At 40.6% G+C, this 288,358-nt stretch overlaps 3 protein-coding genes across 3 annotated transcripts; all 3 read left to right on the plus strand.

Annotated features, from left to right (window-relative positions):
- The first annotated feature begins 39,887 nt into the window (after positions 1–39,887).
- Positions 39,888–213,295, plus strand: EXOC6 (exocyst complex component 6). Its single transcript, XM_052661217.1, has 23 exons — positions 39,888–39,988; positions 75,974–76,145; positions 77,411–77,458; positions 77,547–77,637; positions 80,305–80,350; positions 85,141–85,345; positions 87,700–87,852; positions 90,171–90,239; positions 91,789–91,872; positions 99,749–99,795; positions 99,916–100,036; positions 101,498–101,569; positions 107,600–107,697; positions 110,205–110,310; positions 115,565–115,674; positions 124,524–124,635; positions 125,163–125,297; positions 136,338–136,517; positions 147,919–147,948; positions 159,023–159,164; positions 180,342–180,415; positions 212,045–212,157; positions 213,163–213,295. Exons 1-23 carry the CDS (start codon positions 39,888–39,890, stop codon positions 213,293–213,295), a joined length of 2,442 nt encoding a protein of 813 aa, XP_052517177.1.
- A 2,799-nt stretch (positions 213,296–216,094) lies between these two features.
- LOC128068068 (cytochrome P450 26C1) lies at positions 216,095–223,958 on the plus strand. Its single transcript, XM_052661214.1, has 6 exons — positions 216,095–216,298; positions 216,810–217,034; positions 217,522–217,797; positions 219,172–219,330; positions 221,096–221,425; positions 223,581–223,958. Exons 1-6 carry the CDS (start codon positions 216,095–216,097, stop codon positions 223,956–223,958), a joined length of 1,572 nt encoding a protein of 523 aa, XP_052517174.1.
- Positions 223,959–228,660: 4,702 nt separating this feature from the next.
- Positions 228,661–232,054, plus strand: LOC128068073 (cytochrome P450 26A1). The gene is made up of 7 exons (XM_052661218.1): positions 228,661–228,849; positions 229,026–229,250; positions 229,500–229,790; positions 229,879–230,037; positions 230,517–230,651; positions 231,299–231,451; positions 231,713–232,054. The coding sequence occupies exons 1-7, from the start codon at positions 228,661–228,663 to the stop codon at positions 232,052–232,054; spliced, it is 1,494 nt and encodes a 497-aa protein (XP_052517178.1).
- Positions 232,055–288,358: the final 56,304 nt, after the last annotated feature.

Below are 288,358 nucleotides of genomic sequence, written 5' to 3' on the forward strand. Positions count from 1 at the left end.
ATCTAGTACTATGGGGCAAGAATCCCTTAGAAGAAATGGAGCAGCCCTTATAGTCAACAAGAGTCCGAAATGCAGTACTTGGATGCAATCTCAAAAACAGAATAATCTCAGTTTGTTTCCAAAGCAAACCACTCAACATCACAGTAATCCAAGTTTATGCCCCAACCATGAGGGCTGAAGAAGCTGAAGTTGAATGATTCTATGAAGACCTACAAGACCTTCTAGAACTAACACCAGAAAAAGATGTCCTTTTCATCATATGAGGATTGGAATGTAAAAGAAGGAAGTCAAGATACCTGGAGTAACAGGCAAGTTTGGCCATGGAGTACAAAATGAATCAGGGCAAAGGCTAACAGACTTTTGCCAAAAGAAAAAACGGGTCATAGCAAACACTCTCCTCCAACAACACAAGAGATGACTGTACACATGGACATCCCCAGATGGTCAATATTGAAATCAGGTTGATTATATTCTTTGCAGCCAATGATGGAGAAGCTCTATAGAGTCAGCAAAAACAAGACCGGATGCTGACTGTGGCTCAGATCATTGACTCTTTATTACAAAATTAAGGCTTAAAAGATGACACCACCCTTATGGCAGAAAGTGAAGAGGAACTAAAGAGCCTCTTGATGAAAGTGAAAGAGGAGAGTGAAAAAGTTGGCTTAAAGCTCAACATTCAAAAAACTAAGGTCATGGCATCCGGTCCCATCACTTTATGGCAGATAGACGGGGAAACAGTGGAAACAGTGGCTCACTTTATTTTTCTGGTCTCCAAAATCACTGCAGCTGGTGATTGCAGCCATGAAATTAAAAGATGCTTGCTCCTTGGAAGGAATGTTATGACCAATCTAGACAGCATATTAAAAAGCAGAGACATTACTTTGCCAACAAAGGTCTGTCTAGTCAAGACTATGGTTTTTCCAGTAGTCATGTATGAATGTGAGAGTTGGACTATAAAGAAATCTGAGTGCAGAAGAATTGATGTATTTGAACATCAGTTGGAGAAGACTCTTGAGAGTCCTTGGTCTGCAAGGAGATCCAACCAGTCCATCCTAAAGGAGATCAGTCCTGGGTGTTCATTGGAGAGCCTGATGTTGAAGCTGAAACTCCAGTACTTTAGCCACCTGATGCAGACAGCTGACTCATTTGAAAAGACCCTGATGCTGGGAAAGATTGAGGGCAGGAGGAGAAGGGGATGACAGAGGATGAGATGGTTGGATGGCATCACTGACACAATGGACATGGGTTTGGGTGGACCCCTGGAGTTGGTGATGGACAGGGAGGCCTGGCGTGCTGCAGTCCATGGGGTCGCAAAGAGTCGGACATGACTGAGCGACTGAACTGAACTGAACTGAAGGCTTAAAAAAAAATTCAGGCTTAAATTGAAGAAAGTAGGGAAAACCGCTAGACCATTCAGATATCACCTAAATCAAGTCCCTTATGATTTGATTTGATCCACAGTGGAGGTGACAAATAGATTTAGGTATTAGATCTGGTAGATAGAGTGCCTGAAAAACTATGGATGGAGGTTCCTAACATTGTACAGGAGGTGGTGACCAAAACCATCACAAAGAAAAAGAAATGCAAGAAGGCAAAGTGGTTATTGAAGGAGGCCTTACAAATAACTGAGAGAAGCAAAAGGCAAAGGAGAAAGGGAAAGATATACCCAACTGAATGCAGAGTTCCAGACAATAGCAAGGAGAGGTAACAAAACCTTCTTAAATGAACAATGCAAAGAAATAGAGGAAAACAATACAATGGCAAAGACTAGAAATCTCTTCAAGAAAATTGAAGATACTAAGGGAACATTTCATGGAAAGATGGGCACAATAAAGGACAGAAACAGCAGGGACCTAAAAAATCGGAAGAGATTAAGAAGAGGTGGCAAGAATACACAGAAGAACTATACAAAAAAGGTCTTAATGACCTGGATAACCATGATCATGTGGTTACTCACCTAGAGCCAGACATCCTGGAGTGTGAAGACAAAGTGGGCCTTAGAAAGCTTTACTATGAACAAAGCTAGTGGAGGTGATAGAATTCCACCTGAGCTATTTCAAATCCTAAAAGATGATGCTGTTAAAGTGCTGCCCTCAATATGTTAAGAAATTTGGAAAACTCACCAGTGGCCACAGGACTGGAAAAGGTCTGTTTTCATTCTAATCCCAAAGATAGACAGTGCCAAAGAATGTTCAAACTGCTGTACAATTGTGCTCATTTCACGTGCTAGCAAGGTTATGCTCAAAATCCTTCAAGCTAGGCTTCAGCAGTATGTGAACTGAGAACTTCCAGGTGTACAAGCTGGATTTCGAAAAGACAAAGGAACCAGAGATCAAATTGCCAGCATCCGCTGGATCATAGAAAAAGCAAGGGAATTCCAGAGAAACATCTACTTCTAATTCATTGACTATGCTAAAGCCCCTGACTGTGTGAATCACAGCAAACTGGAAACTTCTTAAAGAGAAAGGAATACCCGATCACCTTACCTAAAACCTGTATGCAGGTCAAGAAACAATAATTAGAACTGGACATGGTACAGTGGATTGGTTCAAAATTGGGAAAGGAGTATATCAAGGCTGTATATTGTCACCCTGCTTATTTAACTTATGTGCAGAGTACATTATGCAAAATGCTGGGCTGGATGAATCACAAGCTGGAATCAAGATTGTTGGGAGAATATCAACAACCTCAGATATGCACATGATACCACTTTAATAGCAGAAAGTGAAGAGAGACTAAATAGCCTCTTGATGAGGGTGACAAGAGGAGAGTGAAAAAGCTGGCTTAGCAGTCAAAAATCTAAGATCTTAGCATCCAGTCCCATCACTTCATGGCAAATAGATGAGGAAAAAGTGGAAACAGTGACAGATTTTATTTTCTTGGGCTCCAAAATCACTTCAGATGGTGACAGAAACCATGAAATTAAAAGATGCTTGCTCCTTGGAAGAAAAGTTATGACAAACCTAGACAGCATATTAAAAGTCAAGAGACATCATTTTGCCAACAAAGGTCTGTATAGTCAAAGCTATTGTTTTTCCAGTAGTCATGTATGGATGCACGAGTTGGACCATAAGGAAGGCTGAGCACCGAAGATTTGATGCTTTTGAACTGTGGTGCTGGAGAAGATTCTTGAGAGTCCCTTGGACAGCAAGGAGATCAAAGCAGTCAGTCCTAAAGGGAATCAAGCCTGAATATTCATTGGAAGGACTGATCTGAAGCTGAAGCTCTAATACTTTGACCACCTGATTGGAAGATCTGACTCACTGGAAAAGACCCTGATGCTGGGAAAGATTGAGAGCAGGAGGAAAGGAAGATGAGATGGTTGGATGGCGTCACTCATTTAATAGACATAAGTTTGAGCAAACTCCAAGAGATAGTGAAGGACGGGGAGCCTTGCGTGCTGCGGTCCATGGGGTTGCAAAGAGACAGACATGATCTAGTGAACAACAGAGAGTCCATGGGGACCTAACCACTTACAGCTGAGTTGGAACCAAGAACATGGCGTTTGTGTTACCATCAGTGGAGGACAGAGACCCCGTTGTGCTTTTACTCTGTTGATTCTGCCTTCACCCTTCAGCAGGAACCAGCGTGAAGGTCCTTTAACCCAGAGGATTACATTAGAATTGAACACTATTGTCAATTTTTTCCTTTAAAAGAGTGTTTCATTCTTATTAAACATTTATTTTTAACATCTTAGCCTTAAAAATATTTGTATCTTTGAGTTACAGTGTATTTTTTCATTCTGATTTATAGTTCTCTTTACTTTACACTAATTTTACCTACTTTACCTTTGATATATGATTTTATGTCTGAGATTTTGGTTCTTAATTTTTTCTCTTCTTTGCTATTTTAACTTACACTCATTTTCTATGTTTATTCTTATAATTTTATTTCCTTTCTTTGCTTATATTTTAAAAAATCTATTGTCTTTCTTTTTGTTTTAATGTTACTAATGTTTTCTTATCCAGTTTTAAGTTTTATTGTTACTTTAGCTTGTCAATAAGTAAGCTTCTTGACTCTTGTGGTATCAGTTTGTTCCATTTTTTTAAATTTAAGTTCACCCTTAAACTTTTTTATTTAACTTTTCCCATATTAACTTGTTTTACTGTAATAATAAATATGTCATGATATTCTCCTTTTGATTTTTGGGTTTCTGGTACTATTTCTTAAGTTGAGTATTTCTGTTTTTATTATGCTTGCTTTTTGTTTCCTATTTATAACTTTTGAAATGATTTTGATACACTGTTCTTTGTCTATTTGTTTTAATGGTAAATAACAAGTGTGGCCACAGATGAGGGTACTTGGACTGGATGCTGGGGGGTGTGGAGGGGGAGGAGTCTACAGTTTCTGTAACAGATAAAAGGTACTGGAACTGAATGATAAACATGGAACATTTTTTTGAAGGATTCATTTTATTCAAAATTCAGGGATGAAAAAAATTCTAGATCCTTGAAGATCTTTGGAGGAAAATTGTTAATACATGCACCGGAAATGTGCTGTCAATTAAAAAAAATTCACTCTGAGTTTCCAAAATTGATAGATTCAATATAGCAATATCTCAACTATAAGCCAATGAGAGAAGGAGAAGCCTCCAGATAACACTTTTGTCAATTATGTAAACCCAAAGGTTGCTTCTTTAGCCTTCTTAAATTCCTTCTTTAAAATTAAAAAGCCCCCTCCTTCATTCAGCCTGCCTTTAACATGCCCTTAAGTTTCCTCCTGATTTGCTGATTCTCTATCCAGCCATCACCTTCGTCCCCTGTCCACCTAGCTTCCCCTGCTGGGCCCAACTCATGGACAAAAGGGGTCCCAGAACATTGCACTTTCCTTCCGGTTTGTGGCATGCTCAGTGCAGCAAGGGATTGTGGTGTAGCCATGTGTTTCTTAAAGGTGTAGCACAGTGCCTGGTGCACTATGAGTGTTCAATGAATGCTCACCAAAGGAATGGATAAATGGACAGATGCTCAGCATTGAAGGTCACTACTGATCTCCTGACTGCCTAATCTCATTACTGCAAATCTTTCTACAATGTAACCTTCTCAACTTTCTACCTTCTACCTCTTATCCCTTCCTTGAATGTATTTTCTCCTTTGGCTCTCAAAATTAAATACAGTTCTGGTATAACCACAGCCCCTCCAAACACTTATTTCTATACCCTGTACTACTTTTTATTCCTTTTCCTGGAGATAACTGTGGACATCTCAAGGCTCAGACACGAGACTCATTTCTTTATTTTCTGCCTAGTTCTACCTGAATAACTGTCACAGCTTCAACCCTCACCGTCATGCTGATAACCCCCAAATCTGTAGCCCTGACCTCTCACCTGAGCTCTTGCCCCTTATCTTTGTGTGCCTACCACTGGAGACTCCTGCCTAGATTTCTCACTACTAAATATCCCAATCTCCTCAGATTCCTCTCTATGAAGGAAGTGTGTGTGCGTGTAAGTATGGTGTGGTGTGTATTTTACTTGCTCTTGGTACCACTGCAAACAGTAATGATAATAATAGCTACCCTATACATGTCAGGCACTTTTTATTTGTCAGCTCATCTAATCTTCACAACTACCCTACAAAGTAGAAATTAACTGCATTTTTAGAGGTGAGGAAACTGAGACTCAGAGAATTTAAACAATCTGTCCCAAATCACAAAGATAGTATGTGGGATTCAAAAATTAAGGTTTTCTAGCTCTAGAACTCATATTCTTTCTGCTGTTTCACCCAATTAACACATTGAAAATTTATAGCTAGATACATATATACATACCTACATATATATATATATATATATATATATAGCTTGAAAGGTGGGGAACATCAATGATCTCTATGAGTCTTTGGAATTTGGCATGGTTTACTTGCCTCTATTGACAATGTTTGCCCTAGGTGAAGGAGATCAGCCCTGGGATTTCTTTGGAAGGAATGATGCTAAAGCTGAAACTCCAGTACTTTGGCCACCTCATGCGAAGAGCTGACTCATTGGAAAAGACTCTGATGCTGGGAGGGATTGGGGGCAGGAGGAGACGGGGACGACCGAGGATGAGACAGCTGGATGGCATCACTGACTCGATGGACGTGAGTCTGAGTGAACTCCGGGAGTTGGTGATGGACAGGGAGGCCTGGCGTGCTGCGATTCATGGGGTCGCAAAGAGTTGGACACGACTGAGCGACTGAACTGAACTGAACTGAATTGAACTGAGGTGGTGATTAAGCATAGACGCTTTGGACTCAGGCAGATTCAGGTCAATCTCAGTGCTATTATTACATGAAGGGGCAGAGTATTTGACCTTTCTGAGCCTCAGTTTATTCCTCTGAGAAATGAGGACATTAATACCTACCTACCTCCCACGAGCACTGGGAAGAATAAATGAAAGAATGTATGTCATGAACCAACTGAACTACCCATCAACTAATGAATGGGTAAAGAAAATGTCATAAATCCACCCAATGGAATACTATTTGGCAATAAAAACAATGAAGTTCTCATATTCTCTGCAACCTGGATGAACCTGGAAAACATCAGGCTAAGTGAAAGAAGTCAGTCATAAAACACCACATGTAGTATGATCCATATACATGAAATGTCCAGAACAGACAAATCTATAGAAAGAGAATGTAGATTAGCGGTTGCCAAGGGCTGGATTTGGGATGGGAGTGAGGGCTGACAGTATAAGAGGAATGGGGAGTGACCACTAATAGGGACAGTGTTTCTTCTGGGGGTGACGTGTAGTTTCTAAAATTGGTTTTGCTGTTGGTTGCACAACTCTGTGTATACACTAAAAACCATTAAATCACACACTTTAAATTGGTGGGTTATATGGTATGTGAACTTTACCTCAATGAAGATGTTTTAGGGAATTCCCTGACCATCCAGTTTTTAGGACTTGGCGATTTCACTGTGGTGGCGTGGCCTGAGTTCCATTTCTGGTCAGGGAGCTAAGTTCCCACAAACCTAGAGGGATGGCCAAAAAAAAAAAAAAAAGATGTTTTAAAAATATGTATGTTACACACTTAGCACGTAATCGGTGCTCAATGAGTTCTCATTGTTCTAACATTCTCCTTGCCTGGTTTGTCTCCAGCAATCAGCAGTGAACATTTGTCCCTATTCGCAGTGCCATGGCTTAAGTGCATACCTACCCTCCCCCACTCCTCCTTAAACACTTGGTAGACTTTCTTTGCCTCTTTTTTGAGGTCCTCGAGGATTGGGGGGCAGTCTGTCTGCTGCTCCTTATGCTTGACCTCTGTCTTGGCCTGGGCTGTCCTGTGTATGCTTCTCCTTCACTGTGCCTCTCAAAATCACCTTCCTGGGCTACTTTTCAGACCTTTCCCCTCTCCTCCTTATTCAACAAACACGAAGTAGGAAGCGACCCTAAGCAGAGTACCGCTAGGCGCTGTGGATAATGCAAGGCGGTTAAAGACTTGCAAAGAGCTCTTTGATTATGCTTGGGGAAATGGCATATATATATAAAAACACAACTAAGCTGAGGACACAAGTTTGTTAAGTGTCAATTGTGTAATTCTCACGTAGGTGCTATGGGAGTTTAAAGAAGTGAGAGATCATTGGTTAGGGGACTCTTCAAAAAGCAGTTGGTTTTTGACTGATGGGTGAGCTTCCTACTGGAAGAGAGAATGGGGCGGGTGTGTAAGCAAAGGCATAGACAGAGGACTTCCTTCTTCCTTCCTTACACATGTATTAAGCATATACTATATACGCTGGACTCTGGGGTTGAAAAGAAAGAGTGAGTCCTGCCCACGCAGCTTATAGATGTGGGGAAGCTGGACACACAAAGGAATAAAGAAAAATCCATGAATATAGTGGAGCAAGTGAGAGAGGTGTCTGCAGGAGCCTGCAAAGGTAGGGCAGGAGGGCTGACATTTGGGTGTTCAGGGTGAAGAGGTGAGGAAGCAGGGTGCGGTGAAAGCAAAGGCTGGGGCTGTGGCTGTGAAGGTGCGTTGGGGTTTCATCGTAAGGGTTTTGTGTCCTGCGTTAAGTAATTTATGTTTCATTCCAAGGTAATCAAAGGTGGTGATCTTCACTGGGGCACTCAGGCTTCTGTCTAGTTGCAGCAGACTGATTTAGTTGCCTCCTTGCATGTGAGATCTTAAATCAAGATCTAATGATTAATTAATTAGGGGATCCATGTCCCCTAATTGCAAGGCAGATTCTTAACCACTGAAACACCAGAGAAGTCTCTGATTAAAGCATTTTAAAATCCAGGTCCAAACTTTCCAACACATAAGCCCTTATGATGTTCCCAAACTAAATTAATACACTATCCATGGAATTCTTCTACATACTGGAAGATTTGGGTCATCTTTCTAAAAACATAAATCTACTTGTAGATCACTGAAGGATTAGTAGAAATACATATAACATATTCAAATATACCTAAGTAGTTTTAAACATAGCACTATACAGAAAACTATTTCTACGATATACAAGTAAGAGGAGATTGTAGTTTCCAAACAAAATAAACGGGCAAACCTGTTGACTGAATTCATACTCATTTATCATAGTCTCCTGTACTGTATTAATATCTTTAACTGGCCAGTCAATCATAAAAAAATTAAATCCTCAGTAAATCTAATCAGGACCACAAAAATAATGGGATTTCTGTTTACAAGGTGTCGATTGTGTTCAGAGTCTTTGATAATGACTGCAGACAGTCAATAAACACTGAGACATTTACATGGTCTGTAGGAGCCTAACTAAACTATCTAATCTTTCAAAAGACAGTCAACACAATGAACTCTAAACCTAATCCCCTCAAATACTGGAGAGACAGTTTAGTGCTTTAAATACTCCTCAACCCCAAACTCCACACTAAAAAGAGCCATTAAAGGCTTTTTCTTAAACTCACAGAAGTGGGACATTCTGATTTTAGTTCCATTCTCTGATGGCAAATCTTTACCTTATAATCTAAGTTCAAGCTTTTATAGGATCTGGGATTTGTGAAGGGTGGCAAGTATTGTAAGTATTGTAGGACTTGACTTAAAAGAAAAGGAGTAGCACTTGGCGATTAAACTTTTTTGTTCACTTAAAAAAAGTTTCAAGAAAGAAAAACACAATACTTGCTGGTTTTGTTATAATCAAGTAAACTCACATTTACCCAGAACTCCTGTTCCTGGTCCCATATTTGGTCCTGGGAGGTTTTTTTTTTTAAAGAAATTGAAAAAAAAAAAAAAAAGGCTATTGATTAATGATTTCTTCTTTTCCAGGCCTGTATTGCTCAGTGAGCATAAGGTCTAAAAATTCTAAACTCCTGACAAGAGACTTGTACAAGGGAAGTTGAAGATGCCTAACTATGGAGTCATCAATTTAGATACTAAGAGAAACCTTGGATTTTCAGTGGCTGGCAGGGAAAGAGAAAGGAGAATCTCAGCAGCACTTGGGTAAATGCTCTTTTGATTCTACAATGTTTTTGTGAAGTTAGCCAATGATATGAAGATGCTTGGGAATACATTTGTCATATACTGGCTGGAAAAAGTGGGTCCTGGCATCCCACTCGGAAAGAATGAATCTCTTGAGAAGTTTGATTTGGGTTTTTTTTTTTTTCTTTCATTTCTTGCACAGTCCATGGTTCTTCGTTGCTCTTGTTTAAAGAGCCTGGCTGGAGAAGTACTGATGGATCGTGCCATTCCATACCTGAGGCAAGAGTGGGACTCAAGAAAGAGCAGCCTTGCTGCTTGTGTAACAGTCTTAATGAGATTCCAAACACATGTGGCTTTTAGCCTTAAAAACTGATGAATGCAAGGGACTGCCTACTCTTACAGGCAAGCACAGCAAATGCAGTGGTTGCTTTTCAGTACTCATCTTAAGTGACCTAGAGCAACATCTTAATCAATCATTCCCTTCTCATATAAATATCACCATCACAGGGTTTCACACTACACTCCTGGTTTCCCATTTTCTTCATCGTTTCTCATTCTCTTTGCCTGATTCTTTCCATTCCCTAGATTGCTGAATGTTGGAGATCTCTTGATCTCCAGTGTTGACCATTCTGTGTTGAAGTGCCTGGGCATTCTGTCCTAGGATCTCTTCTGTTTTCCATCTACACTTATTGCTTTGATGATCTCATCTAATCTCAGGGCTTTAAATACTCCCTATATCTAGGTGGCGCTAGCAGTAAAGAACCGGCCTGCTAATGCAGGAGATGCAGGTTTGATCCCCCGATCTGGAAGATCCCCTGGAAGATGGCATGGCAACCCACTCCAGTATTCTTGCCTGGGAAATCCCAAGGACAGAGGAGCCTGGCGGGCTACAGTCCACAGGGTTGCAAAGAGTCAGACACAACTGAAGCAATTTAGCACTCACATATATTGATTATTTCTAAATTTGTATCTCCAGTCTATACTATCCTTCCCTGTGCTCCAGGTCATATGCCCAACTTCCAGCTTAACATCTCCACTAGGATGTCTAATAAATATCTGAGCATCTGATCTGCTGCTGCCATCAGGAAACTGCTCCTCCCAGAGTGTTCCCCTTCTCTGCTACTACTGCTGCTAAGTCACTTCAGTCGTGTCCAACTCTGTGTGACCCCATAGACGGCAGCCCACCAGGCTCCCCCATCCCTGGGATTCTCCAGGCAAGAACACTGCAGTGGGTTGCCATTTCCTTCTCCAATGCATGAAAGTGAAAAGTGAAAGGGAAGTCGTTCAGCCGTGTCCGACTCTTTGTGACCCCATGGACTGCAGCCCACCAGGCTCCTCCGTCCATGGGATTTTCCAGGCAAGAATACTGGAGTGGGGTGCCATTGCCTTCTCCTGTTCCCCTTCTCAGTAAGTGCCAATTCTATTCTCCAAGATGCTTAAATAAAAATAATCTTGGCATCACCCTTGACTCCCTTTTAATCTAATATGTCACATTCTAATCCATTAGCAAATCCCATGTGTTCTACCTTCAGATGTATTCAAAATCTGATCACTTCTCCCATCTCCCTGCTACTTTGCTGGTTCAAACCAGCTTTTAGTTGATGCTGCTGCTTCTATTGTATCTAGTAAGTAGCAAAGTGGAGATTCAAACCCAACTGTTCTTTCATTTTGAAGACCTTGATCTTTTTGCCTGGGCTCTACTGTCCCTCTGCCTGGTTGCCTTTGGTGGCTGCTAATGTAGACACTTCCTCTCTCTCCATTCTCCTTCTTTCCATTCTAATGGAATCATAACTACCTTCAAAATGGCACTGTGAGCAAATATCTTTTGTTCGGTCTTTCCCAACCTCATGCAGATAAGTGCACACACCAGCCCTGGACTGTCCTAGTCCTTATCTGGACTCATTTGCACAAGAGAACAAAGGCCACTTGTAGGCTCTTTTTCTGTGACTTGAAACAACATAATTTCTACCAATTCACCTTGTTGTAAGTGGCAGCCACATATTTCTTCTGTATCTTTTACAGAACCTAGCACAGTGCTAAGCACAAAACTGGCCCTCAGTAAATGACAGTGATTGACTGCTTATGATAAAGCAAAATTTCTCCGCATTTTAATAACACATTCCTACCACTATCAGTAATGACATGACTAAAGCTTTGGAATCGAGTTTGTACCTCTAGCACTTCTGAGGGAATTTTTTCTGTGTTGAGCTATATATGAAAAGTGAAAGTCACACAGTCGTGTCCGATTCTTTGCGATCTCATGGACTATATAGCCCGCCAGGCTCCTCTGTCCATAGACATCTCCAGGTAAGAGTACTGGAGTGGGTTGCCATTTCCTTCTCCAGGGAACTATATAGGTTGATCTTAAAATGAGTGCGAATTTTCTAGGTAAGAATACTGGAGTGGGTTGCCATTTCCTTCTCCAGGGAATCTTCCTGACCCAGGGATTGAACCCAAGTCTTCTGCGTCTCCTGCATTAGCAAGTGGATTCTTTACCACTGAGCCACCTAGCAAGTCTAAGTAATATGACAGACTTATTCTATACAGTATAGGGCTTAAATTAATAATATAATTTGCATAAATTACAAGGTATGGCTTATGAGACTGAGTCCATAAGTTTTCCCTAAGTTCCATTACTTTAAGACTCTAAATAAAGATTAAAATACTGTTCGCAATAAATAAATAAAATACTGTTAGCAGTCTCAATGCCTTCCTCTGAAACATCATTTCAAGACAAATTTCTGTATAACACAAACTTTGGATCTTTAAAAAGATTAATCATCCATTGTGTTGAAATGTTACTGCTGAGGTGCTGCTTGTTGTTGCTCAGTCGCTAAGTCATGTCTGACTTTGTGACCCCACGGACTGCAGCATGCCAGGCTTCTCTGTCCTTCACTATCTCCTGGAGGTTGCTCAAATTCATATCCTTTGAGTCAGGGATGCTATCTAACCGTCTCACCCTCTGCCGCCCTCTGAATGTTGGTCAGCTTATAAATGCCTTAAAAGAAAACAATGTATGGTCTGCTCTTTCCCGTTATTGAAAGGTTTTAAACCTTCAAATCACAATCCACCTCCGAGGCCTCTGAGGCCTGAATTCCAGGCCTCGTTAAGCCGAGAAAGAAACAGTTGAATATTACTCACAAGTGTGCAAAATCAGTTGGGAAGCGGTTTGTTCCGTGCTGAATCCATCTGAGGATTCAGGCCATGGGCTGTGAACAGTATTCATTCTAAGGTGAAATCTGATTGGTCATCTCTAAGATAAATTCTGATTGGTGGAAAGAGCATGCTTCCTCAAGTGCGGTCGTTCACTTACAAGTCTCTGGGCAGGTCGTTTAACCTCTCAGAGTCTACATTTTATTATTTAATCTGCAGATGGAAATAATATCCAGAATAGCTATTCCACAGAGCTGTTGAGATGGTAAAATGAAGGAATATTGTGAAAGGGCCTAGTTCATAGTAGTCACTCAATTAATATTTGTTCATTCATCTTGATAATACATTACTTTTTATAAATGCTTTAGAATTTTTGAAATGCTTTCACACACTGTACAGGTTATTGTCAAAATACCAAGCACCGATTAACACTTCCTCTAAGAGCATTTGGATGGCTGTACTTTAATTATTTTAGGATGTGACCAGCTTTTGTGGAGTTGAGTTAGTTGGCTTCATTATTCCCCTGCAACATTTCCTCTGCACTCGTTGATTTCCATGGCTACACGATGATTACTTCCTGAGAAACAAAGGAACACATGTGTTTGGAAGTAAAAAGGAAGCATACAGATCACCTACTGAACCACAACCCTGCAAAACCTGGTATAAATGGAAACTTTTCTTTTTATCATAGTGTGTTTGAAGTGAAGGAATTCACATTAGTCATTCCCTCGGTTTTTACTCTACAATAGATATCCTTGTAAGGGGCCAGATAGCGTCAGGCCGTATAAACCAAATATACTCCAAAATGTTTTTCAAGGTAGACTGTTTACAACATTAAAATTTCTGAGTGGTGACCAATTCAGAAAAGTGATAGTAGGTAATGGGAAATTTGAAGACAAAGAATTGAGTGTAGGAGGAAATAACTCACCACTTTAAAACACAATGATTCCTTTTTACTGCATTCATTGATCGATTATTTTAGCAAACATATGTTGAGGATTCTGGGTATGAGGTCCTGTAACTAAGTGCTCTGAGAACTACAAACATGAGTAGGACCAAGGGGAATAAGGCCCAGAGATGGTCTTCAAAGAATTTATAGTTTATATTGGACATAAAATCTGTATGTCTCCTGGGTCCAAATTATGTCCCATATGAAGTACAGTCCAAGACCTGGGATGGCTTTGAGAAGGGGGCTATTTATGTTGAGTCTTAGAGAATACTTATAGTCACGTAGACAGATGGAAAGGCATTCTAGACAGAAGAAACAGTATATACAAAGGAACTGAGGTTACCAGGCTCAGAGCTAATGGATCAGAGATAGGCAAAGATTGGAGAGCAAGAGTAGGTTAAAATATCTGCTTTGAGAATATCATCGTTATTAGTAGATGGGTGTGTGATGTATGGAGATTGGCTTACAGTGGGAGGAGAGTGCTGTAGACTAAATGTTTGTGTCCCATCAGAATTCATATGTTGAAACCTAATCCTCAGTGTGATGGGTTTTGGGGAGAGAGTAGATCATGAAAGTGGAGCCTGCAAGAATTTGATTAGCATCCTTACAAAAGAGACTCCAGAGGGCTCTCTCTCCCCCTCCACCATATGAGGACTTGGTGAGAAGACAGCCACAGTGCACCAGGAAGTAAGCTCTTACTAGACCCCAAAGATAGGCTGGCTTTGATTTTGGACTTCTCAGACCTTAAACCTGGGAGAAATGTTTGTTGTATAAGCCACATGATCTATGGTATTCTGTTATAGCAACTCAAACAGGCTAAGACAGAGAGGAAGTTTGGTATGCTCAACTGGGGACATGCTGAATGTCAAATGCCAGTGAGACATGATATTCTGGTGGAGACGTTACGTAGGTTTTTACAGGTGAAGTTTGGAACTTAGAGATGTGCAATTGAAGACTTGAGATTTAGGACTTGTCAACATACAAGTAGAAGATGAACTCTTGGAGTCTAGTGTATGAAGAACATGTAGTTGACGACAGATTCCTGGGAAACAGCTACATTTAAGGGGCAGATTGACAAAAAGAAACCTAAGAAGGAGGCTGAGAAGGAGAAGCCAGGGATATGTGAAGGAAAACTACAAGAAAATGGCAGCTTTCCCCTTTCTTTGCAGTGAAATCCTTCATTAGTGATCATTAGGGAATGTCAAAGTGGAAAAGGAAACAGTAAAATTGCATTTAATCTAGTCCTTTTTCTTTTGAGATTCTTTCCTGGGATTTGGGGTTCTTTTTCTAATTTTTTTTTTTTTTTTTTGACTGTGCCATGTGGCTCACAGAATCTTAGTTCCCTGACCAGGGATTGAACCTGGATCTTCAGCAGCAGAAGCTCGGAGTCCTAACCACTGGACTGCCCTGATGCTGGGAATTCTCTTTTTTTTCTTATCTTGATTCATTTCTTTATCTCTATAAATAAACTCCAGGAGCCTAGGGTAGATCAAATAGGTGATCAACTCTGGGGTTGCCCATAGAATGGAAGGTTCTAAGATTCAGGTAAACGGGATGGTCCTGGGTTGTGAAGCTTCAGTGAGCCAGGGAGACAGTATCATATAGTGGTTATGAGCTCTGGAGGTAGACAGTTGTTGTTCAGTCACTAAGTCATGTCAGACTCTTTGTGACCCCATGGACTGCAGCACACCAGGCTTCCCTGTGCTTCACCATCTCCAGGAGTTTGCCCAAACTCATTGAGATTGTTGATATTTCTCCCAGCAATCTTGAGCCCAGCTTGTGATTCATCCAGCTTGGCATTTCATATGATATACTCTGCCTATAAGTTAAACAAGCAGGGTGACAATATACAGCCTTGACGAAGTCCTTTCCCAATTTTGAACCAGTTCATTGTTCCATGTCCAGCTCCAACTGTTGCTTCTTGACCTGCATAGAGATTTCTTAGGAGGATAAGGTGGTCTGATAGTCCCATCTCTTTAAGAGTTTTTTACAGTTTGTTGTGATCCACACAATGAAGCACAAGTAGATGTTTTTCTTGAATTCCCTTGCTTTTTCTATGATCCAGCAGATGTTGGTAATTTGATTTCTGGTTTCTCTGCCTATTCTAAATCCAAACTTGTCCATCTGGAAGTTCTTGGTTGACGTACTGCTCAAGCCTAGCTTGAAGGATTTTGAGCATTACTTTGCTACCTTGTGAAAGGAGCACAGTTGTATGGTAGTTTGAACATTCTTTGGCATTGCCCTTCTTTGGGATTGGAATGAAAACTGACCTTTTCCAATCCTGTGGCCACTGCTGAGTTTTCCAAATTTGCTGACATATTTTAGGATTTGAAATAACTCAGCTGGAATTCGATCACCTCCACTAGCTTTGTTCATAGTGGACCTTTGTTCACAGCCCACTTGACTTCATAATTCAGGATGTCTGGCTCTAGGTGAGTGTCTAGGACTGCCTAGGATCTGCAATCAAAGCCTGACACTGAGACCCCAAGGGGAATTCTCCCAGCAGATGTGCATGCCATCCTGGGTGTGGACTGAGGTGTCTCACTCCCAGATCCCTACTCTCAGTCTGGTTGGAATAAAGGAGAAATTTCTCTACTCCTTGTGGAGTTCTCAAGGGGTTAGTATAGAGTAGGTTCTTAAATATATAGTTTTCTTTTGAACAATCAGTAAATTAACAGAGAGCTTTTCCAGTGGCTCAGCAGTAAAAAATTCACCTTCAGTGCAGGAGACACAGGAGATGCAGCTTTGGCCTCTGGGTCAGGAAGATCCCCTGGAGGAGGAAATGGCAACCCACTCCAGTATTCTTGATAGGGAAAATCCCATGGACAGAGGAGCCTGGTAGGCTACAGTTCGTATGTGAGTGTTAAGTTGCTTCAGTCATGTCCAACTCTTTGCAGTCTTATAGACCACAGCGCACCAGGCTCCTCTGTCCATGGGATTCTCCAGGCAAGAATCCTGGAATGGGTTGCTGTGCCCTCCTCCAGGGGATCTTCCTGACCCGAGGATCCAACCTGTGTCTCTTATGTCTCCTGCATTGTCAGGCAGGTTCTTTACCACTAGCACCACTTGGGAAGCCTGGACTATAGTCCATAGGGTCATAAAGAGTTGGGCATGACTGAGCAACTGAGCAAACTAACAGAACATAAAGATCAATACACAAGAAATAACTTTATTTAGGTATATGAGTATTGCGGGCTTCCCAAGTGGCGCTATTGGTAAAGAGATCGTCTGCCAACGCAGGAGATGTAAGATGCAGGTTTTGATCCTTGGGTCGGGAAGATCCCCTGGAGTGGGGCATGGCAACCCACTCCAGTATTCTTGCCTGGAGAATCCCACAGACAGAGGAGCCTGGCAGCCTACAGTCCATAGGGTTGTTAAAAGTCGGACACAACTCTAAGTCACACGAAATGACTTAGCAGGTGTAAGTATTGTAGTCTGCTAATTTCTTTATGGATCACTGATATTTTCAAAACTCTGACCATTGAGCATCAGAGAAAATCTACCCCTGTCCATTATAAAGGAAACAGAACAATACTACTTACTGCAGCAAAATTATAAAACAGTTGACTTAAAAAAACGATGATCTTCAATGGTTTATAATATGGTTTGTTATTAAGCAATGGCATAATACTAATGCTTCCACAATGCTTTTTAAGTTTTTTTTACTTTCCTAATGCTGTCTTGAAGAACTTATTTGCATTATTTAATTTAATTTTTCCAGCAAATCTATGAAATAAGGGCTTGTCTATTATGTATATAAGGAAACTCCAGATGCAGAAGGTTCCCAAGGTCACATCGTTAATAATTAGCAGAGGTAAGATTTGAACCCAGGAAATCCAGATCTGGAGTCTGGGCATGCAACTGTTATACTACACAGAAACCTTCTTTGGTTCTGCTACTGGACTGCTTTGTGTATCACCTGGTATGGAAGGAAACCTACACTGCACATGTGAAGGGAGGCTTTCTCAGCAGAGCTTCTGGGGGGCAGGTAGAGTGGGAGCAGATTGTGGGAGATATATTTGTGTTAAGTCAGGGCCACAAGCATGATAATGTTTTATACTAACAGAAATCGTAATCATACAATGATCTTAGTTTTCAATTTACTGTCCCCTTGGTGGGCAGATGACCTCAGCCCTTTGTCACAGACTAAGAGAGAGAGTCTCAGTGCTGGTGCACAGGACCAGCAATTATGTCTACTTGGGAGTCTCCTGGGAACTCACTGACCCTGTCTGTCTTCTCGGGTCTTACTGGAGTTTTCTGAGGGGACTTTGTATGAATGGCCCAGTCTTTTAGTTGGCGTCCAGGAGCCCACACTGATTGTCCCTTATCTGAGGAGGGTAACCGAGAGAACTCTCAGAGTCTTCAAACCTTTCATGGGCACTGCCTTGAAAGGAATTTGAATCCAAAATGATTATTTGGAATAAGGAATGAGCCCAGTATATACTATAGCACGTATGCTTTAAAAAAAAAGATTCAGAATAAAATATTTCCTGATATTATATGAATAAGGATGTTTAATAAGTCTTATTTAAATATATTTAATATCACAGAAGAAAAAAATTCCAAATATATAAAAACAAATCAGATTAAGCTTTGTCTTTTGATTCTTTTTTTTTTTTTTGGGCTGAACAGGAAAATACTTATTAACAAAAGTTTTGAGAACAATTAAGTCACTGCAGGTATTAATATGAAAATATTGTTAATTGTTCCTCTTGTAGAAATCTTTCTGGACAGCCCACTTCCTGAAAAATGACTCAGCAAAAGCTCCCAAGAAGTGTTGTTCATATTTAATACAATTGTTCAGGCCGGCACCTATTTCTTATCTATGAAGTCTCCTTGTGATTGATGATTCATGTTTCTTTTCAATTATGGGCTTTGAATGCAAACTATTTCTTAATGTAAACACATGGCTTCAGTATTTAAAGCAAAACATTTCCGCTTGCTTAGTACTATTTCCTATTTTATGCCTCAAACCGTATTTTTGAGGGAATTGTTTGGTTTCAAAAGAGGGAAAAGAGATGATTGTTTAGAAGAATGTGTGCAAGAAGGGTGTACTTGCCACGGGCGGCCTGCCAGACATGCGTAGACTCAGATGGGGCACACGGTGACCTAACCTCTCACATCACAGCCCAAAAAAGCTGTGTCCTGAATTCTGACGGTAACGATCCAGGTTTTTCTGAGGGAGATAAGGGGTAACTTTGGCAGCTTGATAACCGACCTTGCCGGACGTCTTCTTAGTTCTGCTGAAGAGGTCTGAACTATAACAGAGGATAAACGACACATAGAACAGATAGAACAGTTTTCAGAAATACCAGGAAAAACAGAGCAAGATATTTAGTGATTTCTGATGACATTTAACAATTGCCAATGTAAAAACTAAAATTAAAACCTAGAAGAGCCTGAGCCAGTTTCAGCGAAATCTGTGCCACAATTTGGCCACGAGGTAGCGCCATAATTCAGCTCTGTGACAATGGGACTGCTGATGATTCTCTATTGGCCAGGATGAAAATGTGTAGGATTTGCTCCGGAAGAGATGAACAAGGGTGCCTTAAAATTTTGCAATCAGAACACCCTCACATAACAATAATAAGAGGTACAAGGTTCAAGTATTTACTTGGGGAAGCTATTTCTACCATTGCAAGTATGTTTACTGAGAACTCAGAAAAATAGTGGGTGGTAGGAGAGATTTTAGCTTTCCCTTTTCTTAATGAAATCCCAGATTTGCATAAAGAAAAGGAAAAAGAATAATCACAGTTAGTTACAACAATTAATCCAGAATTTCCTTGTCAAATTGAAAAACCTCAATTTAATTAAGCAGTAAACACCACTCATGTTTATATTCATCATTCCCACTGAAGTCTTCCATTCATACCGGACCATCATATACCTTGCATTGTGCTAAATGCTCGGAATATAAAGAACCATAAGGCACATTCCCTGCTTTTGTGTAGCTTATAGTCCAATAAGGTTGATAAGTGTTTAACAGAAAAATATGTTCAAAAGGCTTAAGGGGGATAGTAGCCAATCATTCTACACAACCAGGTGGCATTTGAACAAGGCCTTGAAAGAGTACTAACAGTAACAACTGATACTGATATTCATGTGCCAAACACCCTCCAGAGTGCTCTCCCTAATAAATGCTCAAAAGTCTATGCTCAAAAGGCCAAAATGCTCAAAAGGTCATTGTAATTTTTACAACGACCATATGAGGTCGGTGATACTGTTATTTCCATGTTCCATACAAAAAGGGAGGGTATTCTAGATAAAGGAAGCAGCATGTATAAAGGTTCTGAAATGTACAGAACCAGGGCATGTTCCAGGGATTAGAAGTTTAGATAACAGTAATGATACAATATTCATGGAAATACCATCTCTTCTATGAGTTTATAAACAGAAAAATGTGATGAGTTATATCAGAAATTTAGAAAATATTTTAAAAAGATTTTTAATTGCTCAGAAATTTTATTCTTGGGAATTCCCTGGAGGGCCTGTGGTTAGGACTCCATGTTCTCATTGCTGAGGGTTGCGGTTCAATCCCTGCTTGGGGAACTAAGATCCTGTAAGCTGTGCAGCACACCCAGGATAAAAACTATCCTTTAAAGAACAGTAGCAATACAGTTTATTGAGAAAACACAGCTTCATTAAAGGACCAAAATCCCTTTGTAATGAAATTTTACATCCTGAATTTCGAAGATGATAGGAAAAATATATATAGAATGGCTCCCTGGAAACACTATTTTGGATGCCATAGATTTTTCTTAAAAAACTAACTTTCAAATAACAAAACATGTTGCTCAGAGTCTCCTGAAAATAATAGTGCTGAAGTTTAAAAATTAACCCAATGTTTTGCTGGGCAGAGAAGATACCACGTAGGGGAAGGGAGGAACAGATAAACACAAGTCACTGTTGTGGAGTTTAGACGCTCACATGTTGAGTTTTATGGGGGAGGAAGTGGATATTCTTGTGCACAGGTCATATGCCTAGGCAGTGTTCCTGTATTTCAAGTTACACTGTCAGACGTGTATGGTAAGGCAGCAAGTCAGATGTGAAGGGTCAGTCATGTAGGTATTATGACATATGAAGAGTTGCTGCAGCTTGTGGCATCACCCCAACCCTAAAAGCTAGCCTATCCACTCACCACACCAAATGAGTTTATAGAGTCACCTGCAAAAGCTAAAGGTCATCCTAGGTAACCATTCAGGCGTTCCTACCCATCCAGGGTGCTCTAGATTTTCTTGTGCTTTTGGTCATCTTATAGATCCCTAACTCGATCCTGACCTCTGGCTCCGCTGGGATCGGAAATCCTCATTCTGCCTTTCTGAAATCTTGAGCCGTGTCATTCCCTAATATTTTAAAACTCTGTCAGCACTTTCAGTTACGGCCCAATAGACTCTCACGTCCTAGTTAGCACATCAACTTCCTAGATATTTATTGTATTTATATAATACAACTGTGGATTCTGCAAATGTCAGTTTTTCTTCTTTCTTACCCATCTTTATATCTTTTATTTCTTTATCTTGCCTTTCCACTAGGACTTCCAGGTCAGTTTCAAATAGAGCTAATGATTGTTGTTTCCCAGAACTGAGGAGTCCATTGTTTAACATTTTGTCACCAAGTTAAGAGTTAACAGGGTTTGCTTCTATTGTTGTTGTTTCCAGTCACTCAGTCGTGTACCCCATGGACTGCAGCATGCCAGGCTTTCCTGTCCTTCAGCATCTCCTGGAGCTTGCTCAAACTCATGTCCATTGAGTCAGTGATGCCATCCAACCGTCTCATCTCCAGTCATCCCCTTCTCTTCCTGCCTTCCATCTTTCCCAGCATCAGGAACTTTTCCAATTAGTTGGTTCTTCCCATCATGTGGTCAAAGTATTGGAGCTTTAGCCTCAAGCGTCAGTCCCTCCAATGATACTCAGGGTTGATTTCCTCTAGGATTGACTGGTCTGATCTCCTTGCAATCCAAGAGACCTGTTTGTTTTCAGGCATTTAATTTTCGGCTGCGCTGGGTCTTCACTGCTGCTCCGGCTTTTCTCTAGCTGCTGCACACTGGGGCTACTCCCTGGGTTCAGTGCTTGGACTTCTCTCGCTGCATAGCACAGGCTCCAGGTGCCTGGGCCTCACTAGCTGTGGCTCCTAGGCTCTAGAGCAGAGGCTCAGAAGTTGTGGCAAATGGGCTGAGTTGCTCCACCCCATGTGGGATCTTCTCGGACCAGGGATGGAATCTGTGTCCCTTGCATTGGTAGGCAGATTCTTATCCACTGCACCACCAAGGAAGTCTGGTCAGGGTTTTTTTTTTTTTTTTTTTTAAGACAGACTCCTTTTCTTATATTATGAAATTCTCTTCTATTCTTAGGTAGCCAAGTCTTTTTTTTTTTTTTCCTGGACCCATCAAAACATACAGAGGTGTAAGAATTACCTATAAAGGTGAGGAAACTACCTCTTCAGGAAAGAATGGAGTAGGGGTGAAAGGGTGGAACTCAGATTTCAGCTCCGAAGAGAACTGAGAACCATTTCTCTTAGTGAGAATTGTCAGGCTACTCCACCTCTTTTGGGTACCTTCTGCCTTTTGGCCACCCCTGCCTTGCCCCCAGGCTACCAGGTATTTCCAAGGGACTGCAAATTGCAAAAGGGGCACCTGTGCCAATGACACCCAGGAGCATAATGTTTCCCATTAGTGGTTCCAGTGCAGAGTTAGGAGGTGGGGTTCCAGTTTTGGTGAGGGAGGGATGCAAAAAAGTGACCGAGATTTTTTTTTTTATTAATAAAGTTACTTTTTAAAGAAGAGTCAGTTTCTAATTCTAGAGGGTTCTTAGCAGATTAATAAATCAAAGACTCAGTCACAGAGAAGGAAAAAAAAAAAAAAAACTTACAAAGGGGCCCAGGATCAGGGCATAGCCTGGTGGTATGTCCCCAAGATCTAGCTGGAGCTGGATTTCCCAGCCTCGGCACTACTGGCATTTGGGGCTAGATAATTCTTTGCTGTGGGGGACTGTACTGTGCATTTAGCAGAAACTCTGGCCTCTGCTCACTGGATTCCAACCCACCTTCAGCTTGAGATAGTCAAAAATGTCTCCAGGCATTACGCTATGGTTGGGAGAAGACAGGATCACCCAGTGAGAGTCACTGGCCTAGAGCTATGAACTTGTCTCCCGTCAGTGATCAGACTTGACTCCAGAGAGTAGTGGAAGAGTCTGAGCTGCAGCTGGGAGGTGGGGCTAAACGTTGAGACTGGGAACATTCCTGTCATACTCCCCGTTCTCTTTTATGGGTATCTTGGAATATGGCTGTTTAAAATTTTTCCGTTACCTCCTTTTCTTTTCCTTATTTGGTGAATTTGTTGTCAGCGCTATGGGGTAGGGGAGGTTGTTTTCCTGACTGTTTCTCTGGGGAGGAGATTCTCTTCTGTTCATTCAATCTGTGCTGACTTCCGGCAGGAAATGGCACTCAAGGAAAGTTTTGAATAAAAGGAAGATGCTGGTTTAGTCAGTGGAAACAGGAAGTTGTAGCCTGCGTCTTACAAGGCTTAGAAGAAAGTAAGAGGCAGAGAAAAAATTCACTTAACCGAAGTGGGAGGAGCAGAAGAGAGCCGGGTGGGAGTCGAGGAGGTATGGGGAGAGCTGAGGGGCGGATAGAGGCAACCAAGCCAACAGGATGGAAGACTTTGAGTTTCCTGGTGGGGTTGGCTATACAGGAAGAGAATAACAGCGCTATGCTGTAGGAACAGGGTCGGGCAGTGACTATGAGTCAAAGCTATTGTGGTTTGTTAATTATACTACTTTACAGTGTAACATTGTTCTAAAAATACTCTTTTTAAATTAACACAATTTTATCACTATTTTTATTAAAAGCATATGCCCACATTACTGAATCCCCTTGAGTAAACAAAGAGAAAAGGAGAAAGCAAATGTAGCAAAATGTTAACAATGGATGAATCAGAGGAAGGTTATCTGACTGTTCGTGGTATTTTTCTTGTAATTCTTCTGTAAGTTTGAAAATTTTAAAAATAAAAATTTGCATTATGTGGGGATAAAAGTCAAGGTATATGTTCATGAGTATGTGGCCTTACCTATGTGTCTGTTCTCTACAATATAATAAAGTGATGACCGACACTCTCTTACCACCAGAATGAGTGCCCATCATGAATTTATGTATTCTCAGAGTCTGATCAATTCTATCGGGGAGTCTCATCTTTTTGCATCATTTGGACCAAACACATCCTCATAAGGCAGAAATACCTCTTAGCCTGTAGTTTTGCTTTCAAAACTTTCATTCATTCAGTGAGCGTTTCTTGAGCACCTACAGGGCAATGCATTAAGTGTTGTAAGAAATACAAATACAAATCAAATAGACATTCTGCTTTTAGATAATCTGATAATTTGGTATAAATTTAAAGTGAGAAGTGAAAGTGAAGTCGCTCAGTCGTGTCTGACTCTTTGCGACCCCATGGACTGTAGCCTACCAGGCTCCTCCATCCATGGGATTCTCCAGGCAAGAGTACTGGAGTGGGGTGCCATTTCTTTCTCCAGGGTATCTTCCCAACCCAGGGATCGAACCCGGGTCTCCCGCATTGTAGGCAGACGCTTTACCGTCTGAGCCACCAGGGAAGTCCATAAATTTAAAACCTTGCACGTAAATGATTTTAACACAGACAGAAAGTTACTGTTTTGTGTCAGGTCTTGAAGGAGGCCATGATTACTTCCTCTTGGAGGGAATGGTGTATGACATATTCCTGGTGCATTTCTTCCCTTCTGCCAAGGAGGCAAACTAGGGTTTAAGAGTTGAGCCTGTTGGTGGGATTGATGGGAAGAATGCTGCATTGGTTTGCTATTGCTTCATATAATCCATCACTTAGTGGCTGCAAAGAACCATCATTCGCTATTCTTCCTGTGTCTGTGGGTATGTGGGTACGTCGGGCACGGCTGATCTGGCCCAGGCTGGGGTGAGCAGCTCTGCATCAGATGCTGCAGCTGGATGGGAAAACGCGCTTCTCCCTGCAGTTGTGTGGATTCATGGGGATGGCGCTGCTTCATGTCCCTCTCCACCTCCTTGGACCAGCAGGCCAGCCAGGACATGTATTTCTCAGGCGATGGCAGAGGTGTAAGAGGGCAAAGAGAAACATGTTTGCAAAGCCTAGGCTTAGAGCTCAAGTACTGTCACTTCGGCTCATCTATCATCGGCCAGCAGGAGTTGCAGGGCTAAGCCCAAAGTCTTGGAGCATTAAGGGACACTTGGTGAGGCACTGGCAAGGGTATGGATGTAGGGAGAAGTGAAGAACTGATGCAATTGATATGCTTTCTGATTACATGAACAGTACATTTTGAGGAGAAAGAATTTCAATTTCTTTTCACAGTATTATTAACACGTCTGATAAAAACTTTAAAAAGATAGACTCATATGGAAGCATGTCACTACTCATCCCTTTATTAATTTTGGCTGCACGGCATGTGGAATGCGGGATCTTGGTTTCCTGACCAGGGAGTGAACCCCCCGCTACCCGCAGTGGAAGTGTGGACTCTTCACCACTGAACCACTAGGGAAGTACCTGTTCTTTCCTTTAAATATGCACTTTGTGGTACTGGGTGAGAAATCATGAGGTTAAACTCAGAACTGAAGATGATCTGGCACAAATTGTAATGGGAATTTGTACCTACTTAATTTTTTAGGCCTACCTGGGGCTATCTGTTGTCCACATTTTTCCTTGATATTTTAGGCCTCTACTTCTTGCATACATTCTTCCTCTCAGCAGCAACCAGCCCTCTTCAACCTCCTGGCATCTTCATGCTTTTGCCCTTCCCATCAAAAGGGTCTAGCAAACTCACTCACAGTCAGGCATAAAGAACTGATAAGGATTAAAATACAACTACTTCCAGGAGCATTTGTATTAGAACAGAAGACAAAAAAAAAAAAAAAGGGAATGGCTCCGTCATGGTCGAACTTCACCCAGCAGTGAAGAGTGCGGAGAAATGAAAGAGATAGGGGACCAAAGTGCTTGCCCAGTGACCTCAAAATCATATCCGAGAGGACTGTTTTTTCTTGCTGTTGTTGTTATTTTTTTGAGTTCGTGGGGACAAGGGTAGAGTTGCAGGAGTAACTGAGAGTATAACTTTAATCACATACTTAGCATAAACAACATTAAAATATGTGCCCCAACAAGTCAATTGTCTTTCATAGCTTTTTATAATGTAATTGTTCTAATTCCTATCAAAGTTTGCGGTTACTGTATTTGAGAAACAAGTAAATAAGTACAGCAGGCATCAGGCAGGAACTTTCTGAACTGTGTCAAGGTTAATAATAAGTAAAATGTTATAAGTGGAGACAAGACAGCAACAGCTGTGCAACATTCTTGGAAGCAAGGATTTTGATAGCATGAAGTCAGACAGCGAGCTCAGTTTTTGCTGCTACTCTGGCTGGACAGAGAGACCCTGTCATAATTATAATACAACTACATTTCTCTTATAAAGTACTGTCTTACATTAAGAAAATATGATGTCTGCAGTTGGAAAATCAGGAGCAATGTTGGAAGAAGACCCAGATCAAACCTATGAGAATGTCCTGGCTGAGATTCAGTCTTTTGAGCTGCCCATTGAAGCTACTTTAAGGTAGGGCTCCTTTATGTGTTGCTGTTTCTTCTTTGGTGGTGATAAAGTAGTCTTATTCATGTCTTTTTATACTTTTCTCTATAACAATAAAAAATAATTTTGAGAAATGATTGCAATTCTATATATACCTAATATCAAAGTTTTATCCTTAGAGAAATGACGGTGAATAAATTATCCACATTGTTTGTATTATATTTGTTTCATGATTCATCACCACAAGGTTAAAAAATAGAAATGACTTTCAAGTGATCAAAAAGGGCTGCATGCCAATTCCAAATAGATATTCCATCTTATTTACATCAGGTTTCACTTGTTTTCTCTAAAATACTGCTTAGTGAAAAATACAGAGAACAATTAGTCATATCACTGAAACTCATTTATATTTGAGTGGATGTGGGTGTGAATTGTAGGAAAAAACACAGAATGCTTATTTGTGTTGTTGCTGCTCTTGGGTATATGGGGCGCTCTCGGATATGTATATTTTATTTCTACATGAGATTAAAAAATAGTTTCTTTCATAAGATGGGGATTAATTTGCATAGTTCAAGGACAGAATTAAAATGAAAGGCCATGTATCTCTGTGTTAAATGCGGGGTTTAAAAAATTTAATTCTTTTTGACTGTCTGGTTGTATCTGACACTTATCAGTATGGGAACAGGATGGCAATCTCTGACTGTGATAGTGACAGTCAATAAATATTTGTTGACTAATATTTGTAGATTAAGTGAAAGGATTTTTTTTTTTTTTTTGGTGTTGTCTTTTTAGTCTCAGAAAGATCCAGGAGCAGATATGTTTAAATCTGAATTTAAATTTGATTTTGCATTAAATGTATCCTGAATCTTTCCAAAGGGCCTAGGGTAGGGTTGGGGGTATTGGAAGCTATTGGTATTTGTTGGTTGGTTCTTGAATTATCAATATGTAGGTACAGTAGAAAAATAATTACAACTCCATTTATAACTTATACCTTCATGACTTATACCTTTATTTTATCTGAGCATCATGAACATCCATGAATAAGGGCAGGTGCTTTTTATCCTATTCAGCAGATAGAAAAAACCAAAGCTTTTCATTAATGGGAGACTTGGTAACTTTTTCCAAGTGGAACATACTTTATACTGTACCAGCACCTTCTAAAACTTGTGCATCTGTGCTAGGTCAGAAGTCTAGAGGGAAACACAAGAGGGGAACAAAGCCTGAAAAAGTGAAAGTGTTAGCTGTGATTGACTCTATGTGACCCCATGGACTGTAGCCCTCCAGGCTGCTCTGTCCATGGAATTCTCCAGGCAAGAATACTGGAGTAAGTAGCCTTTCCCTTCTCCAGGGGATCTTCCAGATCCAGGGTTTGAACCCGGGTCTCTTGCATTGCAGGTGGACTCTTTACCATCTGAGCCACCAGGGAAGCCTGGACATGTGTTAATTACTGCTGCCTCTGCTGCCATTACTGCTTCAGAGCCCTTAGTCTTCAACCCCTGATCCTCTCTACATCTTTCCCCTGGTCTCTCAACCCTGGCCAATATCTACAGGCTTCATCCATCCTTGAAGCTATCAGGTAGTCTTGCTCTGGTACTGGGCCTGACTTCCTGTTTTGGTTCTTGGATGTGTCCTGCCTTCTGTTCTGAGGGTAAATGTCCTGGGTCTTGTACTAGGTCTCCTAAAGGAAAGAGTCGGTTTAGATCTGGCAGTCACAGCACTCTCCCATCATCACAAGAGCAGACACTGCACACATATTTTCTCCAGGTGCTGCCTGTCAGCACCAGTGGACCTGGAATGCCCACTGTTAGCTTCACAAAGAGCTCTGACTCTGTATAACTACATGGACTGCAGCCCATCAGTCTTCTCTGTCCATGGAATTCTCCAGGTGAGAATGCTGGAGTGGCTTGCCACTTCTTCTGTAGGAGAGCTTTCCGACCCAGGGATCAAACCCATGTCTCTTGCACTGCAGGCGGGTTTTTACCATCTGAGCCGCCTTGTGTACTGGGTCTTAGTTGTGGCATGCGGGATCTTCAATCTCTGTTGTGGCGTGCAGGATCTTTAGTTGCAGTGTGTGGGATCTAGTCCCTGACCAGAGGTCGAACCCGGGGCCCTGCATTGGGAGCATGGAGGCTTAGCCACTGGACTGCCAGGGAAGTCCCCTAACAAACCTTTAATTGAGACAATATTCACCAAAATTGCTTTTCCTAAACAATTGCTGTAATCATTGATGCGATGAAGACTTCTTGGGCTGGCATTTGCCTTTCAGCACTTCCCTATGGGTGTTATTGATATTCCAACGTCACCTATTCTGGTTCACTCCTCTTACGGAACATATCAGCTCATGTGGCCAAATATGAGGGTTGGAAAATAAAGACAGGACTTCCATTTTGGCCAAACTGGAGTGTTTACTGTTTGATAATATGCCCTGAGATTTTCTTCCTTCTGGTTCTTATGGTTCCTTTTCTTTATTAAATTGCACTCTTACTTCTGTCTGCCAAAATCCAGCCCATCTTGCAAGGCACAGCTCAAATATTCTTTCTTCTGTGAAGCCTCTCTGATCCATCAACCACAGGTGAGTGCTTCATCCTTTGAAGCCCCGAAGAATTCAGGGCATTTATTCTGACTCATTTGGGTGTATGTAGGCTCACATGTATTTTGTGCTATAACCATTTTCAGGCTAAAGATTCCTGAGGGCACTATATCTATTTATATCTCAGTATCCTCTGCAGAAGCTTCTACCATACTTGACACACAGTAGCTAGATAAATATTTGTTGAACTAATTTGTATGAGCTTCTGAGATAATGATGGTCTTACAAGACAAAGGAAAAAAGGTAGTCCAGAGAGAAAGTCATCATTTCAGGGAATAAGAAAAGGCAGAAGTATTTGAATAGATTTGAATAGTTACAAGTTCTAAAGGCAGAGAGGGTGGAAAAGGAGTTTGGCTGGAGGGAGACTGACCAGGAGGGCTGCACAGGACCTACCGTGAGGCCTTGTGGAGCGACAGTGAAGGGAAGGTTAGGACATTAAGAAGATGAGGCTGGGAATGCAGGGGAGAAACCCCGTACGTGGAAACTGAGGGGGAGAAAACACCCAAGAGCTGTCCTAGTTGTCTTCCATGTCACAAAAGAAAGGCATTTTCCCACAGACATTTTCTGTTGTAAAATCCCAAACTGTTAGTTAGCTTCATCTCCCTGCCCACCTTGTTTCTGAGGTCCGTGTTCAGATCAGGGTTAGATCAGGGGTTTCTGTACAGGGTGAGCTCAGAGAGCTCAGGGACTCAAAACCCATAGCAGAGTCCTATTTAAAAATGGCTCCACAGCCCTTCCTGTCATCTCAGCCTCACCGTCATCTGAGAGAATGAGTCTCCTCCGCTGAGGAGTCGTGAGCGAGTTGCTGAGGTTGGGACTCAAGTCAGCCAGCACTGTCAGTGGCCATCGTCTCTTTCACCTGCCCAGACTTCCTTCCCCCACCTCCTGATTTCATACAAGGCTGCTCCAAGAGCAGGCTTCTCCCAGGTGGCCCATCCTGCCTCCTGCCTGACTTCCCCACTGGGCTTTTGGGGCAGCTCCTTTGGTCTTCTTTCTGTTTTGGTGGAAAAGTGGAAAAGGCTCAGATGATCCTGAGATCCTGTGTTTGTTTCCATCTATGTGTGAAATGAGACCACTGCCTGAAGTATTAAGTTTAAAGGAGAGAGAGTTTTAGGGGGAGCTGAGACATTATATTTCTCCATGGTTTATTTATATTGCCAATGAAATACCCAATAAAGACATATCAGGCAGCTCTAATAATTGAATTGGTGGAGAAGCGGTATTTGATGTTAGACATGCGGACAGTGACTGAATTTCAAAGAAAAGAGAGAAATGTAAAGAAAGATCTACTGCTAGTGCCCCGGTTGTCCTAGCTTGGCTTTGCTTTGGGCATTCAAAATCTGGCTGACAGATTCTTGGTAGGCTGAAACTCATGAGCAGGTGGGGTCTGAAATTAGTTTTGCTGTCCTAATCCTTTTTGCCCTGGGCATCACTGTTTTTCTATCATGTTACCACCATATGGTAATTTCCACTAGATTTTCTCATTTGGTTTTATGATTTTTACTCCAATTCCTCCATTTGGCCTAAACATGCCCAGCTTCTTGCCAGCTGCTCCCTCTAGGGGCCGTGCCTGTCCCTGGTAGGCTTAATGGCTGTCTGGAGCCATGCTTTAAGAATTTACAAGACTAGTACTTTGTTGGGCCTTATCCAGTATTACCAGCTGCCTTGAACAAGAACAGTTAATAGTTTTCAACTAGTATATCAATTCCAGTGCATTGGTAGTGGTTATATGAATCCTCATGTTGAGGGTGATTCTGGTGAAACAGTGCTGGTGGCTACGGTCTTAGGACAGCACAGTAGCAGGATGCTAACATATGTATGCTAGAGCTTCAAGCTGCCTAGCCTCCCTCATGAGAACTGCGCCCCATGGATATCCTCTCATACCTGGATATAGCCTGGGCTCGTGATGCCTCATGGGGTCCTTCAGGTCTGCTCTTAGCCTCCTAGAACAGGTCCTGAAATTGTAACATGTCTGAACCGATTTGAGTTCAGAAATGTTTTGCAAGAGCTGAGACTGAGATAAAGAGATTGAAGAGAGAAGTGCAGTGTTAGTGGGAGGTAGAAAAAGAGGAGGTATCCAAAGAAAGCCCTGCTGAGGGCTGGCAAAAATAGGAGGAAAAGGGAATTGTACCTGATGACGTACCAGAAGAAATTTTTGCAATTGTTTTATGATAACATAATTGTTTTACACTTGTACTCACAGACTCTCTTGGGCTCCTTTCCAAAAGCTGAGCGTGGAGTTTTACCAGTTTAAGAGCAAACAGGATATTGTAGTTTCTTTGACTTTAATGTTTTTAAGAATGAAGATACCATGCTTTTAGGAAAGGAAACATTAAAGCAACAACAACCACAAAACACCAACAACCTAAACTGTAAACACAATAAAATCTCAGGATGACATTCTAAAAAATATAACTGGTTATATTCAGCTGCAGAATTCTAGGATGCTCTTGCTGTTTTTATCTTCATAAATGTAAGATTTCCACAAAATCTTATTTCATTAAATACATTGATTAATATCAAAGGTATAACATGTATTAGTTGTTTGATTTTGGCCTTAGTTTCTAAAACTACAAAATGGGGATTATAATAAAACCTATATCAAATGATTAATGTATATGAAGTGTTTAGCACAATACCAGCCTAGCACATTGTAAATGCTTGATAAATGTTAGCAATTATTATTATTATATTTAATTTACACTGGGATATACATTTCAGCATAATGTAATATATACTTTAGAGTGTTAAAGTAAATGAGCATTCATGACATTTTGAACTTCTGAGCAGGTGGAAAATACTGAATAATGTAAATTTTATTTTGGTTGCAAATATTCAAGGGAGAGAGGTATCCCTTTTTCAAAATCCTATTTACTAAGGCTTATATTTGATGCTAATATAATATCATGACCTCATCTAATATCTTACGGGAGTGGGGTAGTGTACTGAATGTTGTGTTTATAAAATGGAATACAAAGAAACGGTTTAGGAATAACTGAGGGCCTAATTATGAATGAGGCCTACTATGTCTGCAGCACCCCAGGAAAGCCTGGGGTTCCTAATGACAGTGGGCTCTGTAGTTGCCAAATTTTCACTGAATACTTAAATGATTCTGTTAGCTGTTTGATCTTCAGGGAAACACTAGAGAGAAGTTAAATTTTTTTTTTTTTGAGAACAAAGTATTCCAAGCAGGGAGACAGTTTCATTTATTTACAGTTAAATGAATGGGCTCTGGAGCCAGTTCAAATTTTGCCTCTACACTTATAGAAAGAACTATTAGAAGGCTTACACAAATTAGTCATTCAGTGTATTTAATGTAGCGGCTCATACATGAGCCATACAATGCTCAGTCCTTCATTCAGTAAATAAATATTTATGGAGCATCTCCAATGTGGCAGACAGTGGTCAAGGATGGTCAGTAGTCTTGTTGATACAGCAAATTCCCTGCTCTATCAGGGAATTCCCTGCTCCCAGGGAGCTGACATTTTAGTGAAGAGAGCTAAAAATAGATTAAAAACCAGTAATAAATTCTATGAAGAATAACAAATCAGGGTGAAGGATAGGGAGGTCCAGGGATGCTATTTTACAAAAGTGACCAGGGAGTAAATATCAGCTGTTATTATCATTTAATTACATTAGTTACATTTCTAAATCCTTTTTGCTGAGAGGAGAAACAAAAATAGGACAAGTGAGAGGAGAAGCAGAAAGGGCAACAGGCAATGAAGGAAAGCTAAATGAGGAAAGAGTGAGGAATGGAGATGTTGCACTGAACAGGATAAGGAATAATAATTTTAAAAAAACACAGCAATGAGGAGGAAAGAGAAGAGAAAATAGTTCGTTTTATAAGCCAGTGCTGGGGGTTGTTGGGGAGAGATGAAAGAGAGAGAGAGTAGAATTCAGAGGAAATGCTATTGCTCTTTAATCCCTCAGTGGACTTTAAAATGTTTTGCTTTGGGATGAGCAAGTTAATGGCGCTTTCTGGACATCATTCTGAGGGCAGGACTAGTAATATAATTTACAGGACCAATGCGAAATGAAGATGGAGTCCCCCTTGTCCAAACGATGGTGATGGCAGAGTATTAACCCAAGAGCAACTTCTTCAGCCCCACATGGATGAGCCAGCTCTGTCTGAAAGCTTAGCACAGAACCTGGCACACAGCAAGCTTTGCATAAAAGCAGCTGTTGAATGAAGAGAACCTGGGGCTAATTACTTTTGAACTTCTTTGAGGACCAGCCCATATTTCATAAAAACTGATTTTATTTGGCTTCAATTTCAGGTTTCCTTCTATTGTTCTCCCCTATGGGATATGGAACAGATTCCTGGACACAGTTTTGCAGCAGGAAGGAATCCTCCCAGACCTGGCAGGGCTTTGTTCACATTCTCTTGCACTTACAGACTGTGGCCACTTGGGGTCACTGTACCAAGGTAGAAGCTAGAGGAACACAGTTGTCAAGGCATTCTCCAAACAGTGGCTAAAAGGGAAGGCCTAATTGATTAGAGCCGATAAAGACTACCCTGTGTTCTGCATTTTTATAAAGTTCGGCAGTTATGTAGCAAAGGCTCTTAAAGTCTTTAAGAAACATCTCAATGATAATAGCAAATTCTCAAGAGGTTAAAGATCAGGAAGTCTGATATAGGGTTCCTAGGAATGAGGAAGGGACTCTGTGGAGATATACCCTACCTACCTCATGAAACATGCTTTTACAACAATATAACATGAGAAGTATTATTTGCATGTGGATTATTCATTTAACAAATAGTAACTGGGCTGGTGGTGCACAATACAGACATTGTCCCTGTGCCTGGAAATGAAGACAGTCTCAACGATTTGTTTGCCACCATGATGTGTGTCTCAGGAGATGAGCATCGTTTCCAAGGACAACAAAGAGGCACTTGACTTAGAAGCAAGATCCAGAGGGCTCGCTAAAGTAGATCCAGAACCAAGAGTCTAACCTAAAGACAAGGTCCTGGCTCCCTCTCCACAATAAGAACAACTTTCAGACAGTTTCTACCAATCAAGCATTCAGAGAAAAAATGCAGTTCAGGTTCAGAGAGCTCTGATACAAAATTAGGCTATTTTGTTAATGATTAGAGGAAAAGGAACGTTATTGTGTCTGTTTTTTATTTTTATTTTACCAAAGAGGAAGCTAAATTCTGGGCTTTTTTTGTTGAATAACAAATGTCAGATAATCCTCACCTCCAATGCTTCATGTTGAATGAGCTCTGGACTAAACATTATACATATATTATCTTCTTTAATATAATAGATGGTGAAAGAAAGAAAGTGAAGTCGCTCAGTCGTGTCCGACTCTTTGCGACCCCATGGGCTGTAGCCTACCAGGCTCCTCTGTCCATGGGATTTTCCAGGCAATAGTACTGGAGTGGATTGCCTAATAGATGGTAAAGGATATATTATATTATGCAATGGTAAAGAATCTGCCTGCCAGTGCAGGAGATGCGGGAAATGTGGGTTTGATCTCTAGGTTGCAAAGCTTCCCTGGAGGAGGAAATGGCAACCTACTCCAATATTCCTGCCTGGAGAATCCCATGGACAGGGAAGCCTGGTGGGCTATAGTCCATGGGGTCACAAGGAATTGGATGCAACTGAGCAACTAAGCACACAGGAGCACATCTTCTTTAATCCCCACACCACTTGGTAAGCTAGGGACTTTTTGCTTCCAATTCACATTTGAAGAAACTGAAGCAAAGACAAGTTAAGTCCTTTTACAGAGGGTCCCACATTTAGTAAGATATGAATTGGAATTTGAACCCATTTAAATGCCAGACCAGGGCAGCAACATTCTATAGCCTCCTTCTGAGGGAAGGGCTTTCCCGAGGTTGGTTATTAGTCTGTAGACAAGTGGCTCAGAGTATAAGTTCTTAGTGACTAAGATTTTGTTTACAGGTGAAACCCTTACTTTGCTGATTAGTTTCCTGCTGGACACAGAGTACATCTCCTGCTCTGTCAGTCCTCCTGGTATTTTTTCCCTCCCAGGAGTCCTGAAGAGAAATTTTGGGTGGATTTCTGGAAATCAATATCCACTGCTCCCCAAATAACTCACCAAACATGTGCAATCTTCCAGTGTGCCCTACTATCCCCAGCCTCCTCAGACCAGACTGACAGTCATTTATTCCTTGGGTGAAACAATATCAGAACAGTTTTCTTATCTGACTTTTTTTATTAACAGGAAAAGCAAGAACAGCTTATTAACTCCATCTTTTCTAACTCACTAGCTGTGTGGCCTTGGCCAAGCGACTTAATCTCTTTAAGTCTCAGTTTCTCCAAATTAAATTGGAAATAGCAAGAGTACCCCAAAGGCTGAAATTAGATTTTAGTAAAATTAGTACTAACTTAATTACCAATAAAATTATGAATTCAATTAGTAAGGGTCAAATTAGATAATATAAAAAGTTTAGAAAATAGTGCTCAGTAAATAGCTATTAAGATTATTTTGGTTTATAGCTGAAATTCTTTATTTTGGAGACTTTTAGAAATGTAGCACTTTATTTTTAAAAATATTTATTTGGCTGCATCAGGTCTTAGCTGTGGTGTGTGGGCTCTTTGTGGTATCATGCAGGGTCTTTCGTTGCGTGGACTCTCCAGTTGTGACATCAGGGCTTAGTAGTTGCCATGTGCAGACTTAGTTGCTCTGTAGCATATGGAATCTTAGTGCCCTGATCAAACTCACACCCCCTGCGCTGGAAGGCAGATTCTTATCCACTGACTGGACTACCAGGGAAGTCCCTAAGATATGTAGCACTTTAGGCCTTTTTTCACATTAAAATGCATGTTATATCTACATCCATAATTCAAATTTACACAGTGAGCTATTTAGGACATTAAACTTTAAATTCTTACCAAAAAACTTCAAGTACTAATGAATCTACCAGAAGTCACAGAGGGAACCAGCTGGAGCTGTTTTAGAAGACGTGGTAAATGAACTTCCTTCCATCTTAACTTGAATAAAGGGGAAGAGACTGCTACTTAATGCTGAGGTAATCGCTATGGGCAGGTGTTGAAACAGGTCAGGAGTGAGGAGTATGTAGGGTTGGCTTCCCAGGGCAAGGGTATTTACAGCTGGGTTTGGATAGATTGCATCAGAGTTGGAGAAGAGAAGAGGGAAAGGTCTGGATAATGAACACTGGAAAGAAATGCCCCATTAGAAGCTGATGGCCAAGTAAGAAGCTGGCTTCTGTCATATGTCCTTCTCTCCTCACCTTGCTTTACTCTTTAGAGCAATGAATTCTGGTCCTGCTCATCATCTAAGATAGCCTGCCTTTTCCTGCAGAGAGAACTGGCTCTCTGTTCTCTTTGTAGGACACTGTAAAATTTGTCTTCAGATCTTATGTTTGGTTTCAGGTTCAGTTTTCAAAAGGTTTATTTTTCCCTCTCAAGAGCTGAACCTGCATCTCAGATGTGCTAACACCGGGTGGTGGTGCCTCAGCAATTGAAGACTCAGTCTACCAAGAAAAAAATTTGTTTTTCTTACTACTCAATAAAAAGCAACTGGGGGAAGGGCCAAAATGCTGGGGTCTGGGTACAGGGATTTGACTTGACCCAAGAGTAAAATTTTAAATAACTAGATGAATGGGTGAAGTTTATATGTATATGTAAACTATATACCCTCTAACAAAAGCCTGTAAGTATTGTTTCTTGCGGTGAAACTCTGATGGTGAACCTCAGGGAATTTGAGGTAATCTTTTCTGTTTATGTTGCAGATTTCTATAAAGGCAACTGAATATACCACATTATAAGATGTGATATTTATTGTCAACTATATAAAGATCAAGTTTGAAGAAACTAACTTTTTACAATTTGATATTGTTCTAATTTCTAATTGTTACCAATAATGGATCAATTCAACTCTGGCCATATGCTCAGATCTGTTTGGAACCCCTTTCTAAGTCATCCTGAGCTCTTTTCAGTGGCTTCAGAACTTCAGCATTGTCTGGTTTTAAGACCCCTCCAGCTTTCTCTCAGCCACGTGCAGAACTCTAGGAGGAACTATAAGAAACTGGAAAGCTAAAACGAAAGGGGGGCAACTCTGAACTTAAGGACCTTAACATGATATGAAAGTGCTGGTGGACTTGGGAAGAGATTTTTTTTTTCTGTATGTTTTCACAGCTTGAGGAAGTGAGATTTCCCAGGGAAGATCTGGGTTCTCTTGTACTATGAAGACAGTGGAGACAGAGACTTCCCTGGTAGCCCAGTGGTTAAGAGACTCTGCGGGGGTGTCGGTTAGATCTCTGATTAGGGAACTAAGATCCTACAGGCCGCCCAGTACGGTAAAAAAAAAAAAAAAAGACAGTGGAAACAGGCTTGTGATAGGGTTTCTTGGTAGAACAGACATGTGGATGTAGCAGAGCTTTCTTGGTCTTTCTTTTTAGCCTGCACTGAAGTCAGCCATGGGTTTCTGTCCTGTGAGTGTCAACTGTACAAAAACAAACAAAATTCAAATTATAAGAAAGAACTAATCAAAAAAAGTGCTCACTATTAAAACAGTTGTTGGTAGAGTGGGTAAATGGGCTAACTTAAACCTAGAGTCAGTGAGAAGGTTTTGTGATTCCTTCTTGTTGCTGTTGCTTAGTAGCTAAGTTGTGCGGGGTCCAGCCCCGGTGGATCCAGGGAATTCGAAGTGGGGATGGAGTCGGTGAGGAAAAACTTATTTATTTGGAAATATAAAGAGAGATTAGGGAAGAATAGTGTAGTAGGAAAATTCGTGGAGAAAAGAGGCCGAATAACTTGATTTACGTGGAAAACCAATAAAGTTCCAAGACAAGGAACTTGCACCGTCTACGTAGGCCACTGGCGCCCAGTTGAATAGTGGAGGGTGCCCCGCCTTGGGCTCCCTCTCGTGTGGGTCTTAGAAGCCAGGGCAAATAAGTAGACATGGAGAGCCTCTGTGCTCCAGATGGGAATTCAGCCAGAAAAGGGAGAAAAGAATGACATGGGGGAGCCAAGCATCGGTGCCAGACCCACAACTTTATTTTCAAAAGCAGCTTATATACCCCAAGTAGTACATAAAGAAATAATGGAATATACAGAGTTATGCAGGGGGAGCAGTCCTGACCCTTATGGAGACCAGGCTTTCTTTTTGCATACCTTCCCATATACAAAAGGTCCCAGATGGTTTTACATCATCTTCTGGCCAGGGGGCCTGTTAACATTTTTATGGCTCTTTTCCTAGATAAATGTCTATCAACCAGAAAATTCTTTTTCCCTTGAAGCATTTTTTCTTTAATCTGCATCACCCTCAAAGTGCTAAAGAAAGTTATATTCCTGTAGAACAAAGGTGCAGTGGGTTATAACCAAGAAAGTACTTAAAGATCTAATGTTGCTAATGCCAGGACTACTACCTGTTTTTTTCTACATACCAACTATATCAACAAATAAAAGATATGAAAATTTGGCAGCAAGTATTGGCTCAACAAATGAGACCCTTAATCAGTCCTATTCTAATGATTTTGACTCCTTGGAGCCCCCTACATTCCTAGGATGTTTTAAGCTTTCTGTGCCTCTCCCTGTAGGGAGGCCGTAAACAATCACATGCACAGCTGTAAGAGTCCTGAAGGCAGGCTAGGAAGCCATCAGAGGGGTTTTTGGATTGAAACACTTGTATTATGCCCAGGAGACTTATAATCTAAAAGCTCTAAATTAACTTTTTCCAGAAAAAGGTGGTGGGGGGACAGCCCCCTGTTAATGTCAGAAAAGTAGGTGAAAAGCACAATGCAGTAAGGCAGGCAGACTCTGGTTTTGGGGCAGATGCACCAGCAGATCCAGCGAGGCTCCCTTAAGGCCCAACTCGCCTTTGCCTGTCGGGCCCCTTAACCTCATGACCTTTGCCATGGGCGGGACTCCTCGTGCTGGCTCCCAGCAAAGTTGTATCTGGCTCTTTTGTGACACCCATGGACTATAGCCCACCAGGTTCCTCTGTCCATGGAATTCTCTAGGCAGGAACATTGGAGTGGGTAGCCATTTCTATTTCCAGGGGATCTTCCTGACCCAGGGATCGAACCTGCATCTCCTGTATTGACAGGTGGATTCTTTACCCCTGAGCCACCTGATTCCTTAGGGAAATCTTTATGAAGGAGATTAAATTTGAATTAAAATTTCCAAGGAGGACAGAACTTTCAGATTAATAGGAAGAAGGACATTTTTATATGTTAGTAAAGTTTATTGGGACCTTACTAAGAGGTAGGCAGAATAATGGTTCCCCCTAAATGTCCACAATCTAGTCCTTGGAATCTGTAAATATATTACATGACAAAAGGGATATTGCAGGTATGACTAATGTTAAGACCTTGAGATAGAAGATTCTCCAGAATTATAGTTGTGTCAAACCTAATGCCATGGGTCCTTAAAAGCAGAAAATCTTTTCTGGCCTAGGTCAGAGTCAGAGGGAAATATGACTATAGAAAAATGGTCAGAGAAATGCAAAATTTCTGACTTGAAAGACTGAGGAAGGGGGCTATGAGCCAAAGAATGTGGGTGGCCTCTGGAAGCTGAAATACATAAGCAAATAAATTCTCCCCTAGTGCCTCTGGAAAGTGTGGCTTCATCCCAGCCACAGCAACTTGGGGGCACTTGGGTTCAAGGACTTTGGCATGAAATCACACACTTCACTGGGTCTCTCTTGTATCTTTGTCATAAAATTTCTTCGTTTTACGTCATTTACTTTTTCTGGGGCTTATAATTTATTCCAAGTAGACTGGCCTCTGTGAACTTCCCGCGGGCGGGAACAGGAATCCACTCAGAGCGGTCGTCCTTTTTCGCCAGCTGGGTTCTTCTTGGTTCATTCCTAAAACAAATCTTACTCCCACACACCATTTTGCTTTTCTTGAGTTTTCCTTTCTCTGAATCTCCACCACCCATGCCTCCTCGTGAAACATTCCGGTAGCCTTTATTGTCGACCTCCCTCATTACGAAAGAATCCCAAGTGCTAGCACAGGGTCTGCACACAGAATACAGGCATCTATGCTTTTAAAGCAGGGTCAATTACTACACAGCAGCTACGGGCCAGTGCCGGGCGACAGTTGGAGGCGACCCGTTTCCACTCCGCACAGCACCCGGCAGCACCTGGGCCTCCCTCAGGTGTGGGGACAGGGGCCCGGTCGCGCGCCGGTGCGCGGCCTTCCACGCGCCCCAGCGCCGCCCGCCCCGCCCCTTTCCCCGCCTCCTCGCGCTCGCGCCACAGGTTGCTCGCCCCCGCGGTCGGCGCGGCGCCGCGCCTCGCCGGCTCCTCAGCTTCCAGCCAAGATGGCGGAGATCGGCGAGGGTCCGGGCACCGTCCCAGAGCACGAGCGGATCTTGCAGGAGATCCAGAGCACAGACACCGCCTGCGTGGGGCCCACCCTCCGGTAAAGCTCTCATCCTCTCGGGATCTCTGGCTGCCCCCTTCGGCCGCTCGTCAGGAAGCGGGCGGGTTTTCCGCCGTCGGCCGCGCGCGAAGCGGCCCGACAGGTGGTGCGCGAGGAGGCGGGCGGCCGGGCGGGGGCCGAGGCGCAGCAGGCCAGGACCTGAGCCGGGACCGGGGCGGGGCGGCACGGGCGACTGCACCTGTCCGCGCGGCCCCCCTCAGCCGCGGGAGCTGTCACTGCGCAGCTGGAGGGTGTGGCTGCCACCGTGCCCGTGACCCCGGGAGTCGAGGCACCGCCCCGTTTTCGACGCCCCGCCCCGCCCTGCCCCGGCCCGGGCCTGGGGTCTCGAGAACGCGCTTGGGGTTTCCTGGCTCGCGCAGCGCTCCGGGGCTGAGGGCGGCTCCGCCTCGGGCGTGCCCGGGACGAAGGTGAACGCCGGCAGACGGCGGCACAGAGGTGCCGACTCGCGCGCAGGTGGAAGCGCTGACGCGCTGGGCGGCTGAGGGCGTGGGAGAATTGAAATTGAGCGGGAGTCGCCGGCACCATTCTCTATACTCCCGCGCCGCCGGAGTGGGCGAGGAGGGAGCGTGGGCGGGAGGGGAGGAGCCGACGCTCAGGAACGCGCTGATGTGACTGATCGCGACCGTGCGCTCACCCGGCAAGCCTCTCTGGAGTCTGGGAAGCTTTTATTTATTTGCGAATGTTTAATTTTGCATGCATTTCCCCGTTTATTTTTTAAAAGAATCTCCGTCGTTTAAAAATAGTACAAGAACAATGCCTATTCCAGACTATCTATTGCCCTAGTAAACCCAGGCACTCTAATGATCCATTAGAGTGTTAGCCACTTTCTTCAAGAATGAGTGGCCTTTAAATATAAGGCTTCATTTTTCGGTGTGATGATAATGAAATTATTATTCACTTAGGGAACTTGGGACTCACTGTGCTTTTGCCATTATGTGGACCTGTGGTTGTAGTACAAAGTGAAACCAGTTATGATGTAAATCCACCTTGCCCTTGAGACTACAAAGAACTGGATTCTTGGTTTACACTAGTCTTAGCACTGATGAAGTGTGCGGTCGTGGGCAAAAATCATTTATCTTCTCTGGACCTCGATTTTTTTATTTGTAGACAGGGGAGAGGTACGTGTTTAGATACCCAGAAAGCCCAGGAATTTAGAGACCTTGCCTATTTGTTCACTCCTGTATGCCTAAGAATGTGGTAGGCACATGATACATTTTTGTCACATGAAGGTCCCTCCATGATATAAATATGATTAGTTCATTTCCTTAATTTTTCAGTATAACACGTTTCATAAAACTGCATTTGCTAATGAAAGTTGAGCTCATACATTTAAAGGAAGCTTTGTTTTCCTCACTGCATGGTGAAACTGAAAGAGTATAGTGTGGTATAGTTATTACAACAGTCCATTTTTGAAAATAGTATTGATTAGGAAGGAGGTGCTTCTTCTTGAGAAAATGTACTAGGGGGGATCAGTGAAAGCAGGTGAAATTAACTTAGAAGAAAAAGTTTAACTACAGCTGACTTGAACAATATGGATTTGAACTGTGTGAATTCACTTATACCTGTAATTTTTTAATAGTAAATACAGTGGTAAAGAATCTGCCTGCCAGTGCAGGAGACGCAAGAGACTCAGGTTGAGGAAGATCCTGGGTCTAAATGATCCCCGAGAAGGAAATGACAGCACATTCCAGTATTCTTGCTTGGGAAATCCCATGGACAGAGGAACCTGGTGGGCTACAGTATATGGGATCACAAAAGAGCCAGACACAACTTAGTGACTAAACAGCAACAACTGTGGGAACTTCTGTACTCTCACTGCTGGGGGAGGAGTTGGGGGCCTGGTTGACCCCTGGTGGGGGGAACTAAGATCCAGAAAGTCTGGTGGCTCGGCCAAATAGAAAAAATACATACCTATTTTTGTGATACTACACGATCCGCAGTTGGTTGCATCTGGAAATGCCGAACCTGGGGTATAGAAGAACCCATTGTATGGACAATAAGTTACATGTGGATTTTTCACCGCATGAAAGGTTCTCGGCCCTGATCCCCTCATTGTTTCAGGGTCAACTGTACACTGAGATTTTTGTAACAAATAGAATATATGTATTGGTGGTGTTATCATTCTGTTTTGCTGGTGACATTTGTATCGCCTACTCACTTTGTTGAAACCCACACTCTTTTCTTTAGTGAACTACACTGACTCATACTTACTCTATATATACACTTGTCATCTCTCATTTGCAAGCAGGCCCTGCACACACACATGGAAGGCACTGCTAGCATTCCTTTCTCTTGAACAGAGATTAAGCCAATGCTGTTTTATTCCTGAGGTTTCACTGAGTGAAATGCTAACACTAAAATTTAAAAAAAAAAAACTTATTATGGGAAAATTTAAATGTTTCAAGAAGGTTAAAAAAAAAAATGTAGGGAATTCCCTGGTGGTCTGGTGGTTAGGACTGTGTGCTTTCACTGCTGGGCCGGGTTCAGTCCCTGGTCAGGGAACTTAGACCCCGCAAGCCTCTAAGTGCAGCCAAAAATAAAAATAAAAGTAAAAAATAAAGATTAAAAAGACTGACCATATGATGTGTTGGTGAAGTTGTGAAATAACTCACGCTCTGTGTATACTGCAGTGGGAATTTCATAGATGCTGTTTTTCAGGTTGAGGTTATTCCCTTCTAGTTTGTCAAGTGTTTTTACTATGAAGGAGTGTTGAATTTTTTGGATGCTTTTTCTGCATCTATTGAGATGATCATGTGGATTTTGTCCCTTATATCACAATGGTGTTTTATATTAATTGATTTTCAGATATAAATCACCTTGCATTTTTGGAATTAATCCCACTTGGTCATAGTGTGTAATCATTTTTTATATGTTCAGTTCAGTCGCTCCATTGTGTCCGATTCTTTGCGACCCCATGAATCGCAACACGCCAGGCCTCGCTGTCCATCACCAACTCCTGGAGTTCACTCAAACTCATGTCCATTGAGTCGGTGATGCCATCCAGCCATCTCATCCTCTGTTGTCACCCTTTCCTCCTGCCCCCAACCCCTCCCAGCATCAGAGTCTTTTCCAGTGAGGCAACTCTTCTCCTGAGGTGGCCAAAGTATTGGAGTTTCAGCTTTAGCATCAGTCCTTCCAATGAACACTCAGGAGTGATTTCCTTTAGAATGGACTGGTTGGATCTCCTTGCAGTCCAAGGGACTCTCAAGAGTCTTCTCAGATTCTATTTGTTAGTATCTTGTTTAGGATTTTTGCATGTATATTCATAAGAGCTATTTGTCTTTTGTTTTCTGGTGACGTCTTTGGTTTTGGTATGAGAGCAATACCTTATTATTGGTTAGTGTTCCTCAGTTGAGATGAATGTGTTTTTATTTCTCCCTTTATATATGTGCTGTAACATATTTATGCATATATGTGTGTAATGCTGAATCACTCTTACATTCCTGTAATAAATCCCATATGGTCACAGAGTATAATCTTTTTAACATGTTGGATTCAGCTTGCTAATATTTTATTGAGTGTTTTTACATCTGTATTCACAAGGGATATTGGTACCTAGTTTTCTTTTTTTGTGATGTCTTCAGCTGGCTTTGATATCAGAATAAAGCTGGCCTAATAGAATGAGTGAGGAGTGTCCCTACTCTCCTGCTTTTTGGAAGACTTTGTGTAGGAATAGTGTTAATTTTTCTTTAAATAGATGGTACAATTTGTCACTAAAACCCTCTAGCTTTTCTTTCTTGGAAGGTTTCTGATTATTGATCAGTCTCTTGTTATAACAAGTCTGTTTTGATTTTCTATTCTTACTGCATCAGTTTTGGTAGTTTGTGTCATTTTAGAAATTTGTACATTTTGTCTAGGTTATCAGGTTGTTTGTATAAAATGGTTCGTGTGTGTGTGCTCAGTCTGACTCTTCTGTGACCCCATGGACTGTAGCCCACCAGTCTCCTCTGTCCATGGGATTTCCCAGGCAAGAATACTGAAGTGGGTTGCCATTTCCTTCTCCAGGAGATCTTCCTGACTCAGGGGTCAAACCCACATTTCTTGCTTGCCAGGCAGATTCTTTAACACTGAGCCACCTGGGAATCACAGAACTGTTCATAGCATTCCCTTATAACCGTTTCTATTTCTGTAAGACTGGTGGTACTGACTTTTCTTTTACTCTTTTCTATTTATTTCTTTGGCTGTGAGGGACTTAGTTGTGGCATACGAAATCTAGTTCCCTGACTAGGGATTGAACCTGGACCTCTTGCATTGGGAATCGGAGTCTTAACCACTGGACCATCAGGAAAGTCCCTCTTTTACTCTTGATTTTAGTAATTTGTGTCTCTCTTTTTCTTCGTCAGTCCAGCTAAAAGTTTGTCAATTTTATCAACTTTAACATCATCTCATAAGTTTTGGTATTGTGTGTTTTCATTTTTATTCCTTTCAAAGTATTTTTAAAATTTTCTTTGTGATTTGTTCTTTGAGTCATTACTTAGAAATACGTTGTTAAATTTCAACATATTTGTGAATTTCTCAAATGCCTTTCTGTTACTAATGCGTAATTTCATTGTATTTGGTCAGAGATCATATTTTGTATGATTTCAGTCCTTTTAAATTCACTTAGGCTTGTTTTACAGCCTAACATGTGGTCTGTCCTGGAAAATGTTACCTGTTCACTTCAGAAGAATGTGTATGCTGATGTTACTGGGTGGAAGATGCTATAGACGTCTCTCAGGTCTCATTAGGTTATAGTTGTTCGGGTCTTCTACTTCCCTTTTGATCTTTTACTTGTTGTTCTGTCCATTATTGGGCAATGGGTAGCTTTTGCTTCACGTATTTGGGGCTCTGTTTTTAGGTGCATGTGTTTGCTTGGTGTGTCTGACTCTTTGTGTTCCTTTGGCTCCTCTGTCCGTGGGGATTTTCACACAAGAATATTGGAGTAAGCTGCCATTTCCTTCCTCAGGGGAACTCCCTACCCAGGGATCATACCTGCATCTCTCGAGTCTCCTGCATTGCAGGTAGATTCTTTACTGCTGAGGCATTGCTAAGTCACTTCAGTCGTGTCCGACTCTGTGCTGAGGCATTGGGGAAGCCCATAAAGGTGTATTTGTTGTTGTTGTTCAGTCGCTCAGTTGTGTCTGATGCTTCGTGACCCCGTGGACTGCAGCATGTCAGGTTTCCCTGTCCTTCACCATCTCCCTGAGTTTGCTCAAACTCGTATCCATTGAGTCAGTGATACCATCCAACCATCTCGTCCTCTGTTGCCTCCTTCTCCTCTTGCCTTCAGTCTTTCCCAGCACCAGGGTCTTTTCCAGTGAGTCAGTTCTTTGCATCAGGTGGCCAAAGTATTGGATCTTCAGCTTCAGCATCAGTCCTTCCAATGAATATTCAGGGTTGGTTTCCTTCAGGATTGACTGGTTTGATCGCCTTGCAGTCCAGGGGACTCACAAGGGTCTTCTTCAACACCACAGTTCAAAGGCATCAATTCTTCAGTGCTCAGCCTTCTTTATGGTCCAGCTGTCACATCCATACATGACTACTGGAAAAACCATAGCCTTGACTAGACAGACCTTTGCTGACAAAGTAATGTCTCTGCTTTTTAATATGCTGTCTAGGTTTGTCATAACTTTTCTTTCAAGGAGAAAGTGTCTTAATTTCGTGGCTGCAGTCACCATTCAGAGTGATTTTGGAGCCCAGGAAAATAAAGTGTGTCACTGTTTCCATTATTTCCCCATCTATTTGCCATGTAGTGATGGGACTGGATGCCATGATCTTGGTTTTTTTAACGTTTAGTTTTAAGCCAATTTTTTCACTCTCCTCTTTCGTCAAGAGGCTCTTTAGCTCCTCTTCACTTTCTGCCATGGGTTGGTGTCATCTGCATATCTGAGGGTATTGATATTTCTCCTGGCAATCTTGATTCAGCTTGTGCTTCATCCAGCCTGGCATTTCACATGATGAATTCTGCATATCAGTTAAACAAGCAGGGTGACAATATACACTCTTGATGTACTCTTTTCCCAGCTTGGAACCAGTCCATTGTTCATTTCTGGTTCTAATTGTTACTTCTGGACCTGCATACAGGTTACTCAGGAGGCAGGTAAGGTGGTCTAGTATTCCCATCTCTTAAGAATTTTGTACAGTTTGTTGTGACTCACGCAGTCAAAGGATTTAGTGTAGTCAGTGAAGTAGAAGTAGATGTTTTTCTGGAATTCCCTTGCTTTTTCTTTTTTTTAATTTTTTAAATTTTTTTTATTTTTGCTTTTTCTATTATCCAGTGGATGTTGGCAATTTGATCTCTGGTTCCTCTGCCTTTTCTAAATCCAGCGTGAACATCTAGAAGTTCTTTGTTCACGTACTGTTAAAGTCTAGCTTGGAGAATTTTGAGCATTACTTGCTAGCATGTGAATTGAGTGCAATTGTGTAGTAGTTAGAACATTCTTTGACATTGCCTTTCTTTGGGATTGGAATGAAAACAGACCTTTTCCAGTCCTGTGGCCACTGCTGAGTTTTCCAAATTTGCTGGCATATTGCGTGCATCACTTTCACAGCATCATCTTTTAGGATTTGAAATAGCTCAGCTGGAATTCCATCACCTCCGCTAGCTTTGTTCATAGTGATACTTGGTATATATTTTTGATTGATTGACTCTTTTACATTATAAAATGTTCCTCTTTATCTCTAGACTTATTTTATTTTTTAATTGCTTTTCAATGTCTGTATTGAATTTGTTACAGTGTTGCTTCCGTTTTTTTTATGTTTTGTTTTTTTTGGCCCTGAGGCATGTGGGATCTTAGCTACCTGACAGGGATTGAGCCCTCACCCCCTGCATTGGAAGGTGAAGTCTTAACCATTGGACAGCCAGGAAAGTCTTCTAGACTTATTTTTAAGTTTGTTTTGTCTGATATTAGTAAAGCTACTCTAGCTTTCTTTTGGTTGCTCTTTGTATGGTATATCTCTTTTTATCTTTTTACTTTCAACCTTTTTTTATCCTTGAATCCAAAATGTATCTCCTGTAGATAGCATATTGTTGGAGCATGTTGTTTATCCAGTTTCATAACCTGACTTTTTAAAAATATAACTTTATTTATTTTATTATTTTTGACTGCTGGATCTTTGTTGCTCCACAGGCTTTTCTCTAGTTGTGGCAAGTGAGGGCTCCTCTCTGGTTGGAAGTGTGCAGGCTTCTCACTGTGAGGGCTTCTCTTGTTGCAGGGCACAGGCTCTAGGGTGTGTGTGGGCTCAGTAGTTGCAGTTCCTGGGCTCTAGAGCACAGGCTCAGTGGTTGTGGCACATGGGCACAGTTGCTCCACAGCAAGTAGGATCTTCCTGGATTAGGGATTGAACCCATGTTTCCTGCATGGGCAGGTGGATTCTTTATCACTGAATTACCAAGGAAGCCCATGATCTCTAACTTCTGTCTGTACTGTTTCATCTGTTCATGTTGAATGTTAATATTTATATAGTTGGATTTGTATCTGTCATTTTACTTTTTGTTTACTGTATGTCTAGTGTTTTTTTTGCTCCTCTGTTCCTTTTTTTCTGTTTTTTGTTAAGTGAATATTTTATAGTGTAATATTTTAGTTACTTTAATGATTTTTCCCAGTATTTAAAAAATTGATTTCTTAGTGGTTGCTCTCAGAATCAGTTTCAGATTAATTCTAAATTCTATAATTTATAATTCTATAATTCTATATAGAAGGCCTTCAATGAACAGTGAGTAAAAATAGAGGAAAACAATAGAAGGGGAAAGACCAGAGATCTTTTCAGGAAAATTGGAAATACCAAGGGAACATTTCATGTAAAGATGGGCACAATAAAAGACAGAAACGGTTGAGACCTAGTAGAAACAGAAGAGATCAAGAAGAGATAGAAAGAATATACAGAGGAACTGTACAAAAAAGATCTTAATGAACCAGATAACTGTGATGGTGTGGTCAGTTACCCAGAGCCAGACATTCTGAAGTGTGGGGTCAGGTGGGCCTTAGGAAGCATTACTGTCAATGAAACTAGTGGATGCAGTGGAATTTCAGTGGAGCTATTCAAAACTCTAAAAAATGATGCTATCAACGTGTTGCACTTAATATGTCAGCAAATCTGGAAGACCCAGCAGTGGCCACAGGACTGGAAAAAGTCAATTCTCATCCCGTTTCCCAAGAAGGGCATTACTAAGGGATGTTCAAACCATCAGACAGTTGCACTTGTCTCCATGCTATTAAGGTCATGCTTAAAATCTTGCATGCTAGGCTTCAGCATTATATGAACCAAGAACCTTGAGATGGCCCATCTGGGTTTAGAAAAGGCAGAGGAACCAGAGATCAAATTGCCAACACTTTCTGGATCACAGAGAAAGCAATGGAATTCCAGAAAAACATCTACCTCTGTTTCAGTTATGCTAAAACCTTTGACCATGTGGATCATAACAAACTATGGAACGCTCTTAAAGAGATGGCTATATAGACCATCTTACCTGCCTCCTGAGAAATCTGTATGTGGGTCAGGAAGCAACAGTTAGAACCCTGTATGGAACGACTGATTGGTTCAGGACTGAGAAAGGAGTATTGATAGGGCTATCTGTTGTCACCCTGTTTGTTTAACTTATACACTGAACACATCATGAGAAATGCCAGACTGGGTGAGTTATAAGTTGGAATAAAGATATGTGGGAGAAGCATCAACAACCTCAGATAAGTGGATGATACCACTCTGTTGGCAGAAAGTGGAGAGGAACTAAAGAATCTCTCGATGAGAATGAAGGAGGAGAGTGAAAAAGTCAACTTAAAACCAAATAGTAAAAAACTAAGATCATGGCACCTGGCCCCATTACTTCATGGCAAATAGAAGGGGAAAAGGTGGAAGCAGTGACAGATTTCCTCTTTTGGGGGTCTAAAATCACTGCAGGTGGTGACTACAGCCGTGAAATCAGATGATTGCTTCTTGGCAGGAAGGCCGTGACACAGCTAGACAGTGTGTTGAAGAGCGGAGACATCACTCTACTGACAAAGGTCCATATAGTCAAGGCTACGGTCTTCTCAGTAGACATGTACAGGTGTGAGAGCTGGATTGCAAAGATGGTAGAGCACCAAAGAATTGATGCCTTTGAACTACGGTGTTGAGAGTCCCTTGGACAGCAGGAAGATCAAACCAGTCAGTCAGTCTTAAAATCAACCCTGAATACTCACTGGAAGGACTTATACTGAAGCTGAAGCTCCAGTATTTTGGTCACCTGATGTGGACAGCTGACTCATTGGAAAAGTCCCTGATGCTGGGAAAGACTGAGGGAAGAAGAAGAGGGCATCAGAGGAAGAGATGTGACTGGATGGCATCACTGATGCAATGGACATGAACTTGGGCAAACTCCAGGAGATGGTGAGGGGCAGGGAAGCCTGGCCTGCTGCAGTCCATGGAATCACAAAGAGTCGGACACAGCTGGGTGACTGAACAATAACAACATAGCTCTACTCCCTCTTTTGTGCTATTAGTGTTACATCTTACATCTATATATGTTACAAATCCAACAATACCTTGTTAAAATTCTTACTACATATAGTTTTTTATTTTCCACAGAAGCTGAGGGAAGGCGAGCAAGTATATTTATAGAGTTTGTTATGTTAGCCTTATTTACCATTTATAAATCTCTTCATTTGATGCTGAGTTTTTGGTTGTGTTGTTTTCTTATTCCAGTACAGCTTTGCTCCCACATTTGTGCTGTTATTTTCAAATATATTTATATAGTTGAAATATATATTGTCAGTACAGTTATGTACATGTTGTCTTCTACAGTTGCTTTTTCAACCAGTAAAGGAAGAAAGATGCATTTATACTGTCTTTAAAAAAAAAATCTGGTATTTAATTGTGCCAGGTCTTACTTGCGCTGACATGTGAAATCTTTAATTGTGGCATGCAGGATCTAGTTTCCTGACTAGGGATAGAACCTGGGCCCCCTCCATTGTGAAAAGTGGAGTCTTAGCCACTGGACCACCAGGGAAGTCCCTATAGTGTCTTTTATAGTTACATAGTTATCTTTCCTGGTGTCTGTCTGTGTGTGTGTGTTCATATTGCATCTGGGCACGCTCTTATGAAGGACTTCCATTCATAGTTCTTTTAGGACTGGTCTGCTGTTAACAGTTCTCTCAGCTTTTGTTTATCTGCAAGTGTCCTTATTTTACCGTCATTTTTCGAGAGAGAGCTTTGTTAGTTATGAGATTCTTGGTTGGCAGTTTTTTCTTTTAGCACTTGGACTGTATCATCCCATTGCCTTTTGGCCTGCGTTTTTGCTGATGATAAGTCGGCTGTTAATCTCAGTGGGATCCCCTTGTATGTGGTTTCCCCCACCCCACCCTCTTGTTGCTTTCAAGATTTTCCTTTTGTCTTTCATTATTTTACTGTGTTGTGTCTGGGAATGGATTTCTTTGTGTTTATTCTTCTTGTAGTTTATTGATTACCTTAGATGTTTAAATTAATGTTTTTCATCAAATTAGAGAAATTTTAGTCATTAAAAAAATATTCTTTCTTCCTTCTCTTCTTTCTCTTCTTTACTTTGGTACTCCCATCACGTGTATGTCGGTGTGCTTAATGGTGTTCACATTTTTCTGAAGCTCTGTATATTTCCTTCATTCTTTCTTCTCTCTGTTGTTTGGATTACATTTTTCTGTTGGTCTGTGTTTAAGTAGTCTGTCCTCTGTCAATTTATATTTGCTGCTGAGATCCTTTGATGAGTTTTCGTTTCTGTTGTTGACTTTTCAACTCCGGAATTCCAACTTTGTTGTTTTTATAATTTCTCTCTCTGTGTCACAAATATTTTATTAGACACTGTCATCGTGCCTTCTTTCACTACTTTGAGCATGGTGTTCTTTCGTTCTGTGAACACAGTACTTTGAAGCCTTTGTTAACTCCACCCACTAGGTCCTCTCACAGGGCCTGTTTCTTTTCCTGTGTTTGGGTCAGTGTCTCCTATTTCTTTGCCTGTCTCGTAATTTGTTGATGTGGTTGAAAACTGGAAAATTCAGACAGTATAGACAGTATATTGTATTAACTCTGGATACTTAAACCTACCACCACCCCACCATCCTCTGGGGCTTATTTTTGTGCTTGTTAATTAATGGCTTGGCTGTACTATTTTAATCAAGTGTATTTATTTTCCTCACGACGTGAAGTCTCTGCTGTGGCTTCTCAGAGGGCCCAGTCTTGGCACATAGTCACTCTGGGATGACTTTCCCTGATCTCTCTGTTAAGTTTTCTGCCCATCTGGGCATTACACTCAGATATTAGACTCCAGTAATTGCTGACTGGTTGCTTTATTGTTTTCAATAATACCCAGGGGCATAAGTTGTTTCACAGTCTGATTCAGTTAAATATGGTCCCTTTTCCAGTGGTAGATTTTTTTCCCCCCTTATGCAAGTGATTTGATGAGGCAGTATGTTTGGATGAAACTTGCAGGAGTGAGGAAAGTAGGATAGGGAAGAGATCAGTAAATCTGTGGGTTCAGCTTCAGTGTGGGCTCAGCCTGATTCCAGGAGAAGCTCTGGAGTTAGAATGATACCACAAAGTTGTTGCACTTTGAGGCACTGAAGCTGAACTTTTACTCCCACCTCCAGCAATCCTTCATTGGCTACAGGCTGCCCCAAGAGTATGTGTGCTGGCAGGGGGGACATACCTTCCCAGGCATTATTGGGCAGAGTGCCTCCCACTTGCAGGTCTCCAGAGAGGATGGTAGCTATGAGCCCTTGGCTGCTGGGAGGTGAATAAGCACCACCAGGGATCTACTATACACCCCAGCAGCTAGAACACATTAGATCACACTTAGTAAATTTGAAGGAATAAATGGACAAAATTTTCATTTATCTTTCTATTTCATGAGCTTCCCTTGTGGCTCAGCTGGTAAAGAATCCACCTGTAATGTGGGAGACCTGGGTTTGATCCCTGGGTTAGGAAGATCCCCTCGAGGAGAGAAAGGCTACCCACTCCAGTATTCTGGCTTGGAGAGTTTCTTAATGATTTTTCTAGTGGATTCAATCCCCTGATCTCCCCAGTCTTGACTTTTAAATGTTACTTAAAAATTGTGGTAAAATATATGTAACATAAAATTTATCTTTTTAAATGTACAATTTATGTCATAAAGTACATTCACATTGCTCTGCAACCATCGCCACCATCCATCTCCAGAACTTTTTCATCTTTCCAAACTGAAACTGTACACGTTTAAATAGTAACTCCCCATTGTCCCTTCCTGCCAGCCCCTTGTAGCTACCATCATACTTTCTAGAATATGATTGCTTTAGATAACTCATATAAGTGGAATCATATAATTGTCCTTCTGTGACTGGCTTGTCTCACTTAACATTATGTCATCAAGGTCCATGCATGCATGTTGTAGCTGTGTCAGAATTTCCTTCCTTTTCGAGGCTGGATAATGTTTCGTTATATATATGTACTACTTTTTGTTCATCCATTATTTGTTTGCTCAGATTGCTTCCAACTTTTGACTGTTGTGAATGCTGCTGTGAACATGATGTACAAATATGTGTTTGAGTGCAGTGTTAGTTTTTCAGGCCAGTCTCTGAGGTTTGTTCTGATCACAAGAGGACTCTTCACATTTTCTGTGGTTCTTCTTGGTAAACTGACTGATTATATAACCTCTCCCTATTCACCAGGGAGGAGGGCACAGTTCTCGAGGTACTGTGTCCCCCCTTTGCCTGGCAAAGTAATAAAGCCATTCTTTCTCCTGGCTACAAGATGAAAGTGAAAGTTGCTTATGGTGTCCAAAATCTCTGCAACCCCATGGACTGTAGAGTCCATGGAATTCTCCAGGCGAGAATACTGGAGTGGGTAGCCTTTCCCTTCGCCACGGGATCTTCGCAACCCAGGGATCAAACCCAGTTCTCCCACACTGCCCGCGGATTCTCTACCAGCTGAGCCACCAGGGAAGCCCACAAGATGAAATAGAGCTTAATAAGGCTAGTCCACGAGGCAGAGTGTCAGTTCACATTGTGCCACAGGCAGAGCCTGAGGCAATAGGGAAGGGTTCCCTGCTTTAGGGAAGGAACCCTTCCCTGGTGGCTCAGAGGATAAAGCTCTGCCTGCAGTGCGGGAGACCTGGGTTTGGTCCCTGGGTTGGGAAGATCCCCTGGAGAAGGAAATGGCAACCCACTCCGGCATTCTTGCCTGGAGAATCCCATGGACAGAGGAGCCTGGTGGGCTACAGTCCATGGGGTCACAAAGAGTTGGACACAACTGAGCGACTTCCCTTTCTTTCTTTCTTTTCTCTGGTTTTGTTCATGTGAGCTCTGTAGTGGTAAAGAACCTGCCTGCCAAGCAAGACTTGGGTTTATCCCTGGGTTGGGAAGATCCCCTGGAGGAAGGCATTGCAACCCATGCCAGTATTCTTGCCTGGAGAATCCCATGGACAGAGAAGCCTGGTGGACTATAGTCCAGAGGGTCACAAAGAATTAGACACAACTGAAGTGACTTAGCACAGCTGGTCAAAAGTACTGATACACATATATCAACAAGCAAACATTAAACCATATAGCTCAGTGTCTCTTGCATTTAGAAGTGTTTGATTTTTAAGTGCCTGCTTTTCTTTAAGTCAATTAAATAGAGCTGTTTTGTAAATTAATGTAAATGCAACAGTGTCCAAAGGCAAAGACACATTCTGAGACATACATGTATCCAAACAGACACAAGGCTTCCCTGGTGGGTCAGCCTGTAAAGAGCCCGCCTGCAGTGCAGGAGAATGCCTGCAGTGCAGGAGAATACCTGCAATGCAGGAGACCTGGGTTCGATTGCTGGGTTGAGAAGATCCCTCTGAGAAGAAAATGGAAACCCACTCCAGTATTCTTGCCTGGAAAATCCCATGGACAGAAGAACCCAGCGGTCTACATCCACGGGGTCACAAGAGTTGGACACAACTTAGAGACTAAACTACTATCACTCAGACACATCATGAAATCTCATAGCTTCGTTTCCCAGACTCAGTCATGAATCAGTAATCACAGTATAAAACTCACTAGTTTATAATAACAGTTGGAATAAGTAAAAAAATTTTAAAGGCTTCTTTTCCTGTTTTTTTCTCCCCCCTCCTCAATTTCAGGAATTAGAGATGGTCTAAATAAGTGACCCTGAGAGCCGTGGTCTCGAGGCACAGGGGCAGAAAAGCATTTTCTCCTAGTTGGACAGTTTCCAAAAAGTTTTAATTTATTTTCTTTGGAGTCAAAAGAATATTGTGGCCACACAGTCAAAAGTCACTTTTCGTTTTCTTTGGTCGTAGTTTTGAAGTAGGAGAGAAGGAGGCAGGACACAGCTTTTGAAAGCATGACATAGTCCAAGGTTACAACATAAGCTGATTAGAATCAAAGGGGTCCAAGATGGTAGACAAGTCACTTTGACTAGACCTTGATCCTCAATTAGCAAGCTAAATAACACATCCAGAGGTGCCGTGACAGTTCTAGTTCAGTTCAGTTCATTTCAGTCGCTCAGTCGTGTCCGACTCTTTGCGACCCCATGAATCGCAGCACGCCAGCCCTCCCTGTCCATCACCATCTCCCGGAGTTCACTCAAACTCACGACCATTGAGTCTGTGATGCCATCCAGCCATCTCATCCTCGGTCGTCCCCTTCTCCTCCTGCCCCCAATCCCTCCCAGCATCAGAGGCTTTTCCAATGTGTCAGCTCTTCGCATGAGGTGGCCAAAGTACTGGAGTTTCAGCTTTAGCATCATTCCTTCCAAAGAAATCCCAGGGCTGATCTCCTTCAGAATGGACTGGTTGGATCTCCTTGCAGTCCAAGGGACTCTCAAGAGTCTTCTCCAACACCACAGTTCAAACGCATCAATTCTTTGGCGCTCAGCTTTCTTCACAGTCCAACTCTCACATCCATACATGACCACTGGAAAAACCATAGCCTTGACTAGACGGACCTTTGTTGGCAAAGTAATGTCTCTGCTTTTCAATGTGCTGTCTAGGTTGGTCATAACTTTCCTTCCAAGGAGTAAGCATCTTTTAATTTCCTGGCTGCAGTCACCATCTGCAGTTATTTTGGAGCCCCCCAAAATAAAGTCTGACACTGTTTCCCCATCTATTTCCCATGAAGTGATGGGACCAGATGCCATGATCTTCGTTTTCTGAATGTTGAGCTTTAAACCAACTTTTTCACTTTCCTCTTTCACTTTCATCAAAAGGCTTTTGAGTTCCTCTTCACTTTCTGCCATAAGGGTGGTGTCATCTGCATATCTGAGGTTATTGATATTTCTCCCTGCAATCTTGAATCCAGCTTGTGCTTCTTCCAGCCCAGTGTTTCTCATGATGTACTCTGCATAGAAGTTAAATAAGCAGGGTGACAGTTCTACTGCTGCTGCTGCTGCTGCTAAGTCGCTTCAGTCGTGTCCAACTCTCTGAGACCCCATAGAAGGCAGCCCACCAGGCTCCCCCGTCCCTGGGATTCTCCTGGCAAGAACACTGGAATGGGTTGCCATTTCCTTCTCCAGTGACAGTTCTAAGGCACCATCAAAAGACCAAAAGATGGGTGGTGGCCCAGCTCCTGGAAATCTCCACCCCTTCCCTAAAATAGTTTGACTAATCCTCTCATTCAACGTTGTCGTTGTTCATTAGCTCTGTCGTGAACTGCAGCACACCAGGCTTCCCTGTCCTTCACCGTCTCCCAGAGGTTGCTCAAACTCATGTCCGTTGGGTCAGTGATATCATCCAACCATCTCATCCTCTGTCGTCCCCCTTCTTCTCCTGCCTTCAGTTTTCCCCAGCATCAGGGTCTTTTCTAATGAGTTGGCTCTTTGCATCAGGTGGCCAAAGTATTGGAGCATCAGTCCTTCCAATGAATATTCAGGGTTGATTTCCTTTAGAATGGACTGGTTGGATATGCTTGCAGTCCAAGGGACTCTCAAGAGTCTTCTCCAGCACCACAGTTCAAAAGCATCAATTTTTGGCATTCAGCCTTCTTGATGGTCCAACTCTCATATCTGTATATAACCACTGGAAAAATAACAGCTTTGACTTGTAGTACAGACCTTTCTTGGCAAAGTGATGTCTCTGCTTTTTAATATATGCTGTCTAGGTTTGTCATGGCCTTCCCTGATGGCTCAGTGGAAAAACTCCACCTGTCAAGCAAGAGATGTGGGTTTGAGCCTGGGACATCCCATGGACAGAGGGACCTGGCATGCTACAGTCTATGGGAACATGAAGAGTTGGATGTGACTTGGCGACTAAACAAAAACATAAGATTTGTCATAGCTCTCCTTCCAAGGAGCAAGCGTCTTTTAATTTCATGGCTGTAGTTTCTGTTCGCAGTGATTTTGGAGCCCAAGAAAATAATATCTGTCAATGCTTCATACTTTTTCCTCTTCTCTTTGCCATGAATTGACGGGACCCGATGCCATGGTCTGTAGAGAGGAAAATGATACCAAACTCGGAGAAACAGGGAGTCAGTCAAGTTAAATGTATGTTGCCACTTGGGTTTTCCTCCTAGGAGACCTTTAAAAACGAAAGCGGGGGTACTTCCCTGGAGGTCCAGTGGTTAAAAATCTGCTTTGCAATGCAGGGGACGCCAGTTCAGTGATCCCTCATGCCATGGGGCAACGAAGAGCCTGAGTTCTGCAGCCAGGACCCAGCGCAGCCAAAATAAATAAAAATCTAAAAAGAAAAAGGAAGAGTTCCCTGATGGCCTAGTAGTTAGAATTCTGCACTTTCACTGCAAAGTCAATCCCTGGTTGTGGAACCAAAAAAAATAACGAAAACCTCAGGCAGAGGTGAAGGTCTCTGGCAGTGCAGTTTTCTGTTTCTGCCCGGTGAGTCCACTGGGAATTTTGATGAACCCTCCAAAACTATTACAAGATAATTTTTTAAAAAATGATAAAATTATGCTCCACATGCAGATAGTGAAAGAAAGAAAGAAAGAAAGAAAGAAAGTGAAGTCGTTCAGTCATGTCCGACTCTTTGCGTGGAATTTTCCAGGCAAGAATACTGGAGTGGGTTGCCATTTCCTTCTCCAGGAGATCTTCCCAATTCAGGGATTGAACCTGGGTCTCTTGCTTTGTAGGCAGACACTTTACCGTCTGAGCCACCAGGGAGGTCATGCAGGTAGTAAATTAATGCATTCCAAAGATTTTATTTAACTTATTAAATAATGAGGGAACCAGTAATACGTTAAAACTGTTTCAAAGGCAATGGCAAAAAATGATATTGGCCTGTGAGAATGCTGAAATAGATTTATCAATAGGCATATAGTTGGTCAGTATCTGCAGGGCAATAATCAGTTGCATTCCACTGATAAAAGTGTGTTACATTTCTATGGGCAAGAATAACTTGCATCACTATCAGTTTCCAGCAATTTACAGAAATGTAAAACGGTTCAAAGACAACGAAAGCCACAGATAATCTAGAAGGATGTGCTGGATGGAACATTTAGTGATTGTTTTCTATTATTTAAAATATTTCAAAATTTTCAAAGTTATTAAAAATATTTTGCAATTCTTGCCACTAGTTGGAAATATTTTAAAATTTTCTCTTTTACTATGCTGATGTCTTTTTTTGCCTTGCAAAAGTTTTTATGAAAATAAAATTTATCAATCTTTCCTTTTTGCTTGAAAGTTTTCCATGCTACTAGATTATAGGGAAATCCACTCATGTTTTCTTTTGGTAATTGTATGATTTTATTTTTTACTTTCACATTTCTGATCTTTTTGAATTTTCCTGGAGTATGATATGCTCTTGTCTTTTTTTTAATATGGCAAACCAGCTAGCTATCTTAACACTTCTTATTAAAAAGTATATCTTATTCACATTGATTTCAGATGCTGCTGGTATCATTTACTAAATTTTTATATGTGGTGGATCTAAGATTTTTTTATCCTGTTCATTATCTACATGTTTATTCATGTGCTGTATACCATTATAACATTAATATGCTTGAATTTATTAATGCATTGTTTTTGAAATAGTCCTGTCTTCATAGAATAAATCACATTTGTGTCATAGTGAATTGCTTTTTTAGTGTGCTGTTGAATTCTGTTTGTGCGTATGCTTTTCAAGATTTTTTTTTTGCACTGATATTCATAAGTGAGATGGTCTAGTTTTTTTGGTGCGGTTTCCCCACTCTGGTACTCTTGCCCAGAAAATCCCATGGCCGGAGAAGCCTGGTGGGCTACAGTCCATGGGGTCTCGGACACGACTGAGCAACTTGACTTTCACTTTTCCTCACATCATTGAATCAATGTTGTGCTCATCTCATTAAATAAAATTAGAAGTTTTCTTTCTTCTCCTGTGCTTTAGAATAGTATAATTAGGATTGATTATTATTTGATCTTTAAAGGTTTGTTAGAATTACCTGATGAAATCAGCTGGGTCTGGTGCCTCTTTTTTTTCGTTGTATAAGCATCTTAACTCGTTTCTCTTGTTTTTTTTTCTGTTATAGTTGGTTTTGTCTAGAGAGTCAATAAGTTGTATTCTTTTGAATTATCCATCTCTTCAAATTTATTTGAGTAGAGTTGTATAATGTAGTCTCATGTTAAAATTTCCTTGTTTTTGATGGCTTGTTTTATGCCCCTGGTCAGTTCTGATTTAGAATACAGTGTTTGTGATTTCACTCATTTTTTTCCTTGATTAGATTTGTTAGTAGTTGATCTATTTTGTTGACTTAAAAAAAAAATCTGTCTCAGGATTTATTCAGTCCAGTAGTTTATTTTCTAAGTCATTCCTTTCTGCCTTTATATGTAATGATTTATTTCTTCTGATTTATTTTATTCTTTTTCTAGCTTTTTGTGTTTTGTACTTGATTCATTTATTTTGTTTTATTGAGATAATTATTTAATGCTGTTAATTTTTTCTGGTGACTGATCTAGCTGTATTTCATATATTCTGATATTTTTTCCTCATTGCTATTTTAAAGAAATTCTGCTTTACTTTTGTGTTTTCAGTTTGATCCAACAGCTTTTTAAATAGTATGTTTTTAAAAAATTTCCAGATGTGAAGTCTTTTTTATTAAAAAAAGGCTTTTAACTTTTAATTTTATTTCACTACAGTTAGGTAAATCTATTTTCACTAAATCCTATTCTTTGGAATTCATTGAGGTTTTACTATTTGTGGCTTAATATATGGTTAGTTTTCATCAGTGTTTCATGTACTCTTAAAAATAAAGCATATTCTTTTTTATATTTGAGTTCTCATTTTCACACAGACTCTATTAAATAGGTCGGTTCTGTCTTCTTTCTTTCTTGAACTGAGAGAGGTGTGTTACTGTCCCATTTTATTAATTTGTTACTCTCACTTCCTACATCTCTTAGAGTTTGTGTTTTATGAACATTTGTTGCTAAAGTTTTGGGTACAATGTGCATTATATCTATATCTTGAACTGTAGTTTTTAGCATAGAGTATACAGGTTATAAGCATAAAGCTCAATTTATTTTCTGTTTTGTTTTCCATGATGAATGGTGGTTTTTGTTGTTTTGTTTTTGGCTGTTTTGCTGAGAAGTCAATCTTAAGTGAATTTCTCCTTAATTATAGATTAAAACTGCTGTAAAGGATTTTGGTAGCATATATAGATGGGAGATCTTAGGTTATTAGGCAAACTGCCCTTTAGATCTGCTACAGACAGTTTGATATTTTTGTTGAATTTTCTAAATTTTTCTGGGGAAATAGTCCACCTCTGCATACATTAATCTGCTTACTTGCTTAAGCTTTTTGAATTAAATTACTTAGCAATTCAATTTGTTACCCTAGAGGAGAAATTTAATTTATATGTATCAGGTGTTTTCCATTTCTCATCTTCAGCTTTTTACCAAGTAGCACAAAAGTCAACAGGAAGAGACATCTTGGTCAGGAGTGTAAAAACAGGAAGGAGGAAGTCTATTGCAAATCTGTGTTAGCTGATTATCAATTCAGATTTCACCATAGAGGATGTCCATTAACGATCATCCTTGGGCTGTGTTGTTAACCAGAATTTCAGTGAGTGTTAATGTCAGTATTATAGAATATCAGTCCTGGTTATAGGAAGTAATGTTAACGAACAGACTGCACTAGGCCCTTCCCTCAGCATGGAAACAGGATACTATTAGTGAGAGCAAGTTCGAGAAATTGCACATAGAAGAAAACAAGGCAAGTAAAATAGAACATCAGAAATATAGAGGAAATCATCTTTATTTTTTTGCCTATGTTTGATCTTGATGCTTTGATTGGTTGTATGATCCTTTAAGATATGAGTGTATCCTTTTTTAAAAAAATTAGGGTATGTCAGCTCTGTCATTTAAAATATTGTTTGACAGAATACTTTCAACTGAATTAAAGGAAGCACCTGGATATTATTTACTAAAGTGTTCTAAGAGTGCATGTAGCAAACTAGATAAATTATTTAATGGGAAAAGAGTGAATATTTTGTGAACAAGAAATCTTTTTTAGCATTCTTTGGTGAAAGAAGTTAAATTCTGTTTATACATTTCTATGTTTATACACTTCTGGAGTTGCTGAAAGTTCTGTTACTCTGTAGCTACAAGATACCTACTTGATTTAGTTACCCAACAGTGGTATTTTAGGATATTTAACTTATCCTGAGTTCTTTACTTGGCCATGCAATATTGTGGAAGTTTTAAAGAAATTAAAAGTGGTGTATAAAAGCTAGATGGCATTATATTATTATTGTTTTTTATTATTACTCTAGAGGCCTGTTTGACATTTTCTTTTCCTCAAACATCTGTTTACTTAAACTTCGCCTTTATTTCTGAATTATTTTGAAATAAATACGCTTCCCAGCATTTTATATATCATGGCACAAATAGAAAGTTAGAATGAGGGTTGAGATGACTGTTATTGTGGTATACCTGCAACCTATTCATTTGGGAAGACATGCTCCAATATGTTAGTCAGATAAGGGGGTTTGTCAACTCATAATTGTAAGAAGATGTGTGTATAGGTGTGTGCGTGTATGTATGTCTTAGTTAAAGATTTTTTGTTTTAGTTTTAAGTACCAAACCAACTTAAGAAAAGAAAAAAAAGAAAGTTACTGGGTATCCCACAGAACTACTTCTCAAAAGACTGAAACAAAGAAGTAGAAGACCATATTTCTGTTTCTCCAGCTTCATTCTTCTTTATTCTCTGAGGTCTGGCCTTCTCTGCTTCTCTTTGCCCTTGAGGAGGATGACCACATACAGCTTCCTTGTGTCATAAGCTGACTATTTCTGAATTCTGCTTCAAAATTTCTGAAAGAATGTGTCTGATTGAACTAACTCAGATCAGTTGTTCACCTCTGGTGCACTGCGGTACGATGAGAAGAGGTTTACTGCTCGTCCAGCCTTGTGAATGGTCAGGAGTTTTCAGAGACAAAGAATATATGCAGTTGTGTTTGTGCACTTTTCTTGGGAGAAGATCTGTAACTTTTATTAAAATCATAGAAGAGTCTTGCTACTTCCAGACCCCTGCCTAGAGAAAAATCAATAACTACTCTTAAGAGTTAGAATAGAATTCCCACCGTGTTCAACAGGTATCCTTTGTATCAGTTAAACTGTTTGTCTTTTCACAAGGCTGTCTTTTTTTCTTGGCTGTGTGTATCATGATTAAATTCCTTCCTCCTTATTTCTCCACTTACTCAATTGCCTACCTATCACTGAATTCCCTTCTTAGGTTGTATTTCCTTTATGAAATCTTGGCATCTCAGAGCACTGCATTCTATGTGGAGGTATATAATTATATATACACACACACATATATGTATATTTTCTGTGTCTGAATTCTTATAGCATGGATTTTTAAAAAATGCTACACAGTGTTATTTAGTTGTATGTCTTAATATGTATATTTTATTTATTTCTTGTGTGGCTGTGTTGCACAGCTTTCAGGATCTTAGTTCCCCAACCAGGGATTGAATCTGGGCCATCTAGTCAAAAGTACTGAGCCCTAACCACTGGACCACAGGGAATTCTGAATTCTTTAAATAAATATCTTAAATGTAGGCCTAATCTAATAGTCAGTGAGGCCTATTATTGTCATGCATCCCTGATTAGTTCCAACTCTGTTATATAGCATAATGCCATGGGTACAATAGACTCTCAGTAAATACTTTTTGAATTGAATTAATGAAAAACAAGAACCTTCATTATAGAAAACTTGAATATCTAGAATAGGAGAAAAAAATCACTTTTTTCCTACTGCTTAAGGATAATCAAAACTCTAGTCATTTTTAATATTAGAAACGACATGCTACTTGTTGAATATTTATTGGTTATGATATTTAACATTTTAAATGTTGAATTTTGTTAAACGTTTGATAATGAAGTTTCATCCTGTTTTCTCTGTTTGTTTGATTGTCTTCTAATTGTTGCACATTTAGGTGGTTCTTATTTTTTTGTGAAATAAAATAATTTCTTAGGATCTTTGTTCCTGGAAGTGAAAATAAGTAGTAAATAATAGGTAATAGGGCTTCCCAGATGGCTCAGTGGTAAAGAATCCACCTGCCAGTAAAGGAGATGCAGGGGATACAGATTCGATTGCTGGGTCAGGAAGAGCCTCTGGAGTAGGAAATGGCAACCTGTTCCGGTATTCTTGCCTGGAAAACACGACTGAATGAGCACACAGACACGCACAAATAATAGGTAACAGCTAACGTTTTTGAATATTTACTGTATGCCACTGTTTAAAATACTTGTTTCTGTTATTTCATTTAATCTTCTTAAGAAGCAAATGAGATACCCATTTTGCAGATGAAGAAACTGAGGTAGAGAAAGGTTAGGTCATTTACCCTAGGTTCTCAGGAAGTGGTGAGCTAGGTGTAGAACATAGGCTATTTGGCTTCTGAGCCTTTGCCTTCTGACTTAGATTATCAAATAATGAAAGCTGCAATATAAAAACAATTAAATTATAACTAAGAAAGGTTAGAAGGGAAGAAGGGAAAAAAAGGGAGGAAGGTTTACATTAGGATTGGAAACAGTAAGGAATGTGACCAGAACTATACTCAGGAAGGGAGGGTCCTCTAAAACTTGTACTGGATCAGATACAGGTTCCTTATTCCTCCGTGTTCCAAAATACAGGCCTCCAGTAGCTTTAGGAAGACCAGTTTCCGGTTTGTTCTCTCCAGGACTGGAAACCACTTGATGCAAGAAAGATTACTGACCTTTTTACCCTTGTCAGGCCCTTTTTCAGTTCTGAATGATGAAAAACAAGACACCATCTTTCTCTGCCTTTTCTTTTTTCATCATTTCTATCCTCATTGATTCATTCCTGTAATAAAAAAGAACATAAATCAGGTTTGTTTTTTGCCTTTCTTAGTAGAAGGGCTAGTTCTTTTCAGTTTGGTAGACCAGGCCTAATAGAATCCATACATAATGGTTTGTTTGTTGTTTTGTTTTCTGTTTTTGCATGCCTGGATGTGAACGCAGGCAACTATTCTTTGTGTGGTTTGTGAAGAGAGTGTGTGTATGTGTTGTTGTTGTTTGAGGATTGCCAACTTCATTTTAAAGGAGCTTAATTTCAAGAGAATTCATTAATAGAGGCATTGCCATAGTAATAAGAAAGAAAGTCTGGAAATGTGTAATGAATATGTTACTGACATATTTAAAATAAAAAAATTCATCTACTGAATGGTGATTTTTTTTTTTTTTTGCAGTGAGCTTTTACTTTTTTGCGCAATATCCTGTAACACTGCTTGTGAGTTCAAGACTTGGATTGTATACTTGGCTCTGGCCTTTTGTAGGCATGTGCTGTTGAGCAAATCCTTTAGTTTCTCTGAGCCTCATTTCCTTCATCTGTGAGGCAGAGATAAAACCAGTTGCCCTGTCTGCTTCCCTAGGGTTCTTGGGATCAAATGCAATGATGTATGCAAAATTGCTTTGTGGATTGCAAAGCACCAGTACAAATGTAAAAGATTATTTTTATTTTTAATTTGGTTAATTTATATTCTGCTTTTGAGTGGACACAGAATTTCTCTTCTCAACTTCTCTCCATTTTTTCTTCTAAGCGAAATGACCAGCAGAAGTGGACTTTGTGGTCAGGATAAATAGTAGGGGTTAAGATCAGCCTTGTATCAGGATTACCATCTTTTTCTTTTCTTCCACATTATTTCTCAATTACATTGATTTGGCACAGTGTCTTTTGAAAAATGCATTATAAAAATTAAATATGTATTAATATATTTATTAATTACATTTGCATCATTTGCAAATATTTTCTCCCATTTCATAGTTTGTCTTTTCATTTTGCTGATGGTTTCCTTTGCTGTGCAGAAGCTTTTAAGTTTGATTAGGTTCCATTTGTTTATATTTACTTTTATTTCTTTTGCCTTAAAAGGCTGATCCAAGAAAATATTGCTACGTTTTAAATGTGAGAATATTTTCCCTAAGTTTTCTTCTAGGAGATTTATGGTAGCATGTCTTATAGTTAGGTTTTAAACCATTGTGAGTTTATTTTTATATGTGATGTGCAGGAGTGTTTGTTCTAATTTAATTGATTTACATGTGGCTATCCTGCTTTCCCAACACTATTCACTAAAGAGACTGCTTTTTTTCCATTGTATATTCTTGCCTTCTTTATCATAGATTAATTGATTGTAGGTGTGTGGGTTTATTTTTTGCCTCTCTATTCGTTTGTCTGTTTTTGTTCTTCTGTTTTTAACCATTATATTAAAGCAGTAGATAACAGGATAAAGTAGATTCAGAAAAGGAAGAAATATTATTTTTATTTTGATTTTATAGTAGTTAGTTGTTAATTGAGTGTGAGATTCATACCATATTTTGATGCAACAGTGAAAAGAAATATATTGAATTTCTAGAGATTACTTTTAGGTGAAGAGTGCCCTCTAGTGAACCTTTTCTGTTTATTTAGATGCAGTTCTTTGCATCCTCACAGCATTTATGAACTGAGTATGGAAGTGGAAGACACCTTCAGTTCTCAAGGAATTTAGAAAATAAAACATGCAATAAGTTATTGGAGAATAAATTAGGTATATTATACAAATAAATAAAAGTGTATTATAGACTGTATATAATAGCACTGGGAAAATTCTAGGTCATGGAAAGTGAAGTCGCTCCATCGTATCTGACTCTTTGCGACCCAATGGACCGTAACCTACCAGGCTCCTCTGTCCATGAAATTTTCCAGGCAAGAGTACTGGAGTGGGTTGCCTTTTCCTTCTCCAGGGGATCTTGCCAACCCAGGGATCGAACCCAGGTCTCCTGCATTGCAGGCAGACACTTTACCGTCTGAGCTACCAGGGAAGCAGTAGGTCATGGGGCACCAGGGAAGCAATAGGTCATGGGACAGGTATTATTCAGTATTCATGAAAGTATGTCAGAGAAACTAGCTGGAGGTGAATTTTGAAGGAAGTTTAAGATTGAGGCATATTGTAGGGAGGAGCATCCTGGGTTGGAAAAAGAAGTTAAGGACAGTGCCAAAAAGGATTAGTGCCAAAAGGAAAAAAGAAATAGTGAAAAAAGGAATTATTCTAGAAAATATTTTAATTCTGTTTTAGATACTTTATACAGATGTCCAGATTGTTCTTGTACTTGGAAACTTTTGTAGAAGATTGAAGACAGATTCCTCTACAGTTGTGTCTTGGGGTCTTGCATGTGGCTGCAGTCAGATATTGGTTGCTGGTTGGGCCAAAATCAGCTGAGGCCCAGCTGGACTAGACAGCCATGCTGGCTCACTCATTCTGCTGGCGGTTGGGGGGGCTGTCATTTGGGAGTGCCCACATGTGGCCCCTTCAGCATGTCATTTTCAGGATTGTTAGATTTCTTACGTGATGGATAGTTTTCTCCAGAGTGTATGTGAAAGTTGCATGGCTTCTTTCTAGCTTCTGGAGTCACATATTATTACCTGAGTTATGTTCCATTGGTTGAAGTTATCATAAGCCTGTCCAAATTCAAAGGAAGGGGATATAGACCCTACCTGTCAATGGAAGATGTGTTAGAGAATTTTGGAACCATGTTATAAAACTATATTTCCTTTCCTGCCCCCTTGAAGAGTTAGGCTCAGTGCAGATAAGTTTTAATGATTTAGGGAGCAGCTGTCCTCTGTATTAATGTCACCTGTGCGATGACTATTTTCTGCACTTAGTTTTCAGTTTCTATTGTACATGGTTGGTGTTTGATGAATATTGTTAGAATTCTCCTCTGTCTTTATCCTGCTGTTAATGTGTTTTTAGCTGTTTCACTTCTTAATTCCACCTGGATTACAAAGAATCAGGGAAAGTTATGGGAAAGTTGTTATTCATGTTAGATATATTTGATGAAATGGTTGGAGAAACGTTGAGTGCTAACATTTGACATGGTACCTTATGTTGACTATTTCTTGCTGTTCTAAATTGCTAAGTAACTGTAGTATAAATTTTTTTCCCCCAAGATAAGAATGGTACTTTGAGCAATCCTTTTTTGTATTTAAGATAGGGACATGGTGTCTTTGCTATTCGTTGTTTTTTTGAAAAAAAGAGTTCCAGATCATGTGACTTTATGTAGAAGAGGCTTTTCTCCTCCATGGCAGCTCACTTGCTGCTGTGGAGTCTTTCAGCTCACTGTTTCTTTCTCTTATGGCTGTTACTGGAGTTTGGGGACATAAGTGCTTCTAAAGGCTGTTGAGGAGATTTGCAGTGTTTCAAGTCCCTGTTTCTGACTCTGGCTGCAGGGTTTTCAAGTGGGTTATAAACTGGCATTGAAGAGACCGCTCCACTGAAACATAAGATTACATTTCCAATTTACATAGCCTAGGAGTACCAAAGCCATGCCCTTAGGGTAAGAGTATCTCTGTGTATCTTCTCCTAGTTTCCAGGATCCATACAGTGGGCCCAGAGAACTGCTGCTGAGACAGTCTCACTGGTGTTTAACTGCCCTTTTATACTCGGGGCTTAGGTATACCCCATTCTGAAAGAACTTACACTAGGAATTCATCATGTGCTTCTATAAGAGAAGTATTTTCGAGTCTTGGCCTGAAATTAATTGCCAGATGATTGGTGTGTTGCATGACTGATTGCTGAATTTACCAAATTTGCTGATATACCAAAAACCTGTTTTTAAAACTATTTTTGAGATTGATAGCAAGTAACTTGTATTGGATAGGAAGTGGATAGGATGGTTTTAATAGCTTTCGAAAATTTCTGGTCAGTTTTTCTGTATTATGTTTACCATTGTCTTCATAGCAGCGTTTTTAGGAATGCTGAGTTTGTCCAAAGCTGATAATCATAAGGTGGTTAATTGTCATAAATATGTTTAATATTAGAAAAGTACATTTTATAGTTGTTAATAGTAACCAAAGTTTCAGTACTAATCAGTTTGATTGGTACTTAGAACATGAAAAACAGTCAATATAAATATGAAATTCCTGAAAAAGTATCATAAATAATCTCATTAATATGAAATACCAAATCTTGAATACTAATTACTAGAAATACAAAATTGACTCATATTTTAGAAATTAAGCTTGATATGCAATTTGAAACACTGGTACAAGAACAGAAAAATGCCTGTGGACTGGAAAAATATAGAATGGTCAAAAGGATGCAAAAGCAATTTTTTATCACTAGAGATTTTAATAAATCATTTCTCAGGAAACAAATAGATTTCCTTTACAGTTAGTGATAGAATCTTTTTTTCAGCGAAGATACAATGAAAGAAAAAGATACTGAGAACAGTATAAGGGTATTTTTTAATGATTTTTGACAAAAAATTCCTAATGTTACTAGTAGTAAGAAGAGTTCTTTTTAACACAGTAGCTTGTGAATGTTGTTTTTCTTCAGAAAGATGTTTTCCTAAAAAAAATTGGAATATGATTAGTGAATTGATAATATTAACAGAATGTAACATCTGTCCAAAAAAATCAAAGTAGCTTGAATGCCTCTGTTAGGACATTTGCTTTGATGATACAAATATTAATTTTCAAAGAACTAGTCTTAACATTTAAATGACATGTTTTCTTATATTTATTTTATTACCACTAGGTGGAGCCCTATACATGCAATTCAAGAAGGCATTTCAGAAATATCATTTATTTACTTGTTTAAATTCTATAAATCTGATAAATCGGATGATCAAATACTAAGAGATAACTCATATTTGCACAGTTTGGTATAGGTTAGATATAATGAAGATGGAAAGTATATACCAAAAAATTGTTTTTAGCTATGTTTTTAAAACATACATTTAAAAAAGACATATATAAGAATGGTTTTATGCATTCCTAGTTGCTAGTTAAAATGTGTAAATAAAATCATAGTGTAGCATAAAGTCTATTTTTGTTTCTCTTCGCACAGTTTTAAAGTCATCTCTTTTAAATTGATTTCGTATCTGCATTTTTGTCTGATTAGCATTACATTTTGTCAGAAGTTAGATTTTATTGTGCTAAGCTTTTGAAAGTGATGACAAGACTCTTGTTACTGAAGTTATTATCTATATATGGAGCACTAAGTTGCAACCGTAGTGGATGAGGGTAGTGGAAAATTTACTGACTTTCTAATGTTCACTCTTTCTGGTTTTGTTATATCTGTATTTATTTATAGGAACTTGATTAGGCTTGCCAAGAGACATTATAAAATCCTGGGGACATTTTGAAAGAAGAAAAGCTTATTTTCATTAACATTGTATACTGCTTGAAAATTTAGAACAGCAGTATGTCTCGCACACTAATTAGATGGATACAGCTGCTTAACCAGTTTAGGATTCAGAGAATGAACAATGCTGAATGGTATTTCCTTCTTGCCCTGCAAGTGAAAATTTCAAAGAATGATAACTATCATTCAAAGACATAAAAAGGAAAAAGAAAAATATATTTTTCAGAGTCCGTTCAGCTGAGGTCAGCCAAGTACTGGGCCCTCAGTTTTCTCTTCATACATTGTTCCTCCTTATTTCCTTGCGTTTGTAATTTAATACTGCCTAACAATTAGCTATGCCTCACTTCTCATCCCCTTTTTCTGTTCATCGGATGATTTTACCTGATGGGTGCAACAGTGCACATCAGGGATTCCCTGCTGAGTCATTCTCAATTGTTGATCTTCAAAGGTGATCTGGTTAGTTTCTATGCTGCTAACTTCTCTGCATTCTCATGGTGCTTATCACCATTTCTGACTGGAGAGGCTGTCTAAAACAATGGTTAAGAGCACTGGGCTTTGGAGCCAGGTAGACCGAAGGTTAAATCTTGATCCCACTACTCTGTGATTTTGGACTTAAAATCTTAATCTTCCCAAATTACATTTGTAAATTGGGATGCTGACAGTATCTGTAGCATCATTAAGCTGCAGTGAACACTAATGAGATAGTACATGTAAATCACTTAATAGTGAGTACGTGGTCGTGTGTGCTGCTGCTGCTGCTGCTAAGTCGCTTCAGTCGTGCCCGACTCTGTGCGACCCCATAGACGGCAGCCCACCAGGCTCCCCTGTCCCTGGGATTCTCTAGGCAAGAACACTGGAGCGGGTTGCCATTTCCTTTTCCAGTGCATGAAAGTGAAAAGTGAAAGTGAAGTCGCTCAGTCGTGTCCAACTCTTTGCGACCCCATGGACTGCAGCCCACCAGGCTCCTCGGTCCATGGGATTTTCCAGGCAAGAGTACTGGAGTATTTTTTTTTGGCAATCTTTACTGCCTTAAGCCAGAAGCAGCGGAATATGACTCCTCTGGTGGCTCAGACGGTGAAGCGTCTGGCTGCAGTGTTGGAGACCCGGGTTCAATCCCTGGGTTGGGAAGATCTCCTGGAGAAGGCAATGGCAACCCACTCCAGTATTCTTGCCTGGAAAATCCCATGGACGGAGGAGCCTGGTAGGCTGCAGTCCATGGGATCGCAAAGAGTCGGACACGACTGAGCAACTTCACTTTCACTTAGTCCACTAAGTCTGGGAGGAATTGCTGCTGCTTCTCTCCGTATCTGTCTCCTACACCTTCTTTCCAGATTATCTGTAATTAAGCATAGATTCCTTCAGAGAAAAGAGTGGTAATTCTTACTGTGTGAAATTCTTAAAGTAAAAATTGCTTTTCTTCATTTTTCCAGTGTTCTTATACATATCCACCCTTTCTCCCTTCCTGTCTCTATTCACTTAGCTATTTGTTATTGGCTTTATTAGCACATGTTTTGAGTAGTTCCCTGGTGGCTGAGACGGTAAAGCATCTGCCTGCAATGAGGGAGACCTGGGTTCAATCCCTGGGTTGGGAAGATCCCCTGGGGTAGGCAATGGCACCCCATTCCAGTACTCTTGCCTGGAGAATCCCATGGACGGAGGAGCCTGGTAGGCTACAATGCATGGGGTCCCAAAGAGTCGGACACGACTGAGCGGCTTCACTTCCACTTTTTACTTTCAGAGTAGTTATTTCTTACTTTTCATCACAGTGGGTAGAGAGTTAAATCAACTACATGTATTGATTAATGCCTTTGTGAGTACTTGTGTTTGGTTAGATCTGTGCTGCAACTATTAAATTGAGAAAGACAGAACTATGAAATTTCTAGGGTTCTTTACAGGACCTGAGAATATCAAAGAGCTGAGAACTGTGATGAAGTTTGCATTCTGGCACTTGCTTGATCCCTCAATACTTTCTTTAAATGTAATGGATTTCTGTGATTTAGAACATTTCTTTATGTTGACTTCTCACTTCTGTGTACTCTGCTCAGAATGATCTCATTGATATGGATTGTGGTTGATACACGTGGTTGTATCAGCTTGGGGTGCAGTTTGTACTCAGGAGTAGATAGTTACCAAGGATCAGGAAAGATTAAGACTTATCAGTAGGCAGATTGAGATCTAATTCTCTAATGTTTTAGATCTAATTCTTTAATGTTTTTTTAATTTCCTGTATTGGGACTTACAGTTCTAACAGCAGAAGGCGTGGAATGTGAATAGTGCACCCATTTCGGGCTTTTGTTTTTTGTTAATGGAGAATAGGTATTACATATGTCCTGATAATATTTTTCTACATTCTAATAACATCAATAGGAAAAAAAGTGTTCACCTGCTATAATAATTATACTATTAAATATATTAATATATATGCTGTAATACATGTATTATACCCATTGTTGTTGTTCGGTCGCTCAGCCTATCAGTCCTGTAGGACTGTTTGCGACCCCATGGAGTGTGGCACTCAAGGCTTCTCTGTCCTTCACTCGCGGAGCTTGCTCAAACTCATGTCCATTGAGTCGTGATGCCATCCAGCCATCTTGTCCTCTGTCGACCCCTTCTCCTCCCAGCATCAGGGTCTTTTCTAATGAGTCTGCTCCTCTCGTCAGGTGGCCAGAGTATTGGAGCTTCGGCTTCAGCATACCCATATATATCCATATATATGTATATAAATATCATATATCAGCATATGTACCCATTTATGTGTGTGTGTGTGTATATAAATAGATGCCATAATAGACACACAGGTAGTGACCTGAATTACTATAAAATGAGGATAGTTTTGTTTTTAAAACTCTGGAGATTAAATTGGAAAGATACACTAAAGGGTGCATTTAAAGAACTTTCTAAAATAACCCTGTTTCTCCCCTTTCTGTGTATATATTATCGTCATTGTTTCACAGAGGTAAGAGTGTCGCCTTCGCCCTCACAGACTTTGCTTTGGCCGGCACTGTGGCAGGGCAGTCCTGGACGGCCTCTTGCTGGCTTTTTGCTACACTGCTACAGCAGTGATAGGGGGGAAAAAGAGCCAGTTTTTTCTGTATTTTCTGTTTATTAGCTGATATTTTGAGTCAGATAAATATCAAGCTTTTATTAAAATATGTAAAAAATAATCTTAGAAAAGCTTATATATATATATATATATATATAACTTAAAGAAATGTAACACATTTTCACAATTATGAAATAAAAATTTGTTTATAGCATACTAAGGTCAGTTGGGGGCTTCTCAGGCGGCTCCAGTGGTAAAGAACTCACCTGCCAATGCAGGAGACGTAAGAGACTTGGGTTCGGATTTGATTTCTGGGTGGAGAAGATCCCCTGGAGGAGGGCACAGCAGCCCCCTCCAGTATTCTTGCCTGGAGAATCCCATGGACAGAGGAGCCTGGTGAGCTACAGTCCATAGGGTTGCAAAGAGCTGGACAATGCTGAAGCAACTTAGCATTCATGCAGGTCAGCTAATGCGAGTTTTTCTTTGGGGTAATGTTGTTAGTTTAATTAAGAGTTCTTGTTAGCTATGTGTATTCATTGTAGGAAAAGCATGAGTTGGGAGTGACATTGAGCAAGTCATTTAGTATTTCTGGGCCTCATTTGTGAAAAGGAGGCAATGATATTTTCTGTGGTACCGTGTAAGAAACAAATGAAACATTAGTCGTAAAAATTACAAAAGCCCCTATACAGTTGCCAGGTGTTACCGGTAGTCAACCCCTACAGCATGGATAACTGAGTGTTAGGTATTTGATCTTTGCTATCCATACTTAATTGTTTGGCAGATTGTTCACTTATTTAACAAGGATTTGTTTGACTCTTATGTGCATTCTGTGACAGTAGCCAGTGTATTTTGAGTACTTGCTATGTGTCAGTTATTGTGCTAAGAATTTTTCATACGTTTGCTAATTTAATCCTTATAACTCTCTGATGTAGATACTTTTTTAATCCCTGTTTTATTTCTGAGAGAATTTGGATTCAGAGTTTGTGTGGCTTATCTGAGGTTGAACAGCTACTAAGTGATGTTTTTAATTCCATCTATCCATTCGTCCATCTGTCTATCAGTTCTTTATTCAGCATCTGCTACATTAGGACTCTATTCTAAGGCTGGTTGTACAGCAGGGAACAAAACAGACAAAAACTGTCTGCCTTCCTGCAGCTTACATTCCAGTGAGCAAAAATAGAAACTGGAAGTGTGAAGTAGAGAGTATATTAAATAGTGGTAAGAGTGATGCAGTAACAAAGTGAATTCCTTTATTTTAGAAAAAAAATAAAGCGGGAAAGGGAATAGTGTGTGTGTGTTTATAATGTGGATATTGTGGCCAGAAAGGGCTTCATCAAGGAGACCAGAAAACCTGAGGGAGGCAGCCATGTGTGAGAAATGTGATCAGAAGAGGAAACAGCGTGTGCAGAGGATAGGACAGGAGTGTGCTTGGTGCGTTTCAGGAACCACAAGGAGGCCAGTGCTGCTGGCACGGAGTAAGTATTAGGAAATGAGGTCACTGTGATAACATGGGGCAGGATTACATAGGGCTTTATAGGCTGTTGTAAGAAAAAGGGTTTTGAGCAGAAGAAAGATAGGGGGTTTGATTTCATTTTTAGTGGGATTATTTTGTCTACTTTGTTGAATACAGACTGAAGGGAAATGAGGGTAGAATCAAGGAGACCGGTTAGGAAGCTGTCCAGAATAATCTAGGGAGCATACATTGATGGCTTAGTCCAGGGTGATACCAGTGGGGAGGCAGTGAGATGTGGTTGGATTGTTTTAGTGGGGAGTCGAGAGAACAGTTGAGTGATTTCAAGGTTTTTTGCCTCAACAGCTAGAAGAATGGAGTTTACTAAGATGAGGGAAGGCCATGGGAGGACCAGGGTTTGGGAAAGAAGATAGGAATTCATTTTGGCCATACTTGAGATGCTTATCATACATCCAATTGTAGAGATGCATGAGTATGAAGGTCAAAGGAGAGGTCAGGACCAGAAATACAAATTTGGGAGGTGTCAGTGTTTATATAGTGTTTGGGCTTCCCTGATAGCTCAGTTGGTAAAGAATATGCCTGCAGTGCAGGAGACCCCGATTTGATTCTTGGGTTGGGAAGAGCCCCTGGAGAAGGGGTAGGCTACCCACTCCAGTATTCTTGGGCTTCCCTTGTGGCTCAGCTGGTAAAGAATCCGCCTGCAATCCGGGAGACCTGGGTTCAATCCCTGGGTTGGGAAGATGCTCTGGAGAAGGGAAAGGCTACCCAGTCCAGTATTCTGGCCTAGAGAATTTCATGGAACAGTCCATGGGGTCACAAAGAGTCAGACAGGACTGAGCGACTTTCACTTTCACTTTCTGTATTTATAGACTTTGAAGCTCCAAGCCTAGAAGAGATTTAGACTGATATAGGTAGAAAAGAGAAGATATCCAAGGTCAGAGCCTAGTTCTAGCTCAGTTCTTCACTTGGCATGGAAATAATTGCGAAAGACCTGCTGGAGGAAATGGGACTTGAACTGAACCTCGACAGTGGGCAACAGATCGGGGGGCACATTTTTGGAAGGTCCCCAAGATTGCTTTCAGGTTCATTAATTATCTAGGAGGACTCACAGAATTTAGCAAAGCTGTTACACTCACGGTTACTATTTCCTATGACAAAAGGATATAGATTAGCATTAACAACAAGCAAAAGCAGGTCAGGCAGGGTCTAGGAGAGTTCCAGCGGGGAGCTTCCTGTTGTCTTTTCCTCTGGGAGTCATATGGACAGCACTTATTTCCCCCAGTGATGATGCATGTTAACACATGTGGAGTATTATTAACCAGAGAAGCTCTCCCAAGCCATGGTGTCCAGGGTTTTTCCTGGGGGTTGATTCCATAGACAGGGCTGACTGCTTGAGTTGCTGACCTTAGTCTTCAGCGCCTCCAGAACTGATTCCATGTGGCCCCTTGCCCCCATTAACTGTAAATCACATTGTAAGTCATATTGTTGTTGTTCAATTGCTAAACCATTTCCGACTCTTTGCAACCCCATGGACTATAGCATGCCAGTCTCCTCTGTCCTCCACTGTCTCCTGGAGTTTGCTCAAATTCATGTCCATTGTTTGGTGATACTATCTAATCTTCTCATGCTCTGCCACCACCTTCTCCTTTTGCCTTCAATCTTTGCCAGCACTCAGACCATTTTGCATTGTCCAAGTAAACAGAGGCATCTATCAGCAGGACATTCTGAAGGCTAAACTGCCCAGGAGTTGGGAGCAAGACCCAAATGTTTCTTTGGGCAAGGTTAATCCTTTTCTGCATAGTGAATGGGGCAGTTCCTTGGTGTCAAGACCGCAGGACCTGAGATGCAGTAGGAGTGTAAATGCAGTGTTTAGAGAACATTGTGGTGACTGCAGTGTGGCCTTGTACTTAAGAGTATGGACTCTGGAGACTTCCCTGGTGGTCCAGTGGTTAAAACACCATACTTCCATGGCAGGGGACACCAGTTTGATCCCTGGTTGGAGAGCTAAGATCCCACAAGTCATGTGAAAGTCGCTTAGTTGTGTCTGACTTTTTGCGACCCCATGGATAGTCCATGAAATTCTTCAGGTTAGAGTACTGAAGTGGGTAGTCTTTCCCTTCTCCAGGGTTATCTTTCCAACCCAGGGATTGAACCCAGGTCTCCTGCATTGCAGGCGGATAGTTTACCAGCTGAGCCACAAGGAAAGCCCAGCGATACTGGAGTGGGTAGCCTATCCCTTCTCCAGGGGCTCTTCCCAACCCAGGAATCAAACAGAGGTCTCCTGCATTGCAGGCAGATTCTTTACCAACTGAGCTATCAGGGAAACCAACAAGTCATGAGGCATGGCCAAAAAATAGAAAGAAAAAAAAAAGAATATGAACTCTGGAACCACATTACCAGGATTCAGATCCCATGTTCATGTTCATTCCACAACTAGCAACTAGCTCTCACTTGCTAGTTGTGGAATTTATGACAGTTTGCATAATCTGTAACTTATCTGTAAGGTAGGGTAATAACATTTTCTATGTTATAGCCTTGTAGTGAGGATTAAAGAGTTAATATATAAAGCACTCAGAATATGTCCTGACACATAGTAAATGCTGTAGAAATCAGAAGTTTGTTTATTCATTCCTTAATCATTCAGGTAGTGATTCTTTTTTGAGCACTAGTGTGTTGAAGGCTCATCTCTTAAGTCTTAGACCTTTAATTCCAGATACTTAGTGATATATCTAGAGGACTTGTGGCTCTTTAAATACTAACATGTTCAAAAGGAATTAAGTATTTTTCACCCAAACTGTTTCTGCTGATGTTATTACTAACAACCTAGTATGTTTGTTCAGAGATTTTATTTTAAAATATCAGCTCTTGTAGAGATTGAGCTTAATAAAGAAGAAATTTTGGTGAACTGGGAAGTTAATGATAGCTTTCTTTTTGTGTCTGTACAGGTCTGTGTATGATGACCAACCAAATGCACACAAGAAGTTTATGGAAAAGTTAGATGCTTGTATCCGTAATCATGACAAGGAAATTGAAAAGATGTGTAATTTTCATCATCAGGGTTTTGTAGATGCTATAACAGAACTCCTTAAAGTAAGGACTGATGCGGAGAAACTTAAGGTAAGAAATATGTTAAAATTCTATTTACTGTTGCTTTCAAATCACTTACATATTTATAGTGCATATTTATAAATTGTTTTAAATGTACTGTTTTTGAGAAGTGGATTAGTGGATTAGTACATATTTGGGAATGCTTTATTAATACAGTTGTCATGTTGATGACAGGAGTTATCTCTCTCTCTTTTTTTTTGGTAATGCATTGACTTAACAGGATTTCTTTCCTTACAAGAAATGAACTAAAAAAATTCGCACAGTGAAAGACCTCATTTGGAGTTTTAGAGTTCTCAAGTGACAATGAGTACAATTTTTTGATAAAAAACTATTTTCTGAAAACTTGTAAAAACTTATGATAAGTGATTGTGTTTTCAAAATTATTTAATAATAGTGAAACTTTTTTTTCTTTGCTTAATAGCAGGGTGTAATCTTCTTAAAGCAAGTTGGTCTACGTTTTCTGCCACACAGCTAAAACATTATTTATGAAATAAGACCTGGATTTGTTCTGTCAGAATATAAAGTATTTAGTTATAAGAGTTGTCCTATTTATCTTTCTTTACATTTGGAGAGCTTAGCAGACAGAACGACCCTGGTTCACCAAAGGTTATGATTAGAAAACCATTATATAAAGGATATTCAGATAACAAGAGACCAAATACGGCATCAATGAGGTCACTGAGCATCATTGTTCAGAAATTAATGAGATTTTTAATAAACCAGAATGTGCTTCCTTACTATGATGACCTAATGAGTCACTTAATATGTGGGAAAATTTGAGGTTGAGCTTTGCCTGCACCTGCAGCATTAAAATGTTGCTGTGGATTGAGATTTCCGTGTTTGATGTTAATCAACCACCCAGTGTTTGCATTCAGCAAAGTATGAATGTTTAATTACCATAAAATGCAATCACCATTTCCTACAGACAATGAATGGCACATAGACCTCATTGAAGTTATCAAAAAGGGACCACTGGTCAATTGGGTCATTGATTTGAATTGTTTGACAGACTTAGAGAAGCAAGTAAAGTTCAAAAATCTAGATTAAATTTGAGAAGTTTGCCACAGAATCTGTTAAAAAGAACTGTCATAAGTAATTGAAGTTAACAAAAGCCCTTTTCAATCAAAAGTTCAAGTTCAAGCTGTAGAGTTAATTTGAATTTGCATTTCTTTGTTCTAAGTTTCTCATGAAGCATGATCTGATTACAAGGGTGAGCAGTTACATCAGGGCAGTTTTATGCATATTTGTCTAACTAAGGTGAAATTATTTTTAAGGTGCAAGTTACTGATACCAACCGAAGATTTCAAGATGCTGGAAAGGAGGTGAGAAAATGATTTATTCTTTTGTATATTCAATATGTGGATGCAATTTAGCTGTTCATTTTAAATACGGACATTTCTTTTCTTTAAGGTGATAGTCCAAACAGAAGATATTATTCGATGTAGAATTCAGCAGAGGAATATTACAACTGTAGTAGAAAAATTACAGTTATGCCTTCCAGGTGAGTTAAACATCTGTAATGTAATATTCAGCTTGGTGAAACTGTAATTTAATGGTGTTTACTCATTATTCATTATAGGAATTATAGATTACATGGTGATTGTTCCCCCAATGCCCATGGTTTTCTTTCCTATCTGCTTTATTCCCTGCATTTTCATCTTTTTCTGTATTATAAGGCCCCTATTTGATGATCTATCACATCAGTCTCCCAGAACAGCCTCTACCTTTCCGTTCCCTTTCAGCCTAGTTTGCCCTTTGTCCCTCCCCAACCCCTCCTTTCCCCCCACCAGAATACTTTCCCATGGAGAGTGTCTTTTGATTCCATTTTCTTTCATTTTCCTAATTTGCCTACTTTCTTAAACCTCTAGTTTTCCATTGTTTTCTTTTTGTCACTTAAGCAGTTGGTCTTTGCTCGCAATTTCATTTTACTATTAAGATAACATACAGAAGTGCCAGATATTCTCCCTTTTCCAGTCTTGCCTTTCCTCCTATGTTTTGGGAAGACTGACTTATTAGGTTTCTGAGTTTTCTGGTCTCTGTTAGGACTCATATATTACTGGGACATTGCAAATAAATTCTGAATAAACTAGCCAGTATTTTCTTTACCTGCATACACCCTGTTCAAAAAAAGGAAACAGGTATATGACTTCTTTTTCTTAATATAGTAAGATAAATCCATCTCAGTGTCCTATTTTTTAACTTTTTTTTGTAAGGAAGGAACCTGAACCTCCATATCCAGGGAGATAGAATAAGGTGCTTTGTATAATATTCACATAATGTAAATTTAGCTTAGACTACAAGTTACATAATCTGTTAGCATATTGTATTAGCTAAAGAAAAATTGTTTGCTGACTTGTAAGAATAAAGTTTCTTTTTTGTTTATTGTCACTGAAGTTCTGCTCATCTTAATTTCTGATGGACGAGGGATATGTGCGCATTAACTTTGAGTAAATAAAATATCTACTTATTGTGTTAGATTTTAGGGTTGGAAACTTAGTTCCTTATAATAATGCTTAATAATACCTCTTTGCCACCATCACATACACTGAAATAGTCATGAACACAGCCTCTTCAGTTTGAATGCTTTGTCCTTGAACTGTAAGAAGTAAGCCTAAAAAAATTGGGTTCTCATGGAATGAGGAACAGTAAATTCAGCTTATTCAACCCTAATGAGCTGTTTGAAATAGAGAAATAAAGGGAAGTAGAAGTTAAGAGTTTTTTACTGCTACTGTCTTTGCTCTCAAGGCTGAACAGGAAATCTGAGTTCATGTAAACATTGTGTTCTTGATAGCCACATCCAGAACCACCTCTTTCCCTCCATCCATCCTTCTATCTAATTATTCACTCAAACATACTTTTCTGTGTCAGGCATTATGGTAGATATTAGAAATATAAAATTGAAAATGATGTAGTCCCAGCTCTGAAGGATCCCACCATCTAATGTGAATAAAGACAAATAAGCTGTTACTGTATAATTGCCTAACTTCCTTCTTAGATTAAGAGGGGTATGAGAGGATATAAGAAGTCACAGGGTAAACAATGAATGTTCCTGGTGTTGTAGTTAGTTATTTTTGGGAAAGTATTCTTTTTATGTGAAAACAGTATGGGAATAATATAAGGTAGATGTGAAATTTACATGAATTGTTGAGATGAAACAGGAGACTTCAAAGCAAGTTTATAGTTGTAGCAGCAGTTTTAGGCTCTTTCCTAGGTTATGTGTTCACTCTAATGCTTCAGATGGAAAACGTGAGATATATTGCATTGCAGTAAAGGGACTTTGATAGAGATATACATGGGGTCTGCAGAATTAGGGCTGGTTCATTATAGCCACCACTGCAGTTTTTATGGTTTTTCAGACAATTAAACAATATCTTTTGTGAACTTGAAACCCCCTAGGGAGTGGCCATAAGAGTGTAAAAAATCTGGAAAAAAATGTGTCTATCTCTTTTGTCTACGAAAATGTGAGCTAGCTTAATGATCTGAGAGTAATTCACCTGCTTTATACCTCGAAATTCTACTAAGGATGAGTGGTACTCTACATAGTTGCATTGAAACCTTTTTGGTGGCAGTGTGTCTTCTTGCTGAAGCTTATAACAATTTTATTGAATAATTACATTTCTGAGCCTTTGATGGAAATGATAAAGATACTTTGTTATGTTTCTTTATACCTTTATTATAATTTACTCTGTGTTGTAAACTTTTGAGATTTTTCTTTCTCTGAATTTGGTGTAAAATTTTGTTTCATGAGCTATAGCAGTTACCTTATTTATTTAGTATATTGAATCAAAATCAGTTAATCTTACTGTTGCTCAACTTTCTCCCTCAAGTAACTAAGACCACACTTCTCCTTCCACCGCAGCAAGAAATATTAGTAAGTTTTTGATTAGGATAATTGTTACTAGGTTGATGTCTCAGTTTTAGGTGTCAGCCTATGCAAGTGTTGTCAGTTTGATATAATGTATTAATTTACGTAATAGAGTGTTCAATATATGCAGAAATTAAAATGCTTTCATTTACTTGAAGTATAAAATTTTATTTGAAAATATAAGCCTAAATCAAACTACAGAGAAAATTATTGAATTTACAATATGCTCTTCCCTGCTTTATTTTCATCTTTCAAATTTTTTTAATTTGGAAAGCTAAAATAAGTTTTCTTTTTTTAATTCAGTGCTGGAAATGTACAGTAAGCTAAAAGAACAGATGAGTACAAAAAGGTGAGTTTCTTTCCTGTTTTTAATAAGAGGTTTTTTCCTATTACTGAAAGCATAAATAAAATTACTGTAAATTATAGTGAATCGTCTGAAGTTTTGCTTTCTATATTTAACTGTTCTTTGTTAATGCTATTTACCAATCAGGGTGTTTCAATACAGCAATCCTTAGCCATTTATTTTTGGATCCTTGCCCTTACATATCAAAGATTGATAATATTGATGAAAGACAGATAGCTGAACAAGAATGAAAAAATACTGATTAACTTAACATGTTAATGTTGCATACAGTCAAAGGCTGAGTGTGTATTTTGTGAAAGTAAAGTGTGGGTAGTTACATGTTGACAATCTGGACTGTGTAGTTCATGTTCTATTTTATAATACACATGAATACATGACAGATGAAAGATAATTTAAAGTAGTTTATGGATCGCCATAGGAGCATTAGATGTAATTATGTTTAAAATGTTTTAAAGATGAACAGTTTTAAATTGTGTAGAAAAATCAGAATCAGACATGCTTGAAACAGGGAAATAATCACTTCTTCTTGTTTATTAATAGCTACTTAATTATCACAGCACATTATATGCAAATATATACTCAAGAGATTTGTATATGTACTGCTTTGCGTAATGCTTTGCATTGAATTTTATTGGACTTTATCAATTGGTACTAATTAGTAGAATGTTTTATTCCTTCCTAATACATGACCCACAAACTATTCTGAAAGGGTCTTTTATTTTATGTATATATTATTAATATATTGTATATTATCTATCAAAGTTGTACATCCTCCTATTTTAAATATTAGTTAATAGTTCTGTGTGTTTGTTGCAAAAAAAGAAAGACCAGACATCACCTTCCCTTCTTGCCATTCACTAGTCCTTCTTCCTAGGGTCAAAAACTTTTCCCTTTTTTAAGAAATTATTTTGGTGTTTACATTTATGTCTTTAAATAACTAAATTTACTGTTGCTTCACTATTTTCAAGGTTGGGGCATTATGTATTTCTTCAGATATTTCATAATCTAATACTTATATGTAAATTTCCCCAGTTGTCCCCCAAATGTCTTTTGTAAATTTTTTGTCCCTATAATCTAGAACAGCCTTCCCACTTTGCTTTGTTTTTCATGAAAGAGTTCAGATCAGTTTTAGACCAGGGCATCTTGGATTTGTTTATTTTCTCGTGTTTAGATTCAGATTAAATGTTTTCGGTAAGAGTACAACATAAATGATATTGTGTATGACAACAGAAGTCATGTGCTATCAGATTATCTGTAGATTATCCTAAATTTGATCATTGGCTTAAGGGGATGGCTTAAGAAAAGGTATGTTTTTCTCTTCGAAGCTAATAAGTAGATGTCGTGATTCCCTGGTGAGTGCTCATATTTAGTGCATGGTGTGTGAGTGCTCAGGCATGTCCAACTCTGTGCGACCCTATAGACTGTAGCCCGCCAGGCTCCTTTGTCCATGGGATTTTCTAGGCAAGAATACTTGAGTGGGTTGCCATTTCCTCCTCCGTGGGATCTTCCTGACCCAGGGATTGAACCTGCAACTCCTAAGTCTTCTGCATTGCAGGCAGATTCTTTACAGCTGAGCCTCGTGCAGTGGACATAAAAAACGGATTGGAACCCTGGGTATATGGGTAGGACTGGTCTATTGTGAGTTTCACTGTTAGGTTATCCAAGTGGGCCCTTTTAGTTGGGGAGTTTGTGATGCTAGAATCTGGAGTTATTTCTTCTGGGGCTGGTTAGATTTTCTAGAGGAGACTTCTCCTGTCTTCTCTCTGGAGGGTAAAGATCTGACTTCTGGTATTCTGGGTTGTGAGTTGGAGAAGAGGGCATCTACTATATATGGGCTCAACTAATCCTTTTCCCAGGTGGCTTAGTGGTAGAGAATCTGTCTGCAATGCAAGAGACCCAGGTTCAATCCCTGGGTCAAGATGATCCACTGGAGAAGGAAATGGTGACCTGCTCTCGTATTCTTGCCTGGGAAATCCAGTGGACAGAGGAACCTGGTGGGCTACAGTATATGAGGTTGCCAAAGAGTCGGACAAGACTTAAGAGACTAAGCAGCAACAAATTATTGCCCTCGACCTTGAGTAGTGTCCCCCATTTTAGAAATTGTTTGGTTTGGTCTGTTTAGCATTTTGCCAAGATGGAAAAAGGCAGTTGTTTAGATGCTTGTCAGGAAGAAAATCTAGGGTCTGCTTCTTGAACACATTTTAACCAGTATTCCTTACTTTAGGCCTCTTTTGGGGGTTTTGTAAGGGCTATTCCTTACAGTAGCCCTCCTATTGGACACTTCTGCATCCATATATAGTGAAATTCCTGTCACTTCCTATACTTTTTGGAGTTTTTGTAGAATAAATTAGGTTATTCTTGGTTTTCCCCTATTGAGTTAGAATTCATTTTCTCAGGTCTGCTGAGTTTTTTTTAACCACTTGTCTATCAACTTTCCAGATTCTAAAATTTCATTGTATTCTTTTCATTTTCTCATGTGTGTAGGTTTATGCTTTTTAAAAAATCCCTTCATTATCTTTTTATTGGTGTTTCAAAAAGGAGTAAAGCGGAAAACATGTATTCAGTCTGCCATCTCACTAGATATTTAGTCCCTACTTCTCTTATTTTGGGCTTATGGTGCCCTGCCATATGTTTTTGTAAGTACGGGTGTCCACATGGGATAATGAAACACTGGGTAGAGGCAGATGTTATTCCTACTGATCAACTGGAGGTTGCAAATTAAGTGACCTACAGAATCAAGCTAGCACACAGTTGTATTTGGTTTGACAAAAATTGTTTTTTATTAGTTACTGTCACTTCACATTTGTTTAAAAAATATCTGGATTTATATTTGGATGACTCCCAAATTGAATCTCAAATCTTAAGCTTTAGTGTAATATCTTTGATTCTTTTTTTTAAGCTTTTAATTTTATATTGGGGTATTAGTTCAGTTCACTTGAGTCGCTCAGTCATGTCCAACTCTTTGCGACCCCATGGACTGCAGCATGCCAGGCTTCCCTGTCCATCATCAACTCCCAGAGCTTGTTCAAACTCATGTCCTTCAAATTGGTGATGCCATCCAGCCATCTCATCCTCTGTCGTCCCCTTCTCCTCCTACCTTCAGTCTTTCACAGCGTCAGGGTCTTTTCTAATGAGTCATTCTTCGCATCAGATGGCCAAAGTGTTGGAACTTCAGCTTCAGTATCAGTCCTTCCAATGAATATTCAGGATGATTTTCTTTAGGATTGAATGGTTTGGTCTTCTTGCAGTCCATGGTACTCTCAAGAGTCTTCTCCAGCACCACAGTTCAAAAGCATCAGTTCTTTGGCACTCAGCTTTCTTTATGGTCCAACTTTCACATCCATACATGACTACTGGAAAAACCATAGCTTTGACTAGATGGACCTTTGTTGGTAATGTCTCTGCTTTTTAATATGCTGTCTAGATTGGTCATAGCTTTTCTTCCAAGGAGCAAGCGTCTTTTAATTTCATGGCTGCAGTCACCATCTGCAATGATTTTGGAGCCCAAGAAAATAAAGTCTGTCACTGTTTCCATTGTTTCCCTATCTATTTGCCATATTGGAATACAGCCGATTAACAGTGTTGTGGTAGTTTCAGCAAAGGGTCTTAGCCATATGTACACATGTATCCATTCTCCCCCAAACTCCCCTGCCATCCATCCTGCCTTATAATGTTGTGCAGAGTTCCCTGTATATAGTAGGACCTTGTTGGTTATCCATTTTAAATATAGCAGTGTATACATGTCAATCCCAAACTCCCTAACTATCCCTTACCCCCACCCTTCTCCCCTGGCAACTGTAAGTTTGTTATCTAAGTCTGTGGATAATCTGTTCTGTTTTGTAAAGAAGTTCATTTGTATCATTGCTTTTTGGATTCCACATATAAGGGATGTCCTACCATATTTCTCTTCTCTGTCTGACATACTTCACTCAGTGTGACACATTCTAGCTTCCTCTATGTTGCTGCAAATGGCATTATTTCCTTCTCTTTAATAGCTGAGTAATATTCCATTTTATATATGTGCCACGCTTTCTTTATCCATTCCTCTGTTGATGAGAATTTAGGTTGCTTTCACATCTTGGCTATTGTGAATAGTGCCACTGTGAACACTGGGGTGCATGTATCTTTTCAAGTTATGGTTTTCTCTAGATATATCCCCAGGAGTGGGATTGCAGGATCATATGGTAGCTCTATTTTTAGTTTTTAAAGGAACCTCTGTATTGTTCTCCATAGTGTCTGTACCAGTTTACAAACCCACCAACAATGTAGGAAGGTTCCCTTTTATCCACACCCTCTACAGCATTTATTGTTTGTAGAATTGTTGATGATGGTCATTCTGACAGTGTGAGGTGATACCTCTAATTTCCTTAAATGTATTTTACTTTAAGTCTGTACTGTGTACTTTTTTGATGGTAGGAGATGTGGATGAGAGAGATATCATGAAATCATATATCAAATAATTTAAAAATTTGGAACTATTACCATATATACTTAATGTATGTATATGATATGATTTAATATGATATGTATATTATGACTATGATAATGCTTGTGATATTGTAGATTTAGACGAAATGAAGTAAAGAATTGTTAGTCCTGCAACCTTTTCATATGGTTTATAGTTTGTCATTAGTATATAGAAGTAAATGGTAATTTTATTTACCTTAGCTATAACAATATCCTTTTTGATGGAAGTGATGGAGTGATTATTTGCTCTTACTTGTAAAATAAATATAATAAGAACCTTACAGAGTGTTCTTTTTAACTTCTCACAGGTATTATTCAGCTCTAAAAACTATGGAACAATTAGAGAATGTGTATTTTCCCCGGGTTAGTCAGTACCGGTTTTGTCAGCTAATGATAGAAAATCTTCCTAAGCTCCGTGAAGATATTAAAGAAATCTCCATGTCTGATCTCAAAGACTTTTTGGAAAGCATTCGAAAACATTCTGACAAAATAGGTGAAACAGCAATGAAACAGGTGAGAATACAGAGGAGAATTTTGTTTATTTACTGAAATATAATTGATTTACAATGTGGTATCAATCTCTGCTGTACAACAAAGTAACTCAGTTATGGAGATACGTACATTTTTTAAAAGGAAAATTTTAATTTAATGGTATTTAATAATCTAGGTAATAGAATATATCCAAAGTTTACTTTTTTTTTTTTTACTTACATAAAATGCTTGTTTCAATTTTATCCTTTACTTTGTTTAGTTGCTAAGTCATATACAAGCCTCTTATGACCCCATGGACTATAGCCCACCAGGCTCCTCTGTCATGTCCAGCTGTTTGCACCCCATGGACTGTAGCCTACCAGGCTCCTCTGTCCGTGGGATTTTCCAGGCAAGAATGCTGGAATGGGTTACCATTTCCCTCTCCAGGGGATCTTCCCGACCCAGGGATCAAACCTGGGCTTCCCACATTATAGGCAGACGCTTTTGCTATCTGAGCCACCAGAGTTTGGAAGCAATGTTCTAAATAAATGATTTTTTACTACAAAAATTGAATATCATAGACAAAATAAGTTCGGGCACAGAGGGAGAAAGAGAAGTCTGATTTTTTTTTTTTTTCCCAGTGATAGGTTAATGATGTTAATGGGTGAGAAGGGACAATGATTTTCTTAAGGACAAGCCTCTAGAGCCAGCATAAGGTTTAGGTGAGGGTAGAGCTAGATTTCTGTGATGTACATGGTCTGATTACCTGGGAGTAGAAAGGCCTGAAAAACAGTAATATAGCTCTTAGAGGAAATTCACCCTAAAGAGGCAGTGGGTAAACTTTCTACATGCTAATAGAACAGAGTAGCTACAATCTGACCTCTCCCAACAGAGGGAATGTTCCACTAATATGCATCAAGTACCATTTCCTTCCTCAAGGGATCTTCCTGACCCAGGCATCAAACCTGGGTCTCCTGCATTGCAGCTGGATTCTTTACAGTCAGAGCTACCAAAGCGTTAATTAGGCATTATATAGTGAGATTAAAATGCTGGAATTAATCCTATAATTTTTTCAATCTCTAATAATGAGGCTCTGATAGTGAAGTATCACTAAAATGCATAAAAGAAAATATAAGATTTCTTGATTAATCTGTATAAATACTCATTTTTGTCAGTAATTAAGTCAGTTGTGGGATAACAGTTTCTGCCTTTCAAGTGTTCATAAACTGTGGACGCTTTCTGTGGAAAATGAAGTAAGCTTGCAACTTGATATCATAGTTTTCTGTGAGGTTAGTAGACATTTTTTTTCTAGAAATAATCTATTGGCATATTTTATGTATGTTCCAGTATGGTATCGTATCTTTTAAGTGTTTTTAGTGTTTTTAAGTTTATGTCTTTAGTTTTCCTCTTAAAAAAGAATTAGTGGTAATTCTTTTATAAAATCTTGACAGTGCTCCAAACCAAAGGTCATTAAAATAATTGAATCACTAGTTGACCCGAGGCTTCCTAAGTGGCTCAGTGGTAAAGTATCCGCCTGCCAATGCAGGAGATGCAAGAGACACAGGTTTGGTCCCTGGGTTGAGAAGACCTCCTGGAGTAGGAAATGGCAACCCACTCCAGCATTTATGCATGGAAAATTTCATGGACAGAAGAACCTGGCAGGCTACAATCCATGGGTTTGCAAAGAGTCAGACACAACTGAGCATGCATGCACATACATTAGTCAAATTCATTGAATCAAAGAGTGGGATGGTGGTTGCCAGAGGGAAGTGAGTTACTCATCTACAGACAGAAAGTTTCAGAATGAAATGAACAATGTCTAGGGAATTCCGTGGTGGTCCAGTGGTTAGGACTCTGGGCTTTCACTGCTGTGGGCCCGGCTTCTATCCCTACTCAGGGAACTGAGATCTCACAAGATGCATGGTGTGCCCATTAAAAAAAAAGATGAACAAGCTGTAGAGGTCTTCTGTAACTATTATACCTATCAGCACTAATGTATTAAATTATTGATATGCACGTTGAATATATACACTTAAAAATTTAAGAGAGTAGATCTCATGTTAAATGTGCTTACCATAATAAAATAGAATTGAAAAAAAGGAAGTGAAAGGAAATAATCAAGAGAAGAAATCAGTATAATAGAAAACAAAATACAGTAGGGAGGATCAACAAAGATGAAAATTGGTTCTTAACCTTTTCAAAAAAATTGATAACCCCCTGCAAGACTCTTGAAAAAGCAAGGAGGGTACAAATAAATCATGAACAAAAAACGGGACATCATTCCAGAGCCTGCACCTTCAGACATTAAAAAGATGAAGAAATACGAAGAGATTCTTAAATCAGTTTTGACCACAATATTTTTTCAAATAATCTGAACTTTTCTTTTCCCCAAATAGGCACAGCAGCAGAAAATCTTCACTGTTACTCTGCAGAAGCAAAATAATGTAAAATTTGGGAAGACTATGTATATAAATGATAGAATTCCAGAAGAAAGGAATGAAATTGTATTGAAACATGCATTTGAGGAAGAGGATGAGAATGAAGAGGAGGTGATGGGAATTTGTTTCTTTTTCTATTTTTTTGTTTTTATCTGTTCCTTCATTCCTTTCTTTTCTTCCCTTTTTCCTTTCTTTTCTTCCTCCCTCCCTCATCTATTATTGGGTGGTTTTTTCTTCTTGAGTTGTAATGTCTCTGTGAGTCTTGCCATGTGAAAAGTGAACTTAAGTAGATCAGTTTGTAATGATATTAGAACAAAAGAATCATCTAAAATGTTAGATTGCCTAGTAGGCAGATATAGATTATTTATATAAGATACGGGTAATAAAATATAGATTATATCTTATATATAACATCAAATATAGATTATATTTATAAGCTACAGATAGTTTATTTTAAGTGTTCTGCAATAATTAACAGTAAAAGTATAAATTTAATTTTTTTTGTAGTGATCACTTATAATTTAATTACCTGCGGCAAACATTTAATTGCATGATAGCTTAACCTTGCCAGTTAGACTAATTCTGGATACCCTACCTTTTCTTTGGTTGGTGCTGAGATAGTACAAAGAAATTTTAGTATGATTAAAGTTAAAATTTTAATTTCTTAAAAAAGTTTTATTAAGTCTAGAAACCTTAAAATTATCCTTAAATATTTTCTTTCTTTTATTCTCTATGTTCAAATTCATTCTTTGTCTAGTGCTTCTTTTATTCTTTCTACAAAGTCATCTGTTGAGCCTACTTTTTATCTTTTCTGTTGGATTCCTTTTGAATTAGTTAGTACCATAAGAAGTCTAGTATTCCTAATTGTTTATAAATTTTGCCTTGTCAATGAGATTTTAAATTCTCTTTTTAAGGACACTGTTAGGGTGTAGTTAGAACTTTTAATTGATTGATTAAGAAGGAACCATATAAATATATGTGTCCATGGCTTCTTTGTGGTTGTGGGAACCAGTGAGTGTTCAGTGTATACATTTGCATTATATGCCTTGAGGATAAGTGAATCTGTATATATTTATGAGTGTGTGTGTATATGTATGTATATGTATGTTAATATTTGTATGTATTTATATACATATATTTACATATACATTTACCGCATTCTTGTTATTCGCTCAGTCGTGTCCGACTCTTTGCGACCCCATGGACTGTAGTAGCCTACCAGGCTCCTCCATCCATGGGATTTTCCAGGCAAGAATACTGGAGTGGGTTGCCATTTCCTTCTCCAGAAGATCTTCCCTACCCAGGGATTGAACCGAGGTCTCCTGCATTGTAGGCAGACGCTTTACCGTCTGAGCCACCAGGGAAGTCCTGCATGTATATACATATATTTACATATGCAGTGGATGTCTGATATACAGACAAATAAACTGCCTTAAAGGGTTTAATGTCTTTCTAATGTGGAATTAATGTGACTTGAATGGTCCCTTGGAATAACATAAACTTTTAAAATCTGCTTTTTTGTTCTTCTTAATCAATATTCAGAGAATCTCTGTCTTTTCTCCCTTGAAATTCAGAATGGTGAAAATGAACCATCTAGTCTTTGTATCTCAATTTTCCTGACTCTGTTTTGTGTATCTTTCAACTGTTGGAAGCATTGCCATCTTCCCCTTCCCGTAATCCATACTCTAAGAGAAACTTGGTTGTTTCTCTGTTCTTTCAGATGTATTTAATTATTACTACATTTTATTTCTTTCATTTTCACAAATAAGTAACTCTATAATAAAAATAATTTAAGTTCACTCAGAGGATTTGTAAGAGTAGAAATGTGTTCCTTTAAAAAGAGCTTATTTCACAAGTTTGGGAAACTTTATATTACTTTGTTTCTTTCATTGTAAAGTGTACTTTAAAAATATTATTGACATCTCAGAATCAGGATACATCTTAAAATTGATGATATTACAGTTTCAAGTGGTAGTGTTTTTTTCTTTTTTAGTGTTCCATAAAATAATAGTGATAATATCTTAAATTTGATGAAATAATGATAAGTGATGCATAAGGGAAGGAGCTTCATCCGTAACTTAAGTTGTGCATTTGTGCACTGTCTTTTTCAGAAGCAGTAATTATATATCTAGTTATCCATAGCAGTTTTCTGATAATCTATTAAGCATGTTAAAGATATATAGTCTCCCCGCTTTATTGACCTATAACCTAAAATAATCAACAATAATGATAAATATATAAAGAATAAGGTATGAACAGGTGTCAAAACATAATAAAAAGGCATTGTGTTTCTATCATATGCTTTTAATGGTTGATAAATGTTATAACATGATATCTATGAATCTTCTTGTCTGAGTTTAACTTTATATTATTCAACAGTAGACTAGTAATTTGATCTATAATTTTAAAGAATTGTTTTATTTTATCAGGTCTTAACTGTACAAGATCTTGTTGATTTTTCCCCTGTTTACCAGTGTTTGCACATTTATTCTGTTCTGGTAAGTATCTTTTGTATACGTGTATATGTGTGTGTATACATATATATGTGTGTGCACATATGGGTGCATATACTTATATTATTAAAAAGACATGTATGCATTTTAGGCCTGCTTTTCTAAAGGCTGACTACAGGTTCATTGAGCTGTAAATCTACATGCAGTATTTATTTGTGAAGTATCCGCTGCATGTGAGGCATTCACTTCTTTCTTTAACTTATCATGTACTTTAAAGTATACTTTTCATGTATATTTAAAAGAAATTTCCATTTCTTCCTTCTTGGCTCTGTACTGTTGCACCACAGTTACTTTTCAATATGATACTTATGTATTTGTTATGCCAGACTACATTGTTTTCATTTTTGGTTGAACAATTACCCTTTTAAAAATAGCACTATTCTGATATAATTCATATACCAGAACATTTACCTTTCTAAGATATATAGTTTAGTGATTTTAGCATATTCACATGGTTGTGCAACCATTACAAATAGTTTCTGAACATTTTATTAGTACAAAAAGAAACCTCTTACGTGTTAGCAGTCACTCCTTACTCTCCCCTCACCTCACTCCCTAACAAGCACTAATATACTTTCTGTCTCTGTGAATTTGCCTATTCTGGGTATTTCATATAAATGGAATCATTATATATGTGGCCTTTTGTGTTCAACTTCTTTCATGAAGGTAGAAGTTTAAGATATTAATTGAAATTACTCTTCTTTTTAAATGTAGACATTTAAAGCTGTAAATTTTCTCCTAACCTCTGATTTAGCTGCAGTCTCTGAGTTTTGATGTATTGTGTTTTTGTTTCCATTTATCTCAAAGTATTTTCTAATTTCCTGTGATTTCTTCTTTAACCCGCTAGTTATTTAATGGAGTTAAATAACTAATTTAGTTTAAATAACTAAACACCAAGATGGAGTTTAATCTCCATGTTGGTGAATTTCCCTAAAGTTCTTCTGTTACTGATTCCTAATTTAATCCCACTGATTAAATCAGAGATCATATTTTGTATGATTCTAGTCCTTTTAAGCTTATTGAGGCTTGTCTTATGGCATCACAAATGCTTTATCCTGGAGAATGTTCCATGTAAACTTAAGGATAATGTATACCTGGCTGTTGTTGGATGCAGATTAATGGTAAACCATGTTAGCAACAATATATTGCCCTGTGGTGAGATATGCATAGGTCTTATACAACATGTTCAGAAGTTGAGGCTTGATAGCTAATTTTCTTACTTAGTTTCCTTCACTGACAGCCGTATTTTCTTTGGTCAGTCAAAAATGTATAAAGCCTAAGTGATAAGTTGGGCAGCTATCAAATTATTTGAACTTGGCTTTAGTTTTCTTAATTGTCATGACTCCAAACAAGGTAACTGCCTTTGAACTATAATGCCAAAATCTTGTTCTTGGTATTCAATATGAAATACCATTCCACATTTAATTCTAGTTGTTAGAAACTGAAAAATGACCCTTATGGAATAAAGAAGTTATCTGTTTAGCAATGTGTTTGTGTTGTGTGTGTTTTTATTACTCTACTGATTTTATTTTAGGGTGATGAGGAAACGTTTGAAAATTATTACCGAAAACAAAGAAAGAAACAGGCAAGACTGGTATTGCAACCCCAGTCAAATATGGTAAGTATATAGAAATTTTGAATTGATTTTGTTGTCAGTTTTTAACCCCTTTAATTTCTTCAGAGCATGCATTCCACTGTAAGTATTTATTGAATACCTACCATTTCCAATAATTGGTTTAGGTGTGAAGGTTACAGCAGTTCAAATGGATGAGTCCTTTCTCTCATGAGTTTACATTCTATTAGGGAAGACAGACTATAAATAAATAAAGACAAGTAAATATATGAAATGTCAGGGAGTGGTAATTAGTTGCTGACAGTATGGTAGACTCAGTACCTTAATTAAGTATTCTACTGAAAAAAACATCTAAAGATGCTGGATAAAACATTTTTTAAAATCTTAAATTCTTTTTACGTGCACTGAGGATCACGTAGGAAACTATAGTCCTGACAAAGACTAAATAAGTAATCTGAAGGGGCTATGTTTGTGGAATTTTTATCAGTCATTCTTAAGAATACATGTATTTTTTGGCTATAAAATTGTGACATATTTGGTGTAGAAAAATAAGGAAAAAAATGAAATAAAATAATCCATAATGTAAAAAAACTACTAAGTCAATGTGAAACTGGTGATACGTATGTGAATAGATAATATTTGTGAAAGCTCATAGAAGCAGCACATGAAAAAGAGCTTTATTGATGTAACTTATACCCCAGTACACCTAAATGTAAGATAAAACAGGAGAACGTAAGACAAATCCAGACAGGCATAATGAAACACTGTGCGTGGGTTCTAAGTCACTTCAGTCGTGTCCGACTCTTTGCGACCCTAAGGACTGTAGCCCGCCAGGCTCCTCTGTCCATGGGATTCTCCAGGCAAGAATACTGGAGTGAGTTACCATGCCCTCCTCCAGGGGATCTTCCAGACCCAGGGATTGAACCTGCGTTTCCTGTGGCTCCTGTATTGCAGGCGGATTCTTTACCACTGAACCCTGGGGTAAAGCCCCAGTGAAGCACTAAATGTAGCTTTTTCCCTAAGGGGAATCTGCTAAATGGGAAAGCATGAGTTTTAAGGATGTAGAAGTATAGAGGGGTAAGCCCAGAGTCACCCAAAGAGGGTGATGAGAGATTCTCTCCTTTGCAAGGCTGAGACTCCAAAGAATTATAGCTCATTATTGGGATGACCTAGAGAGAAAGCCATCTTGCAAAACCTCTCAGGTCCTTCTGCCAAATATACTAAAGAAAATTGCCTATCCCAAATCCTGGTGCTGAGTGAACAAAGAAAAAAAATTCCTAATAATTCATAAGAAGCAGTTCTTAACATGTGTTTGCAATCCAATTTCATTCTACTTGGATCGTCAAAAAAATCTCAGGCTGAAAATTTAAAGTCGTTCCATTTTGATGTTATCTCCAGGTGTCTACTAGAAGCAAATGCAGATCTTCTCTGAACCTTCATACCAAGTTAAAGACTATCCACAGTTAAAGTTTCAATAGGAAAATTAACAACTCAGACTCAGAACTAATTATTGAACAAGTGAGAATCTTTAGAAATATTGACAACAGAAATAAATTGTGAAAGACTTTCAATATTTGAATTATTAGGCATAGAATATAAAATAACAGTATTTTATATAAAATAACAGTATTTATTATATTTAAAGAAAGAAAAGCTTGCCCTTCTCAATAGGGAGCCATAAACTATAAAGGAATTACCCAAAAAATCTGAAAAAAAATCAAGTAGAACACCTAGTAAAGATACATTACCCAAAATGAAAAATATTGTGAACAGCTTTTAACAGTTGATAAATTCTCTTAGTTGACCTGAAGAAATTATCTAGACAGTATCACAGAGAGCAACTTGAACTCTCATACACTTCTGATAGGTATGAATATTGTACCTATTGAAACTATTTGGAAAATAGTTAGACAATTTGTTATAATGTTAAGCAAACACTTGTCATATGACCCAGAATCTCACTCCTAAGTTTTTACCCATAAGAATTGGAAATGTATCTACATCAGTTCAGTTCAGTTCAGTCACTCAGTCATGTCCGACTCTTTGAGACCCCATGAATCACAGCACGCCAGGCCTCCCTGTTCATCACCATCTCCCGGAGTTCACTCAGACTCACGTCCATCGAGTCAGTGATGCCATCCAGCCATCTCATCCTCTGTCGTCCCCTTCTCCTCCTGCCCCCAATCCCTCCCAGCATCAGAGTCTTTTCCAGTGAGTCAACTCTTCGCATGAGGTGGCCAAAGTACTGGAGTTTCAGCTTTAGCATCATTCCTTCCAAAGAAATTCCAGGGCTGATCTCCTTCAGAACGGACTGGTTGGATCTCCTTGCAGTCCAAGGGACTCTCAAGAGTCTTCTCCAACACCACAGTTCAAAAGCATCAATTCTTCGGTGCTCAGCCTTCTTCACTGTCCAACTCTCACATCCATACATGACCACAGGGAAAAACCATAGCCTTGACTAGACGGACCTTAGTCGGCAAAGTAATGTCTCTGCTTTTGAATGTACTATCTAGGTTGGTCATAACTCTTCTTCCAAGGGGTAAGCGTCTTTTAATTTCATGGCTGCAGTTACCATCTGCAATGAATTTGGAACCCATAGTGGCTTATATATGAATATTTATAGTAACTTTATTCATAAATGCCAGAAACTAGAAACATTCCAAATGTCTATGAGGTAGTGAATAGATAAACAAATTGTTGTATCTCTACATAATGGAATGTTATGTACTCAGCAGTAGAAAGGGAACTGATACATGCAATAACATGGATAAATCTTTTTTTTTTTTTGAAACAAGTAAAGTGTTTATTAGGAGGAAAAGGAGTATAGTATGTGTGGATAGATACACAGGTGAGCTCACAAAGAGGGTCCCTGAGTCACTCTCTCATGGCAATTGAAATCACTTGTATCAGGCATTTCTTTTCGATTTCCTTTGGCCAGTCATTTTGATTTGCCTGGTTCACAGTCCATATTTGGTGTATCTCTTGACATCAGGATCCTCTATCAGGATCCTCTTGACATGGATTAATCTTAAAAGCATTACTGGAAGTGAAAAAATTCAGATACAACAAAATTAATATAGTATAATTTGTGTTATATGACATTTTTGAAAAGGCAGAACTGTAAGATAGAATGGGATCAGTGGTGAAGGGTTAGGGATTGGGCAGAGTGATTCACTACAAAGGGGCATAAGGGGAACTTTGGTATGACATAGAAATATTCTCTATCTTGATTTTGGTGTGGTTTCACAAATGTCTACATTTGTCGAAACTCATTAGACTCTTACGTGTAAAATTTGCTTTATGTAAATTATAACAATAAATTTAACTTTAAAGATAAGAGAAGACGTTAAAAATACCCAGAGAGAAGAGGTTATTTTCAAATAAACAGGACAGTGGAGTATTTTCATTGCTGAAGGAAAATAACTGTCTACCTGGGATTCTCTATTCAGTGGAACAAGTACAAAGATAGACATTCTCAGACAAAGAGGAGGAGAGTTTGTTATCGAGAAACCCTTCAGTTCAGTTCAGTCGCTCAGTGTCCGACTCTTTGCGACCCCATGAATCCCAGCACGCCACGCCTCCCTGTCCATCACCAACTCCCGGAATTCACTCAGATTCACGTCCATCGAGTCAGTGATGGCATCCAGCCATCTCATCCTCTGTCGTCCCCTTCTCCTCCTGCCCCCAATCCCTCCCAGCATCAGAGTCTTTTCCAGTGAGTCAACTCACATGAAGTGGCCGAAGTATTGAAGTTTTAGCTTCAGCATCATTCCCTCCAAAGAAATCCCAGGGCTGATTTCCTTCAGAATGGACTGGTTGGATCTCCTTGCAGTCCAAGGGACTCTCAAGAGTCTTCAACACCACAGTTCAAAAGCATCAATTCTTCGGCACTCAGCCTTCTTCACAGTCCAACTCTCACATCCATACATGACCACTGGGAAAACCAGAGCCTTGACTAGATGGACCTTTGTTGGCAAAGTAATGTCTCTGCTTTTCAATATGCTATCTAGGTTGGTCATAACTTTTCTTCCAAGGAGTAAGCGTCTTTTAATTTTGTGGTTGCAGTCACCATCTGCAGTGATTTTGGAGCCCAAAAAAATAAAGTCTGACACTGTTTCCAGTGTTTCCCCATCTGTTTCCCATGAAGTGATGGGACCGGATGCCATGATCTTCGTTTTCTGAATGTTGAGCTTTAAGCCAACTTTTTCACTCTCTTCTTTCATCAAGAGGCTTTTGAGTTCTTCTTCACTTTCTGCCATAAGGGTGGTGTCATCTGTATATCTGAGGTTATTGATACTTCTCCCAGCAATCTTGAATCCAGCTTGTGCTTCTTCCAGCCCAGCATTTCTCATGATGTACTCTGCATAGAAGTTAAATCAGCAGGGTGACAATATACAGCCTTGACGTACTCCTTTTCCTATTTGGAACCAGTCTGTTGTTCCATGTCCAGTTCTAATTGTTGCTTCCTGACCTGCATACAGATTTCTCAAGAGGCAGGTCAGGTGGTCTGGTAGTCCCATCTCTTTCAGAATTTTCCACAGTTTATTGTGATCCACACAGTCAAAGGCTTTGGCATAGTCAATAAGGCAGAAATAGATGTTTTTCTGAAACTCTCTTGCTTTTTCCATGATCCAGCGGATGTTGGCAATTTGATCTCTGGTTCCTCTGCCTTTTCTAAAACCAGCTTGAACATCTGGAAGTTCACGGTTCACATATTGCTGAAGCCTGGCTTTGAGAATTTTGAGCATTACTTTACTAGTGTGTGAGATGAGTGCAATTGTGCAGTAGTTTGAGCATTCTTTGGCATTGCCTTTCTTTGGGATTGGAATGAAAACTGACCTTTTCCAGTCCTGTGGCCACTGCTGAGTTTTCCAAATTTGCTGGCATATTGAGTGCAGCACTTTCACAGCATCATCTTCCAGGATTTGAAATAGCTCAACTGGAATGCCATCACTTCCAGTAGCTTTGTTCGTAGTGATGCTTTCTAAGGCCCACCTGACTTCACATTCCAGGATGTCTGGCTCTAGGTGAGTGATCACACCATCGTGATTATCTTGGTCGTGAAGATCTTTTTTGTACAGTTCTTCTGTGTATTCTTGCCACCTCTTCTTAATATCTTCTGCTTCTGTTAGGTCCCTACCATTTCTGTCCTTTATTGAGCCCATCTTTGCATGAAATGTTCCCTTGGTATCTCTAATTTTCTTGAAGAGATCTCTAGTCTTCCCCATTCTACTGTTTTCCTCTATTTCTTTGCATTGATTGCTGAGGAAGGCTTTCTTATCTCTTCTTGCTATTCTTTGGAACTCTGCATTCAGATGCTTATATCTTTCCTTTTCTCCTTTGCTTTTCACTTCTCTTCTTTTCACAGCTATCTGTAAAGCCTCCCCAGAGAGCCATTTTGCTTTTTTGCATGTCTTTTCCATGGGGATGGTCTTGATCCCTCTTCCCTGTACAATGTCACAAACCTCCGTCCATAGTTCATCAGGCACTCTATCTATCAGATCTAGTCCCTTAAATCTATTTCCCACTTCCACTGTATAATCATAATCTATACACTCAACAAAAACAGGACTAGGAGCTGACTGTGGCTCAGATCGTGAACTCCTTATTGCCAAATTCAGACTGAAATTGAAGAAAGTAGGGAAAACCACTAGACCATTCAGGTATGACCTAAATCAAATCTCTTATGATTATACAGTGGAAGTAAGAAATAGAGACATCCTTAGAAGGAAAGAAAAGACTGTAGTCAAAAAGAAAGTGATGCCAAATGGAAAAAATAAGATGCTAAAAGAAATGAATAGCAAAGAAAGTATAAATATGAGGATAAACCTGCATTGACTATAGAAAATAATATTAATACAGTATTATGGTTAGAATTTAAAACCAGATAAACTCTTATCTTTAAAACAAGATAGAATTAAAATGCACAATAACAATAGCATAAATATTAGGGTGAATAGAATAAATATTAGGAAGTTATTGAAACTGAACTGTTTTGGAATTATCCAGGAAAGAATAAAATTATTAATTAATTTTAGAGTTTGATTATTTCAGTATGCATAATGTAATTTCTGTAACGATTAGAAGAATATAAACTATATAGTTAAATATAATTTTAAAAGCTTAAGTTATTAAAAATTCATCTTAGAGCTGATAAAAAATGTTAATTTGAATCTATAAGTACTTGATAACATTGACTCAAAGTATTTAAAGCAAAATTGCTGCAACTAAAAGGGTAAATTAAGAAATCCATAAGCATTGTGGATGCTTCAGTATCTTATACGCCATTAGAATAACAGTAAGAATACAGAACATGTTTAATAATAGGCTTATCTAATAGACTTAACGCTCAACATTCAGGAAACTAAGGTCATGGCATCCGATCCCATCACTTCATGGCAAATAGATGGGGAAACAGTGGAAACAGTGTCAGACTTTATCTTTTGGGGCTCCAAAATCACTGCAGATGGTGATTGCAACCATGAAATTAAAAGATGCTTACTCCTTGGAAGAAAAGTTATGACCAACCTAGACAGCATGTTAAAAAGCAGAGACATTACTTTGTCAACAAAGGTCCATCTAGTCAAGGCTATGGTTTTTCCAGTGGTCATGTATGGATGTGAGAGTTGGACTATAAAGAAAGCTGAGCACCGAAGAATTGATGCTTTTGAACTGTGGTGTTGGAGAAGACTCTTGAGAGTCCCTTGGACTACAAGGATATCCAACTAGTCCATCCTAAAGGAGATCAGTCCTGGGTGTTCATTGGAAGGACTGATGTTGAAGCTGAAACTCCAATACTTTGGCCACCTGATACGAAGAGCTGACTCATTGGAAAAGACCCTGATGCTGGGAAAGATTGAGAGCGGGAGGAGAGGGGGGCGACAGAGGATGACATGGTTGAATGGCATCACCGACTTGATGGACATGGGTTTGGGTGGACTCCGGGAGTTGGTGATGGACAGAGAGGCCTGAGGTGCTGCAGTTCATGGGGTCGCAAAGAGTTGGACATGACTGAGCAACTGACCTGAACTGAACTGAATAGACTGGTGGTCCAGTGATTAAGACTCAGCACTTTCACTACCATGGGCTCAGTTTGATCCCTGATTGAGGAACTAAGATCCCAGAAGCCATGCCGCCACAGCCAAAAAAAAAAAAAAAAGAATTCTGTTTCAACACCTGTGAAAACACATTTTAAAAGTACATATTGAACATTGTAAAATGTGACAACATACTATGTTATGAAGCAGGTATCAAGACATATCCAACTTTTGTGTCATGTAGTATTTTTAAGCCAAAAATGTAATAACAGCCTCCTCCCTGAAAAAAATCCAGATGTTTGAAAATTTGGATCACTTTCATGAAGTAAAATACAATATTTGATCTTAATTGAAATATTTCATGTATAAGCTCTCATGAAATTCAAATAATCAAGTATTTTCTTTGTTAAAATTATGAACAATAGGAAATTGTAGACCATTTCAGAGGAATTTGACTTTTATTATGAATCAGATAAAAAATCATTAGAAGGTATTTAGCAAAGGGTATATTTATTTGATTAATTTTGAAAATTATTGTTCTGGGAGCTGTCTGGAGAATAGAGTGAGGAAACAAGCCTGAAAGCTTGAAAGGCTAGGTAGGAGAATGATGTAATAGGCCAACTGAGAGATGATAGTGGATTGAATTAGCCTGCTGAGATGAAGGTTCTGACTTTTTAATTTGCTTATTTTGTCTCTTCGAATGCAAATTCCATGAGGGGTAAGGACTTTTTTTGGTATTTACCAATGTATCCCTTGTGCCTTAAAATATATTTTTATAGTAGACTCTCAATAAATATTTGTTAACAAATGTTGTACTGATTTGGAACTACTTTTATGTTACTGATATCTATTGTTTCAAATTGATTTTTATTTTTCATTTAAAGCATGAAACAGTTGATGGCTATAGAAGATATTTCACTCAAATTGTAGGGTATGTATCTAATATGGCAACAAATATTATTTTGATACTGTGTTAAATGTCAAAACTGATTATTTTCTATTTAGATTTGAATTTTGTTTCAACTCGTTATTTTGCAATTGCTGTTTTTAGGTTCTTTGTGGTGGAAGATCACATTTTACATGTGACCCAAGGATTAGTAACCAGGGCATACACTGATGAACTTTGGAACATGGCCCTCTCAAAGATAATTGCTGTCCTTAGAGCTCATTCAGTAAGTTAGATAATTTATGTTACTAAATTTTTAATTCAGTTACTTCAAGAACTTAGGAATTGGATAGTGTCAAAAGAAAGTTGTACCTTCATTAGTTCTACATTTTTTTGAAAATTGTCAGATTTGGAGGTAGTAATGTTAGGCCTTTGTTTGTGTGGTAATCTTGAGCTGTGATTTTGCAGCTGACTGGGGCTTCTGAAGACACCCTCAGTCCAGCATCATAGAAGATGGAGAATTATGCTGTTCTCATTAGTCTCAACTGCCCTCTTTATTAGATCACTGAAAAGCACCGTGAAGAAAGGGTTTTTAATTATCATTCCACATTCTTTGTTTCCAAAATAAACTCCACCATTAAAACTCAATAGAACTTGTTCTTCAATGTTTATAGCTTATTTGCAGTAGTACACTTATAAATGTCCTAAAAATAATATGCAGTTGTCAAATTTAAACTCATTTGGAGTAGTGACTCTTTAGGTAATGAAAACTTTTTTATGAAGAAAGGTAAAATGATAAAATATTTTTATAATATGCCTTTTGTGGAAGTAAAAATTATGTTATAAGGACTAGTGAAATTAATAATTTCTTAGTGTGGACTTTTTCTTAAGGTAATTTTGGAAGTTTGCCTTCAGTAAAATCTCCCCAAACTTAACATTTTATAATCTAGTATTTAAAATTTTATTATTGAGAATAGAGATTGAAAATATTTTGAAGAAAGATTATTAGTTTAAGTGATACTTAGATTATAAATGCATTTTATTTTTACTTATCAGGAACATAGATTCTGGGTACACTATTTGTCCAGTGAACTACAACTTTTTCTGTCATATATAATAAAGAACAATATATTTTATTATGGTTTTATATTCAGACCAGCTATGAATGTGTAATATTGATAATATTGATTCCATGACATCCTGTATGAAATCATATTATATTAAATGCAATATATCACATTTAAAATCATACTAAATACTATTAAGGGAACAAGAGTGAATTTCACTATCCTTTTGAAATTAATTATTTTCCTTTGATGGATTACTAAGAAAATACTTAAATTGTCACTTAGGAAAATATAAATGATTGTATCTCTTTTATAATAGAATAAATAAATAATTGAAAAGTAGAAATATAAACCATTTTTTCAATTTGAAATAACTAGTTATTTAAAATCTAAAGACTTTTTTGGAAATACAAGCATCGTTGCTTTGACCAAAGTAAGTGTGTGCAAATTTCAGGAAAATTTCTTTTCATATAGTACCTAAAGTGGTTTGTCATGTCATGATCTTTCCCTAATAATTTTTTAATGAATAGAAGTCAGCTGTGAATCTGATAATCAAGACTTTAAATTTATTGTAAGTCAAGCAAATTTAAGGAAAATTTTTCAAGTTTTATTTCTTAATTTTTAACCAAGTGACTCTGGTGTGTGTATGTTTGTGTGTGTTTTACCCTTCATCCTCCCAGTCTTACTGCACTGATCCTGATCTTGTTCTGGAGCTGAAGAATCTCATTGTAATATTTGCAGATACTCTACAGGTGGGTGATAATCTGATATTCAGTTAATGGCTATCTGAGCACATAAAACTATTTAAAATATAGTGTAGACCATACTCATTTCTTGTATTGTGGCTTAATGGTAGTAAATTAGTAATAATCAAATGTTTACTTATGTATTGATATTCTCTTGTCACACAGAACTTTTCATACTACCGCCTTCCTGATTATGAAGCTTGGACAGAGATCAGGGAATATTACCATCTTTTAAAATATTGGTCATTCTGTTGGAGTAGATATAGTATTTTTACAGTTTAAAAAAGTATGCAGTGTAATGGAAAAAACCCTGAACTAGAAATTAGAATATTAAAGTTCTGCCTGAGGATAATGAACATGAGTTGTGGAATCACAAAGACCCGAGTTTATGTTCAACTTTTGCTGTTGACTAATTGTATGTTGACAGGTTTTCTGAACTTCAGATCCTCATTTGTGAAAGTGGATTTATTAATTACTAGTTTCCAGAATTGTTTTGAGTTTTAAATGTGATACTGTATATGAAAATAAACACGAGTTTAAAAGCTGTATGTACTCATTTCCTTCCTAATTTCAAGTGTGCTATCACTGTAAGCAGATCACTTTACTTTGCATTTTGGAGTTTTTTTCTTTTTAAAATAAGATTAAAACTGAATTGTCTGAAAACTCATTGTCTTTGGGTTATCAATATCCAAGTTTTGAACTTGTCCCTCATCTTTGATCACAGATAATAAAGAATTGATTAAGTTTTCATGCTTAAACTTATGGGATTTTTGATAAATTTGATTGATTGATAGATGTTTGATTGGTCGATAAGTTTTCAACCATGCTTAAATTAATGGGATTGTTATGGCTGGAATAACTTTTTGTGAAATATAGACCAGCATTTTCCAAAGTGTGATACTAGTTGTATGGTCAAAAATGTTTAGAAGATGCGGAGTAAAGTAAAAGATTTTTCTACTAGAAGCAAGTTTATAGCATACGTTTCCAAAGGTAAGGTGATTATGCAGCATTTTCCCAACATATCTGACTCTTAAATCTTTTTTTTCCCTTAGAGTATCTTTTCAATCTAGAGCTTCATATAAAGTGCTTTAGGAAATGCTGGGGCCTCCCTTGTGGCTCAGTTGGTAAAGAATCTGCCTGTAATGTGATCCCTGGGTTAGGAAGATCCCCCTGGAAAAGGGAAGGGCTACCCATTCCAGTATGCTGGCCTGGAGAATTCCATGGACTGTATAAAGAGTTGCATACAACTGAGTGACCTTTACTTTTAGGAAATGCTCAACTATTTGTTTTATCGCAGGAGTCCATCCTAGAATAATAGTTATCTATTTTATTCTTAAACCTAAGGAGAAAATACCACAAGCTCCTTTAGTAAATTATTTTATTGCCTTACATCTTCATTAGTTTGTATAGCTTATATTATAAAACCAGAATAATTTGGGACTTTTTTTCTTTCATAAATTTTGTGACTAATGTACCTGTAATACTGACCTCTCTGCGAGAAAACTTTAGTAAGTTTTATTAAAGACTGCCTTAATATTTGGGGCCTATTTTTAAGTAACTTGGAGTTTTGCTGTCCTTAATGACTCAAAGCATTGGTACTCAAAATATGATCTGGGGACCCCAGGTCAACAAATTGTTTGTTATGGATCCATAATGAAAAGAAATTTCTGTCAGAATGTAGATCAACTACATCACTAAAGTACAAAACTTAGCACAGTTGGTTTTTGTTTTTGATAACAAAGTGAAGTTGCTCAGTCGTGTCCGACTCTTCGCAACCCCGTGGACTATATCCTACCAGGCTCCTCTGTCCATGAAATTTTTCAGGCAAGAGTACTGGAGTGGGTTGCCATTTCCTTCTCCAGGGGATCTTCCCGACACAGGGATTGAACGCGGGTCTCCCGCACTGCAGGCAGACGCTTTACCCTCTGAGCCACCAGGTAAGCCAACATTGATTGATATCAGTAGCAGCATTGATTTATACTCTGGTGTAAACTCTTTATCTCTCTTTTAAAAACCATACAGACTCTTCTTGAATTGGCATTTTGAGTACAACTGTAGATTCAGTTTTAGATTAAGTATTTGGTATGGTTCCAAGGAGCTCTGCAGAGAATCAAAGAGTAGTAGGCAATATTCAGATTACAGAGGCTTTAAAAAAGCAACATTGATGGATGCATAAACCCTTGTAAATATACCTTTCTAATCTTGCTGCATTGAAATAAAGTTGAGGAAAACAAATTAGTTCTTGCTTATTTAGAAATCGTGCAGTATTTTCATTTTGCTGAAAATTGACAAGCTGATTATTAGGTCGATCTTACATTGAATTAAATAAATACTGGCTTTTTAAGTTGTAAAATTTCAGTTACTTACTAATTGAAAAGTTAAGAGAATTAAGGATGATCTTTTCTAATTAATCTTTAATTAAAGCATATTGCATAATATTTCATTTTAAAAGTTGGCACTTTACCACCCCAAGGGAATTTTTATTTCATCACCTAAAACAAAGCTAGCTAAACAATAAAGTGAAAAATCAAAACACAACATAGCATGTTCATAGTTCTGCTTACTGCCTATTAAGCAAATGAAAAGCAAGCATTTATTGATTCATTCATTAACCTTTTTTGAGTACCTGCTATGTGCTAACAGCTAGATAATATATATATATATAAATCAGTATAACAGTAGGGACATAAAGATTCTTGGGTTTAAGAAATTCAGTTTAGTTGTAAACAAATAAGATGTATAATAAGACATACTAATTTAGTAATATATGAAAGAACTTTGGGCTCTTGGAAGATAGAATGATAACTTTGATTCCAAGAGTTGGGAAGGGTTATACAGAAAGTTGAAATGTGAGCTGGATTTTGAAGGAAATGTGAGTTCAGCAAGTAGATATGAAGGAAGAGGCATTCAGTTCAGTTCAGTTCAGTCCAGTCGCTCAGTCGTGTCCGACTCTTTGCCACCCCATGAATCGCAGCACGCCAGGCCTCCCTGTCCATCATCAACTCCCGGAGTTTACTCAGACTCAGGTCCGTCGAGTCCGTGATGCCATCCAGCCATCTCATCCTCTGTCGTCCCCTTCTCCTCCTGCCCCCAATCCCTCCCAGCATCAGAGTCTTTTCCAGTGAGTCAACTCTTCGCATGAGGTGGCCAAAGTACTGGAGTTTCAGCTTTAGCATCAGTCCTTCCAAAGAAATCCCAGGGCTGATCTCCTTTAGAATGGACTGGTTGGATCTCCTTGCAGTCCAAGGGACTCTCAGGAGTCTTCTCCAACACCACAGTTCAAAAGCATCAATTCTTCAGCCCTCAGGCTTCTTCACAGTCCAACTGTCACATGACCACAGGAAAAACCATAGCCTTGACTAGATGGACCTTAGTTAGCAAAGTAATGTCTCTGCTTTTGAATATGCTATCTAGGTTGGTCATAACTTTTCTTCCAAGGAGTAAGCATCTTTTAATTTCATGGCTGCAGTCACCGTCTGCAGTGATTTTGGAGCCCAAAAAAATAAAGTCTGACACTGTTTCCACTGTTTCCCCATCTATTTGCCATGAAGTGATGGGACCGGATGCCATGATCTTCGTTTTCTGAATGTTGAGCTTTAAGCCAACTTTTTCACTCTCTTCTTTCACTTTCATCAAGAGGCTTTTGAGTTCTTCTTCACTTTCTGCCATAAGGGTGGTGTCATCTGTATATCTGAGGTTATTGATATTTCTCCCCGCAATCTTGATTCCAGCTTGTGTTTCTTCCAGTCCAGCATTTCTCATGATGTACTCTGCATAGAAGTTAAATAAGCAGGGTGACAATATACAGCCTTGACATACTCCTTTTCCTGTCTGAAACCAGTCTGTTGTTCCATGTCCAGTTCTAACTGTTGCTTCCTGACCTGAATACAGGTTTCTCAAGAGACAGGTCAGGTGGTCTACTATTCCCATCTCTTTTAAAATTTTCCACAGTTTATTGTGATCCACACAGTCAAAGGCTTTGGCATAGTCAGTAAGGCAGAAATAGATGTTTTTCTGGAACTCTCTTGCTTTTTCCATGATCCAGCGGCATATGACAGGCAGATAGCATGTGTGAGTTATAGGTAACTGACTATACTGTCTCACCATAGTATAGCATGGTGTACTTTGTCCACCTGATGCAAACAGCTGACTCATTGGAAAAGACCCTGATGCTGGGAAGGATTGAAGGCAGAAGGAGAAGAGGACGACAGGGAATGAGATGGTTGGATGACATCACTGATTCAATGGACATGAACTTGAGCAAAGTCTGAGAGATGGTGAAGGTCAGGGAAGCCTGGCGTGCTGCAGTCCATAGGGTCGCGAAGAGTCGGACATGACTTGGCAGCTGAATGACAACAACAAATAGTATGGCTGACTATTTGTCAGCTGACCAGCTTGGTGGTGTTAGAAATTGTAGTGTTTAAATGTAAGCAAAGAAGGGTAGAGAGTGATAATGAAACGGATTAGGTAGTTTTAGCCAGATTGTGGCATGTCTTGTAAGCCTCTTCTAGGGGAATGGTATGATCAGCTTTGCACTTCTAGATGATAATTTTATGAGTTGGCAATAGAGTGAGTTGAGAGAGAAAGATGATTGGAATTTCAGTTTAGAAAGCTTTTACAGTGATCTAGGCAGGGGATGTTAAGGACCTAAAATAAAACAGTGGTACTGGAAAGATTTCTGAGGAAAGAAAGGTAGTAGATGATGGAGAAAAATGGTAGGTTTGAATGAAATTTGTAAAGGAGGTAAAATCAAAAGAACCTGATGAGTGACCAGATGTTTGATTTGGGGGCATTTAGATGACATTTAGTTTTCTTTCCTGATAAACTGGATTGATGAAAGAACTATTAACAGGAATAGGAAGTAGGAAGAACACTTGGTTTAGCAGGAAGGTATGAGTTTAATGTGCTTGTTGGTGGACTGGAGATATCTAATAACTGTTAGAATTAAATATTTAGAGTCTATAGAGGTCTAGCTAGAGATACAGATTGAGAATAGTCAGTGAGTGCAGTGTTTGAAGTCAGTTGACTTGAAATTGCCCTAGAGAGCTAGAAGAAAAAATTGAAGGATGGAGATAGAAGGAAAAAGAATCCAGAAGGATTACTCATAGATAAAAGGAGAACAAAGAGAGAGTGGTATTACAGAATTCAAAGCAGAAGAAACAGAAGTAAGAATGAGAGATCATGGAATTATTTAGGAGGTATTCTGTGATATTATTGACAGCAGTTTCAACAAAGGAATAGGGGTGGGAGTTCGATTGTAGTAGGTTTGGCTAGGGACGGACAGAGGAGGCAGCTGCAGGGCACAGGAAATTGTAGGAGGGCTTTTTTGTTTCCTTTAGTTCTTGTTTTAAAGATGGGAGGCAATTTAGCAAGTTTATTTAGTGAAGAGAAAGGAGGTAGTGGAAGTTAAGAATGCAACAGAGTGAGTAGCTGATCCATGGAGCAGTTCCTGCAGGAGGAGATAGGATCAAGACCAAAGACGAGGAGGTGAGCCCTGAAGGGGAAGAGGGGCAACTCTGATGTGAGCAGAAGTGTTTGGTCCTAATATGGGTTTGATTTCAGTGGATTTGGAGTTGCAAAGGAATAAAATTTTGGACTGTCTATTTGATAACTTTCCCCTGTACTACAAAGTCAGCATTGAATGGAAAGTACCGTGCTTCAGACAGAATGTATTCTCTTTTTTTCTTCTATCTTATTTAAAGACTGCTTCCCAAGATGCAGTTATGTGGATCAGTCATCTTGAACTTTTCCTCCAGTTCTGACTTGTAATACTTTCTAAGGTTAACAATGTAATCCAGACTGAAAAGAGAGAGATGAAATGGAAAAATAATTCCAGCTTCATAAAACTTTCTAGACTCTTTTTTTTAACTGGTGCAACTTAGAATGTCAAAAGGATATCTTTTTTTCATACTGTTGAGATGGCATACAATTTGATATAGTGATCGCTTCAAACAGTTCTCTAGTATTCTAAACTTTTAAAAATGTATATCTTTATTTATTTTACTTGTTTATCTGCTTTGTGTGTGTGTGTTTTAGGGTTATGGTTTTCCAGTGAATCGACTTTTTGACCTTTTATTTGAAATAAGAGATCAATACAATGAAACATTGCTTAAGAAATGGGCTGGAGTTTTCAGGTTAGTCTAAGCCATGGTACCTTAATGTAAGAAAAAAATTGCCAAATGATAAAGTAATTGTGTTTGTATTTAGCAATAAAGTTGCTTATAATTATATTTTTATTGTGATAAAATATGTGTAACTTAAAATTTACCATTTTAACCTTTTATGAATGTATAGTTCAGTGACATTAAGTATGTTCACACTGTTGAAATCATCACTACTGTTCATCTCCAGAACTTTCTTATCTTCCTAAACTGTACCAATTAAACAGTACCTGCCAATCTTTTTCTTCTAGTCTGTCCCCAGAAATCACCATTCTACTTTGTCTTTGAATTTGACTACTCTAGTTACTTCATATAAGTAGTTCATACATTGTTTGGGTTTTGTGTCTGAATTTGTTTGGTTTTTTTTGGTCTGGTTTATTTCACTAAGCATAATGTCTTCAAGGTTTATCCATAGTGTAGTATGCGTCAGAATATCGTTCCTTTTTTAAGGCTAAATAATACTCCATTGTGTGTATCATATTTTATTTATCCATTCTTCTACTTATGGATATTTGGGTTGTTTTCACCTTTTGACAATTATGAATAATGCCACTGTGAACACTGACAAACAGTTATCTGTTTGGGTCCCTGTTTCAGTTCTTTTGGGCATATACCCAGAAGATGAATTGCTGGATTATATGGTAAATAATTTTGAGGAACCTCTATTCTGTTTTCCACAATGGCTGCACCACAGGTACATGACTTATTTCCAGCCTGTCATTAAGATGCCAGAGCCATTTATCAATTAGATATTCATTATCTACTGCCCAAACCATATCCTTCTCTTGTGTTCCTTACCTCTGCAGATGTCTGTGATGAGGTGAGATATATATCATTTGTCCATTTTCCTTGTCTAGAAGCCACAGATTTGTTAAGATTATACTTTCCTTCATAATCCTCATTTAGTTTGTAAGTCCCATATATTCCACTTCTTAAAAACTATTTCTGCCACTCCCTTTCTGCCTCCACAAATACAGCTTTAATTCAAATCCTCATCACTCTTTATTTGGATCATTCAGTCTTTCTACCTGGCCTCTCTCTGTTCATTATTGTCTTTTTCTTTGTTTCCTCCACTATATAAAATTCTTTGTATGATATTCCTCTGCCTAAAATCTCAGATGATATTCCATTGCCTATAGGATAAAATCTGGGTCTCAAGTTTGTCCACCTGCCCAGCCTCATTTTAAACCATGTCCCTTGCATACTTTATACTCCAGTAATACTACATATTTGTGGTTTTATTCAGCTCCCCCGCAGTCGTACTTTTTCATCCTTTACGTTTTTGCATGTTATGGTCCATCCTTTGGAAATGCTATTCTCCCATAATCTCATTAGAAGTGTTTCGTTTTATCTGTAAAACCCCTACAACAGCCCATAGCTTCTCTGTAAAACTTCTCATGAGATATCCCCCACCTGGTCTGTTAAAGTTAGTTGCTTTTTTCCTTTGTCCTATATCTGAAACTTGTACCTCATTTATTGTCTGCATAACATCATTATAAACATAATCTGTTTGCATATCTCTCTCTCCTGTTAGGCTTGAGAACAGAGATCTTGCTTTTATCTTCATGGGGGTAGAGAGTTTTCATTATAGTTAGCCCAGAGACTAGCACATAATAGGTGCTAAAGAAATACTAATCAGACTGAATTATTGATTATAAAGAAGTTGGTTGGACAGCAGGTATATTAGTACAGGCTGAGTTAAGCTACTAACAAAAGTACACAAAATCTCATTGGATAAACATAGACATTTTATTTCTCACTTACACAGAAGTTTATAGTGGGTCTAGTAGTCCATGACTCAGGCTTTTGCCATTTGTGATTCTACTTTCTCGACATGGGGGTCTCTCCTGTCACCATGGGACAGAGGATCACACAGTTAGCTCATAAATGCTTTAGACTTAAAGCAACACATGGAACTTGTGTTCACAGTCCAGTGGCTGAAACTGGGCATATGACTGCCTGTTTGCAAGCAAAGCACACGGATGTTTGGTGAGTAGTAAATGTGTCTGCCTTACTAAGTGTAAAAGCTCCTTTTCTAAGTACAGCGTTATGAGAGACAGACAAATGGAAGACACTGTTTTCATCTTCCAGGAGCTTATGATCTAGTTGGAAGGAGAACACAAAAGACATAGAACTTGAGAGTTGTTCCTGTTAAGAAATATGACTGGGATACTCTTCATCTCATTTTTAGTCGTAGTTAGTTCATTCAGACTATATCATCTTGGGAACTGTTCTAAGGAATTGAAGTACTGAAGGATGTAGAATAAACAGGTAGAAAGAGGATCACACATTAATTTTGAGAGACACTTATTTGATACTGGATTCTAGAATTCTGAGTGATGAGGCACTGTTTTCCTATTTATACCCTTAACTGACAAACAAAATTATTTTGTAATTATTGGGTTTTCTTATTGTCCTATAGCACTCTATTGGTGTATTTTCTAATATTAAATTTTCAATTCTGTCTTCTTTCTTAACAGGGACATTTTTGAAGAAGATAATTATAGCCCCATCCCTATTGTTAGTGAAGAAGAATATAAAGCAATCATAAGTAAATTTCCCTTTCAAGATCCAGACCTTGAAAAGGTACAACTTTGTTCTTCAAGAATTTTCTTCAAAATAAATTAATCAGTAATACATTATATTAACCTGACATTGTGAGAATAGCTTCTTTTGAGGCTTTTGCTGTTATTGTTGTGTTATTTGAGAAAATTAATTATATTTTTGTTAACTTTTAAAGATTATGTTACTACTACTACTGTTATTTTGGTGAGGTTAAGAAGGGACTTTCCTGGGGCTACTAGGAGCAGTTGTCCCAAATGTTAGGTGGATTCCCAGAGCAGGTGTTACTAATGTTGGGTGGGTTCCAAATTAAACATGTTGAGTAGATTATAGGAATAAGAGAATATTGTCGGGAAAGAGAGAATTTCTTTGAAATTTGCATTACTGTGAAAGATCTTAACTTTTACTTTTTTTTTCTAGAAATGTACTCAAAAAAGTTTGTCTTGGTTCAGTAAGAGGTGTATGAAGGTAATAGTCATCTGGATTTTTTTTCTGAAGTAAGAATGGATAGTTTTGGAATCAGGATGTGAACAAAAGATAGGATAGAGAAAGGAAATTTCTTTTGCTGAAATGCTGAAATACTGAAATTTCTTCCAGCATTAGAATATTCTGTAAATACACCTGATTGCCCGTGTGTGTGCTTGCACACAAAAACACACATGCTTGTACCGATTCAGTATCTCTGGGTAGAATCAGATCTTATGAGAAAAGGATATCATATTTCCTGCTAATATCACGTTTTTAGTTCTCTTCATTCTTGATGTTTTCCCTTAATCTTTTTTGTTATTTTTCTAACACTTTATAATTTAGTTCTTTTCTATATTTTTATCCCTTCATAATGAACAAGAGTGAATTCTCAGTGAGTTGTGTGAATTGTGACTGTAAATTTTTATGTAAATATAATAAACTTTTATTAAAATTCTATGCTATATTCATTTATACATAGACAAAGCAAATTATGTGTCAGTTCAGTTCAATTGCTCAGTTGTGTTTGACTCTTTGTGACCCCAGGGACTGCAGCACATCAGGCTTCCCTGTCTTTCACCAGCTCATGGAGCTTGCTCAAACTCATGTCCCTCGAGTCAGTGATGCCATCCAAGCATCTCATCCTCTGTCATCCCCTTCTCCTCCTGCCTGCAGTCTTTCCCAGTATCAGGGTCTTTTCCAGTGAGTCAGTTCTTTGCATCCTGTGGCTGGGGTATTGGAGCTCCAGCTTCAAATTATGTGTTCAGTTTAGTCGCTCAGTTGTGTCCGACTCTTTGCGACCCCATGAAACGGTTAGAACTGGACATGGGACAACAGACTGATTCCAAGTTATGTGTAATAGTCACTAAATATAGGACCAGTTAATTAAATGCATAGCTTTTAGATTATAGCTAATGCTGCCATTGCATATATCTAATTGTATTCTAAATACACACCAAAGACCAGATTGATTATTCTATTTCTGTATTTTTGAAGCCCCAATCAAAGATCCTTGTCAGGAAATATTATAAGAATATCCTCTATCTCATGGCTTGGTTTAGTTTTAGTTATTGGTAATAAATGTGTTCAGGATATAGCATCTGTAAAGAGAGCACTAGGCTTCTCTGGTGGGTCAGTGATAAAGAATCCACCTGCCAATGCAAGAGACACAGGTCTGTTCCCTGGGTTAGGAAGATCCTATGGAGAAGGAAAATGCAATCTACTCCAGGATTCTTGCCTGGGAAATCCAATGGACAGGGGAGCCTGGCGGGCTGCAGCCCGTGGGGCCACAAAAGAGTCGGACATGGCTTAGTGACTAAACAACAGCAAAAATAGCACTGGATTTGATCTGGATTCATGTGCTGGATCTGTCTGTGGCTTACTATGGGCGAGTGACTTACCCTGCTTGGGCATTTGTGCCTTATCTGTCTAATGAGAATTTTGAATTAAATAATCTCTAATATCTCTACTAATTACACTAAACTATGCTAAATGGATTCATAGTTAAAAGGATATTTGGCTTTGCTTGTAGGGTACATCCCACAGTATTTTAGGATTAAATTTGTTAGGAATTGTACTCATTGGTTTGTGTATTATTTGTCATTAAAAGCACTATCACTAAAAGCACTTTCCACATGGAAAATTTAAATGTGATAACTTAGAAATCCCATAACTTATTTTGTAGTAGTCTCTTGGTTGTTTGTGTATATACTTACTTTTTCCTAAGTATAATTTTCAATTAAAATTGTTTTAAAAGATATAAAGTTATCTTTCAAATAACTTGAGTTACTATTTTCAGTGGAAATACCAAGTGAGAAAAGTAAGACTGAACATACATGCAAAAATATGTATTTTTGCAGGTAGCTGTGCTAATTTAACTAGTACCCTTTGGCTAAAATAAGAGCATATTCATTTTATCTTTAATGTCATTAAAATAAATTCTTGTTGAAATGTCTTTGAAATAGTTAATATTGTTCATTATTCTGCAAAGCATAAATTGAAAGTGAGTTATCTCTTCCATGTTTATAAAGTGATTTTAAAGAATGGCAGCTCTTTAGTTGATTTTTTTAGTACTCCTAATTCAGTCCCTACATTTAGAAAGGGTGAACCTACTGGTTTTAGAGAGAGACTGCTCTCTGAAAATGTCTTTACTACCAACTTTTCGTAAGCTACTTTCTGCTGGAGGTACCTAAAAATACATATGTTCATTCATAGATTTATCATTTACCTACTATTTAATGGACACTGTGCCATGTGCTAGTTTTTCCATCTCTACTGTCAAGGAACTTGTAGCCAAGAAAGGAATAGATAAAATAAATGGGAAATTACAAGTCACAGAAGTTGACCATGCTAAGGATAGGAGAAGTAGAATGGAAAAAAAGAGCTGTAATTCTGTAGTATAAAGTATCAGTGGCAAGGTTAATAAAGTGCAAGAGATAAAGATCAAAAAATGAAGTAGAAACAGCTATAAATAGGCTATAAATAGATCTTATATACAGTGTTAGGAAGTTTAGCTTTTACTCTGACAGCTAGATTAAGTCACCACCAGTTTTCAAGTAGTAAATACTTTATCAGATTTGTGTTTTAGAAAGATCTCTGTGGCTAATGTGTGGAGAATGGATAGGAGAAGAGTAAGGTGGGGAGACTAGCTTGGGGATTGTTGTGGTAATTTTGGCAAGAGAAATTGGTGACCTGAGTGGGAGTTATAGCTGTGGAATTTGATTTGAGATATTTAGGAGATAAGAATGAGAGGAGTTGATTATAATTGGCTTATTTGGGATGATGAAGATAGAGGGGCAAGTATGCCAGCCAGGGTTCTGCACTGGATGGTGGAAGCATTCACTAATATAGGAAATACAAGAGTAGCAGATTTAGAAAGAAGGGATGATCATTTCACTTTGGGATCTGTTGAGAATGTCTCAAATGTTACAGCTAAATGGACGTGTTCAGTGGTATCTTAATACACACATTTGGCCTTCAGGAGAAAGATTGTGCTGAGATTGTGGATTTGGGAGACATTGGCTCTCACATGATGAGTAAGTGAGATTATCCAAAGACAGTACGTATGGTAAGAAAAGAAGGTATAGGATAGAACCATACCTAGGGGAGGAGATATAGAGAAGGTAGAGAAATAAAAGGAAAACCAGTATAGGTCACAGATACCAAAGAAGGAAAGGTCATTTAAGAAGCAGGAGGCCCATTGTGTCAGACTCTTCAGATAAGTCAGGTAACACGAAAAGTTCATTCAGTTCAGTTCAGTTCACTTGCTCAGTCATGTTCAACTCTTTGGGACCCCATGGACTGCAGCACGCCAGGCCTTGCTGTCCATCACCAACTCCCAGAGCTTGCTCAAACTCAAGTCCATCAAGCCGGTGATGCCATCCAACCATCTCATCCTGCGTCATCCCCTTCTCCTCCTGCTTTTAATCTTTTCCAGCATCAGGGGCTTTTCCAAGGCCAAAGTATTAGGAGTTTCAGCTTCAGCATCAGTCCTTCCAGTGAATATTCAGGACTGATTTTCTTTAGGATGGCCTGGTTGGATCTCCTTACAGTCCAAGGGACTCTGAAGCGTCTTCTCCAACACCGCAGTTCAAAAGCATCGATTCTTCAGCACTCAGCCTTCTTTATAGTTCAAATCTGTACATGACCACTGGAAAACCATAGCTTTGACTAGATGGACCTTTGTTGGCAAAGTAATGTCTCTGCCTTTTAATATGCTGTCTAGGTTGATCATAGCTTTCCCTCCAAGGAGCAAGCGTCTTTTAATTTCATGGATACAGTCGCCACCTGCAGTGATTTTGGAGCCCCCCAAAATAAAGTCTCTCACTGTTTCCATTGTTTCCCCATCTATTTGCCGTGAAGCAATGGGACCAGATGCCATGATCTTAGTTTTCTGAATGTTGAGTTTTAACTTTTTCACTCTCCTCTTTCACTTTGATCAAGAGGCTTGTTCTTCTTCACCTTCTGCCATAAGAGTGGTGTCATGTGCATATCTGAGGTTATTGATATATCTCTTGGCAGTCTTGATTCCAGCTTGTGCTCCCTCCAGCCCGGCATTTCACATGGATTTAACATTTACGAGGTCATTGGTGACCTTGGTGAAAGTACTTTCAATGATGTAAACTAAGTTGCAATGCATGTGAAGATAAAAGTACAGGTTAGATTTCATGAAGTGTAAATAGAGGGCTCTTGGTAAAAATCCTCAAGAGTTTTACCTTTTAGAGCTGAGAATTTGCTAGTGGATGTTGGCTGGTAAAGCATTTTAACCAAGAAGCACACTGTAAACCATTAGCTGCATTCTGGTGTGTGATGGTATACAGGTCAGAAAGCTGCTGTAAGGTATTCTAAAGAGTTATGGAATGAAATGGGTACCTTCTTGAATTGACATCAATTCAAGCAAATGAAGGGAGTCTTAGAATTATTTGATGACACTAAGCCAGGAACCTGGCCCATAACTTTCACAACAAACTTGACTCTTGTATTATGGCTGCAAAGAAACAGGCGTTTATGTATCTTCCCTAGGATACTTACCATCAGAACACATAGAGGTATTGTTATCTGCTTTATGTGCTTGTTAGAAGTCTGATAATATGATTTAAGAAACAGATAAACTGCCATTTTTTTTCTTCAGAAATATTTTGGTTCTCCTTAAAATCTCAAAAATAACATTGAAATATAACAGTAGACTTTAAAATGCAGGTATTAACTATTAATTCAGATGTGAAGTAAATTTAATTTTTACATTTTTGAGGTGTTTAGGATATCTTTTTCTAAAATTTCAGAGATAATATCAACTTCTTTTTTCTTTCAACAGCAACCTTTCCCAAAGAAATTGCCCATGTCTCAGTCAGTGCCTCATATTTATATTCAAGTTAAAGAATTTATTTATGCCAGCCTTAAATTTTCAGAGTCACTACACCGGAGGTAAGTTTACTAATGAGAAATGTATCTTTTTCAAAGCTATCTTTGTGAAACATTATTTGGTTTATAGGCCGTGACTCTTTATTGGACTAGTACGTTGTTGGAAGGCTTATATATTTTAGTAGATGGAAAGTTTTAGTTGTTCAGTTGTGTCTGACCTTTTGTGACCCCATGGACTGTAGCCTGCCAGGCTCCTCTGTCCATGGAATTCTCCAGACAAGAATGCTGGAATGGGTTGCCATTCCCTTCTCCAGGGGATGTTCCCAACCCAGGGATTGAACCCAGGTCTCCCACATTGCATGCAGATTCTTAATCATCTAAGCCACGAGGCAAGCCCATTTTAGTGACATTTAGGGCTAGGTTGATATAAATTTGATGTTACATATTTTTTGACATTTCATTATGTAAATCTTCAAATATATATAAAAGTAGAGGTAATAGGAAAAGAAAATCCTGTATTTTCAGCATTTTGATTTAACCATAATAAATGTTTTTTCCATAATAAGCTGTTTTATTTGCTGAATTATTTTAAATCAAACTCTAGAAATAATGGCATTTTATCCCTCACTACTTAAATGTTTTTAAAAACAATAAGGACATTTCACTGTTTAACACACTTAACAAAATTAACACTATTACATAGTATCTGTTCTCTAGCCCATATCAGTGTTTTCTAAATTGTCCCCCAAATGTCTGTTTATAGCTGGTATGTTTGAATCAGGGACTAAATAAAGTTCTCACCTTATGTTTGTTGTTAAATCTGTTTTACCAGTATCTCTTCCATTTTTTCTCTAGTTGTTTAGATCTTATTTATTTTAGTGTCTCTGTTGCTCAGGTTCAGTTCAGTTCAGTTCAGTTGCTCAGTCGTGTCCGACTCTTTGCGACCCCATGAATTGCAGCACGCCAGGCCTCCCTGTCCATCACCAACTCCCGGAGTTCACTCAGACTCACATCCATTGAGTCAGTGATGCCATCCAGCCATCTCGTCCTCTGTTGTCCTCTTCTCCTCCTGCCCCCAATCCCTCCCAGCATCAGAGTCTTTTCCAGTGAGTCAACTCTTCGCATGAGGTGGCCAAAGTACTGGAGCTTCAGCTTTAGCATCATTCCTTCCAAAGAAATCCCAGGGCTGATCTCCTTCAGAATGGACTGGTTGGATCTCCTTGCAGTCCAAGGGACTCTCAAGAGTCTTCTCCAACACCATAGTTCAAAAGCATCAATTCTTCGGCCCTCAGGCTTCTTCACAGTCCAACTCTCACATCCATACCTGACCACAGGAAAAACCATAGCCTTGACTAGACGGACCTTAGTCGGCAAAGTAATGTCTCTGCTTTTGAATATGCTATCTAGGTTGGTCATTACTTCTCTTCCAAGGAGTAAGTGTCTTTTAACTTCATGGCTGCAGTCACCATCTGCAGTGAATATTCCTTTATTTCAGTGACTTGTCGAAAAGCTAATATTCTTAATAGTTTTTACTTGAGTAGGCTTAAAGTGAAGATTCAAAAAAAATCAGTGAGAATTAATAAAGAATTCTGTGAAAGTGTTACTCAGTCGTGTCCAAATCTTTGTGACCCCATGTACTGTAGCCCACCAGGCTCCTCTGTCCATGGGGTTCTCCAGGCAAGAATACTGGAGTGGGTTGCCATTCCCTTCTCCAGAGGATCTTCCTGACCCAGAAATCGAACCTGTTCTTCCTGCATTGTAGGCAGATTCTTTACCATGTGAGCCGCTATATCTACCTAAAGAATGCAATAGCAAATTGGTATTATGCTCAGTAATGGAGAGCAACAAGCATCTATTGGTTCCTATAGCCAAATTAATTATATAGGAAAGAGAATACCATTTAACTGGGGTGATGAAGGCAATACCCAACATTTATAGATATGGGAAATGTGATATCCTTGTTTTGCACATAACAGAGACTCAAACAGGCTATACCATTCATCCAGAATGACCCAGCTAGTATGAGATCTGTCATAAAGGAGCAGTTCTTCTGACTCCCATATCAGTGAAAATATCTGGCTACCTAGATGGACCTTGCATTATAGTCATATAATATATTTGTAATTGGGAATGCTCTGGAGGAGAGAGTGGTGATGCTAGCTTTCATGTCTTCCTTTTTGAAATCCATTTTTCCAAATTCATATACTTAATAGCAGTAATCATTTTCAGTATGGACCGCTTCTGAATTTTAAGTCATAAAAAGGCATGAAGGCAGTTCAAATAAATAGGTATTTTTCAGGCCAAAACAGTGAGGCCAATGACAGTTGTTTTTTTCTTGTTGTATGTGTATCCCTTATGGTAAGCTACCACTATTTTGGATGTAAACAATGTGTAAATAAAAAGTAAATGAAATGTGTGTTCTGCCAGGGTAAAAGAGTTACCTGATTTTAGGTCTTTTACTGCTTTTTTGTGTGTGCATAGGGATTCTTTAAAAGATTTCTTAATTTTTGTTCTGAGAGAATATGAGTTGGAGAGCAAAGGAAAGGAAAGGAATACAAATACCTAATACATAGCATCCTGTAGTGTGTGTTTCTCACAAGCCAATGACTCTCAAAGTGTGGTCCCCAGACCAGCAGCCTTAGCATCACATGGGAAAATGCTGGAAATGCAACCTTGGACCTACTGACGGAGAAGGCAATGGCACGCCACTCCAGTACTCTTGCCTGGAAAATCCCATGGATGGAGGAGCCTGGTGGGCTGCAGTCCATGGGGTTGCTAAGAGTCAGACACGACTGAGCGACTTCACTTTCACTTTTCACTTTCATGCATTGGAGAAGGAAATGGCAACCCACTCTAGTGTTCTTGGCTGGAGAATCCCAGGGACGGGGGAGCCTGGTGGGCTGCCGTCCATGGGGTTGCACAGAGTTGGACACGACTGAAGCGACGCAGCAGCAGCAGCAGCAGACCTACTGAATTAGAAACTGAGGATGGGACCCTTGGCTTTACTCAAGTTCTCTGGATGATTCTGATGCACTCTAAGAACCACTGCCTCATCATACTCTACTAGCCTCTTATACTGTAGTTTCTAAAGATATGTTTTAAAGACATTAGCTTATAACCGCAATCATAAAACTAACTAGAAGTAACGTATTCTCTGAACTGTACAACATAACACACTGTTATCATTCAGCATTGGAAAAACAGTGGATACAAATGAGTATTTAGTGAAACAGAATGACAAACTTTTACAATGGTAGTTTTCAATAGTGGAGCTCTAATGGTCTGAGAGCTGCCAAAATTTATACCTATTTTTTTTTCCTTTTTTTTTTTTTCCCATTTAAAAGTTCTAACCTAGAACAGAGGCAGTATAATGTAGTAGTTAAGAACATAAGCTTCAGACTTACTCCTTATTTGAGTCTTGATGCTGACACTCACACTGTAGTAGGACCTTGGGCAATCAAATTGTAGTTTCCTCATTTATAAAATGAGAGAAATAACTCATAGGTTATTTTAAGAATTAAATGTAGTGATGTATGTGTATAGAGCACTCAGTGTAGCTTGGCACATGGTAGGCACATAAGGCATAAAACAGGGTGGATTACTACAGTATTAGAGGTGGGACTAGAGCTGGGAGTGTTTACATTTTAAATACAGGCTTTGGGGGACTGTTGAAGTATTTTAAACTAAAAAATGACATGACTGGAGGAATATTTTAGAAAGATTACTCTGGCCTCAATGTGGATGGTCGGTCAGAGGGGATGAAGAAATAGTCATGTTGAATTGGTAAAGGCAGTGGCTCAAGATAGATGAAGAAAGACTTGAAGTAGTCAGAATCGGTAGTGATGAAAAGGAACAAACATATAACACGTGTTTAGGAATATTATTTACAACAGTCAGGACATGGAAGCAACCTAAATGTCCATCCACAGAGAAATGGATAAAGAAGATGTGGTGCATATATATAATTAAGTGTTACTCAGCCATAAAAGGAAGAAAGTGGCATCTGCAGCAACATGGATGGACTTAGAAATTGTCATGCAGAGTGAAGTGAGTCAGAAAAAGAAAGACAAATACCATACAATGCTGCTTATATATGGAATCTAGAAAAATAATTCAGATAAGCTTACTTGCAAAGCCGAAATAGAGGCACAGATTACAAAACAAAGTTATGGTTACCACAGGCAGAAGTGAGGGGTGGGATGAATTGGGAGATTGGGATTGACATATATACCTGCGTGTATGCTCAGTCACTCAGTCGTGTCTGACTCTTGCTACCTACCACATGGACCGTAGCCTGCCAGGCTCCTCTGTCCATGGGACTATCCCAGCAAGAATGCTGGAGTGGGTTGCCATTTCCTTTTCCAGGGGATCTTCCCAACCCAGGGGTCGAACCCACATCTCCTGCAGCTCCTGCATTGGCAGGCAGATTGTTTACCACTGAACCATCTGACTTATATACACTCTATATAAAATATCTAAAAAGAGCACTGGGTTTCCCTGGTAGCTCAGTGGTAAAGAATCTGCCTGCCAGCGCAGGAGCCGAAGGAGATGCAGGTTCGATCCCTGGGTCAGGAAGATCCCCTGGAAAAGGAAATGGCGGCCCACTCCAGTATTCTTGCCTGGGAAATTCCATGAACAGAGAAGCCTGGTAGGCTATGGTCCATGAGGTCACAAAGAGGTGGACACAACTTAGCGACTGAAACAATGCAGTGTTACATTCTCAGGTTTTTTTTGTGCTGTCTTTTGAACTTGAAAACCTAAATTATAATAACTAAATCACCTATTAGCTTTACTGTCTGTCATGTGAATTTGTTCCAAAATGAAGACTATAGAAAACTTGCATTTCAACCCCCAGTTTACTATTTGGGGATAGAAAGAACTTCATATAACAAAATGCTAACATAGAGAATATAAACAGAATTAAATGTTTGCATTCACTATTTTAATTCAAAACACAAAGTGTATTACAAAACATATATTTTGATTGCTCAGATCAAACAATTCTTTCATATCTAGTGATTTCCTTGTTTTTGTCATATCATTTGATGATGTCTTTTTTCCCCCATATCACTTTGTAGTAGAGATCAGAATGTCAATGAGAAATGTTTCATGATATAAAAGATAGTTATCTATGCAAATTTCTCTCGTCAGTATCACAAGTCACACATTTTATGAGTCAGTGTAAGTTAACAAGCTTTTTTAGAAATATATAATCAGTTTGGTAGTGATTCTGATACCATGGGGCTTCCCTTGTGGCTCAGCTGTTAAAGAATCCGCCTGCAACGCGGGAGACCTGGATTCAGTCCCCGGGTTGGGAAGATCTCCTGGAGAAGGGAAAGGCTACCCATTCCAGTCTTCTGGCCTGGAGAATTCCATGGACTATATAGTCCATGGGGTCACAAAGAGTCAGACACGACTGAGTGACTTTTCACTTTCATTTTCACTGATACCATAAAAACAGATCATGATTCCAGATTGACTTTAGATGGACTGTTAGCATTATTTTATATTCATTAACTGAATGCCATCGGCTGCATTATTTGAATCAGAGGTTATTTTTATTGCACTCCTGAGTTTGCACCAATTTATAACTGTCTTTGATTCACCTGAATTGTTTCATATGAATAATTTTCCATGTATAAAGTGAATTTTTATCAATTTAATATCATGATTTTAGATATTCTTTGGGTTTTATTAATATTCTTTGTTTTTTTTGTTATTTTAATCATGCTCTTGGTAGATGGTGCTTTTGTGGTATTTATGATAAATCTGTGCATATCAGATTTGTCTTTATCTTAAATGCATATATGAAATTGTCCATATAAGAATTATCTAGTAAAACTCATTCACTATAATTAATAGAAAGGCATTGCACACACACATACACACACACTCAAAAAAGTGTTTAGGAGCCCTAAAATTAGAGTATTTATGAATAATTAGATGAAGAAGCTAAGGGACAAAAAAGAATTTGACTTACACTTGGATGGACTTAACTTTGTTTATATAGACTCAAATTGATTCTGGTTATAGTTACCTTTGAAAATAACGATGCATACATTCATTTTTTACTTTGGGGTAAGGTATGCAAGTGAAAAGGAGAAAAAAGAAGTATCTCAACAGTCATCCTACAACTTGGCTCAAATGTTATATTGTAGAATTATTCTTGAAGCTGCAATCCTGAATCTATAAACTGGTCCCCCTCATTTTTCCTTTAGATATAGCTTACTTTAACACTGGGTATCATGTATAATATGTATATCCTGACAAGTATTTTTTATTATCTAACTGTTGATTCCTGAAATACAGGACTGATACTTAGTTAAGATATTGTTAATTGGTAGGAAGTATAGAAATTTAGCATCTTAGAATTAACTTTTATTTTGTTTCTTTACAGAGGAGAGGCAGTGGATTTCTATTATTATTTGATTTTTTTTTACAGCATATGTAATACCAAAGATAAAAGCCATTAGTCACAATATTATGTGTAATTTTCCCAAAAGCTTCCCTACTTCCCCTCAGTTCTGATTTTTTTTATGTATGAACTCCTAGCATTCTAAAAGGTAAATGTTGTATATTAATGCTACAGCAGGAAAGATTGTCTAGTTTTTCCTTCTCTTCTTGATAAAAATATTGTCATTTTGTTACTTCAGTATTCAATTCTCATTAACTCTGAAAACTGTGTTATTTATCTTGCAAGGCATTTATGCTTACGTTTTTATTTTATTTTTTTATGCTTGCGTTTTTAAAAAATTAGATTTACGAAGTACATTGTCTGTTTTCGTTTTGTTAATGAAGTAATAACTACCTCAGAATACAGAAACAGCATAGTTAATATGAAAGCATATAAATTTATTCTTGATGATCAGCTTTTTGACATGTATTTTTATTTAAAAAGTTTATATCTGTGACCTAAAATTGAGCTACTGGAATTGCTTTTTTTTTTTTTTAATTTGTCAGTAAAAGAGTTACGGAAAATAACTTTGTGTGTTTAAAACTCTTTTATTTGTTTAAACATATTTTGCAGTTAAATTTTTAGAACAAGAAGATGCTTTAGAGCTCTTATAGAAAAAATGTTTGGGTTTCTTTTTATATGTGAATAAAAGCAGGGCCAGTGAATGAAATGACTTCATGAAGAAACTCCAAAGTCTCCGTTATTTGGTTGCAGAGGAAACATCTATCTCTAATATGACCTTTAAGAAATTTTCAGCTTTCATAAAAGGTTAAGCTATAACATAACTTAGGAGATTTATTGTATATTAAGATTTAATTACTGTGAAATGCTATTTAAAAATTAGGAAGAGTACAAGTTATAATCTCAAAAGACAAAGAGTTAAGGGAAAAAATTGCTCAGTTAGGATAAAAGCCTTGTTGGGGAAATCCTGGTGATTGTTGGGTAAATCTTAACTAGTACCAATAGGACATAGGTGCTGATAGGTTTTCTTTCTCTGCTTTTACTTATGGAAGAAAAAGACATATTGATTCAGGATTCAAGGAAGTTCAGGGGAATTAAAAGACATTATCTGTCATGGATAACTTTTCATCTGAAAAGGATGCTATACAAGGTGTCTTTAAGCATAGTTTTGAGTGTGTCAGAAAAGAAACCAGAGGAGTTGGCAACCACCTCCTTTATCAGCGTGAGTACGTTGCTTGTTCTAGGGACACTATTGATAGATTAGTTTTCTGTTAGTTTGCTGCTGTGTAACCCTGAAACCCTACTGAAATTATATACATTGCCTGGGCAGTCTTGACTTCAGATGCAAAGAATCAGAGAGACATAGTCTCCCCAGGTCTGCCAGGATTAGGGTTGGTAGAAATGGAAGAATACCTACATTAAAATGGAGAACATTAGGATAGTAGAGAAAGTTACCTGTGAGCTATCAAATCATGCTCTATTTGCATATTTAAAATAAATATTAATATAAACTAGTAAATATTTGTGCTTCATAGATTTGTAAGAGTAATATTTTAATAAAAAGTAAAAGGGTGCTAAAACTAAAATGTTAGACTGTATTTGAGGCAGTGAGTCTCAATTGGGGCAGTTTTTTCCCCCAAGGTATAGTTGACACCATCTAGAGACATTTTACGACTAGGGGAAAGAATGCTACTTGCATCAGGCGGATGGAGGCCAGGGATGCTGCTACACATCTTTCAATGGTACAGGACAGCCCTACAACAAAGAACTGTCTAGCCTGTATGTATGTCAGTAGTGCTAAGACTGTGAAAACTTGATCTAGGACACAGCTTAATTGTTTCGGTTATGAGGCTGTATACCAAAAAAATACATCATTATTTACTTAAAGGCCTAGTGGTTAGAAGAAAATAGTCTTTTTAGTCCGCTTTTTAGCAATATTTAGGATGCTAAGAAACATAAGGTTAGTGCCTCCCTCTCCCAAATTAAAACTAGTATAAGGCAGCTAATTTCTTAGAATCTTTAAAAAAAAAAAAAACCTCAGTGGAAATGGATAGCTTAGTTATATTAAAATTGAATCTAGCAATTAATTATATGCAGAGAGTTCACATCAATTTGTATTTCAAAAATAATTTTAACTATAGTGTATATAAAGTATCTTTATATACACGTATATAAAGTATCATTGGCTGTCACACAGTGGAGTCATAATTTAAGAATAGTTTTATTTCCTTACACTAAGTACCCTATGGTTTTACTGTAACAGTTAATTGAATACAGTTAAATTTTTCTATAAATGAACATTTTCATTTATGGCAAGTATCCTTTTTATGAAACTAAGTTGAATTGAAATATGTGAGTTAATAAATATGAATGATTGTAATTTATATAACAATATTAAAAAATTGGAGCAAGTTTCTTTAGTAAATTGCATTAAATTATTTAGGAAACTAACTGTAACCCTTGTGGAAAGCTTAATGATATCAACCTTTGTTTTTAGCTCAACAGAAATAGATGATATGCTTAGAAAATCTACAAATCTGCTGCTGACCAGAACTTTGAGTAGCTGTTTACTGAATCTTATTAAAAAACCTCATATAGGTTTGACAGAGGTAGGTTAAAAAGATATTTATAGCTAAATGTTTCATTGTACAAAACAATTATTATAAATTTATTGCTGAACATCATTCTATAAAACTAACTTTTCATTTTAAATTTATTGATAGAAGTGGATTTGTTTTAAAACAGAAGTCTCATTGTAAATTCAAGTGTTATGAGGGAAAAGGGTTTACATGGAGAATGGTGGATAGTTGAAGATGTTAGAAGGTATATGGAGATTTATGTTTGTCAGACTTTACATGAAGTGAAAATACTCTTTTTTAACTTTGTGAACATATAAAATTTGAAAAAGTATCTTGAAAAGTTATTTTAAATTAATTGATAGACTTTTTTTAAATGATAGCATTCGTAAGCAGTACTTGTAGCAGGCTTTTGATATCAGATAATCAATTATATCCCATACTGCTGTAATTATGCAGAAATTGTGCAGTAGCTGAAAGTAATAATCCTGTTTTTAAAAATGTAATGACTTTATATACATGTAACCTGCATTTTACTGGAGATATTTTCTATTTTCTAGCTAGTGCAAATCATCATAAATACCACACACCTAGAACAAGCCTGCAAATACCTTGAGGACTTTATAACTAACATTACAAATATTTCTCAAGAAACTGTCCATACCACAAGACTTTATGGGCTTTCTACTTTTAAGGTATGTAAAAATCTGACCAAAAGTTTTTATTTCAATCACTGTAAGCAGACTTTTTAGAGACAGCAATGCCACCCCACTCCAGTACTCTTGCCTGGGAAATCCCATGGATGGAGGAGCCTGGTGGGCTGCAGTCCATGGGGTCGCTAGGAGTCAGACATGACTGAGCGACTTCACTTTCACTTTTCACTTTCATGCATTGGAGAAGGAAATGGCAACCCACTCCAGTGTTCTTGCCTGGAGAATCCCAGGGACGGGGGAGCCTGGTGGGCTGCTGTCTGTTGGGTCACACAGAGTCGGACGTGACTGAAGTGACTTAGCAGCAGCAGCAGCAGCAGTTGCTTGGTCGTATCTGACTCTTTGTGATCCCATGGACCATAGCCAGCCAGGCTCCTCTCTAAAAGACTCTGATGCTGGGAGGGATTGGGGGCAGGAGGAGAAGGGGACGACAGAGGATGGGATGGTTGGATGGCATCACTGACTTGATGGACATGAGTCTGAGGGAACTCTGGGAGTTGGTGATAGATAGGGAGGCCTGGCATGGTGCGATTCATGAGGTCGCAGAGTCGGACACGACTGAGCGACTGAACTGAAATGAACATTAACAGTAATCAGACTTTGAAAGTGTTAAGTCAAGAGAAGACCCTTAGTTTTCTAAAATTAGCAGCCTGAGTCCCAAATCTGCTCCTCTGATGATCCTTAAGCACGTGTAGTCATCCTGATCCATAAGACACAAATGCAGATGATATCTGAGTGGACAAATTAATAAAATTATTTATTACAACTGAGATAGAAGCTGGACAAAACAGGCATTCATTTATTCAGTTTTGAACTGTGGTGTTTGATAAGACTCTTGAGAGTCCCTTGGACTGTAAGGAGAGCAAACCAGTCAATCCTAAGGGAAATCAATCCTAAATATTCGTTGGAGGGACTGATGCCGACACTGAAGCTCCAATACTTTGGCTACATGATACGAAGAACTGACTCATTGGAAAAGCCCCTGATGCTGGGAAAGGTTGAAGGTAGGAGGAGAAGGGGATGACAGAGGATGAGATGATGGGATGGCATCACCGACTCAATGGACGTGAGTTTGAGCAAGCTCCAGAAGAAGGTGAAGGACAGGAAAGCCTGGCATGCTGCAGTCCGTGGGGCCACAAAGAGTTGGACACAACTGCGTGAACAGCAGCAAATAGTACAGTAATGGCAAGCATATACTCTGGAGTTAGGCTACTGTGCGACTGTGCCACATTCTTTCATTTTAATGACTCCTGGGCTTATTATCTATAAAATTAGAGTAGTAATATATTATCTGTGTCATACAGTTATTATGAGGATTAAAGGGGATACTTAGCGCAGTGCCATTTGTTGTACCTGATCTGTGCTCTGAGAGCTCTGTTAGGTGCTGAAAATAGAGAAATGAATCCCTGCCCTCAAGGAGCTCAGGAGGGAAAACTGTAAAAATACACTTGAAAATACAATATAATAAGTACCATAATATAGAAGGAGATCCCACAAGTTTATGAACATTTATTTATCCACAGACTGATTGATTCTTTGCTTCAATGTTGGATTTTATACAGTCCTTTCTCTTTATTGTTTTCTGTCCTTACATCCATGTGTTACTCATATGGTGTCAAGAAGGGATTTACTGGGGACTGGAATTGTAAGCATATTTAACGATTGGCATTATATTTAATAGGCTAACTTGATACTCTGATTAAAACATGAAATGCATTGATCAAGGGATCGTGAAGCAATTTTTCTTACCAGTTGTAAGTCGGAGTGCCACAGATACTGGAACATGATGCTTTAGATTAAGGAATCCTGGAACTACATATACTTCTCAAAATTATCCTGTTGGGAGGAAACATTTAGAAATGTTAGCTCTGGTCTATATTGCCAGTGGTCCTTAAGTTGTAGATATTTAGCTGAAAGTACAACTGTCATAAGATATACTCCTTGACTTTCCTTGGAAATCAGGAAATCAAGTTCAGCTTGTCCAAATAGTAGAGCATCCTTATTTTTTATTGTTTATTTTTTATTTTCACACAGAACTTAGGAAACCGTTTCTGTTTGATGATATAAAAACAAGAGCTATTTCAAGCTCAATATGTGAAGATTAAGTGTTCTTCAATTCTGCCTTTGATCTGTTTCAAGAGGAATTATTTATCTTAAACTGTGATACAAGAAAGCAATTCAACAGGTAGAATTGTTAAATCAATATTGAAGTGAATTCCTGAGGGAGATTGGGGGAATTTCCATTCATAGTGAGTAGTCTGTAGATGATTAAAGTACAGTTTTGATTACAGACATTAGCATGGATTGCTTAGTTAACCTCTTCAGCCTAATTCTTTTCAGTCCAACGGCCTGATCAAGCATATTCCTATTAAGTTACTTAATGATTATAGAAATAAGCATTTGTATGCATGATCCTTTTACCCATACATCCATTTGCTTCCTCTCCAAAACCCCACATATGCATATACAAAGTGCTTGATTTTATATATTTGTTTACTTTATGAAATACTGTATAGACTGTCTCATTAGCTTGCCTTTCATTGTACTAAATCTGTGAGTGATTGTACTAAATCTGTGCTGAAGGGTTCCTGCCCTTCAGCAGTACTGCAGTTTTAAAAAATTAACGTGGACCCACACTGAGAGTTACTTGAAGCTAATATAAGACTTCTAACTAGAAAGATTTGCATCAGAACAGAGGGGAAAGCGGGAATAGCGTTCCCCTTTTAATCTGTGTAGTAGAGGATGGCCCAGTTCTTTTTCTTTGGCATCAGAGCTCTTTAACTTTGCTCCATGAAGCATTTCCAACCCGCCACTCTAAAGAGTTCTTTCCTTTTGAGTCCTGGCAGTAATTGCAGGTGTAAGTGCCTAGAAAGTATATACTTGGGATTCTTCGTCAGTTTGCCTTTTTTAATCTGTTGATGAGTATGTAGCAAATTTTTTTTTATTATGGCTAAAATGATAGTGGTAAATTATCTTTGATTAAGGACTTGAAATTTTCCTCTTGTGGAGCAAGGGCGTGGTACATGGACTCTAAAAAACACTTTTAAAAAATTAACATTCATATATAAACATACACAATTTATACAGGCACTAATTATAAATAGATATAGCTCAATTATTATTAAAAAGTGAACACAGACTTCCATTTTTCCAGTCTGGCATGTAAAGAGCTAGGAAGTTGTCACTCTGTCCGACAAGTGAAAAGCTGAGAAGATTGTGAAAATATCAACAACTCTTCCGTGATCTTTCAGAGAAGTGAAATCACAGACCACACTGCTGCCACCAAAATTGGAGTAATAGGCGAATACAGAGAATGACAACTTAGGAAAATCTAAAGTATAATTGACTGTCCAGAGTCCCTCCATCTTTTAATTTTTAACTCCGCTTTATGTAGTTTGGGCCTCGTGTTCAGACTGTAATAGCAGCTGTAGGTTTTCTTCTCTAGTAGCAAAATGGCTCCGAGGTCACAACTTTAAACCTTATATCCTCATGCTCTATCCATATAAAAGCAGATGGCTAGCTGCTATGGAACTCCCTGTGAGTTAAGAGGATGATCAGCTCATCAGGATCGAACCTTGGCACTAGATAGAGATTCAGTTCTATCCAAGACCAAATAGAGCTGTGAATGAGGGCAGAGTGATTTTTCCTAAATGTATTTGCAGACTTTTCCAAGAAGGGAGAAAAGATAGTAGACAATACATCATAGATGTTTACTAAAATTTTCAGTGATATTACTACTTATCTTTTATTTAAAACACATGTGCTTATGGTATCTGAGGACTAGCCTGGAGTTTGTGCATATATCCGTTTAAAATAGTTCTTTGAGTGATTTTGTTGCACATCTGTGGTCAAGAACTGCTGATAGTATGATATCACTTAATTTTTGTATGTTGAAATAAAAAAGTTCTTATATGAGATATGTTTCTGCCTCCAGAGGGCACTATTTCTTTAACAAGTAGTGTGTGTGTGTGTGTGTGTGTGTGTGAGAGAGAGAGAGAGAGAGAGACAGTGTGTGTGCATACGAGAGAGAGTGTGTCTGAGTGTGCGTGCGTGCGCTCATTCGTGTGTGTGTGTGTGTGTGAGAGTGTGTGCATACGAGAGAGAGAGAGTGTGCGAGTGTGTGTGCATACACACATGTGCGTGCGTGCGCTCATTCATGTCCAACTCTTTGGGACCCCCGCCAGGCTTCTCTGTCCATGAAATTCCCCAGGCAAGAATACTGGAGTAGGTTGTCATTTCCTACTCCAAGGAATTTTCCTGACCCAGGGATCATACCTGCATCTCTTAATACCTCCTGCATTGACAGGCAGATTCTTTACTACTGTGCTACCTGGGAAGCCCCTTAAGAAGCAACGAAGAAATTAGTTGCTTTGTTTATAAGCTGATTCATTTGAAATTTAATTTAGGAGTTAGTTGATGTGTTCTTGACTTTCTAATCAGATCATAAGGATTGAGAGTGTTTTGGTTTCAGCTGTAGTACTACTCTCTAGGAAGTCCAAAATGATTTTCGTAACAGTCTCATAAGTGATAATTAGTTATCATTTTTTTAGGAATACCTTACCAAATAACTCAAGTGTATTCTAGTGTATAAATACAAAGAAAAGATATAATGAAATCTTTTTGTGTGCTTCTTTCTTTCTATTCTTTTTTTTTTTTTTAAGATTTTTTTTGATGTGGACCTTTTTTTTTTTTTAAAAAAAAGCCTTTACTGAATTTGTAACAATACTGCTTCTGTTTTGTTTTGGTTTTTTGGCCAGAGGCATGTGGGATCTTAGTTCCCCAACCATGTATCGAACCCAGGCCTCTGCTTGGGGAGCTCAGAATCTTAACCATTGGACCACCAGGGAAATCCCTCAGCCTGCTTTGTTTTATTCCTCTGATAAAAGTGAAAATGTTTTTTGCTCAGTTGTGTCTGACTCTTCACAACCCTATGGACTGTAGCCTGCCAAGCTCCTCTGTCCATGGAGTTCTCCACGCAAGAATGCTGGAGTGGGTAGCCATTCCCTTCTTCATGGGATCTTCCCAACCCAGGGATTGAACCTCAGTAGGAGAAGGCAATGGCACCCCACTCCAGTACTCTTGCCTGGAAAATCCCATGGACGGAGGAGCCTGGTGGGCTGCAGACCATGGGGTCGCTAAGAGTCGGACACGACAGAGTGACTTCACTTTCACTCTTCACTTTCATGCATTGGAGAAGGAAATGGCAACCCAATCCAGTGTTCTTGCCTTCAGAATCCCAGGGACAGGGGAGCCTGGTGGGCTGCTGTCTATGGGGTCGCACAGAGTTGGACACGACTGAAGCGACTTAGCAGCAGCAGCAGCACTAATCATGTTTTGTAATATTGGTTCTCTTCCTGAATTGTGAGATCCTTGAGGGTGAAAGATGTCTCAGTGTCTTTATACTGCTTTAATTCATAGGACATGATATAAATGATACATTAGGTTAAGTTGTGTTCAAATGTGACTGATAATGGTGGGTGATACTTAGGTCTCCTGTTAGTCAAGATATGAATTTAAATAGTATTAGGTTTGTGTGTGTGTGTGTGTGTTTTGCTTTTTGGCCATGATGCATGGCTCGTGGGATATTAGTTCTGTGACCAGAAATTGAACCTGCGTCCTCAGCAGTGAACGCATGGAGTCCCAACCATTGGACCACCAGGGGATTTCCAATAAGTATTAGTTTTGCCAGAAATATCTATTCCATTGTAGTCAGAGAACATACTTTGTATGCTATCAGTTTTTTAAAGCCCCAGTCCTAGCTTTTTGGCACCAGGGACTTTTTCATGGAAGATAGCTTTTCCACAGGTGGGGATGGGGTGAAGTGGGAGGTAGATGATTTTAGGTTCTCAGCTGTTCACTTCCTGCTAGATGGCCTTGTTGGGGAACCTCGCTTTAAAGATTTGTTTTATGACCTAACATTTGCTCTGTTGTGCATAGTGTCCCATGTTCCTTTGAGACTAATGCACGGTTTGCTAATGTTGAATGTTCAATAGATATCTGTTAGTTGGTTTATATTTTTGATCAAATCGTCTCTGTCTTCTGCCTGCTCAGATTTGCTGTTGAATGCCTGTAGTGATTTTGTTTGTTTCATTTATTGTATTTTTCAACTACAGAATTTCTATTAGGTTCTTTGTTTTCAAGTGGTTTCTATCTCTTTATATAGTTAATTTTGTCAGGTATTGTTCTCATATTTTCCTTTAGTCCTTTGATTATTTTAAAGACTGATTTAAAACCTTTGTCTTATAAGTCCAATATCTCATACTTTCTTGTTTCTTCGTGCAACTTGCAAATTTTATTGAAATCTGGACATTTAAAATAATGTAACATGGATGGATCTAGAGATTGTCATACTGAGTGAAGTAAGTCAGACACAGATAAATACCATACGATATTGCTTATATGTGAAATCTTAAAAGTGGGTACAAATGAACTTATTTACAAAACAGAAGTAGAATCATAGATGTGGAAAACAAACATGGTTATCAGGATAAGTGGGGGAGAGAGAAACTGGGAGATTGAGATTGACATATTGATTGAGATTGACATATGTACACTATGATAAATAACTAATTAGAACCTACTCTATAGCATAGAGAACTCTACTCAATAATCTGTAATGGCCTGTATGGGAAAAGAATCTTTAAAAAGAGTGGATATGTATGTATAACTGATTGACTTTGCTGTATATCTGAAACTAACACAACATTGTAAATCATTTATATGCCAATGAAAATTAAAAATAAAGCCATATTGTAATGTGGCAATTCTGATAATCAGATTCTCCTTTCTCCCCAAAGTTTGTTGTTTCTTCCTGGTAGGTGGTTGGTTGTTTCATGACTTTTCTGAATTAATTCTGTAAAGTCTGTATTTTTTGTCATCTGTGGCCACTGAAGTCTCTGCTTAGTTAGCTTAGTGACCAGCTAATGATTGGGCACAGATTTCCATAAAAATTGGAACCAATCAGTCTCCCAGTCTTTTTGAGGGACTTTCTGTATTTATTGGGGCATGCCTTCAGCAATCAGGCATTTGACACCTCTGCATTAACCTTCACATCCTTCTTGCACAGAACTTCAGGGTCAGCTATAAATGAGAGCTTAGAGCTTTCTCAGGTCTTTCTGGAGTATGTTCACAGCCCTACACATGTACACAGTCTTCTACCTTCCCAGGAATATGTCAGAGCTTTTCAAAGCCATCTATGGACATTTCATTCCCCAGTTTTTCCTTTTAAGCTTTTTGGCTCGCTTAGTGTGTACCCTAGTTGTTATCTGCCACCTAAAGTGTCTGTGATGTTACACAATTGCCTCTAAATGTTTTTAACAAATGCCCCCAGGAAAAAGGCTTTTTGCTCTCAACAATCCTGTTTTTAGGTCATGTAAAGACATCTCTGCAAGTGGAGTCTTCCAGGGAATCACCAGATAGATCTACTAACGATAATTCTCTGGGAATATGGCTTTAAAGGAGTGCCAACTCATTCTCCCCCTGCTGTGTTCGCTGACAGGCCAACACAGGTTTTTACCACTGTTGTGGGTCAAACAGGAGATGACAAGGGTGAACATTGACATTCTAGGAATCAGTGAACTGGACATTCTAGGAATCAAGATGGACTGGAATGGGTGAATTGAACTCAGATGACCATTATATCTACTACTGAGGGCAGGAATCCCTTAGAAGAAATGGAGTAGCCATCATCGTCAACAGAAGAGTCCGAAATGCAGTACTTGGATGCAATCTCAAAAACGACAGAATGATCTCTGTTCATTTCCAAGGCAAATCATTCAATATCACGGTAATCCAAGTCTATGCCCCGACCAGTAACGCTGAAGAAGCTGAAGTTGAACAGTTCTATGAACCCTACAAGACCTTCTAGAACTAACATCCAAAAAAGATGTCCTTTTCATTATAGGGGACTGGAATGCAAAAGTAGGAAGTCAAGACATACCTGGAGTAACAGGCAAATTTGGCCTTAGAGTACGAAATGAAGCAGGGCAAAGGCTGATAGAGTTCTGCCAAGAAAATGCACTGGTCATAGCAAACACCCTCTTCCAACAACACAAGAGAAGACTCTACACATGGACATCATCAGATGGTTGACAGCAAAATCATTGATTATATTCTTTGCAGCCAAAGATGGAGAAGCTCTATACAGTCAGCAAAAACAAGACCGGGAACTGATTGTGGCTCAGATCATGCACTCCTTATTGCCAAATTCAGACTGAAATTGAAGAAAGTGGAGAAAACCACTAGACCATTCAGGTATGACCTAAATCAAATGCCTTACAGTGAAAGAAATAGATTTAAGGGACTAGATCTGATAGAAAGAGTGCGTGATGAACTATGGAATGAGGTTCGTGACATTGTACAGGAGACAGGAATCAACAACATCCCCAAGAAGAAGAAATGCAAAAAAGCAAAATGGTTGTCTGAGGAGGCCTTACAAATAGCTGTGAAAAGAAGGGAAGTGAAAAGCAAAGGAGAAAAGGAAAGATATTTGAATGCAGAGTTCCAAAGAATAGCAAGAAGAGATAAGAAAGCCTTCCTCAGTGATCAGTGCAAAGAAATAGAGGAAAACAACAGAATGGGAAAGACTACAGATCTCTTCAAGAAAATGAGAGATACCAAGGGAACATTTCATGCAATGATGGGCTCAATAAAGGACAAAAATGGTATGGACCTAACAGAAGCAGAAGATATTAAGACGAGGTGGCAAGAATACACAAAAGAACTATACAAAAATAGCTTCATGACCCAGATAATCATGATGGTGTGATCATTCACCTAGAGCCAGACATCCTGGAATGTGAAGTCAAGTGGGCCTTAGGAAGCATTACTACGAAAAAAGCTAGTGGAGGTGATGGAATTCCAGTGGAGCTATTTCAAATCCTGAAAGACGATGCTGTGAAAGTGCTGCACTCAATATGCCAGCAAATTTGGAAAACTCAGCAGTGGCCACAGGACGGGAAAAGGTCAGTTTTCATTCCAATCCCAAAGAAAGGCAATGCCAAAGAATGCTCAAACTACCGCAATTGCATTCATCTCACATGCTAGTAAAGTGATGCTTAAAATTCTCCAAGCCAGGCTTCAGCAATACATGAACTATGAAATTCCAGATGTTCAAGCTGGTTTTAGAAAAGGCAGAGGAACCAGAGATCAAATTGCCAACATCCGCTGGATCATGAAAAAAGCAAGAGAGTTCCAGAAAAACATCTCTTTCTGCTTCATTGACTATGCCAAAGCCTTTGACTGTGTGGATCACAAGAAACGGTGGAAAATTCTGAAAGAGATGGGACTACCAGACCACCTGACCTGCCTCTTGAGAAATCTGTATGCAGGTCAGGAAGCAACAGTTAGAACTGCACATGGAACAACAGACTGGTTCCAAATAGGAAAAGGAGTACGTCAAGGCTGTATATTGTCACCCTGCTTATTTAACTTCTATGCAGAGTACATCACGAGAAACGCTCGGCTGGAGGAAGCACAAGCTGGAATCAAGATTGCCGGGAGAAATATCAATAACCTCAGATATGCAGATGACACCACCCTTATGGCAGAAAGTGAAGAAGAACTAAAGAGCCTCTTGATGAAAGTGAAAGAAGAGAGTGAAAAAGTTGGCTTAAAGCTCAACATTCAGAAACAAAGATCATGGCATCCAGTCCCATCACTTCATGGGAAATAAATGGGGAAACAGTGGTTACTTTATTCTGGGGAGCTCCAAAATCACAGCAGATGGTGATTGCAACCATGAAATTAAAAGACGCTTACTCCTTGGAAGGAAAGTTATGACCAACCTAGACAGCATATTCAAAAGCAGAGACATTACTTTGCCAACAAATGTCCATCTAGTCAAGGCTGTGGTTTTTCCTGTGGTCATGTATGGATGTGAGAGTTGGACTGTGAAGAAGGCTGACTGCCGAAGAATTGATGCTTTTGAACTGTGGTGTTGGAAAAGACTCTTGCATGTCTCTTGGACTCCAAGAAGATCCAACCAGTCCATCATAAAGGAGATCAGTCCTGGTTGTTCATTGGAAGGACTGATGTTGAAGTTGAAATTCCAATACTTTAGCCACCTGATGCGAAGAGCTGACTCATTTGAAAAGACCCTGATGCTGGGATAGGTTGAGGGCAGGAGGGAAAGGGGGCGACAGAAGATAAGATGGTTGGATGGCGTCACCAACTCGATGGACACAGGTTTAGGTGGACTCTGGGAGTTGGTGATGGACAGGGAGACCTGGCGTGCTGTGATTCATGATGTCGCAAAGAGTCGGACAGGATTGTGCAATTGAACTGACTGACTGACTGTGGGATATTGATTTTCAAGGATACTGTGAACCTGGAGCTAGTGAGGAAAAGTGAAAAGGGGCACATTAAAACATCACAGAGCTTGTTTCCATACCAAGGTTCAGCAGTTTTTCATGAGTAGATGCTGCTTGAATTGCTGCAGGCTTTGAATTAATTTCCAGACCTCTGGAAAAATTGATTTTTGACAATTTTTGCTAGTTTTCTTGTTGCTTTAATGGATCAGAAAATGTTTGAGTATTCTTACTCTGCTTTTTTTCATCACTCCATTTCTTTTCTCTTGAGAAGTTAACCTTTTTTGGGAGCAGTGGGTGGGGGTGGGCCTCTTCTACTCAAAACAGCAGTAATGATTTCATTTCTGATGTGATAGTCCAACTTAATTTCCCTCAGTGAGTCAGTGGATATACGTCGTCTGCATTCTTGACAACTTTTGTTTTCCGTTTCTGTTCCTCCCAGGATCTTAGAGCTGTGAGAACAGTTCAGAATTGATAACTGATAAGTTATACTACCAAATAAAGACAAAAAAAGTAAAAGTGAAGTTGGAGGAAAAAAGTGATGTCAAATAGAGTACTTTCAACCAGAAATCCTACAGTTTTGTTGGATTTTGAATAAATGTTTAAAATATTAAACCAAAGAAATATAAAAAATAAAATTTGGAATTTTAAGAAAACTTGTTTATTTACCTAATTCTGTAACTTATTTTTCACTTTTTGTTTTGTTGTATCCTGTCAGGATGCCCGACATGCAGCAGAGGGAGAAATATATACCAAGCTTAATCAAAAAATTGATGAATTTGTTCAGCTTGCTGATTATGACTGGACAATGTCTGAGCCAGACGGAAGAGCTAGTGGTTATTTAATGGATCTTATTAATTTTTTGAGAAGCATCTTTCAAGTGTTTACTCATTTGCCTGTAAGTATAAATAATGTCAAAAAATTGTTATAATTTTGCTTACTAAAATATATTTTAGAATTCAGTTTTAGTTGGAGGCTTACTTGTTTAAACCACTTCCTAGTTTGAATATTTCCTTTTCTGTAAATCAGTTTCTGAAAAATGTTAATCTAACTTTTTTTTTAAGTTAAAATTGGTATATAACATCATATAAATTTCAGGTATATAACATTATAAATTGGTATTTGTGAACACTACAGTGACCACTATCATAAATCTAGTTACCATCTACTTCACCCTCCCCCAGCTCCTAACCCTCTGGTAACCGCCAGTCTGTTCTGTGTATCTGTGAGTTTGTTTTTGTTTTGTTTGATTCTACATAAAAGTGAAATCCTATGGTATTGGTCTGTCTCACTATGACTTATTTCACTTAGCATAATAGCCTCCTGGTCCATCCATGTTGTCACAGTGGCAAGATTTCCTTCCTTTTTTATAGCTATGTGGCATTCTGTTGTATATATATATGGCACATTTATTATCCATTCATGGGCACTTAGGTTGTTCTCATATCTTGGCTGTTGTAAATTATGCTTCAGTGATCATAGTGGTGTATATACTTTCAAATTAGTACTTTTCCTTTTTTTCAAATAAATATACATAACTGAAATAGCTAGATCATATGGCAGTTCTACTCTTAATTTTTTGAGGAATCTCCATATTATTTTCCATAGTGGTTACACCAGTTTACATTCTCACCAACAGCGTATGGGGGTTCCCTTTTCTCCACACTCTCTGCAATACTTATTATTTCTGGTTTTTTGTTTTTTTTAATAATAGCCATTCTAATAGATGTGAGGTGATATCTCATTGAAGTTTTGATTTGCATTTTCCTCATGGTTAGAATGTTGAACATCTTTTCACGTGCCTGCTGGCCATCTGTATGGCCAGCAAAATGGCTTTAGAGAAATGGCTCTTCAGATCTTCTGCCCAGTTTTTGAGTTGTTGGGTTTTTTGTTGTTGAATTATTTGAGTTCATTATATGGCAAGGATATTAACTGCTATGGTATATAATTTGCAAAAATCTCTTCCTATTTGGTGGGTTGCTTTTCATTTTGTTGATGGTTTCCTTCAACAGAAAACATTTTTTAGTTTCATGGAGTCTCATTTGTTTATTTTTGCTTTCGTTTCTCTTACCTTTGGAGTCAGATCTAAAAAAAACACAGCTAAGACCAATGTCAGGGAGGTTACCTCCTATGTTTTCTTATAGGAGCTCTATAATTTCAAGTCTTTTTAGGTTTTTTTATTCATATATTTTTGGTTGTGCTGGGTCTTTGTTGCTACTCATGGGCTTTCTCTAGTTGCCATGAGTGGGGGCTGCTCTTCCTTGTGGTACACAGGCTTCTCACTGAGGTGGCTTCTCCTGTTGTGGAGCATAGGCTCTAGGCACTCGGGCTTCGGTAGTTGTGGCTCACGGGATCTCGAGTGTGGGCTCAGTAGTTGTGGTGTGCGGGCTGTAGTTGCTCTGTGGCGTGTGGAATCTTCCCACTAGAGATCACACCTGTGTCCCCTGCATTGGCAGACAGACTCCCATCCACTGTACCACCAGGGAAGTCCAGTTTCAAGTTTTTAATCGATTTGAGTTAATTTTTATGTATAGTATATGATAGTGGTCTAGTTTCATATTTTTGCGTGTGGCTGCCCAGTTTTCCCAACCCTGTTTATTGAAGAGATTCTCCTTTCCCCATTGTATGTTCTTGGCTTCTTTGCTATAAATAAGTTGTCCGTGTATGTGTGGGTTTATTCCTGGACTCTCTATTTTGCTCCACTGTTCTGTGTGTCTGTTTTTATACCAATGCCATGTTTTGATTAGTGTGCCTTTGTAGTATAGTTTGAAAACAGGAATCATGATACCTCTTTAATCAATTGTTTGAAACTTTACTTTGTTTTACTTTTTAACTCAGATAACTTACAACTCACTTCCCACCAAAGCCAAAACAAAGCCCTGAAACTGACAACATATTCTTAACTAGAAATAAACTGATAGAAGTAGTTTTCATGAAACTACTTCAATATGATCAGTGACTTTTCATTTAGAAAAGGCCAAGAAATTATTGGATATTTGTAGACCAGAGACTAAAAGTAAAATAGGAGCATTGCTCCATCCTGTTACGTAGTCATAGTACATTTACATCTTGAATAATCTGTTGATGAACAGATTATTTGAGTGTGAGTAGGCTGAAACACTGGATTCTTCCTATGAGGGATGCAAAGGGAATTCCCTGGCAATCCAGTAGTTGAGAGTCCATGCTTTCACTGCTGGGGGCCCAGTTCAATCACTGGTTGAGGAACTAAGATCCCACAAGACTAGTGGCACTACCAAAGAAAGAAAAAGGTAGGCAAGACCAAACAGAGGATAATGGGATGCACATTTTCTCATTCAGTTCAGTTCAGTCGCTCAGTCGTGTCCAACTCTTTGTGACCCCATGAACCACAGCACGCCAGGCCTCCCTGTCCATCACCAACTCCCAGAGTTCACCCAGACTCATGTGCATCCAGTTGGTGATGCCATCCAGCCATCTCATCCTTTGTCGTCCCCTTCTCCTCCTGCCTCCAATCCCTCCCAGCATCAGGGTCTTTTCCAATGAGTCAACTCTTCGCGTGAGGTGGCCAAAGTATTAGAGTTTCAGCCTCAGCATTAGTCCTTCAATGAACACCCAGGACTGGTCTCCTTTAGGATGGACTAGTTGAATCTCCTTGCAGTCCAAGGGACTCTCAAGAGTCTTCTCCAACACCATATTTCAGAAGCATCAATTCTTTGGCACTCACCTTTCTTCACAGTCCAACTCTCACATCCATACATGACCACTGGAAAAACCATAGCCTTGACTAGATGGACATTTGTTGGCAAAGTAATGTCTCTGCTTTTGAATATGCTGTCTAGGTTGGTCACAACTTTCCTCCCAAGGAGTAAGCATCTTTTAATTTCATGGCTGCAATCAACATCTGCAGTGATTTTGGAGCCCCCCAAAATAAAGTCAGCCACTGTTTCCACATCTATTTCCCATGAAGTGATGGGACTGGATGCCATGATCTTCGTTTTCTGAATGTTGAGCTTTAAGCCAACTTTTTCACTCTCTTCTTTCACTTTCATCAAGAGGCTCTTTAGTTCTTCTTCACTTTCTGTCATAAGGGTGGTGTCATCTGCATATCTGAGGTTATTGATATTTCTCCCGGCAATCTTGATTCCAGCTTGTGCTTCCTCCAGCCCAGCATTTCTCGTGATGTACTCTGCATAGAAGTTAAATAAGCAGGGTGACAATATACAGCCTTGACGTACTCCTTTTCCTATTTGGAACCAGTGTGTTGTTCCATGTCCAGTTCTAACTGTTGCTTCCTGACCTGCATACAGATTTCTCAAGAGGCAGGTCAGGTGGTTTGGTATTCCCATCTCTTTCAGAATTTTCCGCAGTTTATTGTGATCCACATTTTCTCTTTAGTTATACTCTAAACTAACAGAACTACTGTTAAAATGTGAATGGAATAGTTTTGTACAAAAAAAGTAGGAAGAAATTTTGACCTTTTTAATATCATAATAAGATATAGGTGGACACAAAAAAGTTAAATCTGAAGCCTACTCAACTGCCTCTAACCATCTCCTTGTTTAAAATGAAAAGAAAAAAAAAAAGATGTTATTCTCCCCATCTCTATCAAAGAGCCAGTTAGAATATTTGAAGGAAGGCATTGCTTAAAAATAGAAGAGTTTCTTAAAGAGATTTTTATAGTGGATCTGTGCCAAAGAGCCTTTAGAAGCTTACCCAGGGTTGATATTATATTCCTCACTATTTCTTCAGTTGAAAAAGGGAAAATTATATATTATATATATAATTTTAATACCACCTCCCTAGTAGCTTTGTTGGTAAAGGATCTGCCTGCAGTGTGGAAGACCCAGGTTCAATCCCTGGGTCAGGAAGATCCCCTGGGGAAGGGAATGGCAACCCACTCCAGTATTCTTGCCTGGCGAATCCCATGGACAGAGTTGCTGGTGGGCTACAGTCCATGAGGTCACAAAGAATTGGACACGACTGAGCAACTAAACAGTATTACAGCAATTTCAAAAAAGTATGCATTAAATAGTTATTGAATTAATTTCCATTCACCTTGTCAGTATAAATCTCTGTGCTTCCAGCCAAAACCAGTTCTCACAAGTAAACACATTGCTCATGCGTGCACATATACACAGATACACATCATGTTTCTGTGTTGCAATATGTGCTTCACAGGGTGACATGAGATGATGGGTAAGGATTTTGTGCCTAGCTCAGGTGAGGTTAAGAGAGATTATATATTAGAGATGTTTGGGGTAAATGCCTTACCTCAGGTGGCTGACATCTAGAGGGAAGTCCTGCTTTTTCATAGCACATACTCTGCTGACGTTGAGAATGACAGACTCCTGTCACTCACCTGATCTATTACAATATTTTGTATAGTTTTAGGTGAGTGTGTGCCATTTTGGATTTTTATCTAAAATCCCATCTAACATGGGTTTTTCTGCAAGGAAAGTTCACTTTTATAAAATGTAGACCAACAAATTCAACAACAGCAATATATAGGACATGACCAAATAAGAAAATTATGGTTTACAGTTAGGAAAAGAAAAAAATGGTACTAATACAGTATATTCTTATTCAAGGGATGAACTCAAAGCATAATTCCCAAGCAAAAGTATTAAGTTGTTGACTATGGTAAATTTTAGCAAGATTGATTATTATGGCTGAGTATATTAATTCTCTGAAATGCTGAAATTGTATAAAATATTCAGTTAGTGTTCTTTCAAGCAAAAAACAGTGTTATTAAATGCATTATTTTTCTAAGCAATATATGGCGATGTATAAGCTACCATTTTAATTTAAATGTTTTAAGCTAAAAATAATCCCTCATCTTCAGTTACCTTTGGACCCAGATAGAGAGAGGGCCCAGTTTTGGAGTCTCTCAAACTAAAAGAATCTTCATAAGGTATTTGTTCATCACAGTCAGCCAGTCCCAAGTCAACCAGCTTAGGCAGCATTAGTTATCCATGAAAAATTATGGGGAAGAGCTGGCTCTGGCTCCATGATTCTTGATTTTGACAGGGTTAATAAACAGTGCCATGAGTTAGAGTCAATGGGAGCTGTGAAACCAAGGGTCACTCTTTGAAATAGTGCAAGTGTTGGCCAGTATTGCAAGTAATTGGACAGACAAGTAGATCCTGTAGGATAAAGATAACTGTCTCACCCCATCCCTGAAAAAAAAAGTACATAAGACTGTCAGTTTAAAAGCTCCATTCTTAACTTCACTGCATATTTACTTTTTGTAAGTCCCTATGATTGTTGCGAAAGATTATTTTTCCCATCAGAGAGAGTCATGACTTGTAGTTGCTGACCACATTGCCTAGTAAAGGTTTCATTGATTCTAGAAAAGTTATAATCCACCTGATAGCGTTTTGTTCTCTTCTCACAGGGTATGAGAACAATAGAACTTAGTGAATGATAATGGTTTTGATGGAGCTCAGAGAAAGAACTTCATTGTTTTTCTCTTTTCTCTTTACCACTGTGGTTGTGGTAGGAAGCTGTAGAATTTGGAAGGTCACCAATGATGTCTACTTTAAATGCCTCCAGTCTCTATGGTTGAATGGGTGAGAGAACTGGTATATTATTTTCCTCACCTGTTTCTCTGAAGAGTCAGCCAGCAAGCCTGTGCAGAGGATGAAAAGTAAAGAGTTGCCTTGCTTCCATGTTAGATTATCTCCTCATCTGCATTTCCCTGTGCTCTAGCAGAGAAGCCAGGCTCTCTGCTGGCCACAGGAATTAACAGTAACTGAAAAAGCAATATTTATAATAATGACAAGTATTTCCCCATACCCAGAATGTTAAACTTCCCTACTAAATATATTATCTGTCTTCAGGAAACTTACCATTTAATGACTCAGCGTTAAGCCCACTTATATGTTACTGTTCTTAGGGACCAGAGTGCTGAAGGGAAGAGAGCACAGGGTGGTCTGTAGAGTTAGAAGGACTTATGTTTGAACCTGAGGTTTTTAACTTCCTGGCTGTGGAGTCCTGGCAAGTTGCTTAACTTCTCTGAACTCCTTTACTTCTGCAAAATAGACATAATCCATTTTCCCCGTAGGACTTCAGTTCTGTTCAGTTCAGTCGCTCAGTCGTGTCCGACTCTTTGCAACCCCATGAACCGCAGCACACCAGGCTTCCCTGTCCATCACCAACTCCAGGAGCCCACCCAAACTCGTGTCCATTGAGTTGGTGACACAGTCCAACCACCTCATCCTCTGTCGTCTCCTTCTCCTCCTGCCCTCAATCTTTCCCAGCATCAGGGTCTTTTCAGATGAGTCAGCTCTTCGCATCAGGTGGCCAAAGTATAGGAGTTTCAGCTTCAACACAGTCACCCGTAGCACTATCAGAGAATGATATAAAGTCATGTGTAGAATAGTTGGCTGGCAGGGTGCTTGACATAAAGTAGCCCCTATTAATAAATATTTTATCTTTCCTTCTTCTGTCTTCCTCTGTTGTTTTAAAGCTTTTTATAGTATTAGTTTTAGTTCAGTATCATTACAGTTTTTTTTTCTTGTATTTATGCCTATATTTTTGGCTTGTATTATTTAGTTTTGAGTTCTGTGCTTTTGTATTATATAGCATTTTAAAAACTTCTTCATTAATTTTTAAAGATACTCACTATAAAGTATATTTATTTGAATAATTGTTACAGCTTGACTGCTTACAGTGGCTAATGGTCAGATGCTGGCTAATGTCAGTGAAGTGTGATTATTGCATGATATAAATATTATTTTATCCCCAAATCAGTACTGTTGACATCGGCAACGTTTACTGTTCCAAATGTGTAAGTGAACTTTCTTGTTTCTGATCATTTTTTCCTGACAGTTAAAAACTATTGCTCAGTAAAGAAGAAAATTTTAAAAAAGTTATCTTCTGTTATCTTTTAAAAGAAAAATTACTGTTAACATTTTGACATGTGTTCTACAAGTCATCTTTTTCTAATGCATTTACAACACTTTTAAGCCTGACTTGTAAGCAAGCTTTGTGTTTTTTAAATAAGATTTTATATTAGCTAGAAAATTTGAAAACCATTCAATTTTGAATTTTAAAACCATTCACTGTTAAATTTTTAAAAGCATTCAGCATTCACTCACCACTTACAAGTCTATATATACATATATTGTTGAGCAGCTTGTAGTTATTTAGTAATTCATGACTGCCAAGTAGAACTCAGTAATCTCTCACTGTGAATACAGTACCACCTAAAGACCCAGCAGTGATCCACTGGAAACAGTAGTTATCGTTTCTTTCTTTCATATATGCTAGTGATGTGTTTGTTAAAATAAAGATGTTTTATTGATTTACAACCACTGAGGGATATGTGTAAATAGTGAACCTGGTGCCACTAACTTTTAAATTTGTACTTTTAATTTCCATAAACAGTTTAAAAAACATTATGCTTTCTGTGAGAAATAAGTATATATATCCAGTGAACGAAGGTGCATGATTTAGATAGAAATGGATAGTGTCTAACTTTTAAAACCATACTCTTAAGAATTTTTTTCTGGAGATGCAGTACTATATTGAAAATCCTGAGATTCACGGTCTAGGCCTGATTATTCCAGTTAACCAACATTATGTAAGTTGACAAATCATTCAGACTCTGAATTAATTTGCTAATTAATATGTTTCATTTCAAAGAACTAAAAATGAAGGTTGCTTTTTTAAAAATATTTTTAAAATAAAGGTTATTTTAAAAATTTGCTTCAGTTAATATGTATACATGGTAATAAGTCAGTTATCCCAGAAGACTTTGGGATGGAAAATAGCCTTCCCATCTCTCCCAACCACAGACTACCATTTCACCATACGTTTTCATTTCTTCTGGTGGTTATCTTAAAAAGAGAATATCTTGTGAGTCCCTAATATGAAAGATAAGGCACATGTATTCAATAGCGACTTCTCACTTCGTCCTTTTTCTTCAGTTTGATGTTCTATTTCTTAGGTTTCTCTTTTCTTTATATAAAATAGTTATACTATTTTTTGTTCCTTTTCTTTAGTCAGTATCTTAATTCACTTCTATGTACGATAAAGACATTAGCCTCCCTACCCTTCTGTCTGTCAGTTCTTCATCTGATGTTTTCTGACTGCTACAGAGGCCTCTGTCTCCGCTTTGTACCAGTTGCTCTCTAGAATTGCTGTATAGCTGTTAACCTGGGACTTTCTTTCTCTGATCTCCAGAGTTGGAAACTGTATCATGGATTTCAAGTGTTTTTAGTGCTTTACTGGTTGGTTTTGCTAAACTGCCACAGTGACTTTCTCCTATTTAAGTCCTTGCATATCATGAAATATCTTCTCTGTCCTTGTGTTTGATTGATAGTTTAGTAATTCTAGGTTGAATAGTTTTTCTCTGATGATTTTTGTTGCATTCTACCATTGTCTTTTGGCATCCAGGTTTTAGGATCTATTTTTTATTCTTTAATATTCTAAAATGTCATGATAATGTGAGGAGATGTAAGCTTTTATTTCATTTACTTAGCTCTTTATTCAATGACCCCTTTCTGTCAAAGGGGAAGTTCAGCACAGGAAGCTTCTCTTTTATTATTTTTCAGATAATTTTTTCCCTCCACTTTTCTGTTCTCTCTTTCTTGGACTCTATTAACTAGATGTTAGAGTTCCTAGACTGATCTTCTTTATCTTTTATCGTTTCCTTCATTTCCTATCTCTCTTTTTGTTCTCTGTTTTGGGAGGAGTTCTCAATTTTATTTTCAGTCCATCTAGAGAATATTTTATTAGTTATATATTTTAATTTTTAAGGAGTCACTCTGTTTTAAATGTGTTCTTTTCTTATAGAATACTGTTCTTTCTTTTTTTAAAAATGTATATATTATCTTTCAAATCTCCCTGAGGTGTTAGATGTTGTAAATTAATTAATTAATTTAATTGGCTGCTGAGGCCTCTTTAGTTGCAGCATGTGGGATCTAGTTCCCTGACCAGGGATCGAACCTGGACCCCCTGAATTGGGAACACAGTGCGTTAGCCACTGGTCCACCAGGGAAGTCACTGCAGGGTTTTTTTAAAGGATATTTTCTGCGCCTTGAATTATCTATATTACCCTTGAATAGGTTTTTTCTTTGTTCTTCTCATTTTCTTTTAACAAAGAATGCCTGAAACACTGATTTGCATTTACTCTGTCACTGTATAAATACTCTATTTTTTGATAGATTTTTTTTTCCCTCTTAGTTAGGAATCTGACTGGAAATTTTTTAAATTTGGGAGGCACTTTGCCTAGGATTCTTAACCTTAGAGTGAGCAGATATAGAGCTGTCCGTGAGATTGTGGTTTCCTTTCTTCAGGGCTGACTTCATGGATGTGTAACATGTGCTATGGCACATGGTCCTGAGGTTAGAAGGGTTCTGCACGTGCTTAGGTGCTTTGCTGGCATCTTGAAATTCTTACAGATTTTTGGACAAGGGACCCCACATTTTCATTTTGCACTGAGCTCCACAAATTGTGTAGCCATCACTGCCCCTCTTTCCATTGTCACAACACCCCCCCTTCCTCCTTCTTGCTCTCTCTCTCTCTCTTTTTTTCTGCCTACACCAGGAGTCTCACCTCTCCCTCTAAAGTTTCTCTCACTGTGGAAAAATGCTTGTGCTCTGTAGTTAGGGGATCACTGGCACGGTTGTTCTAGAGATCTTTAGTTACTTACCCTGTTTCCCATTGCATTTCTGGCATCTGTCCTCTCTCATGTGCACAACTGGACCTCTGATACCAAGCTGGCTCCCAGCTCCACTGTAGCTCCCTGGTAGCGTATAATGGGCAGTTGCCTTCTCTTCTCTGTTTAATCTGTCTTCTGGGTGACTTCCCTGCGGTCAAGGTGTTAAGACTCTGCGCTTCGAATGCGGGGGCCACAGGCTTGATGCCTGGTCGGGGAACTAAGATCCCACATGTCTTGTGGCATGGCCTAAATAAGTAAATAAATAAACATTAAAAAAAAAATCTGCTCTCTGTCTTCTAGAAGGTATCCCTTAATGAATTCCTCCATGTGCCTTCATTTTCTGTTGTTAAACATTTTATTCCTGTTTTGTAATTTTGTGCTTCTTGTATCACTTGTATCTCAGGATCAGTGGGAAGCAAACACATTAACTTAGTCTACTGTCTTGATTTTGAACAACTTCTTTCCTTCTCTTTGAAATAAAATGATTGGATGAGATCACCTCTAAGGTCCCTATATATAAAATTTATTATTAAGTGTCACACAGGTGTAAAGTCCTGACTTAAACTTAGATTTATTCATTCTGGCACCTTATTTTCTTTTTTAGTGTTTTTCTTTTATGTTCTTTGTCCTTTGGTTCATACTTTTTCCCTGAATTAAATATATAGATGTACATGTCTTTTGACTTCACTGGAAACTGCAGAGGAGAACTTTAATAGTCAGTAGTACAATCACAGGCTTTAATCACCTTTTCTTTTATGTGATACCAGAAAGAATTATATTAAAAATACAGAAATTATATTTTAAAAATTGTTACATAAGCAGCTTTGAATACATTTTAGTACTTTCCTTATCAAGTGAAAACATGCCCGTATATTTATTGTTTATATGCTAACAAATTACTTTTTTCTTATTTCAGTATTAATCTTTAAATATATAATAATAATGAATAATGTTGATATGATGACTTATTGACTGTAACATAAAAATTGTATAATGTGAACAATGATGAAAGCATCACAAGTCCTGTGACTTACCTGGTGTTCATATTTATATATTATATGTTGTTGACTGACTTTTATTGACTACATTACAGAATTTTAGCTAACTTTCATCTTGGCTTTATGACTTTTATATCTCACATACAATTATATACCTCTTACACAATTTGAAAGATTTGGGGAAGAGATAGTTGAATAAAATAAATGTTGTGATGGGATTTTGCTAATCCAAACAAAATTTTTTTGGAAGTTAAATCTAGAAAGGACCTAGAGGTTACCTAGAGTCTAGTCCAGTCTTCCAGAAGAATGAATTGTCTGGATAACACAGCTGCCAACCCACTGCTTACTGTAGGTAATTACAGTAATCTACCTAGCTAGTTAAATGTCTTCCTCCATTTCTGCTTGTGGTTTCTCCTTTACTCCTTGTGTGTTTGGTAAAAAGGATAAGTTCCCATATGCAGGGCTACCTTCAGGTTCAGGCTAGATCAGATATTCAGGTGTCACTAATAAATAGATTTTGAGTTTTAAATTGTAACAACAACAGAAAGTCAGCTGGCTTGTGTATGGTGTAATTTTTTACTGCTTTAAACACCACTTCTGTTGATATCAGAATACATTTTCCTTTTTTATGATTGCCTGTTTGACTTCCTTCTCAGACTAACAGCAGTGATCATGCAGCCATGTCGGTAAGTAGATACAAGCTCAAGCTAGCATGTGAATTAGAAAATAATGAACTTCCTGCAGGCTTATTTTTCTCTGCTTAGGTGCTTATGGAAAATTTTAATTGTTTTGGCAGTGTTCTTGATACATTTGTAGTTTTTGTGGAAGCCAGAGTTTGAAGATAATAACTAGTTGTTTTGGTGAAGCAATCAAGATTCTCTGGGACTTGATTGTGAAAGTTAACATTATGTTGCATCTGTGGTGAGCGCAGTGCTCTGGGGATATCTCTCTCTGGTCATCTCAGGTATGACAGGCCATGCTTGAGATATTTTCCTTATCTGCAAATGAGTTCAATAGTTCAATAAGAATATATACTCTAGAGATTTGTGTGAGGGTTAAAAGAGGTAGTATACATGAAATGTTCAGAAAAGTGCCGGGCATAAAATGAACACTCAAAACATATTAGTTGTTATATTTGTTTGTAAGATTATTTGAGCTTTTCCTGAATGCTTTTTCTCTACAACACTTATCCCAGACTCTACTTGAAGAAATCTCAGTGCATAACACAGCATAGCTCATGACCCAATTCAAATGTTTCTTTTTCACCAAGCCCAATAGTGTTCATTGCCTTCCTCAGCATCTACTCTTTTTTAGTGGCTTTGTCATATTTTGCTTTTTATTGTATTTGTTCATCCTTTTCACCTCCAGTTACAAGCTCTTAAGAGCCGAAATAAGAAATGTTGTCCGAGTATAGATATTGAAAAATATTCTTATTTTTGAAAACATATCATCTAGCATTTGAAATTTAAATATTCCTAACCTACATTTTGTCCTTTCTGTTCTTATTTCTATTATCAAAGTTCAAATTTTGATTATCATAATTGTCTTCTAATTTGTCTCTGCCAATAGTCTCTCATTACTTCTATTCATCCTACATATCAAAGCCAGATAATCCTCTCCAAAGCACATTTTAATTTCATTTTCTCTATTCAGAAATTTCAAGGTCCCTCACTTATCTACTGAATTAAGTGAAAATTCCACAGGCTAACGAATAAATGACCTCAGTCTCTTTCTGATACATTTCTAACCATGATTTAACCTGGGCGTTTAAAGTGGAAAATTCACTCTGCCCTGCATCTAGCTTGAGTTTTCTACCTTGTCTTCATTTATAACTAAAAATTTTGAATCCCTTCCAAGAGCCATCTTTAATGCTTTTACCTCTTTCATGAAGCTTTTACTGTTTCTGCTTAACCTTATGTTGATACTTTGTCCCACTTTTGTGGTACTTATTTGTATTTTGTCTTGAACCATGGTTGTAGACTTTCCTTCTTTCTACTCTCAGAATTTAATCTCATTATGTCAGGAACTATATCTACTCATCATGGTGTCTTCTATAGTACCTAAACAGTGTCTTATGTGGAGGAAGTGCTTTAGAAGCAGTTTTAAAGTTAACATGAGAGGAATAGTGAATAACTAGACTATTATAAAGATAATTTTCTTGTATGTTTAAAAAGTACGAAAAGTATACTGCAGGGAGTTCCCTGGTAGCCTAGGGGTTAGGATTCTAGGCTTTCACTGCCAGGCCCTGGGTTCCGTCTCTGGTCAGGGAACTGAGAATCCTGCAAGCTGTGTGGTGTGACCAAGAAAAAAAAGCATACTGTAAAAATCAGAAGTTTTGAATCAAGAAATTTATTTGTCAAATACAGAATACTTTCTAGTTTTGAAGAGAAAGTTTACATTCTGTTATTTGCAGATAGGAATTTAGAAAATGTCTATGTGAATGTGATATAGTAAAGATGGTATCAGTACCATCAGATGAGTAGAAATATTTGCATGGTTACTCATTCCTTATACACCTCCTTGAAAGGATAGTATAATAACTCAGATCACCACAGCCATAAATGTTGAATAGTGATTAAAAAGAACCTATAGCACGAAAATAACTTGCAAATTCCCAACACTAAGGACTAACACTTTGACCTATTGAAGAGACAGACCCTCAAGCTTTCACTTGACCTTTTTGCTCATTTAATAAATGTTCAGTTCATTTCAATAAATGTAGTAGTTGTTAAGTACCTATTAAGCGTGCTTACAGATTTCCTGCAGATAGACCATATGCATATTCAGAATACGGAAGTGATACTAACCTTGCTATCCAAAAAAAAGAACCTCAGATTGTTTCTTGTCCTGTATGTAAGAAGGACAGTGGATTTGGAGATCAGTTTTAGATAAACGTGAGTGAATAATTTAGAAAGATTTGGCACTTGAATGTCCAGTGTTTTAAAAAAGTTACTTATTTGAAATAGTTCTTTCTATGGTGATAAGCAAGGTATTTCTGTGATACATTTTGATACTTATTTCCATACTTTATAGTAAGTTACTTACAAGTACACAAAAATCAACAAAAGCAAACCATTGGTAGTATGGCAATGGAAAAAGTTAGAGAACTTTGAGAGAAAACATAAATGAAAAAGTTGAAAGCAGTCAAGGTCCAGTGGTAGTAATGGAACTTCTGTTTTTTCTTAAGCTTTTTCATAATGTAATAAAACAGTTAAGTGATTTTCACTGTTGGAAGTTAACTGCAAAAAAAATCTTGCTTTTTAGTTGAAAGTGAACATACTTGAATTTTATAACTTTAATCCTTTTGGGTATTAAGTTGATGTCTCTATTAGCTAAATACTGACTAATCTCGGTGAGAAATTTGATTTCATAAGTTTGTAAGCCTTATATGCCAGGCTCCTCTGTCCATGGGATTCTCCAGGCAAGAATACTGGAGTGGGTTGCCATTTCCTTCTCCAGCAGATCTTCCCAACCCAGGGATCTAACCCGGGTCTCCTGTATTGCAGGCAGATGCTTTATGCTCTGAGCCACCAGGGCAGCCCATATATAGCATAGCGTACTTAAATATTTCCCTGCTGTCAAAGGTTGTAGAAAACAGTATTTTGAATTGCTTTTAATGAGGGCATAGTTGGAAGAAGTAGTGGCATTAATAACAAAGGGCTTTTAGCACGAGAATTTTGGTAGGAAATCAGTGGATTAAGGGAGAAGTACAAGACCGACCTGTAAGTAACAGATTAAGGAGATATAAATGGAAATAAAGTGGACTCTATATACACACACACACACGGTATTAGTACATACATGTATATGCACACTTACAAATAACCTTTTACTTCACTCTCTTATGGCTGTAGATGAAACAGACTATATAATTGATGCAAGCTTTATGAGCAAAGGATCGTTTTTAACAGGAAGATTCAGTATCAAAAACAGATGAAAACATACCATCTAGCAGTTTCACTACCAGATGGCAACAGAGAATTTGTGTTTGTAAGGGTACTTGAGTTTTTGCACATAGGGGTAAGTTCTAGGAATGCAAATAGTATCTTTCCTTTTAACCTGTATTCCACAATAGAAAGAAAAGAATAGAAGGTAGTTCTCTCCTCATACCACCCCCCACAAGAGTTAAGTAGGCCAAGGATTGGGGGAGAAAAGAGTCTAAAATATGTGGATAAGAGATTGTTTGAGTTGGAATTATGTTTATTATGAGCAGATAAAGAAAGTGAAAAAGAGGTCAGATCCCCTGAAGTGAAAGAAAGGAGATGGTAGAGAAAGATGTTGGAGTCAGAAGTTTCCTGTGCAAGCCATGATCTGATGATGCTCAAGAACCTGTATTTTTTTCCTTCCCTGTATAGAACAGACAGGAATTGATAAGGGAGAGGATAAAAGAGATTATACTTTGCAGAGTGACCCAACAAAAGGGCAAGTTTAGATGAATATTATATATATATATGCAACAACATTTAATCACTTCCTTTTCTTTCATTCAGGAGACTAGGCATTGTAAGGAAGCTGTCCTGTTTTAAAACTTTCTGCCTCTGATGAAAATTGATCTGATAGCTGGTAATAGCATTGAGATTTAAAGCCTTTGTTTGGAAACAAGAAGGAGACAGTTGACAAAGACCTACTGTAGATGTCTGTAAGGACTTATTTTTCACTCTCAGAATATTGTTGAATGTCATTTGCAAGATTGTTTGTAGGAAAAAAAGTGCTTAGTAGATGACTTACCTTGTTTGCTCCCTCCTCCCATAATGAGTTTTGTTCTGTTTTAATATGTATCCTTCCCTCACAGGATACATTTCCCTGAATAGTTTAAACTCCTCTTCCAGGTACTCCCTCAACTGAAAGTGACTAATAGTATCTACCCTAACCTCATTCCCACAAATCTAGGATTTGGTTCAGTGAAATTACCTGTTCAAAAAATCCTCAACATTCTAGACGAGTATACCCCAAACCTTTGAGAATTCCCAAATTTGAGAGTATGGCTGTGCCATGTAATTTCTTTCAGGAAACATTGTAAAATACAGCTGAAAACTATAGATCTTAACGAGAGTTACTTTATCCACGTCAACTAACCGAAGACAGCTAAGCCACATTGACTTGGGGAGGTTGGGACTTTGACTGTATTCAGTCTCTGAATAGTTCCTCCCTGCCCACAACCCATTTCACAGAGTACCTAACTCAAATGTGAGTCTCAGCAAATGAAGCCCTGCTTGTACTGGACTCTCGGAGCCATCCTTAAAAGGTTGAAATCTGGATATAAATGCCTTGAATGGCAAAGGCCTACTCTGTGTTATATTTACATATGTATGGCTATGTTTATAATATACTGGGCTTCCCCAGTGGCTCAGATAGTAAAGAATCTGCCTGCAATGCAGGGGACCTGAGTTTGATCTCAGATTGGAAGATCCCCTGGAGAAGGGAATGGCTCCTCACTCCAGTATTTTTGCCTGGAGAATTCCATGAACAGAGGAGCCTGGTGGGCTGCAGTCCATAGGGTCACAAACAGTCGGACATGATGAGTGACTAACACTTACTTACTTACCTCCTGCCTATATATATTAATAAGAGAGAGTCAGCTTGGATGACATTTGTCCATTTTACTAATGATTATGTGGAAGTAGTCTATACTCTTCTAACTTGTTAGTGATTCTGACAACTTCTTTGCAAATTTTAAGTTGTACTGGGGTTGTGAAATAGTAGTTTTTAATGATTATATAGTCCTAATACTCTGAGCTGGGTGCTTATGTAAAAAAAAAAAATGAGGCTCTGACTCTGCTATGACATAGTTGTTGCTTTAATAACAGTTCTTGGATGTTTCGGTTTTTCAGTCTTAATTCCTGTGGCTTGACCGTAGTATTCAGTCACATGTGGAAGTTTACAGCTTGCCTTAAGCTTCTCTTGCATTTCTTACATTTGCCAAGGGAGAAGGTTATAGGGCCTTGATATTTTATTGCTTCCCTATTTAAACACGTACCTAATTGCCCAATTTGCTGTTATCAAGTGAATTTAGGAGGTAGGAAATATCTCTCTGTCAGTTCCTACACAACACAGACTAGCTTCCTCTTCATGCTACCTTGGACAAAAGTGTGTTTAATCTAGATTTCTGGTATAATCAGTAGCTTCAAAACCTTGACTTCTTCTAGACTTCACTGCCCTACTTGTCCTTGCATTCTCTTTCTGCTTATTAAAGTTAAGAGAAGTTTGACGATATCATGGGACTGCCGTGACAGCAGCAATGATATTTGCAGGAAGCTAAAAATCTGAGTGCTATATGTCATCTAAGGCCATGTTCAAAAGATTGTTTAAGGAGAAGGAAAAGGCCACCAAAGTTTAATGAGATCGGTGGTTGGGATGGGACTCCCCTAGTGGCTCAGTGGTAAAGAACCCACCTGCGAGTGCAGAAGACTTAAGAGATGTGTATTCGACCCCTGGGTTGGGAAGATCCCTTGGAAGAGGGCGTGGAAACCCATTTCAGTATTCTTGCCTGGAAAATCCCATGGACAGAGGGGCCAGGCAGGCTACAGTCCATGGGGTTGCAAAGAGTTGGACACGACTGAAGTGACAGCATGCACACACGCACACACACACACACACACACACACACAGTTGGGATAAGGAAGTTAGGATAAGGCATGAAATAGAAATGTGCCATATATTATAAGTGACCTGAAGTTTCCCCAGTTGGGAGAATTTTTTTCCCAATTTTAAGGTATTTCTGTTCTTTTTAATCCGTGCATGTGTGTGTGTGAATGTGCATGTTTCTGTGTCCCAAGAGCAGTACTTTATGTTATGTCTCATATCGTTATGGTTGAGAATTGTTAAAAGAAGAAAAGCCTAAGAGAGGAGAAAGGGAATTCATAATTGGCTATGGGAATTGTGGTTAACTGATGTGATAACCAGTTCTTTGGGGACTAGAGCTACTTAGATGCAGACAGGAAGAGTATGAGAGGAATACAGAAATGTAAAGGAGGTATTTTGGAGAATGTTAGGGACATTAGAGTAAGTATATTTTGGTAGACCTATTACTGTTTTCAAGATTGTATTAAAGTTATTTTTAAAACTTGCTAAAGAAATTCATCTTGATATTTAAACCTTTAAACATACATTCTATATTATTGGGAATCAGAGACATTTCAGTATTATACCATGTGTTTAGCCAGAAAATAGATTAAAACCTTACTAGATGATGGAATCTTTGTGTATTTGTAAGTCACCTTGGGGAAATTTTCATGTTTTAGGTATGCTTTTTTCCAGATTGAATAACATTTTTTATGTTTGAGTAGTAGTACATTTAAGTAGTTTCATATAGTGAAATTTAAATTAGTGATTCTTTTGTAAAATAGAAAGAATTATAATAGGTTTCTTAGATTAAAATGTCTATTTTTCAACTTGGCATCATTTTTCAATAAGAATGCATTTCTGGTTTTAGTGTTGGATACTCCATATTTGATGAAAGACTTCACTCTTTTAGACTATGTGTTTTAAAAGGCTAAAAATTGTGGTTCTTTAGGAGACTGACCAATTCATCAAAATATTTCCTTTCTTCTTTCGTCTTCCTTCTGAAAAGGCTATTTCGTATCTCATAACTGCAATTCACATTGCAAATTGAGAGGCAATAAGTTTGAATACTATAGCAGTATTTTGCTGTTTTTATTTAAATAACTTTAAAAGTCACATAGACTCAGAATTAATAAATTTGCTTACCAATGTTAGATTTAATATTCAAATTGACCATGATTTTCTTCAAGTTTTTAAGTTTTTCCTGACAAGAGTTACATAACTTTTCAAAACAAAACCTGTTATCAATTTAAAGAATAATAAATATAGTGCATAATATTTCTGAGTCTATATATTTTTTAACTTAAATAAAAAGTAGCTTATGGTGCAAAGTTGATCTTTTGTGAAGGTATAAATAAAAGAAAATGGATTCTCCTGGGATCTTTAAGGAAAATAGACCAACACAGAAAGAATGATTGTGATTTCAAGAGCACATTTTTATGTAAAGTGTATTTGAGAGAATGAAAGCAGCATTGAAAAATGCTTTCAAATAATTACTATTGAAATCAAGCCTTGCTATTTTATTAGATCTTTGAAATAAGAGAATGGTTAGACAGAAATGAAAACTTCAAATGAAATTTTAAATGTGTCAAATTAGTTTTTAAGTATTCTACATTTCTCTTACTATTATATTAGAGTAGATCTATCAAAGTGTTACTTTGAAACCAAAACTGTTTTGAGTTATAATCTAATAAAATGTGTTGTATTTTTGTTACAATGTCATTTTATGATGTTTCAAAGGAAACAGAGTATCTTTACCTAATCTATAATAGTAAATTATTCTGGAAATTTGGCTTGACATAAAAACAGATGTGTTTTCTTGATTCCTTTTAAACTGAGGGTTGGTGGTTTGTGGTTTATTGTTCCTGTGATTGGCATTAAAAGCCTTATTTCACAGCTTGCAGTGAGGGACTATTGGGTAAAGACTGTCTGTGTTCCACAAACTAAATTCAAAAAGTGTCAATCAAGGTCTCACATAGGTTACTTAGAGAATGAGTTTTCTTACTGATTTCACCAAATGTCGCCTCATGCTGTCTTTGATTGGCACAGCCTGGCAGGGAGGATGGATGAATCTGTCACCGACTGGTTAATTGTGTTGCTGGTCTCAGTCTGACATCAGGTCTTTGACTCTTAAGTGGCTCAATACAAAACAAATTAGCAGATTGTAGTCATATTTCTCATTCTATATGCTTTGACTTTGTTGAATGCAGTCCATAAATCATATTGACTGACACACAAGTAAATGATGAAAGCTGCTTTTGAGACATGAATCTAGAAAGCAGCACTGTGAAGGTGCCATGGAAGGATGCATATGGTTGACCCTTTGGGAATTTCCTAGGAGCCAAATGTCTCTTTACCACAATTGTTCTTAGAAGAAAAGCTTTTGGGTAATGCGAAAAGGATCTAATATGTCAGCAGATTCTCTTTTACAAGTTCCTTTGAAATACAAGAAGTTTGTCCAGGGGTTTTCTCTCTTTGCAAGTTGTTTTTCAGCAAAATGTGAGAGCAGGGTAAAAAAGTAGTTACCTTTAAAAGCTTGGCAGGTGTTTTTACATACTTGTTGAAATTTATGTTAAAGAAAAAGAGAATGTTGGCAATAGTTGCAATTAACTTTTCAGACGAGAGGAGCAGAAATTTCTAGGTGCTTGATACTAAATGTGCTGTATTTTCTCAGTCACTTCGTTTAGTATTTTGGCTTTGTTTGTTGTATTGTTAAAAACCAGAACATCTATAATGAAAATGGCCAGTTTTAAAAGATAGTTGTAAAAGTACTTAGATTATTTTTGTTCTAGAAGGTGATACAATATTAAAGCATCAACAATAATAGCAAAATAGTGTTCGGAAAGGAGTGTTTTGGTTATACAAAAGTGTACCAAGGGCTACAGGCATCAGAAATGTTTGGGGGATATGTAAGTTTCTGGAATATTAAAATTTTCTGTCTCAAAATAAGTAATAGATAAAATTTAAGAATATTTGCTCACATTCTATAGTCAAAAAGTACACATTAAAAAAAATTGATCTTATAGAATATAACTTTAAAGGATTTGAACCTTTGATATCAATTTTGAGCTAGAAAAAGGAATTTTTCATTTCAATATTTTATAGACATTTTAAACTTCTGTCTTTGAGAACAATAAGCCTGTATTTAATATGCATAATCAAAGGAAATTGCATGTGTTAAAGAGAAACGCGTGTGAGTGTGTGTGTGTGTATGCACGTGCACGCACGCTTATATGTTTTCATTACCCATATCCACCAAGTTTATGAAATAGCCTGTATTTTTGTACTAGTACCATTATTTTGGCTCCAGTACTATTGCTGCATAGTCATATGTAGCATCTGAACCCATGTTAAAATTTTACGCAATGTGTTTGTTTATGAAATGAATGTAGTAGTAACTGTTTTGGCAGTTTATTAATCTGTTTTTGCAGTTAGTACATTATAGTGGCAACAGAAGTAGGACATGGAGCTGATTTGATGGAGAAGTACCTTAAAACTAAACTGTGCTAATTGTTCCATTAGATCAAAATGACATTTCCACTAAGTTTTTTCAAGCCTATTACATTGTAATTAAATTACATGCCATTGATTTCTTCTTTTTCTGTCTCTCCCCCCCTGCTTCTCATTCATATTGATATTATTCTGCTTGGGAAATGGAGCTGCATGTCTCCTAGACTAATTCTTCTTGGTTTGGGGATCTTGAAGCATGCTGGGTTTTGCATTGTTTGTTACATTCCTTTTTGGCAGTTCATCAGTATTTGTCAGATATATTGTTTGCATCAGCTTTTATCTCTAAAGTTTCAGATTTAGATATTGGCATTCCATTTCAAATGCAGTTTTTTTTTTTTACTGTGCATAGTGTCTAAATGCTAAAGATTCGTAAGGATTCATAAAAGTTGCTTGTTTCTAGTCTGACTTGAAATGTGTAATCGACTGAACAATCTTTTTAAAATATATTTGTGTTCCTTGTTTTCTAACAGATCAGTCCTATGTAAACATTTTTGCATCAATATATTATAGCATTTATGTTTGGAAGATTTTTGTGATTTTGTAGCTTTATTGGCCTTTGTGATAAGTAGGAAAAGCATAATGATCACGTATCACTGGGTAAATATTTGTTAATGCTAATAAGGCAAAACATGGACAACTTACAAAAGTTCTTAGTTCTAACCTTAGTCATAGATCTTCGAATCATATGGGTGTCAGTCCATCACCAAATCACATAATTGTGGGTTGGAGATAGCCATACTAGCAGTGATATTACACTGGAAAGCTTTACCTGAAAGTTTTCTTTTCAACTGTAGTTAAAATAAAAAGCCTGCTTGAAAGAACAATTTATACTAAAGGCAGTATTATATTGTGATTCAGCTATATAATCTAGAAGCTAGACATTTAAAATTGTTTTTATAATTTTAAAGAAAATATAGCCTGAATCAAGTCAAAATTCATGTGGAGATTTAGGAGCTTATTATAGTAGAAAATACAATGATATTATACTAAAAGACAACCACAAGTATTTGTAGCTCACTTAACTTTATATTTCTAAATTATCAGATGATTTTAAAACTTAATTTTTAAAACCTAATGAAAAGATCTGTAGATGATTGTGAAATCATATTGGTATGCAAACGTCTTTTTCTCCCTCCTAATTGAAGCTATACTCCAAACTAAGCTTCCTATTAGAAGTAAGAACTTAATGACTCAATGTATATTTTATAAAGACATTTTACTTATTACATACATATGAAAGTATATGTTATAAAGTATATTAGGTATAGTTAAATTATAATAAATTACACTGTTAATTCTTGGCTTGGTTAATTACATAAAGGAAAGTTTAAAAAGCATTATATGAATAAATGTTCCATCAACATGACAGTTATTTTATGTCACAAATGGCATATTTTAATGTGCGTTTTTAAAAATACTTGAGATATTTAAAGAGATATGGAATAATCAATAGATTTTAAACACAAACTTTAATTTTTCTACATACAATTATAGCTTTAATGATGTTTATATCATGAGAATGACAAGTCAACAGAATGTTACTTTCAGTTCTTATGCTAAAAGACAGCCACTCAGAATACAGAAAGGCTATCACTAAAAAAAATGCCATGAAAAATTTTTGTGATACTTTATCATATGATACGTTTCTATGTTTGTTTATTTTTTGGTTTGGATATTTGTTTTAAACAGGGGAAAGTTGCCCAGACTGCTTGCATGTCAGCCTGCCAGCATCTGTCAACATCCTTAATGCAGATGCTACTGGACAGTGAGTTAAAACAGATAAGCATGGGAGCCGTTCAGCAGTTTAACCTAGATGTCATACAGTGTGAATGTAAGTACCTTATTGGTTAAAATGATGCATTTCTAGGAATCTATATGTAAATTCTATGGGAAAATGGTATAGAGTAGCATAGTTCATTAAAGAGAGAAGAGGCCTGATCCAGCTAAACTTTCGGCAGCCTTAGAAGCAACTTCCTTCCAAGAAGAGAAAAATATTTCAGTTTCACATTTAGGGCCTCTAGAGTGGCACTAAAGTGACAATCTGAATGGATAATTAAAAAGGTGATTTATTTATAATTCTTTTTTTTTTCTTTATTCTTTCCGGTCATTCTTGTCTTCTTGCTAGAACTCTCCTGAGGTTTGTAGTAAATGAATGAAATTATTGTTTGTCATTCTTATTTTCCATGCATAAACTTTCAGATACTTGCTAAAGAATGCTCTTGGGAACCTGCATTCCAAGTGCAGTTTCTTTATAGTCTGACATTTTGATTCTCTCTCTCTCTCAAAGAATTTCTCAAGTCTTTACCTTTGCCCTTATTTTTCGCTTTATTTTCTTTAGGTGACAGGGTTAGCAGATTCCATAATCTAATGTTGACATTAGCCAGTCACCTTCAAAATTGATTGGCTGTTTAGTTATTAGCCTTGCTATAAATGCTTCTAGCTGTAGGTTTTATTACCCTTATACAAGACATGAGTTTATGGAATAATTTTTAAGCACTCCTTTCAAATGTATGGTATATTGATTAAATGATGAAAATCCCTGGTTGACAGTTTAGGCAGGCACCACTGTTGATAAATTGAAAAACAGCGGGGCACAAAAGGGATTATAAAATACTTGTTGGGGGCAGATTTTGCAATAATATATTCTGTGTAAAAGACATTAGAAAATTAAATGTCAGTGGCTTGCAGCTGAAGCAGGAGCGATAGTTTTTTCAATGAGTAATAAATATTTGTCTGCTTCTATACAAGGCATTCTGCTAGGAAAAACATAATTAACATTAAAAAGATTAAGTATATAGGCTCAATTATTCATTACATTTTTAAATCATTTATTACGTGAAAAAATACAGAGTTTTTAAAGACTCACCGATTTCCTTCCAAAAAAGAGAAACACTAATCTACAAAGCAAAAGAAAGATAGTTTTTCCCTACAGAAGAGAAGAACCCATTTTCTTTTCCTAGAAAGCATTTCTAATTTTCTCATATTAGAAAGCCTTTATTATATTTCTTTCTCAAAATAAAACTGTCATTTACAAGATGATATTTAGTGTATTTACTAAAATATTTACCAAAAAGCACTTTTAAAAATGTTTCTAGGGACTTCCCTGGTGGTCCAATGGCCAAGATTCTGCACTCCCAATACAGGGGTCATAGGTTTGATCCCTGATCAGGGAACTAGATCCCACATACCACAACTAAAGATCCTCCATACAGCAACTAAGAGCTGCCACAGCCAAATAAATATATATTTAAAAAAAAACAAAACTGTTTCAGGAACTTCCCTGGTGGTCCAGTGGTTAAGAATCTGCCTGCCAGTGCAGGGGCCACAGGTTCGATCCCTGATCTAGGAAGATCCTACGTGCTGTGGAGCAACGATGCCTGTGTGCCCAAGCTACTGCAGCCTACATGCTCTAGAGCCCGTGCTCTGCAGCCAAAGGAGCACCTCAGTGAGAAGCTGGAGCAGCACAACTCGAGGGCAGCCCCTGCTCACTGCGACGAGAGAAAGCCCAAGTACAGCAAGACCCCGCCCAAATAAAAGCATAAGTAGATACCATTTTAGAAGTTTCTAACTCAAAGCAGTTGTTAATTCATTCTACAAATAGTTCGAAACTGATTTCTTAAAAGTCTTTAAAGCTATCTTACAGGGGAATTCCCAGGCGGTTCAATGGTTGGGACTCCGCGTTTTTCACTATGGAGGGCTCTGGTTCAATCCCTGGTAGGGACCTAAGGTCCCACAAGCCATGCTGAGTGCCAAAAGAATAAAAAAAAAAGCTGTCTTATGAGGTCATTTCAGTATAATACTCATGTAAACTTTTATATAAGTATTGCTTGAGGCATTTCAGAATATTGATAATTGGGTTGTTGAACCCTTTTTTGGCATTTGGTTGTGTCTTCTCAATTAGATATTTGTTCAGGAATGGAAATTACTGTTTGGTTAGGCAACTTCAGGTACCTAGATTTTTTCTCTGTTCTCTTACCTCTCCTTGAAGAGAAGCCTAACTCTACTTAGAAAAAGCGCGTAAGCACACAGCTTTGCCCCTTTGTCCCGTCACAGGACGCTTTCTCCCATTTGTTACTTATTTGGGTGGAGTTACTGAAGACTTCTTTTAAAACACTGATATTTTCTTAAAAGACTAATCTCTTGGAAGAAATTATACAAAACTGTAAGGTATAACTCAGTTAAAGATGTCCAGGATCAGGTGCAAAAGGGATAAACCCTAGCCTGATGAGGGCCAAGGTTCTGGTACTATAGATACAGAAAGGGAGAAACCAGGACTTAAAGACAAATCACAGCGGATAACTCAGCTTCCTATAAGATTATGCCTGTGGTTGGCTCTGCTCCTTAATACTTACCAAGTATTTGTTGTTGTTCAGTCCCTCATTTGTGTCCTACTCATTGCAATTCCATGGACTGCAACATGCCAGGCTTCCCTGTCCTTCACCATCCCCTGGAGCTTGCTCAAACTCATGTCTATCGAGTCAGTGATGCCATCCAACCATCTCATCCTCTGTTGTCCCCTTCTCCTTCTGCAAACTATCTTTCCCAGCATCAGGGTCTTTTCCAGTGAGTTGGCTCTTTGCATCAGCTGGCCAAAGTATTGGAGGTTCAGCTTCAGCATCAGTCCTTCCAGTGACTGTTTAGGGTTGATTTCCTTTAGGATTGATTGGCTTGATCTCCTTGCAGTCCAAGGGACTCTCAAGAGTCTTCTCCAACACCACAATTCAAAAGCATCAGTTCTTTGGCGCTTAGCTGTCTTTATGGTCCAACTCTCACATCTGTACATGACTACTGGAAAAATCATAGCTTTGACTATATGGACTTTTGTTGGTAAAGTGATGTCTCTGCTTTTTACTGTGCTGTCTAGGTTTGTTATAATTTTTCTTCCAAGGAGCCAAGTGTCTTTTAATTTCATGGCTGCAGTCACCATCTGCATTGATTTTGGAGCCCAAGAAAATAAAGTCTTTCACTGTTTCCATTGTTTCCCCATCTATATGCATGAAGTAATGAGACCAGATCATTATTTAATACAGTATCAGGCATTTGGTAATCACTGAACAAATAAAAATTGACATTCCATTTTTTCCCGCTTTGGCCACCTCATGAGGCTTGTGGGATCTTAGTTCCCCAACCAAGGATCAAACCTGGGCCCCTGGCATTGGAAGCTCAGAGTCCTAACCACTAGACCACCAGAGAATTACAACAGTCCTGGTACAAAAAGAACTCATGACTTCTTGTGACTGATATGTAAATCACTTAAACATGGAACTTGGCTTTCTCCAATAGTATGTTCGGAGAATTTTTGTTTTCATCCCACTATTAATTTCTTTATTTGGCTATGCCGTACAGCTTGCAGGATCTTGGTGGCCTGACCAGGGATTGAACCAAGCCCCCTTGGTTTGTAGTAGAAGCTTAGAGTCCTAACCTCTGGACTGCCAGGGAATTCCCTTCATGCTTATTTTAAATAGTGTTTTTGTTTGTCTGTTTTTAATCTGGAAGAAAGCAATTTTTTAAAATGCAAAGTTTATTTTTAATATTGATGCCATGTGTATGCTTTCTACATGTCAGGGCAGGGGAAGGAAAGGAAACAGAAACAGGAAAAGGAATTTGGTTAGGTAAGAGGAAGGCTAGAATGTATGATAAATTTGTGAAGAGAAGGAATATGGATGCCTTAGGAATCAACTAAGATATGGAGAAAATGTGCAGATAGTTCAAATGTAGAATCCTAGAAGTAAATGATGATTGAATTTTGCCATCTTCCTGGTAAATGCACATTCACATACTTCTCTACTTTGAAACACTGTGAAATAATGCTGTCGGACTTTCCTGGTGGTCCAGGAGCTAAGACTCCATGCTCCCAGTGCAGAGGGACTGGTTTCGATCCCTGATCAGGAACTAGAACCCGTATACCACAACTAAAGACCATGCACAGCCAAATAAATATTTTTAAAAAGAAATAAATGAAAATAACCCTGTCGAGTAGTTGTCCAGCTATTCCTTGAACATTTAATTTGGGAGATAACTACTCTTCAAAAAGTGAGTTTCTATTTACTATATTCCTTTATCATTTTCTTACATTGAGCTGAAATATAATTTTTTCTAAACTTCTCCTAATGAAACCTAGTTCTGCCTCAGGGCGAGAGTCACCACTAGTCCATATTGTGCCTTTGTGCAAATTAGAAAAAATATTCTCACTGAAAGGAAAAAGTCTCCCAGTACTGTTTCCTTTATAGGAATGAGAAAAAAGTTTACCCCTTTTCCAGTTGGACTCTCTGATCAAGGCACATGACTTATCAGTTCAGTTCAGTCACTCAGTCGTGTCTGACTCTTTGCGACCCCATGGACTACAGCACTCCAGGCCTCCCTGTCCATCACCAACTCCTGGAGTTCACCCGAACTCATGTCCGTTGAGTCGGTGGTGCCATCCAACCATCCCATCCTCTGTCGTCCCCTTCTCCTGCCTTCAGTCTTTCCCAGCATCAGGGTCTTCTTAAATGAGTCAGCACTTTGCATCAGGTGGCCAAAGTATTGGGGTTTCAGCTTCAACATCAGTCCTTCCAATAAACACTCAGGACTGATCTCCTTTAGGATGGACTGGTTGTATCTCTTTGCAGTCCAAGGGACTCTCAAGAGTCTTCTCCAACACCACAGTTCAAAAGCATCAATTCTTTGGTGCTCAGCTTTCTTTATAGTCCAACTCTCACATCCATGACTACTGGAAAAACCACAACCTTGACTAGACGGACGTTTGTTGGCAAAGTAATATCTCGTAAACTAGGATTTCAGCCCTCCCTCCCTCCCCACTGCTCTCCTCAACTGGACACCGGTATGTAGTGAGCAGTCTGACAGCTATGTGTGGTAGTTTTGCTTAGGCTTTTACAGAGAAAAGCAAGTCCTCATCCACAAGCCAAGTATATGAAAACTGCTTTTCTGAATCTTCTGAAAGCCAGACATAAATATTTCTTCTTACTGTTGTCATGTGATAATGATTTTAGATCCAAAGCTCTTCTTTGAACAGACTGGTTTGACTACCTTCTATTTAATGTCTGATACCCAAAGCTGAATACAGAGATATGCAGGTATGCGGGAACCAGTATAATACAGAATTGGAATATCAAATGCATTGTTCCATATTTTGTACTTTACTAGTAAAGTCCAAACTGCTATTATCTTTTTTGGTTACCAGTGTTTACTTTTGAGTCACTGAAGCTGTAGTGTTCTAAAATCTCTTTATCTTTCTCTTTTTTCTGTGTGATTTGTTTTTCTTATACTTGTATGCAAAGAGCTGACTCATTGGAAAAGACCCTGATGCTGGGAGGGATTGTGGGCAGGAGGAGAAGGGGACGACAGAGGATGAGATGGCTGGATGGCATCACCGACTCGATGGATGTGAGTTTGAGTGAACTCCGGGAGTTGGTGGTGGACAGGAAAGCCTGGTGTGCTGCGATTCATGGGGTTGCAAAGAGTCAGACACAACTGAGCGACTGAACTGAACTGTACTGATACTTGTATGATTAGTTTTTGTTTTAGGATTTTAAGATTATCTCTATTAAATTTTAAGATTTTCCCACAACTACCCTATTGAGATCTTTTTATGTCAAAATTTAATATCATCTTCAGATTTGTAATCATGCTTTTATTTAATAGTCATTAGAAAATGTTGAACAAAACCTGATATCTGTATCCTGATATATAGTACATCAGTGATTATCAAAACATGCTTTTCAGATGAGCAGCAACCGTATCATCTGGGAACTTGTTGGCAATGTGAATTCTTGAACCCCACCTGCTGAATTGTGAATTCTTGGTACAGTTCAGTTCAGTTCAGATCGGTTGCTCAGTCATGTCCCACTCTTTGCGACCCCATGGACTGCAGCACACCAGGCCTCCCTGTCCATCACCAACTCCCGGAGTTTACCCAAACTCATGTCCATTGAGTCGGTGATACCATCCAACCATCTCATCCTCTGTTGTCCCTGCCTTAAATCTTTCCCAGCATCAGGGTCTTTTCAAATAAGTCAGCTCTTTGCATCAGGTGGCCAAAGTATTAGAGTTTCAGCTTCAACATCAGTCCTTCCAATGAACACTCAGGACTGATCTCTTTTAGGATGGACTGGTTGTATCTCCTTGCTGTCCAAGGGATGCTCAAGAGTCTTCTCTAGCACCACAGTTCAAAAGCATCAACCCTTCGGCACTCAGCTTTCTTTATAGTCCAACTCTCACATCCATACATGACTACTGGAAAAAACATAGCCTTGACTAGACGGACCTTTGTTGGCAAAGTAACGTCTCTGCTTTTTAATATGCTGTCTAGGTTGGTCATAACTTTCCTTCCAACTAGTAAGCGTGTTTTAATTTCATGGCTGCAGTCACCATCTGCAGTGATTTTGGAACCCAAAAAGATAAAGTCTGCCACTGTTTCCACTGTTTCCCCATCTGTTTCCTATGAAGTGATGGAACCAGATGCCATGATCTTTGTTTTCTGGATGTTGAGCTTTAAACCAACTTTTTCACTCTCCTCTTTCACTTTCATCAAGAGGCTCTTTAGTTCTTCATTTTACTGCCATAAGGGTGGTGTCATCTGCATATCTGAGGTTATTGATATTTCTCCCAGCAATCTTGATTCCAGCTTGTGCATCATCCACCCCAGCATTTCTCATGATGTACTCTGCATAGAAGTTAAATGAGCAGGGTGACAATATACAGCCTTGACGTACTCTTTTTCCTATTTGGAAACAGTGTGTTGTTCCATGTCCAGTTCTAACTGTTGCTTCCTGACCTGCATACAGGTTTCTCAAGAGGCAGGTCAGGTGGTCTGGTATTCCCATCTCCTTCAGAATTTTCCACAGTTTATTGTGATCCATACAATCAAAGGCTTTGGCATAGTCAAAAAAGCAGAAATAGATGTTTTTCTGGAACTCTCTAGCTTTTTTGATGATCCAGCAGATGTTGGCAATTTGATCTCTGGTTCCTCTGCCTTTTCTAAAACCAGCTTGAACATCTAGAAGTTCACGGTTCACATATTGTTGAAGCCTGGCTTGGAGAATTTAAAGCATCACTTTACTAGCATGTGAGATGAGTCCAATTGTGTGGTAGTTTGAGCATTCTTTGGCATTGCCTTTCTTGGGGATTGAAATGGAAACTAATCTTTTCCAGTCCTGTGGCCACTACTGAGTTTTCCAAATGTGCTGGTGTATTGAGTGCAGCACTTTCACAGCATCATCTTTTAGGTTTTGAAACAGCTCAACTGGAATTCCACCAGTGTAGCACTACTCAAGACAGAAGGGGCATGGTGGAGAGTTCTGACAAAATATGATCCCCTGGAGAAGGGAATAGCAAACCACTTCAGTATTCTTACCTTGAGAACCCCATGAACAGTATGAAAAGGCAAAAAGATAGGACACTGAAAGATGAACTACCCAAGTCGGTAGGTGCCCAATATGCTACTGGAGATCAGTGGAGAAATAACTGCAGAAAGAATGAAGGGATGGAGCCAAAGCAAAAACAACACCCAGTTGTGGATGTAACTGGTGATAGAAGCATGGTCCAATGCTGTAAAGAGCAATATTGCATAGGAACCTGGAATGTTAGGTCCATGAATCAAGGCAAATTGGAAGTGGTCAAACAAGAGATGGCAAGAGTGAACATCGACATTTTTGGAGTCAGCAAACTAAAATGGACTGGAATGGGTGAATTTAACTCCGATGACCATTATATTGACTACTGTGGGCAAAAATCCCTTGGAAGAAATGGAGTAGCCATCATAGTCAACAAAAGAGTCTGAAATGCAGTACTTGGATGCAGTCTCAAAAATGACAGAATGACCTCTTTTTGTTTCATAGGCAAACCATTCAATATCACAGTAATCCAAGTCTGTGCCCTGACCAGTAATGCTGAAGAAGCTGAGGTTGAACAGTTTTATGAAGACCCACAAGACCTTTTAGAACTAATGCCCCCAAAAGATATCCTTTTCATTTTAGGGGACTGGAATGCAAAAGTAGAAAGTCAAGAAACACCTGGAGTAACAGACAAATTTGGCCTTGGAATACAGAATGAAGCAGGGCAAAGCTGATAGAGTTTTGCCAAGAGAACTCACTGGTCATAGCAAACACCCTCTTCCAACAACACAAGTGAAGACTCTACACATGGACATCACCAGATGGTCAGTACTGAAATCAGATTGATTATATTCTTTGCAGTCAAATATGGAGAAGCTCTATACAGTCAGTGAAAACAAGACCGGGAGCTGACTGTGGCTTGGATCATGAACTCCTTATTGCCAAATTCAGACTGAAATTGAAGAAAGTGGGGAAAACCGCTAGACCATTCAGGTATGACCTAAATCAAATCCCTTATGATTATACAGTAGAAATGAGAAATGGATTTAAGGGATTGGATCTGATAGACAGGATGGAGGTTCATGACATTGTACAGGAGACAGGGATCAAGACCATCCCCAAGAAAAAGAAATGCAAAAAAGCATAATGGCTGTCTGAGCAGGCCTTACAAATAACTGTGAAAAGAAGAGAAACCAAAAGCAAAGGAGAAAAGGAAAGATATACCTATTTGAATGCAGAGTTCCAAAGAATAGCAAGGAGAGATAAGAAAGCCTTCCTCAATGATCAGTGCAAAGAAATAGAGGAAAACAATAGAATGAGAAAGACTAGAGGTCTCTTCAAGAAAATTGGAAATACCAAGGGACCATTTCATGCAAAGATGGGCTCGATAAAGGACAAAAATGGTATAGACCTAACAGAAGCAGAAGATATTAAGAAAAGGTGGCAAGAATACACAGAAGAACTGTACAAAAAAGATCTTCATGACCCAGAGAATCATGATGGTGTGATCACTCACCTAGAGCCAGACATCCTGGAATGTGAAGTCAAGTGGGTCTTAGGAAGCATCACTATGAACAAAGCTAGTGGAGGTGATGAAATTCCAGCTGAGCTATCTCAATTCCTAAAAGATGATGCTGTGAACGTGCTGCACTCAATATGCTAGCAATTTTGGCACAGGATATAACAATTTCTTTTTGAATAAGTTTTTCAAGTGATATTGATGCACAGTAAGGTTTGAGAACCATATTATATGGATCTACCTGTTCATATTGACTTAGATCCATTATTCAGAATCTTGTGGGTGTCTTTAGATTTCTTTAGCCAGTTGCTAATTCCCTAGTTGAATTTAACTCATAGTTTTGAATCTTAAGTCGTAAGTCAAAGTTACGAACGCCTTTGCTGGATACCTTGCTGGTCTATAGGAATAATAATGGCCATTGAGTTTTCCTCATCCTTGAGTTAATTACTTTTTCAAAGAAGAAAATGTTACTGCTCTGATTCTTTGTAGGTCCATATTGATTCGTAGTTATTTCTTTCCCTTCAAAAGGTTCAGAAACTATTACTTAAAAGTCTGTGACTGGTTTGTCACAATCCTACTAGTCTGTGTTATGCTAGTAAGAAATCCAGAGTCCAAGAAAGTCAGATAGCAGAGATCAGGACCTAGATATCATAAACCACCAAAGATCCTGGGCACCTCAAGAAATTCAGTCTAAAGATTTTAAACAATAAGAGGTGAGCATCAAATCTAAGCATCAGGAATGGCCTTTATTTTGAATTAAATGTTCCTTTTATCTAGTTTGATTATTTTTCCATCCTTATTACTTTGTAGAAACATTATGCATATATTTCCTAGGCCTTAAAACGTCATTCTGCAGGTAGAAACAAATAGCACAACCAGCTGAGGTTGGGGAGGTAGAAAGTTAGAATAACTCAGTTTCTCATGTCATTCAGCCATTATGCTTTTAGTTGTTGTCTCGTTTTTCTAGTGGTGAAAGAATTAGTACTGATTCATCCATGCGCTCACTTATTTTTTCAAATATGTTTGTGCCCTTTTCCCTGGTATTTCTTGTGACACACAGACTTCTCAGGTTTTAAACTGGCTTGAACTCAAATTTCAGTCTGTAACTGAATTTTTTCCTTGTAGAGTCAACTAGTTTGTAGGAAAGATTCATTTATTCAGATGTTTAATGGGAACCTATTACCTGTTATTACTGGGAAATAAAGAAGATGAATCAGGTTTCAAAGATCTCACATACTGGATGGGGAGAAAACAGACATGTAAATAGCTATAGTGGAATATAAATTCTTTATAGAAGTACATATTACTTGAAAAGAGGGAGCAATTAATTATACATGCCATGGGATTGAAAAGATTGACTATCATGGAAGTGAAATTTGACAGTCTTAAAGGATGAGTATGATTTCATCAAAAGCAAGGAAGGGCATTCTGAACAGAGTGAATGGCATAGGCAAAAGCACTGTGCTGGGATATCTCTGGCGGTACGGTGAATAAGAATCCAGCTGGTAATGCAGGGGACATGGGTTTGATCCCTGGTCCAGGAAGATTCCACATTCCGTGGAGCTACTAAAGCCTGTGCACTCTAGAGCCCATGAGTTGCAACTTCTGAGCCCAAGTGCTATAACCACTGAAGCCTGCGCGCGTAGAGCCTGTGCTTTACAAAAAGGAAAGCCTGTGCTTTACAACTGCAGTGAGAAGCCTGTGCACAGCAACGAAGAGTAGCCCTTACTCACAGCAGCTAGAGAAAGCCCGTGTGCAGCAACAGAAACCCAACACAGCCATGAATAAATAAGTAAAAATTAAAACAGTTTTCTAAAAAGCACTGTGATGAGAGAATGCTTACAGAATCTTCATACAGTCTTTTGTAGCTAGACTATAAGATGCATGATTGAAAGTATTGAAAGATATGGCTGAAAAAACTTAGACTTCTGAACGCTTGGATTTTAGTTAATAAGCAATAGTGATACATTGAAACTTTTTAATAAAGACCAGGACATGGTAAAATTTATATTATAGAAAGTTAACTCTATCATGTGGAAATTAAACTGAAATGAGAGAGGTACTGCAAGTAGGAAGACCTTTTAAAAGACTATTGAACATTTTCGTATGAAGGATAGAAAGAACTTGACTTTGGGCAGTAGGAATGAAGAGAAGAAAATGGATTCCAAACATTTTGAAGGTGGGCATACATAAAGATAGTAAATAAATAAATTTGATATGAATAGGTGGTTAGAATCAGAGACTCTCCTAGTGGAAGAGACCTGAGAATGCATCCCATGTTTGGGGTGGGTGGTATGAAGAGCGGAAGAAAAGAAGAAAAGATGAGGAAGGGTAAGAAAAGCAGGGAAAGAGAAGAGATACAATCATATAGGATAGAAGTTAAGTTCAATATAGAATTTATAATTGTCGGCACCCTGCAGAATGCTGTGCTCACAGAGTATCTGTTGCATAAATGAACAAATTAACAAATCAAGAAGTCTCTATAGCCTACACTTGCTTTTCTGGAGTCTCCTAACTTTGTTATCAAAAAGGACAAGGACTTCTCTGGAGATCCAGTGGTTAAGACTCGGCACTTCCACTGCAGATAGCATGGGCTTGATCCTTGGTCATGTGGAGCCAATATCCTGTGTGCCTCTCGTCACAGCCAAAAATAAATAAATGAATAAATAAAATGCTACTCTTTTGGGAAAAAAGTTAAGGCCAGTTGATGCTGCTGTACTTCTTTTCAAGACCATTCAACTTTTTGGCATATACATAACTGATCATTTATGAAATTCTTCACATATTTGATGACTATGTTTAAATGACTGTTTAACTTCATCTGTTGTGAACTGGGCAGCCATAATTTCTTTATTATTTTCTTGTAGAATTATTTTCATTCCCCTTTCAGTCATTTATCTTCAGGTCTTTTCTGTTGTTGTTCTTGAAAATACCATGGACAGGGAAACCTGGCTGGTTCCCTGTCCAGGGAAAACCATGGGGTCATGAAGAGTCAGACATAACTGAGTGTGCATGTACACACACACACACACACACACACACACACACACAGGTCAGACTTGACAAAATGTCTGAGTTAGGGATGAAATCATATGAACTAACATAGAACTTTTCTTCCCCTTCAGTTTAGTTAAATTCAGTTCAGTAACTCAGTCATGCCCGACTCTTTGCAGCATGAACTGCAGCATGCCAGGCCTCCCTGTCCATCACCAACTCCTGGAGTTTACCCAAACTCATGACCATTGAGTCAGTGATGCCATCCAACCATCTCATCCTCAGTCATTCCCTTCTCCTCCCGCCCTCAGTCTTTCCCAACATCAGCGTCTTTTCAAATGAGTCAGCTCTTCACGTCAGGTAGCCAAAGTATTGGAGTTTCCGTTTCAACATCAGTCCTTCCAGTGAACAACCAGGACTGATCTCCTCTAGGGTGGACTGGTTGTATCTCCTTGCAGTCCAAGGGACTCTGAAGAGTCTTCTCCAACACCACAGTTCAAAAGCATCAGTTCTGCACTTAGCTTTCTTTATGGTCCAACTCTCACATCCATACATGACCACTGGAAAAAACATAGCCTTGACTAGATGGACCTTTGTTGGCAAAGTAATGTCTCTGCTTTTTAATATGCTGTCTAGGTTGGTCATAACTTTCCTTCCAACTAGTAAGCGTCTTTAATTTCATGGCTGCAGTCACCATCTGCAGTGATTTTGGAGCCCCCAAAAATAAAGTCAGCCACTGTTTCCCCATCTATTTCCCATGAAGTGATGGGACCTGATGCCATGATCTTCGTTTTCTGAATGTTGAGCTTTAAGCCAACTTTTTCACTCTCCTCTTTCACTTTGATCAAGAGGCCCTTTAGTTCTTCATTTTACTGCCATAAGGGTTGTGTCATCTGCATATCTGAGGTTATTGATATTTCTCCCAGCAATCTTGATTCCAGCTTGTGCTTCATCCAGCTCAGCGTTTCTCGTGATGTACTCTGCATAGAAGTTAAATAAGCAGGGTGACAATATACAGCCTTGACGTACTCCTTTTCCTATTTGGAACCAGTGTGTTGTTCCATGTCCAGGTCTAACTGTTGCTTCCTGACCTGCATATAGGTTTCTCAAGAGGCATGTCAGGTGGTCTGGTATTCCCATCTCCTTCAGAATTTTCCCACAGTGTATTGTGATCCACACAGTCAAAGGCTTTGGCATAGTCAATAAAACAGAAATAGATGTTTTTCTGGAACTCTCTTGCTCTTTTGATGATCCAGCGGATGTTGGCAATTTGATCTCTGGTTCCTCTGCCTTTTCTAAAACCAGCTTGAACATCTGGAAGTTCATGATTCATGTACTGCTGAAGCCTGGCTTGGAGAATTTTGAGCATTACTTTATTAGCGTGTGAGATGAGTGCAATTGTGCAATAGTTTGAGCATTCTTTGGCTTTGCCTTTCTTTGGGACTGGAATGAAAACTGACCTTTTCCAGTCCTGTGGCCATTCCTGAGTTTTCCAAATGTGCTGGCGTATTGAGTGCAGCACTTTCACAGCATCATCTTTTAGGATTTGAGATAGCTCAGCTGGAATTTCATCACCTCCACTAGCTTTGTTCGTAGTGATGCTTCCTAAGACCACTTGACTTCACATTCCAGGATGTCTGGCTCTAGGTGAGTGATCACACCATCGTGATTATCTTGGTTGTGAAGATCTTTTTTGTACAGTTCTTCTGTGTATTCTTGCCACCTCTTCTAAATATCTTCTGCTTCTGTTAGATCCATACCATTTTTGTCCTTTATTGAGCCCATCTTTGCATGAAATGTTCGCTTGGTATCTCTCATTTTCTTGAAGAGATCTCTAGTCTTTCCAATTCTATTGTTTTTTCCTCTTATTTCTTTGCACTGATCTAGTCTTAAGATGGTTTGAGCACATGTCAGGAAGTTAAGACCATTATTCTAGTCCTGGCTCTCCCTGGATTTGAACAAGTAGCTTTGGTATTTAACAGTTGAGAAGCCTCAATTTTTCCTGTGAAATATTGGATTTGGAATTCATAATTTCCAAAATATATCCTAGGATTCAGAGGTAGTAAAATTTAAGACAAAGAAGAGTATGAATGTCAAAGCCATATATTAATTACTTTCTTCACATCTACAAAGTACTTCCCTGGTGGCTCAGACAGTAAAGCGTCTGTCTACAACGAGGGAGACCCGGGTTTGATCCCTGGGTTGGGAAGATCCCCTGGAGAAGGAAATGGCAATCCACTCTAGGACTATTGCCTGGAAAATCCCAAGGACAGAGGAGCCTGGTAGGCTACAGTCCATGGGGTCGCAAAGAGTCGGACACGACTGAGCAACTTCACTTCACTTGCACAAAGTACTTGGCATTTAGGGGATACAATGTAAACAAAACAGAAAAGGTCCTAACCCTCTTGGGTTTTAGGCCCAGTGGGAAGACATTCATTTTATTTATGATTGCACAAATAAATATGATTACAAGTTGTTAAATTTTAGAGAAGTAGATGGCACTGTGAGAGAGTATAAGAAGCAGACCTAATTTAGTTAAAAGGTGGATGGATTGAGAGTATTAGGTAGTGTTTATGCATGAATAAAGTATGTATTTTTTGTTAACTTGACCATAATCAGTATTATTAGTATAACTATATGGTTGGAGAAGTCAGGAAGGCATCCATTTGGAACTGCAATTGTAGCCTCCTTCTGAACTGCACTGAACATTTGATCCTGTTACAGATTTTATATAAGTTCCAGAGAAATCACTTCTTAGTTGGAGAAGCATTTGCCAAGCTTGGCATGAAGCTGATGTTCTAAGTCTGTGTATGTGCTTTTGTTTTATTAAACATCTCATATATTGGATTCCAATATAAGATATCTTACAAATGCAACTGTATAGAGGAAAAAATAAAAATACCCTCTTAAGTTCCTGTAATGGTATCTGAGAAATCCTTCACAACTCTAAAAAAATAACCAAACATTTCCAAAGGATTTGAAGTACCCAGAATAAGACTATACTTCTTCATATACTTTTTGAGAATGTACTTTTTCATATAATATATTCGACATAAAAATCTAGTTGAGGTCATCAGCTCCTAAGAATTTAACATCTTAAATTCATAAACACTAGAAAAGCTCCAAGTTAAAGAGCACTGGTATCTTTTTCAATGATGAGTTATTGAAAAATAGGTGAATCTCTATATTTGAAGGCCTTGTTTTGTTTTTCATTTGGATAAAGACTTAGCCCACCTCAAAAAACAAACAAACAAAAACCTATAGACTTTTTTGTATGTATGTGGCTATGATCTCAGGACATCTCTTCTAGCCTTGAAAAAGGTCTACACCCCAAAATAAAAGAATCCTGGGAAAATTGTGTTGATGGTATGAGGGGATATTTCAGTATCTTTTTTTTTTTTTCAAGTGAGCTGGATGCTGTTATATTATTTGCTTACTTGAATTTGTTCCTGGTCTTAATGGCATTTTAAGGTATCAAATTTATCAAATTTGCTCCTTTTCCAAGAAAGGAAGAGGAATAGACACTACTTTATATATGTGGGGTGACGAATGTACAGGGGCACTGGTTCCAGAGGCTTGCCCTCCACCGCTACCAGCCACATGTAACAGAATATAACAGTCCAGAAATCTCACAAGTCCTCAGACTCCAGGCATGGGTTCTTCACCATTAGGAAAACCACTAGATGGTGCTCTTCGTCATCCCTTCTAATAACACGTCTGTTCCACGTAGAATACTTTGCCTAGCCAAAGTTTGGGTTCTAACTAGCTACCTTAAATCTTCAGCATAAGAAATGGAATTATGAGCAGTCTCAATATGCAGACTGTTTGTCTTTATATTCAGTCATTTATTTAGTTACAAAATTATTCCATTTTATATGCCCTTGCCTTGTTATCCACAAGCAAAGTTTTGAGATTTTATCTAGCTTAGCCTCCTCATCTTCTTTTTCAGTCTTTTGATCTGTTTACTCTTCTGATTCCGTGGAAATTCTTTCTTCTACTTCCACCCAACCCCTGACAACTTTTCTTACTCTATGTAGATTGTTTCCAAATAATCTACATCTTATGATAAAGATAACTGTCTGCCTAGGACAAGACTGTTTAAGGATTTATATTTTCATGCCAAAGATATATACTTACAGCCTGACTTCTTAAGCCATCTTTCCTCCCTCCATGCAAACCCTGTACATCTGTCTATAGATCCTAAGGGCAGGAAGGGCGTATTTTCCTACTTAAAGTCTTGTTATATTTACAAATAATTAGTGCTTTTTTCCCCTATGTGTATGTGTGCTAAGTTGCTTCAGTCATGTTGAACTGTTTGTGACCTTATGGACTGTAGACTGCCAGGCTCCTCTGTCCATGGGATGCTCCAGGCAAGAATACTGGAATGGGTTGCCATTTCCTTCTCCAGGGAATCTTCCTGACCCAGGAGTTGAACCCAGGTCTCCTGCATTGCAGGCAAATTCTTTACCATGTGAGCTGTTAGGGAAGCTCTTTTTTTCCTCCTATAGATACTGTTTATTCTCTTAAAACTTCAGAGATTTACAATTTGGAAGTGGTTTTTGTTTTTTGTGGGGTTTTTTTTGTCATTATTACCACAACTTCTCCAGCAGGTGTTATTTTTTGCTTTTAGTTTCATCTAAATTAATGCAGTTTTATCTTCTTCCCAGTTAGACTAATACAGCAAAGTTTTACCTTACCAATAAGATGACACCTCCCTCTCTAATCTTAGAGAATTTTTAAACTCAGAATCAGTATTAAGTTCCATGTTATAGCAAAAAATAAGAGGACATGAATATATCACGAAGTTTTGTTTTTAAGAAGAAATAATCAAATTGGAGGCACTAAGAGAAAAAAAAAACCCAAAGATTTTGACTTTCTTTAGAAAAAAGCCACAAAAACCTTTAGAAAGCTGGGAACCTATTTTTAAATATCTTATTGAAAGACCAAAATCAGCATATGTTTTTAAAAAATACTCTTAATGGTCTGACTAATGACAAAGACAAAGAAATCATATTAGGAAGTAGGTATTATTGAATAAAAAGCTGGCCCAAGAGAGAAGAACAAAGAAAATTGACAAAGCATATACAAAATGAGAATCTGGATGAGCCAAGGAGGGTTCTGAAGACAAACTAAAGGGATCCCCAAATAAAATTAGTCATCAGTTCTTTAAGAAGTTCATAGCTTGAAATCTATCTCTAGAATTATTGGGACAGCATTTGAATAAATGAATTATTTGTATTATTCATTCATTTAACACATTTACTGAATATCTCTTGTACACTAGGCACAGAGTATGTGAAAGTTAAAACAAAACCCAAAATCTCTATTTCTGTGAGCTTCTTGTTTGGTGGACGAACTCACGATTTAGTTTTGGCTGAAGGAAACATTTGGAGTATTCACCCTTAATTATTTTGAAATAAATACATGAAATATGCACAGAATGTTCTAGATTTACACTTTCCAGTAGTCATATGGTCTGGTGGGAAAACACAGACAGGTAAACAATGACTTATAAGATAGGAAAACAGGTACTGTAGTTAGGCTGTGTTAGGCGTTGCAGTGAGATCACAGAGGAGGGACCTAACCCAGCCTTCAGGGTAATGGACGTCTTCCATAGAAGATGTATGGAATGGTAGGTAGGATAAGTAAGAGTTACCCACTGAAGAAGAGAAAGGATGCTCCAGGCAGAAGGAGCAGAGGTACTGTGAAAAGAGGTTGTGGCGCATACAAGGAAGCGCAGGTGGTTTGGAAGGCGCCCCTGCAGAAGTGGTAAGAGATCAGTTTAGAGAGATCGGTTGTAAAGGACCTTACTTGTCTACTTTATTGGGAAGGTGATGGGGAGCCAGTGAAAGGTTTTACACTATGAAGTGTCACAAATCATATTTACATCTGATATAAATCATACTGGTGAAAGTGGATGGAAAGAGTGCACAAGAAGCAGAGAGACCAAATAGGGAGTGTATTTTTGTAATCCAAGCAAGAAATGATGATAGCTTGAATTAAGATAGATACAGATTCAGACTCAAGATATTGTAGAAGGTTAAAAACAACAGGATTGACTGCATCAGAGTTTTAGAGAAGTAAAGAAAAAGATATGAAGCCTCTTAGCCCTAAGAATCATTTGTGGGAAAGACCTGAGAGCTATAAAGTAGTGAATTTCACTTCCATATTGGTTACATAATTAGGAGAGATGGTATATAAGATGAGGCTGAATACTTAATCAGATAATGGATCAGTGAATTGAATATCAGGAAATCTGAATTAGCTGTGTGATCCTGGACAAATCAATTTAAACATCCCTGCCCTTTAAAATTAAGAACATGGTGTCTTTAAACTGAGCCTTCAGAGGACTGTTAGAGATATTCCAAAGAGAGTGTCTTTTCTAGCTGCAAGACTTTGTGATCCATCATCTACTTGCCCTGTTTACTAAGATAAGTTATTATAATGATCAAAGACGATGGTATGTGAGAAAGTGCTTTGTAAGCTATAAGGTACTATATAAATTTATGGTACGATTATAATTTTAACACTAAGCTCTTTGGTTTAATGCCAAGCATTGGGGCTTAATAAACTATAGTATCTCAAATAGGAATTGAGAGAGCAGAAAACTGACAGATTATTTTCCGTGTAGAAAAATTCTGGAAGATTAAGTAGATAATAATTGAAGTATAATTGGAATTGAGCTGATTTTTGTGTTTGATATATAAAGTAAGTCTCTTTGTGTGATAGGAGGTCTATGTGTGTGTGTGTCTGTATAGATGGTGATGGTAGAAGCTGAGCTAACATTTATAGTCTTGGTTAGAGACAACTAGGGATTAATAGTTAATTGTCACTTGGAAAGAGTAGCCTGAGACTTTCCAAAAAAGCCAACAATATGCTGGATGGTCTTAAGAAAAAAACTTTTTAGATTAAAAAAAAAATCTTTACTTTTAGGGTATTAGAATTTTGCTTGTTGTTTTTCAGTTAAGATCTCGTGTTATTAAAGAGAGGTAACCAGTTATCTGGGCCATGGTAGGGGGTGATGGAGTTGCACCAGTATGAAGCTATTCTACCTCTTTTCCTTTTTTGGCTAGGCCACGTCTTAGTTATGGCACATGGGAAATTTGAGCTTTGTTCCAGCGTGCGATCTTTAGTTGCAGCATGCAAGCTCTTAATTGTGTAGGATCTAGTTCCCTGACCAGTAATGGAACCCAGGCCCCCTGTATTGGGAGCTCAGAGTCTTAGCCAACTAAACCACCAGGGAAGTCCCAGAGTTTTCTACTTTCCATTGTGTGAAAAGACAGTGATGTGAGTAAATTATACTAAACTGAAAAGTATGGTTACATTTGCTGAATGAATCTTAGTTTTCCAGAAATAGGGGGCCTGAGAAAGGTGAATATAGTCACCTATCTAATGGGCATAGCTGCTTAGTACCTACCTAGCAGAGAACCAGGAAGTGGGGAGGAAAATGGTGTAACTCTGAGTAACTAAAAGGTACATATACTCAAAGGCATATATAAACTCATTCACATTACTTGTGGGAGAGGATCCTGTTTAGACTATATTTTCTCTTCCTTTAGGTACTATTCTAATACAATTAGCTGACTTACCTGCTCAAGAAGATTATAGATGACATAATAAGAGATGAGTGAGAGAGCAGGGCGTAAGAATTTATGTAAAAACCGTAAGAGAGAAGGCAGAAAAATTATAAAATATAGACACAAGAACACAGCATTCTGAGCTATTAAATGTAACAGAGAACAGTTAATGCTATAGCAGCCCTGGGAATTTATTGTGTAGGATAAAAATTGTTCTTAATGGTTATCAATGAAGAGAATTAAGAAAAGTTTAAATAGTATTTAGTATTATTTTTTAAAAAGACATGGAAAGAATTATGATGCAGTTTAAAATTTTAGGAAAAAATGCTTATGATGAAAAAAAAGTTTTTATGCTTAAAGTAAAGTGATCATTAATTGTACAACATGCACAATAAAAACTTAATTTGAATTCTTCATTCTCTAAAAATGCCAAATTAAGCTGTTCTAGACTTTCATAAATTTATGGTTTTTAATTGTTGATTTTGAGCCATTCTAAACTGTATTTCACATAGAAAATAAAGTTAAGAATTATTGTTGTTATCCCAAAATCTATATAAAATTTTTTGTGGTTTCTAAAATACTGGCTCAGATAAATTAACAAATGGAAAATTTGCAATACTTTCTAAGAAAAGTCAGGTATTAGTGGGGAGGGCAAGTGGTGGCAGACATTCGTATTCTTATCAGAGAAGCATGTGTGTAAAATGATAGGGTCTTTTTAATGAGCCACAAGGCTTTTGTTTTCAGAATAACTAGTATTGAGATTGTCTTCAATTAACTAAACAAAGCTGTGTTACTAGTATTAAATTTTTGTAAGTATAAAAAATTTTTGAAAGAGATTCCCTCGTGGTCCGGTGGGTAGGACTTAGCACTTTCACTGCAGTGGCCTGGGTTTAATCACTTGTCTGGGAATTATGATCTCTAACTGTGTAGCTTGGCTCTTTCAAAATACTTTTTGTCTAAAGATATTAAGAAATCTGTCTTATGAAATCTAATTTTTAAGATATCCCTAGTTTTTAAAGAAGTGGGATTCCTTTATGGAAAAAAATTATTTGAAAGAAAGACATTCCTGCATCATCCTCATTTTGCTAATTCGAACATTTCCCCTATGTGTTGCTTTCTTACATGGCTGCCTATTATTGCTGTTAGCTAGAAGTAGGATTTTATGGAGCATAATCCATAACAAAGCAGATGTTTTCAAGTATTTTGATAACCATGCCATCAGTATAGTTTCAAAATGCTTCTATTCATCTAAGGCTAAAGAGAGTCAAAAAACGTTTCTTGATTGAAGTATATTACTACCCTTGAACTTTTGTGGGATAACCATTTAAAATTTATTGTAATTAATGATTTAGAGTAATTAAATGGCAGATTAGAAGTTTGAAATGATTGAAATATTTGTGGTAATGGGTGTGGAGAACATTCGCAGTGGTGAAATTGAAGGTTATAAATAGTCTTTATTTGAAATGATTACTTGTAAATAATTTAATATATTTTTAATGAGTAGAAATTAATTTAGTGCTTAAACCCTTGTATATTTTGCAATTTTGTTTATATATATATATTTTTTTTTTTTTTTTTAATAGTGTTTGCCAGCTCTGAGCCGGTGCCAGGATTCCAAGGGGATACCCTGCAACTTGCATTTATTGACCTCAGACAAGTAAGATGTAATAATGTACTTTTCATTTATTGCTTTCTACCTCTTGCCTTTTTCTTTTCTTTTTTTTAATGCTACAGGAATGCTTGTTTTTGCCTTGAAACAACTTTTCTTCAGAGAAGTGCTTCTTTGATAATTAGGTGTTTGGTCCTTCTCTCTGAACCTGTATCCATTCAGTGTCTCAACCTCATAGGGCATTCTTGTTGGTGACTATTTAATTTAGTTGTTATTAGCAAAGCACATGACTAAATACTAACTTTATTCTTTGGTTTATTGATACTTTAAGTTCTTAATGATTTTATGGTCATATATGAAAATTTGGTAGTATAACATTAGTGTTAGGACCCAAGTTAAGTATAAATTATTACAGCCATAAAAGGAATCCCTTGATTAAAATGTTGTCAGCGTAAAGAGTGCTATTTTTATGGTTTTTCTGTATGCCTCCAGAAAGAAGAATAAAACTAATTTTTAAAGGTAATTAATTATGGTGGTGGTAGTGACGTTTATATAGTTCTTTTCCAGTCATATAACTCTAAATATAATGACAAATGTGGTGATTTTTAAATCTCTTCTATTCTTTTTACTGCTCTTTAACTTCTCTACTATATTGCCATTTTCTTTATTTTCTCCATATTACCTTGTCCCATCTCCCTCATAATTTTTCTTCTTATGCTCTTCTTCCTCTTTCCCCCTCCTTTTTCTTTCTTAATCCCAGGATTAAGGTGTTTAATCAAGCAAGAGTGTGGAGGAGGGGTAAATCCAAGTAAGAGGGCTCAGGAGTGTTGGAATTGACAACAGGAGTGACTGCCGCCTTCGGCAAGAAGACCCAGATGAAGATAGAATTAAATATCAGTCTATTAATGCTCCCATCCCCTTTGGCGGGTGGAGATAGATGGGGCTCCACCATTATTGGTATGAGTAAACGCTTCCACAGTGACGTTAAAGAGCTCTGATTTCATTAAATGTTTGACCGTAGAGCTGCTTTTGCTCATTCCAAGCCAATGTTCAATAAGTATTTATGAACTACTAGGTACTAATTATTCGGAGAGGGGAGATGTGGTTAAAATCCACATAAAAGTATTATTAAAGATAGTTCCATCCTTATGGAACTTAATAATCCTTTAGAAAATCACAGTATCCACAAACTGGGTAGGAATACTTATATGACAGTGAGTCGTGTGGAAATAACTCGTATTTCAAGTCAGGTTTAGAAGGAAATTAGAAAAGCCATTCCTGTTGCCCAATTATAATCTGTAAAGCACTGAACATATAAAATATAATCACATTTATTTCTGTTTACAGTCAGCATTTGTGTATTATGCCAAACAAGGAACACTGTTATGAACAGTGTTCATAACACTGATCTGTGACCTAGATCTGTAGATGGTTAGCTACTTAGATCTATAGATGATTAGCTTTACTAAGCTGGGGAAGATAGTAGAAAATGAAAAAAGTGGATTCTGAACTTCCATTTCAGTTTACCAGAAGATATTCTTACTATTGATGGTAGATCTGTTTTCTTCACAAGTAGTTATCTTTGTTGCTGCCCTCTTCCCCGAGTAAGATTATATAGAAAACTGAGTCCTTTAATATTTATTGTTTACTATTTTTTCAGTTTTCTATGAATTTTATGCTGTTCTAGTTTATAATGTCATGTAGGATTGTAGATGATCCAGTGGATGTTGGCAATTTGGTCTCTGGTTCCACTGACTTTTCTAAAACCAACTTGAACATCTGGAAGTTCACAGTTCACGTATTGCTAAAGCCTGGCTTAGAGAATTTTAAGCATCACTTTACTAGTGTGTGAGATGAGTGCAGTTGTGCGGTAGTTTGAGCATTCTTTGGCATTGCCTTTCTTTGGGATTGGAATGAAAACTCACCTTTTCCAGTCCTGTGGCCACTGCTGAGTTTTCCAAATTTGCTGGCATATTGAGTGTAGCACTTTCACAGCATCTTCTTTCAGGATTTGAAATAGCTCAACTGGAATGCCATCACCTCCACTAGCTTTGTTCATAGTGATGCTTCCTAAGGCCCACTTGGCTTCACATTCCAGGATGTCTGGCTCTAGATGAGTAATCACACCATCGTGATTATCTTGGTCGTGAAGATCTTTTTTGTACAGTTCTGTGTATTCTTGCCACCTCTTCTTAATCAAATTGCCAACATCTGCTAGATCATCAAAAAAGCAAGAGAGTTCCAGAAAAACATCTATTTCTGCTTTTTTGACTATGCCAAAGCCTTTGACTGTGTGGATCACAATAAACTGTGGAAAATTCTTCAAGAGATGGGAATACCAGACTACCTGAACTGCCTCTTGGGAAACCTGTATGCAGGTCAGGAAGCAGCAGTTAGAACTGGACATGGAACAACAGATTGGTTCCAAATAGGAAAAGGAGTACGTCAAGGCTGTATATTGTCACCCTGCTTATTTAACTTCTATGCAGAGTACATCATGAGAAACGCTGGGGTGGAGGAAGCACAAGCTGGAATCAAGATTGCTGGGAGAAATATCAATAACCTCAGATACGCAGATGACACCACCCTTATGGCAGAAAGTGAAGAGGAACTAAAGAGCCTCTTGATGAAAGTGAAAGAGGAGAGTGAAAAAGTAGGCTTCAAGCTCAACATTCAGAAAACGAAGATCATGGCATCCGGTCCCATCACTTCATGGGAAATAGATGGGGAAACAGTGGAAACAATGGCTGACTTTATTTTTCTGGACTCCAAATTCACTGCAGATGGTGATTGCAGCCATGAAATTAAAAGACGCTTACTCCTTGGAAGGAAAGTTATGACCTACCTAGACAGCATATTGAAAAGCAGAGAAATTATTTTGTCACCAAAGTCCGTCTAGTCAAGGCTATAGTTTTTCCAGTAGTCATGTATGGATGTGAGCATTGGACTATAAAGAAAGCTCAGCACCGAAGAATTTGGTGTGAATTTGATGCTTTGAATTGTGGTGTTGGAGAAGACTCTTGAGAGTCCTTTGGACAGCAAGGAGATCCAACCAGTCCATTGTAAAGGAGATCAGTCCTGGTTGTTCATTGGAAGGACTGATGCTGAAGCTGAAACTCCAATACTTTGGCCACCTGATGTGAAGAGCAGACTCATTGGAAAAGACCCTGATGCTGGGAAAGACTGAGGGCAGGAGGAGAAGGGGACGACAAGAGAATGAGATGGTTGGATGGCATCACCGACTCAACGGACGTGGATTTAGGTGGACTCTGGGAGTTGGTGATGGACAGGGAGGCCTGGCGTGCTGTGGTTCATGGGGTCACAAAGAGTTGGACACGACTGAGCGACTGAACTGAGGATTGTAGTTAGGATCACATAATTTTTAAAAAAATTTTATTGGAGTATAGTTGACTTACAATGTTGTGTGAGTTTCAGTTGTACAGATGCATATATTCATTCTTTTTCAGATTATTTTCTCATATAAGTGATCACAGAATATTGAATAGAGTTCCCTGTGCTATACTAACTACCATGGGGCTTCCGGGTGGCTCAGACGGTAAAGAAACTGCCTGCAAAGCTAGAGACCTGGGTTTGATCCCTGGGTTGGGAAGATCCCCTGGAGGAGGGTATGGCAACCCACTCCAGTATTCTTACCTGGAGAATCTCCGACAGAGGAGGCTGGCGATGGGGTTGCAAAGAGTCAGACACGACTGAGTGACTAAGCACAGCACTTCAGCATACTACTATACTACTATATCGTAGTGTGAATATGTTAATTCCAAACTCCTGATTTATCCATCTTCTTCACGCTTCCCCTTTGGTAACCATAATTTTGTTTTCAGTCTCTGTAAATCTGTTTTTGTTTTGTAAGTAAGTTCATTTGTATTTTTTAAAAAATTACATTCTACATATGAGTGATATCACATGGTATTTGTCTTTTTATGTCTGTGTACTTAGTGTGGTAAGTCCATCCATCCCTAGGTCCATCCATGTCGCTGTAGGATCACATAATTTATAATGCTTTTGGCAAAGATTCTGTTCCTTGATTTGCCCAGATAGGTGGTTGGTTCACAGCAGATTAAGATTGATCCTAGGTACTTTCTTCCTTCAAACAATCATCATTTGACAGCAAAAAAAATCTCTTTACAAGCATATAACCCACTAGGGAAATGTTATAAAAGCATAATTATAAATATTAATAAACATTTCAAGTCTTTTTGGTTGATTTACTTATCAGGTATGTGTACTTAGAGGCGTTAAGTCCAGATTGACATTTCCTCATCAAGGTAATTTCTTGAAGAGATTTAAGTGAATAAAAAAGTCTGTTCTAAACATTTAGAATTATGACATTAGAATTCTAAAACATTTAGAATTATGACAAGTACATAGAACTGTTAAAAGATTAATGTAGAAATAACCAGTTAATATAAAACACAATTTTAAAGTATGGTAGTTAGTATGCAGTGAAAGTGAGTAGTGGATAGAAGATTTTGATGAACTAGCTTTTTATGTATTAATTTTTCTAGTCTTAAAAGAGGCTTAAAATTATTTGCCCTGATTATTAATGTTAACACTGAATCATACTTTCTTCTTGTACTTATTTATTCTAAAACAGTATGCAGCTAATTCTTTAAGTACTGGACCATGGTGATATAACATGAGTTTTATGATTTCAGAGGCATGGATTTAACAATAACTTGATAATGATAGTTATTTTTCACCTATGTTTGTTTTTCAGATTAACTTACAAATAGTTTAGTAGTAAAATTCCAAGTATGGAAATTGGCCAAAAATATAATTTGTTTTGAAAACTTTAATCTCATATAAGGTGATACAATTTTTTTATCAATGTCAGTGATTATTTAAATAAGGATGCCTTAAAGTATCAGTAGTGTTATGTTCCTGCCTTCATAAAGATATTTCATAGCAGCATATTATTTTAACACTTTTATGTAAAGTAGTATATCACCAAACATAAAGAGGGTGCTAACACTTTTATTTACATTTCAGTTGAATTTCTGCACTTTTCCTTCTTTTTTTCCTGGTCTGTGATCCATTTCTGTCTTAATAGGGCAGCTGACAGTTCTTTTCAAGTGTACTTAGAAAGGCAAAAGAGCCCTTTTCATAGTACTTATAAGAGGTCATGCTTCTGTTTTTTAGTTTGAATTTGATACTGCTTCATGAATTGCTGGGTATGAAAGATTAGGAAGTAGGTCCAGTGGTCACATTTTACCTGCCCACCCGGACTTTGCCCTGAGGTCAAACTCCTGGTACTTGCTGTTCTGAATAGAGGAGTTGATGACAAGTATGAGCTGATACAAGAGGAAAGTTAGAACCATATCAAAGCTGAAGGCAAGAGAATTGGGACTCAATGAGAGACTGTAGCTAAAAGATGGATCATCAGAATTGCCCTCTTCTAAAGAAAAGGAAATAGCTGACCTGTGAGTGAAAAGACTTTATCATCCTGCCAATCACATGCTTGCTAATGGAAGCCAGTTATCTCAACAACATTTTAAGACCTTCTGACCCAGTAGACAGTGTGGAGGATTAGCAGTACTGGTACTGTCTTATGTGAGTATCCTTCCTCACTCAGTTTTAAATGTGCTGTTTGAACATGATTTGTCTGTGTATACTTTTTTAGAAGTAAAGCCTACTATCCTTCTACCCCCAGTTCTGAAATGAAGTCACTAAATGATGATGGACTTTGATATACTTGTTTGTATCTGTTTTCTTTTACAAAGACCATCTCTTTTGTTAAATATAATCTTTCAAATGGATTTCAAAAGAATTTCAAAATAAGTAAAATGAAAACCTGAAAAAAATTTTAAATATTTTTATTATAAGATTCTTTATATAATATATAGTATTCAATAATACATTTTAAAATAACTCATTCTTAATACATAGCAAAACTTCACTAAATGTCACTGAAAAAAGAGGTGTCCCATGTAACTGAATTTCCCAGGAAACTAAAGATTAGTGTTTAATCACTAAAACTTTTAAAATGTAGCCAAGTTAGTGGGAAACTTTAAGAATATGTCTCTCACCTTCATAGCTTCTTATTGAGCATAACTCTCATGGTGGACTGAGCATTCATGCCTCACTAATAATCCTGATAGCAAATCCTCTTTACCTGGTCCTGTTTCACTTTGTGATAAATTAGACTGGCAAGATATTATTGCTGCATCTGACAATATCTTGATAATCCTTCAGATAATAGGGAGAGCTTGAGGTAGGTTAGATGAAATGCAGTTAGGTAGGATTGAAGCTAATAAAACAATCTCTTCCCCAGAGAATATTGGCTGATGTATCATTATCACCCTCAAGCAGTGTGTTCTGAAGTGTCTTTCCAGGAACGTTGATTTCTCAGGATGAGAAAAGATTTCTTTAAAAAAGATTCTAAGTCAGCTAAGTTTAGGAAACACTTTATACTCTAATCCCCTCTTGGAGACTTACCACATGCATTAGAATTGTAAGGACTGAGAAATGATTTGGTAACCCAACATTACCTAAACTCACAGAATACGTCCCTTGCTAATTTGGAGTTGTATTACATGAACATACTTTGGGAAATGCTGCTTTAAGTCAGGATTCTAGCAACACCCTCTTGATGTCTGTCTTTGACAGTTTGGGATGAACATATTTTTTAAGTGATGACTTGGATAAATACATAGAGGAAATATGAACTATATATATAGATTACACAAAGCTAGAAGACTTACCTAAAATGATAGAAGACAGAATCAAAGTGCTCTCTGTAGACTAGAGTGATAAGCCAAAGCTAACAGTTACATTTAGCAAGAAAAATATTGAGTGTTCTATTTAACTTTTTTAAAATTAAATTTTTAAAAATACAGAATGTGGTAAATCTGACTTTTATTATGAAAAAGATCTTGTTTTAGTTAACTTCCAAATGAGCCAGCAGTGTGCTGGGAATTCTTAGATTGCATTAATGAATGTGTGATATTTGGGATAGACTACTGTGATTTAAGGCTGTTAAGACTGTGCTTTAAGTATTGCATGGTTTGAGAACACATAAGAGAGAATTACAAGGGAAATGAGAGATCGGATACCTTGTCATATGAAGAGCCTTTAAAGATGTGATACTAAGGGACTTCCAGCAGTCCAGTGGCTAAGACTCTGTGCTTCCACTGCAGGGACCATAGGTTTGATCTCTGACTGGGGAACTAAGATCCCACATGCCGTGTGGCTAAAAGAAAAAAAATCTGGGAATATATAGTCTAAACCCTTAGAGAGGTATCCTTTTATGACATTGCTCAGTTGTGTCCGACTCTTTGCAACCCCATGGACTGTAGCCTACCATGCTCCTCTGTCCATGGGATTTTCCAGGCAAGAGTACTGGAGAGGGTTGCCATTTCCTTCTCCAGAGGATCTTCCAAACCCAGGGATTGAACCCAGTTCTTCTGCATTGTAGGCAGACACTTTACCATCTGAGCTACCTCAAATACATGGTTCTTATTAGCCTATATTTGAGTCATTTTCTATACCATTTTCTGTTGCCTATTACAGTTCAGCTCAGTTCAATTGCTCAGTTGTGTCTGCCTCGTTGGACCCCATGAACTGCAGTACTCCCAGCTTCCCTGTCCATCACCAACTCCAGGAGCTTGCTCAAACTCATGTCCATTGAGTCGGTGATGCCAACCAACCATCTCATCCTCTGTTGTCCCCTTCTCCTCCTGCCCTCAATCTTTCCCAGCATCAGGGTCTTTTCCAATGAGTCAGCTCTTCCCATTACATAGCCAAAGTATTGGAGCTTCAGCTTCAGCATCAGTCTTTCCAATGAACATTCAGTACTAATTTCTTTTGGGATTGACTGGTTTGATCTTCTTGCAGTCCAAGGGATTCTCAAGAGTCTTCTCCAACATCACAGTTCAAAAACATCAATTCTTTGGCACTCAGCTTTCTTTATGGTCCAACTCTCACATCCACACATGACCACTGGAAAAACTATAGCTTTGACTAGACAGACAAATGGCCAACAAATGGCAAAGTAATGTCTCAGCTTTTTAATATGCCCTCTAGGTTGGTCATAGCTTTTCTTCCAAGGAGTAATAACCCTATGCCATAAAAATTACAGTTTTTCTTTCCTATGTAGGATTAGATTCCATTTTCAAGTATTTTATTTCTGGCAAAACAGGGAAAAGAGGAGTGATCATTCCTCTGAACTGTGTGTAGAGAATTTGAGAGAGAATTCGCATTGTGTAAGATATATTTGGAACTCACAGCACTTTTCAGATAAATGTTTTATTGAAATATAACATACATTCAAACAACTCATAGATGTACTATTGCTAATTTTTGACAAAGGGAATACCCGGATCTGTAACACCCAGATCAAAAAGAACAACTTGACTAGGAAGTACCCTGAAAGAGACCACCAGCCCTCACTGTACTTCTCCCTCTCAAAGGATAATAACTATAGTGATTTCTAACACCACAGATAAATTTTGTCTAATTTTGAACTTTGTGTACATGGAATCAGGACTTCCCCAGTGGCTCAGTTGGTTAAGAATCTGACTGCAATGCAGGTTCAATCCCTGGGTGGGAAAGATCCCTTGGAGAACGAAGTGGGAACCCACTCCAGTATTGCCTGAAAAATCCCATGGACAGAGGAGCCTGATGGCCTACAGTCCATGGGGTCACAAAGGGTCAGTTACAACTGAGTGTCTAAGCATATAGGCATATATATGTATGTGGAATCATGCACTGCTAACTTCTTGGTTCTGTCTTCTTTTGCTGAGTATTATGTTTGTGAAATTTATCCATGCTGTTACATGTAGCTATGGTTCATTCATTCTCTTTGCTGTGTAGTCTACCATTATATAAATATGCTGTAATTTATACATTGATGGGCATATGAATTGATAACAGTTTTACTGTTATAAATTGTGCTAACATGACATGCTATGGCATGTCTTTTGATGAATGTGCACACATTTTTTTTTTGAGGTATTTTACCTAGGAGTGGAATTGCTGAGTCAGGGGAATAGGTTTATAATCATTTGTAATAGATACTGTGAAGCAGTTTTCCACAGCAGGGGTACTGGTTCGTACCTCATACTCCAGCCAGCCGTGTAAAAGAGTTCTTTCTGCTCTGCATCCTTGCTACCACTTGATGTTAGTTGTCTTTTCCTTTTCAGGCTTTCTAGTGGGTATTAAATACTTTTACATTGTGGCTTTAATCTGCATTTCCTTGATAACTTACAAAATTGAACTCCTTTTCATTTATCTGTTGTCTATTTGAATATCCTCTTTTGTGAATAACCTTTTCAGGTTTTTGCCAATTTATTTTTCAATTGGATTGTCTACTTCTTACTGATGTCTACAAGTTCTTTGTGTGTTCTGACTATGAGTCCTTTTCCAAGTGTGTGTATTGCAGGTATCTTTTGCTCTGTGAGTTGTCTGTTAACTCTTACTGATGGCTTTTGATAAATAAAAGCTCATAATTTTAATGAAATCCAATTTATCATTTTTTTCTTCGTGATTAATCAGTTCTTTTCATTGTTCCATTTAAGAAGTCTTTACCTACCCCTGAAACTGTAAGTGTTTTCTTCTAAGCTTTATTGTTTAACCACTCATATTTAGGTTTACAGTGCATCTGGAATTGATTTTTGTGCATGGTATAGAGTGTAAGGTTCAAGATTCATTATGTTCCATATGTTATCCAGTTGACCCAGCACCATTTATTGAAAAGAATTGGCTCTCATAGCATTTCAGTGTAAAATAATTATCAAACACAAGACTTTGAAACATAAATGATATGTATTTCTAATATACAAGTAACATGCTTTCTGTTGTCCCCCAGTTCACTGTATGCTTATAGTTCATGATTCATGCCATTCCTCATTAACAAATTAGTTATAGGGCTGAGGTTTTAAAATAGCAGCCTAACTATATCCCTACCACATCAAAGGTATTTTTAAAAATAAAGCAGTTCTGGAGCAAGTATTCATAACAATACAGGTAACATAAAAGAAAAAAGCAAAGCGATAAGCCCATGAAGGCAAGAATCATGCCTTTTTTGTTCACTACTATACATCTACTGTTTAATGCTGTTCCTGGCACATAGTAAACGATCAGTAAATGTTGAATAAGTGAATGCAAATTATTCAGCTATATTAAAAATATTTTTGGTGGGTAGGTATTACCAAATATTTCTAATTTGGTATTAGGAATTGGGATACTCCATATAAGTTAATGTTCCCTGTAAAAAAACATACTTTAAAAGAAATAAAATTTTCTTTACTATTTCAGTTATTTTTTATAGGAATAGTTCTAAAAAATATATGACACATTTCTCTGCCTTCTCATGTAAAAGTGTAAGCATTACAAACATTTCTTGATTTCTCTTGGTCATTTAGGGATACTAAAAGAAATGTTGTCATTGCTCCAAAACCAACTGTTCTTTAATGGATAAAGAAATATTTTTAGTAGAGGAATTATAGGAATTTAGACAAAGGCAATATATGCCTTAATTGAGCGATCAACAATGACTAAATATAAAACTAGAACTTAAATAAAGCTACATTTATTTGGAACAGTGAGTCATGAAGAAAGTAGATTATAGTCAGTTAATTTTAGGAAATCCTGAATATTGTGTTCCTCTCTTATAAATTCACAATTTTATTAGCACATTGAAGGCTTTGAGAGTCCTATAGTTAAGGTATATCCCTGCCTCCCACCACCACCACCAGGCTTGTTTGAGTACAAAATACTTAAAAAAAAAAAAAATTTCTTGGGACTTCCCTGGTGATCCCATGGCTAAGACTCCTGGCTCCCAATGCAGAGGACTCAGGTTCCATTGCTGTTCAAGGAACTAGATCCCATATGCCACAACTAAGAGTTTGCATGCCAGAACGGAAAGATCTCGAATGCCGCAGCTGATACCTTGTGCAGCCAAATAAATAAACGAATGAATTTTTTTTTTAAGAGAAAGAACAGAGTCCAAGTATGAATCCACACAAATATAGTCTTAAAAAAAAAACAACTCTTACTGTCCTGCAAATCAGTGCTCTATAGCACAGTTTAAAAACACTGAATTACCTGGACTGCTGCAATGCATTAATCTATGGATTTCTAGAACTATGTTCTGGTTAAAACAGAAGCCTATGAAAGCAAATAGATAAGCCTTTTAGTAGATAGATGAAATTTAAATATTAAAACACAGATAATACAAAAATGATGAAAAATAGTAGAAAGCTTTCAAAAATAATTTGTTGAACTTCCTTTTTTAAAAAAACATTCAGATAATTTTATGAAGGATGGTAATTACTAGAGGATTAATGCTGCTTAGCTTCAGTAAACCAGTCAGTCAGTCATACAGAATAACTTGTTTTTTAAGAAGAATGAAACGGTAATACAGGATTGCTTGTGAAGAATGAAGCGATTTAAGAGGGAAATTAAAATACCAGCTCATATGGAGTTCGGATCCTAACAGTTGTCACCTTCCTTAGTGAATCATCAAGGCTATTGTTATTGAGCCACTGTATGCATACTTGGAGAGAAATAAAGAATATATTTGCTATTTTTTTTTCTCCATTACCAATGCTCTGTAAATGAGATGAGAAAATTTTGAAAGAGAGGTATTTTGATAAAATAATCAAGTTCTATATTTTGTTTGTTGTGAAGAATATCTCCTGGGTTGCCATTTCCTTCTCCAGAGAATCTTCCCAACCCAGGGACTGAACCCACATCGCTTGCGTCTCCTGCATTGGCAGGCAGATTCTTTACCCCTGTGCCATCTGGGAAGCAAATACATTTGAAGTGACTTTTTTCAAGATAATTGTACCTTTCCTTAAGACAGAAAACCCTAATACCTTCCAAATTAAAAATCTTAAAGCCAAAACGTCACAAAGAAAATAGTACTACTACTTAGTGGTACTAATAATATGATGAAGACACTTCTGTGAGTCCTTTAGGAAAAGGACTCACAGGAACTTTTTGCTCAGACAGTTTACACGTTGTGTGTGTGGGTATGTGTCCTCAGTTGTGCTCTGCAACCCCGTGGACTGTAGCCACATTAACTTAGCTGTAAGCACCTTAAGATACAAAAAAGAGAAGAGTTAGGGAAACAAAAGCTGCTTTATTCAGTTTGTCTCTTTTACCTGTCACCAAGTCCTCCCTGGCAACAAAGGAGGACTTGTACACCTAAAAAACTTGTACTTTCCATCACTTCTTCGATCTGACTTAATTTAAAGAATATGTTTTTTAAAAGTCATTTTGTGTCCCTGCATATGCATCTTTTATTAATGGTACCCAGGGAGGATTCTCTGCCTCCCAGAAGAGTCAATGGACATTCTAAATTCTGAATATAAGCCAGTTCCTTTTAGTTTTTTTTTTTTTTTTCAACATTATCAATTTCTGGAACTTGACTATCCATATCCTGAGCCAGTTTGACTTCGTATACTTGGAACAGGAGTATAGTACATACCGTTTTTTAAAGAAGCAACCCCTAAAACCCCTCTTCCCTTTGCAGATCTGTTTTCTTAATTACATATGTCATCAACACACATGCCATTTTCTTTCATGATAAATTCCAAATCTGGACCTCTCAACCTGCATGAGGTAACTCAACAGCCCATTAGCCATGACTATTACTGATTTGACTGATTTGACTGTTCTTATATTCTACCACTTTATAGACAGATCTGTTAGGAATGATTTGCAGCTTTTTATTATAATTATTGTTTCCTTAAGCATTCAACTCCATGAGCAGGAATTGGTTATAACATAGATTGCATTGCATAAAGGTCCTTACCTGCCTTTAGATCAGGGATTCTAACCTGTGGATCACAGGTTGGTTTAGATTTATGCAAAATCTTTTCTATACGTGCATATTTCTGAGAAGAGGGTCCAGTGTTTTCAGTAGATTCACAAAGGCATCATATGTAACCTAACAGCAGTTATCTCGCCACCACTGCTCCTGGGAAACTGAAAACTGAGCATGCACACACATCTTAAGACACCTTTGGAACAGGAAGTGTGTAAGTAAATTAAACATTTGTTAGTGAAACCCTAGAAGTATTTGTAGTAAAAGGCATTATGTATGTATGGATTGTCATTTATTTATTTACTAATTCATTTATTCAACAAGTGTTTATTGAATGCCTTCTATAGCCAGCTACTGGGTAAACAATTGAACAGCAGGCAATAAAAGAGCTCCATAATCTGAGAGATGAGTTAGCTAGTATCACAGAAGATAAAGTTGAAGATAAAGACTGTTCGATTCAGAAAGGTATCTTGGCCAATAGGATGGAAATTAGGGAGTGTAGAAGGAAAGCCATTGAAGAATCCAAATGGTGTGCTGAGGAGGACATTATCGTAGAGGAAATCGTCTAATATGATGGATTCCTCCTTGTCTTAGTAACTACCGTGTGCTGTTAGGAAACTGTTTCCTGAACTATTTCAATGATTTAGTGAAATCTATGTGGGAAAATGATGTATAATTTACTTATGGAAGAGATCTTTTTCATGGCATGCTTAATCTTTGTTGCTAAGATTAGTGGATTGTGTGAAACTTGCATTGTAGGGATCATAGTTCATTGAGTCAGCAGTTACCATCTCTTTGAGTATACTATACTTCATCAGGGTGATGGCAAGACTGGTGTGCCAGCTCTGTATCATGTTAAACTATGAGTGTAGTTCCTTCTAATAATATTGTTAAATAAGGAAAGTACCCTGGGATCCCACCTCTCTGTTCTCATTACCACTCTCACCTAATTTCTTCTATCCTTTTCTGCATAGTCTGACAGTCTCTCTCTAACGTGCCCTCAAATGGTTATAAAATTTAGGAAAGAACGTCAAGTGTACTTGAAAGATAGGAGAAACCTGATAAATGTATACTTGTGTTTGACTCAAATTGAACAACTTTGGTTTGTACCTAAAGGGACGTGAACGAGCCTTGAAAGTTATGAAGGAATTGTTAGGCCATAATTCTTGCCTTGGAGACTGGGTGTCTGCCAAGACTTTACTTTGAAATTTCTGTCTTCTGTTACTAATCTTGAGGCATCATAACATACAATTCTTTTGCCACTAGTCCAGTTTATTCTTTTATGATGAGGAAGAAGGCACTTTTAAATAACAATTATTTCCACTATAATTAAACAAATCTTCTTTTGTTTGCATGATATTTGTTACTATATTGTATACACATTCTGCTTGCTTAAACATGCCCCTCTGACTACTTCACAGGAACTTTCTTTAGAAGTTTTAAAGTCTTTGACTTCTTAAAGTATTAATGGGATTTGCCAGAGTTGTAGTATCCAAATGCTTGACTAGATATAGTAGCAGGACAACAAGCTTGTTCACACAGCTCCTCCAGCAAGCATTTTTCCCTTAGACAATCCTAAATTCATTTGAAGTGCCAGAGAATTAAAGGAAGACATTTGGGGGGTTTACTTCTGAATATAACAAGATCAGACATCTCGCAAAGTTTACCTCTAAGGTCCAGATATTAGAAAAGTATGCTGCCCTTTGGGAGAGCTTAGATTAGGAAGGATTAGGCTGTACCCGAATGGCTTTTGCCTTTCAGTGTCGTAATTCTGGTGCCTTACAGCTTATGCACTTAATTAGGTATGGAGTTTTATGCTCATACCTTCTTCAGTTATTGATTCAGATTCTAAGCTAATAGATTTTTGTGATATATTTAAGGGTAAAGGTTTGGAGCTGTTTTGTAGTTTTGGAAAGTTGCTCTCTAAATGATTTTTTGAAAGCAAGGGGAAAAAAACAACATAATAATTACAAAAATAATACATGTTTATGGTTCTTTTTGGTTTTTTAAGTGATTACAAATTTACAAGAAGTTACAAATACAGTTGAGAGAGGTCCTATGTGTACTTCACCCAGCTTCCCCAGTGGTAATTAATGTTTTGTATAGTTACCTGGAACGGAAAGTCAAGTGGGCCTTAGGAAGCATTGCTACAAACAAAGCTAGTGGAGATGATGGAATCCTAGTTGAACTATTTCAAATCCTAAAAGATGATGTTATGAAAGTGCTGCTCTCAATATGCCAGCAAATTTGGAAAACTCAGCAGTGGCCATGGGACTGGAACAGGTCAGTTTTCATTCCAATCCCAAAGAAGGGCAATGCCAAAGAATGTCCAAACTACCACACAATTACACTCATCTTACACGCTAGCAAAGTAATGCTCAAAATTCTCCAAGCCAGGCTTCAACAGTACATGAACCGTGAACTTAAGATGTTCACACTGGATTTAGAAAAGGCAGAGGAACCAGAGATCAAATTGCCAACACCCGTTGGATCATCGAAAAAGCAAGGGAATTCCAGAAAAGCATCTACTTCTGCTTTCTTGATTATGCCAAAGGCTTTGACTGTGTAGATCACAACAAACTGTGGAAACTTCTTAAAGAGATGGGAATAGCAAACCACTTTACCTGCCTCCTGATAATTATGTATGCAGGTCAAGAAGCAACAGTTAGAACCGGACATGGAGCAACAGACTGGTTCCAAATTGGGAAAGGAGTACATCAAGACTGTATATTGTCACCCTGCTTATTTAACTTATGTGCAGAGTACATCATGCGAAATGCCAGGCTAGATCCAGATTGAAGCCCAAGCTGGAATCAAGATTTCTGGGAGAAATATCAATAACCTCAGATATGCAGATGATACCACCCTTATGGCAGAAAGTGAAGAGGAATTAAAGAGCCTCTTGATGAAAGTGAAAGAGGAGAGTGGAAAAGCTGGCTTAAAACTCAACATTCAGAAAACAAAGATCATGGCATCCGATCCTATCACTTCATGGCGAATAAATGGGGAAACAGTGGAAACAGTGACAGACTATTTTCTTGGGCTCCAAAATCACTGCAGATGGCGACTGCAGCCATGAAGTTAAAAGATGCTTGCTCCTTGGAAGAAAAACTATGACCAACCTAGACAGCATATTAAAAAGCAGAGACACTACTTTGCCAACAAAGGTCCATCTAGTCAAAGCTGTGGTTTTTTCAGTAGTCATTAATGGATATGAGAGTTGGACCATAAAGAAAGCTGAATGCCAAAGAATTGATGCTTTTGAGCTGTGGTGTTGGAAAAGACTCTTAAGAGTCCCTTGGATTGTAAGGAGATTAAACCAGTCCATCCTAAAGGAAATCAGTCCTGAATATTCATTGGAAGGACTGATGCTGAAGCTGAAACTCCAATACTTTGGCTACCTGATGTGAAGAACTGACTCATTGGAAAAGGCCCTGATGCTGGGAAAGATTGAGGGCAGGAGGAGAAGGGGATGACAAAGGATGAGATGATTGGTTGGCATCACCAACTCAACAAACATGAGTTTGAACAAGATCCAGGAGTTGGTGATGGACAGGGAAGCTTGGCGTGCTGCAGTCTGTGGGGTTGCAAAGAGTTAGACACGTCTGAGCGACTGAACTGAACTAATAGTTATCTACTGTTATCAAAATCAGAAAATTAACATTACATGCTCCCTGTTTAAAACACAAAAAAATCAATTATGTAGAAATGTATAGAAAAAAGGGCCTCATTTTTTTCCTCCTCTTCAGTCTCAGAATCATTGCTGTGCTTCCCTGTAGGCCTTTTAAAACGCACATTTAAACACATACACATGTATCCACTTTGTGCACACATGTAGAACTCTTTGCTTTGGGGGGGAATGGATCATATATGCTGTAATTTGTGTTTTTCATGCAATACTGTGTTATTTCATATGGGTAAATATGAATCTGCTTTACTCTTTTTCATTTCTTGTTTGTGTAAGTGTGCATTTGGGCAAATATGGAAGATTCCTTATCTGTAAGTATTATAGTATGATTAGTTTTGATGTACATTTTCAATGTGTTACTTAAGAAGTAAGGCTTTTTCCCCTTGGACTGGGAATTATAATCCAGTGCATAATGTAAAGAGAGATAGTAATAAATTTAAAATTTTAAATCATTGATATTCTTGCTGTTTTTTTCACTGACAGGGATAGGTTAAAATTTTTAGAATAGTCTGCCATCAATAAAAAACAGTGATATTCTGGTTCTTAATAAATATTGTACAACCAGTAATATTAGATATAAAATCAGTATTTGATGCTTTCCAAAAGGGAACTTTATCCTTCCTCTCAAAGTTAATTCACATTTTTGTCTAAATTCCAATTATTATTTTCTCTAATAATTTTTTCTTTTATTAAACAGAAATGTTTCTCTTTTTAATTATCAATTTCTTTGAGTTTTGAGGATAATTTATGAGAAGTTTAAATATTTAAATGCTTTGTCAGAAAGAATAATGTACTATTTGTTTCACATACTAATGAATACTATAACCAGAAACACCATATCCACTGTTATGATCTTTTTGCAGCATAAAACAAAATTTATTTTTTTGGGCAACTAGGTTGCCCCTACTATATTTGCTATATCTAATGTGAAATCTTACAGAAGTGCTCTGAGAAACCTTACCAAGCATTTTTTATTGAAAGCAGATAGGTTATACATACAAATAAAAGGAAATCTTGTATAAATTAAACCATCCTAAATAAGTTATTTAAGCACTTAATTTGTAAACTTAGGAAATTAGATTCTAATCCTACTTTATATAAATTTGAACTAGACAATCTCCCTGAAACTCACTTTTTCTTTTATAAAGTATAGAAAAGTCTCAACTTAACTGGAATAAAATGGTCAAGTGAAAGTTATACACAAATATGACGAATGGTCTGAAATAGAGATAAAAATGAACAGGTGATTAGTGAACTTTGTGTAAAGACTATCAGAATCTTCTAGGTAATCTATGTGTGAAGGGTCCCGAGAGTCAGGCTGTGTTTGTGCAAATCTTTTTTAGTGGCCTAATTAGAAGCTTTTCAGCTCAGTTCAGTTCAGTTCAGTTCAGTCGCTCATATCCGACTTTGCGACCCCATGAATTGCAGCACACCAGGCCTCCCTGTCCATCACCAACTCCCAGAGTTCACTCAGACTCATGTCCATCAAGTCAGTGATGCCATCCAGCCATCTCATCCTCTGTCGTCCCCTTCTCCTCCTGCCCCCAATCCCTCCCAGCATCTGTAAATTTCTCTACTTTTCTTTTGTGGCTATGTTTTTTCAGAGAAAAAACACTGTCCTTAAACTTTGCTTCTCAAAGTGTTCTAGGAAATGTAATTTAGTTCAGTTCAACCAGCTTTTATAGAGTACCCTAAAAGAGAATTAAGAGATATTATGCTGCCCTTGAAGGTCTCATAATTTGGTTGGAAAGTGAGAACAGACATAACCCCCAGATTAGGTATATGTATGTATTCCAAATTTTAGGAAGTTCTCAGTTGCCTGTAGAGCCGTCCATCCTCAAATTTAGATGGCTCAGGGAACTCAACACTGGTGACATTTAGCTAGCACTTGGAAGGAATGCATTCTACTTATATATATATATAAACATATATTAAAATAAATTCAGGTTAGTGTCTTTTAAGTCAGTAGTGAGTTAAGAGCCAAATATATAATACAGTCATGATGAAAATTTTTGCTAATATATATGGAAAGGATGTGATTTGCTGAAGGGATTAATTAATTGATTTGAGAATTAATCATTATAGTATTTTTGCCTGAACTTCCTTCTTAGGTATACATTATAATGCTTAGTTCTTAATGTTAAGTGATAGTTTAGTCCCTAAAGTATTTTACAATTTATAGTTCTTTTTCTTTGACTCTTTTCTGTTTTCTTAAATGTCAGATCATCTTCCAATTACCTTCAGTCTGTGAATCAGTGATTTTCATGGTCATGAAATCCTAAGATTTGAGAATTAAAAGAGATTTCAGAAAGTCTAACCAAACCTCCTCGAAGTTCTCTCTTTAACCAGGGCCCTTGCTGCTCTTCAGAGTCCTGAGACATCCACATTCAGAGGCCTCTCTGCCCTTTGAAAACCACATGGCAGCCTTCACCGTTTCTTCCTGAGTCTTGGTCATTATCATTTCTGGCACTTCCCAGGCATGCATCTTTCTTTCTAGAAGATTAAATATTTGATTGCTCAATAAAGTGAAGTATTTTCTCCCTGCTCTTTCTGCTTTCCTTATCCACTCCTTCCCACCTCCCCACCTGTTTCCTGTCTCATCCCCTGTTGTTTTGTTTACTCTGTACCTTCTCAATTCTTCTAGCCCTTTGTTTATACCTTCATTCCAATGTAAACAGCCCCACGGCTTTTATTCTGGGGCAGAATGTTTTCTCTGCTACCTAATTATGGAATTCTAAGGGGAATGCTAACCCTGTAGTAGTTCAGTAGTGGTAGCCACGTGTTCTTCCACAAGCTGCACAGTGTGAAAGAGAAAATTGATGTTCTCCTAGGTCCTCTTTTCTATTTATAGATTCATTGTTCTTCCACTCTTGAGTGAAAACTCCAGCCTCTGATACCTCTTTCATTCCTCACCATCACTGTCCATCTCTCCCTGTTGCTTTTGCAGTCACAGTTTATCTGTATTTGCACTCATCTTCCTTTCCTTCCTTTAGAATCAGATGATAGGTAGCCATTTTATTCACAGCTCTCTTGTCTTCCTTTTTTATGGGACTTTGTTTCATTACTCCTGTACCTTTCCTCTGCTTTATCCTTTTCCAAACTACCTTAGCCTAAAAACATGTTCAGATCTTTCATATTTGAGAGGAGGAAAGAAAGAGAATCTTGTTTGGCTTCCCCAGGGGCGTGCAGGATCTCCCTTGACTAGGGATGAAACCCACGCCCCCTGCTTTGGGAGCATGGAGTCGTAACCACTGCTCTGCTAGGGAAATCTGACAGTATCTTCTCTAGTCTCATTCTGGCTATTTCTGATCCTTTTTTCTCTCCTTTGCACCCAGATTCCTTAGGAGAATGAGTTAGAAGGGTTTATCTCCGTATTTCCTCGTTTCTCATTGATTCTTCAATCCTACCTGCTCTGCTACACTGCTAACCAAAACAGTATTCACCAGGGAAGGCCAATGGACACTTTTAGCCCTTATCTTACTGGTTCTTCCTACTGCATTTGGTAATGTTGATCATATCCTCTCCAATTTTCTCTTCTTCAAAGACTGTACTCTCTTAACATTGTTTTTCTGTCTCTTTTGTGACTTTCTTTTCAGCTACTCCCTGATTGTTGGTGTCTCTGAGGTTTTGTTCTTAGGACACCTCCCAGTATACACTTCACCTGGGTGAACTCGTCCATTCTCATCTTATCTCTGACAGAAATGCTATATCCAGTTGCTTGGTAGACACTTCCACTGAGATGTGTGTCTTACATCTTGTGTGGCTAAAGCTCTCAACACATCATCTTCCCTCATTCCGGATCACATCTTCTTTCCATTTTCCCTGTTTTGATTGATGGTACCACTCTGCTGTATCCTGCATCTAGTCATTCATCATGCCCTGGGGGTTTTTCCTCCTAAATATTTCTCAAACCCATCCTCTTCTTTCCATCCTAACTACCTGCCTACTACCTATCCATCATCTTCTCCCATCCCATGGGTAAGATCTTTCAATGGCTACCCAGAGTTCCTAAACAAGACATGCATGTCTTTTTATGACCTAGCCCTTGTCCCCTTCTCCAGTCTGTCTTGTGCTACCTACGTCCTTACTTGTATTTCAGTTCAGCAACACTATAAAGTGCATTATATTCCCCATAAGCAAAACTATTTCTTATCTTTGTACCTTTTTTCATGCTGTCCCATCTGTTTGAAAAAACCACCACTCTTCCTTTGATTAACTCCTTTATTAAACCTAGTTTGGGTACCATCTAAGATAATTTCTTGGGTTTGCATCTCACTCTCCTAAGCAAGAGAAGGCTCTAATAATAATAACCTACACATAACTCTATCAGTGTAATTCACATGTTCATAATTATGTTTGTATTATCTCTTCCATTACACTTAGGAACTCCTTGAATCCAAACACTGGGTCATCATCTTTTAATTGCTAGTGTCAAATAGAGTATGTGTCATGTATAAACACAGTCCCTTCATTTTATGAAAGAGGAAGTTGAAATCCAGAGTTTATTACTACCTGAAATGATTAATTCAAAATGAAAGCTGATTTAAAAAACTTAATTGGAAGAGAATTTAATAAGGTATAGATATAAATACTCTGTTGGTGTCAAAAGAAAAAGCATTAAAAAATTTTTTTTTGACCATGCTGTGAGACATGTACGATCTTAGTTTCCCAACTTGGGATTGAATTCCCATACTCCTTGCAGTGGAAGCTCAGAGTCTTAACCACTGGACTGCCAGGGAAATCCCCAAACAGCACTTCTTATTCAAGTGAAATATGATCAAATAAACCAAGTCATATCCATAGAGTATTGATTATGTGAGACATTGGAGGAGCTTGAGTTTTCCAAACCAAATAGTACCTGATTTCTAACATCCTACAGCACTGAAACCTAATGTCAGATATTTTTAAATTATTGTGGGGCAGGGGTTGGGGGGAATGCTGATTCTTTTTAAGTTGTAGTGTTTGTTGAATCATTCTTTAAAATTGACTATTGACTATTCTCTTAATTAACCCAGTTTCTGCTTAAGAATTAAATTCCTTTTTAAAAAGAATACTGACTTATTTTCAACTTCTCTGTAAATACTTAAAGAATGCTTCCAAGTTTCTTACCTATTTGTTAACCCTCTTTCCCCTTCTTTGTCTTCCTAATTATCAGCAAACTTTCACCTCCTCAACTATGTTGAGGGCACTGCGCCAGGCGCCGTTTTATGTATTACAAAGAAGAGATGCTGTGGCTCAAATTTTTTCTGATGGCCTAGTGTAAAGATGTTTATGCAGAGTGTCAATGGAAACACAATTATCTTAACAGGATGACACAGCCTATTTTGCTTAGAAATGTCCTAATTTCCTGTTTAGGTTATCCAGAGGTCAGGTAGGGATTTCTTTTTGCACTCCCATAGTGCAGATTCACATCCTGCAAGCCTTGTAGGACTTAGATCACAAGCCCTTTAATTCCACTGGCTGCGTTTATCTCCCCAAGAAAGTAAGTCCTTCCTCTGTTGTTTTTATTTAGTTTCTCCGTTTGTATTTTACTGCTAAAATCTGTAGTGAAAGTGATGCCAATAGCTGTTTACCCATAGCTGCTTCTTAACTAAGGGGCATCTTAAAGTTTGCATTGTTGCCCCTTTGAAGTTCACATCACAGTGCTGTTACTGTTACCCTGTCCAGAGAGTTACCAGTTACCTAGGTGGTCTGCCATCTATGGGGTAGCACAGAGTCAGACACGACTGAAGTTACTTAGCAGCAGCAGCAGCAGCAGAGAGTTACCAGAGAGCTGTAACTAACTAAGCACTCAGGCATCGTCAGTCCCAAAGTAAACTATGGAACCTTCTACATACCTACCACCTTCGTGAATTAGCTTCTGCATGTAGTTTTGTAACTGCCCCCCACCTTTTTCATATTTAGTTATGCCTTGGGGCTATGGAAAAACCGAATTTATCTGTGAAAACAGACTAAGCAGCAAGTGTTCTGACGCATTTATTGAGCAAATTATTATATCTGACAAAAAGGTAATTACGTAGTTAGGTCTGAATAATTGTTTAGTCCCCAAGGCATGTCCCACTCTGCAACCCCGTGGAATGCAGCATGCCAGGCTTCCCTGTTCTTCACCATCTCCCGGAGTTTGCTGAAACTCATGTCCATCGAGTCAGTGATGCATCTCATCCTTTTGTCACCCCTTTCTCCTGCCCTCAGTCTTTCCCAGCATCAGGGTCTTTTCCAGTGAGTCGGCTCTTTGCATCAGGGAGCCAGAGTATTGGAGCTTCAGCTTCAGCATCAGTGCTTCCAGTGAATATTGAGGGTTAATTTCCTTTAGGATTGACTGGTTTGATCTCCTCGCTATCCAAGGGACCCTCAAGAGGCTTCTCCAGCACCACAGTTCCAGAGCATCAGTTCTTTGGTACTCAGCCTTCTTTATGGTCCAACTCTCACATCCGTACAAATCGAACCTGGGTCTCCTACATTGCAGGCAGCTTTTGTTTTTACTGTCTGAGCCTTCTGGGAAGCCCCTGGATAATTAGAGGTTAATAAATTATTTAACATAAGTAAGTGCCTTTTAGATTTAGAAAAATAAAAAATACATATATTTTTAAGTTGAATAAAAATTACAAAATCTATTATAAGATTTGAAAGAAAAAAATTAATGACGATGCAAGCCCCGTTAAATATTTCAAACAAATATTCACCAAGATATTATAGTATTCTTTGTCTTTAATATAGACCACAGATGTCCTTATTTTCCTTATTCCATCATGCTAAGTACAGTAGACTAGCTAACTCTGTATTCTTTGGGAATCTAAGGGAAATTGGCAAAGGGGCTGTATTTATTAATATATTCTAGGACATAAAACAGAGACCTTTATCTCTAGAAAGCTGAACAAATGAGACATGCATCTGAAATTCACTTCCCCACTTCACCAAAAATTTCTTGCAAGGACTAGAACTGGGGTATTTGCTTTGTCAGTGCCTGCTAAGTTATTACCGTAGAAACTCTCCCCCTTTTCCTCCTGAGGCATTTAGGATATAATGGTCATGTTGTGTTTCATTTGTCTCAAATGGCCTGAGTTCCATTTCAAAGAATAGAATGATAATATGTATTGGGGCCTGAAGTATTTAGTTTTAATTTTAGTTTAGCTTTGTTTTTTCAAAAGCCAAAAGTCAGTGTTTATAACTAGTGACAAATTATAAATAATATATATTATTTGACTTGCTAAAATTTTATAGTAAAACATATGTCACTAATTACATTTAAGACTAAATTAACCCAGCTGTTAGTGTCTCCAAGTTTTCATTTGCATTATTTTAAAACACAACCATGGGGAGGAGAGGGGAGGAGTAGCCACTTAGAGTCTTACAAATTTTAAAAATGGTTATCCTCTCCCTCTTGTCCTTCTTAATAAATGTACTCTACAGGAGTACTTAAAGAAATCTCAGCCCAGTCTAGCTTCTCTCATTTGAGCAACTACTATATCCTGGAGTAAAGACACCTTGGCATACAGTTCTTCTTCACTGGCTGATCCACACTGTTTTCCTTTGTTGTTTGAGTTCTTCCAAAGTCAGTTCATATTAGCAGATCTTATTTTTTCAGAGCTGCAATGACAGAATGACTCATCATAGAGAACTAAAAGTTTAGTGAACACCTCACATCATGAGTTTCAAGGTTTGATTTCTTTAGTATTGGAAGTCTGAGCTTCATTGGCAAAGTCATTACATAACTCCCTGTTATATAAGTGTGGCAGATGACATAATGAATCCAGATAGAAAGTTAAAGGTATGACCCAGGAATGTTTATTTAGCATGTTTGATTGTCGCATCACTGATGACTAAAGGTAATCTCAGGAGCAGAACTTTGGTTATGAAATATTTCACTATATTCTATATCACAGATTAAATCAAAGAGACTATCTGGCTTTCAGAATAATATAAGGCATTACTAAAAATTCAGATTGTTAATAGTAAAGTAAATGATAACATAGCTATCTTATTAGTAAATATGATGTGGGCTCTGCCTAGACATGACCTTTGTGTCAAAAGGTAACATTTGCTTGGTTCCTGCTATATACCAGGTACTGGGCCAAAATGTGAAGGTACAGATGTTAAACAAAACAAGTCACCAGCTTTGAGGCACTTATAAAGTACATTAATAGAAAGGAGAAAAGGTTTCACTACTGGCGTATAAGAAAAAGTCGGGCTGCGTTAGCCATGCATCATGCAGACTACAGAAGGAATTATTGATATTTGATTCTTCAGTGGGTAGACAGACATAGTACCTATGATATCAGCATAGCGTGAAAAACAGTGTGATAGAGATTTTGTGAAGGGGGATGTGAGGACGCGCAAAAGAGAGCAGCCAACCCACTGTGGTCTGGGGAGGCTTCCTGAGAGAAGTGAATCCAGAGCTAAATTGTATGGAATAAGTGAGAGTTCCCTGGGTCCAGAAGGAGGAGAAAGGGACTCAGAGAAGAAAATGACAATTTCATGGGGGATCGTCATGGTTTTTAAGAGAACTCTGAATAGTTGCTTGTTTAGGAGCTTAGATCACTTTGCATGTCATGTTAAGGAACTGGAACTTTATCTTGTAGGAGCCGGGAAGTCATTGAAAGTTTTAGGTAAGTGAATGATATGATCAGATATGTATTTCAGCTGCTTCTCTCTGGCAGCAGTGTGGAGGTTGATGGATCCTGGGGAGCAGACAGAGGGAACAGGCAAGACCAAAGGCCCCAGGGGACAGAATGTGATATCTAAATCTAGGACAGTAGTAATAGCAGTGGTGGAAAGTAGATAGCAAGTGAATTCAAGAAATATTTAGGAAAAAAATATTTAAGACATTAGGTTGACATAATTTGGCAATAAATAAGGTGCAGGAGTTGTGAGAGAGAAGATTCGAAGCAGAGTGAATGCAGATTTCTGGTTTGGGTAATTAGGTAAGTGCTAGCACTGAGTGTGTGACTCACCTCACAACATGAGGCAACCAAACAAGGTACTCATGAAGAAAAACAAGCCACATATATATGTGAAGGTAGCATGCAAATCAAAATGACACTCTACTTGAGCAAAATATCTGAAATGTTCTTTTCTATTTGGCTAGTTACTAGGTTTTTTGTATTTTAGAAGTAGAAGATAAAAAAGTTATTTAGGGGGAGGGGGCTGTGCCTCATGTCATGCAAGATCTCAGTTCCCCAACCAGGGATAGAACTCATGCTCCCTGCAGTGGAGGAACAAAGTCTTAACTCCTGGACTGCCAGGAAAGTCCAAAAAAATTCTTCATAATAATTTACTAATATCTGTCTGGGTTCATAAAGGACTTTTTAGGAAACTTCAGTTAAATATCTTTTGTTATGTGAGTTTAAATATATAAATATTTTAAACCCCAATTGCCAAAAGAATTATTTAAAACTCAACTATATAAGGTGGTAATATTCTTACATTACTAAGCGGAAAGTCAAAAGATCCTCTTAAAAGTTTCTGTAACCAATTCTCCTCCCAGATATACACCGAAGAGTAAAACGTTTGTCCACCCAAAAACGTGTTCATAGCAGTATTACTTATAATAGCTCCTGAATGGGAATAACCCAAATGTTCAGTAACTGATAAATAGATAAGCAAATGTGATATATCCATATAACAGAATGTTATTTGGCAGTAAAGAGGAATGAATTACTGATACCTGCTACAACATGGATAAACCTTAAAATATTATGTTAAGTAAAAGAAACCGGACACACAAAAAACATATGTTATGTGACTCCACTTTGTAGACTTACTGCTAATGGGTATGTGTGGGGTGATAAAAATGTTCTCAAATTGATTGAGGTGGTTGGAGAATTCCATGAATGTACTCAGGATAAATTGGACCATGTATGAAATATATCTCAAAACTGTTAAAAAAAAATTTTAAGGTGATGCAAGAAGAAACAGGAGTTTAATTATATTAAAATTATAAAAGCAAAAATAGAGAAAAGTTATTATAACTATCAAAAATAGGAAGGTAGTATAAGTAAGATAAATCCTCATATATGCTAACTGTATGATGATAAATAAAAACAAGAAAAATAGGTATATTTAAAAATATTGAGGTAATCACCAGTATTAGAAGGAGTTAACATGACTGCGTCTGAGAATGGAAAGTGTAGGATAGTGGACTGTTGGTTTTATGATGTGGCCCATTTGATTATTAACCATGTATTACTTGATAAAATTAATCTTAATAAAGAAATAGACCACATAAAATCAAACACATATATGTATCTGCATGGTCTTTTAGCCATGGTCGTGACCAAGAAATTCAAGATAAAGTAAATACAGATGTGTATAAATCTGGTGATGTAAATTCCTTTTGCGTCTTTTTTCCCCAAATTCCAAACCAACCTAGTAGTTATCTAGGACTACTACTTGGCTTATCATCAGAAATACTTTAGGAACATTCTGCTTCTGCTGTGTGCAGTTCACTGGAGTTAAGTGACTTGAAGAGAAGAATGCCTTTAAGCCACAATGTGCTGAGACCTTGCTCCTGATCCTCACGTAGTTAGGAGTGGAAAGGCTGGCTGAGAGTGGGTTTGGCACATGGACTATTTGAAGAGGGCAGGCATGGGTTAGGGGTCAGGTGTATCAGAGAGTCAAAAGGCAGCACGAGGGCAGTGAACACCTGGAGGCAAAAAAATGAAGTGGATAGAAGCTCAACACTGCTTCTTTAGTTTTTGCCCAAGCCCCTCTATCTGCTACTGAAAATTCTTTTCTGCGCAGCATGTGGAATTTTCCAAATGTGTTTTCAGATAGCTGGAAAGGGGTAAAAGCCAAGTGCTTTAAAAAGCATATGGAGCTCATCATTTGATTTCAACATCTATTTAGAAAAAGCACTTGTATTCCCTCTCCCCAATTGTGGCCAATTTAATAAGACCCATTTTTCTTGAATCCCCAGTGCCTAATTACTGATACTTCTTCCTTAAAGCTACATGCTGGTTTAGGATTTTTGTTGTCGTTTAAGTCTCTGAAGCACTCTAGGAACCCTTGCTCTGGCTTTGTTTTTTTGGAAGCAAAGGGAAAATGATCTCCTGGTTTACTTTTGGAATCTGCAAAGCAACTTTGAGGTCCCAGGTGGGTTTAGTGTTTGGAAAGGGGAATTTGGGGGACTAAGGTTGACCCTGAGCCCCCAGATCACTGTTCACATTTACAAAAGCAAACCTGGTATCCCCAATTGCTTTTCTCTTGAGGTTGGCTTAACTTTATTTATCTTCTGCCTTGGGTCACTGCCCCTGAGGTGCTTCAAAAGCAAAACCCAAAGACCCAAAACAAAGAAAGCTAAACCAGATTCAAGGAAAAAATGACCTAGCACTCTGGGTTCACTTTTACAAAGGCAAAAAGTCACTTCAAGAGTTCCATAGAATGGTTTTAAGTCGGCCTAGATTCATTGTGTCCTTTGCACAAAGTGATCTCAACAGGTCTGAGACCCCAAGTTTCTTGGGTGTAGATTTGGAGTGCAGTTTAGGATGGGAAGCTGTCAGCGGGCTAAATGCTTTGACAGACTAACTCTCCAGTGATTCTGAAGCGATTCTCAACTATTTTGAGCATATAAATGGACCACCCATGCAACCATTTCTTTTCTTAAGCCGAATCTTTTTGTTTGCTGGACATAGGTAGGAATCACTGAGGAAATGAAACGTACAACTCATTTTAAAAAGTTGGCATAAATCCACCTTATATTATCAGATTAGTTATGAGGGATGTTTTTGAATCCTTGGTAAAAAAAAAAAAAGTTAGGTTACTAATTTTAGATAATCTTATAAATCGTGATGAAATAGAACTGAGACACGTTATTTTGCTATTCATTTTTGTATGATCCATACTTTGCTTACTTCCCCAAAGGATTTAAGATGGAATTACTTTACTTGACTATTGGAACAAACCCATTTTTAGAACCTAATACCAATTTTTGTTATAATGTGCCTGACTTTATCCTTTAATAAGTAATTGTAAAACTGCTTGTGGATAATCTAGGGGAGATTTTTGTTTTTGTTCCTGTTTGATCTACATCTTTGAATTTCAGTTATATGTGTTAACTAATAAATTCACCTGTTGAGCCCATGTCTCACAGTTTATTTACAAGACTGAGGGAGACTTTTTGTGATTAATAACAGATGTATTATTTGTGTACTGCCATCTGAAGGAAGCAAAACTTGAGACAGAGAAGTGAAGTTTTCCTTAAGGACAGAGTACATCCTGTGAAACCACAACGAATGTGAGAGGCATTCCCAAAGCAGTGACTCATGTGGAGTGAAAAAGTCGGTGGCACCACTCCAGTTTCCTCATCCCTTCCTGTCACACTCTGGCTCCAGAGCAGTCATGTTTTAAAACCATCCCAGAAACCTGGGATCCTGCTTCTTGGTCAAAATAGGCACAGGTAGCGGCTTGTAGAAATGGACTCAGTCCATGAACCTGGCCTGGCATAGTGTTAGGTAGAACCCAAGAATAATGCCCTAGTTTTGTGTTACATCTTTCATCTCAAAAGAACTGTACTTTCAAAGTGAAAAAGGATCTTATAATTGTTATGGGTGGAGGGACACCCGTAGTCCATTCAGAAAAAGCAGTGCTTTTTTCTCTAAGTTCGTGTACCTGAATTAACATTAGACCCAATGCCTTCTAATGAGGAAATCTATCCTCTGTATCAAGCCCCTGATGTCAAGAGCCGACTCATTGGAAAAGACCCTGATGCTGGCAAAGGTTGAAGGCAGGAGGAGAAGGGGACGACAGAGGATGAGTTGGTTGGATGGTATCACTGACTCAGTGGACTTGAGTTTGAGCAGGCTCTGGTGGACAGGGAAACCTGCTCACTGCAGTCCATGGGGTAGCAGAGTCAGACACAACTTAGTGACTGAACAACAACAGATGGGCAGTTAGGTTAAATTTTGTGGTTCCTGTAATTTCTAAAGAAATTTCTAGTGATAAGAACTTTGCATATGAGTGTCCGACCTTGTGAAAAAAGAGAATAGTATTTCTTTATCTAGGAAAGTCTGTTTTTGTGCTGTAAAAGAATCACTTCTGTACTCACAGTTGGAGTTGGTGTAGGTTTTAAATTCATTAAATGGGCTCCTCCTTTCTCACCTGGGGGTAGATCAGCCCTTATTTTAAGGCCTTTTCCTCTCAAATCCCAAAGGTCATGTTGCTGTTGCTTTTCGGAAAGAAAGGGAATTTGCAGCCAGTACATTAAGTGGTTACTTTCTGCTGACTGTGCGCATGCCCACACACACTTGAGCAAACACAAATGCATACCTGAAAGAGGACTCCTTCAAAATGAGGCTTTTAACAGCTGTGTGAGGGGAATTCATTATTGGTATTTATTGGGGGAAAATAACGTATGTATGTAAACCTTATGAAAATAAAGACAATCACTGTTACCCATAATCCCACCATACAAATTACAGCTATTCTTAACATTTTCTCAAATTTTATTCCAGTCTCTTTTGATGGGTTTTTATGTGATTTTTATAAGTAATGTTTATCATAAGCTTCTTCCCAAGTTATTTAAAATTCTGTGTAAGCATTGATTTGAATAACCACTCTATACATAGATAGATATACCTCACTATTTAACCCTTCTGTTAACATTGAGATTTAACCTGTTTTCAGTGTTTTTTTTCCTTCTTCAATTTTTGATAACACAAATAACATTTTTGAGATTAATATATTTGTTGATAAAATTTTATTTACCTTTATTGTTGTTCACTGAAGTTAGATTCCTAGAAGTAGGATTACAAAGTCAAAGGGAATGGCCATTTTTTTATAAGGTTCTTAAATACATAATGCAAACTCACATTCTAGAGAAGTTATATTAATTTATATTTTCATTGCAGAGTGTAGAAAGTAACTATTCCTCCTTGTGAAAGAAGGGGGAAATGTTGCTTTAGCAAGAGTAAAAAATTACACAGAACTTGGAGTACTTCCCTTTTCTTTTTCAGTGTATTCTTTTAACATTGTCTCAGTGCAGTTTCTGTACCAGTGTCTTAACATTTGGTATGGCCTAGAATGTTGTCTGAAAGAAAAAATAGCCTGGCTTTTCATGTTAGTAGCCAACATTTTCATTATAGAATTTTCTTCTTTGTACAAGAAAGTCTCTAATTAGTAGAGAGGGGAAGAGTCAAACAAATCGATTGTCTTCCTAAGGAAGAGCTAGTTTTTTGTAACTTTTCTCTAGTTTTTAACCACCCCAGAAGTTTTCTCTCAGAGTCAGTGGATTGGCTCATGTATTCTATGAGTAAATACAAATACTTCATTTGAAAGCAAAACCAGTACACCCCTTACTTGTAAAGTGAGCTAAAACAAAAGAAAGAATAATATAAAAACTGAAGGAAGGTAGTAAGTAAAGCATTTAGCTTTCTGAAACAGTTCAGATGGGGATAGGAAGTTGGTCTTAAATGGCTTAAAGGGGATTAGGGTTTTAAAGTTGGATAAGGAGTTTGGTGCTTTGGTTTAGGCATGGCATTGCTTTTAAAAGATTACTTCTATATTTGACAACAATTCTAACTGGAGATTATAAAGCAAATAGTCAATTTTAAAACACTATGGAAAACAAGAGGGTTTCCTTTTTGTTGTTGTTTGTTTTTACAAAATGATTGCCTAGAGTTAACAAGCTGAGTCCTGAAGACCTCATTTCATAACAGTACTGAGGATCTATCACCAGGGAGAATCCAGCAGAGGTTGTTTAATGCACTTCATTGAGATTATCTGAGCTTTTTGGTTTAAATTACTTTGGGAAAGTCTAGGTGTAAACGACTTCTTTGAAAGGTAAACATACTTAACCTCTTAAAAAAAAAAGGTTCAATTTAAATTCTTCAGTTAGCAGCAACCTTTACTAATTAAATCTGAGTATGAACCAAATGTGTAAAGATTAAATCTCTATACATCAGAACAAGTGTTAATGTATTTATATAAAAGTGTTTTCATTATTTTACAATTATTTGAAAATGCAATGAAGTACTTTATTAGAAAGGCAACCCCTGACAATTTTAGTTATTTCAAAAGTGAAAAGATACTATACACTACATTGGTTATAAAATGTAGTTAATGAAGTTTTAAAAATAAGGTTGGTTATTCTGTTCCATCTGAGAAGCAGGTTATATTCAAATGGATCAAGATTAGCATATGCTTTATGTATTAGCTGTGGATAAATAGTCAAAAATTGCTTTAACGTTTTTCCCATCTTCCTCAGCTCCTCGACCTGTTTATGGTTTGGGACTGGTCTACTTATCTAGCTGATTATGGTCAGCCAGCATCTAAGTACCTTCGGGTGAATCCAAACACAGCCCTTACTCTTTTGGAGAAGTGAGTATACTCTGAAAGCTTCGCATATCATTTTAACAGCTGGTAATTCAGTGATAATTGAAGAACTGGAGATTTTTAATCAAAAGAGAAATGTCTACATGGAGCTTAAAAGTTCAGTTCATTTTAATGACCAAAATATAAGCCTCCTTCTTTCTTGCCTTCAGTGTTGGTACAGATTTTTATAAGATTTGTTTGTGTTGATATGAACTAAAAATGTTTCCTATTGTGTCCTCAGTATCTGGCTTAATTAGCTTTAGAAAGAGACTAGAATGAGTTTGCCATCAGTGCTATCTAAAGCCTACCATGATGGGCTTGGATTCCTTACAGGTAGAGAAGTATGCCTTTTGAAAAAATATTATAAAATCTGAAGTAACAGAACACTTACTGGCGCATTTTGTCCAAAAAACAAGTGTTGGTGTTTCTTTTCCTTCTCATTATGCAGCATGTTTTCTTTTCTCTGTATCATATTTCAGATATCACTATTAAAAATTTCAATTTTTGCATTGAAAGTGTGTCTTATTTTCCCACATTTCAAACTATCTGTGGTGTATTTGATTTGAGAAGGATACAAGGAACTGTTTAAAATAGTTTTACAGTGCCATGAAACACCACTGAGGCAAAAAAGATTACTGCTTTAAATTTTCTATTGTTTTTCCTTTCACCTTGTCTTGCTATGAGGGTGATTTTCAGAGTCCGTAGAGGGTGTGTATTTTAGCATACTTTATGGAATGATAATAGAAAATAGTATCATGTAAGAAAACATGCTTTTAGATTTATATACTAATGCAAAAACACCATTTCATACAGAATGCAAAATAAAGCTGCCAATATTTTCTGTGGTTGCTATCTCTGTAACTCTATTAGTAATACCTATTTTCTTTGAAGTATATTTTTCAAGCATAGATTTAGTGTGAGATAACACAGAGCATGCCAGGATATTTTAGTTGTTACAGTATAACTTTTAAATTCCTTTTATTAAGCTTCTTCATTCACATGTATTCCTAGGATGAAGGATACTAGCAAAAAGAACAATATATTTGCTCAATTCAGGAAGAATGATCGAGACAAACAGAAGTTGATAGAGACAGTTGTGAAACAGCTGAAAAGTTTGGTGAATGGTATGTCCCAACACACATAGCCTTCACATCGTTTGCACTCAGTGACACCAAATCCGTGACTCAACATTGATCTCTAACGGGCAATGGTCATGATAAATTGTTTGCAGAATTAAAAAATACATTAGAGAAAAGACACTGATGAGAGCTTAGAAACAAGAATTATAAATATCATTTGTATGGATTTTTAAATAATTGAATACTATTTTATATATGGAAAATGTGACATTAATTTTTTTCACTTCTAGGGAAAAAAGGCAAAACTGTAATATATAAATCATGTCAAAAATTGTACATGTAACTGATTGTGTAAATACATTAGAAGAACTTACGCCTCTATAGGTGTTTTTTCTATTTAGACTTCAGTGATTGTTCTGGTTGTTTTTTTTCTTCCCAGTATCTGGTTTTGGAATGCAATCATGTATGACATTTCCCTGACATTTTCTGACTTGTAGCTTTAATTTTCACCTCACTAGTATTTAAGTAGACTAAATTGTCTAATTCTGCTGATTCTGAGGGAGGAAATAGACAAATATTTAAAGGAACCTGAAATTGAACTTAATTTAACCCAATAAGAATGTGAATTACTTGTTCTACTTGGGCGGTTTAATTTAGTCTGAATATGAAGAAAAGGTATTTGGATTTTCTGAAGATGCAATGTTGTTTCTGTTCAGCAGGGTTAATGTTTCTAACTATACTGTTTGTAGCTGACCCCATTTATTTGGTTTGGTTTGGTTCAAGTTAGGAGGACAGAAACTGAGTGGGGCTGACCACTTCAGGTGCCACTTGTGCTAGGAGAGACATACTCCTGAACAGAGAAGTTACCGCAGGGGTCAGGTTACTTTCTTCAAGGCGAAGACCTCAGTGCTGGATCCTTATTGCAGAAACAAGCCAAACCAAAATGAACTCTGGAAAACCTAAAACGAATGTATATTTTACTCTGTGTAAATTACTGTGGTCCAAATGGTAATATCAATCTGATCCTTACTTTGTCTTCATTGTATTAATGCTAAATAATCCTTTTGCATTTTCAGAATTTATGCCTGTAAGAAACTTATATTTGACTCTGTAAAATAAGTGTAAAGAATTATATGTGCATTTCTTGATTTTGTGATTAAATATTAAAAAGGTTGAGCAAGTTGCTGAAAATTCATTGCTGTTGCATCTGTTTAGAGTTTCCTGATTTAAAACAACTGCTTTCTTCAGAAAGGCTGTTATTTAGTTACTGAAATGGGAGTATCGCCAAAACGAAGAAAACAAGCATTTATTCTCTTGACGGTCTCTAATCCTAAAGTATTTGACGTTTTTAAAAATATTATATGGAAAACATGGTTACTTCTAGGTACAATACAATACATTCTGGAAGTTACTAGTAAACAGCGAGCTGCTAGTTGTCTTTGAGGACTGGAAAGCGGTGGCCCTCGAGTGCCTTACCCAGCGCTCCAGGGCACTTGGGACGTCTCCCCGGCTTGGGCTGAGGCGTCCCGGATTCAGAGACGCCGCCTTTTCACTGTTTGGAGCAGACCACTGTGGGTTCGCAGCGGCGATGGTCTTGAGTTTACTTTTCTCAGGCAAACATGCACCCGGCAATCCCCACCACCACCCCGCCCCGAAACACGCACACCCCTCGGGTTGAGCCGTAGTGACTAGGACGCTCGAGTCCTGGCCATTTAGGGCCCCACAAGAAGCCCGAAAAGCAACTATGTAGCCTGATGGGATGGAAGGATACGAAGGGGGAGGGATCGGTGAATTTGGTCCTCGAGACCCGAAAGGCGCCCGGGGATGTCTGCTCCTCGTGGGGTTGGTGGGGGCGGGGGGGGGTGTCTCCGTGAAGCTTTGGGCAGCAGTGACACTATCCCCTTTTGAAGGGTTCTGGAGGTGGTGGACCGGAGACCTCGAAGGGGAGGGGATGTCGAAGAATCGCAACCCGGGCCATCCTTTGTAGGATCGAAGACCGCAATTTCCCTGAAATAAAAGCAGAGCAGAGGGGAGAACGCCTATCCCTTTTAACCTTGAAGTGCCGTGGGACCTTGGGAACCGGCACTGGAAGTTAGAGAGAGCCCCGTTAGCTCCCTGCGCTGGGTCAGTCCACTCGCCGAGCTCCTGCTTGGAGTCGGGAAGTTCTTGGCGCGAAACCGCAGGCCCCGCCCGAGGATCCGCGTCCGGCACGGCACGGCTGAGCGGTAGCGCAGCAGCTGCTGCCACTCCCCACACCGGCCCCCTGGAGAGCGCGCCGCTGCCCACCGCCTCCAATCATTACCCTGCGTGGAGCGCCTTAAATATGCAGAGGCGCGTCACGTCGTGTGGATCGGGATCAATCCGCAGGGAGCAATCCAGTATCTATATAAATGTTGCCTGGGTAGGCCGAGAAGGGTTAAAAGGCTGGAGAAGAGCGAGGTGGGCGGGGGTCTACACAACCCTGGTGAGCGCAGCCCTGGTTGGCAAACTGGTGAGTTGCTCCTCTCTTTGCCCTCCCTCGCTTCTTCTATCGAAGGAGTGCTGACCCAGGGAGGTGGGAGGTGCTCGGCGCGAGTGGTCCTGAGGCAGCCCGCACCCTCGCAAGGAGGTGGCATTTTGGCCCGGGAGCCATCGGACTCAGGAAAAAATCCTGAGCTCGCCGGTCTCTGTGAAGGCACGTTCCCTAAGGGCGCGTGGTCACTGCGATCCTCCGCTGTCCCTTTGCTTGTAGAGCGAAGCCCCTGGTAAATCTCAGTTCTGGTCCCCAAGCCCCCGGGCCCTTTCCGGACAGAACAGGTGAGCACTGCGCGCCGCAGCTCCGGCGCTTCCTGCGCTTGGAGTAGCCCGGCCCCCGCAGGCTCGCCATGTTACCCTGGGGGCTGAGCTGCCTGTCCGTGCTGGGGGCGGTGGGCACCGCGCTCCTGGGCGCGGGCCTGCTACTCAGCCTGGCGCAGCACCTCTGGACGCTCCGCTGGACGCTGAGTCGGGACCGAGCCTCTGCCCTGCCCCTGCCCAAAGGCTCCATGGGCTGGCCCTTCTTCGGGGAAACGCTGCACTGGTTAGTTCAGGTGAGCAGTCCGTCGTTTCCGCACCTTCTTCTCTGTCCCCCCACTGCCTCTCAAGGTTCCAGGGCTCGTATCCATTCTCTTCCTGTCGCCCAGGGCTCCAGGGAGCATATACAGCCCTCCCCTCTACCCAGCTTCTCCCTCGAAGGGACCGTGTGTCACTGGCGTTCTCTCCAGCACAACCTAAGACCCGATGCCACGCAGGGATGAACAGAGGGGTTCTAGAGCCCTATGTCCTGCCACCATTGAATCGGGAATCAGGGGCGCGTCTCAGCCCCGAGCTCTGGCACTCAGGTCCCCATTCTAAGCCTCTGTTTCCTCATCTCACCAATGGGAACGGGAGCATGTACATCCCCGTAGGGTAGTCAGTCGCGAGGCCCCTTTGAGACCGTTTTGTAAAGAGTAAGATGCCAGCCTGGAGCAGGAGGTTTTTATCAAGAGGCAGTTGGGATGTCCGGGCTAGTTTCGCAGCCGAGGCCCAGCGGCCTCATCCCTCTTCGCTTCTGGCTCCCAGGGCTCGCGCTTCCACAGCTCCCGCAGGGAGCGCTACGGGACGGTGTTCAAGACGCACCTGCTGGGCAGGCCAGTGATCCGCGTGAGCGGCGCGGAGAACGTGCGCACAGTCCTGCTGGGCGAGCACCGCCTTGTGCGTAGCCAGTGGCCGCAGAGTGCGCACATCCTTCTGGGCTCGCACACACTGCTCGGCGCGGTTGGAGAGTCGCACCGGCAGCGGCGCAAGGTGAGCCCAAAACAGAAGCGGCCGTCGGGAGGTCGGACCCGCGGCTTCTGAGCGGCTGCCGTGGGCCAGGCCGGGGCGAGGTGTTAGGGATACACTGTGAACCTGAGCAGGACTCCTGACAAGTGAGTGGCACTGGGTTGGTAGTCCCTTACCTTCTCCGGGTTCGACTTATAAGGCCAGGACTGGGACTTAAAGATCCTTTCATCTTCGATCTTCTGCGACTCTGATGCCAGAACCGATGGAAATTCAAACTCAGTGTTAGGGACGACTTCCTGGAGTAGGTGGCCCCTGGAGCCTGGATGGAGAGGAGGCACTGTGTACATCAGACAAGAACTAGAGGGAATGGCGAGAGCAAAACCCAACACATTTGTGTCTGGGTCGCTTAGAAGAGGAAAAAGGGGCCGAAATTGGCCTCTTGGCTCCGCTGGAGTCGTGGAGCGGAGGAAACCGGACGGCTGCCAGGTCTGACCCTGTGTGTTCCCCTCAGATCCTGGCTCGAGCGTTCAGCCGTGCGGCACTGGAGCGCTACGTGCCTCGCCTGCAGGGGGCGCTGCGGCGGGAGGTGCGCTCCTGGTGCGCGGCTCGCGGGCCGGTCGCTGTCTATGAGGCCGCGAAAGCGCTCACCTTCCGCATGGCCGCGCGCATCCTGCTGGGGCTACGGCTAGACGAGGCGCAGTGCTCTGAGCTGGCCCGGATCTTCGAGCAGTTCGTGGAGAACCTCTTCTCCCTGCCCCTCGATGTGCCTTTCAGCGGCCTGCGCAAGGTACTGCCGCCCCGCCCGCCCCAGACCTTCCCTTTGAGGCTCCCTTGGTGCGCCATAGGCATCACCTCTGCTGGGTCACGGAGGCTCTGCCCAGTGTGGGGAGGCGGCATGGTGGCGGTGGGCTTTGGGGCTGGTCTCTGTCCTGACTCTCTGTGTGAGCTGGGGCGGGCCACACACCCTCTCTGGACCACGCCTGGCGGGACGAGCTCCAGCCCCAGCAGCCGCGGGTTTCCCGACGTTGGGTCTCGGTGGCAGGAGACCAGCCAGTCGCCCCGGCCCCTCCCCAGAGCGGCGCCTCCAGGCTCGGCCTGCAGCGCCTCTTTGGAAGCCCCGTGGCTGGGCAACGGATGGGAGCGCAAGGGCCGCAGACACGCCCCCGGCCCAGGCCGGCGCCAGCCGGGGTTGGAGAGGGGTGGGTGTCGGCTCACCGCCCGCGGCCCCAGGCCCGCTAGTTTCCGGATTAGAGAACCATGGCCTCTTCAAACTTCAGAGCAATGGGCCGGACTTAGAGAGCAACTGATCTGGGGCTTCTTACTGTGCCAATGTCCTGGTTTTCATTCACCCAATTAAAAATAATAGTTATGTGTAAAGGGACCTGATATATGGACCGATTGCCTAGGGTACATTTTTCTGATTTAATCCTCTCGGTTGTAAAATATTATTCTCATTTAATTGATGAAGAAACTGAAGCTCCAAGAGGTTAAATGACTTGCCCAAGATCACACAGCTAGTAGGGGCAGAGGCAAGATTTGACACCTCCCCACCCCGTCCCGGGCTCCCCCGACAAGAAGCCGATGTGCTCAAAATGCTTCCCCTGGCAGATGCTTTCTCACTGTGCTTGCTCCCTGAACTCTGGGGGACCACCTCAGCCCTCTTGCCTACGCCTTTACAAAGGCTAATTAATGTTTAGAACTTCCAGTGTTGTCCCTTAAGCCAGAGCTTTCCTGAGCACATTAAGGTGTTCCTTCCTCTCTGCACTGGTGCCCGCTGCCCCTGCATGCAGGGGAAGGGCAGGGGCTAACTCCCAGGCTGAGTCCTCTGCCAAGCACAGACACTTGAAGCTGCGTGACCCTGGACAATTGCTTGACCTCTCTGAGCCTCAGTATCCTCCCCTTAGGAGGACAGTAAACTGTTTACCTTGCTCCAAAGAGGGGCTTGTGATCATCAAGAGAGAATGGTGTATGAGGGTAAAGGACAAATTCCTGAGCCTTTATTGAGTCCCTTCTACAGTGTAGAGCTAAGCTGGGAATCTGTCAACGCTGGCTTTCAGCAGAGCTGGACCAGGACTGGGAAGATGTGTGTGTGGGGGTTAGGTGTCCAGGGCTAGCCCCCTCTGCCCTCCTACCCCAACTCCCTTCGCTCCCCACACATCAGGGCATTCGGGCCCGGGACCAGCTGCATCGGCACCTGGAGGAGGCCATTGCCCAGAAGCTTCTTGAGGACAAGTCTGCTGTGGAGCCAGGCGATGCCCTCGATGGGATCATCCACAGCACTAGGGAATTGGGCCATGAGCTGTCAGTGCAGGAACTGAAGGTATGTGGCGGGATTCCTCCTCCCCTCTTTTGCATGTATAGCAGGTCTCTACACACAGGCTGAATCCCTGGAACAACGGAGCAACATCCTGTTTGGCCCCACTTGGAGCCACAGACACTCCTCGGGGTGAGGGAAAGAGGAGACCTGGGTCCAGTCCTGGCTCAGCTGCACCACCTACCTCTGTGGCTTTGGGCCAAGCGAAGGCATGAATCCTAGGTCCTCCCTTACAGCTTCCAGCAGCAAACAGCTCTCCTCTTCCCCACTTCCCTGTCACTTCATGCTTTCTCCTCTGCTGTCTGCCTGCCTATGACACTGTCTTCACCCCTTCTCTCTACAAACCCTAAGGGTTCAGGGTCAAATTCCACAGTTCCTTGAAATGTCCCCTTTCATCCCCAAATCTGCGCATCCATGAGCCAGCTTGGCACCTGGTACCTCAGGTACTGGTCTGTTTTGCCACTGAGAATCGACTGGAGAATTAGAAACTGCCACCCCTCTCCCCCATGTATGCATAGAACACATGCAGTGGAAGTAAGGAGGGAAGCTTTGGAATGATCCCTGGGCCCACCTGCTTGAGAACCCAAAAAGAAATGTAGAGGTTGGGGGTGGCAGGCAGGGGAGTTAGAAATGGAAACACTTCATCCCTTCCATAAGCAACTGCCATCCTTTCTCTGGCACTCAGTTTGCCACTATCGAGCCACTGAGCCTGAGTGTCTTCTCTGAAAATGGGGCTAACAATCTCTTTCCTGACTTCTGGGTGGTTGTGAAGTCTGGAAGAGTCAAGAGGTTAGAAGTAGATGAGCAGGGCGCTGGTGAGTCGTGGGGGAGCCGGCGGATAGAAATAGTTCTAGGCTGGGAAGGGGAGTGGTACAGAAAGCCTTGGCAGAGCTGGGGAGGGCAGGACAACACAGTCCAGGCTCTCAGGAGGGGACCCGCTAGCCAGAAATCTTCAGTTCTGGCTGGTCAGGAAGGACCCTGGAGCCCCAGGGTCTCTGTCCCAGCTCCCCATCTTCTCCAGAACAGGCAGTTAGCCTTAGATCAGCTCATTCATTCCACAAGCAGATTCTACCTATTCAGTGCCAGACTCTATACAATGAGCAGACATAGCCTCTGCTGGAGAGGAGGGGTCCACATTCACTGTGTGATCACATCCATCAGTGTGTAAACACACACCTGCTGCTGCCAGGAAGGAAGACACCATACTGGGAGTTGGGAGGGCACAGGCAGGCAGTGAAGGCTGGGGCCTGGATGATGAAGCCTCCAGACAGTGCAGATAGGGAAGCGGGAGGAGGACCACGGTGCTCACTTTGGTGCCAGGCTGCTGCTGCCTTGGTCAATTCCACAGCAGTCACGGTCAGGACGGCCAGCTGAGTTGCCGGTAACACTGCGTGGTTAAGAGCACTGGACTCCTGGCCGGACTACTGCCCTTGGTGACCGTAGGGACCTTGGGCACCTCTCAGAGCCTCAGTAAAACAGGCAGAAACTGTGCCACACACAATGCGGGTGAGAATCCAATGAATTAATTCACTTAAAGCACTAAGAACACTACACCAAAAAAGTTCTGGCATTATCTATGGAAACCTCCCAAGGCTATCTGTGGTTTCCCCAAGTGGCCGACTTGGGATTCAGTCCACTCGTGGACCCGCGCAGGTAGCCGATTCTCTGAGCACTCTGCGCTCTGGTCTGTGCGCAGTGGCAAATGTGGGGCCCCCTGCACCACAGCCCGGGAACCGGCTAATGGAGACAGCGCCCCTGGGCTGTCTTGCAGGAATCAGCTGTGGAGCTCCTCTTCGCCGCCTTCTTCACCACGGCCAGTGCCAGCACGTCCCTCGTCCTGCTACTCCTGCAGCACCCCGCAGCCATCGCCAAGATCCAGCAGGAGCTGGCGGCGCAGGGGCTGGGGCGCGCCTGCGGCTGCGCGCCGGCGGCCTCGGGGGGCGGCGCTGGGCCCCCGCCCGACTGCGGTTGCGAGCCCGACCTCAGCCTGGCGGCGCTGGGCCACCTGCGCTACGTAGGCTGCGTGGTCAAGGAGGTGCTGCGCCTCCTGCCGCCGGTGTCCGGGGGCTATCGGACAGCCCTGCGCACCTTCGAGCTCGACGTAAGTGCGCCGCCCGCCCGCCCCGCCTTGCAGCCGGCCGCTGGGAGGTGGGGTAGGGGTTAGGACCGCGCTGTCTCCTTTCCCTTTCTCCGGGCCTCCTGGAAAATGGGCTGAATCCTATCACGTTTCCCGGAAACCACGGTTGAGGATGCAAAGCAAGGTTAGGAACCCCGGGCTATGTGCTAAATTGCTTCAATCGTGTCCGACTCTCCAGGCTCCTCTGTTCATGGAATTCTCCAGGCAAGAATAGAATAGGTTGCATTTCCTCCTCCAGGGGATCTTCCCAACCCAGGGGTAGAACCCACGTCTCGCGTCTCCTGCTTTGGCAGGTGGGTTCTTTACCACTAGCGCCACCTGCAAAGATTTTGACTGCGGTCTGGGTAGTCAACTCAATTAGAGGCCAGTTTTAGAATAAAATCATCCTTTTCTCTGGCCAGCACTCCCCTTTCAGCCAGTGAGGCTGGGTAGGGCACAAAGAGCTGCCCACTCTGTCCTGTACCCCATTTCTCTGGCTCTCTCACAAGATAAAGGAACCAATCAATGCTACCTGTCCAGGGTTCTGGCTGAGGCCAGGTTCCAGGAAAGCAGGATTATTAAAATATGGGTAGTGATCAGGTTGGCGTGAGCTGGGCAAGAAAGTTAAGGTTTAGGCCCGGCTTTCTGTATGTATGACCTTGGGTAATTCCCTTCTCACTCTGGGCCTCAGTTTGCTCTCTGGAGGGAAGCTGCCTTGGTCCCTTCCAGCTTTAACTGGAAGGGGAGGGGAGGGGAACGCTAACACTGCCAAACTGAGGGTGTTGGCCACTGCACCCCCACCTCCACCCCCAGCCCCATCCTTGGGCAGCTCCAGGCAGAGTGGGCACCTTCTCCCCTCTGCCTTAAACAGCCAGTGTCCCCACTGAATGCCAGAGTTTGAGAGGAGATGACTGGATGGCATCACGGACTCAAAGGACATGAATCTGAGCAAACTCCTGGAGGCAGTGAAGGACAGGGAAGTCTAGCATGCTGCAGTCCACAGGGTGGCGAAGAGTCGGACACGACTTAGCAACTGAACCAGAGAAAGAGATTCTGCCCTTGAGGCGCTGTTGTGGAGAGAAAGGGGGGCAGAGCCAGCAACTCCATCACCAACTGGTGTGAAGAAGAGGGTGACCTCTAGCTGAATGATACCAAAACATTTTGGGAACTGGCATTTGAACTGGAGCAGTGAAAGGTTAAGATGGGGACCACACATCACAAAGACAGCACGGTCCAGACAAAGGTAGGTGGATTAGTGAGGTGTTTAGCAGTGTCTGGGATGCTGAATTTTGGAGTTCAGACATCATTGAGCAGGCCTGGGGTGCCAGAGTGAATAGGGGCAGGGGTCTTAGCCATCCTTCAGGTTCCAGATGGGAAAACGGAGGCCTAGAGAGGAGAGGGCACGCCTTGATGATGCCAAGATTTTCTATTTGCCCGTTGAGAGCAAGGCTCTCCTGAAGCCTGTTCAAGGGAGGAAGCCAGATAGTCGGGGCTGGAAGACCTCTCAAAAGTGGAATAGTTGAAATAGTTGAAAAAGAGGTGAGCTGAGGGAACATGAAAGCTGCCTTCATCATTTTAAGCTTCCTTCCCACAATTTAATCCTCACATGCACCTTCTCAGAGTGTGGCTACTGGATCTGAAGGTTATGTCCAGCTCATGGCTAGTGAGTACAGAGAGGCCGTTTTCAGTTGAGTGTAAAGAGCTGAAAAATTGAGATGACTGTAAAGGAGCTGTCGTTGGCATTGCTCTGACGCAGGCAGCTGGTACATGCAGGACTCGAATTTAGGTCTCCTAATGTGAGAAGAAAACCGACAAAATAGTGAACAATAGCAGAGCACACTCACTGACCACTAGTACATATGTCAGACCCGTTATTTGAATCCTAACAACAAAATGGGCATTTTTGTTCTCACTTAATCACTTAAGAAACTGAGACTCAGAGATGATGTAGCCAACGTCACACAGCTCACCAGAGAAGGAGCTGAAACAGACGGGAATGCAAAGCGGTCTCCTAGCTTCCGGTTAAGACGCTCGTCCCTGCGGGTTTGGAAGCCTGTTTGATGAACCGCGGGTGAAGGATCGGTTAGGGCTGGGTTTCCGGGTGTCTGGTGGTCAGGCGGGTCTCCTCACCTCCCCGCAGGGCTACCAGATCCCCAAGGGGTGGAACGTGATGTACAGCATCCGAGACACGCACGAGACGGCCGCAGTGTACCGCAGCCCGCCGGAGGGCTTCGACCCCGAGCGCTTCGGCACTGCGGGCGACGATGCGCGGGGCGCCGCCGGCCGCTTTCATTATATCCCGTTCGGCGGCGGTGCGCGCAGCTGTCTTGGCCAGGAGCTGGCGCAGACCGTGCTCCAGCTGCTCGCTGTGGAGCTGGTGCGCACGGCGCGCTGGGAACTGGCCACGCCTGCCTTCCCCGCCATGCAGACCGTGCCCATCGTGCACCCGGTGGACGGGCTGCGGCTCTTTTTCCACCCTCTTGCGTCTCCGGCGGCGCAGGATGGGCAACGCCTCTGACCTGCTGCGCTGTGGAACCTGGCTTAGCCAGCGGCTGCGGCGATCTTGCGGCACCGCCCATCTGCCGTTCTCCAGTGCCGGGTTCGGCGCGCTCTCATTCATCAAAAGGTTCCTGAACGCAACTCTGTGTCCGACTCTGAGGGAGGAGACTCATGAGCCACCCCCACCGCACTTGGAGAAGCGTCCTGGCTGGTGGGACGGTGCCTCCAGTACTTCGCCCCCTTAAGGGAGGATAGGTAGTGGCCCAAGACTCTTATGCCCTTCCCAGGATTTCAAAGCAGGGATGGTGGGAACACTTCCCCTAGGATTCAAGCTGGGGAGGAGGCATGGGTCGTGGGGAGGTGGGGTCGGTTGGGCCGTCGAATGAGGGAGGACCTGCAACTGTCTCGAGGAAGCGGAGACGCCAGGAGCGCATCTCTGGCCTGGCTTTGGGCCAAAGGATGACACTGAGAAGGCGCCCAACGGAAGGCCCTCAGGCAGCTGGCCTCCGCTAGGTGCGCCCTGGCCACTCTGCCTGTCTCGGCAGAAACCCAGAATTGCGGGCGTTTTCAGGGCTCTAAACAGGATCAACAGAGCCGGATTCTACTGGCGATTTCTTAAAAGAAAAATTCCTAGTTCAAGAACGCATATAATCTCTCCATTTATAGAGGGGAGAATAGGTACACCGAGAGGATTCTAAGGCTGGATTATTTTCATGGGAGGTTGAGACATAATCAGAGAAGTTTGGGGTATTTGTACCCAAAACAGGAAGGCCGAGAAATCGTTTCCTGGCAGTAGTTGAGTGAGAAGGCTGCAGCTTAGCTGGGCAGCTGCTCCTTGGTGGGAAAATGGGATGGAGGTGGCAGAGACTCAAGAAAGACCTCCCTCCCCGGAAGGGCCTGCCCTTCATATACCCGGAGAGGGGCTAGGAACTGGACAGCCTGGGGCCCAGGCTGCTGGAACCTCTCTCGAACATAGCCCCAGGGAACTGAGCTACCGGTTATCTCCAAGATGACAGCTGACTGCAGGGACGCCCTGGTCCAACCTCCTTGATTACAAGGAGAGAGTGAGGCCGGAGACTAGACCACTCAGCCAGTGCTCTCCTCCACCCCATCCCTTACCCCCTACGCCAGTCTCTGGCCTGTGGCCACCATGTAGTTTTTGGGCTTTTATCCTTTCATAGTGATCCCTAGGTTGGCCTAAGGACGCTCTGGACCTTTCCAACACAAAAGCTCCCAAGAGTGCTTAAATCTAAACCAAGAGCCTCCTTTTTTCCTAACAACTGTAACCTGCTGCCCACCTTCGGACAGGCTGGGGGCAGTTAACCATGATGGGTGAGCCAGAGAAGTTGCCGCCAAGTCCTCAGCTGACCCCTTAGTGAACCAGAAGGAACCAGAAAGTACCCTCCTGACCTTAGGCTTAAGGTGGATCCTGGGGCCAGAAGGGAAGGGAAGGCAGCAGGCTTAGGCAGGGCCCAGTAGTTCAGGAGCAGGGGTGCAGCGGGCCCTTCAGAGCTCAACTGACACAGTCATAACCCCCATCTGCAACAATTCATCACCCACCGCAGGCCCTGGCGCCATGGGATCTGCAGGCAGGCGCCAGAGCCACAGAGCCGGCGAAAGTGGTAGATCTGAGGCCTGCCCTCAGGGCGCTCCTGACGCTGCAGAGACAACATCTCAGCCCGGAAGCGCCACTAGGGTGAGGGGGTGGGAAGACCAGGGCTTGGGGTTGATTCTGATTTGAGGAGAGATAGATGGGGCGGGGCTCTCAGAAGCCTGGACCTCGCAGGTTCCAAGGTACCTGATTTACGCGCTGTGTGGTCTGTACTAAACTATAATAAGCCTCTGACAGGGCAGCTTCAGTTTTACTGTGACTTCTCAGTGATACATCGACTCATCATTTCAAGGAAAATCAGAGCGCTTGCTTCCCCTGATTCTCTGAGGAAGGGGCAGATGCGATTCTTACCCTCTTGGACTTGGTGTGCTCTCAAAGGAAAGAGACAGTAAATAAACTAACAAAAAGCAAGACTAATTCTGATGATGGTAGAGCTATGTCGAGAGGATAAAGCAGGCCTGTCATACAGAGTGCCTGGCGGCTCTGCTGGGCCTGCTGGGGGCTGCAGAGAGTGGCATTCGACTTTGGAAGGAACCAGCCAGGGGTGTCCGGGGATAGAAGAGCCCCAGCCAGAGTACAGCAGGTTTAGAACCGAAGGGGTGGGAATCTGCTCAAGACGAGGGAAGAAAGTGTTGAAGCGAGAAAAGTGGGGGAGGGGTGCTTCAGCTGACCGCAGTCAGGAGCTCACCTCCCTGCCCGGCGAAAAACTACTCCCCACCCCTGCCGACCCTTACCACCAGTCTGTTTTGTAAACATCTTAGAAACATTATTTTCTCCCTACCCACCGGCACCCAAGAAAGCCTGGCAAGGTTTCTAGATCAAAGTTCTTACTGGGTTGGTCAAAAGGATCCTTCCCCTCTTCAAGATACACTTTAGTGCTCTTCACTATCCCATTTAATCCTTTCCCCCGGTCGCCCACGCAGGTCTGGATCGTAGATAGAGTAAAACATTTTCCCCCTTTGTGGCGATTTCCAGCGGGCAAGCCCCGCTCATCTTGTGACCCGGCGCGCGCTGAACTTGGCGAGATGGCCCTGCAGAGTTCACTCAGATGTCACGGTCCGGCCCGCAGGGGTCACAGGCGGGTCAGGCCGGAGGACTGGGACTGGGCCCCAGGTCACGCCCCCGCTGGCCTGCTTTGCTCACCGGCCGGAGGCACCGTCCAGAAAGGGGCGGGCCTGGGGTTTCTGAGAATTACCTCCAGCGCGTCTCGCCCGGTTCCAGCCGGTGCCCCGAAGTGGTCTGTCACTGTTTACAGTTGTCAGTTCATTTGAGGAAACGATTGTGGGCGAGACCCTTCCCCGGAACACCTCTGAAACACCAATGCAGGGTTATGGTGAACCGCCGATTCTCCGAAAGACATCCTGGGGCTAGCCAGGCACGGGACGTCTCTGCGAGCTTGAGGTCCCGGCGACTCCACAGACGTTGCCGGACCCGCCGGGTTGGGGGACCACGCGGGAAGGTCGCGTATTTAACTTAACAGCTCTCAGGATCAAAGTGTTTTCCATCTCCAAGGGACGCTTTCCAAGGCGAGGCTCGCTCCGCTGAGAGCCGCTCTTCGGCTTTAAACAAACTTATACATTGTTTCGTTTTCGGCGCGGCTGGTGGGTTCCGCGCTGAAACCGAGGGAGCGAGTGGCCCTGACTGGTCCGAGGCAGTTCGGACCCTGTCCCACTGGCTCGACAGGGTTGGAAACGGGGAGCGCACGTGCGCTTCTCCCAGTGTCCGAGCTCCAGGCTGTGGCTGCAGGAGCGGCCAATCGTATAGGTGGGCAATGGCCAGAAGATACACTTCCCAGTCAGGATTCTCTCAACACTCTTAATAGCGGCCGGTAGAGGCCTGGGTTTAGGACCCAGCACCCACTCTCCTCTGGGTGGGTTTCTGCCCGATGGGAGCTGGAGAGCCCAGGTCACCCTGGCAAGGTAGCCTAGCCTGGGGTAGGGAAGAGTATGTGCAACCTTAGCCTAGCCTAAGGTAGCCCAGCCTGGGGCTGGGAAGAGTATATGCAACCATAAACCCCTTTTGGAAACTCACAACTACCTGGAGGTGTAGACTGGTCAGGAAAGGTCACCTCCACATCAAGTAGGAGGAAATGGGCTCAAGGATGTGCGGTGACTTGCCCAAGATCATTCAAGTAGAGATGGATCCGGGACTCAGGGCCCCAAATCTGGGCTTTCCATCCATCCTCCTGCATCTCAGTGTCTTTATCCTGCGGGGTTTAAGGACTCTCTTCCCTTCTGCCTAGCTGGAGCTGCTAACCCCAGGGCCCTCGGAATCCGGCTTTGGCCGGATTGCAGAAGGCTGTTTGCCGCCGAGCCGCAGATGAATTGCCCCTGCGGTCCCTGGCTAGGGAGTCAGAGTCAGAGCTCAGACTTGAGCAGGGTTGCACCTAGAGTCCTGAGGATCTGGAGGCTCTCTTGAACCTTTAAGTAGGACCTTCCAAGACTTCATGATGTGAGCCTCGAGGGGTTTGGGGAGCTGGGAATTAGTGGTCAGCCGGTCGTGAATCCCCGCAACTCTCACTTGGATCCTGGCTCTGGGCTCTTCTGTGGGGGTCTCTGGAAGAGCCAGGAGGCCTGCGTTTTGCTCCGCGTTCTGGACCTCAGTTTCCTCACCTGCGGGACAAGGCAGCTGAAGATCCCTGAACGCACTCCCCTTTACTTCCTCTGCAGGTGGAAGGGGGCCCTGTAAAACAGCGGGTGCAGGCAGCTCTGGGCTGGGACCTCCGACGGGAGGGATTCCGAAGAGACCGCCAGGGAGCCCGGGGCGTGGAATTTCCGCTCGCCGGAGCCCCTGCCGCCGTCCGGGAGCCCCGCACACTTTGTATGGGGGCAGCAGGCTGCTCCTAGCCCCGCGCCCCAGGAGGCGCGCTCCGAGAGAAGCCGCCGCGGCGCCGCCTCTGCCTCGGCGCGGAACAAACGGTTAAAGATTTGGGCAGCGCCTCGCGGGGGGAGGAGCCAGGGGCCCAATCCGCAATTAAAGATGAACTTTGGGTGAACTAATTTGTCTAAGGTAACGTGGGCAGCAACCTGGGCCGCCTATAAAGCGGGCGCGCGGCGGGATTCAGAGCGCTGAGGGTGGCGGCAGGTGGCGCGGAAGGTCGCGGCGCGCCATGGGGCTCCCGGCACTGCTGGCCAGTGCGCTCTGCACCTTCGTGCTGCCACTGCTGCTCTTCCTGGCCGCGATCAAGCTCTGGGACTTGTACTGCGTGAGCAGCCGGGACCGCAGCTGCGCCCTCCCTTTGCCTCCCGGAACGATGGGCTTCCCCTTCTTTGGGGAAACACTGCAGATGGTGCTACAGGTAAAGGAGCTTGGGGCGGGATTGGACGATTCTCCCGAGCCCGACTCGGCTCCAGACTTCCACTGAAGCGCCCCCCGGGAGGGAGGTGACTGGGGCTAGGATCAGGACTGGCGGGAGGCTCGGCGCTCCCCGGCGCCCCCTCACGCCCGCCTCTCTCCTCCGCTTTCCTCTCGCAGCGAAGGAAGTTCCTGCAGATGAAGCGCAGGAAATACGGCTTCATCTACAAGACGCATCTGTTCGGACGGCCCACGGTGCGGGTGATGGGAGCGGACAACGTGCGGCGCATTTTGCTCGGAGAGCACCGGCTGGTGTCGGTCCACTGGCCCGCGTCAGTGCGCACTATCCTGGGTTCTGGGTGCCTCTCTAACCTGCACGATTCCTCGCACAAGCAGCGCAAGAAGGTGAGGGAGGGGTGGCGGCTCCTGGACAGGAAGTGGGACCCGATTCGAGTAAGGGGTTCGGGCAGACAGGTGCTGGGCGAGCGCCAGCTGCATAAGGCATCGGCTGGGACCCTCTCAAACTCAGTGTAGCTTTCCCAGCCAGGAAGTGCCTTGGGTCTGGTGGGGTTGTAGATGTGTAGAAGGAGACCCTGGAAGGCAAGAGGGGCGGGTGGGGCCGGGCTTTAATACTCTTCCCTCCTCGGAGTTCAGGTGATCATGCAGGCCTTCAGCCGCGAGGCGCTTCAGTGCTACGTGCCAGTGATCACCGAAGAAGTGGGCAACTACTTGGAGCAATGGCTGAGCTGTGGCGAGCGCGGCCTCCTGGTCTACCCCCAGGTGAAGCGCCTTATGTTCCGCATTGCCATGCGCATCCTGCTGGGCTGCGAGTCCCGGGTGGCGAGCGGCGGGGAAGACGAGCAGCAGCTGGTAGAGGCCTTCGAGGAAATGACCCGCAATCTCTTCTCGTTGCCCATAGACGTGCCCTTCAGCGGACTGTACCGGGTAAGGGCGCCTTGTGGGGTTCGGAGCTAGGGCTCCGGGGGCGCGGGATCCGGACGTCTGCTCACCGCGGTGCGCTCTCTGCGCTCAGGGCCTGAAGGCGCGCGACCTCATCCACGCGCGCATCGAGGAGAACATTCGCGCCAAGATCCGCAGGCTGCGGGCGGCGGAGGCGGGCGGGGGCTGCAAAGATGCCCTGCAGTTGTTGATCGAGCACTCCTGGGAGAGAGGAGAGAGGCTGGACATGCAGGTAAGCCGCAGCTTCAGGAGCGGCACGGCGGAGTTTGATCCCCTGGCTTCCCAAAAGCAGTTCCTAGGGTCTCCAAAGTGCCCGCAGAGGGGCCCAGGTTCCCAGAATGAGAAGCCCTCCCAGACCCCAGGGACTGGACCCAGAGGTTGAGATACCGGGTCTACAGAGCTCTGGGGAGCGGTTTCGTCGCCCATCCCTTTCAGGTTTTAAAGGGAAAGTTGGAATTCCCAAGATGTGAGTAATGTTGGGTGACTGTAATACGACTAACGCTTTAAGAGTTCCAAAGAGAGCGGGAACTTACTGGCCTTCCTGGCTCTAGCTGAACTAAAGGGTCTTAGCATTTTGTTTAAATGGATTTTCTGTCAGTCGACTTTCAGCCCTTCTCATCTTCCCTCCTGAATCCTCAGTTCTATTCTGAGTAGTTGCTCTGTAAAATTGCATGCAGACTTGTCAAAACGTTGGTCTTAATCCACTTGTAGGCATTAAAGCAATCTTCAACAGAGCTTCTCTTTGGAGGGCATGAAACCACGGCCAGCGCAGCTACATCTCTGATCACTTACTTGGGGCTCTACCCACATGTTCTCCAGAAAGTTCGAGAGGAGCTGAAGAATAAGGTAGGGGCACTGGCAGTGGTGTGGGGTGTTGGCATGAGTTGAGGCGGGGTGGAGGTGGGAGTGGGGTGGGGGGAGTGGGGGTGGGGGGCGGTGGCTATTAGCTTAAAAACCTCAGCAGCTCTCTAGCCAAGTTCCCAATAGTTAAGTGTGCTGCTTTTCTTGAGTATCTGGGAAGTACAGGGCCAAGGGTGGGTGGGTTGGATGGTGGGAAAGATAATTAACTGTGTGAATAAGAAGGAAGGAATCTTGAGCTGTGATCCCACTCTGGCAGGGTTCAACCTTGTGTTTCTTCTCCACTTTTGGTGGATCCTTGGAGATTTTCAGACTTTCTTGGGTCTGTGTGTTCAAGGGCATGAATGGGGAACCCCTAGGGGGTTGCGGTGGCAGCCAGCAGCCTTGGTGGGGACTGGGGGAGGGGGAGAAACTCGGTGGGTCTAACTGGTGAGCTGCATTATCTTGGAATTGTAAATGATGGTTTGGGCCCAGGGGTGGAGGCAAATGGTCACTAGCTTCTCCTTGTTTCCCCCCACACTCTGGGATCATGAGGCTCTTTGGGTCCAGCCGCCACTTAAGCCCTGTTTACGTCTGCTGGGCTGATTTTATTGGAGCGCAGAATAACCGTTCACTCTGTGTGACTGTTTTGATAGGGTTTACTTTGCAAAGGCAATCAAGACAACAAGCTGGATGTGGAAATTTTGGAACAGCTTAAGTACATTGGGTGTGTTATTAAAGAGACCCTTCGACTGAACCCCCCAGTTCCAGGAGGGTTTCGGGTTGCCCTTAAGACTTTTGAATTAAACGTAAGTTAAAAGTTCTCTCTCACCCGCCCCTACCTTTTGTGTAGTAGTTTTAAATCTCCATTTGTTTCCTGTGCTTTGACTTACATTTCTTTTGATAACATTGCTCTTCCCCTGAATGTCTGTTTTTTTCTCTCTCCACCTCTCTTTCCTCCTTTTCTTTCAACTCATAACTCCGCCAAGGATATAAGTGTTAGATTTTTTTTTCCTGTTGACAGTTGAGTTTCAGTTTGTTAGCTCTTTGCACATCATAATCTTTTGCAGGGATACCAGATTCCCAAAGGCTGGAATGTAATCTACAGTATCTGCGATACTCATGATGTTGCTGATATCTTCACCAACAAGGAGGAATTTAATCCTGACCGCTTTCTGCTGCCTCACCCAGAGGATGCATCCAGGTTCAGCTTCATTCCGTTTGGAGGAGGGCTTAGGAGCTGTGTAGGGAAAGAGTTTGCAAAAATTCTTCTCAAAATATTTACAGTGGAGCTGGCCAGGCATTGTGACTGGCAGCTTCTAAATGGACCTCCTACAATGAAAACGAGTCCCACCGTGCATCCTGTGGATGATCTCCCGGCCAGGTTCACCCGTTTCCAGGGGGAAATCTGATGGGCCGGAAAGCCCAGACCTCAGACTTATTTGAAGTGTACATAGGCATTTTTACCTAGTGTCGTGTTGATTTGATTATATTTAATTTCTAAATGTATATTATAATATTTATGTGTCTCTTCTACAGTACCACAGTCTTTAAATATTAAAAGAATGAATTTGGATAGTTTCCAAATAAAATAAAATCTGAAGGTGCTTGTCTTGCATTTAATATTCCTGTGGGAAAAAACTCACCGGTTTTATATTCATATATTTAACTAGATTCCTAATGTCTACAGGCATGACTTTGTCATCTGTGTCTATCTATTTTCTGGGAAGAAGAAACCTTACCTGTTTTTTTCTCCTAATAGTTATTAGAAAATGTATATTATATGTGTGTGTGAGTTAGTCCAAAGGTAATTTAGTAAATTTTTCCATGATAGCTTTTCCAAATTGAGAATATAAACTATCAGAGTTAATTTAAAAAATGAGAAGGGGTTTGCTTTACTTTAGAGAAAGTTGAATTTGAAAAGAGAACACTTTGAATTGATCCTCTTCTAATATAACATTGTCATAATTAGTACATTTAATACACATAAATCTATGGTATTGCATAGTGCTAGAACTGTTCTCTGAAATTAAATTTGTCTTTCAGGTAAGACAAAGTTATTGACTAAGACCCCAAATCACTGGCCTGCTTCCTTTACTCTGAAGTTGCACATGAAAACAGTATTGGAAAAGGCCAATCTTTGGTTTAGATAAGCAAATCCAGGTTTTCTTTATTGAAAATAAGGCAGGAAGAGTAGATTTAGCAAACTGACAGATAAAGTTTTTATCTATGCCAGGCAATAGGGTGTGAGCCTGACATGACTGATAAAATGGCCCAGTCATGACCCTGTGAACCTTGGCTAACCTCCGCGAAAGCGCAATTTTGTCACATTTCTGACCCTGGCATAGCCATGTTCTGAACTGAAGGCCAGACTCTCAATCCAGAAAGGTTAGCCCAGTGACTTGCTTATGCAAGCACATTTTCAGTTTTGAAATGGCACAATCTGCTTACTGAACCTCTGATGGCTTGTAGGTTTTGGACTTTAAAATTTTCATTACAATTTTAGAATCTGGCAACACTGCAGAAAAACTGGGTGGTCTAAATAGGTGTTTGAAAAGAATTCTGACTACAATGAGAGTTACATGTTCTACCTGACTTTAGTTTTTTAGGTGAAACTTGGATTGTAACTTCAGTTGGAATCCTCTGATATTTTAAGGGGTATTTACAGAATAATTTATAATAACCTTATAATGCCTTTTTTTAAATGAGAAAATACAGTTGTTGTTGTTTTTTTTTTCCAGTCAAAGCTTTAGTGTCCCTTGGTGTGCAAAGCTGACCCTTCCCCCCGTAACATTCACCCTGGATCATTCCAGTTAGGAACACACTAGCCTGAGGACATTTTTTCAGATAATTTATCCAAGGTCATCTTTTAAGAGTTTCAATACTTCTCTTTTTGCCAGAGGACAGTCAGTGTTTCAAAGCACTGTCTTAGGTGACTCCGTGACCGTGTGTCTCTATGAGCATAGTGCAGAAGGAAATTTGAGCCATTTTATCATGTAATTTAATGTTTAAATCTGCTTTTATTTTTTATCGTGAGAGCTTGGAGGAAAGTGCTTCTGGCTTGCATTTCCCAGAGCAGTTAGCCTAATTATACTCATCGATTACAGAATAGTACAGAAATTTATCTCAAAAATATGTTAAAAACACAATCTTTGATAATGTGCTTAGTACTGAGTAAAGGCAGTTTGCATGTGTGTGAGGTGAGGCAGGATCAACGTTTGTGGGCTGCCATGTGGCTTTAGATGGGCCAGGTCACATGGTCTGGGCAGGTGCGTTTTACAGCCCAGGCTCCTACGGATCAGCGTCCATATGTCACCTGGTGGAGAAGCATTTCAGGAGGAGGAGGTCAGTGTGTTGTAGACTTGGCCAAAGTTGGGGGAGATGGGGAGACCACTGTAAGAAAAGACTCTTTGGGCTCCCAGGGGCCTGGCACAGTGCTGTGCCTCCTGGGCCTTGGGTGAACCTGCCAACTGGCCCTCTGTTTCCCTTTCCTCATGTACCTCCTGCCCTGGCAGCCCCCCATTCTCTCTTCAGTCAGGGGTATGGTATCACCAAGGACAGATTACTGTCAAGACTGGCATGTGAAGACTTCCAGCTTAGTCAGCAGCACAGGCACCGGGATTGTAGCCGTCACCAGAGTAGCCCCAGGAGGCCCAGAGGGGGACTGTAACTTGCCCAGGGCCACCCAGGAAGTGGGAGAACCAGGAGGGACCTCCCACTGACTTTTCCTTCTTTCTTTTTCTCCCAACATCTAATAACACCTGCCTGATTTCTCTCTCTTACCGATGGCTAGGTTCAGGAGTGTCCACCTCCTGACTTCCCTTTGTGTCCCGCCCCCTCCACCACTCTCTGTCCTGTGACAGTCCAGATCAGGAGACTGCAGGCAACTGGGGAAATGGGAGCAGAGACAGGAAGTGGCTGCTCCTCCCAGAACCCACATCTTCTTGGAGGTTTCAGGGTGCTTTTTGCATCCTGCCACCCCCCAGAGGTCCACAAGGGGGCGGGCTTCTCCCTGCTATGCCAAGCTCAGCACCCAGTGGCTCCCCCACCAGTGTCCATGAAATCCAGTGTCCACAGACTCTGGCCCAGGGCCTCCTTTTACCCCAGACAAAGAGGCCACAATCACCCATGGCTTAGCCTCAGTCTCAGGCCTGGTCATGGCTGTTAGGCCCCTCTGGGAGGGTCACCCTGGCTGGGTTGATCTTTGATCTATACCATGTTTTGGTTTCAGAAGCAGCCACCATCCGCTGTGAATCTAAGGTCAGCTGGCTCTGGTTTCAAGCCTTGTCCATGTACTGCCTATGTTGCTTTCGCCATCCCTGAAAAAATGGCTCTCGGTTTTCTGGGAGTGGGGCCTATGCTTTTCAACATATGTGGGCATCCTAGTCAGTGTTCAGATGACCCTCACCAAGCCTAGAAGCCACCCCACAAAAGCACTGTGTGAGGAACCAGGAATGTTTATAGAGAGGTTGTGGGGGCCCCACCTTCCTTCCAACAGTGAAAGGACTGCTGTAGTAAATGCAGGTTCAGACCTGCTCTGAAGGACAGAGGAGGGTAAGCGAGAAGAAAGGAAATGTTAGTACCATGTAATGATAACGTGAGACAACTAGAGCCCAAGACGGGATTCTGTATCAATTCAATTGCTCAGATTCTTATTTTACTTTGAAATGCAGATGAACTCCAATCTAGGGAGATGGGACATCCTGACAGCGTCTTTCAGAGGCATTCAGCAGTCCTTGGTGATCATTCCACTGAAGCTCCGAGTCAAATGAGGTGGGAACTGGGGAGTCTGACGTGTGTCCTCAGAGAGATGCTGAACCCCTATGCTGATGCTGGAAAACCTCTCTCCTGCCCTGTGACCTGGTGCTCGCGGCTCCCGAGTCCTGCGTCTGCTCTCGCACCCCCAGACCTCTCACAGCTGTGCCATGCTGACCGTCCACTTGACCTGGCTTCTGGGGTAATGCTCTGAGATGTTCCCCAGTGCTCTCAGGTCTCCACGATGCTGCACGCTGTCACTGGACTCTGCCCAACTGTCCTCTCTCTCCATCTCCTGAAAAGTTACTCACAGGTAGGCACTGTGTGTCATCACAGGAATCTTATAAATTCAGCCTATTCTTGTGTATCTCCCTGCCCTCCTCTGGAACACACTCACGCATAAGAGGTGTTCTTTGGGAGAGAATGTTTCCTGGGGCCAATCGACGCCATTCACCTTATGTCTCTCCAGCTTCACGGTGCCATGTTTTCCTTTGAAAAGTGAAACTTTCATCTTTGGAAAATCTCAGCAGCCGCAAGCTTACACGGCTGTGGTTTAACAGCATGTCACATTCCTGAAACTGATGCTTCATGGGTTTTTGGCCAAACAAGCTTTCCTTCTTTTGAAGTAGAGTCAACTTGAGTTAGAACCCTGGGACAGGTTGGAAATTTAGCCCTGGATTACGTGGTGGGTTTTCTGGGTGAGGGTTGTCATGTTGCAATATTCATAACTGTGCACCACAGCCCAGAAGCCAATCCATACCTTATAGTTTCTCACCACTGCCAACCCCCTCCCTAGACTATCCAGGGGCCAGAAATCTACTCACTCATATCTGACCATAGAAATCTACTCACTCATATCTGACCATAGATGCTTCAAGAATTTTATCTGAGCAGCTCACAGACTCATTTAACTCAAATGCTTTGTGAAAAGAGGACAAGGTGCTTTGCTTACAACAGATATTTGACAAAACCATGTTGATTCATTACGTACAGTCGTACTGTCCAACATAACAGTGATTTATTTAATGACAGAGTAGGGGATCTTGTATTTTGAAATGGAAAGTTCATTTGTCAGTTAGTCACAGGTTTTTAGGGCTGGAAGGGAGATTATGGATAGATCATCCAGGTCCCTCAGTTTGCAGCTGAGAAATCTGAGGCTCACAGAAACGTAAGGTCACAACAGAGAATTAGGACTGGCTGTTCAGTGTCTGTTAGTCTATCCGGTGTCTGGTACATTGTAGCATAGTCCTCAATTGAAAAACACTATTGTATTTATATAAGTGTATATGTGTATACACGCACAAACACTCACACAGGTGTCAGGAATCAAGGGCAGGTGAGCACATTATTTGAGACTAAATTGCTTACAGTTTCTTCCTTCTTCTGTGACACTCAGATCATGCTGGGTACAGACTACTGGCATTTCTTATGGGGCTGGGGGCTGGTGCTGCATATTAGTAGAGCTGGACACTCAGCATTTTAAGTGCCTTCTGAACAGCTGAAAATGGATTCTGTTATGGGTTAAATTGCATCTCTCTTCCCTGAAGGGGAAAAAAAAAGTTACATGTCTAACCCTCAGTACATAGGAATGTGACTTTATTTGGAAATAGGGTCCTTACAGAAGTAATCAAGTTAAAATGAGATCTTTGGTGTGGCCCTCATCCAATCTGACTGGAGTCCTTATAAGAAGGGGAAATTGGGACACAGGGAGACACACACAGAAGGAAGATGAGGTGAAGACATGCGTGAGAATGCCGTGTAGACACGGAGGACTGAAGTGATGAATCTGCAACCTAAGGAATGCCAGAGATTCCTGACAAACCTCCAGAAGCTACGGGAAGTCTAGGTAAGATTCGCCTGCAGCTCAGCGGCAGCCCACTTCAGACTTCTAGACAAGAAGTGCCTCAATTTAAAAAAATATTTGTCTGCGCCGGGTCTTAGTTGCCACACCCAGGCTCTTCAATCTTTGCTGTGGCTTGCAAACTCTTAGTTATGGAGTTCTCTGACCAGAGGATCAAATCCAGGCCCCATGCATTGGGAGAGCAGAGTCTTAGCCACTGGACCAGCAGGGGAGACCCAAGACAATCAATTTTTGTTGTTCTAAGTCACCAAATTCTAGTACTTTTCAAAATGGCAGCCCTGGGAAACCAACAGTTTCCAAATGCAAGAAACCTTATTTGTCAAGACTAGAAAACTTGTCCCTTATTTGGGAAAAACACTAGTTCTCAAAGTTAGTGTGCTTTGGAATTTCCTGGAGGGCTTGTTGAAATACAAATTATTGGGCTTCACTCTGGAGTTTCTAGACTGATGCAAGAATCTGCATTACTAGGTGATGCTCATCCTGCTGGGCCCAGGACCACACTTAGAGAACAACTGACAAAAAGTTTTCTGATCTCTAAGTCAAGGACCATAAAATCAGGAGGGCCAGGAGGTAATTTAACAAGTGATACGAATGAGGGAAAGACAGCTGGGGTTGGTGCATGTGCTGATACAAGACATACCAATCCTCTTTAAAGTGGCAGGAGCTGCTCAGTCTGGCCTGTCCTTGACCTGTAGGAATGAACACGCTTCCAATTTTTCAGGAGGTGATGGAAATCCAGATTTGCATGGGAATACTCTGATGACTGAAGCGACTTAACACGCATGCACGCACTCTGTTTTGACGTTGGCAACTAATTAGCATTGAGACGTCGTGCAGGCAAAATAAAGCCTGTTTGTGGCCCTGATGGCTGCCAGTTTGCAACATCATAGGTCTTTTTTTTTCATCTTAGGTCTTTGATCCTTGATGTTTTCAGAATGCTTGTTTGAGAATGGCTCAGCTGTGTGGCTCTGTCACAGTCTCTCATAAGGTTGGGGTTAAGATGTCAGCTGTGGCTGCATCACCTGAAGGCTTGGCTGAAGCGGGAAGATTCACTTCCAAGATGGCTTCCTCACAAGGCAGGAGGTCTCCGTATCTTGCATTGAGTCTATCTTAGGACTGCTTGGGTATCCAAGCAGCAGACCCCCAAGTGGTCAAAAAAGCAGTGAGACAATGCTGAAGACTCTGTTTTTCCATGACTTGGCCTTGACAGTCACACTCCATTTCCACAATATCTTATTGGTGACAGTGTTTAACCCTATCCACTGTAGAAGAGAGCCACATAAGGGTGTGAATACAGGAGATGAGGACCTTTGGGGGCCATCTTGGCTACCCTACTCAATTGAGTGGGTGGGTAGAGTCTTTTCCTGATCTCTCTTAGAAGCATTTTCATCTCTTTTTCTGGGCAGTCCTTAATTTCTAACATTTTGTAGTGACCTATCACCTATGGAAACTTAAAACTGCTATCAGAAAAAAAACTGTATTACAGAATTTCTCAGCTGGATGGAGATTTAGGGGTCATGCATGCCAAGGCTACAAACTGGAGACTCTTGGGAAGAGCCTACCAGTGGACTGTGGTGGTAGACTCTTGTGTTTGCCAGTGCCTCCAACCATATCACTGCATCCACTTATATTACTTTCCAGGCCTCTGACTCTGCCTAATCTAACTGTCCTGTTTCCTGGACCCAGGATTTTCCATGCAAAAACTCAGTAGTCCTGGGAAAAGTCAGATGGTCGATCACCCTAATCAACCACATTATTTGCAAAATGAGCAAAATTCAGCTCAGACAGCAGATATGAATTGATTAGATCCTTACAACACAAAGTATAGTCCATGGACCAGAGTATGTGCATCACCTTGTTGTTTGTTAGAGATACAACATCTCAGACCCCACCCTAGACCTGCTGAGTCAACCTGAAGTTAAACAAGAGTCCCAGGTGATTCTCAGGAACTTCCCTGGTAGCTCAGTGGGTAAAGAATCCTCCTGCAATGGAGGAGACCCCAGTTCGATTCCTGGGTTGGGAGGATTTGCTGGAGAAGGGCTAGGCTACCCACTCTCGCCTTCTGGGGCTTCCCTGGTGGCTCAGCTGGTAAAGAATCTGCCTGCAATGTGGGAGATCTGGGTTTGATCCCTGGGTTGGAGAGATCCCCTCGAGAAGGCAAAGGCTACCCACTCCAGTATTCTGGCCTGGAGAATTCCAGGCACTGTATAGTCCATGCAGTTGCAGAGTCAGACATGACTGAATGACTTTCTCAGGTGATTGTTAAGGACATGGTGGTCTAGGACTTCCTGAATAGGAGCAAAACCTGAGCTTGGGCTCTCTGAGGATTCAGATTTGCAGTCCATATGGGTGAACTAGATCCAACAATGACCTACTTGTGCTATGGTAATCTGACCTTGATATGAGCGTCTTACTTTTACTTCCTGCCTCCCAGATTCCCCCAAATAAAAGGCAGCTAAAGTTTCATTGTTGGAAAGAACTGAAAGTTCCCAATTCTCACCTGGGTTTGTGTAGTGGTTTTCATAAATCACTTTTCACATTTGACATTCTCCCCCCTCCCCAAACAAAATGCCATTAAAACAGAGTTTAGGGGAGATGTCAGGGAATTTAGGTTATTTCCAGTTTCTGATACTCCAAGCAAGTGGCAATCAATAAGTAACCTTGTATGTGTGGGCTTATGTACAATCGATTGCTTTATTTCTGTAGGATTGAGTCCTAGAAGTCCTGCTGGGTCAATGAGAATATGCTTTAAAAATTGTAATGAATAGACAAAAAGGTGTGTGTCCAAAGAGGAAAATCTGAAAAAATAGTGGTGCATTTATGTCATGGAAAGTTATAGAGCCATAATAAGGTTCATACATGATAGCTGTCCACAGACCTTGAGGGATAACTACTAAGTACTGTTAAATAGGGAGGGAAAGTTGCAGAGGGACCCAGGCAATTGGCAGGAAAAGTTGAGGGGAATAGTATACAAGGGGGTTAATCACACTTTCTGAGCACATTTATGGATGCTTCTTATGGTTGTAAAGGATATGTGTTGCTTTTGTAATTAAGAATTTTAGGAGAGAGGAAAAGTGAAGGTGCTCTGGTTGAAGCGAACAGATACTCTACAGATCTGCCCTCAGTCTCCGCTTCCCATTTCCAACCTCCCCCAGCTCTTTGCTTTCAGAAACAGCATCCCAGGTGGAAGCATCTGATTGGCTGAGCCCAAGTCACGTGCCCACGCTCTAGCTGCTATCTGTGGAGAGAAGGGTTGTTTGACCTTGTTTGATCCAGCCTGGCGTGCTGCAGTTCATAGGGTCGCAAAGAGTCGGACACGACTGAGCCACTGAACTGAGCTGATCCAGCCATCTTCCCTGCCCAGCTATCTAAGTATTACCCGCAAACAGGAGGTGTGTAGTGATACAGCCTGACCCCTAAGCAGAAACTGAAGTGGAAAGCCTTAGAGCATTAGCCTTTTGAAAATCTCGCTGTGATTGGGGGAGCAGTTTTGAGTTAATTGACCATATTTCCAGAGAGTGCAAGGAAAAATAACAGACAAGCTTCACTGAGCATTTGCTATATGTGCTAAGTATTTCACATTATCTCACATTCTCACATTTCCATGACTCAGGTGCAATTTTTAGTACCCCTTTTACAAATGGAGCCACTGAGGCACAGAATGGTTATGTAACTTGCCTGGAGTCTCACAGCTAGTAAGTAGTAGAGACAGGATTTGAACCCAGGCTGTCTGAGGAAAAGGTTCTGATCATTACTTATACTGCCTCCAGGTTTACAGTTGGAATGGGCACTGATTTTCAGTTGGAATAATAGTGATTCCTATTGTCACTGAATGCTTGGTGTATGCTGGGCACTGTCCTGTTATGCATGAATTAATTCAATCCTCACAACAACCCAAATGAGAAAACTGAAACTCGGAGATGTTAGCAGCTCAAACAAGGCCCCTTAGCTTTTAAGTGGCACAGTCAGGGGGGTCTGTCCCCAGAGCTCAAGCGCTGAGCTCCACCCTCCAGAGCCGTCTGTCCTTTACTTTTCAACACATCAACCCACCTTCCTTCTCTATTGATCTGAAAGCAGTTCTCTTGAGAAATATTGAAGTTTGGGCAATTGTGAAGATAATTCAGTGGGAGCTTTGGATTTTATTTCACTTTTCCATTTCATTTTGATACTGAGAATCTGACCCTAAGCTGATGTCAGTGAAAATAATTTAAATTAAATCTGATCACTTTCATTTGTGAGGATTTGTTGGGAAGAAACATAAAAAGACAAAGGAGGTGTGTGTAAATGTGTATGATTGTGCAGTTCTAAAATTTCATCATTAAAGAGACGATGGGAAAAAATAAGAAAGAGAAAAGAGATCAATAGCATTTTCTTGTTAAATTGTTACACATATAAAGATATGGCTTTTTGTGGGGAATTTATTCAAAAGAGAATTTTATTGCTAGAGGGAATGTGCTTTTCTAAGTGAAAATATAGTTTATCCTCAATTTGAATTGCAAATCCTTTCAAAAGCAGAGTGGAAAGGAAGAATAGTGCCTAAAGGGAATGAGTTCTTTCTACTTTGTTTTATAAAAACTTCCTGAGACAAGCTTTAAAAAATTAAAAATTCAGATATTTTAAAAATACCTGATCTGAAAAATTTAGGTAAATAATCAAAATAACCAGATTATTTTATACAATATTAACTTGGTTTAATATGGGAAAGAAATGACACTCAATACCCTTGCAGCTGGTGACTGGAAGCAGAAAATTGCAGGATGTCTTTGGCAAACTGTGGCTCTCGAAATCAGGGTAGACCGCATCATAGAGAAGTGGGGGGAAGGAGAGATACATTAACATTTGTTTGGCACTTACTGAGCATGGTGCTAGGTACCAAAGTTTACATATGGTACCAGAGTTCATCCTCACCACAGCCCTTTGCAGTGAGGTCATTATATCCATTTTGCAGAGAGGGTAATTGAAGTGCAAGGAAGTAAACTGGCTTTTCCCAAGTTCCCCAGCTGGTAATCAGTTGTGAGTTTATCAGAGAAGTTCAGAGGAGAGCAAGCAAGGGCACATTTGGGTGTGTTAAGGAGGAGACAGAAGCCAGAGGCAAGCAGGCAGGGGCTCTGTGATGCTCTGGATCAGGGAAGGAGCAGCCCGAGAGCCCACGCTTGAGAGCCAAGGGGACTTTGCACAGGCCCCTGAGGGGGTTGGAGACCCTGAGAGGGTTGAGAGGAGCAGAGCTGGTTTGAGGAAGAGATAGGTGAGTCTGTGGACTGGAGGCCCACAGAACGCCAGGTGGACATGTCCCAAGCAGGTCTGCTTCTCAGGAGAGCTTGGCTTGTGGACACAGGTTTGGAGGGAGAATGACGTCAACGGGCATGGTGTGTAGAAAGGCGGATGGGAGGGAAGCCAAGGGAGGATGGAGGGAGGCTTTTGTGGTTCTGTTTTGCTCAGGTCTCTTCAGGAGGTAGTAGCAAAGGGCACAGAGCAAGATGTAAGCCTAAGAGAGAGAGAAAACTATAAAGGGAGGATGAGACATTTTTTAAAAAGACATAAAAATTGGATTTTGAGGAGCCAAGCTTTTGCTATTAAATAGGACAAAGATCTGCTTTGTCATCCCTCTCTTCCATCTTTGGATCTTCTTTGTCCATGGAATTTTCCAGACAAGAATACTGGAACAGGTTGCCCTTTCCTACTCCAGGTAATCTTCCTGATCCAGGGATCAAACCCATGTCTCTCGAGTCTCCTGCATTGGTGGATGGAGACCGCCACTAGAGCAACCTGGGAAGCCTCCCTGTCTTCCATCTTAATGAGTGTTAAGGTCTTCGTACATGAATGAAAACACAACGGAAGGAAAATGGCCTTTTGTGAGCTTTAGGGGAGGCTGTGGGTCCACTGAGATGATGGCAGCGGAGGGGGAGGGGAGTTTCCATATACATCTGGGGTGATTGCAGCCTCATTGGAGGAAGGGCTCAGGGCCATCCAGTCCCCAGTGCCCCATGGCCTCCCCCGCAACCCCAGCCCTGCCTGTCTGGCGCTCTCCACATGTCCCAGCAGGAACGCCTGGGAAGCGTGTCCGGAGGGGCCGGCTCCCCCTGGCCAGCCAGTCCCGGGCTGTGCCTCCTGTGTTCAAGGCTGCTCATTTGCCCAGTCGGGCTGCCTCTGCCCACGAGGAGTCGGTCAGGAGGAGCGGACCAGGCAATGGACCAGAGGATGGACACCCAGGGGGGCTGGCAGAATTGTGTCTGCTCCTGGATCCTGGTAGTGGGGTGGCCAGGGGCCAAGGCCCGGGCAGATTTGGGGGCTTGCCAAAGAACCTTCCTGCTCATGCCTCGGAAGCTGGTGCCTGCTGTCTGCAGCAGGCTGTGTGTGTTCAAGAGGTCTTTCAGGCAGTGCTGCTGGGCAACTATCACCACAGGAGAGCTTCCTATCTCCAGTTTTGAGGAAGAGGTGACTTCTTAGTCAACCCAGACTGCCATAACAAAATAGCACAGACTACATGGCATAAACAAAATAAATTTATTTTCTCACAGTTCTGGAGGTTGGGAAGTCCAAGACCAAGGTGCCAGCCGACTCAATTCCTTGTAAGAGCTCTCTTCCTGACTTGCAGGTGGCTGCCTTCTTGCTGTGTCCTTGCAGGACAGAGAGAGAGAAAGAGAGGGAGAGAGAGATGAGAGAGGGAAAGAGAGAGAAAGAGAAAGAGAGCAAGCTGGTGTCTCTTCCCTCTTCCTCTTCTCATAAGGATGCCAGTCCCATAGGGTTAAGTCCTCACCTGTAGTATCTCCTTTAACCTATCACCTCCTCACAGGCCTTATCTCCAAATACAGTCACTTTGGAGGTTAGGATGTCAACATATGAATTTGGGGGTGGGGGACACACTGATAGTCAGACTACAACAGGTAGGAACTTTAAATCTGCCTCCCAACTCCCACCCCAAACTGCTTCTGTCTTCAGGAGCCACAGTTGGTAGTGGCAAGAGGCACTCAATGGTCTAGATCGAGAAAGGGAGGCCCAAGAAGAAAGTGCTTTGTTTGTTTGTACCTGGATGGGAATCCTGGATGCCCCAGCCCTTGTGTATTCAGCTTATCCTGGGTTCCCCAGATCCAGCCACAGGAAGAGCTTATACCTGTGGGTGGACTGGATGGTTTCTCACTTCCCAGAAGATGGGGCAGGTGAGGGGGCAGGGAACTACAGAGTCAGTCTCCCATCTATTCTGTCCGTCTGTCAAGACTGATTAGCCATTTCTCTGTTGCCATCCAGGCTCCTGGGCAAGACTTCCATTGGTCCAGCTGGGGTCAGGTGTCCCCACTCAAGCCTGGGAGAAGTGGGGCTTCAGGGTTTTTAGAGGGGAAATGATGATATTGTGAGTTGGGAGGATGCTGCTGATGTTACTTCAGAAGTACTTGATAGAGGATTTGATTTTTCTCGTTGGCAAATGCTGTTTATCTGTTTGTGTCATCTAGAAGGATTCTATCCACTTGTTAATTTGTTTGTTTGAAAATTTTTTTGACTGCACCATGCGGCATGTGGGATCTTAGTTCTCTGACCAGGGATCGAACCTGTGCCCCCTGAGTGGAAGTGTGGAGTCTTAATCACTGGACCACTAGGGAAATACTGTCTATCCTTTTCCCCTATTATTCTGAGGAATAGGATCTTTCCTTTAGTGGGATATCATACATTTAATATACATTTTCATATTAGTTGGAATAGAACTGGCATATTTTGTGACTTTTAAAAATGTATGGTGAAGACAAATTTTAATTAGCATTCCCATGCATTTTGTTTTTCCTTCTTCCATTTTAACCAAAAAATTGAGCTTAAAGTTAGTATAGAGTTAGTATAGAGTTCCTCTTTTTTGGGGTGCCACCCAGAAGGAATACAGTACAGTCAGGATCTTCCTATCTATGGGTTTGGCATCTGCAGGTTTAACTGTGAATGTGAAACTCGTGGATACGGAGGGCCGACTGAACCATGGCAATTTCATATCAGGGACTTGAGCATCCATGGATTTTGATATACACAAATACTAGATACCTGGAACAACCTCCTGCAGTTACCAAGGGATGACTGTTTTTATGTTTTCGTCTCTCTGTTTTTAAGCAGAAATATGACTCTCATGGAATAGGTGTAAACCTATTAAAATGCTTGGATCACTTATTAATAACAACAGTTATTGGTGCCCTTTGAAGTTCTGAGTGAGTCCTGGAACTGCTGGTGCTGACGGCTTTTTCCTGGGGTCTCTTGGGGGAGTAAGCATCCCTGGAGCCCAGGACTTACCTGCAGCAGGTATTCCTACCCTCTGTTCTCCCAGTCCTCGTCCTCCCGCAGAGCCCTTCACAGTCCTGGACCACTCAAGTGGGGAGTATCAAGGCCCCTGCTTAACTTTCTAACCCATGGGGTTTTTCCTTTTATTTCCTAGAGTGACTGTGGATTTTCCCTCCCCAGGCCCTTTGCACTGTATTCTCTGTCTGGAATACTCTTTCCCCTTCACTGGTTGGTTAGTTAGATCTTTGCTTAGATCCCAGTTCTTTTATATCAATGCTGTATCCTTCACAGCACTTGCTGCAACCTGTAATTATTTTATTTCTTATTTATATGATTGCTTAGCCATCTTCCCCATGAAATCAGCAGGTTCTTGATTGTCTTGTTTAGAGCTCTCTGTTTAAGGCACCGGCTACACAGTAGGAGTTCAGGAAGTATTAGATGAGTGGAAAAAACCAAATGCTTAGGAGTGGACAAACTCCATCTGCCTGCAGGACCGGCTGCTACCATGGGCTTTGCCACTTGCTGGCCAGCTAGTTACTAGTCTCACTAGCTTCTTCCTTCCACCTGGCAGGTCTATAAGCCACAGCCCCAGCTTCCCGATGCCTTGGTAACCATGTCCCCTGGTCCCCCTTCTGTCTTACTTCTGTACTCTTTTCATGGACTCTCAGCTGGCCCTACACCCAGGCATTCAACTCACATCTCTCAAGAAGTGCTCACTGAGGGTCAATATTTCAGATCCTGACCTGGTGTTTCTGGCCCAGTGTGGCAGCCCTACCCCTGTATATCTCCACACATGGGCCAGAATGACCCCTTAGAAATGCAAGCTGGGTCACGATACCCCTCTCCTCAAAACCCTGCAAGGGCTGCCTGTGTTGTTCTGAGTAAAAGTCAAGGAAAGCTGTGATGGTGCCAAGGAGGTCCTGTGTGCTCTGGAGCCCCTGTCCTCCTCGCCCGTCTGTCTTATCTCCTGTTTCTTTCCCTCCTGCTTCATCTGTGTCTGGCCTCCTTGCTGCTTCACACACATATGCAAACCACACTATTGTCTCGGGGCTTTTGCACTTGCAACTACTTACATACCCAGCTGACCGGCCCCTTAATCACCTGTAAGTCCTAACTAGGTTTACACATCACCTTCTCAGACATCCTTCCCTCCCCCCTATTTAACATTGCTTCCTTCCTCCCTGCCCCTTCTCTCTCCCCTTTCCTGGCTTTGTGTTTCTCCAGAACATACAAGCCACCATCTCACAAGTGAAGTGAAAGTCACTCAGTTGTGTCTGACTCTTTGTGACCCCATGGACTATATAGTCTGTGGAATTCTCCAGGCCAGAATACTGGTGGGGTTAGCCTTTCCCTTCTTCAGGGGATCTTCCCAACCCAGGAATTGAACCCAGGTCTCCATATTGCCAGCAGATACTTTACCAGCTGAGCCACAAAGGAAGCCAAACAATATTGGAGTGGGTAGCCTGTCCCTTCTCCAGCGGGTCTTCCTGACCCAGGAATTGAACCAGGGTCTCCTGAATTGCTGGAAAATTCTTTTAGCAACTGAGCTATCAGGGACGCCCCATCTCACATGTCACATAATTTCCTTATCTTGTTTGCAGTCTGTGTTCCTTACTACATCAAAAGTCCTTGAAGACAAGAGTTTTTATTTTGACATCGTTGTACCCCCAGCATCTAGAACAAAGTGCCTGACCCATTACAGGTCTTCCAAAATCACTATTGAAGGGATGAGGACACATTTCAGTCACGATATCCCATAGAGCATGGGGGTGGGGGGACCCGTATGTCTGAAGGTGATCGGTTGCTCAAGGTTGAGTGAGGGGGTATTTTCCTCAGATGCAGGCCTGGATGATCATTCCCCTTCTCCCTCAGACAGGAAAGTCTCCTAAGTTACACACAAGAGTCTGAGATGGTCACCACCATGCTCATGGAGGACTAAGGGGCCATCATTTCAGGCTGAAAGGCAACTGATTATGGGAGGCTGCCTTAGTTTCTCCCTCTGGGGAGTATTCTTGATGGTGGCTTAGCTCCTGTCCAACTCTGTGGGCCTGTTCTGATACTCAGGAGGAATGCAGTCATGGATTAGGGTTATTTTATGGACTAGAAAGAGGAGACGGGGTAACTGGGGCTGAGGTCCGTACCTTTCACGGACATGCTTCTTCCCTAAGGGAGCTTGTTCCGGAATCACAGGAGTGTGGCTGTGGCCCAGTGTTGACAAGTGCCGTCCCTCAGAAGTGAGTCAGGTCGTCCAGGGTTCAATGTCTGGCTCTGCCATTTGCCCCCTGTCAAACCTCAAGCAGATTTCTCAAGCTTCCTGTGCCTTGGGTTTCTCATCTGTCAAACAAGACCGAAGTAGTACCGCAAAGCAGACAACCTAGATTTGGGGAGATTCAATGTGGTGACATAAGCCAGGGGCTTGGTGTGTGCCTGATATCTCGTAGGAGCTCAATACTTGTTAGTATTTGTTAGTGTCTCCTTCTGGACACATGATTGGAGCAGGCAGGAACCACAGGCCCTCAGCATTGGCCCATGCAGGAATCAAGGCTCGTCGCTTGGGCTGGTAAGCAGTGCCAGGGCTGGGATGAGAACCCACAAGTTCCGGCCCCCAGGTCTCTGTCCTCACCCTGCTCCAGCTGGACTCGGCAGCCTAGGGACTCAAGACATTTGACACACTGTTCTCCCTTGTGATCACTGACAGTGACTGTTCTGTGACAATGGTTGAAACAAGGCATTTCTGAGACATTTAGAATTACCGAGCTGATTCAATCAAGCAGAAATTGGATCTTGCTCTCTGCTCCAGGCTCCGTGCTGTCCTGTGTCTGGTTCTAGTTCTCCTGCTCTAGGGGGATGGAATTCCCCCTGGAAAAGGTTGGGCTACCCTGAGCCCCTAATTAACCTAAATTTTATTATTCATTCAGCAGAATTTGAGCTGCCTCTAATCGCTTGAATGAAGAATGCTTTGTAGTCTGGTGTGGATGGGGATGTAGGAAGCATAATTTGGTCCATTATTTTTGGAGGACAGTCTTGGCAATGTGTATCAAAACCCTTCAAATTATACATGTTCTTTGACCCAAGGAGTCTAATTTTAGTTTTTGAGCAAATATTTAACTATAAGGATTCTCGTTGGAGAATGTGTTATTCAAGACAACGTGATGTCCTCTGATAGGGGTTTGGGGAAATTATGGTACCTCTAACAATAGACTATTGTGTAGTCATTAAAAATTACCCCAGAGGCTAAGGACTCAGAGACATTTAAGAATATTTAGTTGGTTTTGAAACACTTAAGAGTGAGAGGGCCAGTTCTGGAATCAGATCTCCTGGGTTGAAATCTGAGCCCCACTATTTCATTGCTGGATGACATTAGATAAGCTACTTCTTTAAGCTTCAGTTACTCCATAAGTAGAATAATAATTATATCATCACTCAGAGTTATTGCAAAAATTGAGACAATCCAGGTGAAGTGCTTAGCATAAACTACCTAGGCCAGGTAAGCATTTGCTCAATAATCATCACTATGATTTTCATGAACCCACTTTTGCTTTCAAAATCATATACATTAAAAACAGAAGGAAAATCAGGAAGAAATGAAAACAGAATGAAGATGGTTGTCTCGAGGTGATGTGATCACATGTAGTTTAATTTTCTTCCGTGTTTTCTGTATTTTCAGAATGCTGTGCGATACATAAGAGCCACTCATGTACGAAGGAAAACGGTCACTAAGAGCTAAGTGGGGAGACGAGTGCTGTCTTGACTTATTGAAACCCTCAGATAAGCTGCTCAGCGACTCCTGTCTTGGCTTAGAAGCCACTGAGGTTGGGCACAGTGAGGAGAACAGACAGGAGTTGGGCCCTCCAGCCCTCCACACCTGCCCACCGACCACACTTGCTCTGCCCACGCGTCCTTCCTGCCTTGCCCAGCCCAGAAGGACCCCAGAAGCACAGCCTGAGAGCTTAGCTGCCCAGGGAGGTGAAGCGACCTCCCTGAGGAGGTCCAGGATATAGGAGAGGCCCCAGTCATCTCCCTGAATCTTCTCAAGCCCAGCAGCCAGGAAGAATTCATGAGAAAATCCACTCCCACCCCTTCTGCCCCTGGGTCTGTTGTCAGTCCGGCTGTTCATTAGCATGTGTGACAAACTCCTCCAACAGAAGCTTTAAGCAGAACCAAACTGTTTCAATCTCCTTGGAGTGACTGCAGGGGACTTCCCCGGAAGTGCCTAACAGTGGGGGCTGGGTTGGGCCTTTGAGGGGTCAGGGAGAGTCCTGGAATTGCTGTCCTCAGTGTAGGAAGGGAGAGAAGAGCCCAGAGTAGGAGGCCCAGAGTAGGAGACGCAGCTGTTGGCTGGGGACAACTGATGAGCTGGGGAGGGTGGCTGGAGCCGCACACAGAGAAGGGTAGAGTGCATGCCTGTGTGTGCTCCGTCATGTCTGACTCTTTGCGACCCTTTGGACTGTAGCCCACCAGGTTCCTCTGTCCATGGAAAGCAGAAGGGCAGGGCACAAGTAGGAACTGGGGCCGATCTTCCTTTCCAGTGAAGCTTTGGCAGGCTGTGAGGGAGCTGAAAAAGCTCTGGAGCTGGTATTGGGCATGGGGGATCGGGAAAGACATAGGGGGTGGGGGGCACATGTGGATGGAGCAGAGCCTGGTGTCCAGCTGACCACAGTCACTCCAGCCTCTGTCCCAGTCTCTGTGCAGTGGGGAGGGGAAGGGACCGGGAAAACAACGGCGGCAGGATTCTGAAGGATTTAAGCATCCTGGAAATCGTTTCATGTATTTTGTCCATTCTTTTTGGTTGTTTTGGGCATGGAGGCAAATTTGGTTTCTGTTTCTCTTTTAATTGGAAGTTGAAGAAACTCCTCTTTTCTATGGACGTAATAGGCAAAGAACACAAAATTAACCACTTTTAAGTGGACGATTCAGAGACATTTAGCATATTCACAGTGTTCTACAAGCACCACCTCTACTTCATTCCAAAGCATTTCCATCACCTCAGTAGGAAAACTCTTAAGCAGTTCCCCCATCTCCCCTCTCCCTTCAGTCCCTGACAACCACTGTCTGCATGCTATCTCTACGGATTTACCTATTCTGAATATTTCATATAAATGAGATCCTACAGTATGTGACTTTTTGTGTCTGACTTCTTCCACTTAGCATAATGTTTTTGAGGTTCATCACCTTGTAGTATGTATAAGTACTTCATTTCTTTTAATGGCCAATAATATCCCATTGTGTGTGTGTGTGTGTGTGTGTGTGTGTGTGTATGCCATATTTTGTCTATCTATTCATCCACTGATGGACATTCGGGCTGGTTCCACCTTTCAGCTCTGTGAAAAGTGCAGCTATGAACATGCCTGTACGTGTGTTTGTTTCAGTATCTCTTTCCAACTCTTTTGGGTATATACCTAGGAGTGGAATTGCTAGGTCATAATGTAACTTTATGCTTAACTTTCTGAGGAACTGTCAAACTGTTTTCCACAGTAGCTGGACCATTTTACATTCTCAGACTCTTTTTTTAAATAGTCCATCTTTTGGTGGCATAATTTACATATCTTAAATTGCACACATTTTAAAGTGTACAGCTCCACTAGTTTGTCAAATGGATACATTTGCATAATTACCATCACAGACAAGAAATAAAGCATATCCATCACCTTCTAAAGCTTTCTCATGTCTATGGCGTCAACATGTCCTCCAGTCAACCACTAATATATTTTCTGTCCCTGTCAATTAGTTTTGCTTATTTTAGAACTTCATACAAATGGAATCATGCAGTATGTACTCTTCTGGATCTGACTTCTTTTGCTCAGTATAAAGTTTTTCAAGATTCATCCATGTGGATATGTTTGTCATAGTCTGTCCCTCTGGGTTGTTGTTTTAGCTGCTTAGTTGGGTCCAACTCTTTGCAACCCCATGGATTGTAGCCCGCCAGGCTCCTCTGTCCATGGGATTTCCCAGGCAAGAATACTGGAATGGGTTGGCATTTCCTTCTCCAGGGGATCTTCCTGACCCTGTCTCTTGCATTGCGTGTGGATTCTTTACCGTGGGGCCACCAGGAAAGCCCTTGTCCTTCTTTAATTGCTGAGAAAAAATCTAGTTTATTGATATCCCACAATTCATTTATCCATTCATCTGTTGATGCACTTTTGGGTTGTTTCCAATGTGGGGCTGAAAAAACTGTTAATCACTATAAGCATTTGTAAACAAGGCTTTTTGTGATCATATGTTTTTGTTTACCTTGAGTAAATATCTCAGAGTGGACTTGCTGGATCAAAGAGTAAAGGTAGGTTTAATTTTTTAAGAAACTGTCAAAATGTTTTCAAAGTGACTATCAAGTTGGTTGATGTTGCTCCTTAATGACTTTTTTTGCTTACTTGTGTCAAATTTTGCAAGAGGAGTACTAAAATATCTAACCACAATCAGAGATTTGTCTATTTCCTCCTTGATTTCTTTGATTTTTTCTTCATGAGTTTTGAAACTCTTTTCTTAGATGCCTACAAATTTAGATTTGTTTTGCCTTCCTGAAGAATTGCCCCTGGTACCATGATGTCTTTAATGATCCTTTTATTTCCAGTGTATTTGTGTCTTCATGATTAACATATATCTCACATAGACAGCATGTATTTGAGTCTTAGTTTTCATCCAGTTGAATCACCTCTGAGTTTTAAGTGGGGTTTTTTACCCTTAAAGTAATGACAGATATGGCTGTGTTTAAATCCATTATTTTGCTACTTGTTTTCCATTTAGATATTGTTTCTCCATTGCACTTGTCTACCTTCTTTGGGACTAATAAAATATTTTTTGATATTTCATTTTACTTTCTCTGTTTCTTAGTTATACATTTAAAGAATATTTCTAAGCAGTTTCTCTATGACTAAGAATATGCATTATTAACTTATTAAAGTCTGTTTAGAGTCGATTTTGCCACTTCAGACTTTATATATCACACTTCATACTTAGACTTCCTACATCACAAATGCAAAACCTTTAAACAGTATGATTGTTTGCCCACTCCCATTTACAAGAGACCTCTTATTTCATAGAACAGGTTAAATGATTAAGCCAAGTTGCCTTCCCTCAATGAGCCCAGTACAGGGGAGAAGATGGATGTGTAAAGGAAAAATTGTATTGTGGGGAGGTAAAAAGAGAAAGAAGCCTTAAAAAGAGGCCTATGTGGCCTCAAAGAGAAACTTATCCAATTTGACCAAAGAGGTTGGGAATCCAGGAAGATCTCACAGGGGAGGCACTAACAATGGAGTTGTAGAAATAGGTGTGACTCACCAGGAGCAAAATCCTGAGAGAGGGGACACCAGAGCACCTGACCTGCCTCTTGAGAAACCTGTATGCAGGTCAGGAAGCAGCAGTTAGAGCTGGACATGGAACAACAGACTGGTTCCAAATAGGGAAAGGAGTACGTCAAGGCTGTATATTGTCACCCTGGTGATTTAACTTCTATGCAGAGTACATCATGAGAAACGCTGGGCTGGAAAAAGCACAAACTGGAATCAAGATTGCTGGGAGAAATATCAATAACCTCAGATATGCAGATGACACCACCCTTATGGCAGAAAGTGAAGAGGAACTAAAAAGCCTCTTGATGAAAGTGAAAGAGGAGAGTGAAAAAGCTGGCTTAAAGCTCAACATTCAGAAAACGAAGATCATGGCATCTGGTCCCATCACTTCAAGGCAAATAGATGGGGAAACAGTGGAAACAGTGTCAGACTTTATTTTTGGGGGGCTCCAAAATCACTGCAGATGGTGACTACAGCCATGAAATTAAAAGATGCTTACTCCTTGGAAGAAAAGTTATGACCAACCTAGATAGCATATTGAAAAGCAGAGACATTACTTTGCCAACAAAGGTCCATCTAGTCAAGACTATGGTTTTTCCTGTGGTCATGTATGGATGTGAGAGTTGGACTGTGAAGAAGGCTGAGCGATGAAGAATTGATGCTTTTGAACTGTGGTGTTGGAGAAGACTCTTGAGAGTCCCTTGGACTGCAAGGAGATCCAACCAGTCCATTTTAAAGGAGATCAGCCCTGGGATTTCTTTGGAAGGACTGATGTTAAAGCTGAAGCTCCAGTACTTTGGTCACCTCATGCGAAGAGTTGACTCATTGGAAAAGGCTCTGATGCTGGGAGGGATTGGCGGCAGGAAGAGAAGGGGACGACAGGGGATGAGATGGCTGGATGGCATCACTGACTCAATGGATGTGAGTTTGAGTGAACTCCAGGAATTGGTGATAGACAGGGAGGCCTGGCGTGCTGTGATTCATGGGGTCGCAAAGAGTCGGACACGACTGAGCGACTGAACTGAACTGAAGGGATGAAGTAGCAAGCTCTGCACCCGTATGAACTGCAGCAGTGACACAGTGTGAAACATGGGGAGGGGGAGGGCTCTCGGGATGGAGAAAGAGTGCTTGCCTCTTGCAGGGCCTTGGTTTCTCTTTCTATCTGGCAGTGCGGGGTCTTCCCTGCAGCACGGGCTTTTCTCCAGTTGTGGACGTGGGGACTGCTCTCTGTCTGCAGTGCCTGGGCTCCTCGTCGGGGCGGCTTCCCTTGCTGCAGACCATGGGCTCTAGGGCATGTGGGCTCAGCAGCTGTGGCTCCCAGGCTCTGGAGCACCGGCTCTGGAGCCCACGGGCTTAGCTGCTCTGCAGCATGTGGGATCTTCCTGGATCAGGGATGGACCCTGTGTCTCCTGCATGGGCGGGTGAATTCCTTACCACCGAGCCACCAGAGAAGCCCAGAACTTGATTTCTCACTTTGGTCTTTTGTAGAAGGAATCTGAAAGAAAACCAGTAAAATGCACTTAAGCCATGACACACACACACACACACGCACGCACGCACGCACGCACGCATGCACAAAGGCAGGAGAGCAGAGAAGGGAGTTTGCAGGAGAGTTCGGTTGTCCCTGTGAGAAACAATGGCCACTTCAAGGCACCTGGAAAGAAAGGCTACAGAGGTAGGCAGTACCGGGCGTTGAACCAGAGGACCCTATAATCAACTGGATGTGAGGAATGCCAGTGAAGGAGGTATCTGGGATGACTAGAGGTGGAAGTAACATTCACTAGGGTAGAGAGGGCAGACCGTGGTCAATGTCAGGAGACAGGGGAAGAGGAAGAGTTCAGGATGGGATGTGTTAAATGTGGGAGTGTCTGGAGATGGCCAAGAGATAGCTGCAAATGTGGTCTGGTGTTCAGGGAAGAGAAGCATGGAATTGGGATTCATCAATGGATGGCAGTGGAGGGGGAGCGTGGCAGCTGTGGTTACGGATGAAACTGACCAGATGAAACATGTAGAGTCAGTATAACAGGCAAGAAAGGAGGCTTGGAAAAGGAATGAAGGGAAACCATCCAAGAAGAGAGCAGCTGGCCAAGATTCTGTGCTCTGGAGGAGCATTACTGGCTTTATTCACTTGTTAAATAATCCATTTGCCTTTTTGCTTAACCTAAGAGAACACTGCGCATTGACTGAGCATGCGTGGTTTTATTCCGTGTTAATGTAGCAGTACCTACTTCTCAAAGCCCAGGAAAATGTGACATTTTCAATGGATCCCAACCTCCACTGCCGGGCAAGGTAGGGAAGGATGAAGTGCCCATGCTAGCTCTCTCTCCCCACTGTCTTGTTGGGGACAGACTTGCTGGAGATAAAACAAGGCACCCTTTAATGAGGACCTTATACACTAAGCACTGTAGAGGCCATTTACTATTTGTCCTTCCAACCCCAGCAGAGGACTGTGAGAAAGTGATTAGCTCATTCTATTGGTAGAAAAAAACCCCAAAGGCTCAGAATTCTGGAATGTACTAGTGGCTCGAATTCTTTGCCATGTTAACCTTTCTCCCCTTTCTAGTATCTCTGTCTTCCTCTTTCTCCTCATTCAAACAGAAAGTCCACATATGCTCCTGAGCTCAAAGTAGATTTGAGACAGAGCTTCCTGGTTTTTTGTTTCTTAAAATTTTTAAGAATAGTATTTGAGAAGGGGAGGATTTTATTCACACATAATCATACACTAAGCTTCCTGGGGTTGGAAGCAGAGGGTAAGGAGGATGAAGAACCCTCTTCTCCACCAGGACTGCAGGGAAGGTAAGTCTCAAGTGAGGGAATAAGGGACAGCCTCCAGAAGGTCCCTTCTGCAGAGGTGGCACAGAATGAGGAGGAGGGTGGCATTCTGAAGATACCTTGCCGACCAGAACAGGGATCTCCTGGGGTGACCTCAGCGGAGACTTGACTGATCAGCCCACTCCATTATCAGATCTGCCCTTGGCCCTCTTCCCCTCCCAACCTCAATGCAGGTGCTGGGAAAGGAAGGGGACCAGTGGAATCTGGTGAGCTGGCTTTCAAAGAAAAGAAAGAAGCCCCGATGTGTAGCACTTGCGGATTGTGTGGTGTAACTGCTCCACCGTGGCTTGGCTTCAAGCTTCCAACATGAGGCACTGTACGCGGAGTTGGAGAAAACCATGCGCAGTCTACTCTCCTGAGCTGGCGCAAGCTGCCTCCCCCAGCCTAGAATCGTCATTTCTTATCAGCAAAATAGAAAAGAAGCTGTGCTTTCAAAACATACGAATTGATCTTTCCTGTCTACCTGGTTTCTGAACAGAGACTGTATCTGTTGCTTAACCTAAACACTGAGGAAGTGGCCAACCTGGGGTATGAGCCAGGGCTACCTGACTCCAAGGATTGCCAACCTTGTGATGGACACTGTTCTTTAGGCTGAGGCCCTGTGGGGGTGTTTGACCTGTGGTACTGTTTTAGATTCTGCCATCATCCTCCACTCTTGCCCTTCCATGGTCCTATGGGAAGAACATCCTTGGCTGGGACTGAGGCAGTGGTCAGGGGCATCCTTTAAACCATCCCTCTCCTGCTGTAACTGACAGTTCCCTGGAAATCACTAAGCAGGTCTAAACTTTGCTTTCAGATCCTGGACACAACCACCTACCTAATCTTGCCAAGTGTCTGCTGGCTACGGCGGGGACAGGAAGGGGTCCTGTGGGTCCTCGTGTGGCTCTGTGGCTCACTTTGCCTGCCCAGCTGTCTATGCTCTTGGAAGTTGGCAGGTTGCACTCACTTCTCATGCTCACTGTGGTAGGTCATTGGTCACTGGAGGAAGGTCAAATATGCACCTTTCAAGCCACCATTTCTCTTTTCTAGACTTATGGTCCACATCACCAATTTATCACAAAGTTTTTTTTTTTTTTTCTTCTGAGCCTAGACTAGACTTCATAAGCCTCAGTACTGCACTCTGGGAGGCAATTCCCAGGGAGCTGAGCCAGGCTGTTGTTCAGCCACTCAGTCGTGTCTGACTCTCTGTGACCTCGTGGACTGCAGCATGCTAGGATTCCCTGTCCTTCACTGTCCCCAGAGCTTGCTCAAACTCATGTCCACTTAGTTGGTGATGCCATCCAACAACCTCATTCTCTGTTGCCTCCTTCCCCTCCTGCCTTCAATCTTTCCCAGCATCAGGGTCTTTTCCAATGAGTCGGCTCTTCCCATCAGGTCGCCAAAGTATTGGAGATTCAGCTTCAATATCAGACTTTCTAATGAATATTCAAGGTTGATTTCCTTTAGGATTGACTGGTTTGATCTCCTTCCTGTTCAAGGGACTCTCAAGAGTCTTTCCAGCACCACAGTTCAAAAGCATCAGTTCTTTGGCACTTAGCTGTCTTTATGGTCCAGCTCTCACATGCATACATGACTACTGGAGAAACCATAGCTTTGACTATTCAGACATTTTTTGGTAAAGTAATGTCTCTGCTTTTTAATATGCTGTCTAGATTTGTTATAGCTTTTCTTCCATGGACCAAGCGTCTTTTAATTTCACGACTGCAGCCACCATCCGTGGTGATTTTAGCAGACCCAAATGCCTGTCTCAACTCCAACCTCACCCTTCCATACCTGCTTTGGGATGCTGGGGCTGGGACTCTGCCCAGCAGGGGGAGCCAGAGGGAAGCTGCCTGGCTGGGGGACTGGAAGGGACTGACTCCTTGGGGTCTTCCTGTGTTCCCCTGCATATCTCCTGGGCAACATTCCTTCTCTCGGGCAGTGGCAGTTTCTCTTTGTAGTAATTCTGAATGCATTTTGCAGTTTTTCCAACACACCTGTCAGATCAGCCTCCTTCTGCTCCTTTAGAGACATGGGGACCAGCCTGTCTACAGCTTCATCGGGGATCTGAGCCTTGTATCTGAGGCCCTCTCCTGCAATCTCCAATGTTTTAATAATTTCCCAAGGGTCCTGGTTATAGGAATGTAGCTGCTTCTGCAGTTGCTACCTCTGTGATACCCTGAAGTTCTCTCTTAACCTTTTGTGTACATAGTTAGCAATTCTTTATATTCAGTCATTTCAGTTCAGTCGCTCAGTCGTGTCCGACTCTTTGCGATCCCATGAACCGCAGCACGCCAGGCCTCCCTGTCCAACACCAAATCCCGGAGTTCACTCAGACTCACGTCCATCAAGTCAGTGATGCCATCCAGCCATCTCATCCTCTGTCCCCTTCTCCTCCTGCCCCCAATCCCTCCCAGCATCAGAGTCTTTTCCAATGAGTCAGCTCTTTGCATGAGGTGGCCAAAGTACTGGAGCTTCAGCTTTAACATCAGTCCTTCCAAAGAAATCCCAGGGCTGATCTCCTTCAGAATGGACTGGTTGGATCTCCTTGCAGTCCAAGGGACTCTCAAGAGTCTTCTCCAACACCACAATTCAAAAGCATCAATTCTTCGGCGCTCAGCTTTCTTCACAGTCCAACTCTCACATCCATACATGACCACTGGAAAAACCATAGCCTTGACTAGACAGACCTTTGTTGGCAAAGTAATGTCTCTGCTTTTCAATATGCTATCTAGGTTGGTCATAACTTTTCTTCCAAGCAGTAAGTGTCTTTTAATTTCATGGCTGCAGTCACCATCTGCAGTGATTTTGGAGCCCCCAAAAATAAAGTCTGACACTGTTTCCACTGTTTCCCCATCTATTTCCCATGAAGTAATGGGACCAGATGCCATGATCTTCGTTTTCTGAATGTTGAGCTTTAAGCCTACTTTTTCACTCTCCTCTTTCACTTTGATCAAGAGGCTTTTTAGTTCCTCTTCACATTCTGCCATAAGGGTGGTGTCATCTACATATCTAAGGTTATTGATATTTCTCCCGGCAATCTTGATTCCAGCTTGTGCTTCTTCCAGCCCAGCGTTTCTCATGATGTACTCTGCATAGAAGTTAAATAAGCAGGGTGACAATATACAGCCTTGATGTACTCCTTTTCCTATTTGGAACCAGTCTGTTGTTCCATGTCCAGTTCTAACTGTTGCTTCCTGACCTGCATATAGGTTTCTCAAGAGGCAAGTCAGGTGATCTGGTATTCCCAACTCTCTCAGAATTTTCCACATTTTATTGTGATTCATACAGTCAAAGGCTTTGGCATAGTCAATAAAGCAGAAATAGATGTTTTTCTGGAACTCTCTGGCTTTTTTGATGATCCAGCGGATGTTGGCAATTTAATCACTGGTTCCTCTGCCTTTTCTAAAACCAGCTTGAACATCTGGAAGTTCACGGTTCACATATTGCTGAAGCCTGGCTTGGAGAATTTTGAGCATTACTTTACTAGTGTGTGAAATGAACACAATAGTGTGGTAGTTTGAGCATTCTTTGGCATTGCCTTTCTTTATATTAAGTTCTGCCTATTAAAATACCTGGTGTGATTTCTGTCTCCTGACTGGACCCTGATCGATACAATGCAAACAGAAATAAAACCGATTTGCTCTCCCTGAACTAGGCCACTCAGTTCAGTTCAGTCACTCAGTTGTGTCTGACTCTTTGCGACCCCATGAACCGCAGCCCACCAGGCCTCCCTGTCCAACACCAAATCCCGGAGTTCACTCAGACTCACGTCCATCGAGTCAGTGATGCATTCAGCCATCTCATCCTCGGTCGTCCCCTTCTCCTCCTGCCCCCAATCCCTCCCAGCATCAGAGTCTTTTCCAATGACTCAGCTCTTTGCTTGAGGTGGCCAAAGTACTGGAGCTTCAGCTTTAGCATCAGTCCTTCCAAAGAAATCCCAGGGCTGATCTCCTTCAGAATGGACTGGTTGGATCTCCTTGCAGTCCAAGGGACTCTCAAGAGTCTTCTCCAACACCGCAATTCAAAAGCATCAATTCTTCGGCGCTCAGCTTTCTTCACAGTCCAACTCTCACATCCATACATGACCACTGGAAAAACCATAGCCTTGACTAGACGGACCTTAGTCGGCAAAGTAATGTCTCTGCTTTTCAATATGCTATCTAGGTTGGTCATAATTTTCCTTCCAAGGAGTAAGTGTCTTTTAATTTCATGGCTGCAGTCACCATCTGCGGTGATTTTGGAGCCCCAAAAAATAAAGTCTGACACTGTTTCCACTGTTTCCCCATCTATTTCCCATGAAGTGATGGGACCGGATGCCATGATCTTCGTTTTCTGAATGTTGAGCTTTAAGCCAGCTTTTTCACTCTCCTCTTTCACTTTCATCAAGAGGCTCTTTAGTTCTTCTTCAGTTTCTGCCATAAGGGTGGTGTCATCTACATATCTAAGGTTATTGATATTTCTCCCGGCAATCTTGATTCCAGCTTGTGCTTCTTCCAGCCCAGCGTTTCTCATGATGTGCTCTGCATGTAAGTTAAGTAGGCAGGGTGACAAAATATACTAGCTCACTCTGGTGGTATTAATGGCAAATGCTTCTGCTTCATAAAACTTGGGGCTTTTCTATGGTTCCAGTATAGTGCAAACCTAGCTCAACAAGTACAACGAGGCATGATAAAATAGAAAGGGCCCTCAATGACTTTATTCTGTTGGGCTAGATGTCCAGGTGGCAGGCTCCCCTCCCAGTACATATACTAAAATTCCAACTTTAGAGCTGAGTCAGTGTGAGGGAACCTGAGAAATACACCTCCTTGTTTTAGAAGCAAGGAGATCCAATCAGTCAATCGAGATCCAATCAGTCAATCGTAAAGGAAATCAACTCTGAATATTCATTAGAAGGACTGATGCTGAAGCTAAATCTCCAATACTTTGGCCACCTGATGCGAAGAGCTGACTCATTGGAAAAGATCCTGATGCTGGGAAAGATTAAGGGCAGGAGGAGAAGGGTGTCAAGGAGGATGAGATGGTTGTATGGCATCACTGACTCGATGGACATGAATCTGAGGAAACCCCAGGAGGTAGTGAAGGACAGGGAAGCCTGGCATGCTGCAGTGGATGGTGTCACAAAGAGTCAGACACAACTTAGTGGCTGAACAACAATATCAGAAAGATAAACACGAGACAATAAAATGGGAAGGGAGTTGACTAAGGTCACACAGAAAGTGAATGAAAGGTGGGATTAGATCCCAGGTCTCCTGAAGCACTGAACTTCCTTGGATCACCAACTGGGTCGAACTCTCCCCACTCCGTAAATATCTAGGCTTAAGGTAGAGGTTGTGCCAACTTGTTTCTCTACTATGTTGAATAAAATAAACAGTTTTTCCCTCAAATGGAATACAAATGATTAAAATATTTTTTCTTTTTTTTTTTTACAAAATTTATTTTTTATTGATGTGTAATTGTGTTTCAGTGTTAATCACTGCTGTACAGCAAAGTGACTCAGTTATACATATCTGTACATTCTTTTTCATATCCTACCTTCTCCCACCCCGCTTCCCTTTGGCAACTACCAGTCTGTTCTCTATGTCCCTGATTTTGTTTCTGTTTCATAGATAGGTTTATTTGTGTCATATTTTAGATTCCACATATAAGTGATATCACATGGTGTTTGTCTTTCCAACTTGATTGACTTAGTATGCTAACCTCTAGTTGCATCCATATTGCTGCAAATGGCATTATAAAATACTTGTTCTTTATGCATTTTTAAAAACAACCTGATCACTAAGCATAAAGGCACCACCCTAATGCTGTATTTTTAAATGTGGTAAAGTAATGTGAAAGCTTGCCCCCACCTACATCATGCAGCTAGTGGTGAGATTATGGGAGAATTCCTTGATGGCTGTTTCCTGTAAAATGGCAGTTCTAATCATATTTACCTCTCAGGGTCAATACTGGGGCAAAGCATTCCTTTAATAGGTGGGACCTGTTGTTGATGAATGACTCTGATACTTGCTTCTCATGCAATTTATCCACTTCTTTTTCCTATTGGTCTTTTTGGTTCTGAAACAATCTTTTTTTTTCTTCCAGTAGCACTATTCTTGGCATCAGCCTAATCTCAGTAAATGCTGGAGATGATTAAGTTGTCAGTATCAGCATGTGGTGTTTTCCTAAGAGCTCTGTGAAGCAAAATTCCTACCCAGAGAGACAGCCAAGGCCATGTCTTTGGGGGAATTGAGGACGCTTCTTCCACCACCTCTTCCTAATCCTGTAAAAGGTCCTTTCTGGGGACTGAGCAGGCTGACTGGTCTCACACTCCTGGTGACCCATCTGTGAGGTCACTGAGTACAGGGCCTGCTGGGCTTAGCCTCCAGGATAAGGGGCCCCCGAAGGCCATCACCCAGCCCGACTGGGTTCACACCCAGTGATTTACCGAGCATGGGGGCCACTGACACCTTTTATGCTCCCTCCTTGAAGCCAGAGGAACTCGGCGAGGGGAGAGGTGGCCGGGAACCCACGCCTGGGTCACTCCACAGAACTCTCCCATCATTGATGGTGTCCCTTTGCCCCGGAAAACAAAACCTGGGCCCCTCGACTTTGGGTTACCACACTTTGGCACCACCTTTGAAGCCATGATCTGAATTTACGACATGAGCGTGAAAGACCATTTCAGGCTCTGCCCTCTTTCCCGGCCGCTGAACTTGATGTGGTCCAGAGTAAATCACCCTAATAGCCACGGGGCCGGCATTGTTGCGCGAGGTTTTATACCCATACTGGCGGTTATTTAGGGAGCCAAACTGCTTTGCCAAGTGTCGAGTTACGGTTACAAAAAACTGCCGCCTTGTGCATAATTATGAAGAGATAGAAGTATCCAAGGTGGGTTCAATGCAGGACTCTCAAAAGCTAGGTTCATGAAGGAGAGGGAGAAAATAAGGCAACTGTTTTCTAGCCCATGAAGGGGTCTCTTTTTCTAACACTGTGGACAAAAAAGTCACTTTTTCCTGGGAGAAGAGGTGGTGCAGGTCACCAAGTGGTCACTAGACTCAATGCTGATGAAAAGAGTGTGTGTTCCAGGCCCCTCAGGTGGCCGGGAGCTGGGCCTGCCTGGCTCTGGGTCCTTAGTGTGCAGAGGGTGTGATGGGGAGGAGGTGACGGGTCCCAGAGACACTTGCCAATTGAAGCTGTTGTCGGAATAAAGATCCTTAATCTCTTCTCCACTCACATTTGCACTGAGTGCTCATATTTATTATGAGTTGTTGCATTGCATGGGGGCAGCTGTTTATACATCTGCAGCCCCGGAGGGCCTTGGAAAGGATACTGCCCTCTTAAGGGACAGAGCCCAGAGATCCAGCCTCTGGAACAACCAGGCCTCGAGATGTACTAGTTACGAGTGTGGGAGATTTCTCTCCTGCTACTTAGGATGATACCTGTCCCCCTTGGGGCAGACAGAATTAGTGATGGTCCAATTCCCCTTTCTTTCTTTTTTTAAAAAATATTCTTAGGAGGGAGGTTCAAGAGGGAGGGGACCTATGTATACCTATGGCTGATTCATGTTGGTGTATGGCAGAAACCAATGCAATATTATAAAGCAATTATCCGTCAATGAAAAACAATACATTAAAAAAAAAGCATGTTTAAAAAATTCTTAGTAACTTTATTCATAAGAGCCCCCAATAGGAAATCACCCAAATGTTCAGAATGGGCCAAAACAACTTTTCTTACAAAAGAATCATGCTCAGTGATAAAAAAGGAATAAAATCTTAAAGCACCCAACAACATGGATATACCCCCCAAAGAGTATGCTAACTGAAAGAGTCATACGCTGTATATGTTCATCTCTATTAAGTCCTAGAATAGGCAAAGTGACTCTATAGTGATAAAAATCCGAACACTGTTTGCCTGTTTGCTTACTGGGTGAGAGTTAGCCTGAGAGGAGGACGTGTGAGGAGCTTCTCAGGGATGATGGAGGAGATGTTCCTCTTGATAGCGGGGCTGGTTAACAGGTATACGCTATTGTCAAATCTTTTCCTTTCCTTGCTGGCATCAGGCGCGATGATGTCTCTGCTTGTCCATCCAGTGAAGAAGGATGCAGAAGGGAGAGAGGATGGTGAAGCAGGTGCTAAAAAGGGCCCTGGCCCCTCCTACCGTCTAGGCAGCCCCGTCCCCTCACACATTCTCTGACGGTCTGAACTGTAGTGACATTTCCTTCTTAAGGCTTCCTGCTCTTGATGCAAGTGCTGTTTAGGAAATACTTGATTATTACATTGTAACTGGAGAACACATACATTCCCACAGTAAAGAACACACCGAAGAGCATTTAGTGGAAAGAAGCCTCCTTTGCTCCTAGACCCCAGGTTCCCTCTGCTCACCCCCAGAGGAAGCTGTCACTACCAGTGCCTGCTTTGAAATGCCCATTTTTGTGCTTACTTCTACTTATATATGAAAATGTCAGGGAGGAAGGGGAGGGAGGAACTGTGATTTGCTGCTGGCCCATGGCTGCTGAAGGGCAAGGGCAAGGCTGACCAAGTCCACAGTTAGGGCCAAGTCTAAAAGCAGAAGAGCTACTTTTGTGCCAAGGCCTTGGGAGACTGAGGCAGGTCTTTCAGGAGGGAAAAGAGAGAAGAGGGAAAGAGTGTACCAATGCATTGTTCTTTCAGAAAACCTGAGAGGTCTGGGGTTCCAGAGTTGAAAGGTAGAACTTATGCTCAATCAAGTCTAGCAGGGGAGATGTGCAGAGAATTCAAACGCAGTGCAACGGTGACATGCAGGTGCAATAAATGCAGGTGCAATAAAGACAGTGCAGCAGGAGCAAAGAGGAAAGCGGAGAGTAACCTGGTTGGGACGAAATGGTGAAGAAAGGCTTCCTGAGAGCAGCAATGTCTGAGCTGGGCTTTGAAGGATCAGTAGGAGTTGACTGGGCAGACAGAGGGCTACAGGGGAAACCATGTGTCAAAAGTTTGGTGCTTGGGGAATTGCAACCAGGTTGGCATCGTTGAGCCCAAAATGTGCATGTGTGCACATGTGTGTGGTGTGCATGAGTGTGCACACAGAGAAGTGCATGGCAGTGTGTGTGTGTGTGTACAGGGGTGAGGTTGGAGACGGAGCTTGAGAGGCATGCAGGGTCTGGGTCAGGAAGGGAATTGCCTTGACTGATGGTTAGGAGCAAAGTGTGTTCCACAAATATGGGCACCAGCGTGTGCCAGACAGAGTGCCAGATGTCTGGGCAGTGATGAAAGACGGGTGTCAGGGTCCTCTTCCTCATGGATTGACATTCGAGGTGTGTGTGTGAGGGGAGAGTGGATGGGCAACAAACAGCAAACACATGCTCATCATCAGTGTTGTGGGGGGAATAACGGGGTGCTTGGGGAGCCCTCTCTGAGGAGGTGGTGTTGAAGCTGAGACCTGAAGGACAGGAAAAATCTGGAAAACATGTCCAAGGAGCGGGACAGTGGGCAGGTCAGCCGTGTGACTGAGGAGTGGAGACGGGAGCCGCAATGTTCCCAGGTGAGCAGAGATGACCAAGCCAACAATTTGGAATCCCAGTAATTTTGTGGGGACTGGAGGGGACCAGCTTAAGATGGGACTTGGAGAAGCAGAATGTGGCTGTCAAGTGAGAGTGTGCGTTAGGAGTGGAGGTGCTCGAAGACGCCGGTGCGAGTGGTCAGGGCCTGGGGGAGGGGAAGGCGACTGCCACCGTCCCCCTCCCCCCGCTCCACCACTAGCCAGCCCATCACCACACCCGGCCCACTGCTCCTCCTCAGTGTCTCACAAGTCCATCCGTCCCTTTCTATCCCCGGGTCCTGCTGACATCCTGGACCAGGCACCATCCCACCTGGATCTGGCATACTGCGTTAGTCTCCACAGCTCCATTTTAACTCCATACAACCCAGTTTGCACTCAGCAGCCAGGGTGACGTTTTCAGATGGAAATATGATCACATCACCAGCCTGCTCAAAACCCTTCAGATGTTCCCTGTTGCCTTCAAGCTCCTTAAGATGACTTACTTGGCCTTTGTTGTTGCTGTTCAATCGCTCAGCCGTATTTGACTCGTTGTGACCCCATGGACTGCAGCACACCAGGCTTTCCTGTCCTTCACTATCTCCCGGAGCTTGCTCAAACTCATGTCCATTGAATCAGTGATTCCATCCAACCGTCTCATCCTCTGTCATTCCCTTCTCCTCCTACCTTCAGTCTTTTCCAGCATCAGGGTCTTTTCCAATGAGTTGCCTCTTTGCATCAGGTGGACAAAGAATTGGAACTTCAGCTTCATCATCAGTCCTTTTAATGAATATTCAGGGTTGGTTTCTTTAGGATTCACTGGTTGGATCTCCTTGCTGTCCAAGGTCTCTCAAGAGTCTTCTCTAGCACAATAGTTCAAAAGCATCAGTTCCTCAGCACTAAGCCTTCTTTATGGTCCAACTCTCACATCCATAGATAACTACTGGAAAAACCATAGCTTGGACTATATGTATCTTTGTTGGCAAAGTGATGTCTCTGTTTTTTAATATTGTCTAGGTTTGTCATAGTTTTTCTTCTAAGGAGCAAGTGTCTTTTAGTTTATGGCTGCAGTCACCATCTTCAGTGATTTTGGAGCCCAAGGAAATAAAGCCTGTCACTGTTTCCATTTTTTCCCCATCTATTTGCCATGAAGTGATGGGACAGGATGCCATGATCTTCGTTTTCTGAATGTTGAGTTTTAAGCCAGCTCTTTCACTCTCTTCTTTCATTTTCATCAAGAGGCTCTTCACTTCCTCTTCACTTTCTGCCATTAGGATTGTGTTATCTGCATATCTGAGGTTACTGATATTTCTCCCACAGTCTTGATTCCAGCTTGAGCTTCATCCAGCCCAGCATTTTGCATAATGTACTCTGCATATAAGTTAAATAAGCAGGGTGACAATATACAACCTTGATGTACTTTTTTCCCAATTTTGAACCAGACCGTTGTTCTGTGTCTGGTTCTAACTGTTGCTTCTCGACCTGCATAGAGGTTTCTCAGGAGACAAGTAACATGATCTGGTATTCCCATCTCTTTAACAATTTTCCACAGTTTATTGTGATCCACACAGTCAAAGGCTTTAGCATAGCTGCTGGGTTCAATATCATTACCTCTCGGCGCTCCTTGGCCCCCTCTTACCTCCCCCATTTTTTCCTGTCATACAGGCTTTTTTCAGTGCCCTGAAACTGCTCTCTTCTCGCTTGTCTCCAGGCCTTTGTGTGGGCTCTTCCCTCTTCCTGTAATTCTCCGCTGCACCTTGTGTCTCCCATGAGCCCTAAATGGTCTCTCTTTCCTGTTCATCTTCTGGGTCTTTTCAGGACAGACTTTCTGTTTCGCCAAGACTGGATCAGGTGGCCCCGCGACAGTGTACCGACCCTCATCCTGGCTCTTACTCTGCTGAGTTGTGACTGCCTTGCTTGTTGTCTGTGTGCTGGACTCAGTTCCAAGAGGAGGGCGAACTGTGTCCTTAGCCCTTAGCATAGTGCCTGGCAGGTAGCTGGTACTTGATAGATTTGGAGTTGAAGGACGGAAATATGAGAGGTGAGAAGGAAGAACGGGTAGGGGCTGAGAGTCGGGCAGGGGAGGGAAGAGTTGGAGGGGATGTCATCAGGAACAGCTGGTGGCCGTGGGACAGCAGTAGTGATGCTAAATATCCCCTGGTCCGTACTGGATGCTTTATGCTCATTAATCCTCCTGAAAACAACATGAGGAGGATGCCATTAGGATTCCTTTTTTACAGGTGAGGAAACTGAGGCACAGAAAGGTTAGGTAACTTATCTAGAGTCATACAACTAGTAAGTGAGAGGGCTGGGATTCAAACAAAGGAGTTCAGTTCCTCCACTCTCTGTACACTACAAAGACACATTGAATTTGGGCATTTCAGACTTTGAGTGACAGTACATTCTCTCAATAGTTTGCACCAGCTTCATAGAGTTGGGAAGAGCTTAGCCAGTCCAAATTGGAGAGGCTAAAGTACCTGTGTAGATCTCTAGGCGCCCCCTAGGATGATAGGAGAGTTCTAAACTAGCACCGAACTCCAACCCAGTGATGGGGTCTAGTGGAGCAGCAGTCAAGCTCTTGCCTGGTGCTGGTGGTACTACTCTAAGGGACTGTCCTTTTTTTTTTTCCTTCAACTTTTTGTTTTGTATTGGGGTATAGCTGATCAACAAAGTTGTGATAGTTTCAGGTGAGCAGCAACGGGACTCAGCCACGCATATACATGTATCCATTCTCCCCCAAGCCCTCTCCCATCCAGGCTGCCACATAACGTTGAGCAGAGTTTCCTGTGCTATGCAGTGGGTCCTTATTGGTTATCCATTTTGAATATAGCAGTGTGTACATGACTATCCCAAACTCCCTGACTATCCCTCCCCCCGGCAACCATAAGTTTGTTTTCTAAGTCTGTCTCTTTCTGTGTAATACATATATACAGTGGAATATTACTCAGTCATTAAAAAGAATGAAATGATGCCATTGGCAGCACATGGATGAACCTAGAGAGTGTTCTGCTGAGTGGAGTATGTCAGACAGAGGAGAAATATTGTATGACATCGCTTACATGTGGAATCTGAAAGGAAAGGATACTAATGAACTTCCTTGAAGTGACTTTCTAAATTGAGCAGCTTGTGGACGACAGTGGATTTTGTTGACAAAATAGACTGCCAGTCAAGAAACTCTGTGCTTCTTGGTGATATAAAAACTGGCTATATTTGTATATCAATATGAAAAATTCACATCCATTTTATGGACCTCAAACCATCTATTGTAAGCTTCAGAGGTATGGCATGGGAAGGACAAAGATGAATCATTCATTCAATAATATTTACTGAGCACTTGCTCTGGGCTGGACAAAGGCAGAGGCTGGGCTTACAGGGATGGAGAAGCCAGATGGCCCCTCATGGAGCTTACATTATAGTGAGAGAGACACACGGGAAACAAGTGAACAAAACGTTACTACTTGCAATCACTGTTATGAAGTCACACCTGAACGTGGTTGTGGAGGGATGCATGTGAGGCATGCAAGCCAATTTTAGTTCAGATGCCTTTGGGGTCTTGCTAGAAGGATGTTGGAGAAATTGAGGGTGATTTCAGGCCATAGGATTTGTTTGAAGCATGATGCCTCTTTAATACACTCGAGGCTCTCTTGAAGAAAGTAAGCAGCGGGAAGCAAGATGGCGCCCTCTTGAATGCTCACTGAGTAGTCCTTACAACTCTCACTCAGATCTCAAAGGGGCTATTTCATCAGGACCCCAAGGCTAAAAGTGGACCTTTTAGGTCCTTCTGAGTTTGCTGGTGGAATTGCAAAGCAGTTCAACCTTTCTGCAGAGATTTTGCAATATCTACCAAGAGTCTTAAGAAGGGCATTGCATTCCCATCCAGAAATTCCCACAGATATATTCAGAATATATATTCAGAAGAGGACAAAAGATTGATAGCTATGTATTTTTCAGGGTAGTCTAAATTATATAAAATTGGAAACTATGAAAAATATGTAAACAATTGTATATTTTCATGACATTATGGCAGTCATTTTCAGTGAATAGCTAATCCTGAGAGATGTTCACTGCATAAGTGATGAAAACAAAACATAAAAATATGACAAAAACATTCAACAATTGTAGGATTCTATGTTTAACAAACATCGAGATGTATGCACAAGGAAAAGATGGCAGACGTTATTAGTGATTATCTCTGGCTGGAGAGGATTTGGGGGGTGGATTTGGTTTTCTTTGAAATTTTCTATGTTTTTCCAAGTAATCCTCAATAACCATGTCTCACTGATAATCAGGAGAAGGACATTTAAAAATGTACCTTTACGTTCAGTTCAGTTCAGTTCAGTCACTCAGTCATGTCCAACTCTTTGTGACCCCATGGACTGCAGCACACCAGGCTTCCCTGTCCATCATCAACTCCTGGAGCTTACTCTAACTCATGTCCATTGAGTCAGTGATGCCATCCAACCATCTCAACCTCTGTTGTCCCCTTCTCCTCCTGCCTTCAATCTTTCCCAGCCTCAGGTCTTCTCAAGTGAGTCAGTTCTTCACATCAGGTGGACAAAGGACTGGAGCTTCAGCTTCAGCATCCATCCTTCCAATGAATATTCAGGACTGATTTCCTTTAGGATGGACTGGTTGGATCTCCTTGCAGTCCAAGGGACTCTCAAGAGTATTCTCCAGCACCACAGTTCAGAAGCATCAATTCTTCAGATCTCAGCTTTCTTTATAGTCCAACTCTCACATCCATACATGACTACTGGAAAAACCAAAGCTTTGACTAGACGGACCTTTGTTGGCAAAGTGATGTCTCTGCTTTTTAATATGCTGTCTAGGTTGGTTATAACTTCTTCCAATGAGCAAGCGTCTTTTAATTTCATGGCTGCAGTCACCATCTGCAGTGATTTTGGAGCCAAAAAAAGTCTTTCACTGTTTCCATTGTTTCCCCATCTATTTCCCATGAAGTGATGGGACCAGATACCATGATCTTCGTTTTCTGAATGTTGAATTTTAAGCCAACTTTTTCATTCTCCTCTTTCACTTTCATCAAGAGGCTTTTTAGTTCCTCTTCACTTTCTGCCATAAGTGTGGTGTCATCTGCACATCTGAGGTTATTGGTATTTCTCCCGGCAATTTTGATTCCAGCTTGTGCTTCATCCAGTCCAGCATTTCGCAGAATGTACTCTGCATATAAGTTAAATAAGCAGGGTGACAACATACAGCCTTGACATACTCCTTTCCCAATTTGGAACCAGTCTGTTGTTCCTTTACATTAGGTGAAAAATAAACATGTATTCAAAGGTTAAAATGCTTCTGCTAGTTTCTGACGTGAAGGAGCTATTGAGGCTTGGAAAATAAGCAAGAGAAAGAGTGACTCTCCCTCAGGAAAAGTACTGCAGGCTCCTTATCCGCACAAAGCCTTTTCCATCCCTTCTCTGCTGCTACTTCAGTGCATTTTCTGGCGCTAGTGAGAGTGAGTCTGGTACATGAGGCACCAAGGAGTATCCCCCCTGGTTTGCCGGCAAGCCTGTGTTAGCACAGGTGACAGAGGAGCTGAAAGCAAGAACTAACAGTGTCTAGTGCTTGCTCTGCATCAGCCCCACTGTTTAGTGTGACACACACACTACTCTCTTCTGAACTTATGAATGCATTGCCCTCAGAGTGACCTTGTAACTTTGGTATTGCCACTACTCCCATTTTGCAGATAGGAACACTGAGGCCCAGAAGGACAGTGTTCTCCATGTCACACATCTAGTAAGTGGTACTGCCAGAATTTGAATCCAGATCTGATGGTGCTAAGTTGGGGGAAAAATGGAAATAGTGACAGATTTTATTTTCCTGGGCTTCAAAATCACTGTGGATGGTGACTGAAGCCATGAGATTAAAAGATGCTTGCTCCTTGGAAGAAAAGCTATGACAAACCTAGATAGCGTTTTAAACAGCAGAGACATCACTTTGCCAACAAAGGTCCGTCTAGTCAAAGCTATGGTCTTTCTAGTAGTCATGTATGGATGTGAGAGTTGGACCATAAAGAAAGCTGAGCGCTGAAGAATTTTGAACTGTGGTTCTGGAGAAGATTCTTGAGAGTCTCATGGACTGCAAAGAGATCAAATCAGTCAATCCCAAAGGGAATCAGTCCTGAGTATTCATTAACAAGGACTGATGCTGACGCTCCAATACTTTGGTCACCGGACGTGAAGGACCAACTCACTTATGCTGGGAAAGATTAAAGGCAGGAGGAAAAGGGGAGAACAGAGGATAACATGGTTGGATGGCATCACTGAGTCAATGGACAAGAATTTGAGCAAACTTCAGAAGATAGTGAAGGACAGGGAAGCCTGGCATGCTGCAGTCCATGGGGTCGCAAAGAGTCAGACACAATTTAGTGACTAAATAACGAAGTTGGGGAGTGGGAAAAACAGCGAATTAGAGAGGAAAGGAAGAAGACGAAAGAGAGGAGAAATGTAGCTTGGGTATGAGCAGGAGGCCAGTAACTGCAGGGTCCTCTCCACTCTGGAAAGCAACACCAGACTGGGATGCCAAGAGGCAGTTTGGAGTAGAAGAAAGATTGCTGCCTTCGCATATGTCGACCTCGATGATTCCAGCATTACCTCTCACAAGGGCCACCCCTGTGACCTGGACCAGGGTTGCTTTCCTTCCGGAGCAGCAATAGAATGATTAAAAGAGAAATTGCTTTTGACCAATCATGAGTGCTGGTATTTGAGAAAGTTTTTCTTAAAGGTTAAGAAAGAGGCACACGTTTCTGGATTGATTCCGAAGAGAACTTCTGGGCACCTTCAAGGACTTCCTAGGTTGATAGCAATGCTTTTTATTCCAATTTCACTTTTGAACAGATGGCTTTTCTGTTCTGTGCTCCAGATAGAATTGCCCCTCCAGCTCCCCTTATGCTCATCAGCTCCTTTTGAGGTTGGTTTTTGGCACCCAAATTGAACACAGATGGAGAGTGTTGGGGGCAGGTAAGAGGAAGTGTTTTCAGAGGTTTCTGAACAAATGAAGGGAAAGAAAAGAGTTAGAAGCTTCATGTGAGAGACAATGCCAGTGGCTAGTGATAGAAGGAGAAAGAGTGACAGAAAAAAAAGGGAAGTGCAGCGTGACTATGAGCCCTTGAGGGAACGAAGGGAGAACCAACTCTTCATACCTGTCGACAGGTGGCAGCACTGACACAATACAGCTTGGTTTTGTCTAATTTTGTCTGAAGAAGTCTCTGTGCCTGTGGGGTGGAGAGTGATGGGAAACAGCAGGTTGGGGGCTGGCAGAGAAGGCTAATGGCAGCGTGGGTCTGGCTGATATAAAGGATAGCACTCATAGCTTGTGTTTGGCCCATTCATCATCATGGGGCCCATTTCCCAGCAGTGCACAAAGCGATAGAAATCGGGTCATTTGTAGAGATGTGGCTTGACCTAGAGAGTAGCATACAGGGTGAAGAAAGTCAGGAAGAGAAAAACAAATACCGTATATTAGTGCATGAATGTGGAATCTAGAACAGCGGCACAGATGAACCCACTTTCAGGGCAGTAACAGAGACACAGAGGTAGGAAATGGGTGTGAGGACACAGAGGGCGTGTGTGGAATGAATTGGGAGACTGGGACTGATGTGTAAAACAGAGAGCTAGTGGGAAGCTGCTGTATGGCATAGGCAGCTCAGCATGGTACTCTGGTGACCTGGATGGGTCAGATCGGCGGAGGTGGGAGGGAGGCTCATGAGGGACGGGATAGACATAGCTGATTCACTTCATTGTACAGCAGAAACTAACTCAGCATTGTAAAGCAACTATACCCCAATACAAAAAAAAAAAAAAAATGATGGTTATGGCACACTTCAAATAGCATGCTGAGTTCTCTCATGTACTTGACGTATTTCATTCTCTTCTGGGTTGTTGTTATACCCATTTCACACACAAGGAAAAAGAAGCTAACAAAATGTTAGTTACTTCTTCAAGGGCTTAGCACTGCTGCTGCTGCTGCTGCGTTGCTCAGTTGTGTCCGACTCTGTGTGACCCCATGGACTGCAGCCTACCAGGCTCCTCTGCCCATGGGATTTTCCAGGCAAGAGTACTGGAGTGGGTGCCATTGCCTTCTCCAGCTTAGCACTAGGAGGATGCAAAGCCAAGATCCAACTCTGTATCTGCCTGCTGCCAAAGCCTGTTTCGATTTACTTTCCATGTTGATTTCCAAGACCAGCTGGAGGCACTGTGTTTATTGTTTAACCATCCTCACTCTTAACGTCCCAACTTGATCAAGTCGATCTTTTTTGATCTTATGTGAACTTAAGGATTCCTGAGATATTTGTTAAAATATATCAGTCCCTGGGCTGTACTCCTAGAACTACTGATTAGAATGTCTGTGAAAGGAGCCCGAAAATCTATTTTTGACATGCTCCAAATGTGATTCCCACGTACTCGGCCAGCTTGGTCAACATTGGTAGAGGTAGATTGTCACACTTATGAATATAAATTCAGTTGGCTGTAAATGGTGTATCTTTGCAAGGTTTTATATGGTTCAGGAAGTAAAATCTCTCATGTTATATTTATGTGCTTTCCTCTGATCACTGAGATTTTTTACATTGTGACATTGAAATGATCAGTGAAGATTATGTTTACCTTTGGTGGCAAGGCTGAAATATAGCAATACTTCACTCCCTGTGGTGTCATTTCCCATTTTACCTTGTATATTAGAGCTGAAATATTTATCTGCATGAATTGAACTGAAAGGCATTCTCTGGTTAAGCGGCAGGAGTTTGAATTCTGTTTAACACTGAGTCACGAAAGGTCAAGGTTCATCGTTAACTTAAAATTTTTTTCTTTTAATAATTTTGTTTATTTTGTTTATTTGCTTAGTTTCATTTTTTAAACAAATTTCCATCCATTTTTGTCACTATTATGTCACTATTCACTGCAAACCTTTTAATCTTGTTTAAAGAGGATTCACTTTAAGTGAGGACTAAATGAATTTTTACATGTAAAACATCTAAAAAGTGAAAGAAAGAAAGTGAAAGTCACTCACTCATGTCTAACTCTTTGTGACCCCATGGAGAGTCCATGGAATTCTCCAGGCCATAATACTGGAGTGGGTAGTCTTTCCCTTCTCCAGGGGATCTTTCCAACCCAGGGCTCAAACCCAGGTCTCCCTCATTGCAAACGGATTCTTTACCAGCTGAGCCACAAATACATAAGAAGTAAATATTTTGTAACTTCAGTTATTATTGTTTTTAAAGTGTAATTTTTATTAATTAATTTTGTGGCAACACCATGTGGCTTGAGAACCCCAGCTCTCAGCAGTGAGAGTGCAGAATGCTGAGCACTGGACCACCACGGAATTCCCAAAGTGTCATTTTTATAATTGGTTTTATAAACACCAATTATATTTGGATAACAAGGGCAGTGTGCTTTGTATTTGGTCTTAGAAGCTGTTACTGTTTATTATATTCAATTTATCAGACACACTTTACATATATGATTTTATTCAATTCTTACAACCCATGCTAGGAGACAGGCGTTACTTTTAGTTCCATCACAGTTAAGGAAACTGCTGACAAGCAATATCTTAAGTCTCACTGGTAAGTGGCAGAGCCAAGATTTGAATCCAAATTTGACTGGAAAGACTTGGATCTTCCTTCTTTTCTTTTCTTTCTTTCTCATCTCTTCTTCTAAATTTTTATTATAGAAAACATCAGATATACACAAAAATAGCAACACAGTACCAAGAACCCACCCCCACTCCTCACATAGGCTTTTCCCAGTTTTTGGAATAACCAACTTGAGGCCAATCTTCCTTTATCTCTACCCCAACCTCCACCCCTACTCTCAGATTATTTGCACAAAATTCCAGCCATCGTATCATCTTCACTGTAAATACTTCCATGTATAGTTCTAAAAGATAGGGACTCTTAGCCAAACAAAACCTCAGTATCATTGTTGCACCTAAATAAAAGAAATGATATTAACCAACATTCACATGGTCTGTGAGATTTTCCTGATTATCCCATAAATTTAACATTTGGCTAGTGGAATCAGATCTGTACACCACGTCTGTTTCACATATTCCTCAGAGCTCTCTTCATCTGTAGATTTCTTCTTCATTTTTGCCCCCTTGAGATTTATTTGTTGAAGAAACTGATGCTTGTCCTGCAGAAGTCTCTGCAACCTGGATTTTGATGATTTCATCCCTATGGTATTGTTTAGCATCTATAAACTGGTAATTTTTCCTTTCTTTTTCTACAAAATTTTCTTGAACTCCTACTGTATTTAAGGTGCTGGGTTTCCATCCACCTAGTTGCCTCTCACATGGGGCTTTGGGTCTAGCCAGGGATACAGACACTAAGCAAGCAAACTAGCCTGATATTTTATTTCTATGATACTTACATAAATATATATTGTTTATGATATAGCTCTATTTGGTTTACATTATAGTGTGAAATAAAAGGTTTTGTATTATACTAAAGAAGCCACTGAGACATCAGAGAACCAGACAGAGTTCAAGTCGTCTCTATTATATGAACCCTGTGTGACCATGCGGTAGTGATGGGGGTGTCGGTGGGAGGGGGGAGGAGGAGTTGGTGAGGAGGTATACTAGATCTGGGTTCTCGAGTCTTCATCATTAAAAATGATGGGTTTGGACCAAGAAAGTGTTTCCTTTGCTCTAGCAAAGGAATTCTTTTTCTCCCCTACATGAGCTTCAAGCCAATTCCTGATATATAAAAGAGGTAATAGTGGAGCTGAACTGAATTAAACGGGGTGGCTGTTGAGCCTGGCCCCATCTCACTCTATCTTTTTTTATCTTATTTCCCCCCATCCCCTAGGATGGTCACTGACATGTCCTTGGAACTTAGGTCTCCATGGAGAAGTCAGAAAACCACTGGGTTAGGTAAGGTTAGATGTTCATCTAAGTATTACCAGACTGGTAATACTTAAAATATTAAGTATATTAATACTTAAAATATTAACTATATTAATGCTTAAAATATTAAGTAAATACCAAATCTGGAAAGGCCCGGATGAGTAATGCCTCGGTTTCCTCAGTGGGCTTGGAGCTCTATGCACCCTTATTTAGTGTGTGTGTGTGTGCTCGCATGTGTGTGTGGGTGAAACATGACGTGCCAGAGCTGAAACGCTCTAAATCAACCGCTCCTCAGGGAGACCGTCTTCAGCTGCAAGCGACAGAACCCAAGTCAAACTAGCTTGTGCATAACAGGGAAATCATCGTTACATTTAACTAGATAGAAAGTCCTCACATGGATCTGGCTTCAGGACAGGGGTTTAAGCCCATATCATCAGGATACGGGCTTCTTAGCTCTACTATAGTCTGCATGGTTTCCTTCTGTGGCAGGTGTTCCTCATGATGAGGCTGCCAACGCCTCTCAGCTGACAGCCTAGCAGCCCAACAACCTCCCGGGAAAGAGAGCACGCCCCCTTGTTAGTTTCTATGGAAATCCTTCATGCCCACCCTCACTGGCCGGGTATAGGCCACATGCTCAGCACTGACCCAATTGCCATGGCCAGGGGATGCCGACCGCTAATTGGCCAGCTCGGGTTATCGAACTCTCTTAGGGTAGGCGGATTTTACTACTCCTTACGCTGCAAGGCAAGCCGAAATGCCGATATTTGCAGCAGCAGGAGGAGTTATTTGCAAGGCAGCCAAGCAAGAAGGCGGGAGACCAAATCTCAGATACTGCTCGCTCAAGGCAAAGGGCTGGAGTATCTGTAAGGTAAAGAATAAAGAAGCAGGGTGGTCTAAAGCACGGGGAGTGTGGAGAAAAGATGCGATGATTGGCCTTCTTGGCAGACATAACTAGGCTGCAGGCCTCGACGCCTTCTGAGGATGGAGTTTTCCGTTCTTTGACGTTGAAAGGTGGGTTGGACTCTCATGCATACCCAGTTGGGGGGAGGGGACTGTGGTCCCATCCAGTCCTAACAGGCTTAGCTCAAACTAGTCAGGCTGACCCTGCTGCTGCTGCTGCTAAGTCGCTTCAGTCGTGTCCGACCCTGTGCGACCCCAGAGACGGCAGCCCACCAGGCTCCACCATCCCTGGGATTCTCCAGGCAAGAACACTGGAGTAGGTTGCCATTTCCTTCTCCAAGCATGAAAGTGAAAAGTGAAAGAAGTCGCTCAGTCGTGTCCGACTCTCTGCAACCCCATTGACTGCAGCCTACCAGGCTCCTCCGTCCATGGGATTTTCCAGGCAAGAGTACTGGAGTGGGGTGCCATTGCCCTCTAGTTCCTGTAAAACAGATAGAGCAGAACCTCCAAGGCTATCTACTGCTTGGCATGCAGGTCTTCAAACAACCTTGATTAATGAAGGCAGGTGAAAAGAATTTAGCCACAGTTTGAATTCCTCAAACATCAAGAGGCTGCTACTCAAAGCATGGGGAAATATCCCTAAGAGAGGAACACTGAAGTGACCATATAACTTATGATCCAGACTGGAATACTTCAGAGAGTAACAGGGGACCCCATTCATAGTTACAGTGGAGTCATAGGTGCAGACAGTACTGTTCTAGGCAGCTCAAACAGGTAGTCACACGAGCTGCACTCCTTGGAGAAGCTAAATGACTTCACCAAGGTGGTGAAGTGAGAGAACTGGCTGTAGAACCCATTCCAGTATTTTCCGCCAAAAAGTCATTATCAGCCACCAGGAACTTGTCTAGAGTAGGATTGTCTCAATGGAATAGCGTTTCGTATTCTACTGGTGGCTCATATGGTGAAGAATCTGCCTGTGATGCGGGAGACCTGGGTTCGATCCCTGGGTCGGAAAGATACCCTGGAGAAAGGAATGGCTACCCACTCCAGTATTCTTGTCTGGAGAGTCCCATGGACAGAGGAGCCTAGCGAGCTACAGTCCATGGGATCACAAAGAGTTGGACAAGACTGAACGACTAATACTTTCACTTTCAAACTGGTAGGACCTCTGATGAAATTAGGCCGAGTCATTCGTGGTGTCTTGTCAATGACCAGCAGCAACAACTTCCCATCTTTACCATGTTCAGATATCCTGCACGGAATATTTGGGTGCACAGACATAAAACACCCCGGGATGGTATGGCACGTGCTAAGTCGCTCAGTCGTGTCCGACTCTGTGCAACCCCATGGACTGTAGCCCGCCAGGCTCCTCTGACCCTGAGATTCTCCAGGCATGAATACTGGAGTGGGCTGCCATGTCCTTTTCCTGGTATGGCATAGTCAGTGGTTCAAGACTGTGAGGTTGGAGTCAGCTGGGTTTAAACCCATCTCTACCACTCATTGGCTGTGCGACTGGATAAATTAACCTGAGTCTGAGTCTGTTTCCTTATCTTTTAACAGAAACTAACAATCGCACTTACCACAGAAATTTATTGTGAGGATAAAGCAAAACATTGTTATCAAGTGCAGCGATGGAACAGGCGCATGCTCCAGAAATGTGACTATTTTTCTAAATTCTATTATGAGCGGGCCTCTAGAAACCTGTGCAGTCCCTGGCTTGGCCTCCTACCAGCCGCTGTTAAACTCTGAACTCTGGATGCTCCCTGGTGATAGGTATAGGGGGACCACTGGACAATGACAGGGATGATGACCTGCTCTTGCTCTAGCCACACACCTGCCCAGGTGTTCCTTCTCTGTGGTCAGCCCTTCTGTGACCTGATCAGGTATCTGCACCCCCAGCCCTCATCCAGTCAATGGGGAGCTGTCAGTTTGTGTGTGCAGCATGGCCTCTATGCTGAGAAGTGTCGATAAGGAAACTCCGAGGATTTTATAGCATCGCTGGGGATTGTTAAACTGCAGGGAGGAAAAACTGCATAAAGGAAGGTCAAAAATGTATTTAAAAAATCAAGTTGAGCCATCACCAAGTCCCTGCAGTTCACAGTGTTAAATTCCGAACCAAAAAGGAAAAGCCGAGCCAAATATTTTTAGCGAATGGGTTTAGCTTCTGACACCTGGTTTGGAAACACATCACCACCTGTGCTGCATTAAACCTGCGAAAAACCCAGGAAGGAAATACAGTGTGAGAGGCCAGAAGAGGGTGGGCTCCTGGATCCCTTAGGTCAAACAGCAGGCTGTAAATGACTCTTTTCAAAACAGACATATTACTTCCCAAGATTGCGGCCTGCCACAAAGGAAGGTACACACAGCAGTTGTTCCCAGCAAGAGTTATACTATATGGCTATTAGGGGGAATGGAAGCAGCTTGATTCTCGCCAATGACAGGAAATAAGGTCAAGTAAAGATAACAGGTCTTTGAATTAAGGAGGCTTTAAACACACATCCTGGCCCCACGGCTTTAGCAGCGAATGAGAATTATGGAAAGAAGCCTCGGATTTTCTCACTCCCTTTAAGCTGGACTTCTGAAACACCCTTCCACGATTAATGTGAAAGAGGCCTGCATGGGGAAGGCACCAGTTTCCTCATACCTTTGGCTTGTTTACGCTGTTTCTAAATAGACCTCCCTGCCATGTTGCTCGGGCAGTCTGAGCTGGGGTGGTTTCAGGAGTTGTCTCATCTATAGTGTGTGTGAGTCTTGCTGGTTAATAGCTTCAGATTTAGAGGTCAGGATTGCAGTACTTCTGTCCAGGTGTTGGGGAGAGGAGTTCGGAGACCCCAGGTGTAGCCAGGCCAGTGTATTTCTTTTTTTCCTTTTTTTAAAATTTCTTGGCCATTATTATTATTTTTTAAATTGGAGGACAACTGCTTTGCAGTGTTTTGTTGGTTTGTACTGTACAATACGGTGAGTCAGTTATAAAGGCCAGTGTATTTCTATGTTGCTGTGTCTTTCAAAATATTCCAACAGGCTTCACTTAATTCAGTGCGACAGAGTATCATCAGTTCAGGGGGGAAGAAACTCACAGAAAACAAGGCCAACATTAAAAGGTTGTTTCAAATGTAGAGAAATACAGGTTGTTAGCCTAGATTCCCTGCCCAGTTGTGCAGAGTATGTGGGTTATATACCCACCTTGATTTTCCTCCTCCTTGATTGGGAGGGCGGGGGCAGGAATAGAGTAGAAGAGGGGAACTTAAGTTAAGCGATCAATTATAACAAATTAAATCCTGTTAAGTCAGTTAGCCGACTGGCTTGCACAGATAACCAGCTGGTTGGTGAAACTCAATCTTTTCTTCTGATGCTTGTTAACATTGGTTCTTTTGCACAGGACTGTGGACCTGGGCTAGCTTTTTTCCTCCAGTAACTGTTTGAAGAAAGTACACAGATTCTTTGTGCTTTTAACATTTTTTATCTTCTGATAATTAAAATAGAAAAAAAAAAAGATCTTGGTTTTGATAGTTAAATGAGGACCCTGGCCTAATATGGCCAAAGAGACATTGTTGGCAACTTCCATAGGGTGTGGTACCTGAAAAAAATCAAATGAAAGGGTTTGCACCTGTGCAGAGACAGAGGTCCAGGTCATCTGTTTGTTAGCTGTGTGTCCTTAGGCAAATCCCTTTACATCTTCAAGTTTCAGTTTTCTCACCCAAAAACTGGGAATCATGATTGGTAGTATCTACTTCATAGGGTTGTTGAAAGATTGAATGAGGTGATGCAGTGCTTAGCCTGCTTCCTGGCAGAAAGTAAGAAGAGTTCTGGAAATGATAACTAACGGTTCACTGCGTCATCACTGAGATCTTAGTAGCTCACACGTACTTCATTGGCTTCATGGAGAGACTGTAAATCTGTAAGTTTCAGTTTCTATCGTGTAGAGAGAATGGTTTGAAGCGTTGCTGACTGGTCGTGGTTTGGTTTTAAATGGATCTTTGGTTCCTTGGTTGTTTACCTGAATTAAAAGCACAATTCTATGTTCTGGTATGCTTAAAGATTTTTAATATATATGGATGCACTTTTTTTTTTTTTTTACAAAATCAATTATACTCACTGATTTTTAAAAAGTGAATGATTTATTTTTTAGAAGTGAATGAGTATCATGAAGAAGAAGAAAATAATTGATAATTCTGCCATTCAGAGATTACCACTGTCCACATTTGGGTAGACTATTATTGCACATGTTTTGCAAATTTTCACCTAATTGTATGTCAGTTGTCTTTCACATCATTAATAGTCTTCAACATCATGTTTAATGGCAACAGAATTTTATCCATGAGGCACCTCATTTATCTTAGCAGTCCTTTTATGGACATTCAGACCCTTCCTAATTTTTCCACTATCAAATAACACCATTGTTAAACTCTCAAGTCACCAAATCCTGTGATGTGGTTTCCAGTTTTGGGCCTTCATGCCCCTTCATAAACTTTTCGGTTTTTCTGAAAGTTAGAAATCCCCTACATCTCAAACTAGCCACAAGGATACCCTTTCAAAAGCTTGAGGAGGGAAATTCTTCCTTCCCAAGTGAGAAGAGGCAAATTTGGGATCATTTTCATGATAGCTCTTACTGTGGGTGAGGTGCTCCAAAGAGGCATTCCCATCCTTTCCTGTTTCCCTATAACCGTAGGCAATTTCCCCACTGCAGCAGCAGCCCCACCTTTCATTGGGCAGGGTCAAAATACATCATCCAAATAGATGGTGCCTATGACTAGGGGAGAGTTCACACGCGTGTATTCTGTGCAATGCTCTAGCGCCTTCAGACAATGTTTCACCTCTCATTCCAGGGTGGAATTGACTGGTGAAGCCTTTTCCTGTAACTGGAATTCAGACTCATTTGAAGGATATACATGACTGCGTTTGCAGCTAAAGACAGATTGTTCAGTCCAGGAGTGGGGATGTGGAAGGGGTTTGGAAGTATGAGATGAACTGCTCAATAGAGACATGGCTCAGGGGAGCGGGAGGAAGTTCCGTGGACAGTCTTGGTTGACTGCTCAGCCCTAGTTAAGCCCTAGGCTAGTCCTGGGAAACATTGTCAAGTGAGGGCTCTCTTCCAGGCCTCTCCAGCCTTTTCACTGTCCCCATGCACCCGGGAGCATCATGAATTTGGTAGGGACCTCTGTCTCCCACTGGGTCAGCTGCTCAGGCCACCTTTTAGGGATGCCCCTCACTGCAGGCCAGAAGAGGCCCAACCTTGTCCTAGAGATGCTGTGTGTGCTAAGTTGCTCAGTCGTGTCTGCAACCCCATGGACTGTAGCCTGCCAGGCTCCTCTGTCTATGGGGATTCTCCAGGCAAGAATACTGGAGTGGTTGCCATGCCCTCCTCCAGGGGATCTTCCCAATCCAGGGATTGAACCCATGTCACCTGCATCTCCTGCATTGGCAGGTGATTTTTTTTTTTTAACCTCTGAGCCACCAGGGAACCCCAAACATGCCTTAACTATAGTTAAGGAAATACATATTAAGTAAACAAAAGTTCAGTTCAGTCGTGTCTGACACTCTGCAACCCCGTGGACTGCAGTATGCCAGGCTTCCCTGTCCATCACCAACTCCCAAAACAAAAGTTATAAACACTCAAAACTTAATCACTCCCTAATTATTTTACTATGTTTTACCATTACTGAAACTTTTGAGGTAATTTGTGTCTATTGTATGTATGTGCTGGCAATACTGGAAAATGATGGGCTACTTACTGCATGCCTCCTAGAAATCAGCCATGGGTTGGAGTGTTTACATCATGGAAATTAGCAAATGGTACAAATTAGGGCCATGTTTTACTCTTGTTGTATGTTTACAGGAGGGAAATAGCGAAGTTGCTAATGTCAGAACTGTAAGTGGAATCCATTTCTCCTGACTCCATCAATGCTTCTGAACCATGTTTTGAAAAGTTGTTTCCTCAGTCCTTACCTTATTGGCCTACTCTAGTATCTCTAAACAATCTTTACCCCAAAGCATTAAAGCATGTGAACGTGAAAGTTGCTCAGTCATGTCCGACTCTTTTCGAACCCATGGACTATACAGCCCATGGAATTCTCCAGGCCAGGATACTGGAGTGGGTAGCCTTTCTCTTCTCCGGGGGATCTTCCCAACCCAGGGATCAAACCCAGGTCTTCCATATTGCAGGCAGATTCTTTACCAGCTGAAAGTGTTTATATACAGGCTATTGAAAAAGTCATAGAATTATATGTTCACCAGACATTTATTGAGTATGCTGGATTTCCGAGGTGGCGCTAGTGGTAAAGAACCTACCTGCCAATGCAGGCGGAGAAGGCGATGGCACCCCACTCCAGTACTCTTGCCTGGAGAATCCCATGGAGGAGCCTGGTGGGCTACAGTCCATGGGGTCGCTAAGAGTCGGACACGACTGAGCAACTTCGCTTTCACTTTTCTCTTTCATGCATTGGAGAAGGAAATGGCAACCCACTCCAGTGTTCTTTCCTAAAGAATCCCATGGACAGAGGAGCCTGGCAGGCTATGATCCACAGGGTCACAAAGAGTTGGCCACGACTGAAGCGACTTAGTATGAAGTGAAGTGAAAGTCGCTCAGTTGTGTCTGACTCTTTGTGACCCCATGGATAGGCTTTTCTGTCCATGGAATTCCCCAGGCAAGAATATTGGAGTGGGTAGCTGTTCCCTTCTCCAGGGAATCCTCCCAACCCAGGGATCGAACCTGGGTCTCCCACATTGCAGGCAGATTCTTTACCTTCTGAGCCACCAGGGGAGACCAAGAATATTGGAGGGGGTAGCCTGTTCCTTCTCCAGCAGATCTTCCCAACCCAGGAATTGAACTGGGGTCTCCTGCCTTGCAGGCAGGTTCTTTACTGTCTGAGCCACCAGGAATATAAATGGAGTGTATACACACACAACTGCTTCACTATCATGTGGTGGTCTACACATTAAAAACTGTGAATCGGGTCCTATAGTAGAATTGAGGGAGGCCAAAAAGTGCAGTGATGAAGAGCATGAGCTTTGAAGTCAGACTAACTTGGGTTCAAGTACTGACTGATTCCCTGCTAGCTCCGTGACCTTTGGCAGATTACTCAACTGTTCAAGCTCTAGTTTCCTTGTGCGAATAAAAATGGTAATCCCCTCATAAGGGTTATTTGAAGATTACACAATAATGTATGTGAAGCACTCTATGACTGGTGTGGAGTCAGCATTCAATCACGAGCTTGAAACAAACCTTGAAGAAATAAATCTTAAAAGAGAAGGACACTAATTCTTTGGAATTACAAGCAATTCATGTATTTCTGAAGTTTGAATTTCTGTTAAATGAGGTTCATTTACTCTGGGCTTAGAATGGAGGCTCATCTGAGGTCTTTGCAGACACCCAAGGTCCCCTTTGACCTCTGTGTGTGTCTTTGTGCCCCTCATCCTCTGGTGAACTGACCGCATGTCAGAGCTCACTCACTGCTGACCTCTCCCTTGCTCTTTACCCCAGTTTCACTTCCAACCAACCACAATCCATGAAAAGTGCTCTCACTCAGGGCACCAGAGGTGTTCTGGCTGAACTTTTTATGGCATTTGATATTCTGATGACTCCTCCTGTCTTTAAGTAAGGTCTGGCCAATTTAACTTTTAACTAGACCCAAAGGTGGAGAAAGTAAAAGCAAGGAGGCTTGATGAAAGAAGTTGGGAGAAATAAGAATATCTGTGAAAGCTGTGTTTCTCTTGAGTGAATATAATTTCCTAAGAGTTCTCATCACAAGAAACACCTTTCTCTCCTCTGTTTTTTCAATGTTGTATCTGTGTGAGATGATGGATGCTCACTAAACTTATTGTGATAATAATTTCATGATATATATAAGTCAGAGCATCATCCTATATATCTTGAACATATCCAGTGCTGTATGTCAGTTATATGTTAATAAAACTGGAAGGAAAGGAAAGAATGAAGATAATTCAAAGAAATTTTAAAGCAGAGCTTTGCTATATTTTTAGAAACTGAAGTGTTTCTTGTTGATGTTATTCGTGGTGATTTACACAGTCAGAATCATACAGAGTTACTTATACCCTGACTGTATGCTTCATCCCCCTGCTTGCATCTCAGATATTCTTCTGGGGTAGTTTTCTTTTTTGAGGTCTGTCCTTTAAGGAGCACTTTTAGTGGGAGTCTGTCAGTAAATTTTCTCATTTTTGGTTTACCTAAAACTATTTTACTTACCTTCTTGAAAGAGTTTCTCTAAGTACAAACTTTTAGATTGAAAGTTCATTTTGAAGATTTTGTTCCTCTGTCTACTGACTTCTATCTTTGTTGTTGAGAATTCTTCTGTCAGTTTAATTTTTATTGTTTGGGAGAATTTCGTCTTTGCTTTTTTCTGGCCATTTCTTTTTTTCTCTGTCTAGGATGTATCCTGCTTCGAATTTATTGAAGTTCCTGAATAAAAGGATTGAAGTCATATTAGTTTGGGAAAATTCTCAGCGTCATCTTTACTTCCTTCCACAATATCAATTAGGTATGTGTGGCATCTTCTTACTATCCTGGTGCTTACTTACCCTCTGTTTCATATTTTTTGGTCGTCTTTGTGTTATTTTCTGTTTACTTTCCTCAGATCCATTTGATTTCTTTAGTTGTGATTGTTTTCCCCTGTGGTTTAACCCAGTGAATTTTAAATAAAAAATTTTCTATTTTAATTTCTAGAAGTGATAGTAGGTTCATTTTCAGATTTGTTTTCTAATTTTGGAAAAACATCTGAAATATTCTTATTACGTTTTGCATGCAGTAATTCTAATACCTAAAGTCTTTATGAATCATCCTCTGTTATTAGTTGTTTCTGCTGACTTTCATTCTTGGTGGCTTGTGTCCTTTGTTGTATGTATTTTTGATTGTGAACTCATTTGCTGAAAATATTATTTTGCAATAAAAATTCCCTTGCTCTTTTTGTGAGCATTGTAGGTACTACCATTTGTGTTCCCAAACCTCTGTGTGTGGCCAAGTTTGTGGTTACAAAATCTCATAGAAATTTTATTGTTATTTTTGTTATTGTTAGCTCCACCCAAGCCAGGGCTAACACAGACCATTTTCTTTGTTGTCTGCCACTGCTGGGTGGGTTTTCTTCTAGGTCACCTTTTCCCCAGGGTATAGCCTACTTGAGTTGTGGCTTTTTGCAGGGTGGCTCTGGCCCTTCACCCTAGTTGAGATAGTCGAAGACCCAGCATAGGCAGTGGTGGCAATAGCCACTTAGCTCTTGTCTCCTGATTCAATCTTGGCCTCAGGGAGGTAAAGTACTGTTATTTTCTTGGAAGCTAATCTATTTAAAGAGGGCTTTCTCTATTTTGTCTAGACTTTTAAACTTTCTTTGTACCCATGATATTTCCGTATACCTAGGCCATTGTGTTGAGGAAATGGAAATCTCTTACTGCTGACATTCTGAATGTGCTTTTATTATACCTTTCAGCTGTTGTTTCTTGCTAGCCCAAGCAAAATTAATTTCTGACAATGGAAACGAGAAGAAAAATGAAAATCACTTAATGGAAACTCACTTTCTAGGAAACTTGACTCTTGGCTAACTCTGCAGTCTAGCCAGCTCACAAAGCTTATAGTCAACACACATTTACTGAGCTCCCAGGGCTGCTAAGGAATGGGGGAGCTATCTAACAAACAGAGGGCAGCTCCTCCTGTGGAGGAGATTCACAAACCAGCATTATCCCCATAATGTTTGCATGAGAAGGGCCACAAAACTCCATTAGACTAGTTTCTCATTTGCAGATCGGTGGCTTGGTAGCCAGAGAGACTGTTCTGTTCAGGGCCACAGAGTTGGGATTTCTCTCAAAGATATGAATGCAGAAACCCATTATTATTTTTAAAAGTTTGCTTGTGAATTCACGTAGACTTTTGTTCACTGAACATTACCTGAATGTCTTCTCTATGCCAAGTCCCAGGATGCCCTTTAGCTAGTAAGGACTCCGTAAATCGGTAACACGCACACGTATTTGTCTGTATACAGAAGAGAGACTCTGTTGCTTCCAAGTCTCCTTCTTCGCGCTCTCCATACCTCCCACCCTGACCCTGAGCTACACACTCCACGTATAGGTGAGAGGCTTTGTACCTGGTGAGGAGAATGATCAAGCAGGAAGTGCTGGTATAGAGCCCGTGGGACTTGGGTAGCATTGGCTGAACTCGGAGCCTTTACTCTTGGGACCGTGACCTCTAGGGGGAAATCAGTGAGAACTGGCCACCGGCACGTATGTGAGTCTGACGCCGGCGCACACTACCTGTTAGACTCTGAGCTTCAGTTTCCTCTTCTGTAGAGTGGGAGTTCCTGCTACTGAGTGTTACGCACTCAAGAGACGCTGTCCTTGCCTTTAAGAGCTTTTTCTTTTAAAAAATGGGTGAGAAAAGATTTCCACAATGTCCTAAGTAACAAGAAAAAAAAATCGCCCTCGGTCCAGCTGGGATGGATGTTTCTACAGCCGGGCTTACGCTGGCAACAATGGGCAGTCATTCCTTTGAGCCTACCACTCTCCTTCCTTAGGGACGGCGCCTGCCAAGCTTTGTCTTTAGTCGCATGGGCTACTATTACCCAGCCACTAGGGGGCCAGAGTCATTCATAAAAGGCTGCATTTAAAAACGAAATCATGAAAATCTTAAAATATCTTGAAGCTGGGGAGTGTGCTTTTGTGGAACTAAATCCAATTTGCGTATAGAAGCCAACAAAAATAAACAAGAACAATAAGCAGAACAAACATCTTGACACCCCAGGAAAAAGCCCTAGCTCATTGTTTGAACAAATGGCACTAACTCTGACCCAAAGATAACTCTGCTCATTCAAAAACTATCAAGGGCACTTCTTCATGACTTCAAAGTTAGGTTTTAAACTCACTTCCAGTTTCCACCATGGCAGTGGAATTCCTGGACAAATCTGCTTGGAAACAGTCTGTGGCTGATGCTGGGTGAGGAGTTGGTTGCCTGGGAGGGATGTGTAGGGGGTGGATTTGCATACCTAAGGATTGTGGGAAATGTGAGTGAGCTGGGGTAAAGGATTCTCTTGCAGTGAAAACCTCTTATGCCCCTTATATGGAGGGTGGCATCCCAGATGGACATTTTCTAGGTCCAAGCCTATGAAATGGTTCTGCCTGATCTCTGCCCTACTCTGAGGGTGAGAAGAAAGTTCACTTACTGAGGAGAATGAATTGGGCACAGATGCTGCAGGCCATGGACTTGCCCTGACCTGCCAGCCTTCCTGGCAAGACAAGCAGTTATTAGAGCCTGGTGACGACTCCCTGTGTCTGGGGACGCGCTGTCTGCATTTCTAGGAGCCGGCTCCTTCCCAAGGGGAAAGAGTGCCAGACTGTGGAAGGGTCCAATTATTGGTGGCTCTACTTTGCAGAATGACTGTCTTTGAGTGAAGTATGTGTTGTGGAATCAAAGTTGGCATTTTTAATTAAGAAAAGAATCTTAGTTCTCACCTGCCATGTCCATGTGTAAGAAAAAGAATTCTTCACACACTTCTCAGGAAATGACTTCAGAG

Source organism: Budorcas taxicolor, chromosome 23 (genome assembly GCF_023091745.1).
Source record: "Budorcas taxicolor isolate Tak-1 chromosome 23, Takin1.1, whole genome shotgun sequence".
Classification (NCBI taxonomy): domain Eukaryota; kingdom Metazoa; phylum Chordata; class Mammalia; order Artiodactyla; family Bovidae; genus Budorcas; species Budorcas taxicolor.

Coding starts and splice junctions, on each gene's coding strand:
- EXOC6 (XM_052661217.1), top strand. CDS start 39,888: ATGGCGGAGATCGGCGAGGGTCCGGGCACCGTCCCAGAGCACGAGCGG. Junction 77,459..77,546: donor TTCAAGATGCTGGAAAGGAG/GTGAGAAAATGA, acceptor CTTTTCTTTAAG/GTGATAGTCCAAACAGAAGA. Junction 147,949..159,022: donor GTGATCATGCAGCCATGTCG/GTAAGTAGATAC, acceptor TGTTTTAAACAG/GGGAAAGTTGCCCAGACTGC.
- LOC128068068 (XM_052661214.1), top strand. CDS start 216,095: ATGTTACCCTGGGGGCTGAGCTGCCTGTCCGTGCTGGGGGCGGTGGGC. Junction 217,035..217,521: donor CGCACCGGCAGCGGCGCAAG/GTGAGCCCAAAA, acceptor TGTTCCCCTCAG/ATCCTGGCTCGAGCGTTCAG. Junction 221,426..223,580: donor TGCGCACCTTCGAGCTCGAC/GTAAGTGCGCCG, acceptor ACCTCCCCGCAG/GGCTACCAGATCCCCAAGGG.
- LOC128068073 (XM_052661218.1), top strand. CDS start 228,661: ATGGGGCTCCCGGCACTGCTGGCCAGTGCGCTCTGCACCTTCGTGCTG. Junction 229,251..229,499: donor CGCACAAGCAGCGCAAGAAG/GTGAGGGAGGGG, acceptor CTCGGAGTTCAG/GTGATCATGCAGGCCTTCAG. Junction 231,452..231,712: donor TTAAGACTTTTGAATTAAAC/GTAAGTTAAAAG, acceptor AATCTTTTGCAG/GGATACCAGATTCCCAAAGG.